Below are 261,401 nucleotides of genomic sequence, written 5' to 3'. Positions count from 1 at the left end.
TTCCCAACAACGCCATTACACCCAGGCTGGCTGCTGCAGTGATCAGCACTACATTTCTTTGTACCTTGCCCTAGCCCTTCCGCCTGTTTGCTTACCTCCCTGCTCTCTTGGGGCCTTTACACATTCAGCCCCGCAGTCGGCGTGTAAGCTGCATTCCCTGCAGCTTCTGCCATCTGAAACAGCCTGCCCACAGCTCTTTCCCCTACTGACTAATTAGTTGGTGTTCATACGGAGCCTCAAAGATGTCAGCGCGTAACATGCATGTTAATTCCACTTGCGTGTGCGAGAAAGAGAAAGCACGTGTTGTTGCCTCGGCACTAGGATAGGGAAAAATTGGAGAAAACCGAACAAGAAGTTACGCAGTTGCCTGACACAAAATGGCTCCTTCTGCTTGCGGTGCTAAATCCAAAGGGTTAGCCTGGAAAAAAAAAAGTCTGTAAGAAAGGGCAGCCCTTCACCAGCTCCAGCAAGCAGGAGTGAGACAGAGCAAGGCATGTGCCAAACAAAGGACTGCAAAAATGTCCTGCCAAGTTCCACCTGGCTTCTGCTCACTCCTAGCTGCATCTGTTTGGCTTTTGTCTATATTTTAACTCTTTAAAAATTGTTTTAGACAAGCATTTTGAATTCCCATCAATGTGAAACCTCAGGCGTTGCTATACTGTATCTTTAGAAATGCTGGTTGAACCATGTATGTGAAGCTCAGCATTTCAACCTGGGTAAATTCAGTGGCCAAATTCATCTGTGGCGTGGCCAAAGAGCAACGTGCACTCACTCCAACAGGCAGTCGGGTTCAATGCTACAAGATAAAGTCATGATATAGATGGGGGAAATATTCATATCAGTATAGATGGCTCAAAGGTGCCATGATGAGCAGTCAAAATGCCATTGCTGCTATCTTAAGCCATTCCTGTTCCTATTTCAGTTCTGTGCACCCACCTCTCTAATATTTCATGCCATAGGTCTTGGAGAGGCTCCCATTCCCCTTTCGGGTACAGGCAGCATGAACAGAGCTCTCCCAGAAATTTGTTTCCATCAGCACTGAAGAAAGTCTGCATTTATAGTGATGGAGGTTGCCCACTGGCTTCCCTCACAAATTTAAGGATTTCATACTCATTCAGGGAAACTCAGTTTCTGTGTACAAATTTAAAAATGTTTTGCTAATTATTTTGATGATTTGGAAGCTTTTACCTGTCATTGGGAACGTATGGAGTCTTTCAACAAGATGTTCTCTGCTATTCAAGGATTTAAGCCTCTTGTGCGTGTGTATATGTGATTGAAAATAATGTAGATTAAGTTTTTTTTCACAATTAATAATGCCCTTTGATAGCACCAGGACGAGCAGTCTCTGACCCTGAAATCAAACAGGAGAATGACTCAAAGAAAATGTGTTTGGTCTCGAAAGGGTTACAAGCACTTTTCAAATCCAAATGAGGGGGGAATTCAGGGAGGGCTGTCACTAAAGTGACAGGGCTCAACAAGGAGAATTTGCAAATAAATTCCACATCTTTTCCTTTTTAGTTTTTAATCTGAAAAGATCAGTCAGACATGACTGGTTACTGGAGGGGAGGGTGGAGGAATTAAAATGGAAAGATCTGTACCCAACTCATGTTTTGACTGCTGAATTACTGCAGATATAAAAACTACCGTGGAAGTAAAAATAAGCCTTAAGCACACAGAGAGCTAAAGATTACACATTTAACTGACCAATTTTAAGGATGTAAAATAATCACATATGACACTTGGTAATTGCTAACATAAACAACAGCAATTAACCACGAAAGATCTTCATGACTGCATGTGCCCTTGTTTATTCCAGAGACTAATCCACCCGTTGCAGATGTAAAAGGTTGTTCTGGCAGGTTTCTCCTCTCCTCCTTGCACACGTGTGCCCACGAGCTTGCCTCTGTCTTTGTCTTCTGGCTCCCTTCTTCCCTCCCCATTCCCTAAGGGGGAGAATATGTGGTTGTAGTGATGCACACAAAGTGTAAGGTCAGTACCTTCTGGTAGTGATACTTGTACCTCTTTTCCAGTGCCACTGGCACCTGCTCGGTTGATGGCTCTTGCACTGGTGACAGAATACAGCCGCAAGAGCTGTGCTTGTTACCCGGGGTCAGCTCCACGGTCTCTAGGTAGAGCTGTACCTGCTGAGACCCTTCCTCTGATCTGTCACCCCGCCAAGCGCCAGGCTGTGCTTTGCCGAGGATCTCTCCCTCAGCTTCTTAAAGAGGTCGCCAAGAGCCACAGCACGATGGGACAGCCCCCGAGCAATGGCTTGCACCGAGTGGTAAATGCCTCCTCCACAAACAGCCTCAGTTTTTTAGATCCAGGAAATGGTTTGGAAGCAATGAGTTGTGCTACACAGCTCTTCCCAGCCTTCCTCACAAGAGCCCGGGCACCCAGTGCCCGCAGAGACCACGACAGGGCCTGCTTGTGGCAGGTTCCAGCCCTCCCTCGGCCTGGGTCAGCTGCACTTGCATAAAACACCCTTTTCTTCTCCCCACACCCCGGTAGGGCAGGCATTTTAACTCACCGCTCTCTCGATGTAGAGGTCTTGGCTTCTGCAACCCCTTCTGTAAGCACGTCATCAGCTGAGAAGTTTTTCATGCAAGGTCCCTGGCTGACCTCCACCTTCAACTCCCTCTTGATCAAAATCCATCGCAGTTAACCTGTCATAAGCAGGCCGACAGAAGAACTCCCAATGTTCATTTATAAACCCCAAATATACAGATATTCATAAGTGCTATTAAATCAAGGAGTGCTGCTAATAGTGAAGGATATGGTGTCGGCATTCTTATGAAGATGTAAATAAGAAACACAAAAGGATGGAAGATAAATGCCTCTAACATGGGAGTAAGATTAAACAACCACTTTGTCCCTGCTTAAAACTACACCAATAAGCAAAGGCATAAATCATGTTGCACCTCTATTAAAAATTATGTCAGTTGTTAGAGTCAATCAGGAGGAGATTTCCAGGTGATTTGCCCATGAGTATGATTCCAGTTACCTCTGGAATGGTTATTAGACTGCCACTGCTATTAAAGAGAGATGTTGGGGGAAAAAAGCAAGAGCAGAGACAAGCTTTTCTGAACTGTCATCCGCGATTTGCCCTGCCTCCTCCAGACTCACCTTCTGTTGTTACACCAGCCCAGCAATCTTCTGGTGTTCCACGCCACAGTCCTTTATATTCATCAGGAGGTTGATGGATGGGAAATAAGAATGGATAGCTGGGAGTGGAGAACTCAAAATTAAACTCCCAAGAGTGGCAAGTTGCCCAAGAGATTTATTTTTTCCTCTGTCATCCTCTCGACTGATTTTCTTTTTGTGCCCAATTATTGATTTCTGGAGTAGTTAATGGCATAATTTACTTTGCAAATTGCAATTATTTCTGACCACTCATTTTTCTTCCCATGTGTTTCATTTGTTAAAGCAGGAGGCTCTTTGATCCCAAACAGTCTTTACAACAACATGGCACGCAGTGGAATTTTTCAAGATCCCACTGGTTCCTTCACCCTCGATTATTACGGTAGACAACAGTGCTCAGGACTTTGTGACATCTGCCCTTGTGTTGTTAACAAAATACAAGTTGCTGTATACGTCTGTGGGCCTGAGCCATCACAAATCAGGAGCAGCTTCACTGAAAAAGTCAGAGCTGAAAAGTTAACACATTCACCTGGCATCAGAGTTGGGTCCTCGGTTTTCATCACATATAGAGAGTCACAAGGCCCAGTGAAATACCACGAATACTCTCTTCCTCCCAAAAGGGACTGATTTATCCCTGCACACTGAGGAAGGGACCAGGGTGTTTCCTTGCAGCATTGCAGAGACACCAGCCGTGCAGGGGAAGCAATGTGTCTGCTTCTCAGCTTGGTGTACAGCTGCTGTCATCATTAACAGGCTAACCCATGCTGCATGTAACTCTGGTTTTGGCACTTGTGAATTTAACTTACATTTATGCACTTTGCAATAACAACTAAAAAAAGAATGCAGACTGGAGAGAAAAATCAAAGCCTTTATCACTTTCTTAGATATGTACTTGTTCTTGTGCTGTGCACACATTTTTGGCTAGGCTCTTGGTACTCTTTCTGTGTAGCAATACAAATCTAGTACGCACAATTACTGCACAAACCCAAAAAGCATCAGGTGAGAAGAGGAATGTGACTGGCTAAAGAGCTTGTCTGCCGTGTGGGGACCGAGATTTTCTACTCTCCAGAAGGACACAATCTCAGCCAGACTTTTCCTGTCATATAGTGAGAAATTATATGTTTATAATACATCCCCTACACACACACATGCACACGTATGTATGTGCATAAAACTGCATGTTCTTGCTGGGACCAGAGCAGAACACTACAACCCGTGGTTACTGCAATTCAGCCAGCATTTTGCTGTTGAAATACAACCAAAAAGGAGGACGACGTACTCAATATTCTGTGAAAATATTCTCAATCACTAGTGTACACATGGAGTTACTCTACTGAGCTAATTGATGTGCCAAATTGCGTTTGCACTTAACACATGAGTGACTCCACTGGCCTAAAAGCAGTGCTCGCTCCCGTATTACTATGCAGTGAAGCTCATTGAACGTGTATTAGAGTTTCCCTGGTATTTGGAAGAGCAGAATTTAGCCTGGGCTCTTCTGTTTAATTAACTTCACATCACTAATGTCAGTCTTTAAATAAGTAAAAGAGAAAAGAATCTTTTATCAAACCTAATACCTGGGAGAAAGAGTAAAATGGGACAAATTTGCATGGAGTGTCCTGACAAATGCCACTTCTCTTTGAAACATTGGGAGGAATCAGAAAAAAAAGATATGCAAAGGGAGGGCAGCACAAGCCAGGGAGACTGTTGTGGGTGAGGATTGCAAAGGGAAAGTCACTTCCAGAGAGTAGCTTTTTAACTACAGCATTGAGATTGCAATGCCTTGAACATATTTAGGCATTTTTTTATTTTTATTTTTTTTTGAAAATTAGATTTGCAGAAGGAAGAGCACAACACAGAAGGGCTGTGTGCCTGAGGAATCCTTGCACTTCAGCACATGGTGCAGTGCTATGGTGCAGGTGAGCAGCAGGCAACCTCAGGACAGCTTCAACCAAATTCTCCCTCCAGACAACTCGTCTGGGAACTGCTCCTCCAACATTTGTCTCCCACCAGGTAGGAATTCTGACTGCTTTAAGCACAAACCAATTTGCTGCCAGATTTGTCACTCAGATTCCTCTGTTTGGGAAGGATGGCAAGCGGAAAGCAACACGCTGTCACACTGCCAAGCGTGGACGCCATGGGATCCAGCCATCAGCCTACAGACCTCGAGTCAGAGTTCCCTCTCTATGCATTTAATCAGCTCCTACTCTGCATTTAACATGTATCTGGTAGTAGCTTTCCATTCTTCATTACATCGTTACCATACCTTCTCACTCCATTTATTACAACTTTCTGCATTCTGAACTGCTAATACGTAGCCGATTTGAAGCCAACAGGTCGGTATCTCAGTGGCACCATCATATCTGCACTTCCTTTCCTCTTGCTACGCTCCGTGGACAGTTAAAAATGCAGACTTTTTTCTTCTTTCTTTTTTCTTTTTTCTTTTTTCTTTTTTCTTTTTTCTTTTTTCTTTTTTCTTTTTTCTTTTTTCTTTTTTCTTTTTTCTTTCTTCTTTCTTCTTTCTTCTTTTCCAATGAGCAGAGATTCTTACTGGCTCACCGCTACGCCCCAGCGTGTCAGTTTGGAGTAGCCGAGCTTCAGACGACTAGCACAGAGGACAGATTCAGCTGCCCTTTCTGTTTGCTTTGCAGGGTTCCCTCTGTGTTGGCTCAGGGGAGAGACTTCAGTGCAGTGGGTGATGCTGGTGGAGGACTGTGAGGGGATGGTAAATGCAAAACCATCACTGACACCCTGGACACTCAGTGGATTCATTTGCCTGGCTGACCACTCCTGCTGTGCTCCCATGTACTCAGGTACTCGTGCCAGGTTTCCTGAGTCTCCTTTTGGGAACACCCTGAACACCCACGGGCCCACAGAAAATGCTCTAGTCTCAGCTCTTTGTTCCTGACAAGCTTCAACAACACTTATTCTCTTCATTCTGGTTTATCTTCAGTTACATAAGAAGTTAAACGAGCTAACTTCCAGTTGCTTCAGGTCAGACCAACTCTACAAAAGTTAAAAATTAAGACAAAAGTTGATTTTCTGTCAGTACTTAACACATTTAGGCTCATTTTGAAGCCCTGACCACATATTTTGTGAACATCTGGGGATAAGATGATCTATTGCTTGGCTCTGCTGATGATTTACAAAGAGTGCAAGGGTCTGAGGACTAGGAAAGGTTACAGAAGGCCAGGACTAGATGTTCCAGGTCTGGGCTGAGGAAAACAGCATGACCAGTGCTTTTGTACAACTAACTCCCAAATCCCAAAATAAGAAGGAAGAAATGGATAAAGCCAGGAGCTAGCAGACGGGTCCGAGCCATGCCACAGGATCCAAACATTGTGCCTACACTGGAATACTGAGCAGTGCCAGGGCACGTCTCTGGGCAGAGAACCACCACCGTTTATCCTGTTACATGGCCAGGCACATGGCAATTTGTACACCCCAAATGCAGAGGTTGGCTGGTAGCACGGGACAGAAACCCTCCCAGCTAGGCAGAGTGCATGAGGCCACCCCGATTCTGCAGGTCAGTTGGCAAGAGTCCCTGTCCCATCTAATTCAGTCCTATAAGAGCAACTTCTGTGGTGCAGGGACTTGAAACCCTCTGCAGTTTTACCTGTAGCCACTAGGACAAGCTCCTTGGGGTCACCTCCTCACCTGGCCTCAAGGTCTGATGGAGGATGTCTCCCTCACCTGCAAGGTCTGGAGGAGAACATCACCCACACTCATCTGCAAGATGTGATGGAGGGTGTCAGCAGACAGCAAAGGGGAAAGATGAAACAAATATTTATCATGCAGAGGACACTTGCCACCAGACGACAGCAATTTTCAGGTGAGTTGGACGCTGCAGTTAGGGTATTTGGTTCTGCAAGCAGCCGTGTGCTTGCCTAGCTCCACATGAGGGCTGTGGGAAGTGGAACAGAGAGCAAAAGTCTGTGGCTGAGCTTGCTGAATGGGACAGATGGCAACCCGTGCCAAAAATAGCTTTGCTAGAAGTAGAACACATGGTAAATTGCATTAATTTTAATAATTGCTTTTTATGCTTTGATAAAAACTGGCAAAAACCTAAGGATCCTCTACCCAAGATAATTAGCACAGCTCTCCTTGACTGCTCCCCCTTAAAGAGGATGCTGCTCCTAAGCTCTGCTGAAGGGTGAGGCTGCCCACTTGTGCCAGGGAAACAGTGCTCGAGTGGACACGGCACCCACAGGGAAAGCAGGACCTTTGTGTAGGGGTAGAGATGTCATCGGGTAGCTTGAGGTCAACGCAGTGCTGGGCTTGGTCTGCAAGGGGAGTGCTGGCTGTGGCCTGGCAAGGTGTAACCTCCGTCTGGCCCGAGGCTCTCTGAGTCACACACTGAAGGTAGGCAGATTCGAAGCCCTAAGTATCAGAAAAGCTGCTTTATAAAAGGAAAGGCATGTTTTAGTAATAAAATAAATAAATAAATGCAGCAGACAGATATACAATTTCATGTTTGCTGTAGCGGCATGGGAACAGACAGGTAATTCCTTAACCCACTGCAAAAAAGATTTTTGCCCACCAAAGTGCCAGGTACCACTGTCATTCTGCAGTGTGAGAAGAGAGAAAAGAAAGATTGTGCCCGAGCTATAGCTGGTAAAACAGCCACTACAGCTTCTTACAGTGACCCCCAGTCAGGAATGGAGGATGAGTGGCTTTGAAAGAAATCCTCATGTCAAAGAGAAGTGCCCCCAGCAAAAGTGCCAGGTACAATGTTAGGCAGCACCAGCTCCTCATTTACAGCAGACACCATCGTGCCCAGCTGAATTGGCTTAGTCTTCTGCCCAGCTACAGCTAAATCAGCTGTCTGCTGGCAGACCGTCCACGCGAGGGGCCGTGCCAGCGACACAAAATTGGTTTCTAATTGCTGTAGTTAATTCAGGGCATCCGCTGTTCAACCAGTTCTAAAATTACGTTTAATTACCTGGGGGATTTCAGAGAGCTAGCGATGCTGGCTTTTCTCGTATGAACAATTATGCTGGAATACACAATACACTTCACACAGTGCTACTGAATTTATATATGAATGAAATGTATTCTCCTTTGCTGCTAAAAATCGTGTCTGTCAGCCCAGATCAGAGTCACTCTGGGATAGTCACAAACCACTCAGAGTCAGGTAGGCAACAGGCCAATGTCAAGGGGTGGTATTTGTCCTGGTTAGGGAAGGAAAGCTCACAAGAACTAAAGTTTTGTCTCCCAAAGAGCACAGGGTGACTGCAGCTGGACCAGGCTGTCCTTCCTCCTGCCATTGCCAGCCCCAGGCAAACAGGCAGGATTGGCACCACCCAACATCAGTGCAACCAGCTCTGAGCATGTAATGTAAGTGTATAAATACAGAGATATAGAAATAGAAATAACAGCTACGGGCAGCTAATCCCCCAAAGAACACCTGATCAAAACATCGTTGGTTGGTTTGCAAGCCTAATTTGTGTGCACCAAAGGCTGATTGTTCAAAGTACTTGGGAAGATTAAAAAAAAAAAAAAAAAGAAAGAAAGAAAGAAAGAAAAACCCTGCTAAGTCAGGTCTCCTCAACCCACAGGGATCAAACTGCTCCCTGTACATGATGCCTACCCCTCAAGCATGGCAGGGCTTGGTGCTGCCCTTCCCAAGATGGCACTGAGGCAGGGAGCAGGAGCTTGGCAGAGTCGGGGTCAGGATCCAGCCCCACTGCCCCAAAACACTTCTCTCTTCCCGCATCCTCCCTGGCACCCTGAGGACCTGGTCCTCGAGCACACGCATTTATGTGGATTACTCTACTGATGCTATTTGTATTCCTTCATCTTTTAAAGCTCAGTGATTTAGATTGACAAATGTATTCGGATTTACTAATATGTTTTCTTCCCGTCTTTGCTGTGTTTTTGCATAGGAATTATCCTGTTCACCAGCTCAGGAAAAAACAATCAACAGCTAGGATGTATATTCTGCTTCTGATTTTTGCACAGAATTACAATGCCTTTTCCCTTTTTTCCCCTTTTGAAAAATGCATTAGCCTTTGTGTTTTCCCCACCAGCGCCATCCTGTAGTTCCACATTTAACTTGGTATCCCCATACCCCTTGTAGGGTTTTTTGATGCGTTTCTGTGAGGTATAGCGGGTCTGCCATGCTGCCTTTACTTTTGATACCACTTCTTTTCCTCCAGCTGCACTGTGGTTTAAAAGCCTCTTCACAGAGTGCCTCAAAAGCTCTTGATGTTTGTATTGCTGCAAGTGCATAGTGAAGCCCTCTTCAAACACAGCCATTATCTGAGCAACAACACAAGAAGAGCAGAAAACTAGGGACAAGTGGACATACTTGAGCAAACATTGCCAAAGGGATGAGATACTCCAGAGCTGTTGGGTTGAAACATTTGACTGGATCACAGACAGCAGATGAGGACAAATTTTTGACTTTTCTGCAAACCCGTGGGTTTTCACTGTAGCTGAAGATGGATGTTTCAGCATGTCGGGAGATGAGAAATCTTAGAAATAAAATAGAAACAGAAATTGAAACAGAGTACCAGAAGCACTGCAAGAGAACTTTGGTGCTTCTGTTGCTTGTCTTACCTTATAATCAAAGAAGTTACTTTAGATAGCTTGCTGATGAAACAGGCTTTGTAATTTTTCTCCCAGAAATCAGCAGCATTATTTGAATTACTGTGTATATGCCAATGCTATGCAGGTGGTGGGGCAACTGCATTGTGTGGGTGATTTGGGGTGACCAAGCCCCCTGCTCAGGCATGTATCGATCAGAGCCAACAGTCCATGCTCATAAAATCCCATAAATGCCAAAACCCAGCTAAGGTAACTAGCACAAGATGCTGTTATATCTATATTAGTTCAGCAGAGAAGGTTTGTGTAATGGCAGAGAAGTCATTCTTCAGTGGGAAATGAAAAGCATTAGGTATTGGTGTGCAAAGAGTCTGTATGATGAGTGCTGACACTTCAGCACTCAAAAGCAACGTGAGAACAAAGATTCCCCACAGCTGATAAATTATAATGTATAATGTGTTTGTCCATTTTTATTTTTATTTTTTAAATTTTATAGAATGAAGGGTCAAGCAACACGATTGCTGCAAGGAATCAAAGAAATCCAGACCCAAGCCTTCCTGGTCCCCAGTGCTCTAATCTTGCTGCTCCGACCTCTGCTCCCCGGTTTCTGTGCTGACCTCTGTGCCAGACCCTCTCTACTGAATTATTCATCTTCTTCCTAAACTGCATCCAGCCACCACAGCCTGCCTCATTGATTGTGTGCACCCAAACAGTAACACTTAAACATGGGAGTGGGTCACATCTGAGCTTGGTTTTGGCACGTTTGCCTTTTGTATGCCCCACCTGTGTGTGCACAGGGGGAGGCCACCTCACTGGGTGCCTGAAAGGAGAGTTGTGACTGATGGAAGCAAGAGTGGAGGGTGCATGGCAGGGTACATAATGTCAGATCAAAGCCCATCACGCTATGCAGAAGCAGTTTCACGTAGTATTTTCAGAAGGGAGGTTCACTGGAAGTCCACCAGCTTGTTGGTGAACTTGTTTGAAATTTTGAGGGGCTTACTCTGAGAAGTCAGAGCAGGGGATGCCCACTGTGGTGCCATCAGCCATTGTAAGGTACCTCAGGAGGAGGCCTGGCTCTCAGCAATGTGGAAATCTTGCTTTTTGCCATAACCCTGGATATAGAGGAGATTTATTTCAAGGAGCCCTCAGCCTGTGGTAATTCCAGCGGGGTGGACGAGTGAGTGAGGTGGTGGCAGGCAGGACAAGGGCCAATGCATGCCACACGGTCACCTCCACTCCCACCATGCTCCCTTCTGAGGCCCTGAAGGTTTATTCCTTTTCTAAACTTCTTGTAATTCCCAATCAGGGATCTTCCCTCTCCCACCCTACGCCCTCGGTTTCTCTCCAGCTTGCAGAGTGCTGCTGGAGGCCCAGGCTGAGGAGCAGCCCTCGCTCCAGGGGCTCTCAGAAATGCCCCCACAAAAGCTGTCAACAAGGCCGTGAGGTTGCAGGTAAACATGTCCCCAAAGTCAGCTGAGCCTCCTCTGCTGGCTGTTCGTGCTGAAACAGAAAATAATAACCGAGTGAGACAGCACACGCTTCCCAGTCATGCTTGACTTTGTTGAGCAATGGCGCTACAGACCTACAGGCCTCCACCCACCCGGCACAGCTGCCATACAGGCTGGAGGCAGGAGGGAAGCAGACATGAAGCCCTGACAGATAAAAAGCTGAGGTGAGAGGCAGAGCAAATGTGCTTTGGGCTTCTCTGGCAGTTTTGCACGTGGAATGAATGGGTCTGAAGGCTGACACCTGGGCCATGGTATCACTTGGGAGCAGGCTGGTGTTTTAGGACAGATGATCCCTTCTGTAGGTTGGATTTCCAAGCTGAGACACAACTTCACCAGCACTTCTTGCCACCAGCCTTTTAGACAATCATGCCTTTAAGCTCCAAGATCTTACAGCATGTGAAGGTTTTTAAGAATTTTGACCAAATTTTGTTTGCCTTCCTAGAAGAAATATCCACAGCGGTGCTTGTAGCCAGGAGAGCTGGTCTGAGTAACAAAAAATGTTTGTTTTCTTCAGTTTAAAGGGTGAATAAAAGGGAAAAGGCATTAAATAAAATACAAGGTGGAAAAATGGCTGATTTGAGAAGCATAATAGATGTGTGATTTTCCTAATAATCCCACAGAAACTGATTATCTCAGTTTACAACTAGTTTAAGGAAAAAGGCAAAGAAATTACCAGGCTGCAGCCAAAAACATCCCTTTAGAGGGGATTATTTATATTGCATTATTGGGAGCAGTGAATTACTAAGAAGGCTTCTCCACGTCTGCGTGGCTGCAATTACCTCCCATTACCGTCACTCACTCCTGCCAGGGACCTCTGGCTGCCACGTCTCGGGTGGCTCCGTGGGGATGGGGCAGCCAGCCTCATGGGGCAGGAGACACAGGGAGGGACCCAGCATGGGGACACAGCTGTGGCCTGCTTGATGCCCCCACCCCCCTTTCACAAGGTGTTTGCTCTAAGCCTTGCTCTTTTGTGGTGTTTGCTCACAGCTGGGGTGGCACGCGTGTCCCTGTTGGGGCAGCGGCCCCTCTGCCTGTCAGTCTGCATCAGGGGACAGGCAGAGAGCACTGAGGTCTCCATTACGTGTGCTCACACTTAATTCTAGCCAGAAGTGAATTTTCTGCCCTAGGCAAGCCTCAGTGTTTGTAAAAAGCTATTGGTCCTGTACCAGCTCCCCTTGACCCAGGGTGGGCTCCCTCTGGTTCAATCTGTTAATCTTCTTGTCACTGTTTTTCTCCCCTGTTGCTGATTTGAGGAATTGTTATTAACCTGTCTGATTTCAAGACTGTCAAAATACTATCTTGAGACTCATCCAGTTATTCACCCCGTTATATCTCTTCCAGCAGCCAAAACCCATGGAGAAAGGTGGTAGGAGCAGCTTGAGGACAGCGACCATCTCTCTCCTGAGATCTTTACAGCTCTCCTCCCTGAAGGTCCCGGCTCACCGGGGCACGGAGCCCTTCATACCTCGCAATTCACTGCAAGGTGTGTCAGGACTGAAGACAGACTCCCACTTTCAGAAAAGAAACAAAACTCGTTCCTCTTCTCATTTTTAATCTTTTTATTTTGAAACCCCAGCCAGATCCTCATTTCTCTGTATTTCCTGGAGACTCTTGAATTCTGGGGAGATCCAGGTACTGATGGGGTGGAAGCAGTTTGTCTCATTCTTCCCTCTCAGATTCAGACTTTTAACAAGAGCTTGCTATTAATAATAAACCACCAAAATCCAAGCACTTGCCATTATTGGTTTCTTTTGCACCTACTAATGCTGCTGCCTTGCTAAGGACTGTTACTAAGAAATATGTGGCACCGATGTGATTTACCCAGATGTTCCTGCCACTGCTGATAGATTTGCTTTTCTATATTTAAATGCTAGAGCCTGTCTTTTGGAGTTTGTACAGGGATATAGGACAGGAGGAAGACTTCTGGTTTGGTGACAGCAAACACCGTCCATTCTGTGCTTCCACCAGGCCTGGCCACCATCTCCCCAGAGAGGATGTATTAGAAATGGTCATTAAGCAATGCATGGGTGAGGGGGACAAGTGTCAGGGAAGGTGGAGGCACGTTCTGACACAGAGCCACCAGCATGGCGCAGCAGTAAGACCCACTGCCCAGTCCTGAGGACCCAGGAGTGGCACCACACTGGTGGTTAAATTGATTTATTCCATGCATTTACTGAAGGCAGGAGATACTATCCCCTCCAGTGAAACTGTTAGATAGACCAGGCATTCTTGTGTTCACTCCATGAACATCAGCTTCAGAAGCCTAAAATCCCCTTTGGTCCCAGTTATTGCCTATCTCTCCGTGCCTGGATGCTCCTGGGGAATGAAATCCTTGGACAGGAGCTAGGTTTGATGCTATTCACCTCTTGTTTTACATGTTCTTGCAGCAGTACTCTTTTACCTCTCATTTTCCAAGAGAGCTTCATGAGCACCTGATGAGATTTGAGGTCCTTCTCCTCCCTCCAAACCCTACCCCAGAACAAACCCTTCTCCCTCTGCTCATCACCCCAACACATTCTTAGTGCCCTTTAAGATTTTCCTACCTCTGGCCCCCCTGCAACTTTCTTTTCCTGTGGTATGATCCCAGTCTGCCTTTCTGTGGGGCCTCCCGGTCATCCTTCTGCCTTGCAGGCTCCCAGGATATCAGGTGAAATGGTGGGCAAGCCGTGCTGGGATTTTGGGAGGCTCTGTACCCGAGACAAAGGGCTCACTTTGCAGCGACACCTCATAGGTATTCAGGCTGCCCTACTCTTTGCTGACGAGCCTCATCTACAGAGTTTTCCTGCATAAAAAACTGCACATGTCAGAGATGCGAGACAAATGACGATGGTAATAATGTAAGAGAACATCCTCTGAACATCTGAGAGGGCTGAATTCATGAACCACTTTTATCAAGGCGTACAAGAGGCACTTAAATATTATCTGCTGCTTATAAATAATACCGGTATGTTAAATATACACATATTTTCACAGTTTTATAAAGCAAGTGATCTCTGTTTGCTTTCAACTGGAAATCATAAAGTAAAAATCAATGAGCTTATATCAAGCTTATATTATAGTCCTTGAAGAGTCAACCGACTCTATAAAAATGACTGTTTTCTAACGAAGATATCATTAATTGGATTGAGTTGGCAAAGTTTAAGTGCCTTGTCATATTTTGATTGCTATGCAGTGCTAGAGCTTATTGATTTTATAGAACAGCCTGTAGATAAATGTAATGATTAATTTCATTTGGTTTACAAGAACAGAAAACTTCGATGCAGAACTGGATGCACTCTTTTATTTCTTACAGCAGCCTGTTCCTTGTCTGAGCATGGCTCTAGCTGTAAAGCCATGCTAGGTGGCTTGGTCTTCCTGAGTTTCTTAGGATTTACGAAAATAGAAATTCCACGTTCCCCCTAAACCTGTGGGGTTTTCCATTTCAAAGGCTTTGGAGGGATTATTTTTTGATCTTTATCTCTTGGGGAGGGTGTTTCTGTCGGGAGCCTTGCTGAGAAGAGCAACGAGCGGTGGCTGGGGGCTGAGGCTGGCCGCCAGGTGCCCCCCCAGCCGCCCCCTCCTCAGCAGGGCAGGGGGAGAAGATGGGATGCAACAGCTCAGGGGTTGAGATAAGGACAGGGAGATTGCTCACCAATTACTGTCACGGGGAAAACAGACTCGGCTCGGGAAAATTAATTTAATCTATTGCCCATTAATTACAGAACAGGACAGTGAGAACAGAAAGAACAAACTCAAAACTCCTTCCCCCCACCCCTTGGCTAAAAAAGCCAAGCTGCAGCCTAGCAGCAGGCTCTTTGAGTCGCCCATTTTCCCTACAACAGGGACCTCAGTGTCACGTCGAGGTCCCCAAAATGGGGCGAGCAGGGGCCACGGTGCCCCTGCCCGCACTGCCACAGGTATCTGCTCGCACAGAGCCCAGGAGCTGCTGGGTTTTGTGGTGTTTTCTTTTTTCTTCCTGAGGCTTCAGGGCTATTTTTAGCACTTGCGACGGCACTTGGTGCCGCATGGCTGCCTCCAAATTATTTGGTTTCTTAATTGGAGGAGTTGTAGAAGGAAAGCGAGGGGAAAGGAAACACCAGCGGCCTCCCTGGGGACACCCTGCCAAGCCTTGGGGTGACGGTCGGGCTCGGTGTGAGCTGTCTGAGCACGTTTCTGTACCAGAACAAAAGGAATTGGAAGAATTGCAGGGCTTATTTATATATAATTTTATATATATATTATTTTTTTTCCCAGGTCTGGTGTTTTCCTGCCTTGCTGTTCTAACTGTATTATTGCACCCACTGCTGGCACAGGCTGAGCACTGCATTTACAGCTGCTGCTGGTCATTCCCCCTGCCTGAACGAGGAGCTGAGAGCCTTTAACAACAATTAAGCTCCAAGCCTATGCGTTGTCTGCAAGGATCCTGAATTTAAATCCAAGCTCTGTTTTATCTGTTGTCCTCGGGATGGGTTAATACTGAATTCCTGATCTACAATGCGTTTAATGGATACCACCAGTGGAGCAGAAATCTTTGGGTAGGTTCAGTTGGCCAGGAATTAACCCAGGAAAGCCACTCTGCGATCTAGATGGTAAAATCATCTCCCCAGAAGTACCCGTGCACCTTGTTCCTCTGAATCAGAGCCCACTTCTGCTTCAACACAGCTGCTCATTTCTGTGTGCTCATGTATGCCAGGCATGTTTGAGGAGCTAGCTAAAATAAAATACCGAGATCGTGAGAACAAAAAAGAGGTAGCTGACAGCTCAGATCAGCTGCAAGGCAGGCCACTATCTGTGTGGTCTCCAAAAAGTCAGCACCTGGCCATCAGGTGGAACAAGTCCTCTGCGGGGGCCATTTCCCTTGCTCAGATGGAGCCACCACTGTGCAGCAGTGGGGAAGTGTTGATGGAGGGAGTGCCGAGCAATATTGCCACACATTTGCTTTTTCATTTAATTATCCCTAGGACTACCCATGCTTGCTGGCACACGAGGGTCACTGGGCAATTACCAGGCAGGAGATGTTCCTGCTCCTCAGGGCCTGATGCCGGCAGTGCCCTGGGAATGGCTCCCTGCTGTTCCACCAGGGCCACCAGCTGCCACCTCCGCACCCGTGAAGCAGTGACCAGCAAACCAGGACAAGCAGGAGCTTTCCTTCCAGGGGCCTGTAGGACTCTGTTAAAACCTCATTAAAGCCATTACTGAAACGTGTGGCTGGGCTGGGAAGGGGTCGTGCCTGGTGCTTTGTAGCCCGCACACCTTCAGTTTGCTAAAGCTGGCTCCAAGCACAGCGATTAAGCCGCAGGGGTGACACTGCGGCTCCTCAGACTAAAAATATGGGGAAAAAAAATTGCTCTTGAGATACAGTGTAAAAATATCATCTCTAAGGGCTTTTTCACAATAGGGAAACCACTCCTTGGAGTGCTAATTCAGCTCCTGATGCAGGGGGACGGGGAGGTGAGCTGGGAGGGGTGGCAGCAGCGGCTTCACGGGCGGCCTCAGCCAGCAACCAGCCCCAGGGACCTACAAATGGTTGTGCTTTGCATTGCTCCTTAGAGCAGGGGAAACAAAGTACCCAGCATGGGAAGAAAATCTGGCTTCAGGGAGGTTATAAGGGCTCCTTCCCAGCACATCTGCCAGCCCCAGTGTCAGCGAAAGGCAACAAACACATGGCACGGATCCCGGCGTGTAAGGGATGTGTCACTGAGAGAAGGAGTAGGAGGAAAACAGAGCTAGCTGACAGCTCACATCCTGTGCCATAATCCTCGAAATTGTTAATATTTACAAAATTAACAACTAATGTAGCCGATGACAATCTCACTCCTCCTGGTTGTCATGAGGATCTTAACAGTTCCCACCCGCTCCGAAGGGGGAGAATTACCCCTCGCCGTGGCTCCTGCTGCTCAGCACCAGCACGAAGGGCACGGATGTGTCCTCCCACCACACACTGGCATCGCAGGGGCTGGGAGAGCTCCTCACCTTGCCCAGGAGGCGTCTGGAAGAGCGAGGGAAGGGTCCTGCCTCTGCAGCTCCCCCAGGAGCCCAGCGCCTCCCTGCCTTGCCCACCCAAAGGTTGGACAGCCCAGCAGTCCCAGCTGGGGCTGTGTCTCCAGACAAGCTGCAATTTCATGTGAAGCTGCTCCCGGTGCCGGTGGGATCTACCAGCTGTGAGGCTGGCAGCTGACTGATGAGCAGATGCTACGGTGTCATTTCCTTAACAGGAAAAGACCTGGCTGAAAACAAAATAAAGTCGCTTGCGTTCCAGTGACTCCAAGGGAAACATACTTCCAGACGAACAGTCAGAAAAAGGGGAATCGTCAGGATCACGAAGTATCATTGCCTGTCTCCATTTTAAATAAGAAACACGAGCAATGGTGGTGTCTAAATTCTCAGAGCTGATATATGTGTATATATAGATAAATATATACATATATTTAACTCTTTCTGTCCATCAGGAGGGCTGCATGAGGTTAACAGACACTGCAGGTGCCAGAATGCTGTGGATGGTGGCTGCACATCAGGGTTTCTGGCTTCATTCTGCCCCATCATTAGCAAGGATTCACCCCCCCGGACCACTCTTTGCACTAACACAGCATGTCAGTCTCTCAGTAATACACTACAAAAATTTGTTTGTTAGGGTGCACTGTATGTAAAAAAAAAAAAAAATAAATAAAAATCACCAAACTCTTTCCAGTTCACCACATGCAAAATCTAAGCAGAGAATTACCAGCACTGCTGTTTTCAAAGAGCTCCCAAGTGCCACGAGAAGCAAACGTCCTTCTAATAGGCATTACTTTCTCTCCTTGAAGTGGCATGTTCTTGGCTCTAAGAGAGGTTGGCCCAAAGAGGCAACCTGAACGAGTGACTGGATGGCAAAAAAAGTTCTCTCCAAGGACCATAAGCCAGGTATTGTCAATATAATATTGACGTAACACTGACCAGAGGAGCAGAGCTCTGCCCTTATGGAGCTCCGTGCCCCAGGTGGCACAACCCAGCCTGTCCCCTCGGGTAGCACTCGCTGGAAGGAGCCTTGGTTTGATGGATCTGCTGGAGAAGTGACCGTGGTGACCACCACAGGGACCATCAGTGCTCGTTAACTGGTTCAGCACAGTAGGACACAGCACTGCCTTTCCTTAGAGCATAGCGGGGAACTGCGTGACCCAGTAAAATGAAACAAGTTGGTTTTAAATATTAAAAATGCAAGGACTCAGAGAACAGATACATAACACCATCAGGCTTGCATTAAAACTGTTGTGTAGCTTGCTCTGAGAAGCTGGCACCTTTTAAAACCACCGAAACATTGGCATGGCACATCCCAGATGAGTTTCTTTTCTTTCCCACTTCTTTTATTCTGCCCTGAACCTCTGAAGAGCAGCACTATTCCCCCCCCCCCCCATTTTGTTTTCTGTTTGTACAGCTTTATACATTTTAGTCTTACGTCGTCTGCTCAGATCATTATCTTATTTTTTCATCTTTCTTTTCAAGAAACTTCTCTTTCCCCCATCTGCCACCATCTTCACTATAATACTTCTCCCTTTAGGATTTCTTTTTATCCTTCTCATCTCTATGCCTTTCACTTACTCTTCCCCAGACCCCTCATTCTTGCTTTTGCTTGTCAAAACTGCATTTCTTCATCCTTCATGGGGGAAGAAGTGGGCAGGTTGGGTGTTTTGCTATTTTATTTTTTTTCTTGTGAAAACCCAGGAACGCTCCAATCGATACTTCAGAAATACCACAGAGGAGACTTTGCACGATCCTTTCCACATTTTCAAAATTTGCAACAGCAGCTAATGGACGTCTGACTAATCCTTCAAAATCAGCAGCTTATTTAAAGCCACGTTATAGCTTCCCACAAAGAACACTGCCAGGCCTTCCCAAGGCTTTCATTTTCATGTCAGAGTCCCGGCTCCATGCTTTGAGCCACTTAGCAGCTTTGTAACCACTTACCAGCTCCTCCCTTTAACCCCGAGGAGGTGCTGGAGGCACCCTGGGGTACCTCATGGCCATGGCTAATTCCAGCCCCATTCCCATTCCAACCAAAGGAGCCAGAAGGCAGCACCCAGGCAGACGCAGAGAGATGCCAGCACAGCACCAGCCCCGGGTGAGGTGCTCCTGCTGTCACTCGGGGCTCAGCTGCACCTGCACCAAGCCCTGCCCTTGGCCATGGTCCTCCGCCCAAGCATGGTGGCGTGCTCAGGGCCATGAAGTGAGCACACATACAACTTCTTCCAGCCTGAAAGCAGGGATCCAGCCACAGCTGCAGACAGCTGCCAGGCCAGCCTTGTGGCCACTGCCACCCCCAAGGGCACAGCGTAAAGAAAGGATGCTGGAGGAAGGGTCTAGAGCCACTCCATCCCTTCCCAATAGGCGTGCCTTTGCTATTTATTTTGTTCCAAAAGGAATTTGCAATAGGAGTTTTGGGATCTTCTGACATTTCACTGACATTTCTTCAAGGCTTTTTGTAGCGCGAGTGTGATTGTCATTAGAGACCCTCATGTTTTAATGCCAACGTCTAGATTGAATTGTGTGCGTTCTAGCAGCTGGCCGGTTCTGGTTGCGGATTGGTAATGTGCCCCCAACCCAGCACCTCAGCGGGCCTGTTTCATTTGGAGCTGTTCCCCCAGACAGATCACTTATGAGGTTTGGAAAATCCTCTGCAGAGCTTGCAATAGATAAAATTGACTGTTCCTGACAAGTCTATCATTTTCACCGCTTTCCATCTGCCTATCAAGACTGCCTCATTATTCTGAAGTACCAAAGACCACTCAAAATGTGTCTAAAGCTTGAAGCCAACTTCCTATCCCTGCTTGCCAATTCAAAAAATCTGTTGCAAAATATATATCAATACATTTATTCCCAAACTAAGTCAACCATTTATTACTTAGACGCTGGGGTAATCCTAAACACGATCAAGAGGCTGCTGGTGATGAGAGTCTTTAGATACAAGATGGCTTTTATAGAATGTGTCATTTCTATCACGAGATATTTAATACCTTTTCATCTTTTATTTAATACAACTGCAGTCTGGGCATATTTCCTGCCTTGCTGACTGGACAGCACCAGAAACTCAGCAATAGGTTGCGTTGCTCAGGTATGAAATCCATGAAAGTGGAAATCAGGAGCAGGAAGGTCCTGACTCGGCCTATCTTGTTATGAATACCTGTTCTTGCTCCTTGAGTTTCCTGGTTAGCTTTTGCTCTTGCAAGACTAAAACTGTTTGGAAATCACTGCCTGTATTATTGTTTTTTCCTCCCACTGATAAGACCTGAAGCTACTTCAGATGTTAAACAATTTGTTGTTTAATCACTTTACAACCTGTGGCTTCTGAGCTTGGTTGTGGTGCGGGCTTTGTACAGATAAATATAGCACCTGTGGCATTTTCAACAGCCATTTGGAACACCTCTTCAATACAAGCATTTTCATGGCAGAGATTAAATACATTATTTGGGTTTTCTGCTTAAAAAAAATCACTTTAAAAAATTGGCAGAAATACCACTTTCTTCAAATGAGAAAGCTCTCTTTCCCCAAATTGAGGCTGGCAACTGGCAGCTCTTTGCACAGATATATATTTTTTTTCTTTCCTCTCTCCCCTCCCCTACTCCCTGATTTCAAAATAACCTTCAAGGCAAAAAAGCAGGACACAGCAATGTAAAAGAGAAACAGAAACTGATTAAAAATTTTCACTCTTGAGCAGAATGCTTTACATTTTAACCAACTTGTATCAGACAAAATGCTATCACATTCCTACAAAAGAAATTAACACATTGCAGGAAACTGGACACTTATGTTCTTCAAGAATATCACTATTCAGAAGTTCTACCACAGAAATAAAAACACAAGACAAATAGTGGCTTTTATTAAAATCATATGTAATAATATATGAAATTTATTATTGTGTAAGTGCAAAAAACCTGATATTAATAGGGTGTGATACATGTGAACAGAGGACATTAATGTACATATAAATAGAAAAGCTAAAATGTGTTTGACAGTGATATATTAAATGGCTACATAAATGTGACCATAATTAGGAGAGTGTGTAATTTTGTATTCCTTAAGCAGAATCTTCTAAAGCAGCACACATAGTAAATGGCCTTTAACTCTAGTCTCTGCTTCCTTAAGATATAAGTTATAGGAAATGTGTTGGAATATCATAGGCACATGCAAAAGAGATATAAAAGATATAAAAACAAAGGCACAAGCTGGGGACTTATTTGTTCTTGGCTGCCAGAGGCTTACGACTGATCTTCTTCGACTTGTCATTGTTCTTCTTTGGAGGTTCAGGGTTTGCCTGCATGTGTCTGCCATAAAGACTGTAAGGAAATAAGACAAAGAATATTTGTGATACAACCATTAAATGCTTTTAATCTGCAGCATGTTAAACAACACAGCTGGTTACTAGATATATAAAAAAAAAAGGAAGGTCATTACATTTATTTTGTCTCAACACACTCATTTTTCTATTAAAAGTCATGTTGCAGTCCACGTTACTGATTTTTTGTGACTTGGAGTAACACCGTGAAGAGCAGGCCTTTGGAGCAGTGAAGGAGCAATCAGTTTTGCCTTCAGAAACTAGCAACCTTTACTCTGCAGTTAGGGAATCAAGGCTCAGAGGGCTGTGAGGATGCGTATTCGAGTCGACAATGACAAAAATTGGGTTGAGCTGGAGAGATAGAGTGCCCACTTAGAGCAAAGTGAGCATCATCCCTAACTAGAAAACCCAAGGGCTTGATAATGTGACAGAGAGCAATGGTGTCACAGCCTTCTTTGCTGCTCACAGATGATTGATAGTACTGGGACAGCTACCAACACATCACTGCCACATTAGTAAGTACCACTGATTAAATGTTGACAAAGTATCCTACAATTAAGACAGCTAGCATTCACAGCAACACTAAACAGACTACATGGCTGAGAGGATCTTGCTAAATATCACATAGTAATTAATAGATAATTTATGAGTAATCCTGATTAAACTAAATTAAAAATGTACCAAAAATAAACACAGCTCAAACTTAACTTCCCATATTGACACAGAGTGCTTTTTGAAGATGTACTTTGCAGGGGTGTCAGTGTATCTAAAGGGAACAGAGCTGAGCTTTGTTTCTGCTCATTCAGCTGTATAAACACCAGCGATGTTGACACAAATACTGAACCCCTCTGAAAGATGTCCCCCTGCTAATGCTTCAGCTTCATGCTGGTGGGCGTCCGCTCTGATCCCACAGTATTGCCAGTAGGTTGGACATGGATGTCTAAAACCTGACAGGAATTCTGCTACTGAAAAGGTAACAGCGCTGTGTCGCTGCCCCTCCCTGTGTCACTGCCCCTCCACCTTCTGGTGACATTTCTCAAGAAACACAACAGGCCTAAGGGCTTTGGGCCAAGCAACTCTTCCCAAAACTGCCTCTGGACGTGCAGGAGCGCAGTCAGTCAGCGCTGTCGCTACAGAAGCTGGGCCCTGCCTTTCTGGGTATCTGCGGCACCACGGAGGCCCCAGCTCCCCTCAGGAGGCGAGCTGCCCTGGTTCATTGCGCACTGTTGCTGAAGTCCATGTGTAGAGCTCGCACGTCTGTCCAGCCCTTGTGGCAAACAAGGACCGGCTACAGATCCTTTCACTGCTTTTGCTTAGTCACATCAGGACTGAGTTAGTTTCTCATGAATTGCTCCTGCTTGTCCAGAGAGCATGACCTGATACACAGCTCTGCCATGGCTACCGGCCCGAGTGGGCGTCTCGGAGATAAAGTGACTCTTTACATAAAGTCACCTCTTCAACACTGCAGGCTGAAACTCAGCAGCAGGGGATTGGCCTTGCTTCTCAGACATGACCTGGCAAAGGCCTTGGTCAACTGTACGCAAGAGACATTGAACAAGGATCCAAACAGAGGTACCTTGAGTCACCGTGCATACAGCAGCACGGCTCTGGAGGGGCTATTTATGGCAGGTACAGAGAGATTTCAGCTAAGGCATACTGAAGCTGGGAGGTTAAACCTACCACCTGCCCTCGGCTTTAGTATTTCACGGTACCTGGAGGATACTTCAGCCCTGGGTTTGCTGGATTGCAGAATGGGATTAGAGCTTCTCCTAGAGCACGGAGGAGAAGTAGCACTTGTTTTCACCTCAGCAGCTGCGGCTTTACATCATGCTGCTAAACAGGCTGCTGTCAAGGTGTACTCTACCCAGAACAGCCCCATGCAAAGAAAATGCAGCTGTAAACTAAGCCACGATTTCACCTTACCAAAATGTTATGTGTGCCATCACCTACTGTCAACGAGAAATTTCCTGACAGATGCAGAGAGAGCCCTGAATGCCTGTGATAACTGCGTGCTGACTGTTCGCTTCAATACACCTATTTTCATTTTCATAAGATATACAGCCCCAACAGCAGAGGCTGTATTTTATCCCAGCACAGCACATGTACTAATCAAATGTCCATCCTAAATACCTGTCCCATTTTGGAAGGCATTAAGTGAGATGAGAGAGGGAAGATATGGAAGGGGATGTTTTGGTATGAGGAAATACTATCATTGTTGGAAAGCACGGAAATATTTTCGCTGTCATTCAAGGAGGCTGTCTCATCAAAAAACGATCCAAGGTAGAAAGAGTCAGGGGACAAGAAGCATCTTTTTCTCAATGATAAGCAGCACAGCACTTGAGCCACTGTCAGCAATAATTTCCTAACTCTGAGAAGCCAGCAATAGAAAAATGGAAATAGATGCTTCTACTGTGTGAACACCAAGAGTTAGTTAAATAATAAATTAACATTCAAGTTGTTTTTTTTGGGCTCTGGAAAAATAATCACAGAATCATTAAGGTTCGAAAAGACCTCCAAGATCATCTGGTCCAAGCATCTCCCTACCACCAATGTTACCCACTAAACCTTATTACATTGGAGTGGAATGTGAGTTTTTACCTATAAATAAAAGTCCCCACTTGGGACTTTAAGCACTGAATTAACAGAGAATCCACTCATCCATTTTATTTGAGCGTGCACACACAAAAACATTCCGATGTCTTCAGCATACTGCTGCCCACAGCTTCCTGTTAGAGCCAACCCAGAGAGGACTAGAATGGCTTCCACGTGTTTTTCACTGTGTTATATGCCCCTTTTTTGGTTAAGGCTCCACTTTTTTTGCTTTGGAAACGTCATATGAATTTCCCACTCAGTCAACACTTTTGGCATTCACTCTGTCTCTCATTTTCTGCTTTCTCAGTGCAAATTTTAAAGCTTGTGGACTGGCAGAGCTCTGATTTAGTGAACTACTTCTGAAAAGGGAGGGTGTGGTGGGACTTCTACTGACTGCATGCATCTTTTGAAGTGGTAGAACTGAATACTGGCAATTTTGAATCAACTGTGGAGTGCTGGCAAGTCTACTTGGGCAATGTCTTTTGACTGGAGAATGAGGTCCAGCAGCCACTTCATGTGTTAAGTAGTAAAAATCCCAATATACCTGTAAGTAGTTCTGGTAGCAGTTTTTCTTTGATATTTGCTCCTTTACAATATTCAGTGCTGCTGGTGCTTTGGCACTTCCCTCCCTATCACCGTGCAAATACTACGTTTGTAGTAGTAGATCTGTGTGAGCTGCAGGAACCTGCAGCACTTTTACGTTCTTTTGCCTTATTCTCATGTCCAACCACTTTGTGGGCATGGGCACCAAAACTTCATCCAGAAGAGTAATTATTGGGTTTGAAATAAACCAATCAAACAAATCTACTTAGGTTTCTCTGGCAAAATTTCAAGTAAGTTTCAGCTGCACGTTGCTGTCTCGGCTGAAGATAAATGCATTACAATCTATCATAGTAGTCTGCTATGCAAAGAGCAAGGATCAGACGTATTTAGATTATATAAGCCTTCACAGACAGGGACTCTCTCTCTTGTGTTTGCACACATCAAATACAAGGAGACATATGGTGTCACAACAACATTTAAATACAATAATGACTGTGATAATGCCTCTGGGACAGAATTTGCCTTCTGTTACACGAGGGAAAAGAGAATTCCGGATTTTCAATGAACTTCTGGTACAATGACAGACACTACTTCTATAGCTCCCGAGGAAAACAAAAATACAACAGAAAAACAACAACAAAACCAACCAGCCCTAATTGAACTGATCCACATGGAGAAGCAACTACCCGAATTGCACAAGAACCTAAAACCCTTTGGCTATAACAGACGTGGAGCTCACACAAACAGTCCTTAATGACTTCGATACCTGCTGGAAGGATGCAGCCGTGGAAAGCACAGCTTGTAAGTCACCGTCTGTCAGCCAAGCTGTAGTGGCTGGGTGCATGCTCCTGCTCTGCCATCACCGTGAAGTCAAACACGTTGGGCTGAGGCACTCGCATGCTGTCCTCGGCACCACGGGTCAGTTTAAAACATGCCCGCAGACAGCCTCGCTGCTCAGCTGGTGGGTGGCAATTTACTGCGTGGTGGAACCTCGACATAGCTGCTTGCATGGCAAGACCCTCAGCAAGGGCAGATGGCCTCAATAAACAGGGACAGCATACTAAGATTAATTGTTCTTACTGTTTTAAGGCAGATTTGTGAGGTAAGTGCTGATAATACACGGCAGGCGCCTTCACGCCTGATATTTGGAACATGACTGGTTCGTGGTATAGCTCCAGGCAGAACACTACGCACACCTCTCAGCCCAAAGCCTGGGCTGAGGAGTAAAATCCAGACTGCAAATAAATACTTGAGATACTTGCAGTCTGCAGCAAGTCAGGAGCTAGTTATCATAATCACAGCTCACAAACCGTCGACCCTTTGTAGACTTAGCAGCTACAGCATTGCATGCAGCCTTCTCATTATGTGAAAGTGAAAGGCGAGATGAAATGCAAGACAGAAATTTCAGAAAACCCTCAAAGAGGTATTTCCAGTTGCTTTCTTTCCTTGCATACATTTTTCAAAGTGAACATGTCTCATGAACATAAATGTTTCTTTGTATGCAAATATAAACACAAATGAATTCTCCCTGCGTTTTCTATCTGCCCCACTGGAAGTAACAAATGAGAGCACTATGGCTGCTGCAGCAAAACTAACAATATCAAGTGAGAAAGATGCTCATTAAACTTCATCATTCTGTCGACTTTAATGATGCTTTTACTTAATAAAAATTCCCTGAGCAGTTGCAAGGATATTAGGCAAGGTCTTTGGTTATGTATCAGGGGTCTAAGCTGTCACTAGCAAGCATGCAGTTCAGGAGGGGCATTCCCAAGGGGAGAGAGTGAATACAGCTTTCTTGTAATAAATTCAGAGAGAATCAATAACCACAGACTGCCACATTACTTAAACACTTAGGAAAGTAGGTGATCCTTCTAAATTAAACTACAAATTGCTAAATGTTGCAATTTACAGTATAAGCCCAGGCACGAAGCCTTGCAGCTTGAAAGCATACAAAAAATCTTGCTACCGAAATCTCTGAATTTAAAATTCACTAAGTTGAAAAAGAGTCATTTTCAAAAATCCCCCTCAGCACAATTTTCTCCAATTTTTCTCTCTTGCACAACGTGACACTCACTAGCTGAAGGCTACGTTCTCCCACAGATGAAAAGAGTGAACTCATGTGAACTAGTGAACTGGTGTAATGCGCTGGATGCACACATTGGCTTTCTTGAGTTTAAGCATTTTGAAATAGGATTTCAAGAACTAGCCACAAAAATACATCGCTCTCTCTGTCTGTAATATACATAAGGGGTGAGTATGCAGAATAAAAAGGACAGGCATAGACAGATATGATCCTGGAGAGATATTGTTTTCAGATATCTGAGAAACATACATGAGAGATCCCAGTGCTGCTCAATTTTTCAAAATCAGGCATTTTTTCTGCCATGGACATTTCCAGTGAGCTCCACAGAACAGAACCCAGGCTCATGTGCTGAACCAAGAGAGGGGAAAGGATAAACCAGCAATGATACCATGAGAGACCAAAGTCTGAAAGAAGTATTGTCAGGCTGACACATGCTGCTTAGCCTGCATTAGTTTTAACTCTCAAGCACTTACTGCAAGATGCCTTTGCCCAGGCAGTTTTTGCACGGCTTATTGCTCCTCTGGTATGTCCGCTGTGTGACTGAGCCTGGCCTTTTCTCCTGTGGGAGCTGCTGACACGTTCCCTTCTCCAGCCACGTGTTCTCCCAGGATAGAGACAGATACAGGCGTTTAATTTGCCAGTGACGTGCCCATGAGAGAAAACAGGTTTGTGTCTGTGTGAAACTTACTTTGCAAGTATTGTATTATTTTGGTAGCTTACCAATAACTTATTTTTGTTCTGTGATGTAAGGCAAATGATTTATATTAAGAGAAACATTACATGGGTAAGTGATACAAATATCTGGTTTCCTTGCACACTCGGATGGCAAGCGGCAGCTTTAGGATTCTTAATAAGGAAGCACAGACACGAGTGACTCATTTTATTCAGCTAATTTTTTGCCCCTTGTTTGCGAGTGCTCTGAGAGCAGATGGCAATAGTGTCAGAGATGTTCATCATCTGAAGCTCTCTGCAAACTTCTTCATAAAAAATTGGATTTTGCCTGTCATCTGCTTGTGTACCAGCTTCTTCTTCTTCACACTCAGAAATTCAGGCAGTGCTGCTGAACAGGGCAGGTGCTGGTGCTTCCCCTTGCCTGCTGCTGGGTGAGTGCCTGGGCTATTCAGCCTGCCGTTCTTAAAACGCTGTAAAACTGGGCCAGTATTCCCAGATCTGGAATGCTTTGTCTTCCTACACTCCCCACTCTCACTCAGGTACCCCTAACATTTTAAACTTCCTCGAACCTTGACACCCCACAGCCCTATGACACTCCTCTGTGATACTGCCCTGTACCCTCCACCTGGCCCAATAATCGTTACAACCCAAAGTTCCTGCAGAGGTGGAGCTGGCACCACCTTCCCCTGTGCCCCTGCATGTTGCCTTTCAAGGAGACTTTGTGCATCAGCAGGCCAAGCACTGGGAATCCCAAGGCTCTCTCGGGTCCTCCTCTGCTACCTTCACACAGAGACACTCCGCAGGTACCTGGCCACCCCAGCACAGGTTATTCTGTCCTGTCCAGCACCCAAACTCTTCAGGCAGGGGAAGCTCTAGTTTGTAGCTAGTTTCATTTTTTGGAACATGATTCAGAAAAGGAGAGGATTTAGGATGAGTGGAGAGCCAGCTGCCCAAGCCCGTGTGGTACTCAGCGGAGACCTTGCTAATACAGCCAGCAGGGCTGAGAGCTCTCCAGCTGACCAAACACAAGGGTCTGCGGCGCGATGCTCAGCTGCTACATGCTGTTACAGATCTCCACTGTCTACGGTGGACAGTGGGCAGCCAGCTGACACGCAGACGCTCACATTTAGGTATTTTAAAATGCTAGATGAAGTCCGCCCAGAGAAACCACTCCCTCTCTTTTCCCACTTTGCACACACTCACAAGCTGTCTGCTGCGTTGCTTTAGAGACTCAGCTGAGTCACACAGTCCAACATTGACTTATTGCGAATTCCTGCCTAAAAACACTCCAAATCGCAATAAGCAAGAAAGTACTCAGCCAAAATTGTCCTGGGGCTCACTGTCTCTACACTGACCTGTGTAGAACGTGCCCATCCACCCCGTGTGTCTCTCACCGGCCAGCCCCGCCATCCTTCCACTTGACCATTCATCCCACAGGGCAACCTTCTGCCAGATCTCTCCACCCCAATATCTCCCCTTTCTGCTTGCTGTACCTGAAGAACAGAATGAGTCTCTACTTGGCACGTTTCTGATGCTCCTTCCCTGGGGGTTACTGTCAGAGACGGACCCTGATGGACTCCTGCCCTGAGCTGAGGAGCTCCCCGTGGTGCTCCTCACAACAGCACCTCCAGTCCCACCACAAGCACTCAACAGCCCGAACTGCAGCTGTGGAGGGAACATGCTCCAGTCAGTCATATAAGGAGACAAATCAGGTGAGAAATATGTGTGGGGAGACTTGAGCTGAAGTAATTATGATTTATAAACATCTGCTCTCCCATAGGGCTGGCAGTTGCAGATGATCTTAATTCTGCCAGACATCAGCTCTTAAAATGGTTAATTTAATCCCGACTTCCTCGAACTCCTGAATGTTAAGAAGAACTTTTTTTTTCCCCCAAAAAGGAATTCCAAGTATGTGCCAGGCATTTCTTTAATTAATATACAGTAATAAAAGAAAGCCATCTCCTTATATTCTCTGAGGCCAACAGCCTTCTGAAATGAGTACCTTAAATGAGAGGCTTGTTACAGGAGCACAGCTGGAAGCTCATAGAAATCTTGCAAAAAAAATCTGTTTTAAAAGAAAATGTACAGGCCAAGATTTGCAAAATTGGATAATGACTTTGCACATCCAGCTTGAAAGACCTTACAGGAACTGTGGCTTTTGGCACAGAGATTTTTTTTCAAAAGCACATGGATCATGGGCATCTGTCTTCTGAAAACTGGACCTACTGAACACCCAGTGAGCTGAGCAATGAGTATCTCAGCCTTCACACAAAACCACAGAGGCATACAAAAGGGTCCACCATGGACCCAGGCCACACATGCAAAGAGGATGTACCTATATTTGTACCTTTAAAAAACAAGATAAACACAAAGATTTCATTTACAGACTCTATTAAGTTGATAAAACAAAAGAAGTGAACAAAAAACCACCTAGCCCAGAAGAATTAAATGGCAGCCTGAAGAAACCAAGGAGGGACACGCTGGAGGGAAGGGATGCCATTCAGAGGGACCTGGACAGGCCTGAGAGGTGGGCCTGTGAGAGCCTCATGAGGTTCAACAAGGCCAACTGCAAGGTCCTGCATCTGGGCCAGGGCAATCCCAAGCACAAATACAGGCTGGGTGAAGAACAGGTTGAGAGCAGCCCTGAGGAGAAGGACCTGGAGGTGTTGGTGGATGAGAAGCTCACCATGATCTGGCAACATGCACTTGAAGCCCACAAAGCCAGCTGTATCCTGGGCTGCATCAGAAGCAGTGTGGCCAGCAGGGTGAGGGAGGGGATTCTGCCCCTCTGCTCTCGTGAGACCCCACCTGGAGCCCTGCGTTCAGCTCTGGGGCCACAGCACAAGGACGGCATGGAGCTGTTGGAGTGAGTCCAGAGGTGGACCACAAGGGTGACCAGGGGGCTGGAGCACCTCTCCTATGAGATCTTATAGTGGCCTTCGAGTACCTAAAGGGGAACTACAGGGAAGCTGGGGAGGGGCTCTTTGTCCAGGAGTGTAGTGATAGAAGGTGGTAGAATGGTTTTAAGCTAAAAAAAGGTTAGGTTTAGATCAGGCATTAGGAAGAAATTCTTCACTCAGAGGGTGGTGAGGCACTGGCACAAGCAGCCCAGAGAAGCTGTGGATACCCCATCCCTGGAGATGTTCAAGGCCAGGCTGGATGGGGCTTTGGGCAGCCTGGTCTTGTGAGAGGTGTCCCTGCCCATGGCAGGGGGTTGGAACTGGGCAGTCTTTCAGTTCCCTTCCCATACAAACCATTCTAAAGTTCTATGAAGGGAAAACTAATTTGTTTCTGCATGTGGATAAGGTCCTATCACACTCAGTTACACAGAATTTCTCACCAGGGATTCACACGCACCTGTGAGGGCTGATCTACCTTCTCACACTCCCTTTCAGATGGATCAGTGAGCAGACCACTCCCTGGATCCACCCCAGGCATGGAGAAACTGCACAGGTCAGAGCCCAACCCCATGGCTGAGAATTCCCACTGGCCTCAATGGAAACTTTTCCCCCATGTTTTCTTTTCACAGATCAAGTGGCCCTTTCCCACCTACCTACGACCAGAAAGAAACAATTTAGTGCGCCAGAAAAAGCCATCAGCTGCAAACCCTGAGGACCAAGGCACCCAGTAGAACAAAGGACACCCTCTATCTAATGAATTAAAAGGAACCAAGAGCTGCAGAATCTGTGTGAGCAGGATCAGTTTCTTTGGCAAAAGCCAAGACAGGTGGCTACAGAGAAAAACAAATCAGCAAGAAGGAAAAAGACAATTCATGTGAGAAATAAGCGTGTCTTGTTTACTGAAGTCACGTGTATCATCACTACCCTTGCGTTTACGTATCTGTAACACCTTGAGCATGTAGTAGATAAACCAAGTTGGCTCCTTTTCACCAAACTGTGTTTCTGGGTCTGTATTTGTGGCCACCTGCCTGCTTGCAAATTAACCCCAGAGAGGCAGAGAACGGGGGGGCAGAAAACACAGCGGCTTGCAGCACAGTCAGCTTCCTTGAGCCATCCTCAAGGCGGCCTTCTTCACTCCGTTATTTTAATGCTGTTGTCCACATGGCATCCTCTGGGCTTACGGAAAGCAGTGCTCATTTTCCTTTTTGACTGCTACGGCAAGGGACTTGCTGCTCAGTTATATCTCCTTATATAATCTTTATTATTGATTTACTACATGCATTTTGCTGTGCATCTAATTAACATTAAAAAAAAGGAAAACAGGGTAAAAATAGCGAAGTGCAAACCAAGGAACTTTCTCTAAGTTACTCTGTGTCTGGCAGGTACACAGTTTTTCCCCAGTAACCAGACAAATTGTACCAATAACACGGAGAGAACAGGGACTCTGGGGAAATACTGATACACAGTCTTTTTTTCATTCTTTTTTTAAGCAAATACTGAAGTGTCTGAGTTAACCTGAGCCTGCTCAGCTGCACGCTGAGGACGGCTGATTTCTCTGGCAGTAGCAGGGAGAAGACAGGACCACATTTCTCCATAGGCAGGGCTTGCATTGCTGCCCTGCTCTACTGGGCTGGCTCAGGCACCTCTCCCAGGGTGAGACAACTCAAAATAGACTCAAAAGACTCCACAGTGATGACCTTGGGCAATCTAGTCCCCCTGACCCACTACTCCCGAGACCCTGAAAGGTGAAGGACTAAGCCATGGTCCCGCTGCACAACCCACTCAGGTAGGTCCATGCAAGAAACTCTTTCCGGAGCGCCATGCAAGCTCTAGAAAGATTGTGCAAAGGTGGCATAGGAGGGAGTTTGGGGACTGAGCAGAGAGATTTAAGGATTATACAGGACTTGTGAGATGTTTAAGGGAAGGGCCAAGAGAGTGGGAGAGAGGAATCAAGATAGATGGCAGAGAGCAAGTGCAGGAAAATGCATCAGGGTCCGGGTGGCGAATAAAGTAGGCTAATGACACATAAGCAGGAGGCCGGTCAGCACGCTTCTTCAGCTAAGCCCAGCATCAAATCACTTCCACTTTGTCCTACCTAAACTGTTTCTAACTATTTTCTGTGCAAGCATTCTTTCTGAGAGTGCACATGTGAGGCCCATCAGCAAACTTCAGGCGTCTGGATGGTGGACTCACTGGGTCTGGGACCTGACACGTTAAAGACCAAGATGTAGGGAGCCTGATACCAGAACGATTCCTGAAAGAGGGTTTTCCCTGAGCATTAATCCGTATGTTAGGCTGTTGCTTGTCCACTCTAGGTTTGTGTGTGTTCATGGCAGGCCACATCTGTACACTATTTGTACATGTACATGTTCCAATTTTGTGCTTTGCCTTGCTACTGGCAGGAAAGAAGGATAAGGAGTAGCTTCTCACTGCCACTGGTGCATGAATCCCCTGGCTCCTTCAGGACCCTGGGTTCAGCTGCTCAAAAGCACCACTCGAAAAAAGGTGAAGAAATTAGGAAACACTTCCTTTTGAGACCATCACAAAGGAAATGAGTAAAGCACGGAAGTACAAAGGACCATTTTATTCCCATGTGTGAAGTGCTGCACATCACAGACAACCCAGTTTCATTCACACACCTGAGTTGGCTTTGTTCATCTCACGTTAGAAGCATCTTCCAGAAAGGCTGCTCCAGGGGAGCCTTCCTGGATTGAATTTTTGAACATGCATAACAGGCCAATGTAAACTGAATTTTGCCCTCTTCCTCACGAAATCTCTTCCCAGTTGCCAAATACCACCCTTTTCAACTCCCTCGGCCAATGCTGGCACAAGCACACCAACGACATTGATCTTCCAGACACTCTGACAAGTTGTGCTCAGACAGGTCCACAGACATGTGGAGGAGCAAGATGATTCAAAGCCAGTTTCAAAATCATTTTCACTATTCATGCAAAAATTAAGAACACACTGGTTTTCCAGTTGTACATCTATGGCAGAAGATCAAAGGTGGTCACACAGATACCATGTAATAAGAGGACAGAGAGCATTCACCCCATTTGCCAGCCAATTTTGAACATCCATTAGAACTTGGCAAACTATTTTTGGGTACCAAGCAAATCTTTGGTGTTTTTCCATGGTTATTACTGTGCAGACAAAGCTATTCCAGAATCTTTTCAGGTGGGACCGGTGCTATGTGGCAGCCAATAATCTTTATGGTAACACTGCAATGAAAATGTCGCTTAGTGTAATGAGCAGAGATCATAAGTGAAGCCCCCAGCTGCCTCTCTATTATTTTTCATTACAGTCTTTCTGGGTTTGTTATGCTTCAAGAGTACTCAGGGAATTACACCAAACTAGGCTCACTAGTCAGCTCTTCATTACTCAGACCATACTAAAACTGAGCCATCAGCAAACTGAACCAGCTCCTGAGGCAACACGACATGAACATTTGTTTGAATATTTACCATTTCTTTTTTAGCTTGTCCTCCTTCTTCAAGCTCTGTTCTGTGAAACAAACTTATCTGCAGTTGGAGGTGGTTCTGAAACAACAGGAGAATCGCAGAACATGTTTTCATGCCATTAACACCTTGAGGGAAGGGCTGGGCTTCCTTCTGACTACTAGAAACAAATTGCAATATACTCATTTTTTCCTGATGGCAATATTTTCCTTTGATTTGTATACCGCAGTGCTGGGTGAGACACGAAGTCTCACTGGCTGTGTGAATCCTCCCTGCTCCTGCAGATTTTCACGTTGGCTTCTGGCAAAGCCAGAAGGTGCCCACCGCTCTGGAATGCACCAGTCACACCTTTTAAAAAAATCCTTCTTTGAAAACGACAGCAATGGACATGAAAGAGTAAGTCCTGGCATCACAAAGCCTGCATGGCTTCCTGAGCTGCCTTCAGGCTATTTCAAGGCCCACAGCAGGAAGAACGCGGAGCCTTCTGAAGGTCTCCTTTCTTCCTTGATGTCCACTAAAATGAAACAGCAACATGCAGCTGGCCTGATTTTGATTTCAAGAAAAACAACACTTTCTGCTTCTGATTTCAGTGGGTGCAAGGTTTCGCCCTTAATGCCACGCATGCTGTAGACAAAAACTGAAAGTCTGCTAGTGCATGCTGCACAGCACAGGCTTTCCTGTGAGATATTCTCATCTGAAAATCACATTTTGTATTTTAGCCCTCCACTGAGCTTGGGAAGCGCACAGATCTTTAGGCTATTCATGGCTAGGAATCACAACAGAGGTTTTGGCATAATCTGCGTTGTAATTAGTGTTAGCAACTGAGGCGTATCTTTGAAACAGTGCAAAACCAAACACTGCTTTATGATGCCAGTCAAACCACATGTTCTTCATTATTTAAATCATCTACTCACAGCCATTATTATGAAGCCTTTCGATGCAAGCAAATAGGCAAATTGTGCTTGCAGTACAGCTCACAAGCCCCAGACTACACAGCAACATACAAAGAACATCTAGGCTGGTTATGAGCACTGGAGTGAAAATGATGTCTTCTCATCAACTGTTTGTAACAGCTAGTGCCAGTGAGTCACTCCGAGTTCCTTACTGCACACATTAACCAAAATAGCCTCTCTTACAAGGAAGGTAGGCTTATGCATGGGTTTTGCTGAACATCTTCTTGCTGTAGGTAGGCAGCAATCCTCCTAAATTGTAGGTGCTTACGTATGGCAGTGAGTTACAGGAACAAATATGGAACTTTTACTTAAAAGGCCAGGAACGACTTTGCTTGGTCATCAGACATTTGCAAAAGGCACCCACAGGAGCCTTAACAAGTGGTGCAAAATAAGCCAGAGGTTCCATCTGCTTCTGGGCTAGGGGAAAAGGAGCACAGCGCTGGAACTGTTTGCAGTGAATCAATGTACATGGCACGGCAAAAATGAAAGGCAGAAAGAGGGCAGCAATGGGGAGCAACAAACCTGCTCTGCATCTTCTTGGAAACATGCTGGAAAACACATTGCAGAGAGGGCAAACGTGATCCTTTGACTGACTGTTGTCCTTTCTTTTTGCTTCCCCGCCACTCAGGCTAATAACATGCTTGCAAAATCCCACTCTAAGCACACAGGGTAGCAAATGGGTCCCCCCTTGCGAAACCATCCTGGTTTCTCCTCAGCTTGTGGCATGGAGCAGATTTATGAGAAATGCCAGGGCAGAAATGGAGAAAGCAAAGCAGAAAAAGATTTGTCAACAGCTCTCTGTCGCTGCGAAAGCACTTCATTAGCCTGTCAATTGCACAGTGTCTGGGAGATACATTTATTGACAACTCCCTGCCAATCGATCCAACATCTATATAAAACTCTTCTTATGCAATGGGCATGCTGACTGACATCACCGTGAGATCTATGGAGAACTAATAGTGTTACTAAGCCCCAAATTGCTCGAATGCCTAAACAAAATGAAATCAGAAGTGCTAAGACCCCACCAACATCTCAGCAGCTGTGCCACAGTCACTGCTTACCGCACAAAGTTATAAAGTAAGATTTATTTTTGATTCACTTCATAGGTGGAGCATGAACTCACAGTGAATAAAGTCCTTACACAAAGCACTGTTTTTCACTTCTGTGGATGTTAAATGCTGTATCCCAAGCAGCAGCTCTGTACGGTCAGCTCTGCCAGTCTTTCATCGGGTTAGGATAACGCTGGGAGTGGCTAATTGATCCTGCAGTGGCTCTAACAACTGGCAGCCACTTTGCACAGCCAGCTGTCTTCCTTCAGTGCACACTCTCCTAACCTTTACTCGCTTTGTCTACCTGTTTTATCATTTCATGATAAGGCAGCATCAAAGACAGCAGGAGTAACCTATTCTGGCATCTCCATCTGGCACTATATATCAGGGTTGTGCTGCTCTGGTGGATTAGTTTCAGATCCCTGTTGGCAGATCAAAGGCAGCAATAATAACCACAAATCAATCCCCCTTTATGGCCTAAAACATCTTCTCCCTTACACAGGCTGCCTAATTTCTTCACCACCCCAGAGCCCTTATAAATACCAGCTTTGCCTAGACACAGCAGCTCTGTGCAGATAATACCCGGGCACTGGAGAATTTGGCACTGGTGCTTTTGGATGCTTTCACCTATTCACTGACAAACAAAATGAGCAGCATCTGTACCGAGAGGCTCATGCAGACCGAACACTTGAGTCTCTGAAAGTCAAAGAGCTGCTTGGTGCCAAAGTGAGGGCATACACAAAAGATGGCTTGCTTCCTTCAGTCCCATCTCTTGTAATTTATGGTCTAACAACCACTTTGGAGATACCGCTGTGTTTTCACTGAAGCACCCCAGCTGCCGTCAGCTCACTGCTCGGTGCTCTGAGCTGACCTGTGGGTGCTTTGAGAGCACATTCCTTGGCTGAACAACCAACCCATGCAGAAGTTGGTCTCTAATGGTGTTTCCAGGCAGTTACCCACTCGATTAGTCCATGCACTGGAAAACAGGACTGTCAAGAAAGGGGATTCATGAGGTTCAAGATTCACATGGCTGCTCCAACACAGGGTGGACATCTGGTCCCTTTCGTAACATCTGTGCCTGCATTCTTGAAATCACTTGAGTTCTTGATGCCCACACGTTAGGTCTTTGTTAAAGGCAGTGAGGGTTAAAATATAACTCAGTGGATAGGTATTAGCTCTCTGCCTGGCTATACTTTACTGTCAAAAAGATTTTTGTCACAAGAAAAGCAGCTTTGTTTGCTCCCTCTCTGGAACATGTTCAGAGTGACAAAGACAAAGCTGTATTTATCAGGATGCAGCCAGGCAGGTCCCAGGGACTGAACTCGAACAGAGATATCATGGCTAAAAATCTCCGTGCCTCGGATCTGACAGTAGAACAGCTATTATGCTGTAAATGATATACCTGCATGGGCAGCGAAGACAAACTCTTCCCCTTATCTTTAAGTCTTTCAGCCTTGTACCTTGCAGTTTGAACTGTGTCTCCGAAGAGATTGCAGCATCATCTAGAATAACAACAGTTCAACATTCCTACATTTTTCCTAAAATGAAACCCAGTGAAAACGACAGCTGCTTAAAGATCGTCTGAAATTCTTCAGAAAAATCTATCAATTAAAAGCAAGCATCCAGAAACCCTTTGGTGCTAACATTGCACACGAATATGGTCTGCAAAGGCCAGAAAGACCTAGCAGTTCAGGGTTCCCACATAAGGGCCCACAGAACATTTTGTCTTACAATTCTCTTAAATATACATATATATATGAATATATATAAAGGAATTTGATCCTATTTTTTTTCAGTATTCAGTTATTAAGCCACAGTTCTACTCGACTGACTGTTTATCACTATTTTTTTTTTTTTACTACACACATAAAACCAGAACATTGTCTCAACATATGGAAAACGTGGATAGTACATATTACTCATAGCGGCACATAATTTTAAGAAGAACTGTAACTGTACTATTTCTAGCTAATTTTAAAACTATGACAAAGATGCATGCTATTGAAGAAAAATGGCAAGGCTATAAAAAGCAACATGGGTTTGAGTCAATCAAGTATAAAGAGTATCATTTTTTCCTGATAGTATGATTCTCTTTACTTGCTAGTGTAACTGGGAAGTCAGAAAGACTAAGCAAAGATCAAGAAAAAAAAAGATCATCTTCCTCTCCCCTCCCACTCCTGAGCTTAGAAAAAGATCCTAAAAGGAAAAAAATGTAACACTAGCAGTTTCTACGACAGTTTAATAAACCTTGGGGAAGGCCTAAGTGTCAAATTTGCCTTCCTGGTAGTACCTAAAGCACCGCTACTAAAGCAATACAATAAAGTTTATGAACTTGTCTTTACTGCTACATAATTTATCTTTGAGAAATGGCTCCATGGCAAACAACTGCTGTCTATGAATCTCTTTGGGGTTTCAGTGGACTGCAGTTTTTATCACAGCAAGTAAACTGGATCAAGATTGAACACCAAACTGAAAAATATATCACAATAGGTTTTTTATTTAATGAAAGATACTTAATTCAGAAGTTAAACATTACTGTACTCAAGTGTTTTCTCCTATCTATGCCAACCTCCCAACTAAAGTCTATTTGAGATACTTTTCACTGAAAATCAAAAGAAACAAAACCCAGAACCACCCATATTTTTCTAGTTAAGAAAAGTTTCATTTTATTACTGTTATATTAGTTTTGTGCCTAACAAAAAGAAATACATCCCTTCATATAAAAAAGAAAAACAAACAAAAAACACCCCTCTTCTCCCACAATTTCAAAATAAACTTAACAAAAACCCAACAACCACCACCATGGGTACACTGACTTCGCTTAGGCTGGTGGTTACAGTACAGTTTGCTCAGACGACTTTCCAGTACATACAAAAAGAAAACCTTTATTTTTGGAGTACTTCCCCTTCAGATCAGCAAGTCAACATGGTGTGACTCCGAAGGTGTAGTCAGAGAAAGGACCAGGCACCTATGGTGTACAGTGAACTCCATCATCACCCAAGCCCTATGAGCACGTGCAAAGCTGACACAACAAACGGTGAGGAACCAGCACAATGGGAGAGACCTAAAAAATAACGTTCAGCCTGGATTTCTTGCCAAAGAGGTATTAGATCGATCTGTAGAACAGCTTTGTAAGAAAAGCTTCAGCATAGACTGGAAAAAAAAAAACCTATTGCACTGCGAGACCGATGGCCTAGGAGTACAGAAGGGTGGTTTTCATCCCTGGATGTTATGACTGTTGGCCGAGCGGCATTTCTAGCCGTGTTTGTCTCTAACAAGATAACTGCAGAAGGCTGGATTATTTGATGAATTCCCACATTTCAGGGAATGTTCGGGGCAATTAGCAATGTCGTATTGATTTTGGTGAAAACGAGAAAATGAAAGGGGAAAGGTACATATACACCGAGGCTGTGGGTTTGTGACCTCTTGCATTTAGTTAGCAGGTGCGGCTGTTTCAGCCATCCAGGCCTGTGGGTAACGGTCTATAGATCAAAACGGCAGCGGATGGATGCCATCCTCCTTACCAGCATTAACAATCCCCTCTCTTTCCTCCTGTCTCCTTGCAGCACTTGCCCCCAGCAGAGCTCAGAAATGCCAGCACCTGGAACAAGCTGCCTCAGGGATGGGCTAGGGAGAGCATGGGTGAGGGGAAGGAGGAGCTATGAGGACAAAAGGGGGTGAAGAGGCATGTGAAGCTTCACGTGTGGACAAGCTGCTGGCCTTGGCATTGGAAAAAGGGGGTTACACTGGTATTTTGTACAAACCACATGGACAACTCTTACCTTGGTGAAGAAAGGGAGCATGAAGTGAGTGAAAGAACAGACGAGAGTTCAGACCATGTGAATTCAGAACAAAAACAGAACATGAGGGGCCCTCGACTGACACGAAGAACAAATCCCCGGATGCCTGGCAAATTCTCCTTAAGTCTGTTTTCCAGTACCACGACTTCAAGACCAAGAAAGTGCAGCATAAGCACAGACTTCAGCAGACCCTTCCCTGTTTAAGCATAGATGGTGCTTGTCACTTCTTCGCATCCATCTTGTGGCCACATTAGCTCCATTAATGAAAAAATAAATGTTGCAAAAGGGAAGTATTAACATGGCTCATACCAAGGATATTAATTTTAAAGATGCTATTTACTTTGTATCAGAGCAGTCATATATCTTGGTCTTGAGCAGTTCTTATACTTGTCCAGATTCAGACTCCACGTTAGAGACAAGCTCTGTCCTGACTCTCCTTCCTGCCCGTGATTCATTCACCTGACATTTTAGTACTGCACCCGCTTGATGGGCTCCCAGTATTTAGTAAAAGGCAGTAATTCTTATTTAAGCAAAAATTAGCTTCTTAGTGCAAAGCGGATATTGATTCAGTTTGATGCCAGTGCTGCGTTTTCCCCGTATCGAGAGAAAATACAGGGAGCCCAAACTACCGCTGAGGCAGAGAGAAGAAGTCAGACGATGGTTACTCTTCACACTTCTCCCAATTTGCCAACAGAAGTAGGCAGCCAGTGTGGGAGGGCACCGGCAGCCTCGGGGACACGAGGTTGGTCCTTTCAAGGCAGAGGACCTGGAAATCCTCCCCACAGCAGCAGCTGTCAGAGCCAAACCCAGCGCTTCCAGAACGGGCGAGGAAACAGAAGCAATTACCCAGACAGGAAAGGTGCCAACAGATAACTTGGGAATAACCTGCATATGTGAGCACGAGGCGGGTCTATTTTCGGATGGAGGGCACCACGTCTCCATCTGCCTGAGCAGAGAGCTCAGCCCCTCGCTGGCAGGCACCAGGCGACCCCGGTGCCCTCAGGCACTCACATGGCATCGCTCCCGCCCAGCCAGCAAATGCTAACTTAGCATTACCAAAGCCTGAGCTGATATTCTCTGCAAAATTCCTCCGTTCCCCACTTTCTTGGTCACTATGGCAACGACCATCATCCTGTGAACAGCACCATCCGACTCGGGGCTTGTTCTGCACTTATTAATCTCAGCCATTTCAAGAATTGCCTCTTTTCCCTGGGCAATGCTCCTAGGAGCCGAATTCCACTCCCCACCAATGCCACCAACACTGACACGGTTCCTCGTGTCACAAATCCACAGCTGCCCCAGTGCAGTCCCACACAAGACTACATAAAAGAGCCAAAATCAGAAGCAGAGCATGTTTTTTAAATATTTCTAGATAGACTGGACACAGACCGAGGACCTTCTCTGGACAATCACGGTCCTTGTGAGCAGCTTTCCCTTGCAGAAGTCCCTGCCAAACAGAGATGTTGACAATCAGCTGTAGACAGTCATGTTAAAGACAGTGAGGCAAGGACAAACTAGCAAGGCTTTACATTGAGCTAAATATTTTCCAAGAAATGTCTCCCTTACTTGCTACTTTATTTAACTGGGCCATGACTGCGGCTTATTATTCCTCACATTACAGCCATCCAGTATTTACATTAATCCTGCCATGGGAAAGACGACACAATTTCATTTCACTTGACTCTCTTCTTACTTTTTTAAAAAATTCTATTCTAAAATTATTATTTCAGCTCAGGAAATGGCAACTTTAGACTATTCTCACAGCCTTGCTGATTGATTTTTGATTTGGAAGTTATTTTTGAAAAGTAGCGGACAAGGGCTGTGAGCACACAGTTTGTTCTGGCAGAACAACGTACCTGAGTCCACAGGCTCACAGCTTCAAGACAAAATAATCAGCACATGAAACAAAAACATGTAACGTAATATATAATAAACATATATGTTTGTAGGAAGAAACATCATTTTTTTAAAGGCGTCTACAGTAATTTTTGCAAGCATTAGCTTAGCAGCACTGCTGCTTACGTGTACGTGGATAAAGACTCCACATGCTACAATGGGAGATCTGTAGCATCTCTCAATACACTGGAGAAAACAACATTTTCTTTCAGAAGGAAAAAGTCATTTTGGTTGAGGCAGTATATAATTTTCCACACACAAATGTGTTCATCCAAACCCAACCTACATGTCTCTGTACCTTATGCTCACATTTTCTCTCACTGCATTCAATACATTAAGTGCTGCCTAACTCCCACCTCCTGAATTCAGAAAAAAAAAAAAAAAACATTTTTCCTTTAAAAAAACACCCTTTGGAAGAGAATGTATTCTTATTGTTACAGCCGATGAGTTAGAGGCTGAAAACAGCCATTAGTTAACAACCTACCCATTACCCTGTAAAGCGTTAACAACGTGAAATGCTGCTCTAAGGAAATTGTCCCAAGTAAAGGGCAGGCCATGCTCCCTGATCCACCGTCTTCTAGCGAGCAAAACTGTGTGAGGGGGCTACACCACTCAAAAACGGTTCCTATTCTGTCCTGTGCAATAGGTGAATGCAAAACCACATAGAGGAAACCCAGAGTCCTAAGGGGACCAAACAAGAAAATACAATTTGGTTGTGCCTTTGTCTTTTGTCCATCATCCTTCTCTCCCAAACACTGATTGGTGATAGAAGGAACAGGCACCCACTATCTTTTTATATCATAGTCTTTGATTATTTGGTGTCCTTGATACCCGCTTTTACTAAATTCTCTGCTTTTCTGCTATTGCTGCACTTCCTATCTCTTCTCTTTGCCTAATCAGCTGATTCTCCTCATTTATCTTCCCTGTCGAGAAGCTTGGCTCTTCTTATTTCTCTTGCTCGTCAGCCTTTGCTTTCTTTCTGGTCTTCCTTCTGTACCACTTTTATGCTTTCTTCCTTCCTTCCCTTGTTTCTCACTATTTTCTCACTTTTATATACATATATATATATAGACATACACACAGGATACTCATCTTTTCATCTGTGCTCTCTTTCTGCCTCACAGGTGGTTGGATCTGAATAGGAGTGACTCTGTTTTGAGACATTTAGTAGAAAAATGAACGACTCTTTCCTTAGTATCTTCCTCAACAGATGGACAAACACTACACAGAGGGGATCTGCTATAAGGTATGTTAAGATATTTCCTGGGATCTCATATCATCATTCAAAAAGCATTTTTTAAAAGGATTTTAAAGGATTTCACAGCAAGTATTTCATATACATCTTTATGGGAATTGCAATAAATCCCATTTTTCCCCTAAAAAGTAGGCATGAATTAACAGTTATTACTGACATCTGTCATATTTTAAATACCTTTGTAAAATTTGGTAGTGGCAACAACAGATGTAGCATAAAACCCTGTGAAACAATCTCCTTAATCGAGCTTCCTTTAAGGAAAGCAGCTTTATCACTGCCAGTCATTTAGTAACTGAGGAAGCAGCTTCCCAGAAGATACCTGCTGCTGTTATATCAGAGGTGATTAAACCATAGGGTGATTTATTTCTTTTCAGCCACCTACCTGAACTTTCTCAAGCCATTAATGACACTTTATGAAAGTATCAGCAGATACGGGACATAATTATCTGCAACAGAGCTGTGTTTACAATGCAGACACAGTCACAATTCTGCAAAATGCCATTTGTTGGCAAAACATTAATATCCTAAACCACAAAGGATGTGCACCCACCAGTGCAGGAATGGTAGAAACGCTGCCAAACACACTTCTCTCCCCCAGCCTTTCCCTGGCTCTCCCTTCCCCGTGACTGACAGTGACTTTCTGAGAGCAGGCAATATCTCCAGGCATGAAAATCTGTGTGCATAAGAAATTTTTTCCCGTTAGTCCTATTGCAGCACTACTGCTTACAGAAGGAAGCTGCAGACAACAATATACGTATATTATTCTTTTTTATTATTTAAATAATGTGTATTAAAAAGTGGAAAAATGCCTATGTATAGAAATCCAAAGGAATATCAATGTCTGACATATTTCCCCCGCCATATTAACTAATCCAGCAAAAAAAAAGAGCCTTGGTATGTCATTTGCTGATTGATGAGCACAGAGAGCTGAGACCCGAGCACGGAATTTTATTGCTGAAGACATTTTCATCTGCAGCCAAATCACCAGGGAAACACTTTGTCAAACAACTTCATTCTGCCGGGAGACTTTGTGACAATATTGGCAACTTAAGAATTTGTTCTGTTTTTTCCAATGGCATCTACCTGCCCGTGCTGAGAAATATTTACAGTAGCACCGCAACTCATGCAGATGTCCAGCTTCAGACCTGGGAGCAAGCAGTTCGCATTTCTTTGCGACAATATGTAAAAAACAGCTAACTCACAAGCTCTATTTCTTATTATATATATATAAATACGATCCAATATATTTCTGGCAGCGTTTAATACCAATCCCCTGTACTGTCATAATAGCAACTGATCTTACATTGAGCATCTGCAGAGCTACAAATTGTTACTTGTTTTCAAGAGCTCAATCCTGGTTTAGTTTTTCTTCTTTTTTTTTCTTTGTACTGCACCTGGTGGGACTCGATCAGACAAAATGCTGCTAACTTTTACACCATTAGGTTAGGCAAGACGACAGGCTTTACCAGGACACAATGAGTTAATGCATCCGAACTTATATCCTCTGGCTGCTCCTGAAATTGCTAAGGAATTTGAATCCTGCTGATTGTCTTGAAGCTTTAATTATTTTCTGTGTTGAATGAAATCCCCAGGTTTCACAATTTTATTTTTTTATATTTTTTTTTACTGTGGTGGCAGCAAAAGTGACCTCTGTGAAGTCTTCTTGGCTCAGTAACAGGCATTCAGTGCTCTCAGTGCCTCAGTTATACTGCACAATGGGCTAAATCTAAAAATCCAGAAATATCATGCCCAGACAGGGGGGTTATGTATAAAATTGAACACGAATGACTGGCCAAACAAGATAGTTAAGACTATCTGGCATGTGGCGGAGCAGGGGAAGTGAAAAGCGCTGCTATTCCTTTCCAGTTACAAGTGGAAGCACACGGATGAACTCCCAGCTTCAACTCAAGTCAAACATAAATCTCCAATCCCTCGCATTCAATGGGGTGAGATTTGCTCCTTGGGGTTTTGGGGTTAAAGTCCTCCAAGCCTCATTGATAACTCTGGAACTGAAAATGGGGGTTAAGGCGAATAATAACCATTTGTCCTAGAGAAGTTTCCCTAGGTAGCACGATGCCATTTTACCCGGGCAGTCTGCCAATGGCATCGTTCCACTGGCTAATTTAAGGGACAGGAGATCAAGTGCTTAATACTAGCTGCCAGTCAGCTTGCAAATAAAAAGGCTTTCATCTAGCACTGTGCATCCATTTCCACCACTCCTGTCCCTGCAGGATCCACTCAAACCCCTGCTGCTGCCCATCTTCCCGCTGCTGTCCTTGTGAAACACACAAAGAAGCATGCTTTAAAAAAACAACACATGCCACATGTACACCAAGCAAAAATAACATGCTGAAATATTCTCTGAAGACTTTACCACCAACTTTGTTACCTTTTTTCAGCTACGAACACACTTTAATGGTTAGCTCTTTTGAGACATTCCCGTAAGACACATTTCACCGTATCACCTTCCTATCATACGGGAAATCCTCAGGTCAAGTCTAACATCAGACAAGTCATCCCATTTCCTTCTAGATAGATTTTGGCAGGGATGAAGGTTGAAAGATTTGGTGTTAGGCTTTCCATTTCAACTCTTCATACCTGCTGTTTCATTTGCTCGTTTTACATAAAAGCTGAACTGAAAGAAAAAACAAAACCCCCGAACATTCTTTTCTACCCCATCAGCAGCTTAGCATAAAAAGAAGCAGCAGCTGGGTCTTTTACTGGCTAAATCACGTTGTGAATAGACCCATGAGCTTAATGCCCTCGTGTGAGATCACCCACAGGTCTGCCTGAAGGACAGCTGTGCGCTGCCCTGAAAGGGACAAGCCTCCAGCGCTCTGCTCTTTTTGCAGTGCTGGTGCTGGCTCCTGCAGGAGTGCCCACCCCTCTGTTCAGCTGTCCTGGATGTGAAGGAATAATTCGGTCTCCTTTTCAGCTGGGCACGAGCTTGCAGCAGGGAACCTGACCGATTATCCCTAAAGATGAAAATGCAGTTATTTTCCTAAGTGCAACTAAAACCAGCTGTTAAGAACTGCGCTTAGAACCGCACTCCAACAAGTGATGTGGTAACCACAGCTTAAAAGTTCAAATGGCGTGCAGGTAAATATAATGCAGCAATTCTTACACTCCAGAAGACAAAAAGCACAAGGACAGGTTCGCTGGACTCTGTGTCTCACAGCTAGAAGTGGAAGTATTCTTCCCTTCCTACCAGGATGCATGAGCCCAGCTTGCTGCAGACACTGCTGTGTTAATGTGACAAGTTAACAATGCCTCGGCTTGCTCAGCAGTAATGATCTTTCAACTTTCCTGTCAGATCAATGCACGACTTTCCTCAGGACCCACTTACTGGAACGCTGGTCAGGAGGGAGCGCAGCTCTGCAAACCGGCGTCCGAACCAGACAGCTCTGCCAGGAATTGCTGCAGTGAGAGACACGAGCCTGCCTGCCAAACCCTTTGATTCAGCGTGCTGAAAGGAGGCATCCCTGGTCCTTCTTGCATCACTCTGCAGCACAGCTTTCCTTTGTGTTACCTATAATCACGGAGGGGTTTCACTGAACCAGCCAGGTTTGTTGCTAGTCCTTTCCCAGCACTGGGCTCGCCCCACCTGGGTCTTTGCCACGGGCAAACAGGAGGCAGTGGGGGGTAGCTAAGGTATGGTCCTGAATATACTTTGATAAACTGCAAATGGAAAGCACACATCAAACACCTCGTTAACAACATAAAAACCTGCTGAGTTTTTTTACTCGGCCCTAAACGCAAATGTAGCTACATGCAGCTTGACCACAAAAACCTGATTAAAAAAAAAAAAAACAAAAAAAAAAAAACACAGAAACAAAACACCCAAGAAATGACAACTAAGCTATTAGTACTGGGTAACAAGTCATTTCTTGCAGAGCCCAGAGAGCAACTTCTTCATCTGAGACAAAACGCGGGTTGTATGAAGGAGGGAAGAGAAGGGTTTTGATCTCTCCTTTCTTTTTTCCTCAACACTTCACTGTTATAATCAAACCTGCTGAAACTAAATTTCAGTCACCACGTATGTGGCCTTTTTCTTTTGTATTTAAGCCATGAAGTCTCAATCCTCCTGCTCTAGCTGTGAATGACAATGCCATTAGTGCAAAGGGAGTTCAGAAGATAATTATTCCCAATCACCTTACTCACAGGCACAGGTCATACGAAATACAAAATCATTTCTATTTTGAAAGTATTATTCTTTAGACAGTGGAAAGCGTACCACAATTTGGAAGCCATTTTTCTCAAGGATCTTCATTTTCACAGCTCAGAATTGCTAATTTGAAAATACCTTCTCCCAAATGTCAAACAGAAGACACCGCCAGTGCATGTGTGAGTCCCAAACACAGCTGACGTGATGCTGACTCCTTCATATGTCTTCTCCTAGAGAAGAGACATCACACCTTGCAGAACAGCACTAACATTGCTCCACCTCAGGAAGCTGAACCCCAGCTTCTCCAAGAAATGTCAGGAGGCTGCTACTACGGAATTACTACCTAAAAATAAGGCTTAGGGCACAACTGCAAGTTTCACCTAAGACGCATGGGTTTAGTTTTAAAATAAGGCAGCTTCACAATAACTCAACAGGAACGCACACTGCCTTGCAGTGCACACAATCTCATAATGACGATTTATCTTTTTGATCTATTCTAAAAGAAAGCAAAAGCCAGAGTACTGCATGGCATCAGCAGCCAACATGAGAAGAACCACCTGAGGAGGAGAAGGACCTCCTTGTGGGGTTCCCATTAGCTGTGTAAATGCCCCCAGCAAAGTCATAACAGAGTAATTGCAAAGGCTGCATTTTCAGTCCGACTTCAGAGCTATTCAGAGCCTCAATATATTGCCGGCTCCATCTGAACACCAGAAATAGTGGGGAAATTAGAACTCAGTACTTATTCATGAGCTCAAATTTAAGCAATTCTTCTTTTCAGGATTACAGGCTTGATTCTCCTTCTCCTCAGCTCACCCACAGACAAGGAATAATTCTTCTGCGGTCAATGTCAGAGCAGGGCAGGGCAGAGTCATTCTCTACCCGCAGGTCTGCGCTGCAAGGCAAGATGCGATTCCCAGCCAAGGCAGCGCAGACAACAACAAGCAGTGAAGAAGCAGAGCTACGAGCTTCAGCCGCACAAGACTGCTGAACCTTATGTTGTTGTATCTTTACTGTTATTCTTACTCATTAAAGCTGGCTCGAAAACGTCCTGGCATGCTGAGGATCAGACTTTTCTCCAAAGCAGAGACACAACCGATGTTTGAAGTGTGCTCTACTTAGCTGCATACGCTCATCCTTGCTGGGTGTAAACTCAAAAAACATGGTGGAGTGTGACCTTTTCATCTCGTAGACTAGTGGACAACAACTTAAAGAGGTTAAAAGGCAGTGAATTTACAGCATATATGTTTTTGTATTTGTACTTTTGTTTTTTTAAAGCAACAACAACAAAAATGTTTCATGGTAAAAGATCTAGCTTTCAACATCGACTGTCAAGACTATCCTCAAGAATTTGATGGATGGAGTGGCTACGGTGATAAACAAGCAAGTCCACAGATGATTCAGAAATATTACCCGCAGAATCAAGTCACATTGGTGACACAAGTAGTACGCATAGATGCCAGCAGATTAGATTAAAAGCCACCAAAATGCCTGCAATGAGGTTTAAATTTAATTATCAGGATACAAGGTTCGGACGTACAGACATGAACAAAACCAGACAAAATGAAACAAAATCCCGAAGCTCCCTCCTTCCTACCACAAAAAAGACCCAGTAAAAAAAAAAAAAAAAGCCATGGATATTTTACAGCTATGAGTATTAATAATGTTTTCTATATTCTTTTTACTTCCCTCTGAGGGAACATTTTTTTCCTCTTCTGACAATGATAACTTCGTTGACAGGCAAGAACACTCTAACTCCACAAGGTACCAACTTAAACTGCCTCTTAGGACAGCTCAAACACCTATGAGTACCAAAGAGTTTGGGGAGAGCCAGATCTGAAAACCCCTGTCAAAATCTTGACAATGACCACCACAACCTCGCAGCCACTTGGAATTAAGACAGTTGAAAGAGCCACCACGTGCGCAAGAAATTTCACCCAGCACTACAAAGCCAGGATGATAACGCAGTGACACCTGTCAAGCCGGACAGATATTCTGTATTTCAGAAACAGAAGACCGACGTAACAGCCAAGACATACAAAACAGCACAGCAAACAGCAGCAGTCAAAAGGCCAGGATCACCGCTGGGGATCTGCAAGTGAAATAATATGTAGGTAACAACTCTGCCCCACGGCTGCTCTCGGCCTTCTCTTGGAATGACTAATTTTTTAACTTGATGGGATCTGAATAAATCCCAACAGAACAGAAGAAATCTGTTTTGCCAAGTTTAAAACCTATCACAGCTTTACAGAAAGGAAAGCGCGGGGAGGCCTGCCTGAGTAACAGCATAAAGAACGAACGGAGAACTTGGGTTTCCCAATTTCTATTCAGGAAGAATTAGTAACTGTGGCTCATGAGACACAACGATAAAATGAGCTCTGACCCCAGAGCACAGGGCTGACCCGGAGCATTGGATGTACCACTAACACACTGTGCTGCTACTAGCAATTATTTTTAGCAGCCAGGCATCCCCAGAACAGAGGAACTCCCTCACCATCTGCAAGCAGGACAAAAGTGGGCTACAGGAGGCCACGCTGGGCCAGGTGATTCCTCACTGGAGAGATCCCTTTGAGATCAGATCTGGGTGGTACAAAGCTATGTGCTGGAGCAGCAACATGCCTATTTGATTTCAGCAGCCTTTGAGCACTGAAGAACATGGAAAAGTCCCCCTCCATGCTACATCTGCCTATGGCCCAGCTTTATAATACCTCTCCTCTGCCTCCCTCCCTCCCCAAAATAAGCCAGGAGCTCAGCTGAGGCACGTCTCCCCCCCTCTGGGCTCCAACGATGCTCTTCTGGAATTGTCTCGGGGAATTTCTCTGCTGCTTTTCATCGCTTCTGAAGTTCTCACCTCTAATTTCACAAGTCTGCGGGATGACGTGAGGGGACTTCAGAAGTTAAAAAACGCACCTCCTAAATTATCCAGATCACGCCTCTGCCCCGTGGAAATAAGCATTTTGTCTTCCTTCAGAATTACTCTTCTCTTTTGCTTGGCTGCTGCCAGCATGTAATAACCATCAGCAGCACCTGTTGGGGAAACTAGCCGCTGCCCCTCAAAAATGTAGTGAAATTACCTCACTTTTCTGCAAAGAGGGGTTTCTAAAAGCCAGCTATTTTGGCCGCTTCCAGCCTGCACAAAAACTCGTCTCCAGCAGGAAATGCAAGAATTTCTCAGCATCAGGAGCTCATCTGTTTCGCTGCAATTCCCCAATCAGTACTTAAGAATGAGGTAATTTTTTAATCAAAAGCCTATTCTGCAAGCTGTCTGCCCTCAGGTCCGTCTCATTCATCTCTCAGGACACGGGTTTCAGTTTTCTCCTCCAAAGAGGTTACCAGATCGCTGTAATTGGATGGCCCCAAGTGCTTCAAGCACCATAACAGCAAGGGACAGAATCCAGCCTGTGCTCTGAGCAATGAAAGCTTTTCCCCCTTATTAAAGATTGCTAACAATGTGTTTTAAGTACTTCAGAGGAAAGTATGTTGTAAAGAGTTGATTCACTCACATCTGGCTATCAGGTCTTCCCTAGCACTCAGGCTAAACCTGTCCATATCCCACCTACAACTACTTGCAATAACCTAAAATATTGCTCTCGGGTTCATCTTTTAAACGTCTGTAGACTTTTATGATCTTGTAATTAGTTTTCCTCCCCTTATTGCGCTACCAGCTACTACTACTACCACAGAAGCACAGCTCTTCCCATTTCCTCCTGTTTTATTTGCAAGCCTATCTCCACAATTATTTTCTAAAATTACAATCCTCAAAGTTTGAGAAAAGATGTCTTTACTGACCCCTAGCCTCGTGAAACGTGTACTATATTTTTCATCACTAGAAGTGCACATCTGGTTCTCTGTTCTGGTTTTTTATTACTTTTTAAGAGGCTTGTAACAAACTAAGAGTATTGTATTGCAGTTACTATAACTGCAATCTGAAAACAACTTTCAGTTAATCATTCATTGTTGGTTAAATGGACATGCCCAAACCACATGCAAAGCTACGTGAAGCATGATCTTTTCAGTAGCTTATTTCTGTATATCAAAACCTCAATTGCCACACACCCCATCCCAATTTAGACTTCTTGAGTAGTTTCAATCCGAATATGCCTTATGCTTTTTAACTCTCAAAGGAGTTCCATATCCATAAATATTTTGTGAATATTTACTGAGAGTTAGCACTGAATAATCAAGCAAGGGTAAATAAATAAATCCAAGCCTTTATGATGGCTGCAGGAGAAAAAGAAATCACGTGAAAACCCCTAACTAGCAATTCGGATTAGACCTTTCACTGCTATAAACTAAACTGAAGCCTTCCTTATTTTAACAGAACTGAATATATAAACTGCACTGACAAAAACTCATTTGTTATCTGTTGATACCACTCACAGATAAGAACGGTCTCTTGTATGGCCCAGCACCACATGACTACATCCCAAGGTATGTGGAGTACGGGGAGTAAGTCCCACAATACCCAACGTTCTGCATCAAAGAAGATGCATGCGGACAATGTCAGCTCAACCCATAAATACAGTGACTCACTGAAAGGATAATAAGATATCATATCTTATTGAATCAGGATGTGCAGTGATGGATACCCTAAAGAATGATGGATACGCTTCAGTTAGAGTGAGAATTTCTGCTAGACATACAAATATCTGAGGTAGATCTAAAAAAAATATTTACAGCCTTCAGATGAAACACAAATGTTGTATCAAAAGCATTCACTGTATCACTTAACTCAGGCAAAAATATAAAAACACTTTAACGTGTCATCTTTTAAAAGCAGATCTTCCAGAAAAATCCAGTTATCCCAAATGTTTGTTCTATTTCCTGATGCTAGAATTCTGAAGCAATGCATTAATCAAGATTGTTGCTAAAAAGTGGGGGGGTTCTTTTTTCTTTTCTCCCTTTTTTTTTTTAAGGGTTGGGGCAGAGTAGTGAAGTGAAAAGGATAACTGATCCCATTCATTAAATTATACACACAATGTATTATTTTACATGTGCACTGTGAAGAGAGTAAAAAAGATCACCCTCAGCCAAGTGTGAATAAAAAATGTAATTATATTGAGAGTTCCTGTCTTAAAGGCACCAGAATTACCTGTCACAGAAGAACATTATTCAGCAGGTCTGAGGGACGACTTTGAAAGGCATTTGTCACTGAGCTGATTCACTGGAGTTACTGAACCAATTCATACAGGGAAATTTTAAATCGGCAGCAGCCGCAATACAATTGCACTGGAAGAAAGAAAGATTTGCTCAAAGTTTAAAGTGTGTGACACAGGGACAGAAGAGAGGGGAAAAAAGGTTTCTCAAAAGTATTAGAACAATCAGCTAGGGCTCTTTTATCGAGCACAAGTGATGCTTTCAGGGAGCACAAGCACACAAACATCAGCAAAGCATTTTTCCTACATTAAGCCCTGATCCGAGCGACATTTACGTGCACTGGTACTTAGATGATGAGAAACTCTCACAATGCACTGAACTAAGCGTGCTTCGTTTGGAGGAAAGCCTTAATGACAAATGACATTTCTGCAATAACATGTCCTCCTTAAAAACACTGTCTTTAAATCTAACTACAGGTCTAATATATTTACTAGAAACTCTGCCTGAAAACCTGTGATTTCCCAAAGCCTTGCTTTATGATTACTCCTCTGCTCAGACAATGTTTTTCAGCAGGTTCGAAAATAGCCTGGCAGTTTCAAACATAAAAACTAAACATATCTCCTATAGCATCAAAAAATATAACCAGTAGATAAAAGCACTTTATCTGACTTTTAAAAATACTGTGTTGGAGATACAAGTCTGGGAAACATAAATAGGAACTGGGGCCACTATGTGTTGTTAAAAGAAAACTATTTCATACCTTTATACGGTTGCTTTGAAGCTTCTATAACTCTGTCAAAGTGGAGGAGAGAGGTTTTATGGATACAGGAAAAATATTTCTGAAGTTCTAGGTGTTTCCAAACTTGCCTAAAAAGACCTAAGCATACTGAACATATGCAAAAATGAGACGGATGATGGTCCCCTACATTATCCAAGGTGCAGGAAGAATGGGATTCAGTGAACACCACCAGAGGTAAAGTAGGCTGTGAATGTACAAATCATAAGCTGCTCCCTTGTGAACTGCCTGCATGTGTTCACCAGCCAAGTAGGAAGTGGAAGATGGCTTTTGCTGGGGCTAAAAGCCCTCAGGACGTGAGGGTGTGTTTCTGCAGGTCTCACAGAGCAGCTGGCATGCTGGAGGCTCACGTGATGGCACATCTCACCCCTGCTCTGAACCTTACTACTCGAGTAAGGGCATGGAAGCAAACTGGAGTCAGCTGAGGTCTTAAAAATAGCTTCCAGCCCCCAAAGTTGAACTGGCCCTGAATTAATCCTACCTCTCAGGCAATGCAGTGGTTACAGAGCTCTGTATGTAGACCACGGGTCAGCAACCTTACACAAGTGGCATGTCAGACTGCATGTACACATCCCACAGCAGCAGGAACTTCAGGGGTACCAGAAGATGCCACATCTCAGAGAAAAACAGGGCTCTCTCTCTGTTTTTCTGTCTCTGCCTGCAGTATCTAAAGTGGATCCAGCTCCAGAGCCTGAACACTGTGCCTTTACCCACAACACGAGCACTCTGGCCACATGCAAGGCACCTGCAGGAAATGGAAGCACAACTCCTTCCCAAGGGAAAAACGATGCCTCGGAGGTAATGGTGTAGGCAGTGCCTGTGATTGCTGGAACTTTTCTTCCAGCAATCAGGTTTAGACAATTCCTGAACTCAGGTCACATTTAAGGTATTTCATTTAGCAGTCCAGTCCTTCATGGACCTATCTTCCACCAGTTTATCTCTTTCTGGAACAGCTTTACATGATCGGTTGCAACACAGCTGAATGATGTGTAAAAAATGAATGAACATACAAACATACTTCCTTCTTTTTTTTTCGGTTTTAAATCTGCCCCTAATTATTTCTCACAATCCAAGAATTATGAGAAATACTGAAATACTTCCTAAGACCACTCAAAACCTGTAAGCTCTGAATCTGCAACTGTTCTTGCTGTAAAACTGATCCAAAACTGATGGGTTTTGGGTCACCCAGTGTACTCATTTTTCACTGGCTGTTTTCCAGATGATTACAGTTGGAACAGATTTTGTTACAGCTTTAGAGACTCGTAATACACATATCACATTTAGATACATCCATATTGATTATCTTAACCTAATAAATAATTTGAAATTTACAGAATATTAGTGTTGTTTTTTTTTAAATGGGCTTCAATTGGCACAACAAATTCCATGGCAAAAAAAGTTATCGTGAACATGACTGCTGACCTAGAAAGATATTTCTACCCAATGAAATCCAATAGAATAAAGAAATAATTATAAATTCTTCCCTTTTTTTTCCTTATTTTTCTAAATAAAAAAAAATCCTCCTGTGTCACAGGCTCCCTGCTGGGTTGTTCTAGGTCACGCTGCCCCTTCACTCAGGGACAGACACAAACCTTTACTTTGAAATAAACAAACAAAAAGTATTTCCCAGAGGAATAATTTTATCACTCTCTACATAGTCTCCCCCCTCCCTTTACATACCTGTATTACTCTTGAAAGACACTGACAGCAGACTGAAGGCTCTGACACACAAGAATTACATCTGCAGAGGACAGGAATTAAATCTTGTAACACTTTTTTCTGACCGGATAAAATTTTTGTAAACCCTCTCCTAACATGGAAAGCGTTTTTCTCTTTCTAATCTGTTTCATCCTTTGGCAAAATGAGCCTCAAAGTTTCAAAGGAGGATTGTGTATGTGCTGATTTTATCTCTAAGGAGAACGATATCTACTCGCTTTCTGTCTGCCACAAAAAAAAAGGACCACAATTAAAACGTTTGCCATCCCTCTACTGAAAGGAAAGACTAGAAGAAATAGGTGTTTTCCTTGAATACACGAATAAAATCAGAACTTGTTAGAAATTTTACAAAGAAAATGAGAGAAAAGTGAGCTTGAAAGGGAAATTGTATCAGGTGGGAAACAGTGTTTTAGGCTGGTGCATATTTGATCTTAAGAGCATGTTGATTTTGGTCTATGTTGATTATCTGAACTTCAAATCCTAGAACTGAGCCAGTCCCACTGCAAGCAGAACACCTCAGTTACAGCTAAGCAGAATTCCTGCCAGTGATACTGAAAAATATTCCTGTTCTGTAACAAGAGACTCACCGCTAAATAAAACACCTTTCTGAGTTTGTACCATTACTTGGAACATGGTTCACTAACAAATAAAACCACAAAAGAAAAGTTGATAGCCTTTTCTTTTTTTTTTTTTCTAACTTTATGAAAGAAAAATGCCATTGAGCAATAAAACAAACATGAAATAAAAAAAAAACTCCAGACAAGTATAGAAAGAGCATCTCCCTCAGTGAGGCTGACAAAAAGAGCAACAAAGCATGTACATTACTCCCATAGATACCATAGATAGCATACCTAAACCCTTTAATTATTATTTTTTAACATTTAGCATTTCCAGGTTAAATAAAACAACACTTTAAAAAAACAAAAAAACTTGAAAGCAACCAGGCATGATAGCGAGTTGATAGCCAGTTTTACAAGATGCTAAAACATTCCCTGAGCAGAACCACTCTTCAAAGCATTTCTACTATTTCATCTCCACATCCAACAGCGCACTTCATGCTGAAGCCTGCCAAACAATCCCTATTTGCCCATCTTTTACCATTTCAGGTGTTTAGTAGTCCTTTGTTTAGATAACTACATTAGATAAAAGTAATTTATCATTTATTTTGGCAGGGACATACATGCAGTTTACTGTTAGCCACAGTAAATGCAAATTTACTTTTGTGCAAGGAAAACTACAAATGTTTATTCCAGAAGCCTGTATTTTACACCTTTTAGAGCATAAGCAGATAAATTTTCAGTGTCACTGTTGCTGAGATTTCCTGCTATTTTTATTTTCTCCTGACAGAATATTCAAAGCTGACAAATGTTGTAGAACAGACATAGTTATTAAAAGCTTCAATTTACAGCAAATAGTGACAGTTTGCTTTTGCTGCTCATAAACCAAAATCTAAGAGGTGTAAATAGAGGCAATGTGGCAACAAAACACTTAGATAGTTCCTTATATAATTCTACTAAGTAGTGTAACACACTTGTTTTCGCTTTGTGCATCCCAAATCATCAGGTTTATGGATCTTTACACAGACTCAGAGAATGGTTTGGGTTGGAAGGGACCTTAAAGACCATGCATTGTCTGACCTCTGTGCAGGCACGAGGGGTGAGGCAGCCCGAATGTGCCTGAGCTCACCTCACAGAGGACCTGCAGCAGATGTCTGGGTGGGCAGCATCCTCTGCCTGAAGGAGCTGTAGCTGTTGCACTCCCTGCTAACAGTGCTGGCTCAAGGAAAGGTGATTTACTGAGTGACAGCAGGGAAATATTGAAGAGAAGGTAAGAGTGCAGGAGGTTCCGTTACAATTAAAAAAAAAAAAAAAAACATTTTGGGAAATAAAATAACGGAACTACAGACGAACAGAAACTAAGGGCGAGTGACTGCCACCACATCGCTGAGGAGATGTTGTATGTGACATGGGAGAAGGAGCGCACCTACTGCACTCAGTTCTGTCAGCCCTGTTGCCAGGCAGTGTCCAGCTGCAAGGAAACTGTGAACCAGTCAGTGAAAGTCCAGAGGAGAACAGGCAAAACGAAAGGCTAGAAAAGTTCACTTCTGAGGAAAGATGGACAAAGTTGGCAGGGATTATCTTGGAGAAAAAATGTTGACCTGTTTTCAAGCTTATTGCAACTCTGTGAAGAAAAGGAAGAGAAAAAATCTGGTCTTTAATGAGAGTAACACCAAAAAATATTGGACTCACATTATTTTATTTATCAAAACCATCAATGGTGGATTTTCTTTTTTAATTGTAACTGAGCCTCCTGCACTCTTACCTTCTCTTCAACTCTCCCTCAATCACTACCATGCTGTCATGCCTACAAAAAGAAGTACTTGTCTACTCCTGTGACATACACAACTTCAACATTTGTCAGCGGAATACTTCCTGATCCAAACTATGACTAAACAGCCAGTTGACAAGTGGCACAATAAGTAGAATGTGGAGAAGAAAAAACAGCATCTGATATAATAGCTCGTCCCTGTTACTCACATCCCATAGTTGCTCATTCTCTTTTTCCTTTAGTCCCAGCTAGCTACTGCTCACATCGCAACCTCAGGACCGAGCAGCAGATGTGCTTTAACCTCTTGTGCAGTAGGGAGAACTTCTGCCAAACAAGCAGCAGAGGAGGAAAGAGGATCTGACCAGCAGCAGTGTGAGGTGGGGCTGAAGAAGATTTTCAGGAAAACTCTGAAAGCTTCGGAGGTCTCCTACCACAAGGTCTGATCTTGCTTACAGGAACACTAGCTGCTCTGGGGAAAATAAGCACTATTTTCCTTTACGTTTTCTTTACTCAGTTTCAGATCTAGGAATAGGCTGAAGACTTAAAAGGTTCTCAAGCATTCCTGCTCATCCTGAAGAGTCCTTTTCCAAATGCAGACACCCATTCTCTGATCCAGTAAAGTGCTAAAACAAATGTCCTATGGGTGAAGGCATCTATAAGGGAATATATAGCTATTAACTAAATCATATAACACCTCTGATGGGGTGCCAGTGTAATAAGCATGGTAATGACAGAGAGGGAGACAGAGCTCTAAGGGACTGAAAGCTTTAATGAAATAAACATAGGTTGGTTAACGTGAATAAAGTCTTGAGTAAATTAAGTTTTATGGCAAAGCCCTGAAAATAATAAATTCTTCGACAAGAAAACAGATTAATTTTGGAGCAAATGGGTTTTGAATCCTGATGTTGTTTACTCCACAACAATCTGAAGATCTACCCATTCCCCACTACCCAGCCAGCAAAAGGCATTATTTCGCTCTGAATACATCACTGGTCCATCCCAGAAGCTACCAAAAGCAGCAGCCTTTCTTCGCTGCATTGTGCTCAAGTTTGTGTTACTCTCTTCAGTTACCCAAGTCCAACCTGACACACAAGGAGCACCCTTCCTTTCCTGCCAATGCCATTTCATCTGCCTTATCAAAGATGTTAGCTTCATAGTCCTATTTACCCACTTCCACATAGTGAACTCCTGATGTTCTTCCACTGAGCCACGTATGGGAAAAAACCCTCCTGACACTCTACGGAAAGCAACTACCCCCTCATACTTCAACATTTTTGATGGGTTTATCCAAAAATAATCATGAAATTATAAAACACTTGGGCAATGTTTATTCCTTTTGACATTGTGTTGTCTTTCAGACTCGTCCGTTCTTCAGATCAGGAAGTGTCTTGTATTTGAGTGCCATCCAGGATGTTTTGGTAGCATCCAACCTCTAATAATCATAACAGCAATAAAAGCAATAAAACATTTCAGATGCTGTCCTTAGAAATTTCATGTTCCAAAGGGTTCAGCCAATTAATAGAAAAATCAGTGTTGCCAGTAATTGCTTTTAGAGTTGGTTGGTTCAACCCCTTTGCATGTGATGGTTGTATTACCACCCACCGGGTGAACAGCCATGATAGCGAGCTCATTTGCATGATTTCAGAACACACCGGCACAAACTGAAGTGATCTGCATGATTTGCAAAGACTACAACATGATGTTTTTTTCAGCACATGTGCCAACATTAAAAAAATACTAAAACCACAAACCTCTCTAGCAACTCACTATGAAAACATGGTATTAGTTTAAAAAAAAAAAAAAAGAAAAAAAAAAAACTAACAGAATCCTGTCTTTTTAGCTTTAACGTATTTTAAACTTCTTGCACCACCTAGTCAACAAAATTAGCAATCAGTAGAAATCCTAAGGCGAGATGGATGGTTTAGTTACTGCCAGTAACGTATTTCAGGGGTCTGCAACAAATAGCAGCATCAAATGAATAAATAATGCTCAAAGCCTAACTGCCAGCTTCCCTAACAGTGTGAAAATATGTAAATGTTACATCACTTACTCTTCAAACTGGCTCTCCTTTCATTCCTCAGAGACTTTTCTGTCAGAATAACAAGCTAAAAACAAAATATGAATGACAAGTGCACATACTTAGCTGATTGAGAACATGGAGTTGAACAGTAACCATATTAATCTCGTCTCTCAAAGAGGCTGTGTGAATTCCAGGCAGAAATATTGATTTTGATCTAGTCTACTGCAGTGTAGATTGATAATCGGTGTTCAAAATCTACGCAGGAGTGCTCTCCTCCAAAATGGCAACCTTCAGCACTTCTGGTTCAATTAGGACACCTAGAATTTTGCACTTAAAAGCCATTAACGCTGTCAGAATTCCTTGCTACCTCTGTGCATCCCAGCCAAACATCTGACTTGTGAGCTTCCCGAACGTACATAATCATAGCCTAGAGAGATTAGAAAACTGTCAGTGTTATCAATTACTTTACTCTTGATCTGGATTATTTTTTTTTGGTGAAGCAAGTGTTCATCACACTTGAGCAAGTCCTTGTAGTGCACTCCTGGTGTTCAGGTTTGCCTGACTGCAACACTGCAGACATCACCCCGTCCCCATACAGCCCCAGTGCAGCTCAACAAGGACACACCATCCTCACTGGCCCCTTCCCTACACTGCACAGCCGCCAGCACACCACAAGATCCTAAGCTTGCTCCTTACAATTCATCACTCCCTTTCCTGTACAAACCCTTTTCCCCTACACTCTCTGCCTACTTACAAACCACCTCCCCACACCCGTACCCCTCAAGTTGTGGCTTAGCACATCCAGGGGTAAGATGCAGTGAACAACCTGATATAAAATGGTTAACTTTCATAAGAAACTGTGGCTCTCAGCTCCCACCACTATTCATTTCTGCCTTATGGTGCCTCATCCGAAAAGATGAGTGGTGTTGGGTGCTGGGAGTCTGGCGTCTTCTCCCTGGACACTATTTCCTACCAGCTCTTGCAGGGAGGCTGCTGGGCTCAATGGGTCATGGGTTTAACACAGAAAGTCTCTTCTCGTGTCCTCGGGATATTTGTTGCAGAAACCAGGAGCTGAAGCAGTCAAAACCACAGGTAAGTCCAGCCACAAATGAATGATGCTGTAAAGGTTTTATTCAGGAAAAAAAAAGAGCCATACTTGTCCTAAAAGGTCAAGAATCGTTATTATATCTAGCTAGGAAAACCTTTCAGGCTACTAAAAGAAAACTGAAATGTTTTGTTTAAAAGTTTCACTGTGAGAGGTTAGGGAAGTGGTTGCCTAAACTCCAATTAGTGCTGTACCCCGTGATTTTCACACACTAATTCACATAGGCTCTTTTTAATTAAAGGAAAACCGCCAGGTCACTTTTGTTGGCATCATTAGGTGGCAGAAAAAAAACACAGACAAAAACCAAGCACCCAACAAACCAACAGCAACAAAAGCCCCAGCAGGCACAAGAAGCTGTTTACCACTCTGTAATGCCATAAATAACAATTACATTAAATTAGACTTCAGGAACAAGGCCTAAAGTTTGAGCTAGTGTTATTCTTTACTGACTCAAAGTTCCTGAGATCGTAATGGCAATAGCATTAAGCACTTCCCCTCGATGGAGCAGGTTAACAGGACAGCAAAGGTTATAATAAAATTGATTACAGGAGCTCATTGGCTGCCTTTTACAGAAGGACTGACCAAAGCTAGTTATTGGCCCAAATTGCTTATTATGGTAGCTTAAAAAATAAATAAAAAAGCACAGGCTGAGAGTGTTTTTCAGGCTCTCCTGGTAAAATTGATGGCATGTTGTTCTGGGAGGGAAAAGGGCTGTGCACTCTCCAAAGGAGAAAAGAAAGGTTAAACTTTCCAAATGATCCATCTCTCATCCCCCAAACAAGCGTACTGACAGTCAGCCTCGAGCCTGCACAACCCCACAGGAAGTGTCACTGCTAGAGACTTCACAAAGCAATGAATGCCACGGGCTGGGCTCGCTCCCAGCCAAACCCATATTAGCTTCTCAGTAGCTCCCACCAACCTACCTCTCCTTGTGCTGGATTCCCAAAGAAAACCTCCTTCCTATTGCAGAACTCCTGGAAAGTCCATAGAGCATCTTTTGTCTTGCACAGATGAGTGAGGGTCGCTGGACTGCACGAAGAGAAAACCCCTTTGCTATTTGTAGTGCAAATTCGACTTGACACAGGGTTTGAGGCACTGCTCTGCGTCCTGCTCAGTTACCTTGCTGGATGATCCACTCCCAAATCAGCACGCAGTTTGACATCAGCTGTTACCGGGCTCTAAGGTTTTGCAATCCAGTGACTTCAGGTAATTCTCCAGTCCATTTGCTCTTGCATAACTTCTAACAAACACCATTGGTGAATTTATTTCTACTATCACACCATTTCGGAGAATACACATGGACCTACAGACCATTACAATACAGTACTCCTAGGCTGGCAAGAAGCACATGGGTGATTTGTGAGAGTTTGTTTGTTTGTTTTTTTTTCTCCCTAGAAAACATGAAGTTCAGTAGCACATGCTTTCACCACTCTCCTACTGTCCTGAACCACAGCATCACACTTTCTGCAGAGAAATAAATACTTTTTAACACTCCCTTTATGTTGAAAATCCAAGGAAGACATTTCCCAAGAGCTGGCACAATGGCCCCGAACATTTAAGTGGAGGAATTAAATGGACAAATACCGCTATGGTAAGATATTTTACTCAGTTTATGGAAGGGTAAAGCTCAGAGAGAGGGGAGATAGACAGGATGACTAAAAATAATTCCTTAGTTTTCTCCTTAGGGATACTTACACTTGGCCAGCAGATCCAGCTAGAAACCTCCCCAGACAGTTAAGGCAAAACTCATACAGTTGCACGTCCGTACTTCTACCTTTTCTCATCCCTTGTTTTTACCGTTTTATTTGCAGCATTAGGCCTACGTAGAAGGTCTTAATCTTGCAATAGGATTTCCTGCACCACTTGGAGTCAAAACAGTTTTTATTCTTTGCAAAATCCTCCACAAAACAGATACTGCACATCTTTGGGAGCAGGATATGCACAGCTAGCACTGCCTTGTGCACAGCACTCGCTGCATCCGAGGATTTTATGGGCAAATCGTGACCACGGAGCAGCAGTCACAAGGAGCATTTCTACAGATTTGTCAGGGTTAGTTTTGTAACTAGCATGTGTTTTTCTCTTAAACTATTTTTTTGTTCCGTTATAAATGGGAATCTGCATGTACTCCAGTAAGATATGAAATAACGATGTATAAAAAGGGATTGTTCTTTTATTCCCCACCAAGATGTATTTAATCAAGTGGAAAGTGTCCATCCAACGGTTTGCACAGAATTTCATTAGCCTCTAATAGCTTTTGACAACTTCTGGACATAATGCTGCATTGCCATGCAAACGGCATCACTGCCCATTTCAATGATATTCACCATAAAGCAAAACATTCCTGCTCCAGTATCGGGCTCCTTCGATTTTACATGAGCCCCAACCAACATGTAACTGTTCTTTCCTAACGTGGAAATGTCCAAAGTTAAGTTTTTCCTTCAGAAAACAAATCTTTTTCTTCTGCTGCACCTCCAAATTACTTTAAAAAAAATGTATGTATAGTAAAAAAAAAGATATTCAAGATGTATTATGTTGTATTTGTTTTTGTTGTTTGTTTGTTTTTTCTCCTGGATATTGGTACAGGCAGACTTTTTTTTTTTGAATTCTACTGTAAATAAAGATGCATTACCTACGTACACAAACTAGCCAGGAGATTTACAGAATAGCCATCAGATAACCGACTATCTTATAATTACAACGACCACACATCGTGCTGATGGAAAGCCTTCCCCTTCTGCAACTTTTTTTCAGTAGAAGTCTTGTTACCCTGAAAAATCCAGGAGAAACAGCTGTGAGGTGCCACACCCCCACTATTTAAATCATTGATTTTATAACTTTACTAGGATATTTATGTGCACGCTTATGGAACTGCAGAAATAATATGTTTTGCCATCCTATGAAATCTTTAAAAGAAGCAATTTATAGTTGTAAGTTGTAAAAATGATAACCACAAAAACTTTAATTAAATGCATATTCTTTTTTAAGAAGTATATGTCTTTTTCCTCTAAACTCTTTATTTTTTTTTTTCTTTTTAAATGGAACAATTACACGTAGAAAATACGCATTGCTACTAAACCCTTTGAATGTATGCTTAAATGGAAACCATAAATACATGTTTTTAAGAGATGCTGATAGGGGTTTTGGAAAACTCCCCATGGATCATTCTAAAATTTAGACAAATTTCCATTACAATGCCATGATAAAATGGTTAGGATAATGTATCGAAGCAGGACATAAGAATGGAGCAGTTCATCTAGGCAGGAACCAGTTATGAATAATTTTAATAAATATGCAAAGACTACATTCTGCCACATAAAATAGCTAGTCAGTTGTAAACCTGCAATACATTTTTAGGCTATAATGTGTATATCTAGAATTAAATAATTAATTATGATCCCCATGAATATAATCATTTGGATTCTGCAATATCTGCATTTTTCATCAGTTCTTTCCATGATTCATTCTGATCATCTCACTATTTTAACTATGGATATTATTTTTTACAGATTTAACACCTTTTTTTTTCCATACCAACAGAATTCTACATGCCTACAATGCAATGCCTGTTGTTTTCTACATCTTTCTTCCTAGAAGAGGCTAAAATGGAACTGAGTTAATGGATGCATCTACTGAACAATACATATATTATTTCCTCACTAAACTAAATATATACAGGAATGTGGGAGAATATTTATGAATAGTTATGCGTGCACAGACACATTCAACACCAATATATAAACCCACAAGTTGTTAGAAGTCCAATTCTCTTTCTAAAAGAATCATAGGGGGTGTTATGGCTTATCTGACTCAAGACTCCTTACCTCTCTGATATATGTATAGGCACCAGTGTTCACCCCATCCAAACACACCTCCAATGCACTGACACTTGAGTGAAAATGGCCTTTCTGATTCCAAACTCCACAGTCTGTGAAATGTGTTTGTAAAACGGAAGATTTCTTGTGAAATATGTCCTAGTATTATCCAGTATCCCCAATTAATCCTTTACAGGGAACGAGAAATGACTAACCTCCACTGTTGTTATGAAGGTCTCATTTTCTTGCATATCAATCTGGGAATGTTTTCAGTGAAGAAATAATGAAAGCAACTCACACTACTTACTTTGTGAATATAGATAAACCTGGCTCTAGTAAACAGTTTCAGAGGATTAAAACTAAACATTAAACATAATTAAACAATGAAACAAACTTTATGAATAATTATCTAGATTAGTGGATACAAGAGTTGCCAAGAAGAGGAAATATTAAGCTTTAATTATCATTTATGATACCACACAATACAAGGCATTTATTTGTCCATAAGTAAAAAAATAATAATCTTATATTGCCATACTTACAAACTGACATTGCCAGAGTAAGGAGCAAGAATCAGTACTGCCATAATCCAACGAGAGCCCATACACTGGCATGTGAAAGGAAGATGTTTATCTTTGAAAACTCAAATGTCAGATATTTTTGAGTGCTCAGGTTATTATTCAACCAGTCTAATAAAATGCAACTGTGGGTTTCAGCTTGGTCCATAAGAACCCTTTAGCTGCAAACTCTCCTCTATAAACAAAATGCAATGCGCAGATTACTGCAAGGCACTTGTTTGCCACCTCCAAAGATAAGAATCACTTGGAACCGAGACACTTATCAGCCAGGTTTGGGTCATAGGTACTGCTGAATCTCTAGAACAACCTAGGCTGGAGTATGTCATCATATGAACAGGACTGTATTTAAGAGGAAAGCAGGATGAGCCAACTTTCCCAGAAGAAATCAAAATCTAACTTTGGCATGTGTCTACAGAATGGTCTCAAAACAGAATCAAAGAATAAACAAATTAATCAAAATCTGAACTGTGATGTGGCAGAAATGCCAGACTGAATTTCTAAGAATTTCACCTGACTTGAGAAATCAATTTGTACTTTTACTTTGGGAACTGAAACAAAATAATTTAAGCCTCACGACAAATAAAGATGTCTATATTGCTAATAAAATAAAATCCAAAATAGTTTGTTGGAGAAATTTGTAGACAATACTCTCTTACTATTTACATAAACTGCGAAGCAAGCAACCCACAGCAATCCTTTCCAGCCATAAGTCACTTGAATTGGAATCAGGATGTGAGATAAACTTTAAGAGTTACAAGACAAAAGTGTCTCTGCAAGCCATTCATTCCATAGGCAGCCCTATCTTTAGTCATACTTTGGACTACAAACACAGAAAAAGACAAATCTGAAGTTAAATCTTCTGTAAAAGCACACATTGGGTGGAAGAGGGAACAATGAGATTTCTTTTGTGCATTACTCATAGTTCTGAATTGCTCAGTAGCCCTACACAAATAGACAAGCCCAGACTTCCCATTAGTTTGCCAAACAGTGGTGAGCTTGTACTTCTAAGTTCTTAGGAGGTGATTCAGACTAAAACTGTTCTTGCCAAAAAAAAAAGTGATTAGTTTCCAGCCATTTTGGCTCCCCAAAGCCCCTCGCTAGATGGTTACATGAGGACCAGAGCTGGCCTGAGCACATCGGTGGGAGCTCACAGATAGGGATGCATACTCCAGGCTGGCATCACTCCTCTACTTCAGCAGCCTGTTCTCTGTGGAGTGGTGGCCAAGGGTCTTCTCTGGGCCTCCAGACCATGAATCAGTCATTTGATGAACTGTTTTGACCACCAAGGTGCTCCCTTGACTATAGGGACAACCTCTTGTGACCACTGAGTCCTTCTGAGATAAAGTCAGGCCCCCATTGAACAGTTCCATTTTCTGTTTTCACCATTCTCCAGAATATTTGTCCTCCTCTGAAAGCCAGACCACCAGCTTACAGGCAGATTTTTCCACCAACACGTTCACACCAGGGAGCCACAGAGGTGACATGGGGAAGGGGAGAGCAGCCACCTACACCCTGTGGTGTCATCAGCTGGTTCCACCACATCCTGGTGGCTCAGACCCCTCACTGTCCAGCAGTCCAACAAATCTAACTCCCTATACGACTGGATCCGAGAGCAAAACATATGCAGGACAAGCCGATACTGCTCTCAACCATCTTCCATCCCATCTTACTGCTGATGAGCAGACTATCAATTGCAACTACCTCTAGAAGCTCTAGATTTTAATTACAGTTCTATATTAGTTTATGACAAAGTCTCATACTTCATCAGAATGGAGCAAACATGAAATATACATATCTAGACATGAAAATTTAAAGGAAGAAAGGTCTAGTACAAAGGGAAGCAATTTTGTCACTGTGATGATTATTTTAATGAAAGTATAAATAATCCCTTTGACCTGAACAGTAAATGCAATACACAAATGTCAAAAACATGCAGTCTTGAATGATCTTTTACATAGCACTTTGTTCACCCTATTAAGATGCTAGTTGTTTCTTTGATTTATCTGGTCATAAATTTTTGATGACTAGTGAGTCTCATAAAAATTGCTCTGGTGCTGACTCCATTGATTAATAAGCCAAAAGAATCAAAACTGTCAGAAATTCATGTGCAAGAGTAAGTTACTGCCAAACATACATTAGGTATTCCATAAAATATAGAATAAAAAAGGTTGATTTGGTAATTTTATCTTGCATCAATTTGCTTGATATAATTTACATTCAGGATCATCCCTGTCAATCCTTGCATGCCTTGCCTTTTTTTAAAGTCAACATTGGAGTAAATCTCATGTTGGGACAGCCAGGAAATGAACAGCAGACAGAATATCAAGTGCAATAACCAACATTCAGAACTTAACTTGGAAATTATAACCAGTTGAAAGGTGACCAGAAACTGTCTATAATCAATTTCAGCTTCAGTAATTAAAATTCATTTGTATTTTGGGACCCAAAGCTGGCGTACACAGCCATGCCTAAATCACATTCTTCCAAACCTGCAGTAGCTCCCTGCAGTACTTCTTGAAGCCCCTGCACATAGCAGGTTCTCGCAATGCACCTGATGTCCTCGAAGAGTTCTGGGCTCTGCTGGCCCCACTTGCCTTCCCTGAAAAACTCCCAAGCACACGTTTAATGTAGTTGTTTGTTACAAGATATATGACAGTAGGATTGAAAAACCAATCAGATTATAAATTTGTAAGTGAACTATGTGGATGATAAAGAGGATTCAGGGAATCTCCATTCCTCATTCAGTGTAACAAACGCTGATCTTTACGCTGAGCGTTGGAATCAGCTTCGTAAAACATCTGGCAAAACCGTGAAGGCTAATATTCTTGCATTTATTATTACTGCTTTGATCAATCTGGAGCAATTGGAATGGTCAGTATCTTAAGCAATTCTATTTACTGTTTACGCTCCTGCATACTTCACACAACAATTTTTTTTTGCCAAATTCCCCAACCAAGCATAATACTGAGTTGGACTGAGAAATCCTGTGTCATATATGGTAGAATTGTCCAATTTTCAGGCTACACTTTTCAAGAAACTGTTCATTTTAATAACAAGAATTTCAAGTTAAATCTCATCATAGCCGCTTTCAAACCTGTGCCTCAGGTATAAAGGGCTGCAGAAGTGCACATAAACTGGATGGCAGTAATACCTGCTAAAATAAAAACACGGCTTTTAGGAAGTTTTATCAGAGGAGCACCACTAAGTTAAGTCAAAATCATTTTCACTTAAGCCTTCTGTTGGATAAACAGTTGATAAAGGCAATCATAAAACTAGGGACACTTCTCTATCTAACCAATAGCCTTCAACAGACGAGTAAAAAAAAAATTGCTAAAGATCACACAAAAAAATCAAATAATGTGAGGTTGAAATAAGAAACTGGAGCTCAATAAAAGCCAGCATGCAATAAACCAGATATGACTGCATAGAGAATAGAAATTGCAGACAGTTCTGCTTGATTATAAAAGCGCCACTTTTAAATTTATCTTTCAAATAAAACCAGCAACTGTGTGCAGTAACTCTTCTTGTTTGGTTGTAAAGAACCAAACTGAAGAAGAAAACAAGAAAGCGAGTCAACTGAGCTGTGAAGATTGCAAAGGGTTAAGCAGCTTACTGCCACTTACTGTTAGCTCCAGGTTACCAGAAATCCTTTATGCCACCAACGTGTTTTCCACATTAGTTCTCAATTAGCATCGTGTTTTCTGCTACTTCCTATTTGTTCTTCTCCCTGCTGAGGTCTTGAGGATTTTCTTTAAAACCTTACATCCTTTTCATTACCTACCTTAAAGGCCAAATTGTGTTCTCACCAACATCCTTGCAGAAAAGATCAGGTAAGGCACCTTCAGAAAACATCGGTCCAGTTTCTTAACTGCATGCATTTTGGACGTGCTGCCTTGGCTTGGCAACAAGACGACCCAGCCAGGCCACAGGGCAGGTTGAGAAAAGCCCTGGCAGCCCCTGGGGATAATGAGCTGGACTCCCCACACACACATCAGCTACTGCAGAGCACATTTGACGCTGGATATGAAGCCTTAAAATTATGGTAAAGTCTAAAATCGGGCAATTGATTGGCATCTCTATGTACTAGGCAAAACATCTCAAAAGCCATGGTGGTTCACGCAGTAACACGCACCAACACGCTGATTCAAAACACAAAAGGTGTATCTCAAAAGGCATCCTGCCACAATCGGAGGACAATGAGAGAAAAATAAACCCGCTACTTTCTGTGGCAGTTTGCCCTTATTAAGTGCTTATTAGCACGTTTTCACGATGCTGCACCTGGCTTTCCCTTCTCATTCTGACTTCTGCTCTCAAACCACTTGAGGTGTGTCTGCACCTCATTTTAACACCCCTTTAAAACTACTGACACCAGACCTGATCTCAGTCGAAGCGTAAAGAAGCGAGTTCCCATTCCTGTATTAATTCCACCAAGGCTTCTCCTAGGCCTTTTGGATGTGGCATTGAAGCTGACAGCGCACTTCAGTTATATTATGTCTCAGGCATTTTTCAGAGCCACTTGCTTTCTGGAAAGCAGCATTCGCTCCTTTTTATCTCCTCCCATAACCATAACCACAAAGCGAGGTACATCCCGCACGCCTTGCTGGCGGGTGTGCAGCCCTTCTCTGAGCTGCTTTAAAACATGCTGCGCACGGGCATGGTTTATTAAGCAATCCAGGCCAGCCGTATTTTCACTGCCTTCACACCAGCTTCTGGGGCGTCCACAATTTCAGTCAGTAATGGCTGTGTATTTGCTTCTAAATAACTGAGGAAAACATCAAAGGGTTTCAGGTCAGATCTCTGTGGAGCTCACCAGCAGCGCCCTTGTTAATAACTACCTCCCAAGACCTACCAGACGGTTGTTAATTCTTTTTAGTGTTTGCTTTATTGAAATGATACAGTGCTAATTTTCTAATGATAACATTCAAGCCTTACAAGCTCAATCCTCCACAAAACTCTCCTGCAGTTAAAGATTTGCCTCAGCTAACCAAATTTACAATCTCTCTTTAGGACAGTTTTTAAAATCACATTAATGCCTTAGTTGTATTAATTACACTCATATTACAGTCATATCCTTTTACATCTTGGAATCGCATGTCTTCTCTTCACTAACGCAGACCTGAAGTCAGACGAAACTAGTTCATAGCAAGTGCATTCGGTTTATTTGCCTTCCTTGTTGTTGGAATGATGCTAGCACTGCTGCCGCTTTTTGGCATTTTCCTGACATCACAATTTAATTAAAAATGAACTTTGGTGAGTCCAGGCTCTTCCAGGCAACTCTCCTTAACCTCTTGAGTGTACGTCCCCAGTCCTGGAGGTTCAAAACCGTTTCTCAACAAAACACTGGTCAGGCTTCTACCTAATGGACTGAAAAATATTTCCTAAAAGGCACACAAACACCATCCTGTTTGTACTGAACACAGAAACATAACAGAACGTGACTCTTTCCTTCACCATTATTAATAATTTGAATATCATAGTTCAGAAAAGGACACCTTTCATTTCAGAGAGCCATAACCAGTCTCTCCCACGACTAAGAGCCTAACGAGGTAGATCCCAGTCTGGGTCAGCTCTTTTTCCCACCACACATATTTCATTCAGTCCCACCTGTGCTTTTTTCCCTGCTCAGAATGCCATTTGCCTGCAGTAGCACATCTTAATCTTCGCTTGTTTGCTTAAACTGCAATCTGTCCTCTAGGCTAGGCCCTTAATTCTGTTTCTTACCACTTTCTTTGAGACATCCCTAGGTGTTCCTCAGTTTGGATTTTACTGTAATTACCAGAGATGTGTAACTCAGCGACTGATCTTGCCTTGCTGCATGATTATACACAACTTTGTCTTGTTTCCCTACTCGAGCCCTGTATCCTACTGTGATTCTTTCCCCACCTTTGGCTTCATCAAATCCTCAGCTTTTGTGCTTTCCTCAGTTCTTCATTCCAATTCTGCTTCTAACCCAGCACCAGTGACTTAAGCCCTGGGTTATCATCGCTGACATGGTAAATGGATTCCTGCATAATATTCTAAGCTTTATATGAAAGTTCACATCTAAGGGAATGGTAATATCAGTAGTTAGGCCAGTATTTATATGTGTAGTATCCGTATCTGTCAGATACATCAGCGATAGCTTCATTTTTATTACATATCCATCTTAGCAATATATAAACACAAATATATATGGATACTGTTCCTCTTGTTTATCTTTCAACATGGGTTCCAGTTTGCGTTGGGGAAGAGTTACAGATTTGCATGTAAATGTTGTCCAAAGATGTCAGGACTCTGAGTCATCTACTGTCTCTGTTGGAAATAATGTACTAATATATTTATCAATTTTTAAAATACAGCCAATAAATACAACATTTGGTGGAATACAAATCAGTATTTTCATATAAAATATACAGTACCATGCCTTAGATAAAACAAAACCAAATGTAAATTACATTTTTATACTTCTCCACATCAAGCTGATAAAAGATTTTTCCTGGTTAATTGCAAATTTTTACTGATACGTGACTGAAATGCCTAAACTAGGATTATAAACTCTTGTTTACTTCTTAGCTGTACCAAATCTTGCTTCTTGCCTTCCTTGGAATGAAGTTTCACGTTCCACGACCTCATCTGTGCAGGAGATGGGGCATCTCAGAGAATTGCACCTCTGGTAAATCGCCGAGGTCATCTTGTTACCGCCATCATTACCTAGTCATTGAAATAACCCTAAAGCACAGGAGATCACAGCCACCACTGGCACAGACGGCACATCCATGGCAGTGACCAAATGATAAAGATGCCAGGCTAAAAAGCCACTGAAATATAGAAATGAGCTCCAGCAGTGGACTACTAGATATATGAAACCGTCTTAATTTTTGCACAGGGCACAGGATAATGACAATGTAAAAGCGAGAAGGGGAAAGAAGAAGTACTTACTAAAGGTTCATGGTAGGAGCACGCACAAGAGCCATCTCTGTAGGAACAATGACAATGCGAAGTACTAGAAGAAAATTTCTCTTCCACAAACTACCAAAGAGTCCAAGAGTTATTTCTGAATACTATTTGTATTCTACTGAATTCCTTTGAGTATCTTACCCAGTCTCCTCTAGTTGTTAAAAATAAATGCAAAAATACTCCTCATTACTATAACCCAGAAAAAGAATCCCTTTTTTCCTGACCTGTGCCTGCTGCCTTGAAAGCAGTGGGGATTTGCCGCAGAGCGGTGGGTTTCCAGCAGGATAGTTCATCCTAAAGAAGGAAGATGGAGAGGAGATTGTCTCTAGGGACAGGACTGAATCAAGGGTGGATTCTCCCAGACTGTCACTGACAATAAAACGAGGTTTTCACTTGCAATGCTTAGCACAGGAAAACCTATGCTTCAGTGTTGCCAAGCGATACATGCTTGGCATAGCATTCATCAAACTATTTCCGCTGGTAAGAGTGTGTCAGTCTTGAAAATGGCTTGCTCTTCTACCACCTTTTCCGATGGAAATGTGAAAACCACAGCCTATTTCCTTTTGCAAAACATCTTGCTGAGATTCTCGGCTTCAGGCTGACTGCCTCCTGAGGAAAGCAGCTTTCTAGAAAGTTAACTAATGGTCACTGTCCTATCGTAACTCTGCCTCGCTGAAATAAGGAGGTCAAACAAGGAGAATCATTAAAGAAAGCGTTAAAAGGTGAGTGTCAGGTTCAACAGCAGCTTAGAAGTGCTGTAAGTCTGAATGTCATTCTAAGTAATCAGCATTTAGCAAATTGTTTTGTTGCAGCTGAGATTATGCCATCGGGTGATGATGACTGCTATGGAGCACTGTGACAAAAGCAGAATCAGTACCCTTTCTGTTACAAGAACAAACAGGCAAAGAGCAACTTTCACATGAAGATTGATCAAGAGCACACGACTGATTAATGCCAGAAACACACCCAAAGGGCAGCTTTCTGGATTAACTCTGAATCTGTGAACACCAGCAATCAAACCCACCCTCAGGTACCAACTGCACATCTGAGCTTCACCTCACCTTAATCAAATCACTAATTATCTGACACCAATCCTGATGAACATCACAGGATTTCAGTTCTTCGTAGAAGTTTAATTCATTGGTTTCTTTCGAACATTTATGTCTGTCTGCACTTGTCTAAGTGCGTTATAGCCACTAAATCATACAATCCATCATCTCTTTGTTGGTACCCTACACAGAGACGATCCTCTGAGAATATGCTTGTAACAAAAAGGTCACTTTGAAAGTTGAACACACACATGAATAAAAAATAAAACATTTAGTTAAGCTCTTTGAGGAGATGAGGTTGCCATTACCCTTTACTGTCTGAATAAGTATTTCAGCTGCTTTTCAATCCCACCCTGATGCCACATGGGGAGTTTAATGGCACCTCCTGAGTATGTAGAGAATCAAGGCCAAAATTCAGCTTACAACCTGAACTTTCCAAAAGCCAGTGTGGCAGTCAGAGAGTAAGAATCATTACATTCTTGGCAAACTGACCCGTTTCCAAACGATGCTGTCACAGGATGATATGTACAGTGGGCGTATTCTAGCCAACAAAAGGCAGCAAAGTGCCATACGCTGCTGAGTTCCCTGTTGAGAATTAAGAGCCCCGCCACACAGATTTTCTGACACAATATATGGCCCAGCTTCTTGTCAGCACAAGTCTTCCTTGAAAAATGGGGGCTGAAAAATCACCTGGCAACATTTCTCATGAAAGGTAAGGAAATTAAAGGAAAGGAAAGAGCCTACTAAGTAGGAGCAGCTGATCTGAGTGGCCTACTGACTGACACCCTTCTGAAGTCAAGTACTACTCCAATGTGGTACTTGGCACTGAACTACCATGTAAAACAGGAGTATGAAAACATAAAGGTAAGTGAGACAATGACAGCTTCTTTAAACATACTCATCCCTCGATGGTGTCATCTCTACTTACCAATTAATCACTAGGGCAGGAATATCCTAAAATGAGGCTAAAAATGGGGTGATATTTTTCACTGACCATGCTTGAAATGGCCAGGGTATTTCACCAGAGAAAGAAGAGTGTTTTGATCTATTTGATAGCTACTTCACAAATGCAGCCTCAGAATCTGAATGGAAAACTCTGATGGTGATTGCAGCACTGTTATGGCTTGTGCCAGCTATCAGAAGAAACCTCAAGGTTTAGTAACGTGACTGCAAACGAGCAAATTGCCAATACTCGGTGAGTTACTACTTTCTGGCTGAGATAACAGCAACTGAGTAAATATGATGATCTAGCCATTGAAAACACAAAATAAAATATATTAACATAACCCACTTAGTGAAATGAAACTCGCTAAGGCCCTGAAACTTGGCATTCACGATTGTGTGAGCGTACCCTCTCTGTCTTAGCCAGTATAGACAATGTTATACTTGTAAACAAAGTAAAATCAATATTTCCAATCAGCTAGCAAAAGCAATGGGCATAGGGAGAGAATTACCATCTCTGGAGCTCAAAATCCATCTACAATATAGATGCATGGTCCCTAGTTTATGAAAGTCCACATCTGCCTGTACCTCAAAGTAAACTTCCTGATCTGAGATGACAATACTGATTGTAAGCTACTAATATGTATGAACCGTTCTCTTTTCTCAGTATTGCAAAAGTGAGGTTACCCAACCTCAGAAGTTTATCCAATCACCCAGTTAACTACACTGCTTTGTCTCAGATTAAAAGTTAAGCTGCCTGCGTCTATCAAATATAAGTTAATTTTAATGTTAAATTTCTTTTGGGGGGAGCTGAAGGATCCAAAGAAATCTAATCGTTCAAATGTGCATAAAAGTAGATATCTACAGATAAAATTACTACATTCACATTTCAGTTTAGTGATTGGCTTAATGAGAAAAAAAGAAGATACAATACCTGGACAATCTCTGGAAGAAAAAATAAAGCTGAATATGTATAGTTGTTAAAGGGAGAAGATCAAATTTTCAGCACAAAAAAGAGTTTTAATTTCTTGTATGTTCACAACTTATTTGCTTTGTGCACAATAACACTACAAGACCTGTTAACCAGATTATGCCATTCCTTGCAAGTTTTAAGTTCTAAAATTGGCTTTCCACAAATTGAAAAATGTCTGTAGCAGGTGGCATGCAAGTAATTCTCGGATCGCATATTTAAAGGAAACTGGAGATAAAAAGGAGTCTTTTTCACTGGAAAATCTACAAACTCTTTACAGAATACATGAAACAAGCACAATGAAGAACCAAAACAAGTTGCTACTGGCCTTCTAACAAAATTACATTGATATGTTTAATTTATGATTTAAATGTATGCTGGAAACGATAATAAAACATCTTCTCTATCACCTGCACACATTTTTTTCATCACTGATATTTTACAATATGACATTTTAACTGAATAAGCTGCTAAGATCAAAGCTGAATTCTGAAGGACCCATGCAATGACTCTTTTGATTCCATTTTCCCCGTTAATGGCTGAAGTCTGAGTTTGCTTGCACTGTCAACTAGAAAGGCTTCAAATATTTACTGTGGTCAAAATCAAAATCAACCCATTAGGCAACAAGACACCATTACACCTTGGCAAAGAACAAGGCAGCAAACATTATGTGGTTTGTTTAAAACAAAGAGCAACAGCTGAGGCAAGTGATGAATTACAGAATCTTTTATCTTAATTTTGGGTGCAAAAGGAAAGTTGACGGAGCGGTTTATTAATCGCTGCTACAAAACCATTATTTATTACTGTTTTTTATTATAGACAGATAGAAAGAGCTCCCCCAGAAAATCTTAACATGGGTCAAATTCTTAAAATTTCAGTCCTTTAAACTTTCCTGTCCTCATGATCCCTGTGCTGTCCGTGTAAGACCTGCATGAGGCACCCTAATCTACACTGCTTAAGCAGGAACATAAAACTGGCCATAAGAAATTACAAAACATGTTATCAAGAAACCTAGATGCAGCTGCACAGTGGACTGTGGAGACAGGTCTAGGGAAACAGCTGCTTCCCTCCACCATGTCTGCAGAAGAGAAGACTGCTGGAAGAGAGGTATTACAGCCTACTTATATCTTTGAATAAATGCACCTTGAGAAATGTGTATTACTGCACAAAGATCAGGATACTTCTGAGGCACACAGTTTTTGTTACCACACTCTGATCTATGACCCTTTTCACTTGAATTCTGTAAATGAAAAACAGCATACAACAGTCACTGCTAGATCATTTAACAGTTTCACGCAGAAATTCATATCTCAGTTACTTAATTGGAATCCCAAAACCTTTATCTACAAATGCTCTCTTTTGAATTGACAGATATTGTACAAAAAATGGTCAGAAATGCTTCTAAATTACTAAAATATAAATTTAAGTAAAGAGGAAACGCAAAAACTAAGTTTCTGATCTAGGGGTACCATCTGTTGTACTACCTAATGATTCAGGAAGGCAGCATCAAGGTAGTTTTCAGACACAAAAATAACTTGCCATGTGAAGTTTTACTAGGACTGGTAACATGGATAGTTTAAGTGTGAGGAAATATTTCAATTCAGTGAATGATTAAAGACATTATTTCCCAAACAAATACTTAGCATTTGTACTCCGAATTTTGATTTAAAATGAACAAGTCCAGCACTTGAAGAAAGCAGTAGTACCTCTATTTGAATTGCTAGAGTTATGGACTTACGTAAACCAGCCCAGACCAAAACAGGTTTGAATTCTAGACAGTTCTTTCAACACATAAGAAACTTACAGTCAAAACCATCAACAAATACTTACTTCAGTGCATAAAACCTTACTGCACATACTTCAAATTAGTACTTTTCAAAGGCTTTCAATTCTTGCTCTTCTACGTCGCTCTTAGAAATGAACCACAAAAGCAGGACAATACTGAACAATCTTTATGCCTTTCTAACATACCCGAATCACATTAATTTACCTTCTTGTTAGTAAAACTACTAAATAAAAATTTACAGGTTTTCCTGTTTGCCCCGAATCCCAAGATAGTGCATGGATTATGAAAGAAGGGTGATAACACTTTGCTAAACACACCACAGGGAAAAAAAAAAACAAACAGCAACACACACCTACAGCACATAACTGTGTCATGTAATACTTACTATTTGTATGTTTCTGAACGAATGTATTCAAACACATGAGACACTCCCAGCTGGAACTGGTCGGCTATTGGTGTCACCCAAGGATTGTTCTCTGCTTTGAAGACTTGCTTTTGACCAGTCAAATCCAAATTACCTGAAAGGGATTTAAAAAATGGCAGATGAAAAAAATATGAAATTAAAAAAAAAAAAATAAAGAAATACCTGGCTGTGAATAAAAAAAAAAAACACCTTTCATTCATTTCGTAGAGTACAAAGCAAATATTTCAGGTTTAAGAGAGAGGAAAAAGAAGAAATGATAGTTCCAACCATGATGGATGCTGCTGCACCCTATTCATTTCAGTGGTACCGCATATTGCACAGCAGACTTGAACTCAGGCCACTCTTTATAATTTTTATTCACTGAATTAGTTTTAAGCAGGACTTACTAGCAGATGGGGTTTGGGATGTCCTGTATGGGAGTAAGTTCAGTCAGCACTGCCAGAACAACTGAATAAGAGCATGGGGCTTCCCGATGCCTCCCTCTGAACTTCCCAGCTCTCCTGCAACCTTAAAGGTTTCACGTAGCTATGCCATTACACATAACTTTCAGCTCTACAGGGCAACTCAGCAAGTTATCCTTGTCTACCACGGCCAAGAGTCATGCACGGAGACTGACAGGACGGGAGGATTTAGCTGCACTGAAGCTTAACGTTGCACAGCATTTCTCAGCCCCTGCTCCAAGCACAATGCCAACAAGTGATGCCCACCAGGCTCCTTCCCTTCCCAGTGCCCAGCGAGCTGCTTGTGCCAGGATCCTGCTGCAGGTCCCTGATGACACTTCTCTATACTGACAAACACAAACAAAGCCAGGCTTGCAACATGCCAGTTGTGCCTATTTCATTGACAGGAAGACTTAATAGACTTTTAAGGAGTTGGTTTTTTTTGACTGTTTTCTAAAAAACTGCCACCCAAAAACCACAACAGTACTATACTGTAACTCTTCATGACTATGGATACAAGAGGCTAACTTCCAGAAAGGCCTAGGCATTGAAATAATTTTAGACATTGAAATCATTTGTGCTCCTTAAATTAAAACAGGAAATCTCTACCGCCATTTCAAATTTTTTATGTGAATTTTGTGATTAAGGGAGCCTCAGCAATCCCCCCAGAAATCCAAAGCCACAAATATAAAATACCTTTGTATAGATAACCATGGGAAACAAAACATAGAAATACCACGTTTAGAAGCCTGACCAAGCCAAGCTGTCAGGGAATTCTAAAATCAACCTGATGTGCTCATTTTTCAAAATGAAAGGCACCTATGTAAGTAGCACGAGCACACATTTCCTACAGACACTTCTGAAAACCGTTTGCGTTTCCCCGTGTTCTCCATTCCAGCTGATCCTTAACGTTATTCTCTCCGTAAGAAGGGTTAATGCAATTAGAGTAAAGACAGACCATTATACTGTGTGAAAAGATGTCATGCATCTCATATCGGCCCATCAACAAGCTACCATTACCTTACCGGGCTCATCTGTCAGCTGTCTGAGGGCTGTTCTCGTTAAATAACGACATGCAGGAGGCATCTCACCCCTCTGTCAGTCAGGCAGCCATCGCCCTGTCTGCCTTACGCTCCAGTGCCTCCAGTTAGGAGCCTCGCGCCCGGCTCCTTTATTATGGGACAGCCAGCCCTGGTGTTCTAACAAGGATCAGGAAGGAGGATTAAGTACTGTGACAACGAGGACCTAATAAGCTAGAAAGCAGGGTGTCTAAATCTGTGCTGGCTGGCTCAGGATACAGCTCACACCATTCAGTGCTCAGTGTAAGGCACAGGCCACCAGGGAAGCCGGCCCGCGCTGCGATTAGCAGTAACCCCCTGACTGATGCTGCTATGAAGATCATGTATCACTCAGAGGCTTACTTTGCAACAGCAAATTGGATTTTCCATTTTATTACCTGCAAAAAAAAAAAAAAAAAAAAAAAAAAAAAAACAAAAACACACACACATGCATTTCTCTCCAGAACTACCAACACTGTAAGTGCTCGCATATAATTACAGCCCGCTAAGTACGGCGTCAAGGCGAAGCGATGCATCTGTACACAGCTCATAAAAATAGTCACACCTGGGGAGACAAACTTGGCCCCATCATGGGTCAGGTTCAATGTTGTCTGCAAGAATAAGCTTCACATTCCCACAATCTCCACAAGCTTCTTAGCTGAATTCCCAACTTGGTTCAGAAATGTGCAGCCCAAGGAATGCTGCCGTATGTTTCCCATCCCCACAGTGGAGTGCGCCCACTTCCAATCCTAAATACCACATGCCCATTTAAACGCAATTAATCGAAATAAATACTATTCTACTAGAGCCAGAGAAATCTTACAGCAAAAAGAGGACTGCTCAAGCAAAATGAACTGCAGAGCTCCAGCCACTTCACTTTATTCTGCCTTCTCTTTGTCCCAAATATTGTTGGAGCAGGTAGAGATGTCATACTTTTTAATCTACTTATGGCAAAAAAACGGGGCACCCACAAGTCTGGAATCCACAGCTAGATCCAGCTCCTCCTGGCTCAGGAAGCACCTTGGCAAAGCAGCAGCTGCTCTGGGAGAGCTTCTCCAAGGCAGCGCAGGTGGCATCAGGGGTCACAACTGCTACCTCATCCCCAGGGTGGTTAATCAAAGAATTTAATAATGCTTTGTGACATGCAAAGAAAGAACCCTTCTGTCTTCATGGCAAGCAATAGCCAGAGAAGAGGTGCTCTTTGGCAGCAGGAGTCAAGGAGGGCTGTCCCAAAGAAAGGAGGAAGGACGGGGCACCAAGCACTTTAAACTCACCCCCATTCAATGCCTACATTTCCACCTGGGCAACAAGCTGTAGGCAACGAAGGGCACAAAACTAAGCACAGTACAGAGAGCCTGTCCCACCTTACCAGCACGAAGGGAAGAACATAACCTGTCACTCCTGCCACACGGCAAGCAAACGGAGAACAAAGCAGCCTTAAAACTAAATCATGAAATGGGCTGAGAACGTGTGGCTCATCCCAATACCTTGCCCAGGGTCATGTCCTGGTGCCCCTCTGTGTTTCCAGCCAACCCACCTGTGAAGGGTGGAGTCGTGCTCTGTAGCCGGGCACCTCACAGCTGTGTCCCCTCCAAACAGTCTTCTTGCCTAGAAATATTTTTAACAGCAGCACTCTGCTAAGAAATGCCCTCATCCTATCCCTGCAGCACCAGATCCGAGGGCCAGGGAAAGAGATGTGGCAGATGTGTCCTCACACTGAGTGTCTAGCAGCAGCAGCACACTGTCCCCAGGCCTTCAAGAACTTTGCATCCTGTTCTGCTACACAGATCACATCAAACCCCTCTGATATTTTTAATAAGCAAAAGACAAAATTGCCTGTAGTAAAAAGCCAGTACTGAAGGTTCAGTCACGGTGTATTTTAGGGTTGGAGACTGCATTGGTCTATACTGGTTTGTTTTAACATGCACATTAACCTCTAAAAAAAAAAAACACAAAAACAAACAAACAAAAAACTGTTCATCATTAATAAAATTTGGCATAACACGCAGGCTACAGTTGTATTTCTTTATAATGGACTTATGGTTCTTGGTATTTGGCCAACATGAATGAGATCAACTCCCATGAAATCCATTACAGTCACGTATCTCTGGTAAGAGAGAAGGCCGTCCTCAAGACCAGTCAAGCACAGCCCCTTCCTTCCCTACATCCCAGAAATGTTTTTCATATTATTTTTGAGAGCTTCTAATGTTCTTCTTAAAATAAGTTAAAATAAGCATGCCCCATCCTGAGTGACATCCCAGGGCAGAGGCAGCTACAGTTTCCCTGCACCCCTTGATAAACCTATCCTGCACTTGATCTCAAGCGCGCTAGATAACATTTCTTGTCATTTTCCTTCAGTGCTGTTGAAATAAAAGCCGTTTGTGTAAACACTCATATTTTGCTCAACTGCCTGCAAAAGTCAGAAAAGAGCTCATAAAAGCAGATAAAATGCTGCCTCCTGCAGTCTTGTTTGTGGAAAAGTGTCAGACCCTGCCATAATGCTACCTCTGACCCAGCCCAGGGGTGTCTCCAGGCTTCCCCAGCTCTTCCTGCCATTAGATCCAGCCTGCAGGCACCTCTCATATCCAGCTATAAATCCCTCAGTCTCCTGTGCTGTATCACATCAGGTAAATATTATATAGCAGGTATGTATGCGTAAGGTACAATAAAGTCTGATTAGTATACGTAGGCATTATTTCAATACAAACACAATGAAACAGTACGAACACAAAGCTGACTTTGTCCTTTCCGCTCCAACGCCCCTCAGCAACACTTTAAATACTTTCAAAAATTAAAAGGTGAAATAAAGTAATTAAACAAGTCTGACATTTGAGAAGAGAACGCTGGCATTCAGCGTAAGAAACATGATCCGAGCTGTAAAATGCCAGATCTACGCCTCTTTGTAATGGCTTAAATTCATCCCTGGTGGAGCTTCATTAAAATCAGTGGAATTCCAGCTGAAACAATCTGGGGCCTGTATCCTGCTACACTTCACTTCTGCTTCCCGGTGATGTTCTGCCTCACCTTCCAGCCTCCAGCACCGACCTCCAGGAGAGTCCTCAGGCAGTCCTCAGTCCTCAGGCCTTCATTGTAGTGATTCCTCTTAATACTGTGATTTAAATGTTCTTTCCCTTTACAACATAGAGGTCTTACTCGTTCAGTGTCATACATAAGGACGGGAGGAATGAAACTAATTTTATTTCTTTGCTTAGATATAAATACCTCTGAATCCTGTTTTATTAAAGGCTAAGCAAGGGATCAATCCACTACACTAAATTTAAACTTAGGTTGTATGTAAAAATATGTCTATGCTATCTTGTTTTAGATTCGCTTTACACTACAGGGCTTATAATTTTTATTACTTTTGTGGCGTGTGCTTTGCCTCCATAGAGAGAGAGATTGGTTTAAGCATGGGGGTGGAAGAAATGTCATGACTATTTTATCATAAAAGTGATACAAAAGCAATTAATTGTGAATACTGTCTTAAATTCTACATAAAAACATGCAAATATATACTGATTTCTATGGCATAGTTTATCAAAAGCAAATGATTTTTACACAAGTCTGAAGTGCATGTTAGTTGTGGATTGGTAACTTAGATCACTCCTGTAAAAAGGAAGATCATCTCTGCCTTGAAGACCTCTATCGCTTTTGAGGGATTAGAAGAAGAGAGATTTAAATGGTGGTTATAAAGGAGCAGTAGGGTAACGCAGAACAGAGGAAAGACTCGTACACAAGCAAAGTGTGACTCAATCTTCTTTGGCATCAGCTAAAGCAATCATAGAAATAGTCAGTACGACAAACAGATCCACGGCTCCATAACATATGTTGGAAACATACATTTGCTTATTAATGAGCTTCTAGGTACCAAAAGAAAACAAAACAAGTAAATCTAAACCTAGACTGAAGCGCCCTCAAAAGATCAACCCCAGCAACACTTTTGCCCTGTCACCAATACGCTCTTTTATGGGAGAAGCTCTAAGCGCATGGTGTAGGGCGATCAGCACTTCAGACAACTCTGAAACTGCGTTTGCGTTGGTTGTGCTTGCACCAAAGTTGTTGACGTTTTACTTAACAGGGAAGCAGGTTCGAGTCCCAGATAACAAGAAGTCAGATCAGGTAGATGCTAACAAGCCTTACAGATACTCCCCAGCATCCTTCCGACAGGAGCAGGCTGGAAGCCTTCCTCTGGCTGCTTGTCTGACCGCTCAGATGGCAGTGCTGAAGCCTCGCCTGTGCGTGTGAGACGGGAAGCCCCAGGGAAGAGAAGTCTGAATGAGCAATCTGAAAGGCAGACACTGAAGCCTAAGCCCATCATCAGTTCTACAATTACTTTCAGAGACAGAAAGCAGGAGCCCAGATACATAGTAACCACGCACGTTATTCTACCGATTTCTGAGACTTAAGTGAAAATTTCCAATAATGAGTTCAGAGATTAGACCCTGACTTGAGTGTTCTCTTGAATACATCTAACAGCAGAGCTTTGCCCAGTTATCCCTGTGTCAGTTCAGTAATTGAAGTGTTTAACAAAGACAGTTGGAACAGAAAAACATGTGGTCTGAAAAACATCAGGAGATGGAGATTCTGCCACTGGTGTTTTGTTCAGACGGTTCATCACTTTGTTAAAAGGCATTCTTCATTTCTGCTCTCAACTGGGCTGCCACAGTTCTTCAGCAGTGCTGCTTGTTCTGCCCTCCTACAAGACAGGAAATTCACCCGTGCTTTCATCTCATGGAGATAGCCAAGGTCTGCACCTAAGTCTCTTCTCACTCCTCCCTTTGACAGGTTAAATAAAGACTCAGATTATTCTGTGTGATCCCAGAGCAGCTATTCCATTTGCTTGAAGTCTCAGCAAAAAGACCACGGCAGAAATAAATAAAGTGAAAGCAAACCAACTAGATCTTGAATTCTTTACCCTTGAAGTCAAGGTGAGGTGAAGCAAGGCTTAGTGGTACTGCTTCAGCCACTGCTATTACAATTCTAGGGGAAGAAGATGGTACTCTCCAGTCCTGTCCTGCCTCAACCTTTCCTAGCACTGAATTCACTTTGTTTTAAACCCTCTTCTGAGATATTTACATGAAATTCCAACAAAACAGCAAAGGTCAGCCAGAATCATTACAGCAAAGCGCAGTGGAGAGGCTGACACAAGAAGACTTTCACTCAAGAATGTGTCAGGCCTGAAGATAAAGCTTGAGAAAAACATCAGGATGCACGAAATACCCAACTCTTCCCTTCAACAACATCCCAGGTATTAAGCAAAGGAGGAATACAGACCTGGCATATTCACAGATTCCTATCCAACTCACAGGAAGATTGGCTGACTCTCTTGGACCAAGACCGAGCAATTTCTACCATCACTGCACACAACAAAATCTGACATTAGCAGGATGACGAGTAGCACAAGTAAACAACATCAGCATTCACAGAGGAGAACGAGAACCCAACAAGAACTTGCTCAGTAGGGTGCACAAGGCACTCCCAGTCACACACCCCGGGCTCATGACTTGTACTTTCACATGACAAATCGAGCCGTCTCAACAGCCAAACTCCACCACACGCTGCCTTCAGGCAGGTACCAAGGCAACCAGGCTGATGCCACTGTGTGGGTAGCTAAGGGGAGCTGGAGAAGAAACAGCACTCTGACAGAAACCCGGGAAATTATTTCCGAACGCTTTCTATATTCTGTCTAAAACCGTTCCGAGTGACTTCAGACTAGATGAGATTCATTTCTCCAACACCCCTAATGTAACTGAAAGAGACCACTTACTAGGCAACCACTGTTCTCTATCTCTGCAAGGTGCTGGAAATGCCCTTTCCTTGTTGCTCGGTGCTTACTGGGACCTCCAGGAGCAAGCCAGCAGTCCCCGCTACAAAACACGCTGCTGTGCGACACAGGCTTTGGGAACAAAGAGAATTAACGTGGTGTCAAAGACATTTAACATCAAAGGCATGTTAATGGGACAGGAAGTGTTACAGGCTTAGGGGATCAGCATCCCAATTTATTCTGAAATGCATCGCACATTTTACCAACCTCAGAAATTCCCAGGGGATTCTCAATTACACAAGAACTCGAAGCATTCTCTCTTTGAAGGGTTCCTATCAGACCAAAATCTAGTTAATTTAAAAATATGAGCTCAAAAATATTTCACTGGATTGCTTGTGCCTTTTACCTTTGAAATTTCCATTCAAAAAAGGCCTGCAGAGTATTCAGAAGAGTGAAACCAATTTTAAGTAGTATGAAATGCGTAAAAATGAACAACGTTTAACAACAAAAAAATTGTTCTAATAGGCTCTAATTACAGCCCTGACAGAGCAGACATAATTATTTGCTTATAGAAACATCGTTATTATGCTGATGGTACTTAAAATCACAGTACAAGCTCCAGAGGCTACACGCTGTAGCCTAGATGCAGTCATCTGAAAAGTGATAGTAGGATCTGAGTATTTTAAAAACTAATACAAAGTCAAATTTGAATTTTGGAAAGTTCATCAAGAATTACAGCAGGGTAAAGAAGTGAATGCCAGTGCTGTAAATCTAAACAACGGGTCACAGAAAACATAGTTCTGGGTATAATGGAACTTTACAGGGTTCTCACCTCTTCCTGTGCACCTTCAGTCTCACACAGCTCGCCATGGAGCCAGTCAAGTTTCTAACTAAATGAAAAGTTTGTTTGTTTTTAACCTTAAACTAAGCTTGAAATGAGAAACAACTACAACATTCACAAACTTTGTGAAATAATTCTCTTACATAAATAATCTGTGTCCTATTTCACCAAGTACGTTTTTCTGTTATTCCTTCACTAGTAACTGTCCTATCAACAGTCCTGGACAACAAGTCCTTTTATTTAGCTACCGCTAGGTTTAAAAAAGCTCCTTATTTTCTTCCAACACCTTAGCCTTAGTCCCAAAAGTAGAAGCAGGTACTTATTTTTTAACTTGGAAAGGTATCAATTAGCTGTTCCAGCGCTCAGAGCTGGTGTCCAGAAAGCCTCACAAGACATTCTGGCTTCCAACAAGCATCGCAGCACCTGCATTTGCAGATGTGAAGAGCACCGTGCTGTGACACAGACAGAGTGCAGCGGTAGTTCATACTGAAAGGAGAAAAGTTTGGCATTTATCTGAAGAATATTTAGAAAAGAACTATCTTTTGTGAAATATGTGATTCTTATGTTTGCACATGCCTGTTATAATTACCTAAGTCAACTGCTATTTCAATTAATATTAACGTCAGCAAATAACTGCAGCAACTACTTCGAATAATGTAATGTCCATTCACAAATTCGAGAGTCATTTCAAAAGCCTAATCTCTAAAATGTCCTTCTGCAATGAAAATATCGAGACTTTTTGCCAGGATTCCTTGAACTTTCTATTTAAAGCCAATCTTTTATTCACAGAATATAATTAGCTGTTCATAATTAAGAAATGATGAAAGAATTACTTAATCTTCCTGACACCCAGATTTAACTTCCAGAAGTGTTTTACCCTCCCTAAAAGGGAACATGGCTACTTACCCCAACAAGTTTGTTTGTTTTAAAGAGCTTGAGTTTTCTACTTTTCAAGCACGCATCTAACTTCACTGTTTTTTATCACTGCCTCTCTTCACCTGAAGAAATAATTTGATAAACTAGAACCATGTTGAATAGTATACTTAAAAGCCACTGCTTCCAACATTCAGTTTTGGAAAAATAGGATAATTAAACATGTATCCTTAGAAATCACTCCGCTTCTTCCTTGTCAAAAGAAGAGAGAACCCTGTATGTATGTGCACACACGTGGTGATGGCAGGGTAATGAACACGGCCAACGTTAGAATCTGGGTTTTAGAAATCATGCCATTTGCTTCCACATCAAAAGCACAAACCTATAGATGTGTTAGTGGCATGCTCCGGGCAGCAAGTTGCATTTGGCTACAACTTTGTGAATAATTGTGCAGCGCGTACCACTCTCACACTGCTGACTCTGCTAGGAAAACCTTTCCCGCAGCACATATAGGTCCACCCAGATGACCATACAATGAACTTAAAACACCATCATTGATCTTACTAATTGCATCTGCCACTTTACGCGGTTCTTGCTTCTACTCAGCTTTCTTCCCAAACACGATTCCAATTGTTAAATGGTCAGAATACACAAAGTGACAGATTTAGTGCTTCCTTGGCAATTTATATAACTGACTGCAACTCTGTTGTTGCAGTGAATCATGATTTATTTGTCTCACAATGCAGCACATAACCTTTTAAATGCTAGGGAAAAAAATGCCAGTGCCTCTTTAAAGTTTATATATGACTGCCCACCACCATTCCTCATGAACGGGGTTTTGAGAGACAAATGATAAAAACAAGCTGTGAATTCTACCCACCTACTCCCGGCCATTTCCTGCATTCATCATCCACACATACTGTATTTACAGACAAGCATCCTCACCACGAGAACCAATACACTGTTCCAGTCTCCTCACTTCCTCCTGGGCAAGAAATTTTTGCCTAAATTAATGGCAGGTACTCTGCTAAATGCAGACGAGGATAAGGCTGATCTGCACCAGCCTCTGACTGATTCACGCCAACTCTGTCATGTCAGGTGAAATTAACACAGGCTGCATGGGGCTCTCTCTCTCTCAGTTCCAAAATTGTGATCCCAATTGTGATCCTCTTCTCATACCCTACTCTTCATGCTTTTTTTTTTTTTTTTTTTTTGCACTTATTTCCCCTACCTTTTACGTTCGGTTTACTGCACTCCCACCCTTCTCACTCAAATATCCTGTTTTATTCGAGTGTTGACGCTGTGCCCATCTCCCTGGTAAATGACCATCTAATGACTCACTGTTGCCCACCACTGCCCAAGCTACTACCACTCATAAGCCAGTCACAAGCCTTCAGCACCTTTAATTAAGAAAGCAATAATGAGAGAGGAAAGATTGTTTACTTTAAATGGACCAGCAGTGCCTCCAATTAATGCAAATCGGACCTGCTCATTGAAAAGCTATTTATTCAACATGCACAGCACAAAGTATTTGGATAATTCTTACATTATAATTCAATTTTAAAAATTTAGGAGGGAGAACTCAAGCAGTAGCTAAAATACTTTTTTCCACAAATGGCACCCATGGAATTAGCAGTCCACTCATTAGGTGTAACACCACCTCTCATGGGCAGATTTTAAAACTGTCTGCAAAGGCGTGAGTCCCTAAATTGTCCTCATTTGCAAAAGGGAAAACAGGGCTGCAGAGATGAAGTGACTTTGTCTAATCATGCAGTAGATTCATGCCTGCATGTGGCCTGCTCCCACTTGGTCTCAAAGAAGCCCTCTAAAGCCCAGTCTGGTGCCCCATTTACTGAACTCCCTTCCCTGAATGTTTCCCTAGATGTCTAACAAGCAGGCAGAATGTTTCTTCGCACAGAAAATATGCTTCCAAGCTACAGAAGTCACAAATCTAGACTTCAGTATAACAGTCTTTGGAAATACACCCCCAAATTTGAGCTATTTTAAATATTTGACATAGACTGCAACAAAATCAGATCAACTGATCAGGAGTGCGGATTCTGGTAAGACCATGAGATGCATTTGGGAAATTAAGACGTGAGCAGAGAAGTATAGTTCATAGAACAGAAGTTGAATAATAAAGAACAGAGCTGACAAGCACTGTAGCTGTGTCGATGCATCTTGTCTGCATTTTGATCAGGCAGTTCAAAATTGCAAGCCCTTTTCCTACCAGATTACACTAGTGTGCTATAGCGCAAACAAACGTTAACTAAAAGGGAAAAACTCTTCCCTTGTCTATCTGGAATTTTGCAGGTCAGTGCAAAGCAGACATCACAAATTTCGTTTCAAGAGTTTCCATTTGGTTTGGACAATGATAGCAAAAACCATTTAAAGTGGATTTGCTGTTATATTTGTAAGGCAGCAGCATGTTTAGAACATTTAATTAGCCACAGAAGGTGGTTAGACTCAGTCCAGCATTTTACTTCCACTTTTTGGTTTAAAAAAAAACAAACAAGCCTGTAATTTAGGAATCTACAGAAAAGTACATTTACAGATACCACACACTTCTCAAATACGACTGCAGTTTAAAGAGACTTTATAAATGTGACTGAAAAAGCTCAAGGACATATACCTCAGTGTCATGGAATAAGCATCTGAAATTAAAGAAATCAGCAACTTTTATCTACTGGTGGTAAAAATAAAATAATAATTAAAAAAAATCATATTGTCTGCTGCATTGATACAGGCAAAAAAATCACATTAAGTAAACAAATAGAGTCAAAATAAACACACCTCTTGCCACACCTCAGAGGAAAAGCAGTCATTTTTCCTTTGTTATATGAAACAAAAAGCATATATTGCAGACTGCCACCTTTATGCACACAGTTGCCACTTTAATGGGTTGAAACAAGTTCCTGTGACAACAAATAATTTTACTTTATCACGCTAAATTCAGTCAATATATTTTTTAGTTTTAGGAATAGTATTTGGAAGATATATATAGAAACAAGGAAGCATCCCTATATAACAGCCCAAAATAACAAGAAACAAGGAATAATTCTTATGCAACGGGTGTTTCAGCAACAGGTAATTAACACTAACACATTATGTCAAACAAAAATATTCTTAAAGATTGTCATAAAAGATCGTAAACCAAATTTTAGCTTGGGCAAATGGACACAGCATTTATGGAAGTTAATGTCTCTCACATAAAATGGAATATCTCAGTGCAAATTCATCAAAATCGATACTTAAGTTTCAAAGAAAAACTCTACCTTCTAAGTTGAAAAAACCTACTATATATAAAAGAAGCATTTACAGGACTTTGTGGTAATGGCCATTTACTGTACACCAGTTCCACTGCTTTAAAAAGCTCAAAAAAAATCACTAAAAAAGATAGGCTACTGAAAGAGAAAAAAAAAAAAAAAAGAAAAGAAAAAGAAAAATTCTTCTAATTCTTTACTTCTAATATTTTACTTGAGTTGACCAAACCTGCCTTTTTACAAGAACAGTCACAAAGAAGCCACTTACACTGCTGTTACTTCTGCTTAACATTTTTGCTGATCCAAATAGTGTTCCAAAATCCAGTCAGAGACAAGAACAGGTTAAGAGACCCTGTATTTATTATATATTATATAAAGCAGGATGCTATACATAGATTGGCAGCCAGGTGTACTAATACACAAGGAATACATTAACATGTAAAAATCTAAAAAACGGAACACACAACATATTCTGGCCCCTCCTGCACAACCATTAGGAGTAAGATAGTGAGTGTTTCTTGGGGGAAAGCAAGTACTTAGCAGCAATGATAACATGCATAATCATTTCTTAGAAGTGGTTTCATTTCAGAGGAAAGACAATGCATGGTTATTATTTAAATAAATGTTATTTAAATAAATAAATGATCATCTTACCTAGTTCTGGTGGCAGCACAGTAAGACGATTTCCCTGGATATGAAGTTCTTTAAGCTGAGTGAGCTCCCCAATTTCTTTAGGCAGTGATATCAGGTCATTGTCTCTAAGACTCAGCTAAGAACGAACATAAAGTAGTCAGAACAATTTTTGGTTACCCTAAAGAAGCCTAGAACAGAACTCTACTCTCTCACCCCCACCCTTCTTCTAAACACTCAATTCTTCCAATTTATTTACAAGTGTCTGCTGATAAACAAGAAACAGTTCCAGGTGTAGTGGTCTATTCCTGCAAACATACCCCACTACTTCTCAAATTGACTAGATTCTATTCCTACAAGCATTGCAAAAGTGAATTGATTTTCCAAGAATTTAGATAAATTACTTACTATCTGCAACTTTGTGAGCTTCCCAATATCTGGCGGCAGGATTTCAAAATCGTTGTCACTTAGATAGAGTGCACGCAGGGTGGCTGCAAATTAAATAGCAATATATAAACAGGGTGGCACATAACCCAACCATTTGAGGTCTAATCAATAAAAGGGAGTCAGGTTTGATTAATAACCCTGACTTGGTGAAAAGCCTTTGACATACCCAGGGCTCACAATAATAACAAGCAGGTCAAACTTAGATTTACTGGCTTATTGTATTGTTGGTGAGTTCAGGAAAACATCTATATTCAAAAGGACTGACACAATTAACAATTTCTACAATGGTAGACTCTGGCAGGTTTTGGCATACAGTCTCAATACTCAGCTGTCAGAACAGAGTCATTACTCTTTACTAGCCCCCTTGATTCTCATTTATTACAACAATTTGCATCCTAAACAAACATAAAAAAATCACCTGAGTTTTTTGGACAAATACACGTCTATATTAAGCTCTACAGAAAGCGCAGCATAAGGCTGGGAAAGAGACCTTAAAAGAGAGTAATACAACAGGCTCGAATTGTAGAGTTTGTAATTTCCATACTTAAGTCTATGAAATTCACAAGGTTAAAAAAATGACCTAGCACAACTATGTAAGCTGGCTATTACTGAATAAACATGGCATGACAGGGGAAAAAAATAAAATTGAAAATGGAGATCCACAAAGAACTGTTGGGTGCAGCAGGAAGAAAGGTTGTCAGGTCAGCAAAACCTCTCCTCCCCGACAGAGAGGAGACCCTATTTCTCTTCTGCAGTTTACTCCTCCTCTTTTTATTTCATTATATGTGACCATTTTTCATAAAACTTACTGAATATTTCCCTCTGTCAGGTTACAATCACAAAATCTTTCTCAGACTGCAGCATTCCTTCCTCTCCCCTTGCCTATGATTTTCGCTGGTTATGCACTGAGCCTGAAGTCACTTCAGCACAGCACATGGAAAAGACCAGTAAGGTGGCATAATTGCTGGAAGCCAGAAAGTGCCAGAATTCAAGTTGCTTAGGCAACCATAATGCAGCCCTTTTGCACATATGCATTACAATATCTTAATTTTAACCACGTGGCCATGTTTCCTAACACCTTCAAAGGTCAGCTGAGCTCTACCATTCTGTTCCAATTTTAACCTTAGTGGTTTTTTGTTTGTTCTTAACATACTGGTCACTATAGCATCCACAAGCTGTTAAAACTGTTTCACTAATTAACCATCATGAACACAATTGTTTTCAGAGTTAAAACACAACAACTGCTTTGCAAAATAGTTTATTATTCCCTGAAGCTTGTAAACATCCACAAAATTTTAACTCAGCATGGGGCCCAAGGAAATATTACTCAGAAGAAAACTGACATACCCTTGCTAACCAAGTCTTCTCATGTCCAATGGTGTCAGCTGACTGGATGTCAGTGATAAATATTGCTGAGCTAAGTAGAAATATTCAAGACACATTCAAAGAAGAAAACCATAAATATCAGGAAATTGCTGTTGGAGTTTGATCTCCATCAAATACATTTAAACTGCAGAAAGCAAAGCACTATATCATGAACATTTGTAGAGTTTTTGAAAAAGTTTCTTACTCAGATAGAAGAAGTTTCCAGGTAGAGAATTTTCATTTAAGTTGTTGTAAGTCAAGTCAAGAACCTCCAGAGCTGGTAAAGAGCCAAAGCCCCTTGGCAGGGTATTTAATCTGTTCATGCTATAGGTGAAAAGGAAAGCAAACAAAACAAACAAACAAAAACAGAACATGACATCAGTATGCATGTCATCTGGTAGGAATAACACAGGCAACAAGAGTTTCATTTCTAAAAATGTAATCTACACCAAGCTTCACTTTTTTTTTTTCTTTTAGAAGTGCTTGATGCTATGAAATACTAAGGAAGCCTTTTCCAGTGCAGACCTTTCTACGAATTATCAAATCACAGAATATCGCAAGTTGGAAGGGACCCACAAGGATCATAGAATCCAAGCCCTTGCTCTACACAGGACCACCCAAAACCAGACCCTGTGTCTGAGAGCATTACCCAAATGCTTCTTGAACTCCGGCAGGCTCAGTGCTGTGACCACATCCCTGGGGAGCCTGTCCCAGTGTCCAACCACCCTCTGGGTGCAGAACCTTGCCCTAAACCCATCCTGACCCTCCCCTGTCCCAGCTCCATGCCATTCCCTCAGGTCCTGTCGCTGTCCCCAGAGAGCAGAGCTCAGCGCCTGCCCCTCCGCTCCCCTTGTGAGGGAGCTGCAGGCCGCCATGAAGCCTCCCCTCAGCCTGCTCTGCTCTGGGCTGAGCAAACCAAGGAACCTCAGCCACTCCTCATACATCTTCCCCTCCAGACCCTTCACCATCTACATAGACCTCCTTTGGACACTAATAGTTTTATGTCCTCCATATGTTGTGTCCAAAATTGCACATTCATGGAGGACTTACACCAGCACAGAGCAGAGCAGGACAATCCCCCCCTACACTGACCAGACATGCTGTGCCTGAGGCACCCCAGGGTACAGCTGGCCCTCGTGGCTGCCAGGGCACACCGCTGGTCATGTTCAGCTTGCCTCAACCACAGCCCCCAGATCCCTTTCTGCAGGGCTGCTCTCCATCCTCTTGTCCCCCACTCTGTACTTACAGCCAGGGTTGCACTTTCCCAGGTGCAGAATCTGTCACTTGCTCTTGTTAACTTCTTATTGTTTGTAACCGCCCAGCCCTTTAATTTGTCAAGAGCCCTCTGCAAGGCCTCTCCACCCTCAAGGGAGTCAACAGCTCCACTCACTAAATTGTGTCATCTACAAACTTACTTAGTATACCTTCAAGTCCTGCATCCAAGCCGTTCATGAAAACATTAAAGAGAACTGGCCCTAAAATGGATGCCTGGAGAATCCCACTAGTGACTGGCTGCCAGCCTGATACAACACTTTGAACCCAACCTGCCAGCCAATTTTCACCCCTTGTATTAGGCAACTGTGTAGCTGTATGCTAGACATTTTGTCTTCCCTACAAATATGCCTGATACTTATGCACTCACAAGACTTGCAGCCTGTTATCCTGACCAGTGACACCTGAAACACAAAGCAAAAGGGAAAGAGGTGTCACTGTGCCAGGCTCAACTTAAACACTCAGTGTGCCACTGTGCAAGCTGGACCTTGGTATTTTTAGCTAGGACCCATGTCCTAGCTAAAATACAAGTCATCCTTTTATACTTCAGAGCATCCTGACCACCTCTGCTAGTTCCCCAATATCACAAGTTTCTTCACTGCAGTACCAAACAGGAGGAATACCTCAGGTGTACAGTACTTATGCTCACCAGAAACTTCCTACCCCACCTCTCAACCTTTCTGCACCAAAATCTTCCCAGATGTACTCTCTTATTCAAACTTCCCCTCTCTTCTAGAGAGATGTTTTGATGCATTGCATGTACATGTGAGATGAGAAGGGGTTACATCACACACCCATCATAATATTTTACCCTTAAATTGCCTATAGGCACTTCTGAAGCAGAACCCATTTTGCAGAGCTCTACCTGGGGATGTAAATTATGCCTGGAAGATTGTGGGTCAGGAGGGGATTAAGAAGGAATAGCATTTAATCTACAAGATCCCTGTGGATCCCTTCCAACTCAGGAGATCCCATGACTGCAGATGCCATGGTTCCAGACCTAAGCCAGTTGATAAGTAGCACAGTGTTCCAAGGCGCCTCCTGGTCTTAACCCCAAGTGGACTCGCACACTACATAAATGGGGAAAAAAGTGAAGACCACTATTTGAATTTGAGCACGCTAGAGATCTAAAGTGACCAAATAAAGACCATAGAAGACAGATCAACTTGAACATGTTTATTTACATTCCAACAGTTCAGGATTCAATTCAATTATCAGCACTTTATAAAAGCATCTAAAGCAGGATACTTACTGCCTAGTCAAAGTCATTTGGTATTTCCAATAGTAAAAAAACAAAATCTTGAGATAATGTATTATAAATGTGTTGAATTTATAATATAAACATTCTTTCCCTGAGAAGACTATAAAATTAAAGTTTCCCCCATCAATGCTTTCTTAAGTAGCTATATTTTGTGTCCAATTAGTTCAGGAAAGTTCTGTGGTTCAGGTTTATTTTCTTAATAATTCAAGGAAGCCGTCTGTTACTATAATTGTAACTAAAGTATCACCAATTCTACTTGAACGTGGTATCTGAACACTTGACAGGAATGCCTCAGACTGAAGTTCAGTAAGTACTACCTCTGAATTTAATACATATCGTATTTAATACAGATTTGGTGCTTCTTTAGAGATTTAATTAAAAAAAAATGAAGCTTCTTTAATTAAAAAGTTGCGACTTTGGAACTAAAGTCCCAAACTAACATATAAAAAATTTTTAAAAATGCTGAATTTTATTATTTTTTTTTAAACAGAGCATAGAACTCTTACACAGCATCCACAAAATTAAGTAACAGCTGTTAGGAAAGTAAAATTCAATACTTGTTAAGATTGGCTTCTGTATTACATGAATGTGAGTTGCTGTTGCCCTTAGAGGGTTATCAGTATATCAGAATAACTACTTGATCACTCTTAAGTATCTGATCATCCAGGACACTCGCTAAACACTCTTGAGCTGTAACTGCTGAGTTATCATCACAAACACTTTGAAAAAAAACTTTAATACAAAAAAATAAGAAATTCTAAGTTCAGTTGTGACAGTTTTTGACAGCACCTCCATTACAGCAAATTTTAGCATTAAGATACGCACCCAAGATTCAGGTGTTTGAGCTTCTGAAGGCTGCTAATCTGTGTAGGCAGTTCCTCAATCTGGTTGTTGAAAAAGTTGAGCACTTCTATATTTCTCAGGTCTGCGATGTTTGCTGGCACAGCTGTGAAAAAAGTTTTCACAGTAAGATATTGCAGTTAGAGCAAGCTACATAGACTACAAATGCTCTGCTAGCACCTGTCTTTTGTTCTGTTTGTATAGCTGCTGACAGTAGAAACAGCATCTAACAGCTATTGCAACGAAAGCAAAATCCGTATTAAAGAAGCCTCCTATCTGGAATCAGTTCTCACTGCTGACAGCAATCACTTTGTACTCTTCAGAAAATTACTACTAGTTTTGATAGTCAAAATATCTTACGATAAGGCCAGAGATGAGAGAAACAAATGCAACAAATGTCCTCACAGACTAGCGAAAATAAACTAGCCTTCCTTGGCATCTGTATAGCACGCACAGGTCTCAGAAGAGTAGAGCCCCAGAGATTTGGAACATTCCTTTATCTGAGTCAAAAAATAGATGGTCCAAGCAGTTTGGTCTTTAAACAAAGCCTCATTCTGAGCGATGCCTCATTCTGCTTACTGCTTAAATAATCTAGCATCCAAGTTCCCATCTGTTAATATTCAACAATGATTGCAGAAATTTAACTTCATCCTTCAAAGATGAACTGTTCAACCAAGCCCATTTTTGATTACTTCTCATGAGTGAATAACTGTTCAATACACATACATGGTTACATTAGATTGGCCACAAATCAATACCTGCTTATCTAGAAATACACAAAATTAGGCAGAAGCACAATATGGATGTGCCTGTGCAGGTGAGGTTAAAAAGCTGTTCATATTTGCACCCTCTCCCCCTTAAATTTAGTAAAAACCTAAACACGCAGCTGAAATTTACACAAAAGGAGGCTGGGAAATAGCCTGCACTGAAGTGTGCACCTGTGTTCAATATTCACCTTGGTTCAGTCTTAACCTCAACCACACCAGGAACCCGCAAAGTGCACATCTAAATAATTAGAAGTTTTTTTTATGAAGCCATGATTTTCTTTTATTTGTTGGCATGAGGCGATCTCAGTCTTAAAACGCAGTCAATAATGTTTACAAAGCAGAACATTACAGTGTGTCACATTTACTAGATTATAAGCATAATTACATTGTTCACAATAATGGGATCCCTAACAAACACTCTAATTACACTATATAAATATTACTGTTGAGGGCCATATTCATTGCAGGAGATTTTTAATATACTTTTTTTTTTTTTTTTTTTTTTTTAAGAAAGTCATTAAGGCAAATCTTAGTATTTAAAAGCCCTCCCCTTGTGGTATATTCCAACCGGTCCATGTGTGTTGGTAACTCAATGATGGCAAGAATTATGTGCTTTCAGAAAGGCAAGGGTAATGTACCACTACCATTGTAGTACATTATTCCCCAACAGAAGTTAACTGAGGATTTTAATTGACATAATTCAGCTGTTTCCAGCCTCAATATTTCACCAGAACAGTAATTACCACTATTAAAATGTTTTCCTTTCAGAAATTAGACTTTGTAATTTGACTTTGATGAGATGCAATGGACTGGCAAGCCATGTTTCTGCTCTTTTCAAAGAGATGCTGTGTTTATGCAAGACTAGGAAACAGAAGTATTAGCAAATACACTTTTTAGTTCAGTCACAAAGCGTAAACAATTCAGAGACCAAACACAATTCTCCTTTAGTTGTACTGCTGATATAATTAATAAAAAAATGGTCTGAAATTTTTGACCTTTTTGATAGTATGAGAGATTTCAGTCTTCTAGAAAAATCAGTTCAACATAACACAATCTGTGCTAGGCGTAACACAGAGCAAGGTTGTTGGAACACAACAGCCCCATCACATCCAGGAGCCCAGACTTACCAAACCTAAATTCAGATCAGCAGCCTATGTATCACTTCTGTATTTCAACTGTCCAGGCTGAAAAGCATCACAAAATGACCAAGGAATTAAAAAGCCATTTTCCAAGATGCTGAAAGTTCTCCAAGCCAACTAAGAGAAAATACATCTTACGTTAAGAACATTATTACAAAGACAGGAACCCCATAAAACTTTTCTGATCTTGGTGTGAGACCAGACTACAAAAACTGTCAGACTATGGAGACAATTTCTTAGCGCTGCTCTCACGTGAAGCCAGCCAACTATACCTGAGATGTGTTTCAGTTGAATCAGTGCTGGTTAATAGACTCCTTCCATTTAGTCAGTCCTGTTCACAATGGATTTAGCTACCCAAGGACCTTCTGTACCACAGAGCAGCAGCAGAACCACGCTGCATCCCTGAACAGACTGCAACAGGACAGAACCAAGTGCCCTCCACGTGGCCTGACAGAGTTATGGAGCTGCCTTGAACTAAAGACAACGCTCTAGTGGATCTGCCCCTTCAAAAACCTGTCCAAAATAACTTGTTTTCCCATTAAGAATAAACTACACTTGTGTATCACTTCTGACTTAAGCTAGGAGATTGTGCAGGGGAGGAATCAGTTCAAGGAAGAAAGTGAACAGTCTTTAAAAGTCTTGATTTAAAGAAAAACAAAAGAAGACATAAAACTACCTGGGAATATATGGCATCTAAACATTAAAGTAGGAAGAAAATGGTTTCCAGAGACTTGTTGACTAAGGCTGTGCTTGCGTTGAAGGTTACAGCATCAGACAGAACCAGTTTAAATGGGTTATTACACAGCTGCAGTCTCGAATCCTATCCACTCATCCCACTTGCAAGCACAGGGGAAAACTTAACTTCCAGTGGCTAGTTCATCAGAGATTTTTAATTTAGTTTTCTTTAGTCAGGGTATGGGTGTGAGTAAGTGTCCCTAGCGAACGACAGAAGCTGTACCCTTGCACGCTGCCTGCTAGGTTTCTGATCTATCTGTGTAATTCCCACACACCGAATTTCATGTTGTGAATCACTCTTAGGATGCTACTCCGTTATACTTGCCATTATTATTTTTCTACAAGCCATACTAAAAGCTGCACGGGTAAGCAGATTATGGGAAAGACTGAATATTTAGCGAAGTATTTAGATGAAATGCTTTGTGTCAACCTGTTAAATCAAAACAAAGCCCCCATCCACAACTGGTTTTGTTTGTTTGTTTGGGTGAAGGGGCTTGAGGTATCTCATGAGAAGGAAATGAGAGAAAGTAGCACAAGACAAGGCCGGAGGAAAGGGAGAGAAGACTTCTCCCTACAGTGGCTTATTTTCTGATTCAACGGTTCAGACTGCTTTGTAACATGGGGAATGCTTTATGGACTCTAAGAGCAGAAGCCTGAAATTAATTCCTGTACTGCTCTTGTAGCTAAACTGCACAGGTGCAGCAGCCCAGCAATGCTCAGGAAAGGTTGACGAGGCATACAGCGTTCTTTGGTCTGAACTTTACATGACTAAATGCATCCCCACCATCTTCCCACAGTTGAGTTGCAAAAATCTTCCCAGATATAGAGCAGACTGCCAAATACCAAGAAATTCATGTTCTGGCAATACCCAATTCCACTCGAGTCACCTTCTCATGATGAGCTGTGAGAATGAACTGTCAGCATCCCGGTTCCCTTCACCCACATATTTACAGTAAGATCCACAGTGTCTTAACAACTCTTCCAAGAGCATCTGCTGCCCAGTGTCATTAACAACTAAACTCCTCCTCAGCAAATGCTAGTAAAACTTGGCAGCCCCATGCCTTTGCATTCTCCTGTGAGGCTTCAGTCACATCATGAAGCCCCATTCATATGAAGACTCACTTCACAAGGCCAGAAGCAGCTTCCTTCCCCTCGCTCGATACTAGGAATTGCATACAGTGATTCACTGTGACAGCTATAGACTTCACCTTGATTTCAAGAGCTTGGTTGAGAGGGAAAGTCTACAGGCTGCGCACAAAGCAATAAGACGACTTTCTTCATGCTCCTGCAAATAAGAATTGGCAACTTGTTATACTTCAAAGAGTTTAAGAACAAACAGGCTCTGTTTCACCCTGAAGTCAGTGGCAATTCTTTAGGAATGAAAAAGAGACTCTCTTCAGAGCAGATTTTCACTCAAGGCAAGTTGTCAAATATTATTCCTACATAAGAAGCAGCCGTTTTACAGCTCTGATATGATTTCTGAAACACATGTATGAAGGGTTAAACCCTACTATTCAGCACTTACATAGCTCCACATCGAGCATCCTGGATCTGGACCTCAGTTCCCTCCCCACACAGTGAGCCAGGAGCCCTCACCAGACATCTAGCATTCCTCCTCTCTGCTAGAAGTCTGATGTTGCCCTCTGTTGGAGAACAGACACTGGTTTAGATGGACCTTTTAGCTATGCTCCTCAAAGCTATGCTAGGAGCATTTAAATCAGTTAAAGCAGTTTGGAGATGCACACGTCTTGGATGTAACCCTTTCCAGTAAAGCAGGGAATCAAATGCATTTTGTGCCATTACTTAGCACTGACATTTTGATCCGGCTCTTCTTGTATTCCCAACCCCTGCCAAAGGAGAAAGAACAGAATAAAAAAGGAAAAGGAGAAAAGCAGGTGCAATTTTCCCCCCATTTCCTCTGTCACTCTTCTGTCATTGATCTAGGTTTTGATAAGTTTCTGTGGTGGCAGTGCCCTTCACAGCTGAAAGTGAGCAGGCTTTCTGATAAGTCTATTTCTGCAAGTGAGCTCCAGGATTATTTCACTTCAAGCTTATATGAAGCACTGGAAAACAGTAAAAATCCTCACAGCTTTAAAAGTAAACCAACTCAGGTGTTTGCGAGTTTAAGCCCCCCTTTGCTTTTCATCTATGAGGTGCAGTGTAGCCTGGTTTTTGTATTTAGTAGGTACTGACATTACATCATACATTTCTGAAGGGTTTCTTAATAGAAGATCCAGATGAAGATCTCTATTTTAGTTTTAACTTGTAAATGAGAACATTCTTCCTTTTCCATTTAGACAAAGAAGCTGAGATAAAAAAGTAACAAAACCCAATCCAGCACCCAACTGGACGAAGGAAAACACAGGCCTCCGTGAGAGGGATCTGGTGCAAATACAGGCCTCCATCAGGGGAGCACATGGTATGTACACGGAGACAAACATTTCAACTCATTTCTATGTTAACACTGAATGTTCAGAACAAACATTTTCTCACTGCTGCTTGGAAAACAGTATCTGTAACACCTGGCTATTCATAAAAGTGTGTGCCAGTAATCTCAATAAAGATGATTCAAAGTTAACAGGAAATCGCTCATTGAATTCAATGGGTTTTGAATCAGACATGAAGTGAAATAAGGATTTTAATTACTTCAGATTATTTTATTTGGCACTTTCATCTTCAGAAACTTCAAGCTGCAGAATCCCTGTTGTTTTTTTTTCTTTTCCCAGAATGTTTCTCTAGTTAACGAGCTAATTAAGCAGTACCCAGGAACATGACGTTCACTGGTATTCCGAACCTCTAAAGGTTCTAAGGGAATATTTATCCAGAAGAGCTATTAAAATAGTACTTACTACTTGTCAGAAAACAGATTCAGAAGACTACACCAGTCTCTCATTAAACTGTCCCATCTATAAACAGGTCAAGAGTAATGCAAAGTAAAGAGAATTCGATATGGAATTTGAGTATGCCATCAGGCCAGAGCAGATCCCAGGCAGGGTTTTCTTGCCAAACACAAGAATTTACTTTTTACACCTAGAGCGAAACACTGTGGGTTACAGCATCATAAGCCCAGGGCTGCAGACTGTTGCTTCTCCAGTCAGCGTCAACAGGAACTCTTCATGAGCATGGATCCCTTGGAGTAAAGGTCACAGAGACATGAAATGTTACTCACATTTCACGGGGGAGGAAGAATTTAGAATACTAAATATATAATGCATTCTGTGCATCGAATATAACTGTACTCCTCGAGCGGGAGTCATGTTTAGATTAATTTGACAAGGGTTCTGTTATACTGAGGGAGAAGCAATCAGAGTCACCAAAATGAAAGAGGAATTAGCAGAGGGAGAACACAACAGTTTTCCTTTTAAATATTCATAGGCATGCTGATATCATACTTGGCAGCTAACTGGAGAATCCTTATCCCAAGCGAAGCATTCAGTACTTAATTTACACATTATGTAGTTCAAGTTTTCCCCTTTTGCCCTTCCTCCACATTCTTCTAAAGATGGATACTAACCTTCCGCACACTAAAAACACTGAACAAATCTGTCTCCTTAAGCTTTAGCTCTTTCCAGAAAGCAGATTTCTTTTTTGCAGTTAACCAAGGAAGCACTGCAGTTATGGAAATGCTCTTATTAACATGTTTAAATTATACCATAGCTTACTGATGTGATACTGTGCTAACAAAGCAATTTATCAATAAACAGATTTAATTTAGAAGCCAGAGACTAAGGAGAAGTGCTGTGAGCACAACAAAGGCAGAGAAGAGATTGCAAATGAAGTGACATCTGGTACAAACAAAGGACAAACTCTGTTCTTTGAGATGAATGCTTGGGATGCACTTAAGAGTTTGGAGAGAAATCCTACAGGGACTGAGGTTAGGAAGGGATTACTAAATTGAAAATTAACCACGTAAGAGTAAAGAACTGAAACCACATCAAAATAGTTCACAAAAATCTGATTTTTGATAGCTGATTTTAAAGTATTAAGTACAGGCTGAGTGTGCATGGGTATAAAACTGGATATAAGCATGCCCCCTCACTTTTCCACATCCTGAAGTAAAGCGTTAGCCAAGCTTTCTGAATTAGCTTGACATGCAAGTACTGTAGTGGACCACAGCCTTTTCAGCCTTAAGTAATTGTTTTATGAGGAGTGCACAATTCAGCCAAAAAGCTCTCCTATCTTACTTTGACATCAGGAGAAAAAAAAAAAAAAAAAAAACATGCAAAAAATTGAAGAGTACAGCCCATCAAGTTGAGCACTTTTGAACTTGCCCTCCCTCACCATTCTCTTTACATCCATCTTCTATTTAAGATGTTTTCCACAGTTGAGAGACTTACCAGAGATGCTCTGAATATCAGGTCTTGAATAGACACTAAAAGGTTGTAACTTCGAGGTCAAGGTCTCTTCAGCTTCTCACTCAGGAATATCCATACACCTCCATGCTTAGCAGTGCTTGTTTATAAAGCTCTGCTCTCACTGCAAGAGCGCCTAGCAAGTAGCCCATCATTTTCACTTTTCTTTATTGGACAGTTAGTATTTTTTACACCATTTTTATCACCAAAATGCTTTTAAGAGCTTTTTCAGGTCTGTTTTTCACTGCTCCTTGAATCACCTGAGTTTTTCTCCATTCAGCATCACGTAGACTGCCTTGCTGACACTTTTATCAGAGACCAGCCCGTCCTCTAAACACACACAAAGGGAGAGGCAGCAGTAAACACGCTCAGTGTTTAAAAGCAAGGTCAGCATATGTATTTACACATGATTTTCTTATTGCAGCCCTTAGAGCTGGAAATGAATTAAACTCCTTCCTGGTGTGGGCTCCCTACACACACAAAACAGTACTAAAAGCCACTCCTTTCTCTAGGTCTCTACATTAGCTGATCCCTTTTTTCATTTTCAGCTACAGCAGATATTCCTAACAGACAGAATAAACCATGTTACCACAAATTACTCTTCCTCAGATAAAGAACAAGAAACTATTTTACTGTAAGAATTATTTTACTCTGCAGCATTTTTTGCCAAAGGACACCACTGGAACAGAGTAAGAGAAGAGGCCAAACAGCAGTGTGAGGAGAAATGCTGTATCATTATACACTTCAAAACAACACCCCTGATTACTGGCAGAAGCAGAACACACAGAACACAGATCAAGAACAAGTATACAGAACTATTTCCATTTTCCCCTCGATCTATACTACCTCTTCTTACCTCCTTCCTTTAGTATCAGCAACAACAAAAAAAATCCAGTTTGTTTGACAGCAAGCTCTTTAAGATGGTACAAAATTAAGCTCTTTGATGAAGTCAGTTCATGTGAGCAAAACACCCTACCTTTTAGGATGCCAGTTTCAAAACAGTCTATTTTGACAAGGGGATTTCTAACAATTTTAGATTACAACCTGTACAAACATGTGAAGAATCAGTTTACGTGGGCTTCCACAAAAAACATTACAGATATTTTAAACCATTGGGGGAGAAGTTAAGGCACACGAAATTTGTACTGAAACATCAGAAAGTGTTGAGACTTAGAAGAAATAAAATTGCAACAGTTATGTTTCAATAAGAAAAGAGCACTACAACTTCTGAAGAACTGTCAGAGACGACTTATTTGTGTCTGGTGCTGTATACAGTTTGCACGTTGACTTGTGATGCAAAGCTGACTGTCTCTATGCATCACAACATATAACTATTTGCTTTGAATCGGGGAAATTTCGTGATGCGTTCTTTATACCATTACAGAGCAATAATCCTTCACAAATTCTTCTGCTTCATTCTCCCAAAGCTTCTTAAAAAACAAAGCTTATGTTATTTAAAGCTGAATTGCTCTACCATCTGTACTTTCTCAGAACCAAGGCTTCTTTCAATCTTCCCCCCCTTCAGGGAGAAAAGCAAAAAGCTAACAAGGTATTTCATCTAAACATTTGAGCAGAACTCAGATGTCATGAATTTAGTCAGGCATACGCAAAGGGATCTCCTTTTCCCTCCTTCTCATCTCCCCCTGTGCATGCTTTCATAGATCTCCCTTCAGAGATCTCTGCATCAGGTACAGGAATGATATACAAACTGAAATGAAAGGCTTGCAGTTAATTTAAAGCACCGTCTGAAACACGGCTGAGAGGCCGTTATCTCAAGCAGAAGTCTTATGTTTTGGACCCAGTCATAGTTTCACTCCACCAGCAGCTCGCTTGCACCCTTTTGAGGTGTATCACGCCACTACAACAGCATGAATAATGTGCCAGAAGGAAGCAGAGGCAGAACCAAAGCAGAGGAGAACAAATGAAGCAACAAATAAGGAGTACACGGACATCCACTTCCCTCCTGAGGTCTGGGAGGGATAGAAGTCACTTAATATCAGGCAAAACATAAAGCACCAGGCAACGCCAGTGGGAGACACCTGCAAAGAAGCAGTAAGCGGAGTGAGCAGCATAAAGAAAAGGAGAGAAGTTTTGAACCACAGGATGATTGGTCTGCTGGAAGACAAAACGCACAAGAATGTTAAAGGGCAACTATCAGGCTAAGGAACAGGATTGATGAGAAAATCTGTTCCAGCCGGATCTGAAAGTTGATTCAAGAATAAAATTCAGGTATGGAAACAGGAACCAGCAGCAAAAAGCTAATGGACCACCTCACAAAAAGGAAGGGACTAAGAACGAGTTAAGAATTGCACTTGAGTATCAAGGAAGAAGCAGAGGTGAGGAAAGAGCAAAGGACGGTAACAGGCAGCAGCTCAGAGAAAAGGGATAGGGGGACAGAGAATGTGACCTCAGGTAGTACGTGGGAGATTTCTCAAGCAAAACAGTTGCTCCTAATCTCTCATCATTTAGTCATGTAATAATACTGGGCATAGGATCAGAGAATGAGAGCAGAAGGATAGAAAAAATATTCAGGAGCAAGCTATGAGTAACAGACACCTCCTGAGGTCATTTCAATATGGCAGAAGAATATGGTAAAGCTGGGAAGCACGGGATCATCTGAGGTTAAGGAGAACGAGGAGAAGAGCAAACCTAAGCTACTGTTCACGACTACCTACAAGTCAGACTGAATTGCTAGCAGGAAGAATTCTTTCCATGAAAGAAAGAGCTAAAGATACTCAAACAGTGACCTCTAATGGTCAAACCACAGAGTCACAAGCTCCAAGCGTAACAATACAGAAGCCAGAACCTCTGAATAAACTACCCAACTGATTACAGAGCCAATTAATCCATCAGGTAGCTATGTCAGGTAATTGTTACAGCAGTTACAAGTCATCAAAAACTTGCAGTGTATCCCTAAAATAAGTGAAAATAAGACATGTCAAGATGGCAGCACAATACTTGTGCACACAGTGATGACCAGCACTTGGATCTGTTGTCAGTGAAGAAGTAACCTTTAACACCCTACATGCTTTCCCAGCATGGGTCTCCCTCTGTGCTCTCCTGGATCAGACTGTGGTTAAGCCGAGTGTCTGAAAGCTCCCCAAGCACACTTCCTATTCATGATGCAGTACAAGGGTTTTAATTGTTTACTTTCATCACCATACCAGTAGGGATATAAATGTGATTATACTAGGATGTGAAATTGTGTATACGCTGTAAGTAGTTGAAGAGTACATGGAGTTAGTCTAGCTATCTGAGTCCAGAAGTTTCATTACCATTTCATACTTAATGACAAAACAGATCACAAATGCTGCTCTGCAAGAAAAACAGTCAGATGAGACTGAAGCCATAGCATACATGCCATCTTAGGTGTTTCCTTTGAATAAGGAAGTTCCTTTATTGCTAATTTTACCCCAATTATCGTTCGCTCACCAACATACTGGCACAAAGGGACCAAAACGCAAAGTCCTGGTCTGTCCTGCTGCCTTTCACTCTCGCCTGCAGAGGCACCATTTCCTGGAGGTGGCCGTTCTGTGTTCTAGTACAAACAATCTTTAAAAAATTTAAGCCCAAATCACAAAGTGATACACACACTTTATTCCCAGCTGCATAAAAATAATGTCATGCTCACTCACGTGTTATATTCTTCCCTCGCATAGCTCCAAAACATTCTGCATGAAATGACACAGGTGGAGTCACAGAAGAGAAAAGATGCCCAGCCTTGGCAGCATGCGTCCTCTCCCCAGCCAGGGCTCCCCTGGACACCTCCTTATTCTTTAATTCCTAACAACGGCCTCCGAGAACTGCTGCGAAATCACAAGCTTTCGCTTTGAGCGATGTAGCACAAAGTTTGTTTTGTCTGGGTACCATAACAAGTTAGAACACAGATGTGAGAACAGTGTTTGTGCCTGGCCAGCCTGCTCAGGCATGGTTCCACAAAAGCCTATCCTGTGGCTCCAGCCCCCTTCTTCCCCCTCTAACACGCCTGTCTCAATCCCTGCCACCACCTGTGCTCTGTTAGCTATCCCCCTGCACACGGATAGTGACACCTCTATGTCCCCAGCTCCCAACAAACGTTAGGGAACAAAGACAACTTGGGCGCACCCACCCAAATTAATGTGTCACACTGAAGGACTCCATCATTCACCCACTGGTTGACACAGATTTGGGGAATACTTGTCAGGACTTTTATGCCATTTTACTTTGGTGTCAGCCAACGGGTTCAAGAGATACCAGGGTCAGACCAGAAAACCCATACAGGCAGACAGCACAAGCATGACTCCTCAATTCTGCTTCTCAGCTGTACAGCAGATAGATGGTTTGGCTTTAAATGATGGAACAAAAAACTCCCAATGTAACATATGGGCACACTGGCCCATATGTCTAAGTTAAGGAAAAAAAAAAGAGAAGTACTTGCTTTCTCCCTCTGCTTTCAACTGGTTTGTCACAAGAGACCCCAAAATGGAATCATTCCAGGTTTGTCACTCACACAGCAACTGGTTCAACAGAGCTGCAGGAACAGCTATTCAGCTTCCCCTAGAGTTTTGCTTCCCATTTTGAGGCTGTTCTGCAAGAAAAAGGTTCTCATCAAGCAGCAAAAGCATGATTGCAACTCTTTCGTAAGTTACCTGGAGCAGAGGCAGCCAGTTCAAGACTCCTGCATTAGCACAGCACCGGGCAGCTGGAAAACATCCAGTCTAATATCCTCCAGAAAAATCAGTGTGGATTTGAGTACTTCTAACAGAGAACGATTTACAGAGAGGTAAATGCACAAGCACCAGCAGCATGAATGAAGTACTAAAAATATTACTGAAAAAGCATGCCACAAAAAATTTCTAAGCAGTATGATGGATCTACTGGTGTTATCTTCAAACTTGTTAACAAAACTTCACTTACTTCTAATGGTTTGCTGGCAAAAATATGAAATATGGTTACATTAAAATATGCATGTCCAGTTTTTACATATATTCTTTCTTCCAGATAGACATATTTACTCTAAACAGCAGAAAAAACAGCAAGCAGAACACTCATTTAAATGGCAGAAAACTAGTAGAAGATGCTAATATGACCTTAGTGCAGCATGTCAAGTGTCACTGCCACCAGCTTCCTAGCCATTTTAAGAGCAATCTGCTAAGACAATTAATTACATAGCTTAAAAGATTAGGTCAACAGTGTCAAAAACGAGACTATAAACTTGAAACTTAGCCTTTTTAAAATGTGTGCTGTCTATTTAAGTGTTTACATCAGTTTGAAAGAATAGGAAGCTTCAGACTTGACGAGTTACTTCTCAGGAGAAGCAGTGGTTTTACCTTCCCATAAAAGAAACCCAAACAGAGATAGGTTGACAGAATCCCTTGCCTGACAGACCAGGTATCCTTGCAGCCTGCTGATCTAAGGGCTACTTTAGAAGAAAGGAGCAATTTAAAACTCAAGCAATTTAAAGTTCAATTTAAAATTCAATAGAATACAGATTTAGAGTAGTGCAACCCTTAAATCGATATTTTGAAAACCAAAACTATTTCTAAAAAGAAAAAAGTGGCCTAGTCTGGAGTTTTCTTGAATAAAGAAAACCTGAAAGTATCCTTCTTTGACTTACTCCTCTTATCTTCTTCCTCCCCTAGTCAGGTCTTCAGCTAAGACTTCTAACCAGGATATAGATTGGTTACTTACCTTATAATTTTGGCACTTATGCTGAAGTATGTCAACCCTCTCCTGGCTTAATTCTCAGACAGGCACGTTTACCCTCATCTGAGTCTCTCTGCGGGAGATCCAGCCTGCCTCTCTTCCTCAGAGCACAACAGCTATCTGTGACATACCCAGCCGGTCCAGCTACACTTCAGATTTGTAAGGTGCCACAGGGAAGAAACAATCAAGTCTCTTGAAAGTTTATTAGCTTCAAAAGTTGTACAATTAAAAAAAAAAAAGTCTTATGTTGGTTAAGCTTGCCGACAGTAATGTTTACAACCCATTTCACCCCTGTGCCATACCCACAGTCATTCAGAAGATACCAGAGCAGACAATGAGCAGCAGAGAATTTCTGCCTGGCAGCTCTAGGTACAATTCACTTAGCCCAACGTTGAATGACTTGTCTGACCTAGTCACGGAGGCTTTAGACAGAGATGAGCAGAATGAACTGCTGTCTCAAGATGCTCACAACCCTCCAAAAGCTGCAGAGAAGGTTTCAGTGGCAGGATACAATTACCTGCTTAATTTTTAGGCAGCTCAAGTTCAGAGACAGGCATCTCCTTGCAGTGACCCTGCAAGAACACAAAAGCCACCAAACTGGGCAGCCAGTATCCCAGCTCCATCAGTGGCTGATACCAGACAGCACACAGCAATAACCTGGAGTTTATCATAACATTTTCCTGAAACAGCTGCTCACTTCCAGCTATTTGTAACCTTTTGACCTTCTAAACTACAGGTCGATCTGTGTGTTTAGTAACGATTCTTACAGTTTTCCTCCCCGTACTTCGCCAATGAACTCACTCATCAATTATTTATAAATTTGACCAGTGCAAATCAAAAGTTCTTCAAAAATGTAAGAGGGTTTTATTTATTTTTTTTTATTTTTAAATAGGGACAAAAACTGGCGAGATACCAGTCTAGAGGACACTATACAGTCAGGAATAGGGCCTGGAGTAACTACTTCGTATTTCTCACAGCCACTCATACACTGCCCATAATTTTACCTATTTCGTACTACTACTTCAAACCCTTTAAGCTATGCATTAACAACCAACTCGCTGCAGCCAAAGAATTAGTGTTCATGTGGTAGAATCTAAGAATATTTTTACTTCATGCTTAATCCTCTGAAAATGTTCAAAACCTTAAGCTAGATTTTCATATTAACACATGTTTTAAGTAACACACACGATCTTACAGTTCATGCAGCAAATGGATTAGAATTTGATGGGTTTGTTTTGCTTTTTTACACCCCGCTCTCAACCTGTAAAACTTATGCAGAGCATAGTCCGGTGCATGCTACAGAACTGCCCGGTCCTCTCCCCAACACACGCTCTTTGGCAGTTCCACTCTCTTCCCCACTTCATGCACTCATAAATAAATCAGTTCCAAAAAGCAGAGGAGTGTTTGAGGTTGACATCCACTGATGTATGCAGAGAACAGACACGGACAAACAGAACATCAAAAAAAGAGAACTTTTCTTCTCTTTACAAGATACACAGTAGCAGGACCTATATGAACCTCACTCTTGTATTTAACAGCCAAAAAGTAGAAATGTTTGCACAACACACAAACGAGTAAGCCTGAAGCTTGCTCCTACAAAGAAATAATTTAATTTTGCCTCACAAGAGGCTGGCTGATATCCCGCTCCATTAAGTTCAGTCTCACATCACCTCTCTCTCATGATATGATATTCACCAACACCTCAGCTGAGACGTCTTTACTATGGAAAGTGATAACTGAAGTATCCAGAAGGTAGTAACTGAAGGTGTGTGCAGTACAGCCAAGAGACTCAAAAGATGTTGTTTTTTTTTTGTTGCCAACAGCAGACCACTTGACTTTCATGCCTGAAGCTCTCACTCAGTTGGCCTTCCTCACATGCATTTGGTTATAGACACAATGCAGTTGAGCTGTAGTTTGCTTTCACTTGCTTCAGTCAACTTAATTATCCTTCTACTCAAATACGAACTGCAGTTCAAAAAAGTTGGTAAAACTTGAAAATTGTGGCAGCGACTGGATTTTTTGACTTAGCTGGTAACATGACTGAAAAATCACCGATCTTCTGGTACACGGCTGATCTGTATTGACGTTAGAAAGGCACGTTGAATGTATCTGCTAATTCACATCCTCAATCTTTTTTTATTTAGGTAAAACACTTCAAGAACCTCACCCTCTTAGCAGTGCTGCTGTGCTCTATAGAAACAAACCAGTAGTGGCAGCTTCTAAACGCTGCCTAACAGCCTGCAGCGAAGTCAGAAAAGCAGAGTATACTTACTGGTAAGCTTGTTGTGACTGAGAACCAGCTGTGTGATATGAGACAAGGTAACTGTAAACGAAGAGAGAAAAAAGTTAGTTTATGAACAGCGATGGCCCATTCCAGCTAAAAAACACGTTATTCTCCTACTCTAGTAACCCCAGATCATAGGCACTATTACGAATATCAAGACAAGCTCCAGACATTTACTGAAATGGCCTGAACGATCTGACTGATCCCAGCCCCTCGTACTCCTACTTACTGAGCAGTGAGTATGGGGCTGGGGCAGCTACAGTCTGGTATTCCCCACTACGCACCCTCACCTGTGTTTGTTCTTGCCTACTGTCATTCTCACACCCCTGCTGCTTTTTCCCCTAGAGGCTCTACAGCCCACAATCAACATCACCTGGCCAGAACAACATGCTGAACAGCCAGAGGAGAAACTCACACCTTGAAGACGTTGTTAAACATCTTCCCTCTCCCTCCAAAAAGTCTGATGTGCTTTGAATGAGAAAAACTCATTTTTGTCCTCCCCTACACCTTATTCCTTTCTTCCAACACAGTCTCTCCAAAAAGTGCTACTAACTACAGGGCTGCCCCTCCTGAGCAGCCTTGAAGTTCTCCCTAAGGACAGCTGTAGTGCTGCATCTCTCAGCAATTCCCAGAAGCACTAAGCATCACTAACACAGGCAAATGTAAGCCCATAGCAGAACTAATGCAGTCACTCAAAGGCAAAAACAGAACTGAAAGTTCATTGGAAAAAAAAAAAAAAACAAAAAACGCATTGCCACAGTTCCCTGTGTAATTGCAGGTTGTGGAGGAAGGAAAGGCAGGGAGCAGAAAGGAAAACAGTGCATCCACCCTCAGTATCTCTTTAAATACAAGCACTCTCTAAGTAGTGCCTCAAAGAGGTCACGCAGTAGGACAGAAAGCAGCCCATAGGAAGTCTGTAAGAACATTGTATAAGAACCAGCACTATAGGGCAGCCAAGTACAGTAGCCTCAAAGAACACTCAGCTTTAAAACATGAAGCTTCAGCATCAGCATCTAAGCAGCTCCTTAAACTACTGACTGTAGACCTACAGCTGACCAGGTCAATTTACAAAAAAATAATTGAAATGCTGGAGGCGGTTACGAGCTTGTCAGCAAATGTTTAAGTACTGCTTCTGCAGCATTTATTTCTTTTGGTTTGGGAATTGTAATAGCTGTGACAACTACTGAAAGCCAACATTTCACGGGCCCTCAACATCCAGGCCTGACCAGTAAGGACACGGTCCTTCCTGGGTAAGCCCTCTGTCAGCCTCCTGAGGTGCTTCAGCTGAACACCTCCAGCTCCACAACGACCTGACCTAGATCAGAGCCAGATGCGGGGTAACAGTGTGCCCAAGCTCATCTGTATCCTCAGACTTAACTTCATCAACTCACCAACACTGCACCTACCTGCCTGAACAGTACAGACACCATAAACACTGCTTTGAAGGCTGAAGTGTGAGCACTGAAAGAACAGGGCTCACACTGCTGGCCCCAGCACCACCAGCTGGCATTCCAGCTTGGCTCTGAAGATTTGGGATGCTGAAATGTTTGCTCCTTCGCCCTCCTCATGACAAAAGCTTTGGAAAGCGAAGATTTGGTGTAATCTGCTTTTTCAAAAGGAATCCTTTTATTTATTTCTTTTTTGATACTGTGCAAAGTTGCTCCCACTTTAAGATTTATTATTTATTTTTTTTTTAAAGCTGAGAAGAGTTAAACTGCAGTGGCTGAATAAGGCAATTACCACCTCAGCTCCACACTAGAAAGCCAGCACCTCATCATGAGCACGAAGGACAGCAACTCCGAGCAGGTGGGAGCTCTGCTCCTCTGCTGCTTGGCAAAGGTCCGCAACAGGCAGACTGAATGGCACTTACAGGCTGGAAAGTCAAAACAAGCTGCCAGAACAGGTAATTCCAAGAGAACCTTTGCACTTTTTCTGTAGCTTCTGTACGACACCGCTGGAAACGCTAAGAACCAGGTCTTTGAAGGAGGCACCCCTCAGAGGCCGTGCTGACATAACAGCACTTCGCATACAGGGGATGAATTAATTTGATTTCAAGAACACACCACACATCCCCACAGAAGTTTGAGGGTGAGGATATTAACATTTGCCAAGGCAATTTACACACATGGTAGTTACAAATTCCCATCATGGTCCCAATCCCGCCATTGCTTCAAAATAATGGAATGGGTGGGAAAAGAACACTTGAGCTCTACTCTTCTTGTCCTAGTACCGAGCTTTTTCATATGCTGCTTCCATGCACCGCAAGCTGCCTTTCCATGAAATATTTAGATGACAAGACTCTTTTTTTTTTTTTTTTTTTTTTTTTTTTTTTAAAAAAAGGAAGAAAAAAAACACAACAGGAAGACTCCAGAGACCTTGCTGGATGAAGATAAGACACTGCCTCTTGCACTGGAGGAAGTTAACACAGAAGGAGCACTACAGCTTTGTACTGAACAACCTGCAAGCAGCCTGCCACTCCACCTCCTGGGCCTTGGTTATTTTAGGAGTGAACAATTCTATCAACACGAACTTTTTGGTAAAAAAAATTCCAGCCATATTAATTCCATCACGTACGTGCATACTTTATGTGAAATATGAATAGCTTACAGATGGAATAATGAGAACAAATTAACACTTACAGAGGAAATAGGATTTCATCCAATATTCCTTCCCTAGCAGCCAGGCTACAGAGCAGCAGATGTCCCGAGTTATTTGAGCAAAATAATTCATAGCTTCCCCACATCCACCACTTAAAAATAAATAAATCAGAGATTAGAGACTGCTCCTTGCAACAAGAACAATTCCTTAATTCAAGATGACTGCTTGAAGTTCCAACAATAAGTGCCCTAGCCAGGCAAAAGATGCATCATATCCTGCCTGCTTAATCAGATTATTCACCTTACAGGACATCTGCTAACGCCCCTATGCCTCTACCTGTCAATATCTGGCTGCTTCATAAACAAATACAATCTACTCACTCCGTAACAAAGAATTAAAAAAAGAAAACGAACATTTTCACAAGGCAAGATGTGTTAAAACTATTCGTGGATGCACAAACATAGTATAAATGCGTTAACGGCCACAACACTTGTTTTATTGCATACCAGAATAATAAAAAGCCTTTAAAGTTTAAAACTGTTTCACCTGGTCTTTGCATTAGGATGATGAATGAAAATTCCAGAACACCTAGATCAAGGGACACTTTACATCTCAGGTGAACTCTCTTTCCTACAGAACTGCTCTGCTGCATCTTTGAAAAGAGATTTCTCGCTTACATTTCGGAAAGTCTGGAAAATCCAGATGCTCGCTCTGAAGGCCTGTAGCACGATTCCAACTTGTACTTCATTTACAACTAGGAGAAAACACTGAAATGCCTGGATTTGAAGAATACTCCAAAAACAGATGTCATGACCTGTAATGGCATTAATGAACTCCCCAGTGAGCAGCTGTTCAGGGACCACTGAACGTAACTTTGTGAATCTGAATGATAACACATAAATGAGCTGACAACTCAGCATTCCCTTTACTAAAGATGAAAACAGGAAAAGATGCAGAGGTCTAAGCTAATTTAAGACATTGAGTGTCAATCTCTATCCACACAGGAGAAGTATTTCCTCTTGAATTGGGGGGAAAAAAAAAAAAAAAAAAAAAACAACACACCGACATTTGACAGAGGCAAATGCTTGATTTTGTCTGTCTTGCAACTTTTTTCTTCCCAAAGGGTGGGAGTTAAGGCAAAAAAAAAAAAAAAAAAAAAAAAAAAAAAAAAGAAGTGGCTGCTCTGTATTGAAGCAAGTCAGTCACTAGCCTAGGAAGAAGAGCCAGAAAAGCCAGAGGAGTCCTACCCAAGCCATTGCATATAGTCCTCTTCCCTTCTTCTTCTCCCTCCCCAGCATGACATCAGTTTTCTATACTCCCTGAAGATTTTTGGTTTTTATACACACATGACAAGAATAGATCCGTACCTGAAGGAATAGGATTTGCACACAGAGCAGTGCTACTTCCCAGTCGCTGTGTGACTGCATCTACTTTATGTGAATTAAGGAAGTTTAAACACGAGTTCACTGAGCACTCTGCTGTGAGCACTCAAATGTGCAGTGGGACAAGGCTTGGCACTTTCCTTGAAAAGCAACCAAGACTACAGAGAGCAGCTTACTTGAAGAAAATCAGTGTCCACTTGGGGTGGTGGGGCAGGACTGACTACACTGAAGTAATTTCATGACACAAAATCCCTATCAGCAGCTACTGAACATAACTCAAAAATATCCTCCAGTCTAGTAAGTCCTTAAACCTCAAATTGCTAAAAAGAGAGGAAACACCACTGAAATGCTCTCTCTGATGCTAACCTAATGTTAGACTCATCCCTAAACGTCTACGAGGGGCTCTCATTAAAGACAAGATGCTAGGAAAGGCCATTCACTGGGCATGAATCACTATTCTTATTTGTATGTCATGGAAAAATCAGTTCCTGAAGCAGCGAGCTGTAACTCTGTGCTAGAAAGAGATTCAGCACCCGTAATAGGAGAGGTGCTGGACCAGACCCATTGAACTTCCCTGCCAGTTCAGAGCACCAGAGGAGCCCAGACACTGCTCTACCAGAGAAGTTCACCCCTTAGGAGCCAGGTGGCAGGGCCAGGAAACAAGCCACTTCCACACCTTCTCCAACCATCGCCTACAAGCCGTAAGTTGCAATACCTACTCACTACTTCTTTAAAGGCACACTCGGAGGAAGTTATTCCTTCTCCAGGCAAACACCTCAGCAGAAATAAGAAAAGCACACCAAAAATAAAACCTTACAGTTCAGCCAGAGTGCAGAGCCACTGAAAAAGCAAGGTCTGGACTACCTGGACAGAAAGCAGCCATCATTTCCCCTCCCCTCAGTTTCATCTCAGGGTGAAGAAATCCCCAAGCCCCCACGCTAAAATAAATCAAGCCAGGTGCACGCATCATTTGACAGATTTAAGTTAGGGCACCCCAAGCCCACACTTCATGCAATAAACTCGCTGCCAAACAAGGCTCAGATGCCACATTAGCAACTGAGAGCAGCAGGGACCATCCTGCTGGCCTGGCCGTGCCTGCCCAACAGGCTCGGAAGCGCCTTTGGCATTAACTAAGCGGGTGCCGGGGCCCGGCCGCGCGGTACAAATAAGGCAGCGCCGCCGCTGTACGTACAGAGCCCGGGCACGTCCAGCATGTTGGAGACGCCGCGGTCGCACATGTCCACCTCGGGCTGGTTCTTCTCCCGGCTCTCCTCCACCATCTTCTTCAGTGACTTGGACATGGCCTGGGCGGGACGCGAACACCGTCAGGCTTCGGCTGGGTGCCCCCCACACACAGCCCGGCCGCCCCCCGACCCTCCCTGCCCAGCCCCCGCGGCCACTCACGGCGCTGCCCGGCTCCCCCCGCTCCTGGTCCCCGTCCTGGTCCCAGTCCCTGTCCCAGCCCTGCTGCCGAGCCCGGCCCCGCCCGGCCGGAAGGGGAGGGGGGTGAGGAGGAGGAAGAAGAAGAGGAGGAAGAGGAGGAGGGTGTGAGGAAGGCTTGCGAGGGGCCCTTGCTCAGCCTCAGCACCTGGGTAGCACCTCAGGGATGTTAACGGGGGCCCCCCGACCGCCGCCATTTCGCGGAGGGGAAGGAGCCGCGGGGCGCGCCTCAGGGCGGAGCCATCTTGGCGCCGGCAGCCCCTGGCTGGGGGCGTCCTGCACAGGGCAGCGGGGTTATTACAAATAACATCCACTGGAAGAGTTACTAAAAGTGATGTTCACTGAAACCAGGGTGTAAAAGGGCAGGTGCCGTAACCAGCAAACGCTGGCCTGGCATTGCTGTGGGGGTAGCGTCAGTGTTTCCTTTTTTAGAAATGATTTAATTTGCAGTAGCCTCTAAGTGGCTCTCGCTGCCTCCAGCCCTTCCGTGAAGTTTCAGGCTGCTCTCAGGTCTGCCCGACAAAGCACAGCTGGAGGAACTTCCCTTTATCTAGATCACTCGGCAGCACGTCAGTCACGGTGATGTACAAGCCAGCAATGTTCCTCTTCATCTGCAGGACACTTCCACATGTAACCAAGCACCCCGATAGCCACCAGTCAGTTACCTCAGAGAGTTAGCTGCCAGCATATTTACTGTTCTTCCTTCATAAAGGACAGTCAGGCTTGATTTAGTAACAAAGGCTTATCCAGATTTGTCTATAAAAGAACATCCTAGTTTGCTTACCCCAACGAACAGATCAAGCCTCTGTGACAAGCTGCTTGCAGGCTGTGTCTTTACGGCTCACCAGCTCATCTGGCTTCTGCTGCCCCATGTATGCAGTGATAAAACAGCTGCATGTTACATTCCACATGACCTGAATGTCCACGTTTGATCCCTATTGTAGGAGTATTTAATTACTCCCTCTTTAATAAACGTATTTCCCTTACTGGCTTTTGTCAGGACTGCTTTCTTTTTCTTCATCCCAGTAATTTCATTACCGTTTTCTTTGCAAACAGTTCATGTTTCAGTCACATCTTTGGGTCTGCTTTGGTGACTGCTTCAGCAAACCTCCCAAATGAGCAAACACGCTAATGCATGCATACCCTAGTGAGGGCCGCACTGGATTTGACAAAGAGGTGATGCTTTCCAGCCTTCATTTTAAAGATTTTCAGCTGCTCGTGAAGCACTACATACCAATTGGATGAGAAGAAGTGGAAAGTAAGTATGCATGACATGCTGGCCAAGTGGCTGGCCATTCCCTGATCTTGACAGCTTAATCTTCAGGTTCTCCCATTAGGAGTAGTAATGATGAAGGCTAATTTCCTGAAGAAGGCCTGTGCCTCTGCCATAACCCTCCATCTCCTCTCTTTTCCCCAGCACCTCAGCATATCCAATTCTTTAACCCCCTCGACCCCAAGTATCCCCAGCTCCCTCTGTACCCCTAGCTACAGGCTGGCCAGCTGGAGACCTTCCCAAATGTTGGGCTCACAGTGCAGGCTTCTCCAGTGTGACCTTATTTGTGTCTCACTGTGCTATCCAGTAAAACATAAATAAATAGATAAATAAATATATTTTTTTTTTTTTCCCTCCAAATAAAAACCACCTTTTGTAGCAGTCAGTTTTAATGCAAGGGTAGCGTGTAGTCAAAACAACATCAATGTGCATCGGCAAAAACAGTTGTATATTGCTAGGCACTGCTGGTAGAAAATTATCCACCAAAATTAGAATAATTAGGTGTGATAACTAGCACACTATTTATTTGCTGAATTTTGCCTTATAAAATCAGACTTCTAGAATTTGGCCTCTATTTTTATTACCGGATATTTTAATTTTAAGCATTTATTTGTTAGCAATCCTGTATTGTTGCTATTGTTATTTTGTACAGTAGTCAATGCTATTAATTCTTACTACGTTTCCTTTTAATCAGAACTGCCAAATAATTCTGTGGTTTTAGTTTGGCAGCTGACAGAAAAATAATTACAAGAAATATCTCAATTCTGGTGCCCAGGATGCTTATCTTGAGTTACTGCGGGAAACTGAGACACCTCCTCCTTTACTTTATGAGCCAACTAAAAACTGTTTTTTAGCCAAAATACTTTGTAAATGTAACTACAATTGGCGAATGTTTTAAATTGACCGGCACCGTATTTTCTAGCATTGTAGCTGTACATCTTCTCTCTCCTTTAATTCAAGTAACTGTAGCCCTAACAATCTCATTCTGTTATTACTTCTCATTTATCGTATATAAAGAATAGCCCTACTGCAAGGGCAATTCAAAAACACTGTCATGGACATTTTAGTGCTTATTCTTCAAATCGTAGTCTTTTTGCCATTCATATATTACTGCCTCCTAAGGAATGTCTTTATGGAAGAATAAATAGATATGGTAACATCCAGAATATTTATACGTCAGTTAAAAAAATGCAGGCTCTGGAAATTGAAAACGCTCATTCATTATCTGTGCTGTGTCATTTACAGCGGAGAGGTTTGTAACCATGCAGGTATTAAAAGGCAGACATGTGGTATTCACAGCCATGGCTTTATCTATAAAATAGACAGCAACGTGCAAAGACATAAAAGCAAAGACATTCCTGGCAGTATTGTGAAACAAAGCCATAAATCTTATTAAACAAAACACAGATTTTGTCTTCTGAACTATACACTACAAATAACAGATTTAGGGGAGAAGATAAAAAAAAAAAAAAAAAAAAAAAAAAAAAGTTCAGTTGTTTGCTTTTGCCATGCATTCGTTTTAAAGCATTTTAAATGACTTCTTACCTTGCAAGACAGAAACATGGCTTAGCAAGAGCTCTCTCCTTTAAGGACCTTCACTTTAATAGTTCTGCAGTGGTATTTCTCTCGTGGTTCCTCATATAAGATGTTAGAGGACAGTAGTGGGTTACTTTGTTCCTGTTTTTTTTTTTTGAAAGAATGGGTTTGATAATTTACTCTAATTTTAGACTTTGACTATTTTTGGCAAGAGTCAGTTGGGCCAGATCAATTGAACTTTGTACCAGAAGCTTCATTCAACAGTCTTTGTGGACGTGAATTCTCTGCTGGACTTTCATTTTCTCTACAGAACTTCGTGCATTTTACTCACATGTAAATAAAATTATGCAGAGATATAGAGTAGTTGTAATGTTTAAAGATGCACCAAGCACTAATTATTATCAGATTTAAAAAAAAAAATCTTACAATTTTCTTGTCCTCTCATTCATTGTGTTCTTCATTCTTTTTTTTTTCTGCAGAAGTTCAATGATTCCATAAAATCTGTTTGGTGTTATGACTGAAAGTCACACCAAGGCCAAGTGTTTATCAAGAAACTGTCAGAAAGCATTTCACCCACTTTAAAACGAAACGTGATTTTTCACAAAACCAAACTTTTTGAACAACAGGTTTCAACACACTTGTCAGTTTAACTGCAGTGCCCCTGAGGAGCTTCAGGCCAAAGGTTGCATTGCCAGAGCTGGCCTCACGCAGATCAAACCTCAATATTGTGCAGAGTCAACAGGTAGGCCAGCCTTGGCAGGCCGACCTGTGGGATAGCGATCTCCTCGGGGAAGCAAGTTTTGTGTCAAATAAACTGTAGGATGTGTGACTGCTATCAGTTTCAATAGGCCACTAATGAACTTCATTCATCACAACCATGTACAGGTTTCTATCGTGTTGTTCAGTTTACGCTCCACCGTGCTCTTGGCAAGACCAAGGTTTCACCTAAGAACTGATTGTCCGTAAGGGAAGGGAATGCACTGCAAAGCACTGCCTGGCAGCAGCAGGAGCTGTTGGGGTGAGAGATGCCCTCCCAGTTCAGCTATGGCTTCCAGGTGAGCTGGGCAGCAGGCTGCTGAAATAATTAAATAATATATTTAAAAAAATAAATAGTGTTCTTGCCAGGCCTATTTGTGCCTAAAATCTGATGCTTCTGTGACCATCCACCTAGCAGCAAGAGACAAAAACCAGACTCTGAGGGGACTCAGCCCTGCACGAACTGCATGAACCCCATGGTGATTCATAGGAAGGTCAAAACCACGATGGACGCAGATGGAGTCTCATGATGCTGCCATCCACTAGGAGAAGTAAACTCCTTCCTGATCTCGGCAGGCAAACAGCTGAAGCAGTGCTTGACTGTATCTGCATTGTCTTACGAGTTCCTGTATTCAGAGCTTGTTTTGTAGCTTCATCTCCAGGCAGTTTAGATGACAGTATTTTCTTTACTGCCTGCAATCCCTTTTATGCTTTTTTTTTTTTTTAATTTGTTTGTTTTTGTTTTGTTTTGTTTTTAATAAATTTAGGGTCAAATTTTGGATTGTCCCTTGATTACTAACATGAAATCAGTTTGGCTTGGAGTCTTGAGCAAAAGTTCTCTGGGCTGCTAATGTGAAAATGTTTAATTCCACTACATGTCCTTTTATATCTTCCCATATTAATTTCCTGTTCTGCCTGCAGGTCAGGAGGACATATATGTCTCCTAGTTTGATAGAAATACAGATATTTCTCCTTTTTCCAAGTTGTACTTTAGCATGTTAGCAGGCATATTATATTGTCTGTACCTAAGCCAGATTTTTCTTAATACTTGGAAGATTCTAAAATGCTGTCATACATCTAGTCTGCTTGGCCAGGTCTCTCTCTCTATAACATAATCAGATCGTTCCTGAATTTTAAATATCTTGAATTTTATATTGTGTCATCTACCCTTTTGCCCTTGTCTGTTTTGTGTTTTCTGGATTGTATTTTAACCAGAATAGCTTCTCTCCGATTATGAAATCTTGTTTGTTTGTGGAATTACGCTTTTTTTTTTTTTTTGGCATTCACTGGGAAATCTTCAAAGAAATCTGAGATTTTGTTAGAACTGCTATTAACACTTACAATGTCACTTATCATCATTTATTGCAACAATCATTTTAAGAGATTCATTTCACTGTGTGAACCAGTGTCCTCCGTATGCCCCAACAACAATATTTGTTACATATGATGTGTGTTAGCCTGGGGCAGTGGCACAATAATGTTAGTAAAAAGTCAATCGGTATTTTTTTTATTTGCCCTATTCTGAAGTCATATGTTTTATAAATGTCTAGGAAGTGGCACACAAGTTGTCTAAGAAGGCAACATGGTTGCTCAAAGTCTCACAAGTTTTTATAAATTCAGTTGTAAAAGAGATTTGGAAGCTTAAAGATCTAACTCTGTAAATATAATCACAGAGATATGTGCATATTGAACAGGCTCTGACATCACTTCTTGATGCGGTTATGGTTTAGTAACACAACGCATCTTTGCTGTGCTAAGCTTTAGTGAATGCCTGAGTACTTTATTCGGCCAGGTTCTTCCACCCAGTGAGTAGTATAAGAGAAGATTCTTCAATGAAATTATCTGTGTAAATGGCTGTAGGACAGGGGCTGTATTTTATTCTAGTTCAAATAAAACTAGCTGACATTTAGCTAGCACAGTTGGACTTGATGATCTTGAAGGTCTTTTCCAACCTAAATGATTATACGATTCTATGATTTATAAAGATGCTTGGGACAAACACATAATTCTGCAGAACTAAAGACAACTTTGTATCTTAACTCCTCTTAACAATTTCACGTTGACTATTTTGTGTTTAAGTTTTATCCTGGCTAATTAACTTTTTATAGCCTTAACTGTAAAACTTTTTTGCACATTTACAAAAGCGTTTGAAATGGTATAGAAGAATATACAAATATGATAAAAACTGGCAAAAACTCATTTTCAAAGTTAGGTAGATAATTTATTCACAGTACAACGAAAGATTATATTTTTGGGACAGAACTTTAAAATTCATAACAGCTGTACTTACATTAATCTTTAAAAGGCCTTACTTCAGTTGCAATTATCATAACTGGATTTCAAACATATTTTATGATCTAAAGTGTCCTCAGTATAGCAAGGAACAGTAAAATATTTCTCATGTGATGTCCTAGCTCCTCCAGCTCAACTGGAATCCTGATGGTAAAGTCACATATTCGGCATGAAATTTTATATAGACTTGATGAGATGCAGCTGTGAATGGAGCAATGTTTGTATCCTAAAATTAAAGAAAAAAAAGGAAAAAAAGAGCTTTATCTGACAGCACGATTCTGAGAAAAAGCCAATTACAATGTTAAAGCTGAGGTACAAATCCGCTCAGAGAGTGGAAGGGACCTCAGGTCTGTGCTAGATACTGCTGTTGCATTTCTTCCATAGGGTGTTAAAAATATTTAAATCACAAACGCAGCAACTAAATTCAGAGAAAAAAAGCGCTTGATGATACCACCCACTAGATGTCACTGTAAGGTCTGTATTGAAAAGCTAAGATGCCACAGAAGCCTTACACTTTCACTTCCACTAGTCTGTATGGAACTCATGCCAAAATCAGGGAAACAATCTTAATTATGACACAGTAAAGATTCATTTTAACCAGTTACAGGGTCACAGACAGTAGGGAATACATACCATCCCACAGTACGGCCCAGCGGGGGGATAGCTGGCATCTGGCCCATTGTAAAGGATCAGATAGTTGTTACTGCAATCCCCTGGGTCATCGATGCTGATGAAATCAAAGTTCACTGTGACAATTCGTCCCTTGGGCGCAGTAATGGCCCACTCACAGTCAGTGTTGTTCTGGTAAGTCGCAGGGTAGCTAGGACTAGCAAACGTGCCAGAGCTGCCGTATAATGTTCCTCCACATCCTGGAAATGGACACAGTTAATTAGCTTAGAAGACTTAGTTTTACAAGATACTACACAATGTAGTACAGTCTTAGCAGCAGCACTGAAATACAGAGAGTCACTGTGGACTGGAACAATGCATTTGGATAAGAGCATTATTGCAACGAGATGAAACTGAGGCTCTAGCTTCAGCAGCCTGAGAAGAATGGGCATCAGACATACTGTAGGGTTACTCTGCAGTGCTGTGATGCTTAAGCTCACTCCTGTAAGTTAGTGTCAAGGACAAACTATGTCATCCAGCTATTCATTCCCATATCATATGCTATTTATGACTAGGTCTATCACCCAGTCACTACACAGCATTATAGATACGTTATTTTCCTGAGGCAAGCATCAGTCCTCTTCAGGCTTAGCAGTGCCTAGATCCTACAGCCTATCACAAATGAACTACTAATAAAGTTGACTGAGTCACTGCTACCACCACTACTCTGTGGTGCCAAGATAGAGGTTCCTTGTATTTTCTGACCTCTTGGTGAAAGATGTAGACCTCCAGCTTAAGTAGAACACATCCTCTGAGGTTGCTAATTAGAGAATAGGGTTGGCTATGGGTACTTGAAAAAGTCTTAGATGTTGATAAGTCAAGGCCCCACCTGAGCTGGCTGGATTCCATCTTTCTGTGTTTTTCTTCTGTGTACAACTGCTTAATGGAATTACTTTATTATTACAGCCTTACCACTTGATGATGAGGTCCAAGTGATTTCATATCCATCACGTGCCACTGAAATATCACTCTTGAAACGAAGGTAGACAACGTGATTTTTGGGGAAGATGGGACTGGGCACAAGGTTTCCACAGAACCTGCCAAGCAGTGGTGATTGGACATTGCTGCCATTTCTGACCTTCAAGGGACAAAAAAAAACATTGTCAACATTAAATTCCTGTACCAATTATACACAACTACAATTATACAGTGATGCAGGCACAGCACAAAGTATGTATAGACTTGCATAACTGTCATTTAAATACTTTTATTTTTCCTACTCTACATCCTTACATAGAAGGGAAAAGAGACTATTAGCCAGCCTGCCTGAGCTTTGTAAGCAATGGCACAGAACAAGTATCATCAGCAACTGGTAGCTAAATTTTATGGTGTGGTATATCTCCTGAATAATAAAAATTACTTGGCTAGTAGCTAAGATGTGCTTTTGAAATTCAAGTCCATGTTTTAATTTTCATCTGAAATGTTAATATTTCAGATGAAAAGATTAATACTTTACCCTGCAGACTATTCTTTTCCCTGGTCACACAACGACACAGTTCATATTATGTAGCTTAGTATTAAGCTGATGCTTTTTTTGAACTCCAACTATGGTGGAGTTCAGATCCATTTCTTGAAACAGTAAAGAGGGTATTGAAGAAGAACTAAACGGGGATTCTGCCACAGACATCAGATTTTTGTAATCCGACTAGTGAATAGTGAAACCTTCAACAAGCATGAAAGGACAGAGTAAGTATTGTGCAGGATAATATGCTTTTTATTGACACAAGGTACTTTTGCAAGTAGCATACATTTGTATTACACCTCTCTCCTTTTTTTTTTTTTTTTTTTTTTTTTTTTTAAGAAAAATAACAAGGAGATGGAATCTGCTGCTGGAATGAAAGCACTCAGACTTAAGGCTTTCCATTCATGCACAGGTGTTAATATTAGATGAAAACTATCCCAGTTTGCTCTGTAACTGGGTAACATCAACATGAGCTAGGTAAAGATGAGTTGGATAACAGCAAAAGTTTTTATTGGTTTTAGACTTAGTATAGTGTGTGTTGTTTAACCTCTTACTATAGTACCTCAGTATTTTTCACCATAAAACTGTAGCAATATAGTAGTTCCTAATGTCAGTTCAGATGATACTTGATCCAAGACTGTTAATGTCCTTTGACTTCAGCAGAATTCGATTTAGGCCCACAAAATAGATATACTGGCTTAATACCTCTAGGAAGTCATGTGAACACTGGATGCTGTCCTCCAAACTGAAAGCATGGAAAAAGAGAGAAATGGTGTGGTTCTGGGGAGCTCTCAGAACAATAGAACAATCCATATTATTGGGGTGACGACCAGGCCATCCAGGGCTCTTCAGGTAACCAAATGGCTGGTTATACTCTCTGCTGCAACCTGGAGAAAGAAAGACAAATACATGTAAGGCTTGCAGATCTTTGTATTGCTTTTCACTGTATGGAATCAACAAAGAGAACGGTAGGTAAATTTTTTCAACAATTCTTCAAGCTTACCTGTAGCTTGATAGGTAAATCTGACTCCATTATTAATCCTATATTCATCTGACTTGAAAGTCACAATGGCAGTGCGATCATGAGAATAAAATTCAGGGACTGGGAAGGTGTCAGTGCCGCAGAATCTATGGGCTGATCCTTGGCTGTGCTGGAATTCAATACACGTCACAAATTACTTCTATATAGGGGTACAACTTGGTTTTCTACTTACAAAACTTTAGGTGAACACATCTTTTAGCACTTTCTATACCAGATATGCAGTCACATTTTAAAACTACCATGGAAATCACTTATTAATGTCTCAACATTTTGTTTGATTATGGTGTGATACAAATCAAATGTAATAGGTATTTTCATGACAAAGTAAGAAACAATGAAAGAAGGTTTAGAATAATGAAATACAAAGAACATAAGCAGTTGTGGTTTTTGTGTGCGTGTTATTTTTTTTTCCTAGTGCTTTCTACAAACACTCTTGGCATGAATAGTCATTTTATTATGGTTCTTGGATGGGAAAAAGTTTAATTAGTTTATGAAAGCTTGTTGTTGGGCAATACTTTCTGGGTGTTAAGTTTGGCAGCTCTACTACTAGGTGCAACTGTGAAAAATTGCATAATACTTACTCAATGTTTATACTCATGCTCAGTACTTATACAATGCTCAATACTTATACTCAATGTGTAAGTCACTTCATGACTTCCATGAAGTCACTGTACCAGCTGACACACATCAAGTGGGGCATAGTGCTTAATGCTTTGCTCATACTCTTCACACAGAATTATCAACTAACCTATTACTAATCTAAGGAAGGGAGTTCTTCCCCTGTTTCCAAAGAGTGAGGGGAGCTGAATGTGAATGGGGCATGGTATCAACAGTAAATTTCATACCGTTGGTGAGTCCTGGAGCTCTAGGTAGTTCTGAGAGCAGTCCTGGCTGGAATGGAGGTGGAAGACCTCTACCACCACTCTGACTTGCTGCTGTGGAGGGGCATCAATGACCCACGTACAGAGGGTAAATGCTGGATATTCACCAGGGAAGTGAGGGGACGTTACAGACAGGGAGGTAGAAGTCGCATTATATGTTCCTCCACATGGTCCTGTTTAAAATAGTAATAAATGTGTCATAGACTGAAAACCTTTCCAACTGGGGAAGAATGTTTATTTATTAAACAAAACTACACTGGACAATATCCTTTTGTATATATACAATGTATGTATATAATTTGTATGTATTGTATATACCTATGACTCTCTAGAAGAAAAAAAAGTAAGTAGAACACATTCTGTGTCAATGTATGTCATAAAATTAAAATAAATGCTTTTTCATTGTAATATCAGTGTATTTATTAACAGTCCATGATAGAGCATTCCTGTTTTGCTCTCAACAGTGGCAGGCACCCCACAACCAGCCAAGACCAAAGAGAATTGCACAGGTGTCCAGCAGTGCTGCTTTCAGCTTGCTTATAGGTGCTCTGTAGCACTATACTATTGGACTGTCTTTGCCCTTCCCTGAGTCCTGTATCTGGAGCAAATGTTAATGATTTATTATTTAAATACATGTTTCCGCAAAAGAGTCGCAACAATATATGTATGTATAAATATATGTGTATACTTACGATCCACTGTGATGTAGGTAGCATTGAAACCCTCCCTTTCCACAGAACTGTCTGTGACAAATTTCACAGTCAAGGAATTACTGGTAGAAAGAAAAGGAGCTGGCACTGTAGATCCACAGAATGTGCCAGCTAAATTGGCATTTTCGTTAACTCCATCATAAAGCTGAAATAAGAAAAGCATATAACATACTAATAGTTCAGGCACAAAACCCACAAATAAATAGAAATAAAAATTTCTGACCTCTCTTGACATTGCAGTTTCTCTTACTTGAAAGCACATTAGGTACTCCTGTGCTTTAACAGGATGTTCTTGATGACTACAATTATTCACTGCCATATTAACTCATTCTGTTGGACAGTGCAAATCTCATTATGGAACATTCTGGTCCTGTCTTAGCAAATCCATCAACATTTTATTCTATTTTAATTTGAGGTTCTGTGTTCTTTCTTAGATGGAATCTCAAAGCACTTTTCAATGAGAAAGGCTGTTTTTATTCACCAAAATGTAGAATTCATTCCTCATGTTATTGAACATTTCTAATGCTCAACAGGACCTGTAACATGCTTTGGAGGATCTTGTTTAGCAGCATTCTACCATCTATATCCAGTGTTTTATATACTCATCTCCAGGAAAGTAGCTTTCACAGGTGGGCGTTCAGCATCAAGACTTATTTAAAATTTTAGAAATTAAAGGTTTTCAAGCAATTTGGTATCATAATAAATATTCATGATTACTTTCAAAGCCCTTAATTTTGTTCTGTTTCTATTCTGTGAAATAAATACTCATTTGTATAGGTAGTCTAAGAACAGAAGTTTGTACCCATAATAATATTAAAATTCTCATTGGTTTCCAAAAAAAGCAGGATGTCATCTGGCATTGTAATCTAACCTACCAAAAACCTGTAATTACATTAAGCAATTGAATTTCTTCATAGGGCAATTTTCTATTAAGTTTTAGCCTCATGGAGAAGATAGTGAATCGTATCTCACTGTCATTTTCTTGTTAAAACACACAGCTATCTTACTTTGACATAATCATATCGGCAAGTCTGAGCGGACTGTGCTTCGAGCACAAATGAGGTGAAGGTGAGGTTGATCAGCTTGTTTGCAGGTGCAGTTATGATCCACACACAGTCCAAATTCTTCTCGTATCTTCTGCTCACATTGGAGACTGGAGAGCCAAAGCTGTAAGCTGAGTATGTCAAGTAGCCACCACAGCCATTCTGAGGTCCTGTTGAAGAAGCAGAAGCTTTTTAAAAGCAATTCCTGGCACTTTAATTAATCTTCAGAAATTGAGTGTTACCATAGCGGCTTTGTCTGTGCTACAGAATTTTATAGTCCTGTCTCACAGCGGCTATTTTAATTATAAAAGGCTTTCAACATAAACAGCATTAGGTAGATATGAATCCCAATTAGATAGGTTAGAGTGAGCTAAGAAGGGCTCATCTCTTCCTGAATATAAAAGCAGTATCCACTTTGAAAATGTAGCTACAGATTTTTTGTAAAGGGACTGTAAGAAGACAGAGGACAGAAATTAAGTAGAAGAATAGTGGTTAGAAGACGTTTTAATGTAATTCCTACCTATTAGTAAGAGCACTTGGACAGTAGGGGGCACTGACTTGACTGGGAAAATGTCTAAAAATTTAGTTCCTTGTTTTTGCGATCCATCCTCGTTCTGTCGGGATTGAATTTGGCGGCCTAACACTGGGGCCCTGCCTCATAGTCAGGAATCTAGCTAAAAGTGACTCATTTCTGGAAGTGTTTTACTTTGCAGGGACTTACAACCCCTCTGAAAATGTGGATAGCACATACAGAGCTCAGTCCTAGCCAGAGCACCTCGCTGTGAAAATTTGAGCCTTATAATGTTTTTAGTCACACTGAAAGAAATGACTTCCAGATAAAACCAGTTACTAAAAGATCAGAACCCTCTTATTGCATCTAACTAGAAATAAACAAAAAATACGGACTATTTGCAGGGATTTTAACAGCTTTTTCATTTGTATTTTCCGGAGGGAGAACTGGGTTAGCAACCCTGAGCAGTTTGTTTAGTTTATGCTTCCTTCCCGAGTCTCTATGGCCACTTTCCTGGCCACTTACTTATCTCAGGAATCCCAATAAAGTACGGCTCATGCTCTTCCTTGTGAGCCTGGGAAAGAGCATTTGTAAGCTGCATGGGGTGAAGTGGTGACTGCAAGCAGCCCGGTCTCTCCCGTGGTGAATCCTTTTGGAAGAATCAGATTATCAGAAGAAGATACAGCAACACGATCACAGCTGGGGAATTTCAGCCGTGTGTGTAAAAATGCCTGTCTGGCTGACGTGTAACTTAACCTTGACCCACTGATATATATCCAGTCATATAAAACTACACACTACTTAAGCTACAATATTACAAAAGATTCCCCTGGCCTAAAATCAGCACCCAAGTGTCAAGATTGCATCAGTAACCACGGGTTGGAGACAGCCCTATCTTGCAAAATTGCAATGGTTAAAACAGAGTGACTAAGGATAAATGTCATCTCGTTCTACTAACCAAATCCGGAAAGACTCCACCCTAAAAAGGAGTTTGCTTAAAACCAAAATCTTAATAGCATGAGATTTAAGCTTTTGCTATAGCTAAAAATGAACAGAAGAAACTTACTACAAAGTGAAAAAGTCAGGAATAATAATAATAGACTGCAGTCCAGTTTTGTGGGCTGTTCTAGCAGTGAAGCTGCAGAAATGGAAAAGTGTTAGTATTAACTCTGATGCTGCTGCAGGAGCTGAGAGCAACAGTGGGGGAAATGTGACCAATAAATCATGTTCTTACAAATATCCTTAGGAAGGAGCAAAATGTCAGACAGGAGGGTGCCTGGGCCCTAAGAATGCAATTTCATTATGTTTTTCTCTGGGTTCACCCTTCTGGATGATTTATTCAGGCTTCCTGAAGCAGTCTTGTTGGAGCCACTTCCTGCTCAGTGTTTTGGACACCATCCACTAAGCATGCCATTAAGCATATAATCATTAGACATAGATCATAGTCTGTCCCTCCAGCATCGCAATATTGAATCTTCAGTGATATATGGGTCAGACCGTCTTACAAAGCTGCCCTTCACCCTTTTCATGGTTAGAGTTGCAAACATGCCAGCCAGAACGTTGCAAAAGCAATCAGAGAATTGCCACAGCGCAATGCAACAGGAAAACTGTCACAGCTGCTGGATTGTCCTTTTTTTGGGGTATCAGAGTCTGGACCTTTGCAATGGTGCACTTCACAGCTATCTGTGCAGCTACAAAGACAGCTCAAATGACAAACAAATACAGATGTGGGTAAACCATGTGTTTAAAACACATAAACAGGACCTGACAGAGAGAGAAACACACCGAAGCCTCATTATAAGAAAATTAATTCTAGCGAGTATAGCCAGTAAAAGCATCAAAGTGGAGATAAATAACTAAAAGTATGATTTACAGTTAATAAAAATGAGGTTTCATCATTAGCTTTCACAATGCTTAGCCTGCTCAGCCAGGACTGAGTCAAATGGTTAGAGGACAGTACATTATGAATAACGGCTGGACTGGAAGCTGACCAGGTATCACGTAGCCCCGCATCAAGCCAAAAAAAAAAAAAAAAGAGCAGCCCCTGTTGAAGAATCTGTTATCGTGTTTTTCATTACTGATCAACTTTACATCTGATTGCAGCCACTACAAGTCACAGAACAGTGAATGTGCGCAGATCAGGGGAACGCCCACGAGTAAAAGAAAAGCCAGTTACTTAGCAGGAGAAAACTCACTGTAAAAAAAGAAACCCTACTACACTACTTTTTAGTGTTGGTTTTTTTTTAAAAAAAAAAAAAAAGAAGCACCTCATCTTTTTAAAAATCGTCACAGCTTTTGAGTAAGAAGGCCAACTAATAGCTCTCCAGCTTGTTGTGATCGTCGATGGAATGATATCATTGTTGGCTAACGCAGACAGAAAAACCACAACTAAAATTTAGGCAAAATCTGAGACTGAGAAGTCTGTTAATTGGTAGAATAGCCTCTTAGATATTAAAAGTTAAACAAGATAAAAATGAGAAATGTACCTTATAGAACAACTGAGGGGAAAGGGTGCAGATGGATGACTGTGTTGTTTCAGTCACTGGTTTCTTTTTTAAAATAAAAATCGTAAGGTCATCATAAATCAGATTGCAATCCTGTCCTCCTCATACACAGTTTGCCAGAGAACACAAATTATCAGAACTAGGGCACACACTGTCATCATTAATTGCTTTTGGTGGGAAGCATTAATGAAACTAAAAGGCTGAGGGACCATTCAGAAAAGAAAGGACTGAAGGTTCCCTATGGCAAATAAAAATAATTACAGCAGAGAGCAAGCACATGTTTCTCTAAGAGCTACATCCTCTAGACACAGAACCAAGATGAAGATAGATCTTTGAAGCTGCCTGCCTTTGAAGTACAGTCAGGGGTAAGGTTCATTTGTACAGGTACAGATGCAATGAAACAGAACCTGCCGAGCAGTTTTAAGTCTATTGGAAACAGCTAAACCAATGGCATTTCAAAACAAATCAAACTAATTTTGCTGTCCTTCTCCTTGTACTAAAAGAGCCCCACAGTTGTGCACCATCAGAAGACAGCAAAGTTTGAAGTACCCTCTTCATCTGCTTCAATCCCTCTCCTAGATTTCTGAATCACATCTGATCTCACCTAGAAGGATTCCTGGGAATTCTAGGCTTCTGGCTGATCTGAATTAAAAATCAGAAATAAGCAAGGATTAACTCTGCCAAGACTAATGCTTCATTCCTGACAGGTTTTACTTCCAGTTCAAGGCAGGGGCTGGACCGTGGCTGCAGTAATTAACTCACGGCTTGCTTGTATTCGGCCTTCAAACAGTAGAAACTATGTTGGGATGGAGGGAGGAATCGTCTGTCATTCCTCGTCTCATAGCTGGTAAACCTTAGGGTTGGTAAACCTTCATGAGCTGAGATTTCGAGGTCAGTTGGTGTGTTTGGCAGCCCCTACACAGGCACCATGACTTCATGTAGGCAGCGGGCCTGCAGCGCTGTAGGGCCTAATGGCCCTGACAGCGGGGCCAGCCCTGACCACAGCGCCTGCAGCAGCCGGGAGGAGACCTGAACACAGGGGACTGTTCTCAGCCCTCAGCCTGGCCTCTAAACAGAAGGGTTTTTACATTGATGTGATGGCATGGCAGTGGTACCAGCTGTGACATTAGGACTGGAAAGCCCACAGCTCCTGCTTCAGCAGGATTTTACAAATGCAGTCAGACAAAGTTAATATTCTTAAGTTTTTAGACTTTTTAGCTGATCCCAAACATAAGTCCAGATGTGCTCTGGCCAAACTCACTCTAGTTCTGCAAAACTGTAATATATGCACTATCCCATCCATCTCCTCAATGCTTATAGAGGAGACTAGAGGCAGACAGGCAGTCTGGCCTCCGTCTGATACATTCTAATACCGCATTAACATACTTGTTGGCATCACAGTTGCCCAGGCATTTTGCAGATCTCTCCTGCAATGCAAATCAGAAATGTCTCCTCACCCTTTGTTTATATGCACCGGAGCACAGACTTTCAGCTGAAGAAGTCATTGAGTATGTGAACCACTTCTGTTTGCTTTGGGAGAAGAAATGTCGCAGACATTAAATACCTGACATTTCTGAGAGGCGTATGTAGACAGTCCTTAGCTCAACAGATGTATTTTTTTTTCAGAGATACTGAAGAGACAGCAAATACTTTCTAAATTTAGTCTGATATCAAGCTGATGCATACTGATGCATATTTTTAACATAGATTTGAGCCACAAAATACATTTAGAAACAGTCCAGGAATTGTGACTGTCTTATAAACAGCTATTCTGAGCTTGTTAAGGATGTTGATATTTTTATAGACTATAATAAGATCAAGAGAAGATATTATTAACCACAACTGAGTCATTATTTTAATATACCAAGCTAATCATAGTTAAGCCATGACAATGTAATGAATCTGAACTGTGAAATATCTGTGTCGTATATTTGGTAAAATATTGTGTGAATCAAAAGCCCAAAGAAAGCTTTGTGAGAATATTTGTGAATTGCAAGCGGTTTGCTTCTCAGCTAGCCCTGCCACAGCACCAGGCTTGGAGGCCAGATTGGATATCTTGAGATACACCTCTGGAAACCAGTCCTAATGGGCTGTGAAAGCTCTGCCAGGCACTGCTGCTTTTCCAAAGGCATGAGAAAATACGCTGAATTCAGCAACAGCATTCGCATGCCACAGTCAAGGACACATTCTTCTAAGATTTTTTTTTTTTTTTTGTAGGAGGGAGAAGAATTTCTAATAAACCTGAGAGTTGGCCATGTAGTGCTTTCCCACCTGACAGGCAATAACTGCTGTTGTTGCTGCAGGTCACTGGTGCCACCAACAGCAGGTGCCAACATTATTTACCTAGAGCAGAGCCATGAATTACTGCTAGTGCTGTCAGTTTAGAGATGACTCACAAAAGAACACCTAACCCCCACCTATGCAGCAAATGACCAAACCAATATTTTACACCTTTCATTACCCATTCACAACTGTTTTTCACTGATTCTGAACAACACAAATAAAATGACTGAACATCGCTGGAAATCTGCATCTAGAAACTGAACAAAGAGTAAGCCAAAATTTCAGTTTGCAAGGCAGAATTGGACTTAGTCCTATATTAAGATTTTGTTGTTCTTGTTGATAGAATAAAATAGCATAAAAATGCTGTGAAAAATCTCCTGGATCCTTTTTTTAAAGTACACTTTAATTTCACTAGGGGTAAGCATAGCAGTGAACCCATTAGTGACAGACACTTAGTGTATTGTATTCCGAACAGGAAACAAGTAATTTAATACACAGCTAATAGAATAAAGGAAGACAGAAATCTCCGGGTAATTTATCAGGTAAGTTGCAGAGCACTTTGTCAGGAAGAAAAGCATATAGATTATCACCTTAATTCCATAATATGCATTCTAGGTAATTCATATAAGTTTCCTATTAATGCATTTTTCTAGTATATGAAATGAGAATTTATTTTTCCAACCATTTTTCATCTACACTCTACAGGCTTGTGATATTTGTTTTTTTTTCTGTGTAAAATGATTAATATTTAGAAATACTCATTTGAATAAGAAGGACTGAGGGACCCTTGAGGGAAAAAATAGGCAAACTGAGGACAATGAGACTAAGAGCAGGCTCCCAGTCTCCCTTTCAGAGGATGGGGTATTTAAGGACTCTTTTGCTTTTTAACAGCCTAATGGTTGCCAAGGGTTTTGGAGGCATTTCTTTTGCCCTAGAGCCTACAACACTAGTTTTCTCATTGTTGTCACCCTATTCTTCTTGCCTGTCTATATCCATCTGTTTTAACTTGTCTTGTGTTTAAATCATAAACTCTTTCTGACAGCAAATTGTTGCTTTATTCTGCCCATGCAATGCCTAGTGCAGCAGAATCATGGCCCACAAGCTCATAAGCCCCAAGGTAATGCAAACAAGTGGTGACATTGGTATTGATGCAGTACACCGTACTGCTTTTTCACAAAATTTAAACATGAAGTTTTCCTGCATGCTCCCAAGGGAGAGCATAAAAAAGGGAGGGGGAGGAGCTGGCTCGAGCTTGAAGTCAAGCAGGATTTAGGGCTGCAGAGAAAAGCAGGCAATACTCCTGACCTCCATCATACCTTCCCCACCAGTCCCAGCTCCATTTTCCTTTTGCCTGTGTGAAGAAAGCTCAGGAAGAGCTTTCTGACCCAGCCCATTTATCTAACCATGTCTAACACTTTGCTTCTTGAAAGTTCCTGGGGCTTCCTCAGACAGCCTCAGTGAGCAGAGCTGCCTTTCAGAAACCCCTTAGACCATTCTCTTATGGCTCAGAATGTGACATATTTTTCATTACTGAGACAATGGGGCTACGTACACAAGCATGGAGAGCTGCCAAGCTGAAATGATGTGCTGTTAATAAGGTCACAGATACATCTCCCGAAAGGGGGTTGCTGACTCTTTAAAAATGAGAAAAAAAAAAATCCATATATGTCTTCTCAGCCTTGGTATCATAAGCCTTGGAGGGATCGCCAGTTGGGGTGAGAGGGTCACCCTCCTGCTAGATGGGACTTGGCTGAAGCTCTATTTATCACCAAAGCACAAAGTCCCCACTGCCATGGCACATGTGGCAGAGGTATGTGCAGGCTCTGACCCTGCCAGCCAAGGTTAGCTGAAAAGATCAGGTCTCCCCTTAGAGCTGGAGAAATAATCAGAATAATCAGGAGATCTTTGGCCAAGTCACAAGCTCTGTACATGCAGACCTTGTCCTTCGGGGAGAGATCTTAGCTCTTCTTCCTTCACAGAGACATCTCATGTAACCAAATGCCTTGAGCTGGTATTGATTTATCTCTTCTTATCCTTTTATTGATTGCCTGGAGGAGCACACGCTCACGGTAGAAAGGAGGTATAATTCTCCTTTTACAGACTGTAAACAAAGGCAGAGAAAAGGTCAGTGGTAAGAGAAGGAGCCTTTCCTTCCACAAATCTAACACTGGCAGCAGGCTGGGATCCTCCAGTCAGCGCAGTTCACCAGTTAAGCTGGAGAGCATGAAGTGGGGCTGGTAAGCATCTGAACTTAGCAGCAGGGAAGGTGAAAACTACGATTCTATGACTACAGACCCCTAAAATTGCACCGAGGGCCATATAGCCCCCAGCGTCAAATGCCCCATGTCACAGAGTCACTTACGGCAAAGAATGCTGGTTGTGCAATGTGCATTCAGCAATACATTGCACAGCATATGGAGTGGCATGGTGAAAGTATATTGGTATGAGAAGACATTTGAGAGAAAAGGCGATATATTGCCACATAGCCAAATTAACACGATTTCATACTTTCTGTTAGTTTCCCTTTTCTGACTTGTGGGGGGCCTTCAATATTCTAGTGGGTGAAGGAGCAGTGGTGCAAACATACTGCTTTAATTAAAGCTGGGATTTTTTTTTCTACACAAATGTCAGGGTTTAACTCTTTGAATGCCTGGTTACTGTAGGTCTTGCTAGGATTCTTTGAGTTTCCTGTTTCATCTTCTGTCTTTCCTCCCGCTGCAGTGGCTATCAGATTGACTCCCCAGTAGTAAAATTTCCAAGAGATAAACACTGCTTAGCCCTGGATTTTGGCAGTACCCTTGAGAGAAGCCTGATCACAAAAGAAACTGGAAGAGCTTGCGAAGAAAGGAAATAGTTCGGTTTGCTACAAATGGGTTTACTGTTTCTGCTTGCATCTTTCCAATACATAATCAGGGTCACTCACAACATTAAGCAGAGTGCAATAATTACGTTATCCTGTTGTGCTTCTCTAGGGTAACTGCAGAATAATGTGCTCATTGTCATCCAAGAGAGAATGAGGCTTGTTTTGTCTCTGCAGATACCATCTTCCTTATCCAAGAGATTTATCATTATTAATTGTCATCTGATTGCATTTGTACTCTGACAAAACCACATGGGTTTTATCTTTTGACAGAGATGAGGGAGCTTCTGTAAAGCAGCATTTAGAACAACAGGCTCTTCGATCTTCATGGTTTTATTTGCTTTCATTTGAAGCAGAATCTCAGACCTCATAGTACAAAGATGTGTCACAAATTTTCCTGGCTCTATTTCTCAGACAAATCAAACTGCACATTTTTATAGGAATGTGACTCATTTTTTCCTATTATAATATACTTTTCTTCTTTTTGGCCACCCCATATTAGCATGGGACTGCCAGGATCTTTCCTACAGGCTGTGTGGTTTAGTCCCTGTGGCTTGCTTCCCACAGAGGAGAAGAGACCTAACATTAAGTACCTCATCACCAAGGACTATTCGTCACACAACCCACATCTCCACATGGCTATTTTTTTCCAGTTTGCAGCTCCATTGCTCCTGAGTAAGTCCTGCAACATCACAACCTCCCTTTCCTTGAGAGCCTGCAAAAATTAGACTGGTAGGTGTCAGAGGTTAATAATAAAAGTCTTTTCCTCACTCTGGGAAATAATCATGAATGGTATTGATTCGGACAGCTTGGCTTGTGTTCTGTTTTGTGCTTAAGCAGAATCTCTGGCAAGTAATGCAAATAAATCAGCAGTCAGTGGCTAAAAAAAATTGACAATGTGCCAACAGGAAGAGCAGGAGCTTGGGGAGTTCCTTATGATGTCACCCTGGAAGCACAAAGCCAGGCTGTGGAGACAACCGATACCTAACGGTTTATAGACAGCAACACTATGAGGCAACACTATGTTACTTGAAATAAGAGTCCACAAGAGTGGTCTGAAAGATTATTTTAGCAACTTCTTTGAGTCAAGCAAAAGAAGAGTTAATAATAGTAATGACCATTCTGTGGGAATATTTTTTTTGGCAAAGACTGTAGAACCAGTTATTTTCCTTATCTGTAAATACTTTCTCAGACTGTATCAAATGAGAAAGTCGCTGGCTAGGGGTTGGGAGGGGATTCAATGACTCAGCAGAAGACTATGTTTGTCCTGCTACAAAGGCCTTTCATTCTGAACTGTCTGAGTGCCAGCTTTTTAAACCAGACAATTACCTCTTTCTAAAAGATATTTTTTCACAAAAACATTGAGTTAATTACACAAGAAACTAGAAGTGATGACATGAAATCAATTTACATGTAATAATAATTTGTTGCTTATCATCCTTAAACAATTCAGCTGTTATAAGAAGGTAAAAAAATCCTTTTAAAATTTGATCTTAAGAATAGACCAGTAGGCTTAAACCTTTTATAGAGAAATAATCAAACTTTGCCTCTCACTCTTGTGTCCATTCAAAACATTTAACATCCATGCCTTCTCACTATGATCCCATTTACTTGGGGGCCAGCTAACCTGACCAATCTCCCAAATCAGCAGCGATTAGCACAGTGGTGCCTGGGGGGAACCCCAATCTTAACTAATCTTAACTGTTTAATTATTAAACAGTTGTGAGATGAACTTCAAGGAAATGGAAATGAAAGATAGATGAAAAGGAGGCATTTATAGCACACAACCAACCTTTCAACATTGAAAAATGAGAGTTCTCAAGTATTGCCAGATTTTCACCAAAAGAGATAACTTTGGGTGCCTTCAGTCACCCCAGAAATGTTTGTGCCTCCAAAAAGGCAGGAAAAAGCTAACAAAAAGTAAAATGAATCAGTTCAGAACCAAGTCTGGAATGCAGGGGATCCCACAGTGTTTGCCTTTTACTCAGAAACATTTTTCTGCTTCCAGCACTTTTAGTGAGTGAGACCATAGCAGCTGAAAGCTGCTGAAAGCAACCAAAGGAAATTACTTACCAGCAGACTGTTGGGGTTATGAGTCTGATAATATTCTTACCTAAGGTCTCCCTGAACGATGCTTTCCATCCCCTGCCTGATCCAGAGAAGTCCGTGTTAAACACCAGGAACAATTTGTTACTGGAGCTCTTAATATTTGGAGGCAGTTCTGACCCACAGAATTTCCCAAGAAGAGGAGCATGGGTGTCTGAGCCATCATATACAGCCACATAATCTTTGTAGCAGGAGGGAGATATTTCAAGCTGGAAGCTGTTGAATCTGTAAAGTACGTTGGAGCATTAGATATCACACTTTCATTTCTACTCCTGTGCTATGTGTTTTTAGGGCTTAAGGAAAGCACAAGTAATAGCAATAATCAAAGCCATGCATAAACAGGTACCACAAGACATTTCTCTTTGGAAAACAAGCAAGCAGAACTATTAACGGCATGGCAAAATGCTGCAGCCAACCAGCCTCAAAGAAATAATCACCCTCACCCACTGGGCCTCTTCAAGGCAAGCTGTCAGCGCACCTCGGCGTTTTGTGAAGAAGCAGATCTCCCCCGTGCAAATATACCCTCTGTCACTTCTGCAAATTGCTTACCCTGCAATTTCCTTGAGCATGTGAGAGGCATGTAAAATGAAGGCTCAGGGTGCAGGCCAGCTGGGTCTACTGCTTAATTGTCTCTGAATTCACAGTCAGCATATATCTGACAGCAGAATGCACCTGTCATAATTTCTCAGTAGCAACATTTTGTGGCAGCCCATCTCTATTTTAGGCAGGACAGCACTCAAAAGTATACTTTTTCTGGCTGGGTATTATTACTGGGGCTGTGAGTATCAGCCTTCTAATAGAATTAGTTTTTTTCATATATAAACTCACCACAAGCTTGTAACTGCTAAAGGCTGGCAGAATATAACTAAGTACATGTGCTGTATTTCTACACTTTCTTAATCCTCTTGCTAACCAAAGCAAGAAGCTACAGTTATAATGATGCTTTTGCACATAACAAATTACAGAGAAAGATGTAAGGGATCCTGATAAAGGTGGTGGCTTCAGTGGCCATTTCTCATTTTAGTTCAGCTTTCTCCTTGGAAAATGAAAGACAGAGAGAAAATTGTCAATAATTACTGGTTTTAATTGAAATCAGAGACCACCTTGTCCCCTCGATGCCAAGCTAAACTTTGGTTACATACTTGAGGGCCACTGCTTTGCCGTTTCCAACTGTGATGTAGTATGAGCAGTTCATGTTGTTGTGATAGTCTAGAACTGAATGGGCCGGGCTGCTGAGAATGCCAACAGAGCCATTGAAAGTGCCACCGCAAGCTGTAGGGGAAACAGGAAAAAGCGATCAATGTCTGAATATCAGCTTGGTCCTAATTTTCACAGTTCTTAAAGGAGCTTCTGTTAGTCCTCTTTTAGCCATAAGCAAGGAAAAGCCTTTGACAAATTAGGGGCGGTCTTTGCTGTCACGCCTAGAAATGTGAAATGCAGAGATATGTATCAAGTCAGGCTCTCTAGCAGAAGACTAGAGTCAGTATCAAGGTAACTGTTAGTCCATACTAAATAGCAATGACTATGTTTGAGCAGCTGAAGACTGAGCCCAATTCCAAGCATGCTGCAATAGGACCAGGGAGCAGCGGGTTGGGGAGGTGCCCCATGCAGCAGGGTAAGCCAGGTATGTGTGGAGGAGCTCTGCACCCATTGTAGCTTCTGAAGAGAAATGTAGCTGATACAGAGGCAATGAAATTCCCTCATTCAAATCCTGGCCCCACAGAAGCCTCTGAAGCGTTGACAGTGACAAAGAAGCAGCCACAATTGCACACGATGCTTTACCCCTGCCTTTTCTGGAATAACTGTAGGCAGTCTCATTATCCTTCCACCTCCCTGAAGGGCTGGGGTGTCACCGTACCATCTGTTCTGTGCAGAAAGGCAGAGAGGAGTCTCTGGGTGTCACTAAACCTGGGGACTGTTCCCCATCTCGCCTTGTGCTGGGGCTTGCCAGCTGCATGCCTGCTATCTGCCTGAGGAGCAAGTCGAACTCTGCAGATGCGGACTGGGGGCACCGCTTGGCTTCTCAGGGTTTCACACCATGGATGCTGATGAGGCCAGGATGTGGGATAATGTTTGTTCCCAGCCTCAGTGCTTGAGGGAACAAAAACCAATATAAAACCAACTCTAATCTCCATTGTTAGCTTCAGCCTTTATTTTATAATCTTAACTTGGAAAAAAAAAATAATAATAATAAAAAAAGGCTTCCCTGCATCCTGTTGATAAATAGCTCAAAGCCACACACACACACAGCTTTTCATGTTTTAAAGGACATGCCATTGCCCAGGCCACCATCTTAACAAAGGCGGTCCCATACAGGGTGCTGCTGGATGCAGAGTCCCTGGTTCCTTGGCCGCACTCCGGCTGGCAGCCTGCAGCATTGGCAGATAAAGGACAGGAGCCGGGAGGATAAAGAATCAGCATTATTCTACACTAGGAGGGGGAAGCCTTTTCCATTTTTTTTCCCAACAAACAATACAACCAGAGGGAAGAGGAATGTTAATTGCCAGAATCTGCTTTGTATACAGCAACAAGCTAATAAGGCGGCAGTCATATTTCTCAAATGTCAGAAGTCACAAGTCAGATAGCAGCAACTGACTTTAGTGTGCTGTGAAGGTCTTTTTCCATGAATAACAGCACATTGTCATCTTTCACTGCCATTCTCTCTCTCTTAGCTGTATCAGGCCCTTCATTTTGTATAAAGTATTTAACCTTATGGTTTTTGTTGTGGCTTTAAACATGAGGAACATATTAAGGGAAATACCACAGTTAAGAGCTCATCCTTTTCTCTGCAGTTAGAAAATGAAATGACTTTCAAAAATCAAAGTAGTGTCTCTTCAAATTAAACTTAGAAAATATTACTAATTGTTTTCAAAATAAATTTAATCTTTTGTGATATTTATATTTGTGCAGATGTAAATACTAAACTCAGATGGATTTTTTTTCCTAATACACATTTGTTAAAAAAAAAAAAACAGAGATCTCATGTGAAAGACAAAAAGGTTTGGTGAAAAAAGTTCTTCAAAAAGATAAATATATCTAGATTGCAATTATTGTTTACATTAATAACTGGCACTGTAACAGGATCATCAAGTTGGGGCATATAGATGGCTCAATTTAGAGATCCTTTTCTGGTTGATACATTGTATAATGTAGTATTAGTAGAACTGAGAATCAAGCCAGCCTCCTGTATGCTATAGAATATTTTAAATGAACTTCACATTAACTCCACTTAAATGTTACTAACAAAAAAAAAAAATAAAAGAGAGAGAGAGAGAGACAGACAGAGACAAAACTGCCAAAATGGTTCATATTCCTTTTCATAAGGCATAGTGTTTTCTACACTGAACCATCATCCAGCTTGAATAGCTCCACCAACCAAACACAGGGCACTGGCTACTTACCAATTGTTCTGTATCTTGCCTGGAATCCAAAGCCTGTAATGTGTGAGTCAGTGTAGAAGTTGAGCAGCATAGGTCCAAAGACACTGACTGTGTCAGGTAGCTCGTTACCACAGAGCGTGACGACAGGGTGTGCGGTAACCCTGGTCCCTCTGAAGATGCTTACTCCATCATAAAGACAGATTCTGCTCAAGAGTGCTGGGACTGCATGGATACATAATACAGAAGTGTTAGCAACATATTTTTCTTGCGACTTATTGAGCTGCAAGTACACAGGCCTCACACAGGATAAGAATTAAATTTTATATTACTTTAAATTCCAGGATCTCAAGATCTCATTTGCTTTCTGAGAAAGCAAATGTCTTTTTTTAAGATGTGGAAAAACTGAGGGAGAAAAAGGCAAAGAGACCTTGTCTATAAAGCATTGGATTGGTCTCATTCAACGCACCCTGGGAGTTTTCTTACTTTTTGCTTCATCATTTGCAAGCATAATGGAAGCTGGGTTGTCATGTGTTTATTGAAGTAAAGTTGTCATGTTTAGTGATCTATTAGCAGCAATGGGGCGGTTATTTTAACTGCAAAGGATTAATCAGGAATTATCTAAGTTTATCAGGAAACACTGTGCCTACTGCTGCAGAGGAGTGATTCCTGCAGATTGTCCAAGCACTGTAAAAAACAGGATGACTTCTATTGAACAAGAAGACAGGAATGATCATTTTGTTTCACAGTAATGACAGAGTGATGCAAGCAGGAAGATGTATTGTACATGGTCTCTGGAATTTTAATTCAAAAATCCTTTCTGCTCTCAATGAAGACCGTGTATTCTAATGTGCTTTAGAATTATACCAAAAGTGTTACATGGCACTAGTCTGTCTCTGATAAGAGTTACTAAGATAAAAATAACCAGCTGTATCAGAAAGTTGATTACATCATCAATTACAAAGTAAGTAAAAATGTTCTCCACATCTTGTCCTACTATGAGAACACTTGATAATGAGATATAATTAAAAACATAATCAATTTTAAAATATGAACAAATGTAAAAAAAATGAAATAGAGACAAGCAGAATTTAAGAATGGGAAAGATTTGAGAAAGGAACTCAGATCTCTTTCTGAAAACATTTTGGAGAAAGGCATGATGAGAAATGGATTTCTCAGCAAAGCAAAGCACCACTGGAAAGAATAAAATGGTTGACACAGGATTGCAGGCAAAAGACTAAATTTCTGGCTTTGAATTATCCTTATTTGGGCCAATATCAGTTATGACCTCTGAATCCTGGTGGGCCTGGTGATTGTTTGATCTTTATCCTGTTCTCTATACTCTTGCTCACACTTTTTCTTAATTTCTTATCATACTAAAATGCATTATTCTGTAAATTTCCCACCCTCAGATTCCTTTATCCTATCTCCTCATCTCATACTCTCAGCCTCTGAACATACTCAGCACATCATTAGCAATACTTCTCTGTGGTTCATTTCCTCTAATTCTATCTTAGATAATTTCTAGTCCAATTTCTGCCCCTTGCATTACAATGGAACTGTTTTCATGAGTCTCCAGAGATCTTTTCTTAGCCAGATGTCAGACCCACATCCTCTCTGAGCTGACAGGCATTTTCCGCATAGCCAGCTCTGTTCTTCTTCATAAAACCTTGCCTACTAAGAGTTTTTGTTCATCCTTCTGGTATTACTGTATTCTCTTTTGTAATACATCCATGAGAATTCAATAAGGCATCTTCTCTCCTGTTGTCCTCTCTTTATCTCCACATTAGTTCTGTATAATCTCATTTACAAGGGCAGATAAAACTACTGGTTCTATGTTTATAACCACAAAGGTCTTCTTCCCTCCTCCAGGCCTCTTTCTGTTCATACTATTTTTTTGTTTGTTTGTTTGTGTGTTTTTGGTTTTGTCTCTGAACAGAACCATCAATAGCAGAGCTTTTTTTCTCTCCTAGACTTCTCTGGCATCTTCTTTCTGGACAGCCTTATCACTTTGCCTGGCCTGATTAGATCGACATGTATGATTTGGATCTCTCTTGGTCTTCACATCCAGGTTAGATGTAAATATTGTCAAGTTATTCATCCAGTTATTATCATAAAGATACACTCTTTCCTACCCTCCTGCATGCCTGTGACTCTCACCCAAGAAACAGTGATTTTCCAGCATGGCTACTGTACCATTTGCTCACTAGCCTTGACAATATTTCTTCCAAATACTACTGCAGAGACCAATTACTTGGCCTGATGTTGCGAATATGTCCCTCTCTCTTTAAATTTCTGCACTTATTTGCATCAAGGCCTTTTTATTGTCTATCTCCTCTCTATTTATCATCTCTTGGTACCTCTCAGCACTGATACATTGACTCTTGCAATCAAAGGTCACATGGTAACAGCTTCAATTGTCCTTACATTTTGAAATATGACATTGCGTTCTCTCCTTTCCATTTAGCAGGAATTTATTAGTAAAACGTTCAGACCAACCTCATTATTCTGCAAAAAATAATTTCTTTGATATGATACCAGCAATAAGACCTTGACCGCATTTAGGCGCCTAATTTTCTGATTACTAATAACAATGCCTACTTCCCATTTTTCTGTCTATAGTCATAGATTGTGTTTCATTTTGTGTTGGGGCAGAACCCTTCTTTCTATTTAATGTTCACAAAACTTAAAATAATGAGGGTTTGGTTGACAACTGTAGCATCTGGGATTTATGGTAATACAAATATTAATTACTGATGTAGGAGAATCATTAACATAGATGTATACTCCTATAATATATTAATCACCTACATAGCACAAGATGCTATTTTGAAAGCACAGAATTATGTGTCTTTTATCTATGTCTTTCATATATATATATTTTATATATGTATTTTTCAAAATAATCTATTGCAAAATGTTTTTCAGAATTGCCTAGTAACAACTGAGAGAGCAGATACAGATGACTCTACAGTGAAGCTGTGACCCTATCTAGATTGCAAAACTACATTTGCATTTAAAAAAAAATAAAGTTATTAAAACATTTTTTCAGGTTGACATGGTATCAACACAGTGCTGTTGCTTTGTATGGACAGAGTGTAAATACTACAGAATTCTAAAAGCAGATATTGGAGGAGGCCCATATCCATTTCTCCTAATTTTCCAACATTTGGAACTCAGACTTGGTTGAATCTTGTACCAGAAGAATATCACAGCCATTTAATAATACACTACCTATGTTGGAGCTACATTTATAGGGAATTTCATCCAAACAATGACTACAAACAACAGAAGGATGTGATTAATTATTTCCTAGATATGACTAAATATAGATAAAGTTTTATGACTAATTCTAATATGTTAGATTTGCATAAACCTTTGATCCAAGGAGTAAGGACAGATGTACGACAATGTTGATCACTGTCACAGAAACGAGACTGAAAAAACAAATTCACTTCCATCTGTTTGGTTCTTTGTAAAATAACACAACAGCGTAGGAGATTCAGAAGCAAAGAGCAACCTGTGCAGCTTCGCAAAGTAGGAAATTAAGAGAGATATTCTGTAACCATGTTTTTTGGTGCAGGAAAGGACATTTTTCAGGCTGCTAGGAAATCACAGAGACTAAGTCAAACTCATTTCACACGGTTAATCTTGCCTATGTTTTGCTGACTAAATCTTGACTGTCATGTGTGAGCTACTGTTTATGGCTTCCTGTAATAGTCAGCGGGTAAAGAGGGGCCTTCGGAAGGCAATTCAATCCACCTGTACAACACATTTGTCCTTGAGTTTAAAGCACTATCTTTTGCACTTCAGTAAGTGAGAAGATAAATCTAGGTGATAAATCTAAAATAGATGTCTATTTTCAGGGCATCAATGTCAGACAAAAATAAATTTCCTACCTACCAGGAAGCAGACAATTTGGATTAAATTTTGATCACAAAATCAACAAATACGGTTTCCTCCAGTTTGCTCTTGCTCTGAGTCATTACTTGCTATATATATCTAGTGAATAATACATATGAGGTACATGCATGTCATGTTAATTTGGTCCCAGATACTTACATAGTATCACTGCTGTGGGTTAGCAGCCTCATTTGGAGTTGTTCTTTATAATCAGAACAGGCATCTCACCATAACTGAAAACATAACAACTCTACAGCAGAAATCTGTGACTAACCGCAAAGTCATTCAATCGTGTAGCAATGTGTCACTGCACTATAGCCAATTACTTTCTGCCTTCTAACTTTCTGGAAATGATATCTCAACCAGTTAAGTCAATGAGATATGTATGCCTTATAGGCATTATTTTAGATACTTCATTTCATTACTAAACAACCATGAAAAAAACAATTGGATTTCTTTTCAGAGGTCAAATAGGTAGTAAATTATGTTAATTGGAAATGTAGCTAAACTTTAAAAACCCAATCCAGAACATCTGTACTAGTATGGTGAAGATTTTAAAGGCCACACTCAGCCACAATGTAAGCAGGTGCAATGCTTCCTTGCATATAGAATAACTGGAAATGGTTTTAACAGATGCTGTCAAATATTGCCCTGCCTTTGCAAAAGAACTAAGGGAGTTCATGCTGAAAACCCTGAGGCACATGTGCTAAACAGATTCAGTGAGACTGATGAATAGAATACATTTTCACTTCTGCATGGTAGTTTGCAAGATGGTGGTTTCAATATTTTTTCCCATTTAAACCCATGTAATTTCTCTTTGTTATGGGGCAATCTTTAAAGACTTTCTGAAAAAGATTAATAACTACTGGAAAGTGTTATGCTTCCTCTTTTATAACCAGCTATCCTTTAGCTGATAACCAAAGTTTGGTCTTTCATGGCACTAAAAACTTCTGTTTTGTGTAGTCTACGGAAGCCAATAACAATAAAGAGGCAAACTGCACTACAAGAAATAGAATACCTTTATTATTTTTTAGGTCTATGCTTATTATCATGTCTGTATCACTTGCCTCTTTGGTTTAACCATTTTACTAATGAAAGCTTAAGTCCATTTATAAATTAACTGCATGTACAGACAGAATACAGATTAGTAATTTAATGATACAGATGTCAAAATAAGCATCATCTGATTCAACCTAATGTTTTAGTGTGTCTGCTGAATAATATTGCCTTCTATATGAACAAATTATGTAATTTTTGTGGTTTGCATTTCAAGTTGTGCTTCAGATAATATCGTAATATAATGAAATATTTTTCTAAAACCTAAATTAAGTTTGGGCTACAATACCTTTGAAATCAAAACAGTTCAAAAACTTAAAATGAAAATAAAGCAAACCTATTTCTTTGTGATTTGATCTGAAGAAAAAATCAAATTATGCATCCCTGCTCAGTAACAAATTACTCTAAAATCTCTTTGTCAAGGTGACTTCAAAGGAACCAAATTAAGAGATCCTCAAAACATATGATGTCACCCAAATAGTTTGAACATAATAATTCCTTTTTTTTCTTTTTTAATGACATCTCCATTCATGAAAATTTGACCCTGTCAAAGTCTGGAAAGTTTAACTGTCTGCACCAATAAGGCCACATATTATATCTATTATTTATTGGCTAAATGGTAACAACACTGAAAATCTCCAGAGAGAATTTTGTTCATGGTAAAGTACAGGGTAACAACTTTCACAGTTTTTCAGATACTGTAGTCTTTCACCTAATTTCACTTTCAGATGTTTTTGCATTCTTATATAACACCCAAGTGTATTTATATCCATTTTATCAGTTATGGAAACAGATGCAATGAAAAGCAAAACTGGCCTAAGATCAAAAAGATTATAAGAATCAATAGTTTAAAAAAAAAAAAAAAAAAAAGGCAGGAACAAACACACAAATTGGCCACAGTCCCTCCTATACTCTAACCATCTGGCAAATTCCCAGCTTCATTACTGCAAGATGCTCCTCAACACGTGAGATACTCTCCCTTCATTGTTCTGGAGGCCTTCACTGACACAAAACTGACCCCATGCACACTCTCTCTGTAGATGTTTGCCAGTAAATAGTTTTTAGAATGGACCAGCAAAGTAAACCATCAACCATTTTCGATGACAGAAGACTTAAATGTTTTCAAGAAAGAAGTTACATTCATGGCACATACTGAAATTATAAAGAACTGGTTACCTTCCAAGTGGAAAGTCTGAAACTCTAGGATCACGAGTGACTGTTGTCCCTGATCTATGATGTAACTGCAGTTCAAGTTGTTGTCGTACTGACCAGGGTAGTTAGGAGAGACAATAAGACCTTCAGGGCTGGTGAAATTTCTTCCACATCCTGCAAACAGAAATAAATAAGACATTGTTAAAATCCAGGTGATCAGCTCATTTCCATTTGCAGTGGCAAACCCAACAATGTATGCAAGGTCCTCATCTCTCACTCAGAGGCTGGTCAAAAAGCCAGGGAGAGCAATACAGATCATGATGGCAGAAGCAGGTCTTACACAAGCATATAGTAGTGGTTTTGGGAAACACACAGCCTTCCTGCTTACAGCACTTTCAGCTTCACATAGTGTCTTTGCGGGTCATGAATAAGACCAGACCGTAGTCCCTCAGCCAACTCACACCAGAAGGACACGGCACTGCTGTTCTTATGGGTTTGGAAGCTGCACATTTCACAGGCCCTGGGTACACACAAATGTAGCTTAACTGGCTGTGGGTGAGCGGGCACATCAGCAATGTTGCCTCATTTGAAACTGCCTGTGTTAGCCCAAGTGGCAGCATTCTTGCTTCAGGGCTGATGGCCAGAAGGATCCAGCCTGTAGCAGGGCCATCTCTGGGCTGGTTTGCTGTACACAGAGACAGGCCAGGTTTGCCACCTAGAACTACTCAAGCACACCATGTTGTTTGTTCATTTTCATGGAGCTCACTCTGATCCAATCAACTTCTACAACATGTCATCAGGGGTTTCTCTTTACGTTAAGCCTATGGTTTTATTTTACTAAGAATTATTATTATTATTTTAAATATTATATTAAACCTGTAGCTACAGGCTTAAGATAAAAGAGCACAGTATGCAGCAAAATATTGGTGCAAGTATAGAAACAGGCCTATTAAGCCTGTGATTGATTGACTGCACTAGGAGGTTGCACTTCACTGTTAGTTGTTACTGACAATGTTAGTGCAGACATTATAAAAACAAAAGCCATTTCAGTTTAGGACTCTGTATATTTCCATAGCGTCTTCTATTAAGAATTTAATTTCTCATTGTTTTACTCTGAATCAGGCAAAAAGAAAATAAGAAAATGTTTCCCTCTGGCAGCATCCTAAAAAAAAAAAAAAAAAAAAAAAAAAAAAAGAGAATGAGAGAGAGAAACAAACACAAACTAAACAGCCAGTGGCAATTGGCAATTGGGTATTACCTCCTACACTTCCAGTAGGTATGACCCTCACAAAGCACAAGCCATGGGGAAAGTGATGAGAGGCCCACCGGCCCACCCAAGAAATGCCACTTGAACTATGTGAAATGCAAATACAACAAAGCAAAGCAAAAGCCTGAACAGATGTTGAAAAGTCATTTCTCCTCCTGAGAGCAGTTTATGTGAAGAGCATGGGCTACACCATACACTGGAGAAATTGCCATAGTGTGCTTTGAAAAGACTAGAGATACATTTCTAAATGAAGACCAGATCCTTTTTCCTTTTTAAAGAAGATTATGGCTTTTGCTTCCAAGTACACCCATTAAAGAGAAAAAAAAAATCTTACCACTTAAAGCCTATTTATTTCTTTTCAGCACACTGAAAAGGCAAAGATGGCTAAGAATAACTACAAAGTTAGAGCAGCATGGAGGATTTTCAGTGAGTCCCAAAACTGGGGCACACAGTGCTGCTGTTGTGTTCAGTAAGGGAATTCTTGTGTTTGAAACCTGGGCAGAGGCTTCAACACCTTGTTGGACTGAGGTCTGACTTGCTCATACAGACCAAACTAATCCAAAATGGAAGATTTTATACCACTTACTGCTTATGAAAGATGCAGAGAAACCATGCCCGGGAGCATCCTGAGACTGAAAAACTGTAGTTATCACATTGCTTGGAGCAACAACAGGGGCAGGAGCTGAACTTCCACATCCTGTGGTTAACAAAGCTTCTTCTTCTTCATCGTTTCCTCTCCACACCTGACAAGGCCAGATTGGAAATGGTTTAGTGCTTTCAAAGCCCATGTAGCCTGTGGGAACCCATTACCACAAATTCCATATACAGTTAGTTGTTCTTCCAATAGACTTAAGGTCTTTCATCTCTCACTGAAACTTAGTTGTCTACATTAGAGCTATTCACTCTTTGATCACTTTACAGTCAGTGGAGACAAAAAGTCTTCTCCAAGGAGTGAATCATAGAATAATTTGGGCTGCCAGTGATCTCTGAAGGGTATCTGGATGCCATTTGCTCCAACCCTTGCTGACGGCAGGACCAACTTACATCAAGTCCCAGGAACTAGAGAAAAATATTTTATGCACATCCTACCTCCATTTTGTCTCTGCTAACTTATTTCCACACTCTCTATGAGTATGAATATCAGTATAAACAATGAATTATGCAATCCTTGTGTTATTCATAAGTCAATAAAAAACAAAGGTAATTTAGAAACACCAGAAGATCTGGATCCTTATCCTTAATATCTAGTGTTGCTAGTCAAAAATGATTCCAGGTTTTGTTATGTTGGATTCAATGTTCAATGACAAGTATCAAATGATGGAAAGGGTTAGAAATTCAGTATTCAAAAAAATTTATAAAAAATATTATTTTAAAAAAATATTATTTCAACTGTATCAGTAGCCAGTTTCAATTCAATCAAACTGTGCATTCAAGAAGCACATGCATGTTTTAGTTGTTCAAGTGAAACCCACTTCACGTAATTATTTAAACATGTACTTGAGGTTCACAGTTTAAGCACTGAATTTTGTCACGCACATAAAATGAAGCACAGGCATAAATGTTTGATGTTTGAGTGCTTAAATCATTTCCTGAATCAGGATGTTTATTACCAAGGATTTGAAACTTATGCTTTAAGAAAAAAAAAAGCAAAAGGGATTTACTGTAATAATATATTTTTTTCATCAATGTGTTCTAATGCTTTTTGATTGTCTTGTATACCAAAAATATATGAAAAATAAATAACATTTCATTTTTAGGTTAGTGTGTTTGAAATAAGTCTGACTGGAACTAAACCATATGAAATTCTGATTGCTCTAAGAGATGATCCTATAGAAAGGGTTAGCCAAGGGTTAGTCTGTAAGTGTAAGCATATGAATACCCTCATTCATCTGGCCAGGTGTGAGAGGCAACGGATGCTCACAGGATTAATACGAGCAGTCCATGGCCTGTTCAAGATTTTGCAAAGTCACTATTGATTTGGGATTTCTCTTTTTTAGCTGCTCTGCTTGGAGCGATTGTGAGAAACTTACCCCTGTTCAGCACTTTTGCATATCCAGACACCTTCGTACACCTCAAATGGGACATTCAGAAATGGAGGTGAGCATTACCAAAAATTGCAGGTTTGTCTCTAAGGACAAAATCTCCGATTGATATAGTTTTGCCCAAGCTATTTAGGACAGTTCAGAAATTTGAATTTAAAGCACCTTTATTGGGTAATATTAAGACTTTTATACTACCAAAACTTTATTGTAATATATTACAGCAGTTAATCAGTGGAGCGGGCTATGAAAAGTGAAATCTGTTCTTTTTTCTTTTTTTTTTTTCTACAACCTTCAAAAATGAGTGCAAGTGAAGTTTGTAAGTTACTAGCTGTAGATCAGATGTAAAGCTGCTCAAGTCTTCCTACATGTTGTCAAATTATGTTTGCCCTTTATTGCAAGTGGGAGTTGTACTGCTGTGGAGAAAATGTGCACAAAAACACTGTGAACACATGCCAAATGCCTGAGAAAAAAGTAACAGTGTGAAAAATTCAAAGCATGTCCACTCCATCCTATTGCTTTGAAAACAAGTGGCTCTTAACAACCTATGAAAGATAAAATGCAATCTTTGTTGTTTGAAATAATAATAATAATAATAAATAAGGATTATAACAATTTGGACAGCTTAGAAGTTTTTTAGAAGTATAGTGTCACATTCCTGTATTATTACTCATCAGAATAATTGAAAAGGTCTTTTCACTGCAGTAAGTTTTCTCATTATTTCCTGTTTCTGAATCAGATGTACATTTCTCATATTTGTCTTTTTGGGGGCAGTGTGTAAGGAGAAGGGTCCCTGCTGGAGGTGGAACCCCAAGTGCTGCTAAAAATTAAAAACATATACAAGCCTGTTCTCAAAGCATACAGGAAATTGACTGTATTGGTACAAGGACTCCACTGTAAATTAACTGATTTTTTTTTTTTTTTTTTGTCTTGACATCTTAACCATGACACGATTGTAAAACAAAATTCTGGAATGATGATGTCTTACAGCACTGCGCTGCTGATCTCATGCCAACAATCATTTTACCTTCACATAACTGCTCTGGCAGCTTCCATCACTATCTGGGATCTGGAAGTTATTGTGGAAGTTCATCTCCAAGTGTTTGCTTTCATGCGTAATGATGGTCCACATGCATCTGCTGTTCACAGGAAAGTTTTGAGGCCAATGAGGAGACTTGATCATACCGCTATCTGAATGAAGGATTCCGCCACATCCTGGAAAAATGAGCAATGGATGGGAGAAATGCTCAAATATTTCATGTTGGTGCTCTCAGAGAACTTAGCTTTGAATAGCCACTTACTTCTGAGGCTCTGAGACTGAGAGAGCAGAAGCCCCAGCACCCATTCATACCCATCTTTTGATTAATTTCCCTTCTCCCTACCCTGCAGCAGGGAGAGTACTACACCCCAGAAAAGGTCTCTCCTTGCACTTTCTCTCACTTTCTTTTCTTCACAAGTTCTTTCTCCTTGCCATTTTATACCCTTTTGCTCTGGCCCATCAATATGCCCCTGACGTGGCATATAATACCCTGAGATGTGGGTATTGTTCACATAAAGGGTAAGCATTAATGAGGAGCTTCTCCTGAGACTATGAGGGTTCCCTCCTGCACAACACAGCATGAACACCATGACTGACAGCCATTCATAAAAGTACCCTGGGGGAAAAAAAAATATACTGCTGAATTCTTCATTTTCTCACTCCACAAAATGTGAATATTGCAGTTCCACATGTGAATCTACTCAAGCTACATCCGTTCACCCAGAGCAAAATAGTGACTTCTCCCCAGCCCAGGCAGCCCTGTGGATCTCAGTAGGATTATGGAGAGGGCTAAAAAACATGCCTTTAAAAATTGTTAACAGATTCATTTATAAAGGGGAATGGCTGGTCATGTCTCTGTGGCAGCTCATGTTCTTATACGTAATAAGCTGAGTTAATTTGAAACATGCTTGCAAATACGCTGCCAAGAATAATTTACTAGAGCTATGTGTACAGTACAAGCAACCCATTATTATTTCAGAGATTATATAGTAAAAGCATGAATAAAGACAAAAAAAAAAAAAAAAAAAAAAAAGCTTTATAATCTACTTTTTCCCCATTAATTAAAAAATATGTATTAGCTTTAAAATATTTTATTTTTCATTCTTTTGTATTAGATAGTGGCAATTGTGTTTAGCAGGATATGTTTTGCTCACACATGTAAAATGTAAGCCCCCAGATTCCTAGTGGACAAATGAGAAGAAAGCTAAGGGAAGGAAACAAAGTATGTTTAAAAAAATTAAAATTTAAAAAAAAAAAAAAAAAAAAGAGAGAGAGAGAGAGAGAAAGAAATCTTGGAAATTTGGAAATCTCGGAGAGAATACCAACTATGCACATAGTATGTGTATGCCAGTGCCTATTACATCATTGAAGAGTGGCCCTCCTTTTAAATGAAATCCCAGTGGAAAAGTGTCAAAACTTGCTTAGGTGACAGTCTATATTCATGCAAGCACGAACAATCAATACATTTAAGACACTCTCTCACACCAGGAAGTTACAAATATTCAGTTCAGGCATTTTAATTGGCTGTGTCTGCTGCTAGATAATTAACTGATGGAAAGCTGCTCACCACCAGCCAGAAGGATTACAGCTGGAGGTGACGCTGGTGGATGCACTGCCTGCTCTGTGCTGAAGTAGGGTGATGCCATGAATTCTGCCCCACCACCAGCCCACAAATTTAGACTTGCAGTTAGCCACCTCCTCAAGGACAGTGTATAGATGGTGAACTACCTTAATTATTATTTTTTTTATCCAAAGAGATGATAATTTCAACAGAGAAGGCAGCACCTTGAAATGTAGTTCAATGTAATTCAGTCCTGTATGCATACCACCTTCAAAAGGGTACCAACATCTTCACTAAAGTAGAAAAGTCTTAAGGTTGCTGAGTCACAGGTGCTCTTTGAGAAACTCTGTCTGGCCCTCCGTTTTGCAGCTCACTTCTTCCTAGTTTTAGGTGTTTAAATCAAATCAAACTGAGAAACAAATATTTGAGAAATTAAATCTCTCATAGTTACTGACAATAGATACCACTGCTGGGAAGATAATGAGCATGGTATCAATTTACAGACATCAAGAACTGTGTGTAGAAGGCTTAAAAAGTACAAAATCTTTCCAAATTTTATTTCATTGTGTGAGATCAGACAACACTGGTTTAATATTGACTCTTATAGTACTGGCTTCTCTCAGGAATGCTGAAGATATTGACAGGTATTCCTTTTGTTCTGGAATATAAACTTTGTTCTGGAATATAAAGAGGAAGAATCCTGTTTCATTTTCTAGTTGGAAAGTGCTGGGTAGATATGATGTACTGCTGTGTTAGACCAGACAAAACAGAATAGTTTTTCTCTTACCTAGAGATTCTGCTGTCCACGTGGCATAAAAGCCACCTCCTTGAATTGAATGGTCAGAGTTAAAGATAACAACTAACTTGTTGGAACCAGACTGAATGGTCCCAGGGGACGTGTTTCCACAATATTTTCCTACGGCAGGAGAGCCAGGAGAGCCGCCATTCAGGATAGTAACAGAGTCCCACTTACAAAGTGAATGATTTTCAACATGGAAGGCCGTAAAAGTAAGCTGAAACACACAAAAGCAACATTTAGGGCCTAGCACCAGCCACATGGGTGGAGGGGTTAGAACAATTCCAGTCAAATCCCATAGCCATCCTAGCACAGTGATTTTTGGGTATGATCAGAGGTCTGACCCTGACTTCACTTTCCTTTCCTGCAAGTGTTGCATGGAGTCTTGCTGCTGTAAGTAACAACAGCTACTTAGCACCAAGGCAGAAATGAAAGAGAAACACTTGGGTTCAAAATTGGCAATACTGGGATTTAACCATATGGTTGAAGTTGAGTGTGGTTCAGAACTGTCTTGAATATGCACAAGTGTTGAACTGAACTCCTGCTCTCTCACGGCTTCTTGTTATGGAAGCACAAGTAGCTATGAAAGCAGGAAGATAAGGATTTTTTTTTTCTCGTATTATTTTGCATCAGAATACTTAACAGTTGCTAAAAATAATGTTAGTTGCTATTAAATCTGAGAGAAACATTTGCATGGTTGGTTCCTGTGGGCCTGAATGCATCACACAAATAGACTGGGCTGGAGAGGCAGCTACTGCCCCTATCTCCTTCCCACACTGATAGTATTTGTCCTTGGGGTGATATGACTACAGGTGGGATTTCCAGTTCACAGATTTAGATTGCCAATCCAGTAGACTCCTGGATTTGTTGATGTTGCAATACTGATGTACATTCATGACTGCCCGGCCCTCTTCCAATTAGTGTGGTTTTTTTTGTTTGTTTGTTTTTTTGTTTTTTCCCAGTTCCAGGATTGGGATCTTTGTGGAAAAGTTTAGCAAATACATAATATGTCTTCCAGTAACTTTTATGGCTATTCTTTTCCAAAAAAAGCTCTACCTGAGGCAAAGACCAAATACAAATTTAGCTTAAATGGTTTAAGTTTGGAACTTTACCAGCAACTGAAACTGATAGCTTATAACAGAAAAGGTTAGTCTGCCTTCACGGAGGGGGCTGCTACTCTGTCTTTTGAAAACAGAAATTTAAGATTAGTTCTGCTTTAAAGAAATTTGTGGATTAAATAGAACTTTTGTGTTCTACTAAGATCTTCCTGTATTCCCTATAAATAAGCAAATACCTATTCAGTTATCAAAATATCATGCAACAGAACAATTAGGACTATGGATTTGCACTTCAAAGAAATTCCTTTGTAGTTGTAAATAAAGAAAACATGACAGGGAAAATAGTGAAAATCTGCAATGCATTTTTACAAAATTGCCTTCCAGATTTATTTATTTTTTTTTGCCTAGACCTCAAATATCACTATCTAGAGTTGTTTTCCAAAGGATCCGTCAAATAATTCAGTAAATGAAGTTTAGCACTGCTTTAAAGGTGCTCTGATTGTTCTCTCAGCAGTGTGGCTCAAGGAAGTGGCACCTCAGGCAGCTCATTTTTAGTTATTAGGTTATAAGGGTGCTGCCTCATTGATGTAAGTTGTACAAGCAATCATATTATCTTCTAGACTTGCCATTAAGACCCAGAAGTAACTTTCCAGTGTCTTGTAACTATTTCGCAGAAATGCAAAAACATCATGCCTCAGGTTATTCTCATGATAGCGAGAATATCCATGTGCATCTAATAACATGAGTTATTTTAATTTTCTTATACAGAGAAAGTCATCCTTTTAAAGTAGAAATCATTGTTATGGCCTGAGGTTAAATTAGATAGGGATCTTTCTATTTTCCAAAAAGCGCAATCTAGGTTGGTTGCTTTATCTCTTTGTTTCTCCCTCTGCCTTAGATAAGGCTGATGGGGAGATTTTTAATTCTTTCAGATTTCTTATTTTCCAGATTGTTTCAAACATCTTCCTCAAGATTCAGAGGGTGCTTCTCTCATTTCCAGCTGCACACACAATCATGGCATTTTTTACTCACAGTGATGGTTGCACCTTCAGGGGCTTCCAACAACCAGGAGCAGTGATTCAGGTTGCTGTATGGCTCTGGGTAGTTAGGACTTGAGATAACTCCCCTTTCACCTGACTGTATACCACCACAAGCTGAAGAAAAAAAACGATAATTCAATACACTTTAGGAACTAAACACCATAAGCATATGGCTGGAGTATTATTCAGCTTGAAACAGTACTAAAATGTATTTAAGTTGGACTGATATAGGCAAGAATGAAAAAATTATCAGGGAAAGTTCAAATCTTAAAATCGTTGACATTGAATTACAGAATAAACAGATGGAATGACCTTGAGAGTTTTTTTGTTTTTTGTTTTTTTTGTTTTTTTTTTTTTTTTTTTTCTGGCTCTTAATGAAGCTCTGCAAAACCTTTGCCAATTAACATGTACAGCTGCTTCTTCTGCCATATCTTCCATTCATTTATCTCAGACTCCTAAGCAAACTGGTGCCATTCTTGGACCAACACAATTAAGTGAAAAAGTTGCTGATGTGTCTAGATAAGTACCAAGGCTAAATTCAGCTGTGACAGGAAGAATAGTTGTGCTGGCCTGTAAATGGCAAAGTGGTGTAATTTGCACTGATATGGCTCTAAGTGGATTTCAAAATGAGTGCAAAGGTTCGAGCAGCAGACTGCATCTCAGCCATGCTGGCAGTCTGGAGCCGGTTTGAAGTAAGTCAAACTTGGCTGGTGTTACCTGCTACATCCCTATTCCCAAGAGCAACCAGCTGTTCTGAGTGTTGCAGTGCATTGCAAAAACTCAAATGTGGTTCAGGGAATAGGAACAGAGAGACAGAAAATAAATCTGAAAGTTAATTGCTAGCATATGTTTGCTTTAGATGGATATAAATAGTGGCAGGAACTGTGTAACTTCTGGGGACCTTTTTGAGAGCTGATCCCACTGTATGAATTTGTAGTGTCACCAAATGAATGCCAGCATTCCCCAGCAGTGCCTCAGTCATCAAGGCCAATAGTCTTTCGAGCCGTTTACCTTCAAACGTGTAGTGGGCCCAGAATCCTTTATCTTCTGCGTTTTCATCGCTTATAAAGTGTACCCAAATCCGGGGGGCAGCTATTACTAGCGGCACTGATGGTGCAGCCTGACCACAGAGTTTGGCTATTAGCTCTCCATCAGCATCCCCTGAGCAAAGAAAGAAAACAAATAGACTTTTTGAATCCTAAAACAGCTACAATAACGTAAAAGAATACATAGGGGAAACATGCATTTCATTTCAACTAGAAAACAAAGAAAAGTATATATCACACAATACTATCTGATTGTTACATGTATGGGTAAAGTGCTGCCATTCATTGGTGGCATCTAGATCTCTTCATTGAGGGTGTTCTCTCCAATGCTGTATTAAATATCCTTCTAATACCATGGGCTGCTTCTCTCCTCTCCCTGCCATCCTGCACATCTTTGTTTAATATGACCCATCAGACCTGAAAACACAGCAACTGATCTACAGCAGTTTTGGGGCAGAATGATGGGAAGAAATGGCTCAAAGACCTAATTGCATGGAAGCCTATTGAGCCTGTGTTCATGGCATCCTCATTAAGGTCAACACAGATTTTGAGCTTTCTACTATGTAGAGATGTGCTTCATCCATGAACAAGCTGTTACTGCTGTATTAATCATGGGGGACTCTTCCCCAGAGAGCTGTACACACTGTTCGGTGTATGGCAAAAAAGAAAAAAAAACAAAACATGTCAACATTTCAAATCATTGAAACCTAAAAAGAAAGCATAGCACACAGAGTTGTACTTCCATGATGCTATATGTTTTTTCATGTTGCTGTAAGCTCTTATTCCATCATGTTGGCAGAAGTATCAGTTTCTGTTTATTACTGACACATGCTCAGGAGAAGGAAAGTAAGTGTAATAGCATTCTTCAAGACATGCAGGCAATGCCATTCCTAAATCTGCTTGTCTAGTATCTGCAGTGTGCTAGTCTTAAAAGTGTATCTCTGTTCAAAAGCAACTCCTAGCTCTGTGCCAAGTATCAGGCTGTTGTTGCAAAGAAGGCAGGAGGCTAGGAAGAAGAAATTTTGGGCACTCTTCTAAGCTTGAACACGATTCTTCCAAGTAACATGGCTGAATAGCTTCATCCTTCAGTCATATACAGTGACACAGCCCACCATTTGAAATGCCTTGAGCCCCAGAGATAAAGGATGACATATAAGGGAATTCTATTAAAGAAAATTACACAGAGAAGTGGTGAAACCTATCTTGTTAACTTGCACTAAAAATGATACTGAGCTGTACAAGCAGAAGACATTCACGGTAAAATATGGTTTGGGGAAAAAAACTACTTTGAGCATTAAGAGATGAAGCGTACTTTTTCTCTTTTGCACTTCAATCACTTTTGGGAAGTGACTGACTACATGACTTGTGTGACCAAGGTTATTCAGTTTGTACAGTATGAAAGTGTCGCCACCAACTACTGCTTTCACAAATAGCTAGTTGGCCACAGATGTAGACTATTGATAAAGAGAAAGTGTAAATAGAAGACCCAGTGTGCCACGGGATTTGTTTCAAACTAAAAAGAAATGGTCTGAAAGACAAAATCGAAAGTCTTCTGCAAACAACAAAGAACTCTCTCTTGAACCCAACAGTTAGGTGCATATTCAGCTGTGGCAATATGTTCAACTGCAGTACCATGTACAAACTACATATGAATGATAACCTAACATCACATAAAGCTTTACCCTAAGAAATTTTAAATATTTGTTTTCTCTTTTTGGTTTAAATATTTCTCAGTGAATACATAAAGTCAATTCTGTCCTTCCCTCCCACGCCCATACACTACAATTAAGTGTGTTGTAGAGGTAATTCAGTAATTCAGAAGAATTTTACACATCTCAGCTTCATATAGGTTTCCCAGGTAACTCCCTGCTGAATTGGAGCTTTCCCCAAATTCACATCTGCTGTGTTGGGAGTCTCAAACAGCACCTATCTGAGTTTACTGATATTCTGCAGCATCCGTATCTCATTGCTTACTGCAGGTTACTTGTCGTCATACAGAGCAGTATTAGGGCATTCTGCCTATGACATGAGGCTGCTTTTAGGAAACTGCAGTCCCATTAGTATGGCCAAAATGTACATTACTATTTAGAAGACAAAACCGCAGAGCAAAATAAGATTGCCTTTTTCCTTCTTTCTTTTGATTGTATTGCCTGAAGGCCTATGGTTCACAATAAAGTGAGGGTAGTGGGAACAGGTGAGTAAATAATCAGATATATTTTATCAAAAGTTCTTCTGAGTTTTCTTTTGATTATTTCACAGTTCCAGTGCATATTTGGGAGGGAACTGTTAGGCTATGCAGCAATGCATGCTATGGCTCTGCAAATGACAAACCAACGCAATGCAACCAAGTGCTCACATTCTAATGAATGTATATGAGTATGTAACAGAGTCTTGTTCTCAAACCCCCACCTTTCAGAAGCAATTTCCTGGTAAATTAGAATCTGTTCTCACTGGGACTTTCCGATTCATCCTTTTAGTGAAGAAGACAGCTGGAGCTTTCATACTACACTTGGCATTAGCTGAGCAATTTTCATATGACATTTCCAGTTGCTTGTTATTGCAGATAGCTAAAGATTCTCGAACATGCAGAAATATTACTGGTACATCAGTCCTGTGATTGCTCTTACTTTGAAATGCTTCATTCTGTATTTAGTGATCCAGTATCACAGGAAATAGGAACTTGTTTTTGGAAACACACCTTATAGAGTACAAAAGTGGGGAATGCAGAACGTATGAATAATTAAAGCATTCTTTAACTCACTCCTGCTATCCCTGGAGATAGCTTAGGATAGCACAGAATAATTAATTCCCCAAAGATTTGCATGCCACTTTTGCATTTTCTCCCCTGAAAGAGTGACTAGATCTGTGCACTGATTGCAATGTCAGTAAAATCCAACCCCTGGACAAGGAGGCAACATGGAAGGCATGCATAAGGACATGGACACCCTTTCAAATGGACAGATCCTACAACAATCAGCCTCTGCAAATATATATGAATATAAATATTTATAATTAAATAATATTTACAAATATAAATATATTTATAAATAAATATATATGAACAAACACAGTTGCACAACCAGAATCTTGATAAACTTAATCCGTTATGCTGTTGAGCATACAAACCTATTCGTAACTCTACATAGTCATACTGGCAGTCCTGGTGATGTTCCAAGTGGAAATCCTCAAAAGAGATATATATGGATGAATTGTGATGGGAGGGGTTTTCAATGGTCCATTCACAGTTCAGTTTGCTTGTGTAATTCTTGACACCATCATAACCAGGAGTAGAGAAATTCCCACCTGTATGTCCCATCAGAGTTCCACCACACACTGCAGAAACAATATAATTTATTTTAAAATAGTAACAATTCTTGTACAAATGGAACCTCTGTCCTTGTTCATTTTGATGTGCTCATATCAGCAAGGACATGTACTGATTAGATCAGAAATTGTTCTACCTTCTTCCTTTTTATAATTTACTGCTGTATACAAGAGAATTCTTGCCTAGCATCCTGGAAATTATTGGCAAGGCTTTAAAGACACATATAAAATGAAGAAATAAAGATTGTTCATAGTACCAAAATATTTCAACAGCACCATCAATGCAACAAATATTATTTAACTTTCTGAAAAAATCCCATCACAGCTCCAATTAGATACCCATTACCTAATTCTAAACTCGAAACAAGATTTTTCTGGAAAATACCCTCAAGTGTAGTACACTCATGCTACAGTAGGATGCATGTGGAGGGAACAAACCAAGTTTGAAAGACTCAAGACTGTAGTAGTAGGGCTCTGCCAACTATATCCTCCCTGGTGGATGAGCTTGCAAAAGTAGGTTAGCAGCAATCTTTCACAAGCTACAGTAAATTATTTATCCCCCTGAGTAATAAGGAAACACTTGAATTATTCAAGTTGTCTATGGCACTATGCCTGTTGGATCTCCTGATGGAATAAACCCACTTCTGTCCATCTCTTACTAAAGATTAAGTACAAAACAATAAATCAGTAGTAAAAGTAAGGACTGTGATCCATAACAGCGGTTGTTCTTTTCATTTGAAGTCCCTAACTCCAAGAGATTTCCCATTTTTTCAAGTCTTTTCACTTAATTAAAGATGTGACATACATGTGACATCCAGCAACATAACAGAGAGAAAAAGATATCAGAGATCTGTTAGCTGCCTAGGTCATTTTTTTGATATGCACCAATACTTTAGCTCTGAAATGAGTCATCAAAGATTAATCATTTAATTAATTTAATTCAAACATATATACTACCTGCATCTTCACTAGATGTGTATGAGACACTGAATCCTCTGGTTGCATGAGACATATCTGTCACCAAAATGACTTTCATAGTGTTTCCAGAGGATTTTACCTCAGTGCCTGGATTTACCTCACCACACAGCTTCACCAGCCGGGGAGAGTTCTGTCTGAGGCCATTGTAAACCTGTTGGGTTAAAATAACTCTTCTGAGAACAAAATACATTTTATGAACATCTACTGTATCATGTTAACACTGCTTCACCCTTTTAATACAAGGTTCATTAACATCTCTCACAGCAGGTTAGTTCCCAGATCTACTCAGATAAATTACCTTTCAGCTATACTATGTCCATTAATACTCCATAAAGTGATTATGAAGAGCATTTTCTGCCTTCAGACACAATACTCACAGCCATATAATCTGATGAGCACCTCCAGTGTTCTTCAGTCTTCATATCATTAATGGTTAGGGTGACACGTCGTCCTTCTTCCACTGTGATCCTCCATTCACACACTCGATTATGTGGGTATAGGTTGGGATAGTTGGGGGAAGTAAATGTTCCAACAGGGGCAGAAAAATCCCCACCACATGCTGAAATACCCAAATGTTAGGACACTTCTCAGAGTAAGGCATTGCTTATAGAGTTCAAAGGAAAAAAAAAAAAAGAAAAAAAAAAAGCAAACACCACCACCATCACCACCACCAACAACAACAAAAAAATTAATAATGAAAGAAAAAGAGATACTGAGAGCTTGATTTGATATGCCTGTCCTGTCCATATGTTTTTCTAATCAGCTGAGCTCCTGTCAGTCTTTACCATTCAGCCATAAAAGTTGAATGATAATAGACCATAGCAGATCCAATTATTAACACGCCTTTCTCTGAAGGGTTTATGCCAGACTTCAGAAGCCTGAGTGACCCACAGGCTTTGATGTCAAGCAATACAAGCCTCTCACTGTGGCAGGATTGAGACATTTCTGCCTTCAAGATGACTGGGCAGGGCCTTAAAGTGAGTAATAATGGAAGGATGGATTTTTCCACTGCTGGTTAACAGAGGTAGAGAAAAAGACATCAAGGACTTAAAGAAACACTTTTTCAGTACAGTTATTTTGTATTTTTTCCATCTTTGTTATAAGTATCAAATTTCACTCTGATGAAAGAAAGTTGAAGATCTTGGGTATATAGTGCATTTTCCTTCTGATATTAATGGTGTAAGCTTACCAATTTATTCTTTGTTTCTTCTTAAAATACAGAGATAGTTTAATGGAGTGCAGTGGGAGTCTGTTATTTTATTGCAGAAACAAAGATGAAGGATAAGAAAACTTTCAGCTGAGCTTTTAAATGAGCTGGAAAGAGTTAAAAAGGGACTGCAGAAGATTTTTCAAGATCACTACTGCAAATAATTTTTTTTAAAGTAGCTAGATTTTGCCAGGCCAAGCATTGCAAGGACACCCAAGAATATATATAAGAGAAGTGAGAAACAGGAATAGAACTTTATCCTTAGTCCTGGTGAAGTTGTTGTGTTTAGGACAAGAGGCAATGGACACCGTGAGGGTTGGAGAACACTAGAATAGGTTGTCCAAAAAGGTTTTGGAATGTCCATCCCTGAAGACACTCAAAACTCAACTATCCACAGTCCTAGGCAACGTGCTCTATCTGGCCCTGCGTGAGCAGGATGGTTGCACTCTCCAGGGGTCCCTTCCAACTTTAATGTCTCTGCAGTTTTTTTTGATTCTTTTTATCTTATCGTCATCACTGATGTTAAGCCTGGAAAGACCTTTTTCTTAGAAAGGCAAACTCTCTGGGTAAAACAATCTGGTATGCTAAACTGCATTATCCGAGTGTGCTTCTGCAAGTCTAGAGATGATTTGTGGTGACATATTTGTTATGGAAGAGAACTCTCCGTCAGAAATGGAGTTTTTACATGATCAGCTCCTTTTCCTCCCTCCTTTTCCAAACTCATTTGTTTTGAGAATAAAGAAATTATTCCTGTTAAAATGAGAAAACAACCCAAAGCATTAAGTCCAAACTATTTGTTTCAGGGAAATCTTAGAATACCACTAGCCTTAGAGGAACGAAATAACATAAAGGATCCCTGGAGTTACTGCTGTGGAGAAAAAGTGCAGAAGAGTGTGCTTTGCTGTTTGAAACTTACCATTCAAGGCAACATCCATTACAGAGATAGCTTGTCTCGCAAAGTTTTTGCTAAGCAGTGATCAGAGAGCTCTGTTCATACCTTACCTAGAGTTAAATTTGAAGAGCAAATATACATTGCTCCAACAATAAGTGATCTACAATGTATGCTGTACTAGTTCAGTTATGGTGTGTGGTGTGTTTCCTTCCCAAAATTAAACTGTAACATTACAAATCCAACCTTCAGCACTGGAATCAAAGCGCAGTCTGAATCCTCGGGCATTTACTGATCCATCAGTAACAAACTTGACATAAGCTAAACTGTCAGAGGTATCCATAGCGTCAGGGCGAGTATTACCGCAGTACCTGCCCAGCAAATTCCCTGCAAAAATCAAATAGAGAAAGACAAATTGATATCAAAGATATTATTTCTGTTTCCATTTACATTGAAGGATCAATACTGGTGTCTAAGGAACAGTTGGACATGGTGCTTAGTGACACGGTTTAGTGGGTGTTATTGGTAGTAAGAGGATGGTTGGAACATATGATCTTGGAGCTCTTTTCCAACCTTAATGATTCTATGATTCTGATCACTTTCCAGTTAACCGGACAGGCTTGAGTAAACTAGCAAAATCAAACTATTGCTGGAAAATAAAAGGGTTTTGTTTGCCTTTTTTTCCACAAGCAAGGCAAAGGGGAGCAAACTCTGTACATTTGAAAGGGACACTTTGCACAATGGGGAATGCTTTCAGGAACCTTTGCTGAGGTTTCTTAGCATTATTAGGAAAGGGATGACAAACACAGGAACAATTCTCAGACCAGAAGCACTATATTCTCGGATCTCCACAAAGTCATTTGCGCACTCAGAGGAGTTTTGAATATCTAGGTCTTCCAGTGTGATGGTAAGATAGTGGCCCCTGGGCCCCTGCAGAAACCATTCACACAGCAGGTTGTCTTGATAATGAAGGTCAGGATACCCCACACTTTGAATGATGCCAGTTTGTCCCATCACTGTACCGCCACAGGGAGCTGCAAAAGCAAGAACATTGCTTGGTTGCTTGAATGACTTCAGAAAGACAATCTTGTTTGTAGAAGAACACTCGAGACTTAAAGCTAAGGCACAAGCAACTCATTCTATAACTGCAGTTATATATTGGGAATTGCTTTCTGACCAAAAATATTCCACATTTTCCTTTTAATTCATCCAGTCCTCAATTTATTTATTTATTTACTTATTTATTTTGTCATATACACCCTTCCATAGCAAGCATCCCTTCCTCTCTGTCCTGTCTCTCATTAATTTGAATAAACTCACAGATTTCAAGGCTTATATTTTATCTCTACTCATGTGAATATTTATCAGAAAAAAACACCCTTCAGAAAAAGACTAAAAGAATATCTAATGGTCAGTGTATACCACTCCTTGTGAGGCCTTCTCATAAGGAACCATTGCACAATTCAGGAAACAACTATTTAATATTTAATTTTCTCTCGGATGACTCATTTATCTGTGGTATCTGCAGATACAAACTCACAATACTACAGCTCCCAGCAAATATTCCCTGGTGGAATATATTGGATTTTACAGTATATTCTGTGTGTCTGGTAGATACAATCTTTTCATGACAATAACAATAGTGTATGTACTGTCTGCTTTGAGTGATTAGTGATTTTGTCATGCAGATGAAATGATAGTTTAAATCTTTTTATGGATACATAAATACATTATAAACTGCAGCTTAGTATACTAACAACATTTTCTTGCAAGTCACTTCAGTTTTCAGGTTCAGAAATATCATAGGACATTATATTGGCCTTAGGGCTTGAAATTAACCAAATCAGCAAACTCCTGCATAAAACGCAGTCTACTTTTTTGCCTTTGAGAAATTAACTGTCCTAGACTTTTCTATGCAAGTGACATTAACATAACCTTCAAAGACCAGCAGAGATTATTATTACCAAAAACTAAAATGTACCCTCTTTCTGAATCTGTTAAAATACTATTTTTTTATTTGATTTTAGATCTGTACTGGTGTTTTCTAGTTTTGTTTTTGCAGCTTGAGACCAAATAATTTAAAAATATTTCTTCTTCCAGCTTACACATAACAATTTTTACTACTCGTTCCTTTTCCACTTCATTTTTGTGCTGCCCCTGTTTGTCTAGCACCATTGTTATTATACATTGATTTAAATTTGTATACAGATGTTCCTGAGTTGTTCTTCTGCTAACTCTCTGCTAATTTTTGCATTCACCTTCAGGTTCCTGCTCATGAAAGTGATGCTAATTTTGCATATTAGAAGTTAAATCATGTTACATGACTTCACTTGCCTTGCCCTTTTTACTATTGCCCCTTTGATAACTGTCTTTGACAAGAGATTACCCAGTCTTTGTTTCCATTTCTACAGATATGATCAGTTTCCTATTCCCATAATTTCCATCTCTGCTAGATATAGAACATGTTGCTTTTAACCTATATGATGATTCTGATACATTAGCACTAATGCTAATTGAAAGAGGCAAGTGGTGGTCAGTCCACCTCTTATACATGTTTGAAGCCTCATTTCAAAAAAATGGTATTTGAGACCAAAGTCTTTTCTAAAATGAGAAATGGATAAATGCAAGCATTACCGATTGAGTATTTAGCATTGAATCCCACATGTGTGACACTGTCATCAGATCTGAACCTCAGGTACATGACAGCTCCTGAGGATCTCTGTGAACCTGGGGTCAATCTTCCACAAAGCTTGGCAAGAACAGGAGCATTGGAATCAGCACCATCACGTAGCTCTAGGTAACTTGAAGTACAACTAGAAGAGGAGAGAATTTTCTGTTCAATGTATAGCAGTAGTTGTTTTAAATTAATTCCATAAGGGTACAAAGCCGTGAAGCTGTAGTGAATTAGATCAGTCAGTTTCCATGCAGTGACACGAGGACAGAATCAACGAGTTCATGATCAATGATAGCCTTCTAATATTTCAGTGAATAAAAGTGTTAGAAACATTGACAAAGATTCATCCAAAGCCCAGTCTATGATCAGATCAGATCTGACAGAAACTTGTCCTTTGGAGGAGTATGAACAGCCCTAGCAAAGTAGTTGTGGCTATCGTTAACATGAGTTTTTTGGTAGAATTCAGATTCAGCAGCTATTCCCTATTAAGTCTGTTGATAACTGATGAATTGAGGAACAGATATAAGAAAGGAATAAAAATTCAAATACAAGGGCCTACTTAGGTGGACATAGAAAGGCTCAAAACATCTTAACCAACAGCTTTGCCTTCAGAATGTTGTACCAGCCTGCAGAGGACATTGATGGAAGTCAGAGAGGAAGGACACCCTTAGGATTCTCTCTCCAGTTCCATTTTTTTCTGAACATGGCTTCAATGAAATTACATCAGCTGAAAACTAGGTCTTGTTTTATGCTTTGTGGAGGGGAGTTGGGGTCAATGTGCAAAACATGCAGATCCATTGCAACTCAGCAGACAGGCAATGGAGGAGGGAGGCAAATATTTATCGTGGTAATCCATTGGACTTAAAACTAGTCGGTAGTCACAATGAAAATATGAATATGAAAGGACTAGAGTGCACAGATGTTTACAGAAAACACCTTTCAACAATGGATGCTTCCTCTCTGTCTGTTACATTTATCTCTACCATGTGCTGCAAAGTTCTGGGAATGTATACCAGTGACTTGATAGCTTCAGTGATCTATTCTAAAAATTTCATAATCCCTTTTGGCTGTAAATCTGGAAGTGTGCTCTGAGAGGAATTAGAGAAAGCAACAGGGAAAGAAAAATCAGAATGAAGTCTCTGGAGAAACACAGGCAAAATAATGTGGATATATACTTTTGTGAAGGTTCAATGTAAAACTGATCTTCAAATTGCAGCTCTACTGCATGTCCATTAGGGGCAGTTATGGTCCAGACACAGTCAACATGAGGGGGATAACTGTCCGGATAGTTGGGGGAGGTTGTATATCCACTGGGGTTGAAATCATTGATATAAATATTCCCTCCACAATCTGGGAAAGAAAAGATCGCCAATAAAAAACATGTTAAGGAAGTGGGTGAGGCATCAAAAATATGAGTCATCACAATATTCCAACACAGTTTCCTTCCAGTGTCATATAGCTACATCAAAACATATTTTTTTGTTTATTATTACTTACTGTGGGAAATCATTTACCTAGCCTTCCTCATTTCCACATGTTCTGGTCCCTGAATTAAACTGCTATCAGGTCTTCCTTGGATTGCTTCAAAGCCAAGCAGGAAATATGTTTTCTGCCTTATTCCTATCCCAATTCTTAAAGCTAGAAAGCCAACAGATCAGACTCATCAATGCTTCTGTGATTCTTTCCCTACTTCTGCTTTCCAGAAGTTGAAATGTTTGAAATGCCTGTTTGAGACAATAATGAATGCATGAGAGATGCCAGTCAGAGCAAACATGAAGATTAGTTCAGGTCCTTTATTCTATTTTGACAGCTTTCTGTCAGACAAAAAATAATAATAATAATAATAAAAATATATATATATATATAAATAAATTTATTCAATATATATATATAGTTTATTCAAAAAAAAAAATATATATATATATATATAAATGTTCTAGCAATGCTGGTAAACACAGGATTTTAGTCAAGCTTTCTAAACTGAAGTGGTAGAAACAGCATTATACAGCTTCACCTATTTCCTTTATGAATACCGGACAGAAATACTAACAATGATTCTTTGTGGCAGCAGGGGAAAGTAGGCAGAAAACAGGAAAACAGGCGCTTTAAAATGTAAGTAGATTGACAGGTTACCTTAGTTTTGTTTAGTTACACTGTTTAGCAGGAGGCCTGCTTTTGAATCCCAAGTGGTATGTGGCATGAATACAGTGAAATAACTGTAAACATCAAATCTCCAATTTACCCATGGCACCTAAGTCTTTTTGTTTTCATTTTTTGAAAAATGTTAGCTCAGGCAGGGAATGTTATTTTCTCAGCTGAGAGAAAAACTTGTGAGAAATGTTATCACCTTTCTAGACATACTAGCCTAAATCATTGCTGCCATTACTTAGTACTTGCACTGGGTAGTGTATGTCCAAAATAATGTTCTTGTTTCCAGGCTTCTTTTCCTTTCCTGCATGAATTATGAACAGCTCTCCTTTATTTCAGATGCTACTTTCCCACCAAAGCTTTCCCTGCCATAAGGTTTCCCTGTCTGTTGGGATTTATAACAAGAACCTCCTTTAAGAGGACAAATTGCAAGTCATTTCTATTGAGTTGCAGAACTCATGTTTATTTTCTAGACTTACCTAGGCTCTTAGCTTCATATTTCAGTTTGAATCCTTGACCTTCATTCCTGCTGTCAGAAATGAAGTGCACAAATAGCTGATTGTCTGTGGTGTACATGGTAGAAAGGGGGCTGCTTCCACAAAAGCGACCATTCCCTCTTCCAGACACCAAAGGTGGGGCAGCAGCATCTAACCCATTCTTCAGCTAGAAAAAGAAAAAATGCTAAGGTCATGCAAGCTTTGAGTAGACTCCATTTCAACGCTCCCAGCCATAGGGGAAAACAATAACCTAGCGATTAATTAATTAATGCACAGCAATATAAGACACAGAGATAAGTAATATCATTTGTGTTATTTCAGTTTGGTATTTCCACCTCCCAAGAGCCTGGGCTCCCTCACAGACACTAAAATCACTAAGATTCAGAAGCTTTAACACCTTTGAGGATTTAGGGCTACTAAGATGATTGGAGGACTGGAGCATCTGTCATACAAGGAGACGCTGAATGAGCTGGGCCTATTTAGCTTGGAGATGGGAAGACTGAGAGGGAATCTTATCAGCGTGCATAAAAATCTGAAGGGAGGGGGTCAAAACAATGGGGCGAAGCTTTTTTCAGTAGTGCCCAGTGACAAGACAAGAGGCAACTGGCACAAACTGAAGCACAGGAAGTTTCAGCTCAATATGAGAAAGTACCTCTTTACTGCAAGGAGTGACAGAGCACTGGGAACAGGTTGTCCAGAGAGGCTGTGCAGTCTCCTTCTCTGGAGATATTCAAAATCCACCTGGATGTAGTCCTGTGCAATATTCTCTAGGTGATCCTGCTTGGCAGGGGGGTTAGACTACATTCCTTCCAGCCTCAACCATTCTGTGATTTGGAGACCTAGCCAATAATCTCACCTCTACATAATCTCCATAGTTACAGGAAGCATCCTCACTCTTAACCTGGAAAGGGTGTTCAAAATGGACAGCAATGACAAATCCAGAGGTTACCAGTACATGCCAGGAACAATTCAGATTAGGAGAATAGTCTTGAGGGTAGTGGGGTGATGTGATCACACCCCTGTCTGCATGCAAATAGCCTCCACAACCTGGGAGAAAGGAGTTGAAGCAAAGAGGAAAATATTGGCATCAACTATTCATTCAGAAAAAAAAAAACAAAAAAAACCCACCTCCCTCCTAATGGGAGGATGTAACAGAGAAAAGCACATGAAAAACTGAAGGCCATAGAGCAATGCACACAATGAATGATCTCCCAAATACAAGCTAGTAGATTGCAAGATGACACACACCAAACATCTTGATGCTTAAACTCAGTTCTCAGACGTAACAGAAAAGTAAGCATGGCCTCTGTGCCAAAGACCTCCCATGGCATGAGCAAATGCTTATGATGTTTGAGTTCATTGCTTCATGGACTAAACCACTGTCACCTACTGTCAAGATAGATTCCAGTAATAAAAAGTTCTCCTGGCTGCCCATTGTTATTGTAACACCTTCCTTGGTGCCTCAGCTCATTCAGGAATCTGCTACCAGCCCTAAGTGCATGTGGAAGGCATGCCTTTGCAAATTGCTGTTATTTCTGCAGGAATTTACACAGCTCTCAACATCTGTCTCTCTCCGTTCTGTGTCTATGCTTTGAGTCACTTACTTCCCTCTCCTAGCTGGGAATTATTTCTCTTTCACTCTACAGCTGAGCTGTTCTAACCTTTTGCAAGCCCTTTTTCTAACTTCTGAAAGGTAACTAATCTGTTTGAATCACACTTTACTGCATAACTTTGCTGGACAAATAGCAAATTTCACATTTGCAAAATCAGAGATTTTTAATGCGTATCGGTGAGACCTGGATAATGAATCTACATGGTTAATGGCATAGATTGTAGACAGATGTTAAAAATGTCATTACACGTCTTTTTCTTTCCTTATCCAGTTTTTAGCAGTAAGGCAGACATTTATCTAGGGGAGAAGAGAAACAAATCTTACTTTTGTAATACGAGGCATTAAACCCAGCTCCAGTGATACTGCCATCTGACACGAAGTGGATGAACATTGTCTCTCCAGTTGATCTTACTGGCCCAGGAGGTTCTTGTCCACACAGAGTAGCAAGCACTGGAGAAAGACTAGTGTCTCCTGAGATCAAAAGAAGACATGTTAATATGAAAATCAAACCACTTCACTTTGCATTTTGTTCGCTGTGGTTCTCACACTTTCAGGCAGGTAATTTTCAAGATTTTTAAACCCTCACAGACTGAGAAATATTTTTATAGATGAACAAGTATTTTGCTAGACTTTACTAGCTTTGCTTTAACTAGCAGAATGTCTCAACACAGAGGAAGAATACTGGTGTAGATGCTGTTCGTATTGCTGTCTGGATTACTTAAGCTCTATGGACAAGAGACTTCACAATGCAGGGACCCCCTGTGTCATGCTACAGGGATAGGGCAAGATTGGTTTCTCACCATCTCGGATAATAAGTTTGTCATAGTCACATGAGCTGTGAGATTCTATGTCCAGAGACAGGACAATAAACTCCACAGTGGATCCAGGAGCTCTGATAAGCCACACACAGTCAGCAAAATTTCTGTAATTCATGGGCCAGCCCGGCGAGAAGAGGAATGAAGGTGTTTCTTCAGTTGTTACAATCCCTCCACATGCACCTAGAAGATGTACAAGAAGATAAGAATGAAAGCATCCTCTTATAAAATTGAACATTTCCCCTGTATAATTTGACAGTCCTGTCATTAAGTCCTGTCATTAAGCAGAATGGGGGCACTATGTCTATGTAGTCACAGGAAGGCATTTCTTCAAGCATTGCTTTGATTTGGACTGGGACTAAACAGCCTGAAAATACAGACCTATAAGGACTGTATATATTCCTGTGCTACATGGTGTAGTAGTGATGTGGCCTATTTTACCATGAGGAATATCTACAAAATGTCCTAAGGTTCCTACCACAGTTTAACGCTGGTTGTAATTCAGAAAAGAAGGGTACATACACAACCAGTAATACATAAACAATTTAGACCCTCTACAAACTGAAATGCTTTTGTTTCAGCAGTAAATTTAAGGCAAGATGGACTCCTTGCTGGGATACATAGTAGTTCAGTGCTCTGCTAGAGCATAAGACCATTACATACTGCTGCTATGCTGCAGAGCCCCAGGGGTCAGTCCCTCTGTCCCTATGAATTTTCTTTTAGATTTAGAAAGAAGGCATTGCACTATGTCCCAGATAGTATTAACTTTCTCTTGTTGAACTTGCTCAAAGAAAACTGATGGTATAATAAACACATTCCCTCTCCTTCCAGGAACTATTTCTCAAAGAGATACATGATCATAACGAGCATATTCTATATATGAATACATGACGCAGTCTAGTGTAAGGTTTTAAAATCATAATGACCAGTGATTTAAGAATAGTCTTTCAAGAGGAATACTTTTTCATGTAAGCATATAAAATGTTTACCTAGGGCTAAACAGTTACGAGCTAGGGCTTCCTCTTGTGACGAGGATTTTGTTTTGTATTGTTTTTAAAGTAAAGCTTAGGATAGCACTGGCTATGTCACTTTTAACCACATAACCCACTGAAAACTCACCTCTAGCAATGGTGTGTGTAGCAGCAGAAGCATCTGCATACCACTCCAGAAGAAAGCCTTTTCCAGTCACAGATGAATCTGACTGGAACTGGATTGTCATTGAGCTGCCAGAGGATGCAAAAGAAGCAAGATCTGCACCACAGTACGTTGCAATAGGCCGAGAATAGATGGTGGGCCCATCGTAAACCTGCAATGAGAAAACAACAGTGAAAGCGTTATTCTTCACAGAGGCATATTTTCATTCTCCTCATAGTTAGCAAGTTTCCAAGGAGAAAATTACCCTCTTTAAATGAGCAAGAAGGATTTGGACGATCTTTCAGCAAATCCCAATTAGAGGGAAACCCCTCTTATAAAAAGAGAACAAAATCTCCCCTTCCATTATACAGTGTTATTTATGAAGCTTTCATGGAAGAAGGAACTGGACAGAACCCATCAATCTCAGCTCATTCCCAACAGGGTTGTTCTTTGGGTCCAATGACTGGCATCCCATTTCAAAAAAAGTCCACTGGCACAATCTTGTTCCTTGCTGAGGGAAAAGTGATATGATCTACAGATAAAAAGGTATTGTTTTCTTTCTTTTTTTTTTTTCCTCATGAGGAATACTTATATTTTAAATTCTTTTAAAAGTATGTAATAATGTATTTCTATTTTATGTATTAATAAGCCAAGTTCTTGGTAGTTAAAAGATGTTTCTCTTTTGCTACCTTTCAGATCTATTTTTGTCCTAGGCCAAGTAGAGTAAGCTGGGAAATATAAATAAATATTATCATAACATTGAAAATCTGATCCTCGAGTCATCCACTGGATGTCTAGCTGATGTAAGAAACTACTTTTGCTTTTGGATGGACAGACAGAAAGCCAGGCTGAATTAAAAGAATGAAGATACCATTAAAATCTGACACGAGATGAAGGAAAAAGCTACATTTCCTTTATGAACTAATATTAAATTTTGATATCAATGGATTAACAATGAAATGAGTGTTAAATATGTTAAACTAGTATTAACTAGTTTAACTAGTAAAACTAGTATTAACTTTCTTGTTCCAAAGGATAATTATTGTCAACTGGTTTAAAAAACAAGCAAACAACAACAAAAACACAAAACAACAAACCTTCTTTAAGTAGCTGTGCTTAAGTTTAGAAAGAAGTTTTTACCTCTACTGCTCCATTATGCCTAGCATCATGCTTACAGTGTTTTTCAGCCTCAAAAAGCTTGTCTATATTATAGAAAAACAATAAACAAGAAGATAGAGGTAACTACCTACTGCCAACAGCAAATTATTGATCCAGTGATCAAAAGAGGTGCAAGAAAAGGATCATTCCTTGCAGGCTTTTAAAATAACCTTATTTTATAGGTATTGAGATGTCCATTATGGAATTATTTTTAATAAATTTCAAACTTACAGCTTGGAAATAACTGTTAGGGAGCCACAGAGTATGTATCCCTTCCTATACCTAATAATTATTGAAAAGAGGGCATGGCAAAAAAAAAAAAAAAAGAGTCCCAACCAGATCCTTGGAAATCCATCTTGTAGGTGTCTTTGTTCGTTGCTTTTATCAAAGCTAAATGGAATTAAAGAATTTCTTACAATAAAATCACCTTTAGCTTGTCGTAACGACATCTGTGATGATTTTCAATATCCATCTCCAGGATACGGCCATGGATAACTTGTGAAGCATTGGCACTTATCCGCCACTGGTAATCAGAATTGTGAGGGTAGCTTCTTGGCCACTGTGGTGAAGCTATTTGTCCTCTGTTTCCCACAATGTCATTTCCGTACACTGAAAAACAAGCAAGAGATAACTAATCTCTTCTTCACATAGATTAAAAGAAGCACTGGGGCCTATTCTGGAAGAAAGCTTTCATTTCAGCCCTTCTTATTTAATTTACTTAGGGCTAGACAGTGCTGTGAGGCATAGATTTCTGTCTCAGTCCTAGAGCACACACCTAATTATTTTCTTGCTGTGAGGGATGCAGTGTGCCCTTATCTGAAGGAAATTGTCCATTTGAGCCATACGGCTCTACATCTAGGAAAGATGGGAACATGGCATAGCTAAATTCCCTCCTCACCCTGCCTACCTCATGTTCGTTTCTTCCCAAGAAGCATTAAATAAGAAAATGCTGGGATTTTTTTAATGCCTTTGATTTCTGGTGAAAAACAGGTTTGATTCTACTGAGCTCTGACATAATGATAATTCCTTTTGAAAATGAGTAGTAAAAGTCATAAAGGAAGATGGTTAGAAGTGTAGCTGGCTTAGTCAGGATTGCTGTGGATGTCTGGCTTCAGCAGCCTGTTCATGCAGTAAGTTGTACTGATGTTTGCAATGGTTCCTTGTAGCTTTGAATCTATGAACTGGCATAATTTCCTTTTCTTCCAATTCTGCTCTTTGTTTAATGTTATCTAGATACAAACCAGAAGATGGACACTGTTGTACTCAAAAAGCAAAATTAAAGGCTGGAAAAGAAATACTTGTTTCTTAATTTGTTAATTGCTTAATAAAAGGCAACATAAACATTGACTATGATTGCTTTCTTTCATGTAGCACAGGTATATGGTCAGATATTTTAAACTCCAACATGCTACTTGTTAACTCAGGCTGATGTTAATTTTGTAGCATATAGCTCTTATTCCTATCTTCACAGTACTTCACAGTACTGCTGAAGGGAGAATCTGAAAACCAGGTGATAAACTATTAGAAAACAGTCACTGAAATAGAGAATATTTTATTTTCTCGATCCATGTATTTTTTTGTTGTTGTTTCTGAAAAGGTTTTATGATCAATTCAAAGAAATATTGCTATAATAATTTTAAGAGATAGAATTTCATGTCTAATTCATCTGATTATGTAATGCTTGACACATTTGCATACACACAAGTTTAGTAGGTATTTTATAACATATTTTTAAGCAAATTCACAGCCTTGCTGACATCAATGAACATTTTCTAATAGTCTTTCCTGGGCCAAACATTCACTATTTTGAATCATTTGGAAGTGTTACAAAAGAACAATAGTTTTCAATTAAATAGAATTTACTTACAGTGAGAGAATGTGGCCCTGAAGCCAACATTAGTGCCTGAACTGTCTGAGACAAATTTAACCCACAGGATATGTCCAACAGTAGACGTATAATTCAAAGGTAAGGAGTTTCCACAGAATCGTCCTGCCAGCCTGCCTGTAGCATTCTGTTCGCGAATTTCCAGGTAATCTTTGGTGCAGCCATCACTAGATTCCACCTGAAATGTTCTGTTTCAATAGCAGTGGAAGAGCATTAGCAGACATATAACTGAAACATATTTCAGAGTTTCCCCTGCCAGGCTACAAATCTTCCTGCAGCTAATATCCTGACATAACAGCTAAGAGAACAGCAACCCTCCAGAAACCAGAAGTTCCTGCTCTTTACCTTGTGTTGCTGATACAGGGCTTGCTCCTTTCTGGCCCCTTATTTTATGACAGAGCTTCAGTTTGTAAAGTTAACATTTGTAAAGAATTCCCAAACTTTTTAAACTCAAAATTAAGAGTTCTCAAGTTTTTAATATTTGCTGGTTCTCCAACACAGGGGCTTTCTGAAACATGGAAAGCCCCTGAAATATTAAACTGATTTTTAATATAAGCCCAGGTCAGACGTTAACACCTATTGGATGCAAAAAATACTTTTAGCCTTAAAATCAGTTTGCAGCCACTACATCTGAATATTATTTGAGTACACCCTCTGGTGAGAAAAAAAATTTCCAGAGTCCTAGATTCATTTGTAGTTAACACCTCAAAAACCCAAAGTCCCTTATCATTGTCTCCAGTATTATGAAATATTATTGCTTCTATGCCATCTCTGCATTTCACATGGCTGGTTCTGAAAATAAATAAATACTCTTAACTCTTCTAAAACAATTTTTACCTTAGAACAGGAATGGGACTTAGACATCAAATTCTAAATTGTTGATTACTGTACTGAGCAGAATGCTAAATACATTCTAAAAGTCATTATCTATTATTCCAAGTGAAGTGCTTTGATTCAATCCGATATACTTTCCAGAAGCTGGCTGTGAATATCCAGCAAAGATTCCAGAGAGGCCTCTTATAACAAATGCTCCAAAATATTTCTGCTTTCTGATTTTCTGGTAACAACTCCTCCCCTCCAGTCCTGAACACAGCCATATGTGTTCAGGGTACAGATGCTGTGAAATGGTTCCAACCACTCATCTGGATATACTTCAGACTAATTTAAAGCTAAACCTCAAATTGCAAGACAGGCATTTCTGTTCAGGCTGAGCTGAAGAAAATGAATACCTTACGCCAAAGAAACTTTATAAAAACCTAATATTAAATTAAATTAAATAAATACTGCTTTTTCACACAATGACTCCATGCTTTCCAGTATTTTCAGCTTGCTTTTCAGCTATGTGTAACTTTAAAAAAAAAAAAAAAAAAGCGTCTACATCTACTAAGTATCACTTTATCTATCTAAATATATGCTCTGCTGATAGTTTCTGCTTCACACTAGATTTCTGTTTTGGTTCTGAAAAGCTGTTATTCATTATTTTGTAGCTTATATTTTAGAAAATGTTTCCAGGCTGTAGTGCTTTTTCTCTGCTTCACTGAGTAAAGGAGGAATATAATGTCCTTTTCATTGCATTAATGAATCTGCATGTGTCTAACAAATTGTACCTTATGCGGTCAACATGTTATTGGGTAAGTTTTCCTTTTGTCCTGATTAACTGTAAATGCAAATTTCAGACTTTTCTATTTCTGCTGATCCCTGATAAGGTTTACTAAGGGTCAGTGCTCTGTTTCTTGGCATCAGTCACCCTTTGATTCTGGGAAACAGAGAAGCTCAGAAACCCATATAATGGGCAAAGGACAATCTAACTACTCTGGTAAAGGACTTCATATTGTTCTGTGGATCACGTATAACTTTCCTGTCTGAGGTCTTCAAAGGAAAGTTACTTTGCTGAAGGTAAATGTTCCTTAGGATACTATCCTGGTCCCTGTTGTACCTCCTTTGCTATAATTGTCCTTATGGTTGGAAAAACTTTGAAAACTTTAATATCAATTCTAACCCTACAATCTGTGGAGTACTTGGGCTCTTTATATGACTCAGCTATATAATAAATAGTATGATGAATCTTGTAGTAAGGAAATAGTAGGAGTTTCCTTTGTAAAGAAAAGGTACAATAACACTAAATTTCCTCTTCTTGTTTATATGTGAGTGAAAACTAGCTTCTCCAGCATCCCATGTTGTTCAAACAATAAATCACCTATTTATATCACACCGTATATGCCTTAATATAATAAACAATGACTAAGACGGGAGAACACCAGCTGACACCAACCACTCCTGTGTTCTCTTTCCAAGCGACTGTAAAAGCATGTTTTAGCTTTATCATCTGGTAATTACATTTCCTAATAAACACAGAGCATCCTTCCTTCAGCTCTGTTGAAGTGTTGAATAATAACCCCTGGCAATGCATTTACATGAAGGACAGCTGTAGCCGGTTGCCAGGAGAGCTGAGAATTGTCCAGACACACTCGGTGTTGAGCGGATATGACTCGGGATAGCCAGGGCTGTTGAAAGCTCCTCTGTCCATGTGGAAAGTACCTCCACAGGCTGCAACAAGAAGGAGAGAGCAGAGGCTTGAGAAAGAGGACATCAAAAAAATACCTTGATAGAGCATTTTCTAATCAAGAAAGCATTTCGCCTTGTCTCGTTGTTCTTTAGCTTGTTGACACCCATACTGAGACCTTACCCAAAAAAAGGGAAGGCAACAGAAGATTTTAAAAGAGGTAATGTCAGAGAGCCAAAAAGATACAAGACCTGGTCTTTTTCTTAAAAATAAGAGGCATAAGGCAGCAACACCTGCCATATGGACTTACATGATGATGACGCAACATAGGTGGCATGGAAGCCCTTGGCAGTGACGTTGTTGTTGGAGATGAAGTTGACTACCAAGGCATTACCAAAAGAAGTGATAGGATGTGGCATGGTTGTGCCACAGTAACGGCCTAAAAGAGAACAAACCAGAGAGGAAAAAAAGCAGTGTTTGCATGTAATTACTGTTGATAATGTAACATTTGGGGTTAATGCCTGACAGCAGCCAAAAGTAAAATTTTTTGCTTACAATTGTAGTTGTCAGTTAAATCTACATAAAAATTAAATACCTGTTTTATTAGCAGAGAACTCATCTCTGGTAGACTGTTTGTTTTTTTTAAACTGAGGAAGAATTTAAACCTGGACCTCCTGCACCCCAGGCACCCTAGCTAAGTCACTGGCTATCCTGCCATTGAGTTCTTTTGCATTCACTCCATCCAGAAATTACAGCCTAATTAAATTTATAAAAATATCCCAACAAATATGTCTGCCAGTAGTTCCCATTTCATTCAGTTTGTTTCTGATGGAAACAACAATTGAGAAATAACACACCAGTTCTCCTTCAATGGACTGTAACATGGAGATAAAGAATATGAGACATGATTTAGCAGAAAGACATCTGAAAGGAAAAAGAAAGGTAGCAGATAGTGTTCTGGTCCTTCTTGCCAGGTGAAGGCTAAAGGTAGGTGACAAAAAAAAATAAAAAAATGAATTCTGCTCACTGTTACAAGCCATTTATTTCTTATTCCAATGCAGAACAACCCTTTCATTAAAGAAATTTCTCCAAATATTCAACATAAACTTCTCCTGGTGCAATTTGAGGCCATTTCCTCTTGTTCTATCGCTTGTTGCTCTGGTGAAGAGACCAGGCCCCATCGTGCTACAACCTCCTTTGAGGCAGTTGCAGAGTGGCAATCCTCCCTAACATACTGGGCTACCCCCTGCCTCTCCTTCCTAGCCTATCCCTTCTGAAGAGTTTGTAGAGCCCTTGAGTTGGGCTAGCCATCCGTTATGTTCTTGTACTGTTAACCTGGAATTCAATTTAAACTGAGTTGCTTGGTTCCCCGTATTGTTCTGCTGAAGAGGAAGGAAAAGGCAGCAGGAGTCAATGCTACACTGCAAGTGAGCAGAGGGGTACAGTCAGAGCCTGAGAGTACCATGCTGTTCTCAACAAAGACTTATCCCTTCACCCATAGTCTCCTCTGACTACATTGGCCACTGGAAAAAAAAAAATATATCTTTGAGGCAGGAAGACACTCACAAAAACCTGCTTATTTTGGGTGCAATCCTATATATGAAATAAACAAGACAATGTTACAGTACCTCGAAGAGGAGCCTCATAGTTATTCCCATCCAAAATCTCCACAAAATCCTTTGTACAGTTTTGTGTATCACTTTCAATAGCAAAATCAGTGAAGGAGAGCGTGACGTGGTTGACTGGCAACAGAAAGAGAAAAACTTTAAAAGGCGTTTGGCATTTCATGGAGAAATAACTACGTGTAAACAAATGTACTGTTTTTTCTGAAGTCAGTCAGTCCCCATAAAGCATAACATTTTAACTAGTTTCATACTTGACATGTGGAGTGAATTTCATGGAAGTGCATTAATCCTTACTGCAAAGGTTCTAGAAAATCACTTCAAATTTCAGTACTTTCTAATACAATTAATATTAGAAGCATGTGATTATACATATAGACATGAACATAAATTTGCAAACATCTGAACAGCTTCATTATAAATTGAAAATGTCTGCAAATACAGCATGGAAATTTTTCACACATTCAGAAACAAAACTTATTCCTACACGTCTGTGACCTTCTGTCCCTTTGTGATCTATACAATAGATTTGCACAAAATGTGAACTGACGCTGCCCTGCTCCAGGCTTAGAAAGAGATGGACTTTCATCGTTTTGTAACATTCCACATACATCAATTGGACTGGTTAAAGGATCATTAACTACCCTCAGCTACATTTGTCTGGAATTGGATTTTCCACACCCTCAGACTGCAGGCTACATCCTGAAAAAGAGGATTTCTGACCCAGGGTATTTTTGACTCTCACATTGCTTTTGATTGTCCAACAGGAATGAAGGTGAAGTCACAACAGGAAGAATAGGGGCTTTTCTCAATGCCAGTTTGTGACAATAATTAGTCCTGGCCTCAGAGCACCTGTGCAGTGCAAGCAGGTCAGAAAGAGGGGCTCATGGTTTAGGTGATACCTAAGCTTTCTCCCACATTGAACAAGTCTGAATTTGACACAAATATTTTGCTTCTCACTGGGCTACAATTAATTAGCTAGAATAAGCTGAGATGACAGACATGGACCCAGGCGCTGCATTCAGCAGGGTGCCACGGACTGGCATTCAACCGCATAATCTGCGTGTTGGGCACTCTTTGTGTCCTGGTCCAGTCAATCAATTACAGCTATCAATGCAGGTCCTCGGGACACAAAATAAAAAGTAAAAACACAGTGGGGGCAAGAGCAGGAGATTTGGCATTTTCAGTAAAAGCAGAGCAAGAGCTCTCTGCCCTCGTTTGCCATTGGCTAAATCTATTTTGTGTCTGCCCTGTAACACTGCGACTGGCATAACAATGCCACGTGTACCTGGAACGTGTGGGATGTACTGGTCCCACTGACCCATGGGTGAGGTCACTACATAGATAGGCTACTTTTTATGAAGGATTTTCTGATCTTTCGTGCTGATATAAATCAGGAGTCAACAATTATGTATGAGTTTTCAACTTGTATCCAGGAAAAGATTGCCTTTAAAAATAAATGTTATATAGGCGGGGAACAGTTTTGCTGATGTTCTTTTCGTGTATTAGTATAAGAAACTATGCTTTAAAAAAGTATTGCTTATCCCCTGATTTTTGGTTCAGTGTTTTCTTTGGCAGACTGACCTTCATTTTACAACTAAATAAAATAAACTTATTAAAATCATAGAAAGTTCCAATCAGATTTATAACAATGGCTAGATACCATATGAACAACTCAAGTTCAGTAGTTGCTATTAAAATAAACATTCACTTTTAAATCACATTACCAGGATACTATGACCCAACTGTACATATTTTTAAGGAAACTTATACAATGTAAAGGAAATAGTAAGCATTAAAGGTAATACTAGTATCTGATGGAAAATGCTTGGTGCTTTACTATCAGTCATAAATTTGACAGGCACAACTGAAGGTATATGTATACGCATGAAACCAGTTTATTTGTATTCTTTTTGATTTGCATTTTAAATTGAAATTCCTCCGTACCTTTGTTCATTATTTATTTTATTTTTTTTTAATTTGTTTGTTAACAGCATAGATTTGATGTAACACAACACTAGTATGAAAAATCCAGACCAAAATAATCTCAGCTAAACACAAGTGCTTTAATTATATATAAGCCCTAGATTTTCTCATGGATGAATCCAACTTCACTTAATGTTCAACACCATTTATAATTTCAACACTTGAGTCACAGTAAATCACCTATGATGATAAAGTTGTCAACTGTTTACCTCACAATACCCTAAACCTTTTACAGTAAAATCTGATTTAGGACAGATTATGAGAGCTACTCTCTCTCCAACTATCAGGATGCAGAACTTCCTAGAGAAATAAAGGAGGAATTTTCTATTGTTACTATAGAAAAGAAGATGAGGATATTAGTCATCCAAGCTAACTATAAAAGATGTTTTTACTTACATGGTTCCTGAGCCTGAATAATCCAGCTGCAGTTCTGATTGTTTGGGTATTTGGCAGGATACAGAGGAGAGGAAATTGCTGCCCCAACTGCATCTGACTCTATGAAACTTCCACATGCTTTAGAATGAACACATAGATAATTATTTGTATATATAAAACACATATCTTAGATTGCATGCCAAAGATACGTAAAATATAACATCCTATAGCAATTTGAAATGAGGATAAAATTCAAGACAGCAAGTTGTAGAAAAAAACAAATAGCCAAGAAATACCTCATAGACAAGAAGAGCAACCTTGGGGCCAAAATAACTTTTTTTCAGGGTAGCCCAATCATATACCTGTTTATCTGATTATTTCCCTGTGTTGGAAACTAGACAGGAAAAAAATAGTAAGAACTCTCCAGAGATTTCCAGTGTCCAAGGAAAGCATCCCATTCTGTTGGCATTATCCTTTTGTGAGGTGCATCAACAAACCAGCATTTGTGTGAAATGTTGCACATATATAAGAGCTTGATTGACTGTGTAACTTTGGCTAAGTGCTGAATGCTGCCATGTCTGATTTCTAAGCATACTGACTCATCATAAAAACCCCAGTTCCGAGTTTAACACACAGCTGCTTTATACAGCAGAGTGGAGAATTAGGTGCTAAAGTAGTAACATGTAGTGAAACAAAATCATAAGAAACAATCAGAGAAATGGATTTTCTCTGCAAAAACTAAATGATTATATCTGGAGAAAAATACACTTTCAAAGTTATTATGAAAAAAATATAATCAATCATCAAATAGTATGTAATGTTATGAAAGATTCTGTCACATTAGAGTCTTTTTTGTATTAAAAAAGAAACCATGGAAAATATCATTTAGTCCTCCACAAATTGGATACATGATGTTTGGCAGGTTTTGCAGGCCTGAATCCATGGACTTCATCAATAGCACCACACAAAATTGCTTTATACCTTTTCAGATTCACATGCATGGATAGACATATAAAATCTGACTTTGCCAGTAGGACTGGGGAAACTGCCAGTTGCATGTTTTTCTCAGGAAAAACATTATGGGTAGATGGCCCTCAAGGGAAGAGGAATAAGAAGCAGCTGACATATCCTGGATGGCTTTCTATTAAAAGCAAATTTTTTCCCAATCAAAGAATCTAAGATGATCCTTAGATTTTAAATTCTTTAGTTTATAATTTTAAAAAATCAGTGCTGTTAAAGATACACGCTGGTATGATGTATGTACAGAAGCAACTCTTCTGGTGTCAGCTATGCTGAAAGACTGTCTCTAATGCAAACTAATTGGTGATTGGTTAAATACGTGCTTATGTAAATTAAGAAATTACCTTCAGTAAAACGAGCACTGAAGCCCCTGTGCTGGATGGTTGAATCAGAGCGCAGCCGGACGTACATCAGATTGTTGGAGGACGTGATAGGAGTAGGATGCTGTGTCCCACAGAGTTTTCTAAGAAGGGGTGCTTCATTGCTAGGACCATCAAACACCTATCACAAAAAGGTTAAATAAAATACTGAGTTTCAATAGGCATTTTGAGAATACGTTTATTTTATACTCTATCTTATATTTCATATGCTTTGATTCTGATATAGCCCTGGTATGAGCAGTGCAATCAACCTGTGCATAGCACCTTAATTCTGTGGGTATTTCCAGAAAATCCAGGTATTTCAGGCTGAAGCTACTGTAACCTTTATAAAGCAAATGCATCAAGCAACAATTTTCCTCTGCATGCACATGGTATGCAGGCAGCCCTACTTTAACAGTCCAGATAATCCCATACATTTATTTTCATCTGTTAATGGCTAAAATGAATTCCTGTGTAGTTTTTATTCAGTTAAATCCTAAATCTTACCACCATAGAGACCTCCAAAATGGCTCTGACATGCAGCTAGTGCAATAGTAGGAGCTATGACTGCGTGTAAAAAGAGCAGACACTGGTGTTATGGTTTCTAGATACTCGTACCCAGCATGAAGTATAAGAGTCCATATATCTATGCTTTATAATGGCTTTAGTGTGCTGAATTACACAAATGTACGTGAAGTGCTACTTAGGTAGAGGGTAAAGAACAGTTAAAAAAAGTAAGGAAGGCAGCAAAGGTGGTTTTATAAAACTTCACTTTTAATTTTACCACAAATGCCTTCCTTCTCTTTTTTCCCTTACAGCTGATATTTTTGTTTCCTTCCTCTTTGTTTCAAAATCAGGAAGAGAAGAATAGTGAAGTTAAAAGCAATGAGTTTTATCTGAAGTGACATCAAAATTACAAAAACAAAGACAAAACACACACACACAAAATAACCACCAACCAACCACCATCAACAAGAGGGAAAAATGGCTCAGAGTGTCCCACTAATCTTCTGCAGCACTCCAGCAGATATGATTCATTGTGTTTGGAGCCATGGGCCACCCTCAGTGATGAGCACTGGAGGCATCAGCACAGTTGCACGCCCCACAGAGGAAAAGCTTTTGGCCACTGGGCAGCAGCAAGAGTTGACTTAAATTCCTGTTTCAGCATTAATGTCCTACATGATTGCAAGCACGCCATTTAGTATAACCCATGACTCAGCTTCCTATAGCAAAATAGAAAAAAAGAATGAGATAGTGAGACTACTGAAAGATAGTTGCTAGGATGTTAAAAGCTATATGAAACCCCACTTAGAGCAAAATAATGGCATTGGGTTAGAAGAAAATCTACTTTTTATCAATATTTTCTTCCTTTGCTTTCAAATGCCTCATATCCCAGCAAACCTCTGCAACGTAGCATGGATGAATTAAAAAAAAATAAAAATCAGCTAGACTGTATAACACAATGCAATGTTTCTGCTTCCAGTATTCAAAAGACCCTGAGCACATTAGATAAAAAAAAAAAAAGTACAAAAACATTAGCTGGGAAAAAGGTGGCCTGTCCCAAATAAACCTCAGAGCTGAGCAACAAAGGACAAAACTCCTGTTTAATCCACTGGCATATCCTACTTAGCCAATGCAGTATTCATGAATTAAACATTTGCCCTCAGGCATATAACACTAGCAAGCTGTGTGGGACCTTGTGACGGAGTATTAAGTGTACTGCAATGCCTATACAAATGATTACCTTGTAAAGAGAACCATGATATCCATTCATTCAACCTTTTCTTCTCACTTTGCATCTCATCACAGTAAGCTCTTTAATACGCACTGTGCAATGTTTATTCTTCCACTGTACATATATTTTGTATATAAATCAGATTGCCTGGAGTTAAAAACCACAAGCCATGGAATGTGGTTTAAAAAAAAAAAAAAAAAGCAATGACTACGGAAATAACCCTTACGAATTACGGTACTGTCCTTCCCTGGACATTAGTGAGACGATTTTATCTGAATGCTAGAGTTGATAATAAGCATTGCTCTCTGACAGAGAACAGAGAGAGGGCCTCATTATAGTTCATGCAAACTGTTGGTTTTGATGATCTGTGCTGCTCTGCACAGCTGAGGATCTGAACATTGACACATGGACTGTTATGAGATTCTAATAGTTAAGCTTTCTCACTAGGGAGGATATTAAGAGTGAGTAATGTCAGAGACAAAGCAGACATTTCATTCCAAGAGCTTTCTGGAAGAAAGAAGTCTTTCTTTGGTAATACTAGAAGAAGAGCATGAAGTCAGAGGAATATTTTCTAAATCAAGTGTATTTGCTGTTTCTGGGCAGCTTGCTTGAAGAATAGTAGTGTCTCCTCCTTTGAAAAAAAAGAAAGAATTCCTAGCCTTTATACTTGCTAAAAATCTGATCCAAGCAAGATGTATCTGCCAAGCTGCCACAACTTCTAAGAGTTGCTGCTGCAAGTTAAGTAGGAGAATTTGCACACGCATATTTTATCCATGCTGCATCATTTTTGCTCACTTCCTATTTATTAGCTTAAACTATTTTGCAGGGAGTATTTTAATCCTGAGTCCAGATCAGAAATGACAACATTCACACATTAGTTCAGGAAAGTTGTGTCTCTCTGCAACTTCTTAAAGTTATTTTGAAAACATCTGAGAAACGCATTTCTGTGGTTGTGTGAGTAAAGGAAAATGATGCATCCGCTGACTTAAAAGCCAAGTTTTCCTTTATATCGTGTGTAGCTGCAATTTGCTTTTCTCTTCCCTTTACACAATGAACATAACTGCATGATTCATTGCCACCTTGCTGAAATGTGTCCTGCATTTTTCAAAAGCACATGACAAAAAAAATTTTTTTTTTGTCTTCTCAGCCATAAAAACCTCCCTGTACAGGGGGGTTCTAGCTGCCCTCTCTTAGAATATCGTCTCTGCCAGCATTTGGAATAAAGCAAGTCATAACCTTCTCTCTAGCTCCCAGAAGTGTACTTTTCTACAGTCCCCTGTATTAGTTGTTGTTTCCTTTCCTGTTGCAACAGGAAAGGAAAATAACATTTACTTAATCAAGGCACTGAACACAACTATTTCTCCCACCCCTTTTCAGTGCCTTGTGCTGTAAGTGACGTCTTTTGAGCCGTATCTTCACAGAGTCTCCAAATAACTGAAACACTTGCTGACCTGCTCTTCTAGCATACCATCAGCTAGAATACTGCTCAACTATCAGGCCAAAAAATACAGGAATTTCTATAAGTTCATAATTTCTTTTCTTCTATTTTCCTTCAAAGAAACAATTTTATTTTATTTTATTTTATTTTTTTGGAGGTAAGACACACTCTCCAGATAGAAAGACTGGTACAGAGAGAGAAATCAAATATTTCTTCCTTATGCATGGTGACACCAAAACATCTCAAAGACCTTAGGCTTTCTACAGAATATAATCAAGGCACGTAGGAGACCAGAGGAAGACAAAGCTACAACCCCACATTTAACAGATGAAGATCTGTTCATCTGTTCTGAGAACTGATAAAGTACAGAAACAGGAACCACCTACATTCAGGGAGTGGACGGTGAACGTGCTTTTTGGTGGCCTGGACTACTCTCTGTGCACTCCGTCCATTTACTCTAGAGGGAGCTCAGAGCAGTTACACCACGGGTTACAGTTATGGGCTTAAAATTACTTTGGCTGAACCTAGACCTGTTCTGCTCATATTCATGTGTGAAATCATAGGGCAGAATTGAAAAATGCACTGGGCTTTTTGGAATTGCAACAAAGCCAAGAAGCAGCAGACATGAATATCTGCCCCTTCCATTTTGTTCACATAGTAACTTGCAATGGAAAACATTACAGGAAAAAAAAAAATACATTTTCACGTGTTTCCCATATAAAATAATTTACAGTAGAAATATTTAAGAAGAAATAATAAATAAGGGCAGAAACCAGAGGAAGAAGCTCAAAGAACAGGCAAACACCACTGCAGCTATGCATGACATCTTGAGTCATAACACGAGGCACAATGAGTGGGTCTAGGAGGGGAAGGATGAAGGAAAAGGACATTGGTATGCTCGAGGGTGGAGAGGAGACCCAAGAGAACTCACAAAGCAAATAAAATCCATGTCAATAAGTAAAAAATTCAGAAACATAAAAGGGTGGAACCACTGTGTTACTCATACGCAGTAATTGTTCCTATGTTAGAGAGAGAAAAACAATCCACCAACTTCCTTAGCTGCCCATATTTTCCATTTATGCTTCTTCTGGAATGCAATTCCTAAACCGTTCACAGTCATACATCCACTTAACTACTTTCAGACAATCTCTGTACCCTAAGTCTGTTTTCCTATAATCATGCAAAGCATATACCAAGCCTTGTAATGTGATGAACACAAATCACATCCAGGCATTGAAAACAAGCAATTTTCAGCTCACTGGCATACCGAGAAAGAAATCCCACCCACTCTCTTCTTGCCCTGCTGACCCACCTATACTGGGGCTGAAGAGCTGTTCCCTGCCTCATGCCCCAGAGCCCTTTGTTATCTCTTAGTTTCAAATCAACGTTCTCCACGTCCATTTTCAAACTACCCTCTGCTTGGTGAGCCGTGATCGATGCCTGCACTAAACTTGCATCTCCCTCCCCTTTCACATTGCTGCCTCAGTTGTGTTTGCACAGCTGGGGCTGATCAGCAATCTCCTCTTCCATCATTCACCCAGCAAAACAAAAAGCAGAAGCAAGTATCAGGTACTTGTAAGACAGTAGAGGAAAGGACATGTTGCTGTACTTCAAGCTCTGCCTTGTGCAAAGCCATTTCCTCTGCCAGCTGCAGGACTTGTACCTTTCAATGACTAGAAATCCAGCGCCCACATCCAGCCTATAAGGTTAAGGAGCTGTGTCTATAACTGCAAAGAGTTCACAAAGCTGAGTATTTAGATAGATAGATACATTCTTTGGTATCAGGTATAAAACAAAATTGCATATCAGGTCTTTTCAGAACTTAGCCCTTAATTTCATTTTATTTTATTTTTTTTGTGGTAGTGTGTTTGTTTGTTTTGTGTGTATGTTTTTGTGTTTATCTTGTTTATTCTTGCTTTTTATTTTTATTATTTATATTTAAAAATATTCATATTTTTGTCAGGCAATATTATTTTCTACTTTGGTGTGATATGATAGAAGACTGAAATATTTTTCCAATAGATTTTCCCTTTCAATAATTACCCTGATGTATTTAAATTATTAAATAAAATGGCATAACCATACTTCCCTATGCTTCAGAACCAGGAGAAAAAAAAAAAAAAAAAGAAACTTTTACTGTACAACGATGCTTTGTGGTTAAATGAAATCTCCAGTTCTGCTCAGCAAAAGGGGGACACATTTCCCTTTTTTCTGTTTTAGTACAAATAAGCTTTACAAGGCAATGCTGTTAAAACTGGTGCCATTTTCAAAAGGGTCTCAGTTCCTGCCAAATTGAGTTCCGTCTGAATGATATTTTATCAAGAAGAGGAAAGCTGGTTGGATTTTGGGCTACAGCCACTGTGCTTTATCTGACTGCTACCGATCACGCATGCCTTTGTACTGAGAGAAGTGCAATCTGACATCTAAGGTCAGGATTTCATGTCCCTGCTCCCAAAAGGCCAACTGGAGAGTTCTTAGTTGTTGTGCACTGGTTTTGCAGCAACTTGAATTTCCGTGACATCAACAAAAGCGCACAAACTAGTAACAATGTGCAGCTTTTAAGAGAGCAGTGTCTCTAATGAAGCAATTTTAGAGAGCTAAGGAGCACCTGTACACACACAGGGTAAACATAAAGAAAACCAGCCATATAAAGCACAGATAAAACCACACAATTTACATATGGATGTAGACCTCCCTCTCTCTGTCCTGAGAACAGTCAATCTGCTCCATATACGTGGGTAGCCTGTCCTGTGGTTTAGAACAAGCTGTGGTAAAGTGCACTATAATTAAAATGGGAAAGGGTGTCATAACAGCCATCTATATATAGGGTTATTCTTTCAGTAATACCTAGAACACACTCCCTAAAAGAAAAATGTGGTGCTAGGATGTGGCATGCACTGCTTTCAAGAAAAGATTCTTCCAGCTGTATGTGGGAACCTGGAAGAATGCAGCTCTGCTTTTGTGAAGTCTGCCTCGCTGGTGAAACAAAGGGAAGCCGTAACTACAAAACTTTAAATTTGAGCCTTAACTTGTCAGTGAATAAACACAGAACATGACTATGCAACTAACAGCTTGAAACTAACTGCAGACTAAATTGCACAGTAAGCTTCCTCTTTTGCAAGCATTTCACCACACTCATTAAGGAAATGTATGAAATTTCTATTGTTACTTACTGCTACGTTGTCATAGTTACATGAATGGTGATCTTCAATGTCAAAATCTGTGAAGTTCAATAGGACTCTGTGGCTGTGGTCAACTTGTATAATCCAAGAACAGTCTGTGTTGTTATTATAAGGCTCAGGATAGTTTGGAGAATGGATTTCCCCACTGGTAGCTTGGAAAATACCACCACAGCCTGAAAAAGACATAAACAGTTTTTATCACAACAGCTCTTATCCTTAGTGAGATTCACTTCTATTTTTTAAACTAAGGGAAGAACACTTTCATCTTCATATTTTCTGCATTAAACTTGTGCAAAATGAGTGCTCCAACTATTGCAAGGCCCTGTTTGCAGTGAAAATCAATGGCAAATGATTACCAGGAAAGAATAACCTTATCACTATTGGTGAATATGCAACAACAAAGCTTTAGAGTAATGTTCCTTTCTAGCCCCAGGGTGGATAGTAGATGTCCCAAAGTTTGAAACACGGGTGCTGGTATTCCTCTGTCTGAGATATTAAAAAAGCTATTTAAAATAGCACTCATATGAATGCCCTAGACCTTTTCCACATAGGTGACAATGGCTAACCTAGCATACTGAGAGAGTAAGGACAAGGCCTAGCTGAGCACAGGGGTTAAAAAAAAAAAAAAAAAAAAAAAAAAAAAAAAAAAAAAAGAATAAAAAGGTCTGAAAATATCAAGACAGTTAGGAGTTCCACTTTCCCGGAGAGCAGTAAAATAATTGCAAGCTTCAAGTTTCTGCTTCTTGATCCATGCAGCCAAGGGCTTCCTGAGGACTCTAGTTCAGGCCCAGATATAACCAGAACATGCTCCAGTGCTCGTGAATATCTGAACAGCCAGGAACGATGGCTCCTATGTTGGAAGTGCCAGGGCTTTCAATAGGACTAACACAAACAAATAGACTTTTCTATGTTGTAAAGGGATGGAGGAGGGTAAAATACATAGGGATGGCTGGAGACAGAGACAGCCTGCTAGAATAAGGATAAAAACTACAGTGTTACTGTGTTCTGGTGAGAGGGTATTTAGAGGCTAGAGGGGGGTTGGAGTACAACAGGCAAGATGTAAAGAGATGAGAAAGCTTCAGGGGGCCTAACTAGAAAAAATAAGCCGCCAGATCTCAGAAGGGGATTAATTCAAAGGACTATTGTAAACTGTCCCTTTATTAAAAAAAATCTTGTGCCTTTCTCACAAATTGAGAATGGAAAAGTATAAACCTTGACAAGTGAATGAATCAGTATGCTTAATCAAGCAAAATGCAAGAATTAAAATCTGCCTCTCCTCACTTTTCACTGCAATTAGTTACTGATAATTAGCCTTTTCATAAGAACTCCCATGTAGAGACATGTGGTTGGATCTTTTAAGCATGTCTCGTCTTTCACTGATTACCAGTAAGGCTTTGAACAAATAATCACACAGGGGATGGATGAACCTCATAGAGTTCAAGCATTTACTAATCACTCCAAATATTTGTGGAGTCCACTGAGTACTCCAAGCAAATCCATATTTTCAGATATTTTTCACTTCATAATTTGAAACCAAAGCTAATTCAGCTAATCATTCAGCTAATACGTGACTCTTTGTGAGGGGAGGGGGAATTGCTGCCATGCAAACGTTCTTTTCTGATAACAGGAATGTCTTGATTAATTTTGTAGAGAAGAAATCCCCAACAAGGTATGCTGTAACAAAAAATTTATGTAGGCCTAGATTTGAGCTAGTTAGATGATTTCTTTCTCATTTATTTTCTCTGGGTGTTTTCCAATATCTCTTAGTGTGACCAAATCCAGTAACACTTCACACCTTTAGCTTTTAATCTCATGCTCGTGTGGCTGACCCTCAATTCTCAAACTTCCTGAATTTCTCATGGTACACTCACCTCCCAGATTTTCTTGCCAGGAGGCATTGAAACCTCTCCCAGTCACTGCTGCATCTGTCTTGAAACGGACTACAGCCGAATTGCCAGTACTGGAGACTCTCAGGGGGTTCTGTGCTGATCTTGAAATACACAGCTGGGCTAGTCTAGGAGAGAGGAAATCAGGGCCACCATAGACCTAAAAATGGAAGAAACAATGTCAACATTTTCAGAGAGGCTGTCTGACATGCAGAATATGAGATGAATGTTTAGGTAGGATAAAAAAACCTCTTGTAAGTATTGAAAGTGATTCCACATTCATAAATGTAAAGTGGCTATGAAAGTTATTTTCTCTGCAAGTTTACCTGACGTCTGGACCATCAAAACAAGTACAAAATACTGGATGATTTCAAAACAGCCTTGCATTAAATAAGAATTTTCTGCTTTGAGGCTTTGCTACATTCTTTTTCCTCCATCACTCCACAGTTAGCTCCTTGTTTCTGTGGGGATAATATAAATATATATATATTTTTTGGTGCTTGTGCAGGCAAACTGTATTTATTTTTCAGGAACTTGTGCTGATGTTTTGCACCCCTTATGTTTAAAGGCACAGTTAAGACCTTTTTTTGTTTGTTTGTTTTTATTATTAATTTTTAAATTGAGGCTAAACTTCATTGCTTTCTACTGAAACAAAAAGCTTTGAAATTTTATTGACTTCAATGGCGAAATCAAAATCTAAGCCACAGAATTTTGGTCAAGTAAACTACAATCTAATAATACTCTACGGAAACTAGGATAAGTATCATATATTTGCCACAGAAAAAAAATATGTTTTGACTTTCAAGAGTTGGCATTTCTTATTCAGAAAAGTGTACCTCAGGCAGTTATAAACCAGAAAATCACAACTCTCTTGAACATCACTGGCAGTGTTGTGTACTTTATATTAAATTTTATACCAATTCAAGTGAATCAGATGGCAGCGCTGGAGCCATGTTACTCCTTTTTTTGTTTTCCAGAAGGGATGTAGGATTTTAGTTTGAGCCCGTTTCTAACTGGTGGAACTGGCTCTTCTTCCTCAATCTTCCCTCACACCGCTGAAGAAAACACACATGCTCAGCACAGTTTTCAAAACCAGACTGGATTTTGGTGCCTAGTGGCTTGTTGCATGCTAATGAAATTCACCTGAGACTGTGGTCTGCCTTACATTGGGATGTCCCTCATGAGACAACAGCTGCAAAAGACAGCTTGACAGTAACCTCAAATATGAAAATTGTTAAACAGAGACAAATAAGAGTGTGCTATTGTCCTTCAGCAACTGAACTATCAATAAGTAGAGCAATAACAGATACTTTGCTTGTATCAGCATATATTATGTAATAAATCCTAAAGATAAACTAGAGAATGGCAAGTTCTAACAACAAAACTAGGGAATAAGAAGACAGGTCAACAGATCCCATCAAGATTTTCCCACTAGTAGCATCCTAAATCTGCACCAATATTTTCTTAGTCTCTCAAACATGAAAAAGGTCAAAAAAGCAATCCATTAATCTCTCTCAGAAAGCAACAGTGCTGTAAGAACCAGCCTTCTATAAGTCCCTTTCACCTCTGATCCCTTCTGGATGAGAGGAAACTCAGTATTTTAATAAGCTCTGGCCAGAAACTTTTAAACTTTGGAAGAAGTTTGTGTTCTGTCCAATCTAAATATCTGAGCAAGACTTACAAATAGCTGAACTAGTCCCACCATCTCCAGGGATAAGTGTAGTGCATTGCTATGTAATTTCATTGATTGTGTGCACACTAGCTGCTCACAGTGCCTGCCATTAGAAGTACAAAGAAATTTTAACTGGAAAAAAATATTGAGTGACTCCAGGGTTATGTGGCACTTAGAAGCTCAAGCTTCCACCCCCAGAAGAAGGAATTAATTTCTCCATGGTCTCTTAGATGTTCAGAAACTGTATTTTATTTTAGTGGCTGATTACACAGGCTTAATAGCCTAAATATTTTAATTTTGACTGAAACCAGCAATTTTTTGCTTTCTGCAGGGAGTCTGCATGACTTGAATGGATAATGGCTCTTCTGTCCAATTGATCCTCTCAAGGCATTCAGAAGTCAGAACGGCTGAAACCACAGCTCAGATTAAGACTGTAAGGAAGGAGTCACAGTCCTGGAAAGAAGCATGCTTGTCTGCTGGAAGCTCAGTGTCTTCAGTAAAATGTCACTGCTGGGTTGCTTGTGAGGCCCAATGACAACTGCATTTGTCTGAAGTCTGTACAAAATGTGAATTTTAAAATGCTTTTGTGGTATATCTCTTTGTGTCAGAGTAACAGCATGGGACCTAGCAGAAACACATGTTCTTAATCAGCTAAACCTGCCCAGAGAAGCTATGTGGTAGAGGAAACAGCAGGACTTTCTAATATGCATCTAATATGCATCATGGGCCAGCTTCTCCCATCACCCCTGGTGCTCCCTGCAGCCATCTGCACACCACAGGCAAGGAGACCAAACCCAGCTCTGACATAAACCCTGCTGATTTCTGGTATTACCTCAGAAACAAGTGTGGGCCAAGCTGAACACTTATAAAACTGGGCTGTTAGAAGAGAATTTAGGATGGGGAGGAAATACGGATGGGAATCTGAGTTCTGTGGGTTTCCTTTACATTGTTAGCTGTTCCGCAACAGCCTTCTGCACAATTTCAAAATAAAGAGCGCTAGTCAAAGGCATGTTCCTTACACTTCGGAGCGTATTTCTTTACTCCCTTATGCTGGTTCGATTAATCAGATGGTTTCACAAGGGCTGGAGCAAAAACAATTTTGAGTGTTTCCATGACAAAAAACAATAAAATGTTACTTTTGGCTACAAAGAGGAAAACCAACAGTTACCACATGACAAAAAAAAGGAAAAAAAAAAAAAAAAAAAAAAAGAGGGAAAAGAGGATTGATGGAAAGAATGAATTCCAGGGTGTGGTTCACAAAGAGTCACAGGATATCTGAGCTGCAAACAGATAAAAATGAAAATATAAATAAAAACATTTAGTTTGATCACAGCAACTGATCCAGAGATAAAATAAAGTTGGATGGCATAGCAGGAATGCAGGACATTGTCATAAAGCCCATGGTTTTAATCTGTTCTTATCATTTGCTTCTGCCCCGTTAGCTCCATTTACTGTTAACAGTCAGCATTCCAGTGTTATGAGCAACAGAAGGCTGTTTTTATGTGGTTGGTCACCCTCATGACACAGATTTTCTGGGAGTAAAACTGATCCTTGTTCAGATATAACTGCCAGCAAAGAGAAAGCCCAGCTTTGACAGAAAATCAACTTATGTTAATACTTGGTTCTTTATGAGGAGAAATGAGAAGACCAAAGCATCTGGTAAAGATCTGGAAGGTTCTTAGGTGTACAGGGTTCATAGAATCAGAGAATGGCTTGGGTTGGACAGGACCTAAAGGATCATCTAACTCCAACCCCCTGCCATGGGCAGGGATGCCACCCACTAGACCAGGTTGCCCAAAGCCCCATCCAGCCTGGCCTTGAACACATCCAGGGATGGGGCATCCAAAACCTCTCTGGGCAACCTGTTCCAGTGCCTCGCTACCGTTACAGTGAAGAATTTCTTCCTAATGTCTAGTCTAAATCTATCCTCTTTTAGTTTGAGACCATCCTCCCTGGTCCTAGTGGGTTCTTTCTTTTTCAGCTCACTGCTACATCTTGGTGTGTCAGCATATATTTATAGTTTACAAAAACCTGGTAAATATTAAGAAAAAGATATCATAATTTAACAACATGGTCATATGTGGTAATTTAACAACATATGGTCATTTTTCTCTGTATGTGTTTTCAATAGAAGCTCTTAAAAATATTTTTAACTCTTTCATTGCATCCAAAATGATGGCTTCTATTTCTATAAAACATATCTAGAAAACAGTTAAAAACAACTTTAAAATTGCTTCTAAATGTTTGTGAAAGGAGTGGAATCTGGCAGGGAAGACAGAAAGACAGACTGCTACTGTTTCATGAAAGAGGCAAGAAGGACGCTTAGGGGAACCTTTCAAGCTCTTGAGTATGCAGAATTGAGGATTTCCTACACTTTTTTTTTTTTTTTTTAGTAACTTGTCTTAGTGAAACATATGGTAGGAAAGGGATAGTGACATGAAAGGGACAGCTTGTTTAGGAAGCAATGTCAAAGGGAAGGAAAGGGAGACTGGCTACGTTTTACAAGAATTAATATACATCAGAAAAATGTGCAAGAGAGAAATAGTCACAAAACTATGGTATAAGAATAAAGCCAGCAGGAAAGGTACTGCGATGGGAAAGATCTCTTGGAATTTTCCTACAATTCTCTGCCAGGTGGAAGGGAAGAGGGTGTTTCTAAGCAAAAGCTAAGAGCGTCTAGGTCACCAAACCTTGCAATTACTGGAACATTTTTTATTGCAAGATAATGTTTTGGAAGAACAACAGAAAAGAATACAATCTTTTGCAATGTTCTAAAAGCTGTTTTCTTCTTTCAGAGAGTAGAGAGTATTAACTGGACAGGGAGGGACAGGAGGGTGCAGCGCTACTTTAGCTCTGATTTTGACTTCCTATTAAAACTGGAAAGTTATTTGGCTTGAAAGAAAACAGGAAGCAGTAGAACTCACTATTCAGAGATAAGGAAGAAGTGAAATCAGGATACTAACTATGAAAAATGTAGACTTTAAAACCCAAAGAACTGATAGACAGGATACTCTTGGGAAGATAGTGTGAGGGTGAAAAAATATGGAACCCTAGTGGTCATTGAAACATGGTGTGTGTCAAAGGCATACCAGGAACCTTGTTCTTCCTAGCACTCTCCAAACTGTCATGTGTGTGCTTTTCAGACTGGATGTATGTAGACAACTACAGAAAAGAAGACTACGTGATAGAACAGCTTTTGAAAACACATTGTTAATCACATTCTTTTTTTTTTTTTTTTTTTCCACTAAAATGAGTCATCGTTTGTTCTGTGAAAACTATATCAATCATGCTGCGAATGTGCAATTTTATAACAAAAGCAAGAAAATATATATGTGGCAAGTTACATAAACCTCTACCAAATGCCTGCAGTTTGGAAGAATAAACTATTCACTGCCAGACAGAACCTTTGATCTTGCACTAAAACATGAACCAATCTTCCTCAGTAATTTGATTTATGTTAGTTTATCAGTCAGCAGAACTGAGACAGGTGTTGGGAACTGGATGAGCCAAGGCTAGGAGACAAATAACCCAGAGGCATGCCAGTTCCGAGTGCAGAAGTGCAGGAAAATTCAATCAGCAAGGTGGGCATCTGTGCTGATGAATGAGGGGGCTGGAAAAAAGTAATGCATAGCAACTAAATCTGAAAGAAAACCCCAAACCTAAGGTCAGAGACATGAAGCAGAAAGCTGTAGGATGCTCTTAAACACCTTGTTTGAGCAATTGTGTCAGGTGACCCATTTGTTAGACTTTAGGCCAGCACCTCTCCCAGTCAAAAAGTTAAGCATATGGTTGCCAGCCATCTGTAATCTCAACAGATTCTGACTGTTCCTGGGTGACCACCTGTAGGAGTACAAAGACATTGTCCTTGTACTATTCAAGAAATGGTCAAACATAGTAGCCTCAGATTTTCTGACTATTTAATGGATTTCTCTGGGCAAGAGAGCAATGCAACAGACTTCATCAATACAAAAAACAGCCAAAACAGGACACCTACCTGTAGGGATTGGTGTCAACAATGGGGCACACAGTTATACTTGACAGTGCTACTGAAGAAAAATTCATGGGACAACTTCCTTACACCCAGATCCCACAGAAGCCCCAAAGTTACTAGGATAGTCAAAATACAGTGTCCATTTGATCAAGACTTCAACTTCATTGCTAAGCTGGGGAAGCCCATTTTAGGGCCAGAAAGCTGGTGTTACAATTCTTCTACTCATTACAAATGTTTGTAATCATCAATCTGGCCATCGGGTACTTAAGACCTGCCCTGGGATGTGGGTTAAGTCTTCCAGGAATGCTGCTGATGAGTGTGCACTAAGGACCATAGGCTGAAGAAATCTGTGTTACAAAGGTAAGAATAGGCAGCAGTGAGTACAGACAGGTGCTGTCTAGCTGTATGCCAGTTTCACATCACATTACCAGAAGAGTTGAAGAGGCAAAGTAATACAAGATCTCTTGATCAATCTTGTGGGCCCATTAGAAAGATTCAAACTTCACCCAGGTATTAACAGCAAAAGACCCAACAGTTCCATTAGTGATATCCAATGTCTCTAGTGAGAGCCATCTAGAAAATCCATCATCTAAACAATTTTTTCCTGAAAATAATTTCCCTTCTTTCTACAATGGAAGTCTATTCAAGTCTATCAGCTAGGAATTGGTCACCTAGCTACTTCCCAACAGAAACACAAAGATGTCACATATAAAAAGACCATCCAGTTGTCTGGGTCTCTTAAAGATCAGTAAGCCCTTAGAAAGGGAGGTCTCTTTTCCCCTCGTACTACCATTCTAAGATGACTAGAACACTGTCTATTCTTTAATTATTTTATTTAATTAATTATTTATTTTTACCCAGTTCTTTTTAAAAGGTGGACATTTTAAGAGTGAGTTTTTCAAAACAGTTTTGTCTCATGTTATGAAATATATAGATGCTACCATCATTATTAAGGTATACCAACACCAAAGGCATAAAAGTAAAAAGAAGTAAGAGCACTGTGGCTTTTGTGACATTTGTGAAACATAGCCCTAACCACAGCAGAAATGAGCAATTGCAGTAGACTATTTCTTCTGCTCCTGCAGAAGACAGAAAAGCATATAATTTGTGTATTTTTGGAGACTAAATCTAATTCTCTTACCTCCAAAACATCATAGTCGCAGTTTGGGTGATATTCAATGTCAAATTCCTGAATGGTCAGTTGAATGCTGCTACCAGGCGTTGTGTGAATGTACCAGATGCATTCCCTATTGCTTGGATATGTGTTGGGGTAGCCAGGGCTGTGAAATGATCCGGAAGTGCCAGAGAGTTCTCCTCCACAACCTGATAAAAGAGCAAAGCAGCTTGTCAGTGAGGGGCTCTGGAAACCCTCACTGACAACTCTGTAATGAGGATAGGCATAAGCATTAATTTCATGCACAAGTGTGTATACTGGGCTTGATGGTCTTCTCTGTCAGAGGAACTGAAGTCCAGCAGGGAGGAGAAATTCAGGAGCCTGCTGGCCCTGCCTGTGCAGTAAGCACTTCACCCTCTGTTTTGCCATGCTTCTTGCTTCTCGACTAAGCATCTGCTTCTACAGCTGAAGAAACTGAGGCACAAAGCAAAAAAATATTTGACACTTTTTGTTTTGGCCTCTAACTTTGTTTCGTTGGCTCTAAAAAGCTGAATCAGATCCATCCCTAGCTGTTACTGACCTCAATGAATACACAGACTAAGTTATCATGGGAAGGGCTTGCTATTGTTGTAAAAATGCCATTTCCCACTGATTTAGAAATCATAAAATTAAAGACAATGTAATTTCCCTCAGCCCACTGAACATGATTACCAGCTGCCAAGTCACAGTGGATGAACTGCCTTTCTGACATTTGGTGGGTTTAACATTCTTTTTCATTGAATTGTAACTGTGCAATTGTCAGACATGTCATTCTTGAAAAGTTATGTATTTTCAGATAAGAAATTATTGCCCCAACCCCACTCACCAGACCCTTAGGTGATAAAATTCTTGCATATTATAAACTAGATCATATGGACCAAACAACGGACCAAATACAGGCCCCAATTTGACAGCACAAAGTAGATGGAACACACGAAGCTGCAGTTTTATACAGCATTTATGCGTATATAAATGCTGTACTTGCCTCCTTTGATTTGGTTTCCTGGGAAGATGCTATCACTGACCCAGTCCCTCGGTGCAGGTGTCAGCAGGGTGAGAAGACACAAGAGTCCTTTCCAGTGTCAGGACAAACTAAGGTCAGCTACATTCACCACGAAACACCACCTTTGCGGAAGCCAGTGGAGTGGCTGTGTATTCATCACATGCAGAAAGCAAAGTAGCTTTGCATTTGTTCTGACTTGATGTGTGTGTTGCTCTGTCTTGCAGCAGCATTTTGTTTCTCTCCACATCATAGGGCCTCAAGGGCTTCATTTAGGCACTAGCTAATCTTTTGCTAACACAGCTTTTATGGGGTCACTCGAGCTTTGTAAGTAAAGCCCGCACTCCATCAATCTCTCTTGCTTCATCTCCAGAGGGAAGGTTCTGTCACACAGCAAAAAAGCCCCAAAATACTTAATAGAACCAGCTAACAAACCATGAGCTGTATATTCCCTGAGGCAAGAATTGTGGTATGCCAGCAGTGATGGATAGTATCAGAGCTCTTATTTAGAAGAAACATTTTATAACATAAACCCAATAAACTACCCCCCGATCTGCTCACTAATCCACACAGAAATGCAAGACTCCCTTAATCTCTATTAAATCTATGAATAATTTATTACTTGAACAAGGTATCTCGACTCTCCTAGTTGCTCTCCTTAACACCCTTTTTTCTTCAGGAAGCTATAAATCAAGATCTTCAATTAAACACAAATACTTTTCTTAGCACCTTCTGTGGTAAAATTACAGCTGTGAAAGAGTGGCTGCTAATCCCTGGCAGCATTTGCCATAATCTCCACCATGCTCCTCACTAAAAACTTGAGTTTGACTCTGCCACAGTTGGCTCTGATGCCTTCTAGGACTTCAAAATGCAAATCTCTGAGAGGAAAGAGCAGTGTTTCTAAAAAGGAAGAAAGCAATATGAGGCCGGTTTAATCTAGACCATCTAACTGCAAACACAAGGAATATGTCTCCAGGCATGCCAGCTGTGTGACACAGATCTCCGTCACACTGTGTTATCCAGTGCTCACAGGAAAACTGCCTTTTAAACCCAAGAATACCCACAATTGAACAACAGTTGTCTATAGCCCAGAAAGGCCTTTTCATGGCTTAGGGTGACCCTACAGGTGAACTGACACAAGCTTAGCTCTTTTCTGTCTTCTTCCCCACCTTGCTGCATGTGATGCTCTGCCACGCTGCAGCCTGCCCTGCAGCCATGAGGCTGTTGTCAAGCTACTGAAGTCTCAGTCAAGGAGTAAAAGAATCCTCTAAATGTAGTTGAAACCAATCTCTATCCCTCTGGAGAGACAAAAACAATAGAAAAAGGTAGTACGATTGCTTCCCTGAAGCCTGCTGGCACCATCAAGTACCTGCTATGCCCCTGGGAGTTTGCTATCCAGGAACCTTCAGCAGAGAGAAAGAGAGGAAAGCAGCTTCAGTGTAAATCACAATCCCTTTTTTTTCACCCAGTGCCTTCAGAAAATGGCTTAATATTCCTCAAGGGAAACTAGGTTGTTGTTTTTTTTTAAAAAATAGGGAGAAAAAAAAATGTGTGTGGGGAGAGTCCTGCAAGTGAGTTTGCAGGGTGAGTTACTCTCTTTCCCTCGGCAGCAGGAATGACACAGCTGCTGAGGACAGAGCAGAAGGGAAGGCCGCCTTGCCAGCCTGGGAAACAGAAAGATTTCCCAACGAGCAGACTTGCACGGCTGGGCTCCTGAGGGGGTGCGGATGGGGAGGCAGGGAAGTTTCAGCAGGCGAGAACAAAGCCAGTTGCTATTTATCTCAGCCTGAAGAAAGCTGGGAACATTTTAAAACCAAACAAGCAGCTATGAGTCAGCTTCTCCTACTAAGAGTTTCCTGATAGCCACAAAAGCTTTTTTTTTTTTTTTTTTTTTTTTTTTTGCTTTTTTTTTTGCTTTTTTTTTAAATTTCAACTCAAAATGGCTCAGAGAGCTTGTGTGCTGCAGTTTATGGCCCAGAGCTTTCCGTAGCCCCTGCAGGTAGCGTTCAGATTAGTCATGCTCTCTCCACGAGTGGTTTATATTTTCTCTGAGCCCAATCAATATTCTCTGGATGAGGCATGTGAAGCCCATGAATAAGAACATAAAACTGTTGTTAATGTGCCGTTTCTTTTCTTCCAACTACAAATGTTCCCAGGAAAGGTTTTCTTTAAAGAAAAGGAAAAGCAGAGGTAAAGCTCAGATCTCTGATTCGTTTCTTACAATGAATGTGCAGAACTTATCTTGCCAATCTCTTATTGGTTGTTTGCAAACTGAAATTGCTTGAGTTTATGCCCAGGTATTCACTGAATAACACCTGAAAAAAGGACCCACTGTTCTTTGCAAATATGTGAACTATTTTGACTGACCTGCACATGAGAGCAGAAACCTCTGTATCAGAGCAGAAATGCAATACCTGAACTCTCTGGCCAGCTGGAAGAAAGCCTCTATATTATGTTTCTGCTCTTGTATGGATGAGATAAGAATCATTTCTGTTATGCCATATTTTTTTTTTAAATATAGATGACACGTGATTTTAACACGATACTTACAAAAATAGTTCAGAGATTGAATTTTTTAGAAGTGAATTTAGAATTCGATCCCTAATTTATTCAATACCTTCCCTGTTTTGGTTAGCCACAAAGTTCTCATAGCATTATCCCTTTCTTTGACTTCACCACAGATGCAAGCAATGAAGGAAAACTAATCTATAAGTATTTTTCATATTATTTGTACATTACCGATGAAGACAAATTTTCTCCACAGAGATGCTTGTCTTAAGCTTTGAAATCTGCCTTGGCTGATAGCTCAAATTATCAGAAAAGATATCAAAGAAATTACATTCATTTAAATGGTGTTCAGGCTGAATATATACACATATATGTATATGCATATATTTTTACACACATAAATATAAGTGTTTATATGCATAGACTTTGCATTTAAGAGGAAAAAGCAGGAGAAATGTTGGTCCAGTGTTTTGCAGCACACAGTTTTATGTACCCTATCCTTTTCCTATTTTTTGAACAAGCAATGAAATAAGTTTTTATTTGACCTAGAATGTAACTCATAGACAAACAGCCTGCCTATTTACTCAGATGCTGAAATAGGAAAAGTTTAAATTATAATGTAATCATCTCAGCTAATCACCATTAAATGAACACAAACCTTCTCCCAGTGTTTACATTGTCTGTAAACATCACATTATATTTTGCTTCTATTCACATAAATGGAGTTTTTGCTGTATATGACAACAAAGGAAAAAAAATATTGGTGTTTAGGGATAAACAGAAATGAGGAGGCAGAACTTCTAAATTGCTGCATAATTTCAGGTCTCAGTGAAACAACAGTGAATTTGAAACTATTCTGATCCAAGTGGAATATCTTGAAAAAAAATTTCACAGCACAGAAATGCGTGGTCTTGCTGTATATGGACAGCTATATGGACAGCTGCACTGTGGAAAAGTGCAGCTGAACTGCATTATGGCATATGCTTAGTTTCTGCAGACTTTTTTGCAGTCATTTTTGGAAGCTTCTGCCTTGCAGTTAAACTGAGAAAAAAAAAAAAAAAAAAGGAGGGAAAATATTGTTTTAGAAGTGTAAAGGTCTTGGAATTCCCTTGAAAAATGTTTAAAACAACTACCTAACCTGGTGTTAGTTGCTAGGACATCAGTCAACAAATAGAAAGCTCAGGAAACATGTATTTGGTGTTTTTGCTTTTCTCTGGCTAAAGTATTAGTAGTCATTGAAGATTGTGCAAGGGATGATTTATAGATGTCTGACCATATTAGTGCCTGTCTGCTTAGCAGATGGTGTTCATTAACCGAAGAAGAATCCCTATTCTCATAAATAATTATAGATGAATACAGAAGTAGTAATCTGTGGAAACCTCTATTATTTGCAAGGTTTTCAGATTTATTCATGGCTGTGTTTTAGCCACACATTAGAAAAGTCCCTTCCATAAAGCTTAAAGTGAGTTGACACTGTTCCTGTAAAGTCAGAGTTAGGGAAATGAAAGGTTTTGGGGTTGTTCCATTTGTTGTGCTCATACTGAAATATTTCAGTAAACATTAACTGATTGTAGCTTCATTAACTGATTGAGCACTTAGAATGAGCCTGCACAGAGTGAGTCTCTGTACAGAGAATGGAGTACAGAATGAGTCTGCACTATACTAACAGTTGCAAGCATGACTTGGATTTGATTCTGAAATCAATCTACTCTTTGGAGTAGATTTATTTCATAGAATATTATCCATAGGAGCAAGTGCAAATTTTTATTATGAAGGTTTATGCAAGAGATTAAAAATTCAACTGAGAAAACGTGTGTTTTTTTTTTTTGTTTGTTTGTTTTGTTTTCTCCTTTCTGATTTGTTAATTACTTCTGTAGCTTTCATTATTATTGTTTTATCAGTCTCCTGAGTTCTTGTATTTTCTTCTATATGTTCTATTCTGATATCAGTGAGATGGATATTAGATAAAGGTAGACTACAGGGACCCAGGGACTTAAAGGTGCTTTTAGGCATGTAAACAGGAGCTGAATCCTCCAAGATACTGAATGTCCACAATTCCTGTAACAGCTGCCAGTGTTCATAAAGGCCATTTTCTAGCTCTCAGGCATTGATAGCATCTCAGGCAGTTTAACAACAAGCATTGTACTAAAAATTTGGTCTTTATTCTTATACATGTATATTAGTCAGGAACTTATATATTAGTTGAAGGAACAAAATTTAATTCACCATCGTGTCTCACAGAGAACATGTTTTTTAATAGCCAGACTGGCTATTTTGTCTGGCTATTTTAATATTTTAATAGCCAGACAAAAAGCCGACTCAACCCGGCACACCCCCAATTCAAAGCAACCGCTCAGGACTTGAAAAGATCAGACCCTGTGCATCTCAGACTTAACGTGACAAAAAGACACTGAAAAGGAATAGTCATTTTTGAAAACTGAACTAATGGTGATTTGACCAAGGCTACACAAGAAATCAGCCACAGAGTTAGGAGACAGGCTTAGGAAATCTGGGCCTTAGCTCGCTGATTGACCTGCAGTGCAATATTCTCTCCAGCAATCCTAATGGATGTCTGGCAAATATCTGCAGTGAATAGCTTCTGCATCTTAATCTAGCATGTTTTTGCTACGCTTCCCTGAAGAACTAACAAACTATTTCACATTCTACCTGCAAATATACTGAAAAACAGTCTTTAGTTATTGTATGTGTTCTAACAGCTTTCATCTTCTGAAAATATGGACTTGGTATAATGAAAACTGCTCTTCTCATGCACTAAGTGGGATTTCTCCACTCCCTGTCCATCAGCTATGCTTCCCTAGGGAAATCTAACAGAAAGAAGATGATGGCAAAGGAAAAAAGCAATACTTTAGGGCTACATTATTCATTTCTCACCAGTGTGCTCTGCTTCTTTTTTTTAAAGGGGGAGTTAATGTGCCACAGAAAATAGAACAGCAGACACAAATTTTGACTATGCTGAGAAGAGCCAATTAAATTTATAAGCTCTACTAACAATGAAGCAGCCTGATGAGCAAGCTTCCAACGAAACACTGATCTATATATATATAAAGCAGCCAGTGCCTACACACACATTGCTTAATAAGGTAAGTGACAGGTCTAGGAAATATGTCTTCTCAGATAGTGACAGTTGTCACTGGTGTAATTTTGCACTGAGAGACCTTTCACCTTTTGGCCTCCTGATTTTTTTTTTATTTTTTTTAGGACAGCATTCAACTAGCAAGCCATCTTTGCAACATCCAGCCTGTTAGCAAGAGTTTGTTCATTCTCAAAGGGCTAATATGTGTCCCCAAATATATTTGCCTGTATTAAGCTTCCTAATAAACAACAGGACTGGAATGAGCACCTTGCAGATCCAAGCTTTCCTCTGGTGAATCAGATTCCTGAGGCCCTGCCTGCAGAAGAAAACACTATCGATTCTGGCTAAATCAATTCTATATCCTGCTTAATCAGTGGAAACCCTTTAGATGAACAGTGTTATTTCAGAATCAAAGCTACTTTTAAAATTAATTGTTTGCACTTCAGCTTTCTTTACAAGTTAAAGTTATATAAGACACTTCTAAATATAAATAGCAGCATTTCCACAAGATCAGTTACTCATTATGCCTTTGGGAAAGCCTAAAGACTGGGTTTCCATCAGCAACTGAAAAGCAGCAGCTTAGTAAGTGGGAAGAACAGATGCAAATGTTTCAATTCTAAACACTTCATATTCATGTCGTGTCTGTCTGCAGGGGCTCCTCATGTCAGTTATCAATGAGGTAAGCTTTTGTCTTGTTGTGATCATCTCATAACTGCTAGCAAAGCTACCAGAAAGAGTGTCTGAAGTGAACTGTATCAGGCACATGGTGGCAAACAGAAGTGCTGCTCTCTTTGATTACCAAAGCATGTGAATGTTGTTGATATACATCTCATAGAGGTTTCGCAACTGCCAGCTGAGGAGCACATGAGCAGCCTGAGAAATAGTTCACAGGAGCTTGAACTCCAGAGCACACATTTGTCACTTGAGATGAAGCAAAATCTCTTTCTGAAAATATATATAGCCCTGTTATCTTCTTGTCAGGTGAGATGTTACTAGACCCAGGTTCAGTTTCTCATAGGGATTTGCCCTCAGGGAAGAGGGGAGCTGAATACTTCAGTCTGAAACTCCCAATTCAAAGGCAGCATCTGCTGCATTCCCCAATAGTAGGGGACTTTCTTCACCAATAATTTTGTTTGTTTGTTTGTTTGTTTTCTTGTGCATTAAAAGATTTTCAGAAGGCAGAAGTGAACACAGCACTTGGACCACAGCAACATATCTAATTTTATCCAGTCTAGGGCAGCAGTATACACTCAGACAATGTAGCCACGAAGGGCAAGAGGACTACCCATATCTGTGTGTCACCAATCCAGAAAAAAAGGAAATGCCTGCAACATACAGAAAGAAGACGACTGCAGTCAGCTCTGGAGGAACTTGCACTCATATTACAGGCTGTCAGGAGTCACAGCTGTGATGTGCAGAGCCTGCAATGACTTCCCTAGAAGCCAGCCCTATCTGAACCCACACATCCTGCTCTGCTGCTCGGACATGGTCCCACATTAGCAGTCTGGGCTTTGTTTCATGCCCAGAAACAAACAGAGGGGCAGTGCTGGCTGACAGAGAAGTGAATGTGTCAGTGCAGAAAAGGAGTGCAGGGGGGGTAGGAGAGGGCTGGAGAGTCCGGGAAATGATTGCGGTGGGGGGAGCTGGAGGGAAAGCACAGAGTGCTCACCATGCAGGCAGATCTTGGAAAGTTTTGAGAGCTTTAGAAAAGCAAGTTCACCCAGAACCATGGCTACTGTATGGAGCTGATGTCATCTGGCTCTGTGCATAAAAGCCTCCACTTTTTCTTCTTTTGTGTGGTCCCAGAATGACATCACCTCGGAGCACAAGAACATACCTTTGTGCTGCGGCACTTCCCCTGCTGGCTCTGCCACACATCTCACTCCTCCCGCTTACGTCCCTCCTTTGCCCAGAAATGCTCCTTGACCTCCACTGAATGCAAAACAGCACTGTCTAGTCGGAGAGAGCCTTTTGGGAGCCCGTGAACGCCAGCAGTCCATGGTAGCACAGAGGAGCTCCTATTCACACAATGTATAGCATGCCATACACCTCAGCAACCCGCAGTAGGGCCTCTGCAGCCGATTTCAGCTGCTTTACAATGCTGTCAAAGCTGAATGGTGTGAACTGATTAGACAGACAGGGCAACTGTGGCTATTTAATTATTTTCAAGGTTGAATCCTCTTTGATGGGGTGTACAATAGCATATGATTTAATCTTGTTGCAGTCCAATATTGCTGTTAAATAAGTAGAGTGAAGAAGTTGCGTTTGTAGCCTGTCTTAAGCAGTGTACAATCATTGTACAATCACTAACAGATTGGTTTATAATTGGCATGCATGCTTGCCTATTTAACGAGGCCTGTGACGCTCTTTGTGACAAGCAACACAAGAGAAAAAAAAACACCCAAAGCACATCCTGGCCAATGTTATTTCATGCAGAGAAAGGAGGGGGGCAGAGGCTGGAAGGTTGGAAGTGAATGCACTGCCCAAGAAAACAATCCACTAAAGAAAACTAGAGAGAAACCTGTAGAGAAGGGGAAAAAAATAATTTAAAAAAAAATAAAAAAAAAAAAAAATAAAAGAGCCTATAGGAATCAGACAAACTGAGAGCTTGTTTCCTATTAGAAAGTCCAAGTCCCCCTTGAATGGTGTATATCTCCTTTTCAGCACATAAATTCTGAAGGTGCACCTCATCCTGTGCCTACTCCTGTAGATGAAAGGGTATTTTGCTTACAGGCTGTGATCAGATAATCTTCAAAGGTGTGTGTGTGCAGAAACATTCACTGAGACAGTATTGGAGCAATTATGAGTAAATGCAATATTTTCAGTGCTCTAACAGGTTATTTCTACTTAGCTATGTAGAAATATGTTCTACTATGTTGACAACCTAAGCTGGGACTCTACTATGTATACAGAAAAGAAGAAAACATACTTTCCCTGAAAAACCTGGTCAACTTACCATTGACATGCCACAGCATCTGGAACCCACTTCTAGCGTTCAGTCCATCAGAATAAAATGCCACATGGAGGCTGGTCCCTGTGGTGCTCCCTGCCAGCGGAAGAGACTGTCCACAGAAAGTACCTATCAGGTTGGATCGTTCATCAGGTCCATCATAGAGCTGAAATGAAACAAAGAATATCCCAGTAGGTAAAAAGCAGCTCCCCAGTTCTTAATGTTTTGCATAGGATGTTGAAGAAAGCACTGAAGCTCCAACACACAGCCACCCTGACGCAGCAATATCAGCCGTGTGGAATGTGGGAAGATTTGGATGAAACAATGACCATATGCAACAGCAATATGTCTTAAAACCTGGCTGCACATCATGTGGAGCAGGAATGTCTTGCTGTTTCTGTTTTGGTGTGTATTGGGGGTTGCTGGGGAAGAATATAAGGGGCAAACACAACAATGAACTGAAATAGAAAGAAAAAGGGGATGTCATAGGTCCGATTTTACTATGCATCTAACATACTCAGTGCCTCCAAACCCTTTGGTGGTGACCCAGATTATTTGCTTATTTCTGTAAGACTGCACTCAGGTGATTTCAGGACAGACTGAACTTATGATGGACTAAACTAAGGAGTCAGCATCACCAGAGCCTCACGGTGTAGTGACGGCAAACTGAAAACAAAAAGCAAAACAAATCCTCAAAAACCACAAGGCAAAATTCACGTTTGTTTATTTTGTCGTGTTCTTATGCTAGTGTCCTACTTTGGAGGAGAAGTGGAGTCATGATTTCTGAACTTTTGCACCTAGAAATACTTTACATTTTATCTCCAAGTCATATTCTACGTGATGGTATTTTGACAGTCAGAGTGTTGGCAGATGTAGCCAGCCTGAAAATCTTTCTGTTCCCCAAACACAAAAGAGAATTCTTCCATCCTACTCTTGAAACACTAATGCTCTAAAAAAATGGAACAAACAACATGATAAGGAAATATTCCTGCATTTAAATCTTAAAATCTGAAGCTAGTCAGATGCTCACATTTAAATAAAAACACTTAAGACATGTTTTCATGGAGTCATAGTGGGTGCCCTGAGCTTTTGCACCTCTTTACATCAGTTGTCTCCAAACAGGTTTAAAGACTTTTTCTCATCCTAGCCAGTGGATATGGCACTTTTTTCACATCCAGTAAATCACACTGAATATGCATCTATGTTCTTCACCAAGTATTGCAGTGCTCACTGTCATTATTCAGGGAGAAAGGTGTATAATCTTTGTAAACCTGGTAAAAATAAACATAAATAAATTGCATTTGAATATGATACCAGACTACCAGTTGTTGTCAAATGATGAGTTGCTTTACTATTTCTTCTTTAGTTACTGTGATTCTGAACATTCAGAATAACAGGAACCCTCATGCTTTTTTACCACTTTGCTGCAGTTTGTCCAACCTTCTGTCTCAGAGAATAGCACATCTTCCTAACACAACCCAGCAAACTACTGGCACAGAAACCATGTCTGAGCATTCTCATTGTGAGTTTTTGGCATGTTTCCTTTCAGAATTTCAACAAAAACTTTTCTCTGTTCCGAAGCCATCACCATAAAATTCTCCCCATGCAAAGAACCAAATCTATGATCTCTAGATAGACAGCCAAGGTTTATTTATCTTTGCTCTCCACTCAAATCTCTTTTCTAAATACCTCTGATTCCACTAACAATGCGCCTACGTTGAATGTCGATAGTATGGAAGTGTGATATTACAGTAAATATTGACTAACCGTGCTAGCTACTTCTTTTTCACATTTTCCAGCACTCATGTATGATAATCAATAATTAAGCCCTCAGCTTTTCTGTTCAAGATGCTGGTCTTGCAAAACTTTCAGAAACCGTGTTGTTGATTTAAGACATAGTTGGGGGCCAGAAATCTACTCAAGTGGTTTCAAATCCTCAAGCTGACAGTCAGGTTTGAATGTGTTTTTTCAACAAAAAAATAAATTGATTGTAGTTCAGCCAGAAGTTAGGGGCAAATTGCAGGAATAATTCTATGGTGATATTCCATGGCCTGTTTTATGGCTTGTGACCTTGAATCTTTCTGTTTTTCAATCCTCTAATGCCATGAAATGCCCAGAGCATGAGGAATGTATTGGAACTTGAGAACTATCACGCCATGGTGAAATCAGAAAAGCCTGAAAGTTTCTATTTGCCGGCTGATTACTGGTAGTTCTTGCAAAACCTCGACCAGATGTGTTTGGTAACAGATATAAAATTATCATAAAGATTAGATGTTAACAAGTTGCATTCATCTGCATTCTTTCCAAATATAAAGCTTGAAGCACCCCCTGACATACAGATGAGCTGTCCCATGCCCAGCATTACAGTTAGGACCTTCTCTCAAGCCAGGCTGAGACCTTTACGCATTCTTCTGTGGCTTAAGCTCAGCAAAGTGAAATAAGTCAGATCCAATTAGATTTTTAGAAGTGCTACTTCCTTCGATGGCTTTGTGGTATATACGACTCATTTGTGTGGCTTCAAGCCATGGAAATCTTACACCAGAAAAATGTGAATGGGGAAGAATGAATCAATGTGGGGACCACGAATCTGAGCTCTGAATGAGAGGCAAAGAGACACATATTCAACGATCAGCCGTTAGCTTTGGTGATTACAAATTAAAAACTTTCTAAAGAGCTATGGACTAAATCATCCCCAGAAACTTTCAAATCAAAACAAAAAAAAACAAGCTTCATGAGTCTTCCGTAACTTTGAATCATCAGGGAGTGTTATTTTTATCTAAGACGGCGAGCGTCACATTTCTGTGTAATTTGCCCTGAAAACAGCCAGTGGGTTTTTCACGACACAAATAATGGTCACCATGGCAATCTCTTCATGCAGCGCTGCCCCGTGGTGCTCGGTTCAGGCTGGAGTTTCACAGGAAATTCGAGTGCCTGGCCAGCTGTAACTCATTGAGAGAGGCAGAGCCACTGCTGCTAGAATTACAGAGGGTTTTTTTTCAAGCTGTCTTTCACTTATAAATGAAGGGAACAGCTGTGTGTTCTCACAAAGCATTCTGAACGTCGAAAACCACATCTTGCCCTCACACAAATACGGGCAAGTGAAACTGAAGCTGAGCACCCATCTCATGGGCCACAATTTCTCTTCTGATCTCCGAGGTAGTGTTTCTCATTTAAGGGCCTGCTTTGTCAGCTGTGCCATCCGAAACTGCTGCAAATTGAGGGAAAGCCCTTCCCCAGGCAACACGAGGTATGGCACTGCCTTGGTCTGTGCAAGGTTAGCCACTCCAGCAGCATACTGACTGTAGGAACTGGGCACGGGGCTCCCTCCCAGCTAACCACTGGGAAGAGTGCATTTACTCCCTTTCCATGCAGGGAACCCTTCTGTTATTTATTTATTTCTTCAGACCTTTTAGCCTCCATTAGAAAATCCAAGGGCTTTGTAATGATGTTGACAGATACTGCAGCACAGTTTAAGATCCTTAGCATGGCAAAAAAAGAAAAGCCTCCCTTCTCCGTTAACGAAACCATCTGCCCAGCAGCACTCAGAGTGCTCAATTTCATTAACCCACACCCAGGCACCAGGTCCAGGCCATGATGCAGTACCTTCAGATGAATTATTAGGCTTAGGTTCAATAACTGCTATGGGAAATCCCTTATCAGGTTGCCCAGGAGCAGGCGCGTAGGCTGACGCAGCAGTGCGAAGGGGAGGTACTAGCCCTCTAGGGGATGAATCGGGCTGAGGGACTGCCCTGCAGCAAGGTGGCAGCTGAAAACCATCTGCTGAAGGTTGGAGCAGGGCAGTGACAGCAGGCTAGCTGAGGCTGCAGGAAGGGCTCGGCTCAGATGGCTCTCCCAGAGGAGATACAGTGGTCACCAGTGGCCAGTGGATGTTGGCTTTCTGGACTCGTCAGCCTGGAAGTGTGTCACTAACACCAGTAATGATGATCTGCAGGCCACAGCTGTTCACCGCTCTTCGGAGGAGCAAAGCAAAGCACATGACCTGTGGCAGAGGAGCCCATTGCCAGAAGTGGAGTAAAGGCTCGGTGACTAAGCTTACTGGAAAACAGAGTTTCTGCTATGTGGAATGAAGTGAAATGGAGGAAAGAAACATTGAATGTGCTCCATTTGTGCATACTTGCAGCGGGGACATTTTGCTAGCCGAACGCCTTGTCAAGCCTATTTCTTCTTGCAAAGTGAGCCTGGCAGGAGCCTTCCAGACAGGTAGCGCGGCTCCATCTGTTCTGTTCTCCTAGCAGGAAGCTGATTTTTCTTAGTGCAAAATTTTAAATTTCTCTTGGATAGTTTTATTTCTGTGAAAAGGGATATTTTTTTCATCAGAAAAATTATGATAAAGGAAAACTTCTAGCCTAATCTGCTCTGGAAAAAAAAAAAAAAAAAAAAAAAAAAAAACTGCTTACAAACATTTGTTAGGCAGAAGCTGTAGTTTTGATTCAGAGATGAAGGACTCATCAAAGGCAAACTTTCAGTTTCCTATGAGGGGATAAGCCATCCTATGAATACTGATCCCCCTCATTTTTAGAAGGGATCATTCAAAGTTCTCATTTTCATTGCCAATAATTCTATTATGGGCAGATAATTCTATTATCTGTCATCAATAATTCTATTATCACATGACATTCATTCATTGTATAATAATGAATAATTACATCAATTATTCTCTCAATTTGAGTCATTGTAGTCTGAAGACAACACTACAACAGGTGTGGGCTGTCTGCAGAATTCAGGAAAGGAGATTGCACCTTGGATCAGATCACCATGACAAGTGTCCCACCCACCAGTGGAGCCTCTAGAGACATCCTTGAGGAGCTATTCTGACACAGACAAGCATCTCCTTCCCTTTAAGTGTGAAACCTAATATGGCATTTTTTTGACTGATCTAAACACTAGAGGCAGTGATTACAGGTAGCAGCTCTTCCTGAAGGGGTAAGTTTTTGAGAAGGAACTTGTGATGACATCACAACAAATCTGTTACCAGAAAATGAAATGATGCAAAAAACAGGTAATATAATCATCATCCAACTACCAGAATGCACTACAAAAAAGAGATCACCACTAATTGTTAAAGCAAGAATTAAAACAGGTGAAAATAATCCATTTCATAGCAGTACATTTCCTTTGAGAAGAAATAGAGTGCAAGCTTAAGAACCTGCAGGTCTGTCAGCCAGAGAAAAGAAACAAAGTGAAGCTGCAGAATGTGGTACATTGCTCTAGCTTAACACCACAGCAACATAGCTTTCACAGAAACAAAGGCAGCTTAAGATTTCCAGTGATTTACTGTGAAGCCTTGTTATTTTTTTATCTCTGCATGAACAGGAGAATGACATAAGGTTATGTTTGTGTTTGCAAGATGAAAAGTGTTTGAAGGTACCAGCTGATAAAGGCCCTCCTTCTATAAACTCTCTATAAATAATGTTTTATAAGTAATAAGTAATGTTTTAGCATCATAGAATGGCTTGTTTTGGAACGGACCTTAAAGATCATCTAACTCCAGCCCCATTAATATTTGCATAAGTTTATGCCCTAGATGACCCTTGATAAAACTCCTTGCTCTGACCACTGTAGGCAATTTCCTTCACTAATTACCCATTTTCTTCCATAGTGCAATAGAGTTTATCATGGGTCACTGGACATATAGATACACCAGTTAATCTCTTTGTGATATATCTAACATATGGAAATGTATAAATGTTTTATAATAGTAAGAGTCGTATCAGAATCTGTGTTTTGTCCTATAACCCAAGCCTGAAATATTCATAGAATATCCTGAGTTAGAAGGGACACACAAAGATCAAGTCCAACTTTGGTCCCCAAAGGACCACCCAAAAATCAGACCATGTGTCTGAGAGCATCGTCCAAATGCAGGCTCAGAGCCGTGACCACTTCCCTGTGAAAACCCTTTGAAAATTTCAAGCAAAGTTAAATTCCACATCGAACTGCAGTGACATTTTTTAAAGAAGTTTTCATCTCTTACAATCCTGTTTACTACCTCCTCAAAGAAAACAACCAGAACTTCTGACTGCAGACAAATCTGCTTATTCCAAACTTTCTAAGAAAGCGTTATTTCTGCAAATGATATAAGAATAACAGCAGAAAGCTGCTACAGTGGGAGAAGCACCTTACAAAGAGACAGGGCTGTGCCTGGGAACACAGCAACTGGGGGAAATGGAGAAGGAGAGCCCACACTGAGAAGCCCAGGCGGGTGTGAGCAGTTTGCAGGGCTGCTGACTTGTGTGTATGGCTCTGTGCTGCTCCTCAAGTGCTTCGCCAGTCTGGGTGAATCAAACTGCCAGCACAAGCAACATCATCATGCTGACAGTGTCAGAGGCCAACGGGTACAGGATCCTCTCTGGGAATCTCCCCATTTGAGAAAATTTGCATCACGTGTAACTGCAGCAATGGAGGAGAGATGCAGCTTGGTCTTGGCAAAATACAGAAAAAAAAAAAAAAAAAAAAGGATGGGGGGCGGGGATTGGGAATGTTCCTGTCCATTATGCTTTCAGGAAAACAAAACTGCCAGCTCACAGAAACAGCAGGAAGAGGAGGGACAAGCCCTTCCTCAAAGTTTGGTATGGTTTTCTCTGGCTCTTCTGTGGGCTTCCCTCTGATGAGGGGAAGCTTTGACTAGGTCAGGAGGGCTTTCTCCTGACGCTGTATAGCTTCATATTGTGATGCCTGCACTGACTGGGATGAGCTACTTCATTGCACAGATGGTCCTACACACTGGCCAAGCTTTCCAGAAAAATTTGGAGAATGGAATGAACAAAGGAGAGAAGAATCCAGCACTATTAAATGAATTACAAATGCTATTTCTCCAGCAAGGGGCATGCACACTGCTATCAGCTACATGTGCTAGTATTTCACAGTCACTTCATTGTACAGTGTTTTTTTTCTGAAGGTACAGGCAAAGTCACATTGCTCTGAGCTGGCAGGGCGTAGACAAAAAAATATCCATGAAGCTCTGACTCATTTTGTAAGTCCAAGAGCAGAGTTTCTGCTGCCTTCCTGCACCACTCGTGCTTCTTGTCATCTGAGGTTTCTGCAAGCATCATGCAACCATTTCACCACTGACAAATTTAGCAGTTGTGATGTGTGTTTTTTTTTTTTTTTTCTTTTTTTCTTTGTGCATTTCTAAAGCCTGCTTCTAAGTAACCTTTTGAAAAGTAAAGCCAAAGTGTACTTCAATTGTGGCAATGTAGGCAAATGGGAAAACAGAAAAATCTTTCTGAGTCCTGAGCCAGTCTTGTATAGGGTGAACAGAGTTTGGGCCTGACATGCTCCTTTTCCTGATTACCCAGATCTCTCACTGAAAATCAGTGCAAGAGCTCAGATCTTCCTGTATACAAATGGTGAGGTCTGCAACAGAGACCTGAGGACAGTTGTCACTTTTCATCCCTTCAGTCTTACACCAAAGAACTTCTCGTGAAGGCCCATAAATCCCTGAAGGAATTCAGGGATGGGCTGGCGTGCTGCCAGCTTGCATTAACGGATACCACTGCTGCCTGGCCAGCAGGCTGTAATTTGATGTCTGTGTGCAGAACCTGGACGGGTATATTTAATATATCGTCTGGTTCCCCGAGGTGATGTACTACCAGTGACATTTTGTAAATCAATGCATGGCCATAAGCAAAGCCATTCTCTGTACGTGGAGAATTCCTGCAGCACTTTAAAAAGGCACAGTAATAAATAAAATGTCATAATGTTAATCTCCTAATACAGTTTAAGTATATTTACTAATTACAAGTACAGAGGAGAGCAAAACTAGAAACGGAGTAAGCTTCCTTTCCCCTATGAGAAGCTAACAAAAAAAGAGAGGATGACCAGCTGAGTGCAAGAAACAATTATCTAATGCATCATTATTCACAGATGGAGAAAAAGGATGTTATGGCACATCTCTGGAATGCTGCTGTGGTTTTAAAAAAAAAAAAAAAAAAAGGACATATCCTGTTACTACCAGAAGGAAATGAAACAGTTCTCGGGAGCAGATGTCATATTAATTACTGTACTCATTTGATAACATCTATATATAAAGGACGCAGTGGTATTTTAACCACCTAAGTCTAATCATTGAAAGACGAAAGACACTGGCAGTAAGCAAGGAAGGAAGTGCTTTATTCCAAAGAGGAATAAAGTCCTGCCTTGCAGCCACTGCGGTGAAAGGCCACTGTGGTTATCAGCCAGACAGCTGTCCAGATAAGGTGTGCTTTTACATTAACCCAGTGGTAATACCATTGGTGATACCTTTGGGTTAATGGTAATTCCATCCTTGCCACTAGACTAACATGCTGCACAGGTCAAAGGGCATGAGGTTTAGAGAGCTCCGAATCTTGTCCTGCCACATGACATTTTACTATCTGCTTATCAGGCTGGTGGCATCTTGCAAAAGGCTGGGCAAGGTCTTCCCTGTGTTTATAAAAGCAAATGCTAAACAGACTGGACTTCCATGGAAGGTTATACTTTGTGAACAGAAGAATATAGAGGAAGTTTTTAACTGCAGGACAGGAAGATTAGTGGTTTTCAAATAATATTTTTCTTAGATAAGAGAGGAGTAAACTTCAATCTTACTGCAGGACTCTGATCTTCAGGCAGTAACATTACATTCTCCATACTTATAAAATAGCTTTGCTTCTGTGGAGATTATGTTCTGTCATACTAAATAAGAAGGTAATTCATCACTGTAGATGGGGGTTAAATATATGCTTGTTCAGCTAATAACCTGGTGAGTGTAGAGGAAGGAATGACATTTCCATGTCATTGTCTGCAATACCTCACTGTCTTCAGGCTGATGACTCCTCTAGAAATACTAATGTTAGGTTATTAGGCCAAGCCACAGCATGCAATATAATTTAAAGAGCTTCCAATCTAATTACGGTTAGTCCAGCATCACAAAGAACCAGTCTGCTCTTTGGGTATGCCTTGTATCTTATCATTGCCACTTCTGTAAAAGTATTTATCACAAGCAATTCATCTTTTATTCTTGAAATATCACTGTAAAACTCCCTGCGAAATGCCAGGCATCCTGTGAGCATTACCAGCAATGAGCCAACATCGTCTGACAGGCCGATATGCAGCACACTGAGCATTTGCTGAAGTGCTCACATCAGATTCATGCTGGAGGCTGCCACTAGAAAAATCTGCAGGTTTGCCTCACTCCAACACTGTCCCTTCTTGATTTCTGGCACCTAAGCACAAGGGCAGAAAATCACCACCAAATCAGAAGAGCAAAGCTTCTTCCCTCCTGCCTGGCACAGGTATAAATCCTTTTAATCTCCCGCAGCAGTGGAGATGCAGGCCCTGGCCAGGCCAGGCCGAGTCAGAGTCACTCAAGGCTCCCTGCCGAGAGCGACTGCTGCTCACCATGAGTAATGCGAGCCAGCAGCTGTTCTGGCTCACGACAAGCATCCCATGATCAAAGGAGAAAAGGAAATAGGTAATGCAACACATGGCTGATTTCTCATTGCACAGCTGTGACTGCATTTCAGTCTGAGATAGCCGTGCACTGCACTTGCACTTGCCTGTACCCTTTGGACATCTGACTATCTCATTCCTCAACTTTGATTTGAAACCGTTATTTGCCCTAAGTGATGATAACATCTTTTGTAACCGCCAGCCACTAGGAATACCTGTGTGAGGGACCTTTTGGTTTTGTCATTATTCATATTTAATTTCTGACTCATATGGGGATTAAGCCAGGGAGCAAACAGCAAATGAATGTCTTCTGTGTGTATCAGATCGAATTAGTCAGGAAGCAGAATGCTCTTCGTATATACTGCATGTGGGTTTGGGTCAGAAGAGTAGGCTATAATTAAACACAAAGCTGAAGAACAGGCCCTTTTCCATTATAAAGAGTGGGACCCAAACCGCAGTGTCTGGGCCAGGGGCAGCAGTACCAGGAATGCAGCCTTCCCACTCTAGCTCTCCCCACCCTACCAACCACCATAATTTTCTCCTACAGTAATCAGAAAGATTTTCCAAAAAATCAGAGTTCTAGTTCAAGACACAAATGATGTCATAAAAATATCCATTAAATCTATTTCTCCTGCTGTCTTAAAAGCAGCTTTGCTCACCATTTTCTTTTGCAACTACCATTTCTTGATTGTACTCTGTTCAGCTCTCTGCCACAACACCTCTGCAGCATTTCGTCTCATCATTCTGTATCACTCATCTCTTTCCCTGCCATCACAACTGTGATCATCACCTAATCCAACCTAACAGCTAGCCCTCATCCTTCCCAACCCCAGCCTCCCATCAAGTATTAGCAAATATTGCCACCAAACCAGCCCTCTGCTAACTACCATGGATCACCAGGCTGCTCCTGTTGGGACAGTCACAGAGCTAAGAAACAGGCATGGTGTTGCTGCCTGCTGCAAGGGGCTCAGGTGGAAGAGCTGCTGTCACCAAGCCCCAAAGAGGTGGGAAAAGGGGTACCTGAAAGCACCTGGGGGAAGAGAGCACCTGATCAGCACCAGTGGCCACTCAGTCCTGTGAGTCCAATGTGGAAACAGCGTGAGCAGCAGCTGCCAATTTTCTCTAAGAAAATGGTGAAGAGCTCTGGCACATGGTCCGTGCACCACCTGCTTGGACTGCAGTGAACAGGATTATATCTCTGTTTTCCCAGTCTTACAGTCAGCCAGGGCATCAGAGCTTTCCCCTTTTAGGCCTCTTTGCAATAAACAAATCTCAAAACTAGCATGTGGCAGAAAAGTAATTTTATGTCAGCTGCACAGCTATGAGTCTTCGAGTCTTTTTTTTTACATTAACCCTTTTTCCAATTTGCAGTGGAGTCAGATTCCACACGGATTTCATACCAAGAAGTCCCAAATATCTGCAGACTGCTTAGAAAGTGAACCACAGACTTGTTCCAGATGATTCCCCCTTTCCCCTACACCACAGAGCACTTCACAGCCTTGCCAATGTGCTCCCTTTCGCAAGACACAGGGTGAGAGCAAATGCTAGTCAGTTCCCTGGCTGGTTCAACCTTGTTCTCTTTTTTTACACTATGGCACATATTTGTGCAGCATGCAACAACTGAATAAGAACATCTTTTCCAAGTGGTATTTCTTAATGGCATTTGGAGAAAGACTTCTTCAAGTAATGTGACATGAATTGCAAATTAAAGCCTCCTTAACACACTTCATGACTCTCTTTTTCCCTTGCATTTTACTCTTTATACCTCTGCATTTTACTCTTTATACCTCTTTCAGTCTGTGTTTTCTTTGCTTGGAAGCAATGAAACATTGTTAGAACAAAGAGTACAAGTACTTTTCTGCTACCCATCTGCTCCCTCCCTCTGATGTGTTTTATTTCTGTTCTTTAAGTGCTTTGGATCAGGTCCTTGCCTCTGGCACTATTTCTCCAGCCTTGAGCTACGCCTAGAAGAGTCTTTTCTGGCAAGTTTGTTGCTCCTCACTGGCTGGCTACTGTGTGCAGGGCTCCTGCCTTTCACGGATCAAGGGCTTAGGGATCTGGAGACTAGCACTGGCCTCTCCATTTGGCTCCAGTATTTCTTTTTCAGACTCCTCACAAAAAATGAACGAGGTTTTAAGCAACTTCTGCTAGCTCTCAATACAGTGCTCCCTTGTTTATTTTCTTTGCATGTCTATTATTTCTTCCCACTCCTGGCCAATAACAGAATAAATTTGGAAAAAAACTCCAATTTTTGCCAGTTTATTACCAATTTTTGAGCTCTGAAAGATGGCATAATAAGGAGTTAGGGGGAGTGAGGGAGAACGTCTAGAGGGAGTTCATTAGCCCAACGCCAGGCCTGTTGCTTGACTTTCTGCAAGAGCCCGCTGTAAGTAAGCATCCCAATAAATGTGGGCATGGTTCCTTAGCTCTCTTGTTGGCTGTAAGTAGCCTTCTCTAATACGTCTCTAAATTTCAATTCCTCTTGTGCAAAACCTAAGTAGAGCACAGGGGCTGTGTGCTGGCATCCTGTACAAGGGTGAGATGTGAAGGATGGATTGGTTCAGAAAAAGATTGAAATTGTAAGCAGAAGATTATAACCTTCAGTATAGCAGTGATCATGACTGCATTCTACTTCACACAGCATGAAGTACAAAACTGAGAGAAAATATATCTTCAGTCATCCTGGAAATAGATTTTTTGAGGAATCAAAATAAGAAAATATTTGTCTTTAGATTGACTGGATTGTTTCATTTAGCTAAAAAAATCTCTTCTGTGGATAATTTCAATTTCTTTCAGTCCTTTTAAATAATAAGGTTAATTATGACAAGTAGGTTAATGTAATCAAGAGACACAGCAACCTTCTATTAAAAATTGTAGAATTAAAATATTTTAAAGCTTTTGAACATTCCCCATTACTTTTCAGATGAAACTGAGAAGAAAATAATTGGGTCCAGTGTGTTTTAGTAATCGTTACTAATCTCAGAATTTCTTCCACTTCTTTACATGACACTGCAATGTCATCTCGCTGCAGCCATAAAAACCAGTGCATCTAATCTAAGTTGGTATCTAGGCTCTCTATAGCAAATCTAGGCACCTGCGTCCTCCCTGCTGCAGACATCTGTCTTAAGGCAGGATGAATTGGTCTCTGGCAGTGCTTCACTCCCTGCTGACCACAGTGGAAATAGGGAAAATACATTTGGACATACAGCTTTTAATGGCTACATTTAGATAAGATAAATTTACCCCCGGTCTTCTGCATCCTCATTGTTTTTCATTATAGGAGAAGATCTGGTAGTTCTTGTTTCTAAAACCTGGGTACGTACCTTCAAGTAGTCAAAGTCACAGTCAGATCCATCTTCTAAATCAAAGGCTGTGAAGCTATAGTTGAGCGTGTTCCCCATTGTTGCTTGAATGGTCCAGTTGCAGTGCTCACTTAAGGGGTAATTATTTGGATAATTTAAACTTTCCAATATGCCATGGCTACGGTTAACAGTCAGAACTTTGTGGCAATCTGAAAAAGAGGTGATAGATCATATCTGTGCAGTGTTTTTTTAACTCAGTATCTCAAAAATACTAATTGAAATTATGGGTACCATTATGAGGTGAAAAATATTTTTATCCACAGATTAAAGAAAAGAAAACAGGCAGAAAGAGAATTGTGACCTATTGCATATTTTGGGAAAAAATAAATAAATAAAAGAATGGTCTTTATATTGTGTTATAGTTTGTTTGTTTTTTTTTGGGGGGGGGAAGAGAGGGACTATTTTCTTCAGTTTTAAACACATGGTTATTCCTGAAACATATTTTCTTCTATTTATTTTTTATTAACTAATAATAGTTAATAATTTGCTCCATCATTTTTAAACAATTCTGGGGGAGGGTGCTCAACAAAGATTGCCTAGTAGATTAAAGTGGTTTATTTCAGCAAACTAGAAGAAAATAATCCTTGGCTAAAACAACAAATGGAAACTGTAGTGCTTCCAGCTCCAGGAACTGGAAGTGAGCACTATATTCTTTAAAAAGGAGCCAGATTTTAATGTTGATTCATATAATAACAGCCTAGCAGAAGTACTGGACACTCACCTGGAATAACGAGAGCTTTCCTTGAAAGACAAAGAAATTTAAAAATAATCTAAACCAGACAAAGAGTGAAATGACAACTATGGCATTATGTCAGTGAGTCTCATTTTCCTGAATCTGTCTTTCACTAAAGACGGAAGATGTCAATACGGGTGATTCCTTCTCTGGAGACAGTGTACAGTGTGTGTCAGGAGCAGAGCAGTGTGATGCACAGACAGGACGTGGGCAGGAGGAATGGAGCAGGACGAGATGCTTGCTTTGCACAGCAAATCTGCAGTGTCTGAACAACAGAAATAGCTGAGATTCACTTGCAAAAATCTTCTATTGTCTGTCAAAAGGAATAATACACCTACCTCCTGCACATTTTTTGGATTCTTTCCAAATGATTTACAGAGCAGCAAGGTCTGTGTTTTCAGGAGTTCAAAATGCCCAGAATACAGCTGAGGGTCAGGGTCAGGGTCTAGTGGAGTGGAGCTTTTGTGCAAAGCTACACTGAAGCATATAACTGTTTGAAAGGACAGGATGAAGAGCATGAAATGGATTCTGAAGAATGCAAAATGGGCAAAAGCTGCTACCCCCTGCCATCAGGATTTTATTAGAAACTTATCAGGCACAAAAGTGCCTTTGAATGTTAATTTGATACGATGTTTTCCTTTGCAATGTTTTCATCATTGCCTTTCTTTCACGCTCACGTAAATGCATCTGGCGTCTAAACATCCTTATTTTACACCACTAGTTCCTACATAATTTTAGCTTTTGGACAAGCTACTGAAAGCTTTCTTTGGTGCATGTGCAACTTCAGGAATTAAATATGAATGTAAAGCATAGCTCATACATTATCTGGTACCTCTACATCTGAAGGTTTTCTGAGTGCTTTCCATTTAATTAATGGAAGGGGGAGAAAGAACCCTATTCCAATATAATGTCTTGATTTTGCAGTCTGAAAATTTCAAGGTAGATTAATCTTTTATATCTTTAAGGAATTAGGGAGCCACCACTCCTTCACCCTTCTAATTATAGTGTGTGCCATGTGACGAATAGCTTTGTTGGGTTTTGGTTTTTGTTCCGAATTCATTTACTAGTGCAAAATGTAAGGCAACTTAATGTCTAAAAACCTAAAGCTATCTCTATCAGTTGGGCCTGTCATATTTAGAGTACCCAAAGATACCTATAGCTCACGTGTGTGGTGAAATTCCGTATCTTCCAAAGCATATCTAACTATATACACTAGAATGTATAAGGAGAAAAGAAAACACTGGGACAATATCCAAGGTTATGACTGGGAACAGAAAACTTTAATTCTTCATGTATATTCTTGTATTTTGTTTGCTTGTTTTGCCAAATGTTAATATTCCAATATTTCTGGGGTAGAACAACTGTACATAAAAATGTGTGCAAGAAAATTGTGACCCTTACTACAAAATATAAAAAATGAAACTCTTTGAAGTGTTCCAGATAGGCTAAATGATCCCAAGCATCTGAAATAATCCACGAGGGCTGAAAGTAACACCTTTACCCTTTGCAGTCCTGCCTCACAGCAGCTATAAGGGCATAGAAGCCTATATTCTATCTGCCTTCTCTATTAAAAGGTCAGGAGGCTGTGTAAACAGATGAGAAAGAATAGTCCAATTCTGTTAGGGACTTCCAACACTTGGTATTCTGAGTAACTCTGGAGTGGAAAGTACCACTGATACAAGTAATAGCAGCAGGGCCACCTCACCAGCTTTCTTCTAGGGAAGAGATTATCTCTGTGGCGGGTAGACGGGTAGTTAATTTTTAGTTCTCTGTGTCTTGTGACTGGAGCAGACTAAAGAATCTAGGTCAGTGATATGCTCCATGCTTTGTTCTGTGTTCAGGAATAAATAAGATCATGGACTGCGAGACAGTTTCAGGACCAAACTGAACTATAGAAACATGTTCTTATCTTGTTTTGCTTACTTACCTTGTTTGTATTTAGCTAAAAAACCTCCACCTTGCAGACTGCTATCTGTCCTTAGTTTTATGTACACACTGTCTCCACTTGAACGGATGAGTTGTGGTATCTGAGTCCCACAAAATTTACCTAGCGGTTTAGCATTGCTGCTGTTGCCATCATATATCTTAATGGAAACAAAAAAGAGAGAGAGAGAGAGAAGGGTAGGGAATTTAGAAGCAGGCAGAAAAGCGTGTTGGTTCCTCCATAAAATATAATTTCGGTGATTCTGCTGGTTGCTACAGAATTTGAGGAACTAGAACTGTTTCAACTTTGATAGCACAATGCTGACTATTGAATTTACTAAAGCTGGTAGCATTACAAATCTAAGTAATTTCCCCTGCCAAATGTCTGTTTAGGGGATTGTTTCTGGGTACACAAGAGGTTAAATACTATTTTTTGCTCAAATGAAGCCTCACAGGCATTTCAGAAACAAGCAGATCAGTGGAAAAACAGGAAGCCAGTAATCAAATACTGGTGGGTTTGGAGGGGCTTACTCACTGATAGGGGAAAACTGTGCTCCACTTCAGTTCTAATGAATATATTCATATAATTTACCAACTATTTGAATATGGAATTTGGGATTAATAGTAGGGTTATTGACACTATTGTGCCATTTTTCTTGTAATTTGCTAGGAGACCATACTTAGTCTTTGGCCCAAAACACAGTGAATTTAATAGATGTAGACCTATTTTTGTTTAAGTGTCCCATCTAGACATAAATGCTTTTCTTACCTTTGTGCAATACACAGACACCACTGCCTGTCTTCTTGCTGCTCCAAACCACAGAATCATAGAATCATTAAGGTTGGAAAAGACCTTCAAGATCAGCTGGTCCAACCATCTCCCTACTACCAACATCACACACTAAACCATGTCCCTGAGCACCAGGAATGAAGGTAGCATGGAGCTTTCCTGTTCTGGGTCTGTTCACATATCAGCATTTAAAGACCAAAGCCATGTGTTTTTCTTTGCCTCTGTATTCATCGTACTTAGCTGCCTGCTGTGGAGCAAAGGGTCATGGGGTACATACCGCAAGGTAATCAAAGTTGCACTTTGAGTGATTCTCTAGATGGAACTGTTCAAACTGGATTTCAAACGGGGTTCCTCGGTTTCCTCTGAGCAACCAGTAGCACTCTGAATTGTGATAATATGGCATAGGGTAGTTGGGAGACATGAAGATGCCAGAAGCTGTCGTCAAAGTCCCACCACAACCTGATAATGACAAAGAAACCAAACCAACATTTAACATCAAAAACAGTGGAGAATTAGAGGTTATGTGTGAGATACACAATATTGAATTCTTTCATATGCCTCAAATATCTTGAGTGATAAAAAATCTGCATTAAGACAACAGTAAGTGGAAGGGAGCCAGTAGCACCTGGAAATATTAACCTTCTAATTTATAGACTGCTCCTGTTTGATAGTTACTTTCCAAATAAAAACATCTTCATTAAATTCTTGCTCACCACTACTTTCCTAAACACCAGTGAAAACTGATGCTACATTAAATCTAGGGAATAGTATATCCTTCTCATGGAGAAAAACAAAGTCCATAGATCAAGAAAGTTAAGTTCTTGATCTAAAAAAACTCAATATATATATGCCACTATATAATTAGCAGAGAGATTTTATGACATGGGAAGCAGAAAAGATGTGGGGAAAATATTAGAAATAAAATACAAATGAAAGATCAATGAGATGTGCAAAACAGTTTTATACTTGGCATAATCATTTTACCTGCTGATGTGCCATCCCACTCTGCTGAAAATCCCTGTCTTGTGCCAAATATGTCACTTACAAACTTTATCCACAGCTTGTTACCGTGAGAGATTATAACAGGAGGCAGGTCTGTACCACAGTATTTTCCAAGAAGAGGAGAAGTTTCATAGCCTCCATCTCTAGAATGACAGAGAATAAAAACCTTGGGCCAAAGAAGGAAAGTGTGAGAAACATTAAGACGGCAAAAAATCTTGGAATTCTTTCAGGCCTGGGAAAGACTAAACCTGGTTTTTAATCTTCCACAGAAAGACAGCTACTAAATACTGGAGATGTCTTGCTGCTTGTGGTCCTACCACAAGCACCTGCTTGCTGGGTATGTCCAGTGTCTAAACTCAGCTGTCAATACACTGACAGACTCAAGAAGTATCTCGAGTGTATTCAATGCTGCAGAAGCAGGACCTTCTCTGTATTCTACAAGGTGGCAGTCAATGGTATAACCGAAAATAAATGTCTAATTTGAAGAAAAAACAACATTCTCACTTCTCACTGTCTCGCCTGGCACAAACACAGATGAGTTAATTTATTTTTTAAAACATGTTTATTTGCCACCACACAAACAGGAATCCATTTCTCAGAACTCATATGATGCATATTTTGCAAGATGCATTCACAATTGTTTCTACAGCCAATTATTTCCATCCACAGTCTTTCAATTATGTAATATTTTCAGTAACATTTTATAATACTTTAATCAGGATGCACATCCAATGTTCTGTTGTGCTGCACATATCTCATGGGAATCAATAAAAGATGGTAACAACGTTCTTATCAATTGCATTATAATCTTAGCATAAAGATTATATAATTTCATATCAGGCAATCATACTGAAAATATCCTTACATGTCAATAGAACAACAATAAGTACATTTATACTTAGATATGTGTCATCTTGATATGATGTTTCTTAAGTAAAGAGCAGTACTTTCAATTGTATTTTCACAGATTTATCCTTGCTTTTGAGAGAAATTTCTGCTTAGATCTTGTAACTCTCAAAGGTCTATTTTCTTGTCACCCTCCCAAATTAAAGTGCTTGCTGCTATCTCAGGTTACTAGCAGCTGAAGAACTGTGCCAGAACCTCTTCTCGCTTGCATCTCAGCCCCTGCAGCTGTGGTCAGCTGAACATTTTCTTAGTTGACTGAAGGTAGTTTATGCTAGGATACCTCAGGACAAGAACCCAGAGTGGCACCTCAACTAAAACTAATCTAGCTACCCCATTTAAGGGTATCAGGTTTGAGGAGTCATCTCATGGAAATCCAGTTACAACAGCAGCAATGTGCTGAGTTACACTTGGTGATGTTCTGGCACTATATGAAAACCTAGTTAATACTGCTGGGATCTTTACAGTCACATCAGAGTTAGATCTATGCAATGAATGAATCTTTTCAATTTTTGAGGTGAAAAACTGAAAAAGAAAACTGATGTAATTCAGGTCAATCCCAAATTAAGGCTGCAACTGTTAAAATAAAGTTAGATTAAACTTAATCTCTGATTGTTGTTTCAAAATGAAACAATTCACTTAGAAAATATTGAAAAAGTCTTTCAGTTTTTCATAACTTTCTCCAGTTTGTATGTACAGCTGAAAACAACCAGCAGGAATTTAGAATCTCATTCCAACCAATATCTAGTATAATGTTCAGATTTAGTTCTATCATGGTGCTCCTTGAGGTCATGAAAACTCATGGCACACTCAGAGTCAAAAAACACACTGCAGTTCTGCAGATACAGTTCATCCAGAGAGCTAGCTCAGGAGGAGAAAAATAGGAGCGCTGACAATTCAAAGTGCAAATCCCATACAGCAACACATCGTACTACTTGGTGCAAGCTGTGTTGTAAGCATGCAGCTATCTTTCCTACAAGTATTACCTTCTCCCCCTTGTACTTTTCTCTGTCCTCTAAAATTTACTAGAAATCACCATGTCAATATCCTAAGATTAACAGTGATACCAGTATAGCTAAATATCACAGATTATGCATGTGCCTAGTGCTGCATCACAGAAAATTGCACTTTAAAGACTATAATCATAAAACAATATTTCATGAAACAAGCAATAAAACTCTTCGTTTCCACTCTGAGGAACAACCAAAATACAGTGCAGGGCAACAGAGTCCCAGAGTCCACACACACTACTTTAGGAAGGTAGCAATTAAAGTTTTCTGATAATGGATAATTCCTTTTCTCACCCTTACAGCACAGATATACAGTTAAAACTATAGCTTCCAAACATGGGTGAGTGGATTTGGATAAATTTGGTGGTTATCAGTAATAAGGAAAACAGAAGTAATTAGGCTTGCCTGATTTCTACATAATCCTCTGTACAGCGTTTATTCCCTTCCAAGGTGAAGTTGGTGAAGCGAAGCACAATCTGTCTGTTTATTCCCACTGTGATGGTGTATATGCACTCTGTCCGGACAGGGTAGTTATTTGGATAGTTTGGAGATGTTAGCACACCAGTTTCAGTACTGTAGTTGTGTGAGCACACTTTAAAAAGAACAGAAAGTCTGAATTTTAATATCTGTGTTAAATTAACAGGAAATTTCTATTTCCAACAGACAGAGGAGCAAACATCCTGTGCTCCTGTGCATTATAACACATCCTGGACACATCTTACTGTTGAACGTCATCACTATAAACTGAAAACAGAATCGAGATTTTCCATGGAAATTCTTATATTTGAGGGTTTTGTTTTTTTTTTTTCTGCTTTTACCAGAACGCCATGCCTGTTACAAATAGGCAACATGAGAGTAGTTCCAGCTGTCAAGTTGGCTTTGAGCTAAAATCCAGGTAAGCAGAAAAGACGAAGCTGTGAAGGATGCCTTGATCAAAACCAGAGGTAGGATTCCTGAGCTTCTGAAGGGCAGTGGTGGTGGAAACTGAATGCGGTCTCTAGCTACAAGGAGACACTGTGTTCTTAGGCATTCCCCACAATTAGACCTGGGAGATGGGGATTTTGTATCTTAAGTTCTTTTCCCATTTTTAGGGCCATAAGGGGCAACCACCAGAAAATAGCATAATCCTTAGATTGTGAGGACAAAGCTGTTCTACTTAAAGCCTTATACTAAAATTAGTTATATCAATTCTCCTGTGACTGCTGGAGAAGCATCATGGTATTATGAGCAGGAAAGAAGAAAATAGAGTGTACTAATACTGAGCCAGGACCTGAGTGATAATTTAAAAATAAATAAATAAATAGATTTAAAAGTTCCTTGAAAACACAGACGTAAAGGCTAGAAATAGAAGTATCTTCTATAAAATGGTACAGGAGACTTATTCTGGAAAGAACAATTGTCATGTACTAATTGATCACAATCTCAGTAAGCCTTTGTGATCTGGCTTCAAAAAGGGCAAGAAGAAATGTGATCCATGTGAGATGTTTCCAGCCACTTGTTTCAATGCCACTACACAAGGCAGTGTTGACATGTCACATGGATAAATGTGGATAACCCTGCTCATCAGTGTTCTGGAAATCAAATAAGAACAGGTAAGAGGGAAATTATGGAGATGGTGTAGAATTAGATTAGAAGGCAAGCAAGATTAGAAGATTTTACATAGTTTAGCTTAGGAAGTGAAGGATAGGAGAAAAAGACAGAAAAAAATGTCGAGAAGCATGAAGAACAAGAAAAACGTAACACTCTCTTAATGACAGTACAAGCTCCAAAGTTAGAAACTGTCCATGAATACAGATACACAGAAATCAGGAGATAGTTTCTACCAGGAAGTCAATTTCTAAAGCAACCATTCAACCAACATAAGAGAAGCAAAAAGAGGAAAAAAGTCATCTTCTTTTTCTTTCTTTCTTTTTTTTTTTTTAATGATAGTTTGATTAATTTTAAGATGGGATTGCACGATGTAACTCTTGGCAGAAAAAGGGCAGGGGCTAAAATTATAGGCTTAATTTGATAACCTCGGAGTCTTGTTCTGGTCCTCTATTCCCCTCTTTCAGATCCTACAGGTTGCAAATATAAGAAATGAAGTTTTCTTAGACATGGTGTTTCATCATATGAAGCATCAAACCCCTTATCCTTAAGTCATACAGTTTGAGGACCCTGCCTGCAGGGTTAGAAATCTGACTTTAAAATGTGACCCAGACTTTTCTTAAAGACTCGTTAGACAGAACATAATCCAAAAATACATTGAAAAGGTGTGTTATTTATTAGGTTACTTATTTCTAAATAATTATTACCTTCTAATTTTGGAAGTGTAGGTGCCTGACTTACGAGCACTTAGTGCATAGAGGGGTTGCAATACTGTTACTCCTTATTCACTCAGAGGTTGAGATCATGAATACTGTCTTTCAGCCTGCACAATATTAAAACTGATGTACTAGATAAGGGCCCTTAGGGTAAAATTATCAACAAGGAAGCCAAATTATTTTTATCAGCCCTTTTAAGAATAGTTTCCACAGAATTGTCAAGGTTCCCTCCCTTACCAAAGTTTGCTTTCCTGGGCGTAATCCATACAAAAATTCATATCCAAAGTGTGCTCAGTTTAAACTGGATGCTGTGTTCTGCTCCACACTTTACATAACAATCTTCACTATGATCTAAGAAGGATAAATATAGATGGCCTCAAGTTGCACCAAGGGAGGTTTAGGTTGGAAATTAGAGTTTCTTCTCAAAAAGAGCAGTCAGGCATCAGAACGGGTTGTGCAGGGAGGTGGTGGCATCACCATCCCTGGGGGTGCTTAAGGAAAGGTTGGATGTGGTGCTTAGGGACATGGTTTAGTGATAGTGGTGGTAGGGGGTGGTTGATCTTGGAGGTCTTTTCCAACCTTTATGATTCAATGACTGTATGATGGAACAGTGACTGCCTTAGAAAGGTCAGACCTCTGGCTACAGTAAAGCAAATCCGAGTGTAAACTGCACATACACTGCTATGAAGATTAGGAAAAGCATAAACAAACCCACATTTTGTGTCAGCCAACACTCTTCTGTTAAATGGATTAATTTGTTGCATTCTTCTTGTCAGCAAGAGAGCTGGCACTCCTGTTTTGCAACCACCTCACTAACACAGCAGTTGGGGCTGTGCTTGTGCAGTCCTAGTTCCCCCAGTGAAAACTGTTAGCAAAGTTAGCAGGTAAAAAGAACTTTGAATCCTCTGCCAAAGTTCAGAAAACAGTCTAACTCCATAATGTGCTTACAATATGCCTGGAAAAAACACAAATTCAGTTTAGTTTGAAGACAGTTATTGCAGCAAATGCAAATCAGAAGAAAGCAATTGTCATGGACAATTGCACGTCTTGCTTTGCCAGAATGTGAAGTTTCAAAAGCTATTCAATCTGCTTTCTGATTTTGGTACTGAATGTTTGCTCTTCTGGAAAGAAAAAAAAAAAAAAAAGCCTTAAATGCCAGCTTTTGTACCACTCACTCATGCAGTCATGCACAGTGCAGAAAATTATAACCATGTCTTTCCTATAAAGAGATATTCATCAGTTGCCACAATTCTAATTAATCGAAAAAAAAAAATATAGTGTCATAAGTAAAATGGCACTTTTCTTTCCATCTCACTCTGCTAAAGGAAAACTCAGATTCATAACAATTAGACCCTTATGTAACGTAATGCATCTTTAGGGAAAAAAAAAAAAAGGAAGAAACTATCACATGAAATATATCCCTCTCCACAGGCAATGAAAAAGCACCTCAGGGCCTTCTGTAACTGCTCTGGCAGATCTAACAGGCTTAATTTTTACCAAGAAGATACACAAAGGTCCTTTGTAGTGTTTCAGCCCCAAACTTCTCAAAAACACTAGGTACAGTTGTTCAAAAAGAACCTCCAGCTCTCTCCTGCTTATCTACACATAAACACACATACTGTACAGTCATACACACACATATAGGCCTATATAGGCATACTAATAACCTGACCAAACATAACCAGTTGCCTAACAAGCTGCCAGTTGCCAACTGATTGAGTCTTCTTCCTCAGTGTGAGCTAAGCAGATGCCTAAGAGGTGTGCAGGAGTCCAGCTAGTTTTTCTGTCTTAGCTCAGCCTCATTCGACCATGCCCTATCTATGTGCACACACGTATTTGTCAGACTTTGCTTTCCATTTGTGCCCTTGCTCATTCAACTGAAGAGAAAAGCCAAGCGACCTCCTGATAATTACTGGGTTTGGTCAGCATAATGTGAACTGAGATCTCAAACTGTACTCAGCTATCAATAAAGACACACAAATCTATCACCTTTGGGTACACTTTTAAGTCAATGGGTTCAAATACTTTTCTTTCTTCTCAAACTCTAGCTCCTGCAGTAACTCATTGTCAGCTATCATATGTCACACAATTAAGCTATTTAAAGCCAAGTTATTTCTCTTGATTAATTGTATCATTTACAATTCAGACTGATAAGAAGGAAAACTCTTATCTTTCACCAAAGCCAGAGAAATAATAATAAAAATGATAAAAAGAATAGTAAATAGGAATAAAAATTGTATCAGGAGGGCAACCTGCTTACAGACCTGTTAAGGCTGTCTTTTCTCAGAAAAATGTTTTAAATAAAGTCTCTTTAATGGAAAACAAAACAAACAAAACACCACAAAGCAAACCAAGTAAGTACCCATTGATCAGTGAAGAAGTCAAGGACAATGAAATACATACACTGAATCTAGTCTCATTTCCATTGAAAAATTGTGGTCTCATTATTTCAAGACCTGAGTAACACTTCCACTAAAGACTGAGTCCTTTCAAAGATTTTTCAATAGTTACACATTTTTCAATAATTTTTACTCTGTGGCTTGGTCAGCCAAGGCATGCAAAAGAAAACCCCAAATCTATCATAATACATATACAGCTATTGTAACACTTATCTATATGGTATTTGAGTCCTGGACTCTAGGAGATAGATCTTAATTTACCTTGGTTTCCATGTGACTTCCCCCTCAAAAGACAGACTGAGGTATAGACAGTTAAGTGGGAAATATACATTTTAAACAACAGAGTATCATGCAAGCATATTTGACTGGAAGATGTCCATTTGTATTCCTGCCATATGAGCTATTCACAGCTACTAGCTGGCAGACTGCTAAAACTGTTGTCTGTACTTTATGGACCATAGCCATGGATGTATGTCAATTTTGTTGACAAGGAAATACAGCTTTACAATTATTCTCAGGCTACTCTTCAACTAATTAATATACCACAGATACAGCATACTAAGATATATGGAGAAGAAACTTAGTTTTGTTTTACAAAAAAGCCATTTTTTTCACTCATATATATCCTCTTTTTTTGCTCTTTTTCTCTCTCTCTCTTTTTTTTTTTTGGATGCATGTGATAATGCTGTCCATCTTCTCAATAGCTCATTCTCTGTAAAATAACTCCAGGCAAAGGCCTATTGAAACATCTAATATGAAACAGAACAGCTTTGACCAGTTCTGATATTGGTTACACTGTAGTTGGCTAAGAAAACATAGCTCAAAAAATATGAAGGATTCTTACCGCACAAGGAACGTTATTAGAACCATATTTTTCTTAGGAGAAAATAGACAGCAGATGTAAAGAAAAGAAATAAAAAAGAAAAAAAGAATCCATAGCTTTGGTAAATCTCTCAGATATGATTATGTTCAACAATTCACCACTTCAGTGTAACTGAATATATGTAAGATGAATAGCAGGCCTAAAAATCTTACAGTGGGAAAACTGAACTTGATACAATTTCAGGGCAGTGGGGAGTTACTGCTCACAGTAAAGCCTACATGCATGTATTTGCCTTCAAAATTTGCAGCTTCAAAACCCTTTATTCTTAATCAAAAAAGAATGTTAGCAGTCCAGTATTTATGACTTTACAGTACTACTATTCTTGTGCTGAGACAAAAAGAGAAATCTCTGTAAAGAAAAGCAGTTGTAGTTTCAACTTCTCTATAGGGTTATTAGTCTCAGTTTCAGTATTTATCCAAAAAAAAAAATAATAATATTCTAGAGAACATAGTTCTGGGTCTGAGTGAGAATAAAATGAGAATTAGCCCTTTTGCAATACTTCTCATCAAAGGCTCTGTTTAGCTGAAAAGTAGTCGAGATATTTATTTAAATAAGGGGAAAGAAAGAATTTATTATGATGCAAGAAAATTATGCAGAAAGATTCACACAAAAATCGTATCTGTTGCTAAAATACTGAATTAAGACATTTTATAGTTCTTATATAAAGTTTTAATACAGTTTCTAGTTGTTAATAGTATTGAAGAGAAAACAGCTTTTCATTTTTAAGGCATAGTTTAAAACCTTTCTATGGACAATACCGGTACAGTTTGAACCTCACATGATGCATATAGCAGTGCTTTGGATGAAAACTAGAAATTCCAGGTGTCATCATGGTGGTAAAGGAGGGTACATGGAAGAAAAGAAGCAGAGTAGAGAAGGTGAAAAGAGAAACTTGGGGTTTATCAGCACCAAGATAACTAACAAAACCAGAGAAACAGGATATTAACAGAGACAGAAATATAGATGTATGCTGAGTAGAAAACATTTTGATCTTGATAAACTGTGAGACAACTTACTATGGAACTATTAGGAAGGAATTGAAACTACCTGTGAAATATTAACTTGAAGTAAGGTAAAGGAAAAAAAGGAAAAAAATATTACAGTAACAAGCAACAGAATCACATTTACAGAAGCCATGGTTAGCAGCTGCAAAAACAGGACAACAAAAATACCTTCTTTACTAGGTAGATAATTTCACAATTTTTCATTAGTAAGGAGTCAGAGTTTTCAAACTAGAGTCTCTTTTAGAAAGATTTTTCAAAGCTCAACTTGGTTTTGGCCTACTATTTTCCAATAAACAAAAGGTTCCTCCTTGAAATATTTCTTATTTTATCTCTATTGTTTTTACTGATCTTCTGGTTTCCATGCCAAATAACTCAAGAATAAATGAAGGCAGCTGAAAAAATGGATTATTTGGATTTATAAGTAATCTGTAATGAATGAAAACACAGTGGCAAAATCTGTACTGGTCTCGCCTACATGCATGCTTGAGAGATGAAATAATAGCCAAATTGCCCAAGCTGTCACCAAGAAAGCAGTTATTTTTTACAAGGCAGAAACTGGAAAATTTTGTTTTTAAACAGGTTGGAGAAACTCGGGAAGGAGGTAAAATAAAATAATTAAAGTAACTAAGAGCAAAAAATGATCTGTCTTTGGTAGTTTATTACCATAAAGATGAGTACTATGAATTTGTGTTATTCATGTAATAAATCCCTTATAGCCTGCACACATGCACGAACCAGACAGAACCTGGTTAGTGATGGGCCCATGAGTAATCCAGCTATAAATATATTCTCATTCTTACTTTTGTGCATTGTCCCACTCTACCTCTTCTGAGGTACGTTTCTGCTAGGCAGAATCTTTCTCTTTACCTGCACACATCCCCTTCTGCTCCAGATCATAGTGAGGAGATCAATAGCAGACACATGTTTACGAAACTGTTTTTTACTTAACAGTTTTCACCAATAGGCTGCTTGTTCAAGTGCAGCTCAGTCACTACTAAAAAAGCTCTCAGTGCTGGAGAGACATGCAAACACTGGAACAGGTTTGGTGGTTTCAGCACAGTTTGAAAACACAGATGTGCCCACCCTGTAAAACCTTCAAATCAGTCACACTTCTGAGTAATTTCTCAGTTTTTCTCTGCTTTAGAGAACTAAGAGAATGTACAGCCATTCTCTCTGATAGTCTTTTCCCCTCATGTGTACATCTTTGCCCCATAAAAGCAGATACTTAAAGAATAGATTTAAGGCTTAACAGGAGCCTGTTGGAGACTGAGAAGTTGTACTTTGTCTTATTGGGAAAAAAGAAAAAAAAAAAAAAGTTATTTTTTACTCAGGTTATTTTGCTGCTGTACCCAATTTCATACTATGTGACTTTTCCCTTCCCAACATCAACACTGTACCTAAATAGGGACTAAACTAATTTTTATGGCACCTGAGATGTTCAGGTAGTCTCCCATTCAAGTGATTTGTCCATGATTGCTAAGCTTCCTATATCACATATATTCAGCTCAGAACGGAGAAAGCAAATTCAAGAAATACTTTTCCTAAATAATTCATGCAATTCTGCCATGTCATCATTTACTGTCTTTTTAAGGAAAACTGCAGTGTTGCTTATAGAAATTCCTTTCTGCTTTGGCCATATTTCCCAGAGAGGAAAAGCTTGTAAGTCAAGTAGCTATAAATAAGAAAGGGTAGAAGAGGCACCAGGCAGTCTTCTGTTAAAACAGAAAATAATGTTTATGTTTCTTACAGGGGTTATTTACAGTGATAACTGAAAACATTTAATTTGCATAATGAACATACTGACATATTACCTTTTGATGCATCCAGGGAGATATAATGAGCTGAGAAGCCTTCAGATGAAATACTGTGATCAGTCACAAAGAACAACGTCATCATGTTGCCACCACTGGTGAGTGATGGTGGAATTGATCTTCCACAGTACCTGCAGCAAAAAGAAGAACCAAATTGAGAGGCAGTGTTTTATGAAGCACCTGTATTACTGGAAGAGGATTCATCTTTCACAGAAAGTTTGAAGAGTTACATGTACACAAATGCCTCCATTGAATGATAGAGATCCCAGCTATATACCCCGTATCATGGGGCTAAATAGTACGATACACAGACAATGACAGAAAGCTAAGTTATGTGACAAAGTAAGAGGAAAAACCACTTGTCAAGTTGTCAAATCTTACTGAAATTAGTCCATGCTGTGCCTACAACATATTCTACTCTTTTCTAGGAGTCAGAGCAGATATCAAAAGAGTAAGGCTGCAAAATACTCTCCATTCTATTATGACAGTCATTTGCTCCTTATTTTTCAAAATACTGCCATGTCAGCCATCTACTTTACAGTCCATAGGTGCTGCTCAGTACCTTGCTCATGTTCAGATGTTCTTGAGTTCTAGATTGGCAAGAAAATCCTGTATATATTCCACCTGTTGAAGGGGGCAGGGGAGGGGGACGGGAAGGATTTGCCAGCCTTTTCTTCCATAATATAACATTAATATGTTATAACAATTAATAACAATATAACAGAAGAAAATGAAAACAAAATCCTATAAAACAATGACTTCCATTTAGTGGTATAGTTTTTGCTGACATCCAAATGTACAATCTTTTAAGTTATCTTTATTTCATTTCTGCAAGTGTCTTTTTGTGGACACAGATATATTAAAGCTTTTGAACTCATTTCCAATGAATCAAAAATGTTAATGGAGCTGGACAAAGGGATCAATTGAATCCTCTCCTTAAAAAAGCTGACCTCTTGACCTAAGTCAGTTTCTCTCAGTATAGCATTTATTAAATGTAGTTCTCATTCCCCGGTCAAAGAAAGGAAGCTGCCTTTACTACATGAGGGAGGGGGATTGCTGTTAATGTTTCAGCAAAGCGGAGCAGTTAATGTATACTCAAAATTTAAGGCAGCAAATTGGATAGAGAGATCTACAGAGCAGTGTACATTCTACAGTAATAAAATTCTGTATGCTAATGGACATATTCACCTTCCCAATTTTTGCATAGTGCTGTTGTCATATATTTCAAGATAATCATTTCTGCAATTATAATCAAATGCCAAATTAAATGAAGTGAACGTCAGACGGATAAGGTAGCCAGGTTGAATGTTGATAGTCCAGGTACAGTTAATACCATGTGGGTAGACATCTGGATGACCAGGACTTGTAATGGTTCCTTCTTGTCCAGTGAGAGACTCTCCACATACTGTAAAGATTTAGAGCATCAAGTTAAATGACACATTAATTCAACATTGAGGCACCTATAAAATTGGTTACTTTTCTTTCTGAAATGTCATGGTCTTTTTTGCCTCATGAATGCTACACAGTGAAACATTCAGAATTTATCTCCCATTATAACTTTGCAAAGCTTGATGGGCCCTTGTTTTCAGCCTTACAGGAAAATCTGGACTATACCAACACTCTATACACAAAACAAAACAAAAAACTTACCTATATCTAATGGCCAGTACTCAGCTCTGAAGCCAAGGTTGGCAAGAGAGGAAGCTCTGAATTTAATATAGAGATTGTTCCGTGTGGATTGCACTCTGGATGGTACAGCTGTTCCACAGTATGTCTCCAAAAGAGGAGAGTCTGTGTTGTTGCCATCTCTGACCTGAAGAACAGTATATTCAATATATCCCATACAAAGTTCTATGGTATTAAAGTTGTAAGCATAAATGAATTCATAAGAATACTATAAAGGACATCCTTAGTAAATCACATAGTTCTGCTTTGGTGGAGAGGAGTATGAGAAGGAACACACAGATAAGAATTTCTTAAGGTTATTCATAGTACGTGTATATTATCCTTTACCTCAACGTAGTCTGAGTCACAAGTGCTTGTATTTCGAATGTCAAAGTCGATAAAGTTAAGAATCACCACTTTGCCAGCTGGCTGGGAGATAATCCACTCACAGGTCTTTGGGTGAGATGATACCCTGGGATAATACGGTGAATGGATAGTGCCTGCTCCAGACAGGAAACCTCCACAGGCTGCCAACAGACACCAGGAATCAGAAGTTGTGATGAATGGTTTCAAGGAATGTATAATCATGTCTATCAAATATCACTATGGCATTACAAGAAAACCACCCCTTAAAGCCTGTGTTCTCACAGAGTCTACTGTGGGTCATCCAGGTAGGATTAAGAATGTGTTTAAAAGAAAGTATGGCTGTAACTATAGCATAAATGTGTATATGCAAGAGACCAATTTAACTCTGTCCATGAAAACTTATGGATTTGACTTATTTCTTTCACACACTTAGACAGATGTATTTGTGATTAAGAACTAAAAGACATCACAAAAAAATATAAAGATTTAGGCAGAATTGTAGCTATCTCATCTTTGGAATGTTAGTGCTAAGTGACTTATTGTTAATAGAAAAAATGGGGAATACATTTCCAAATATGGTAAAGTGCCTACCACGGACCTAGGACAGACATCATCTGTGCATTTCTAAAAGTAGTGATAAATAAATAAATTGACTTTTTCCCCTTTCTTTTGAAGTTTGTCTTGTACCCATTATATGGATAATATAGCACAGGAATGACTGAAAGTGACCAAATTACAGATCAGTTCACTGTGCAAGTCACCAGTTCTTCTTACCAACTTGATAAATGGCCCTGAAGCTAGCTCGTTGCACAGAAGCATCAGATTTGAACTTGATCCAGAGACTGTTGCTGGTAGAAGTGATTGGAGACGTAAGTGTACTATGACAGAATTTGGTAATTAAAGAAGACATCTCACTGTCACCATCTCGAACCTAATCATCAACAAGAAAAAAAAAGAATTATGTCAGATCATAAAAGTCTTGGGATTTGATATCTGGCTAACATCATGATCTCACAAGAACTGCTAAATAACAAAAGGAGAAACTATTGTACTGATTTATAAGAGGGGTAAAGGGCCACCAAAGTAATTGGCACAAGTGACTTATGGGAACTCAAATGAAGGATTGGATGATTGGCACAGAAGGCACACAGACACTACTGTCACAGGACACTAGGATGAAACAAATTTTCTCTGTGAATCACAGTTTTAGCACAATTTGGGCATGTGCTTCCAAAAGTGACATCTTTAGTATTAAAGGGGCAGGTCAGGTGCTCACCAGTGACAACTATGAAAATTTTGCCAGCACTAAAACCCTGCTGTGGAAAAAGAAGAGGATTTGTGATTTCCTTGCTCTGGCCATGAAGTTTGTAATGACTTTTCAACAGCACTTCTCTAGAAAAATCACATCACATCACACCTGTACATCAACACAGTCAGGCAGCTCAAGAACAAAAGATGCAACTCTGAGTCCCACATGCAGTAAAAAGGTATACTGATGTCTTTCCATTTTTTGTCCGAAGGGTCCAATGCATGAAAATGACAGTGAAACTGTATCAGGGAATCATTTCTAGGTTCTACCGTTTACACTGCTACTGCACTAACCTTAATCAATTTTCCAATCAAAGGAAAAATGTACCTGGTATACTATCTCAGAAGCTGATTACAAATCATGATAATTAAGGGGACGTGCAGGAAAAGAGATATTTGTATTTCCAAATTTCAGGACCTGAATCCATAGACTGTGCATAAGAAAGAATAGTTGCATCCAGAGCTTGCTCAGCTTTGGCCATCTCCCCTGGTTAGACAGCTTTGTGACTCTAACAGATATTTTAAATTTCCCTGGGACCTAAGTTCCAGGTGACAGTCGTTTTGGATTTACAGGGGAGTAACAAAGATCAGAATTTGTGTTGGAATGTTTACAGGATCTTTATACAGAAGTGAAAGTTTCCAGAACTACAGTTTGCATGAGTTCACATTTTTTCTTGACCTGTTTCTGCTTATATTTTTGATTTATAAAGTCCAGTGAGTAGTGATAAAAGTAACAGGTTCTCTAACTATGTGAATAATGTCTCATATTGCCAGCTAGAAGGATGGCAAGGAGAAGAAGCTGGCTTGCCTAACACCTTACCTCTGCAGCATTATGTCACAGCCTTTCTTAAATAAGAAGTTTTATTGTGTCTAGTTTCTTATTGCAGACCCCTAGTTCCAGGCTGCTCCTTCCTTAGTAGAAGAATAAACATCCTTCCCTGAGCAAGTGTTTGTGAGCTCTGTCTGGCTCAGTGGAAACTGCAGATTTCCTGATATCACCAGGGATAGGAATAATCTGCAATTTTTCAAGGTGACAAAACAATCGTCAGAAAGTGATTTTTAAAGTAATTTAAACATCCAAAATCTATCTCCCTACTTGATCTTCATCATAAAGCCCAATGAGACAATATTTTAGAAAAGTATATGTGGAAAATCAGGCCTTGAGAAAGGAGCACGGTACTTTACTCGTAACCACATTTCCTGCGTCAGAAAATGCTGGCTGTGTTTCTCTGCTCTGGGCTGAGCAGACTAAGGGAGAGGGAAGGGGAAGAGGTGTTGAGATAGACAGAAATACAGGAAAACTGAACTGCTTGTGACAGATCAGCAAACAAGAAGGTAAATGCCTTGCTGAATTAATACAAACTGATTGCATTTAACAGAAATGGTTTTGTTTCTCTGACTGCTGTGAATTTAGCCGCTGTTCTGCCAGCAATTAAGCAAGAGGAGTACCAGGCCAAACAAACAAAAGCTGTCTGTTTTCATTAAACACACTTCCCCTCTCATTTCAGAAATTAATTACACTTCATTCCAACCAAAGTCTCTGGGTTAGAGGAGGAGGGACGGGAACGATGTTAGCACAATAACAAATCTTTTAAAAACAGATTAACTAAAGGGAGCTCACAGGGGCCTATGCTGCTCTTGGTCAGAAAGAGCTTAAGCACAAAGCCACGTAACCGTGCAGCCCCACAGTGCCATGCTGCTCCTGTTGTAGCCGTCTGTAAGCTCAGCCTTAGCTCTGCTGGGCCTGGGGCCAGGGTGGCTCCCTCCAGAGCCTCCCCACCAGCCACCAGCTTCCCTGCGCCTGGTTTAGCCATGAGGGTTGGTGTTGCATTGGTTTTATGTTTGTTAATCTCCCTGAGGTACAACTGCAGTTTTGTACAGATGGCACTAAGGAGCAGCCATTCCATGTAGGATGAGGTATTTATGATGTCTTGCCGTATGGCAAGCTGGGATGTGACACAGAGGAACACGGGGATGGGGTGGCAGGACACTGGGCACAAACTGGTAATTAAAATCCCACCAGAGCTCGTTAGGCCCCAAAGGCACCACCAGGACCTGACCAGACTTTCCTGGGGACTCCTCCACTCTGCCTAGGGCCCAGAGCCCCATTTCAGCTCCCAGTGCTGTCAGCCCCTGCCCCATCACGGCTGCAGCAGAACCAGGCTCCAGCTCCCAGCCATGGGCATCCCCAAGCCAGACCCAACCATGAGTGCACATCCTAGCCCAACCTTGGCTTGCTCCTTTCTCCCAGTGTGATGCCCATCACTCAGGGCTGCCCCACATTGCCCTACTCCTGGCTGGGGTGGTGGGATGGGCTCTGTTGATATGTAAATCACATGCTTTGTTTCTGCACTGAAACCAAATTTTCAGCATAACACCATGAGGCACTGGAAAATGCCTCATAGAAGCTGTGCCATTATTTCTATTTCTCTTGTATTTGGCATGTATTTACCTATGGTCCAAACTCCATATTAATCATGTCCAGCTGATTAAGAATTAGCATTAGTATTATGCAGGAAGATTTTCTTGTTCTCTTATCTTCATTCTTTTAGCCCCTGTGACTTTTGGACCCTAATAAATCGGTATACTTAATCCTTTGATTAACACCGGTCTCTGTAGTGGCACCTGAGACAGAAATTATGCTGCCTTTCTTTGTACACACATGTAATTAACATTTCATATTAACTGCTTAAGAAAAGTCACCTCAATATAATTCAATGAGCAATCGCTGTGACTCTCCAGCTCCATATGGGTGAAGTTGAGGTATATTTTTTCATCTTCTGGTTGTCTGATAATGTAGATACATTGTTGGTTGTTGATAAAAGGGTTAGGCCAGAAAGGGGACGTGATAATCCCTTCACTATCAGTGTAGTTTCCTCCACAACTTGGATCTGCTATATTAAGAACACAAAATGTTAGTTGAAATATTCACAACCATAAGAACTCTTCCAGTTTAGTGTGGCTCTAAGCAATGACTACAAATCTAAGAGACTTTCTGTATTATTAAATAGTAAATGTTAATTATGTCCATGTCCTGTTGGCTATATCCTGGGAATGTCACAGGCTAAACTTCAGTGCTGAAATTTACTTACCAGGCGATGTTGTATAGACAATGTGGAAACCTTTATCAGTAACTGAGTCGTCAGAGTGAAAATGAATCCAGGCATATGGACCAGTGGTTTGGAGTGGGGGTGGAGATCCAGTGCTACAGTATTTACCAACAACAGGGTCTTGTGGAAGAAGACCATCTCGAATCTAGACAGAACGATAGATCACTGTTTAGGATTATCAGATGTGTGCCAGCTCTGGACAGTACAAACACTCTTAAAGTTACATAAAGGGGCCCAGGAGATAGCGTGGATGGTGGAAGCTCATATGAAGTTTCCTCCAGACACACAGAAAGTAAGATATAGACCTACCAGCATAGCTGTGAGGGTTCTTCTAGGAGTCATCAAGGGGTTGTGAAAGGGAAAGAAAGGATCAGGAGATCTAATGCTGAAGTGTTTCCCTGAAATCATCCCCTGCATGGACCAGTTATGGAATATATGCTACTCCAAACTATCATCTTATTCTTGTGAGTGGGCATTGGTGAATTCTGTAACCACTGCTTTTCACTTGAGAGAAAGTCCTATGCTCACCCATCAAGTCATAGACTGCACTATAATAGGAATCTATTAATCTTAGATACCTTCCCGTAATAGTTTTACTTAGGCTGAACCTCTGTGGCTTGACATTCTGCTAGCAGTCTGGAGACCAAGCTTTGCAAGAAAGTGAAAGCTTCCCACCAGATGCTTGGTCTTACATCCCATCCTCTCTAGTTGTAGGACTTCCACTGACTTCAGTGGAGTGGGATTTCATCCTCTTTTTGAATCTGAGTGCATCAATGGCTGGAGTTAAGTACAAATGAACATTTCTACCCAGGATTTATATTCAAACAGTCTACTTCTGTACATACAAAAAGTTTTGAAATATCTTGTTTTGCAACAACATTGCCATAAAGTGATGTCATAATCCACAATTAAACTTTACCTCTAAATGGTCATAACTGCAGTTTTCATGGTGTTCTAGGCTTAGTGTGCCAAAGGCAAAAGTGATGAGGAGGCCAGGACTGGTTGAAATGGTCCAGAAACAGTCTCTGTTTATAGGATAGTTACCAGGGTATCCTGGAGAGGTTATTGAGCCATAAGTACCTGTCAGCTCGCCACCACATTCTAACAGGAAAGAAACATGGAACAACACAGTCATTAACACTGCACATCAGGTCAAAAGCTGAATTGTCAAAAATTTCAAGATCAGGTAGCACTTTGGAATTCAGAATACATTCAGAAACAAACAAAAAACAACAACAAACAAATAAACCAACAGGTTACTTTTTTCTTTACATTTTATAATTAATTTTACAATTCAATTATAAAAAAATATATATATATATATATTTCCTCATCTGCTTTGTAAAAGAAAGATTCTCTCACAGTTTTAATGGAAGTATCTTTAGGAGAGTGGTCAAAAGCTTTTGTTTTAAAAATAAAATACACTATGCTATCTATGATATCTAACAATGTCAATTAAAAGAAAAAAAAATAAAAGAACATTTTAATTATTGTTTCTTAAAATAAAGAAATAGTTTCCACCAGAATTTTCTATATTTTTTTTTTCTCTGATATTTTCAGGACACAACCCAGTGCACAGTTTTGTTCCTAGATGGTTCTGTACAGAACAGTGAAGTGAGCTTGATGCTGCACAAGATATATTTAGGCTTTATCTCTAGAAATGCACTTCCAGGACTCGTTTCACAGAATCACACAAGTGGTGTTACCAAGAATTCAAGCAGTAACAGCCTGCAAATCATACCTAAAACATCACAGATAATTTGAAATTAAATTGCAAACAGTTTGATCCTATAATGTTTGGAAAACATTATTCAACCTCTTTATCCTCCTGTAAATTGTCAGTGGAAATAAAAGGGTAACATGCCTGCTCAATGTACTAGAAACTTCTGTGAGAAAAGAGAATTAATCAGAAGAATGTCATCTCCAGGATTATCTGTTCTATAGGGGATTCCTCACAGGGGGCAAAAAGCAGCCTTAAAAACTAGCAGTACATTATTCATGCAGAGGCCTAAAGTTGGAGTTTAAATAGCTTAAAATGACACGTGTCTAAATTTCAGCCTCATTCCCTAGTAAAATGTCCTATTGCTCTTAACATTTCCTGATTAAAGTAAGTAAATCATTCGTTTTGCTCCAAAGCTGTGAACACATTAAATTACCTGACATTTCATCAAACTTACCAGGATCTCGAGATTCCCACTGAACAGTAAAACCTCCATCTGTAATGGCGTGATTTGCGTACAACCAGAAATAAAGGGAGTTGTGGGAACTGAAAAGCTCTGTGGGAGGTGTGGAACCACAGTATTTTCCCAGCATGTGCATTGATGCTGAAGCCCCATCATGGATTTGAAGGAAGTCAGAGTTACAGTCATTACTTGCCTTCAGTTGGAAGACCGGGAAAGTAATACGCAGAATCTAACAAGAAGTAGCAAAACAAAAAAATCTCTTTTTTTGCATTTGCTAAAATAGTTTATGCTGTAACTCTGCATAGGAAAGATTTATTTGTTCATGCAGCTGTGAGAATCTATTCGCTTTGGAGTCATTATGTGATTTCCTGAAAAATTCCGGGATAGAAGAAAATATTATGGAATCTTAAGGATCAAAAGAAAGGAGAGAAAATCAGAAAGAATTTGGACAGGGAAGTTATCTGGAAACAGCATTATTCCTATAAACTAATAATTGATATCATTTGCCTGTGTCTGCTACATGATATAGTTAGAAAGGCTTGAACTTTAGCATATAATACTTTATTCCAAGTTTCCCATGGAAGCTTTCTCATCAGATAGTTAACATTTCTCATCCTTTCTATGATTGAAAATATTGTCATGGGAGTTAAAAAAAAAATGATCGTTCTTTTTTAAAAGTGATCTTTCTTTTGCACATATAAAATCAGTGTATTATGAACCTACTCTAGATAAATAGTGACATGCACAGCTTTATGTAAGTTCAGATTCCCTGCCAATGTGCTTTAATGCAGTTCTACTGAAGACAGCAGTAGTGGCTCTAAGGCTTAAAGCTGAGGATATGTCACATACATATAATGCTTTATAAAGCACTTCCAGCCATTAGTTTATAAAACAACTTATTTCATTCTCATGCAAAGTCAAAAATATATTCAAAATATAGATCCCTTAATGTAGGTTAGACGATATTGGAATGTGTGACATGAAAATGGCCACATTTGCTCTGATGAACTGAGGGGTCCTGCAGAATGAAGGTTTCTTTATTCTGAACTCTTTTTTTTACCTTGTTGGGATCAGTGTGAATAACCCAAGCGCAGCTGACCCCAGTATCGTACCGCTGGCTGCTTGGGTTGTTTGGGTAACTGAAAGTCCCCCTGGAGCCTGAAAGATATCCTCCACAAGCTGCAGAAACAGAAAAGTAAATGGATTAATTTGTGCTGTCACGGTAAAAACTTAAACAAAACCAAACTTTTAGCTTTGGTTTCCTGAACATTTAAAACAAGAATGAAAGATGCTTCTATGAAAGACTTCAGAATTTCCTCTGAAGTGGAATATCATAAAAAAATGAGAAAAATTATTCCCTGAGAGAAAAGTAGTTCCTGGAAAAAGAATAAAGATCTTTCAGCAGGAAAATGTGAAGTCTGCCAAAAGTTGTTGATTCTGTCTCAGAAAACTATCAGTAAACCAGTTGGTTTCCAGAAGACTAACTCGGGATTAAAATCTTCAGAATTTCCACTGACACTGAAATGACATTTTGAAGCTCACATGATATAAAATTGTCTTTCCCAGTAGTCGTGCATCAGAGAATGTATCCTTCAGATGTTTTATATATCCTTTGGGGTCAGATTTCTGGTTCTGATATCACCTCTTATAATATACCGTGGTCTATTGACCATGTGAACTGGGAATCCCAAACAGCTACAGAGAAATATGTCCATAAAGAACCCAAAATACAATGCACATACAGCTGTGGTATACAAGAAGCAGCTGTAGATTAACATTCAACTGACAGCAAAGAAATACTCAATTATCAGCGAACTGAAATGAAGTATTTTGTATGAAGGAATGGTAAAAAGAATATAATTTTCTTTGAAGTGTCCGTCTAAAACATCTCACAATTTCTCAACAAGATTCATAATTATCATATCATAGAATGTATTATTTTTACTTTGAATAAGAACTAAGAAAGACTGATACATTATAATTTGTCACTGGATATAAAATGGTTCTCTATTCTTCACATTTTGAATGGTTAAATATTTTTTCCACATATATATTCCTAATAACAAAAAATTACTGGTTATACATATAAAGAAAGCAGAAAGAGCTTGAAGTAGCTCTAATATAGATCAGATTTCATGGTGGCTCAGTGAAATTTAACATTCTGTATTCTATAAAAAGTTAATCTGCTTTTTTCACATCAGTCTGCAATACATAGGAGCCATCTGATAGATGGATGCCACAGAGACACTCACTGGAATGCTATCCTGACTTTGTTTAATCAAAATTAATGGCATAATAATCCCCCTCCCCCAAAAGAAAAAGAAGAATGCATATTCAGAAGAAATCCTACAAGTAGGAACACTGTAAAACTCCACGTTCCTAGTTTCATGGATAACATTTCTTTCATTACATTTCTGTTTTGAAAACCTTTTCTGGCTTTTCATGTTAACTAAAAATATCTGGACCTCTCAGTTTTGCAACAAATGAAATTGTATGCACAGAAGAAAAACATTACTACATTCTCTTGTAAATCTGTTTCCCTTATACCAAACCCTCTTTCTTACCCAGCTTACCAGACCACTTATCAGGAACAGCAATCTGATTTTAGGATAACTGGAGGCTAGTCACAGCCAGTAGGCCCGCAACTCCAGTGTTCCTCTCCTATTGCTAAACAAAGCAGCTATAAAGAAAAAAATGTGGAAAACTCTAACTCCAAGGGACCAGAACCTGTAGTCCACCAACATTAGCCTTTTTCTCCAGAGGAGGATGTCCTGGACATACCTTGCTGGGCAGTCTGGCACTGTGGTCCTGTCCAAGCACTGGTGCACTCACAGGTGTAGCTGTTGATCCCATCAGTGCAGTTTCCCCCGTTCTGGCACGGGTTGCTAGAGCATTCATCAATGTTTTCTGTACAATTAGGGCCTGTCCAGCCTGCATTGCACACGCAGAAATATCCAAAGATCGTTGCCTACAGGTATAAACAAATGCAATAAACTTAATGATCATGAATCACATAGAAGAATCAATGCAGTTGGTAGAAACACTGACATTTACACTTACTTTATGTGGAGATATAAGAACAAAGAAATAAATCATTTGGAGTTTAATGGCCTTGATGGTAAGTGGTGAATACCAACATAAACCAAAAGCCTAATCAGATTATCTAGCTGTTTGCTGTTTCTATCAAGTTGTTTCTTTGCAGAGTTCTTTCAAGGTACTTTTTAGAAACCCAAAATCTGTATTCATTTAATCATTCAGGAAACTGTTTGCTTGGTTTTGAAATGATCATCCTAGACACAAGTTAATGATATTATCTAAAACTTAAAAATAGCAAGCCAAGATAACAATGGTTTATAAATCATTCCTCTCAAGCCTGTTCTCTTAGAAGTCTGCACTGTAGTTATGTGGATGTTACTTTATTTTTCACCCTGAGGGATGTTAAGTAGGAACTGTTTCCCTTACTTCTTCGTATTGTTCCTGTCTTTTTTCCCATTTCTTTTGTCTTGACCTTTACTACTCCTTGTAATCAAGTCTTTCCGTATCTGTAATTGTTTTAGTTTCTTATGCCCTCTTTTCTTGTATTTGTTGTTTTCTAGATATACTTCTTACAGTTAAAGCAGATTTTGATATTCCATGGCACATGCTAACTGCCAGCTTTGATGTCCCATAATCAATGTGCTATATTCTTTATTTCCTTGTACATTCTCTGATCACATCCTCTGTGTCCTGAACAGAGATTTTCACTATTATGGAAGAGGATTTTTCTGTGTATTAAAGGCTACAATAATATTTTAGAAAATAAAAAGGTGCTTTCTGATCTGCATTGCCTGGTATTTAATTAACATTAAATTTTATCTGTCATTACACTGGCCAAATATAGCTCTGATGTACCCTATCTTATTAGACGCATCAAAATCCCATTACTGAACTATCTGACTGTGTCATTATCTTTAAGTAATAGTTTGCAACCATGATTGCTTATAGTTATATGTTAGGATAAATTTGAGGGAGTACATAATTTCTTTTAATAGACTGACTAAAATAGTTTCTAAATAGTTAGAAAAAGTAGATGAGATCTGGGCACAAAAGGTCCTTTAAATAGCTGAGCGAAAAGACAACAGGTACCCACAGAAATGAGTGAGGAATGCACAGAAGAGGGTAAGAGGTGGAGTGGGGAAGAGGGGATCATCTCCTTTAGAACAGAAAATCATGAAAGGGAAGGGCGAAAACATCATATGGCCCATTTCCCCCTGACTCCCAGAATCATCAAAAGAAGGATATCTGTAGAACAACATGGACAAACAAGATCAGACTCTATTTGAACAACAAATTTACCATTTGTGAACATTTCTCCAAAATCATCATAATAAGTATCTTCCAGAACAGAAATACCAAAAATCCTCAGATCCACAATACTAACTTCCCTGAGCACAGCAGGGAGACTGTGAGGAGTCAAGCACTTACCACGCACTGACCATTTGCACAAGGGTTTTGCAGCTGACAGGTATCATTGAGGGGAGAGCATCCGTTTGGCCCATATCCACTTCCAGTGTACCCAGATGTGCAGGAACAAAATGGCATTAGTCCTTGGGAAATCAGGCAAAAACAAAGAGACTAGTTCAGTCCTTGTTAAAATGACAGTACCAAACATTACAAGACAGTTCCTTGATATTTTGAAGCTGAGCCTTTATATATGCCAACTTATTTGATCTTTTGGTACTTTCCCCGGTCTTTGCCTGGTCTGATCATGAAAAGATCCCTGTTTTTTGTACCTGAGAGTCTAAGGTAAGCTTCCTGGGAAGTGGTGGAAGTGGTGAAAGAATACTTATAGGAAGGAGAAAAATAGTCAAAGCAGATGAAACTGGAAACCACACTGAAAGGAAATGGCGAAGATCTCCACATTTTTATGATGAAATCTGCTCTTTTGTGTGGAGCCTCAATCTGTTTCTGTCAATGTCTGTGGAAAGGCCTGTTGACTTTAGCCAACCTGCCTGTGAACTCCTCTGGGCAAGGCAAAACTGACTATGGAGAAGGGGTAGCAATATAAATATTTTGCTACAAAGTGGGTTCAAATAGACTATTTTCTTGAGATTCACACTGTCCTTACAGTCCTTACAAAAGCATCATACCTGAAACAGAGGTACAAGTTGCCATTGGATGGCAACCTCCATTATTTATTGAGCAGATATCAACCTGGGTACATGTTCGTCCGTCTCCTTCATAACCTGTACAGAGATAACTCTTAGTTAGTCTGCAACAAACTATGTTCCCTTACCATCAGCAGAAAAACAATCATCTGGTGAAAACAAAACAAAACAAAACAAAACAAAACAAAACAAAAAAACACTAATTTATGGTGTAAAATCACAGCCTTTGCAGCTAAAGAGAGAAATTAGCTTTCTGGAGTAAAACCTGGCTTATTTATTATGATCCTATGTTGCAAGGATGGATTCTGATCTTAACTAAATCCTCATGTGATTTTAGAAAAGAATTATATTAGTGTTACCCAAACATAGGTGAGGTCAGAGTGAGTCCATAGGAGCTCAGGTCTCTCAGTCACCATGTGCTGCCCTGCCTACAGTTCTGCACACAGCCAGCCCCAACCACCTCAGGGCTTCCCACTGCATATCAGAGCTACCCTTGGGTTCCGAATGCAACATCTGCCTTCTCTTGGGAGGCTCTGTAGGACCAAAATGCTGAGGAACAAATACACAGCCAGAACTGAGGTCCACTATACCACACCAAAATTCACCCGAGGCCACGTTTCTATCATGCTGATAGTCCTTCAGCCCCCAGTAATGGAGAGCCTTCGGTAACTGCAGCCTACTACCATTCAGATGGCAGTCGGAAGGTCAGTTAGAAACCCTTTTTCATGCTAGTATTTCCCATATTGATTGCATGCATCCTGTAAAGCAATTGAAACCATAGAACACAAATTATATGGACAGAAGTCACCGCTTCCACTGTTTGACCTGTATTGCAATAGAAACACTGCCATTATAGAAAGCAGTTGGAGTGTGACAAACAATTATCTAGCCTTTTTTTAAAGACAGACAATACATCTGATTTATGGCACACAGGATACTCTTTTAATTAAAACAGACAATGAGATTACTATCATAATTATGCAATCCCTGTCTCCCATTCATTTTTTTTTTAAAGGAAGTACCTTATAAAATCAAAGCTTTAACACCAAAAGGGGCTACCTAGTACAAGAGAAACACATTTCAGATAATGCACCAACAGACACCTACTCTACAAAATGTTCATTAATAGCTGAAGCAGTTTAAATATTTGTGAACTCTACATCCTATATTACAGTATAGCACTGTACAAAATACAAAAATATATTTGTGCATGTGATAATCTTTATATAAAACCAGTCTACAGCTTCTTAAGTATATCATAAAGCAGGCTCAAATGTGTTAAATCTTCATCTTTTAAGTCTTTCTATAGTTCTATCAACAAAAACTTCCATTATTTTACCTGGTGGACAGAGTCCACAGTGGAAGGATCCCATTGTGTTGATACATGGAACCATTGGTGCTGTTGAGCAGCCTCCATTATTACTTTCACATTCATTAATGTCTTGGCAGCTGTGGCCATTTCCTTGCCAGCCTAAAAAGAAGCACAGGACAGACATTAAAATAGAAAACACTTGACTTTTTCATCTTCTGCTTTGACCAGAGCTTCTCCTAAAGCAGAAAAATCTGCCTTTTGAATTTCCTCTCAATAACACAAGAGAAGACCTGTCCTCCTGATAACTGATGATAATTAATACTGGTCTGCAAAATGTGTTACAAACACAACAAAGTGAAGGTATTTGTATAAGAATGCTTTATTTTAACTGTATTGTGGATATGTCACAATCAAACACAGTTTAATCCAAAGAGGAGACAATTCTGATCTAGTGAACGTGCAAAATTTGCAGCAAGGTTTTATTATAACTCTGGTTAAATCTTCAAATGCTCCTCATGTACACATCCTATACATAAAACATACCCTACTCAGAAAGATGGCTCATAGGTTTTATGGCTTGAAGGGACAATTAGATTTTTATATTACCTTGGGACAATGGGCATACTGACATGAAGCTAACCCTACACACACTGGGAAGGATTTGTCTTACCCATCCCAATCTAGTTGTTCTGGGCTCCCAGTAAAATCATTGGAAAGAAATAGGTACTTCAAGAATGCTATTCATCTGACCTGTTTAGATCTGACCTGTTTAGGATGGGATAAATCATGCGTTAGACTCCGCTGTGTAAAATTATCTATGTGTTATGTAGATAAGCCATAACCTGTAGGCATTTATTCTGTAGGATACAGACTGGAGCATTTCATGGAGTCATTCCCATATGGGAATGACACACTGCCAGTACTACCTGCTGCCACCCCCTCCCAACATAAAAGCAAGCAATGACACGGTACCTGTGGGGCAGGGGCCACATGAGTAGGAGCCGAGTGTGTTGTGGCACTGCACAGGCGGGTTCTGTGAACATGGGGGATTGGGAAGGCTGCATTCATCTATATCAGCGCTGCAGGCAGGGCTGCCAGGAGGGGACATCCAGCCAATGTCACAGATACAGTGGTACTTGGGCTGCCACAGCAAACACCACATTACACATTTAAGACAGGTAGAAGAACAGCCAAGAAAAGGGCAAGAGTTCATCTTATAAAATGTCTTCTAAACTATACAAGAGAGATCAGTGTAAGCAACCAGAAGTCAGCTTGGCTGCATGCAAACTCTTCAGTAACCTATATAATATGAAGAGATGACATTAAGTTGCAAATATACATTCTCATTAACAACAATTTTCTCTCTTCTAAACTTTACTAATGGCCAGACTCAATATTTATCTAGCTTTGGTACAATTAAAGCTAATGGGAACAGTATTGTTGACTGACACAGGAGCAGATGCTGTTAAGCCAACACTGAATCCTCTTGAAAAAGATTTCTCCACAAAAATAGGTAGAAAACAAGTGATGAGTTGTGGAAATTTCTACAAGTTGAGAAAAAAATCATTTTAGCACAAAGAATATGTGGTGTGGCTGGAATGGTGCATGGGTGTATAGGAACACTAAGGAACAGAAGCCTGCCAGGGTAGTTTTGGAGGGTTGCTCTGAGCGGAAAGAGCCAAAGCTGGCATCTTCCATCCATGCCTTTGGAGTGAACACCCTGTACCCGGATTTTGTCCCAAAAACAATTATCTGGCTTGTTGCAGAAGGCCATTCGAGTACATGCTAGCATCCACCCAGTACAGGCACTTGGACAGCTGAGGCCTGGAGTCAGTGATGGAGTCAAATGGATGGTACAGAGCACCAAGCACAGGCAGCAGCCACCAGGCCAGCAGTCAGTGTTCCATAGGTATTGCTTTTCCCAGGGAAAACAAAAACCACGTTTGTCCTTCTGAATCGTTTAAGTAATAAAATATTCCAGCAACTGAGTCCTGAACTCCCCAAGTAATGAATGGTAAGAATATGATATTTCAAATGAGACTTTGACTGTTGAAAGACTATTCCCAATCTCCCAATGGATGTAATTGTAGATCTAATACTTTCGCAAGTTTCTTTAACAAGACACAAAGCATTTCCAGTTCTTGCTGCTGTCCTTGAGACATCAGAGAGGTTATGTGGCATTTCTTTGTGCAGTGGCATTTCTCGATGTCTTTTCAGTGCTACACAGTTTTGTGGTACTCAGCATAATCTATTGCATGTTCATGCTGCCTTGCATAACGAGACTTATACATTGTTCCTTACTTTGTTGGGCTGATCCCTTTCTGCATCTACGCAGATGCCATGCTCACAGAGCATCTCAGATCCTCCTTGGCAGTCATCAAACTTCGAGGCACAGTGAGACCCATAGGTTTCTGGAGTACAGGAGCAGCTAATGGTGAAAGCAGACAGAAAAATCAATATGTTATTTCTATATAGCACTTAAAGATCATGTGTTACCATAGTAAGATAATATTCTGCAGTGTTTATTTATATGGTGTTCCTCATGAAGCCCCTGTGTATTTAGCAGTACTGACAATCCCATTAATAATCCTGCAGCCAGAGGCAAGGCTCCTGTCTAGCAGAGACTGAAGAGCCATGTGGGACTTGCTCATATCCGTGACTGTCCAGGCCCACGGGAGTATCCACAGATTTTTGTTACAATCACAAATCCAAGAAAAAGGAAACATTTAAAGTGAGACTTCAGCAGAATATGTGCCTGGAAATCCCCGTTTCAGCCAGAGAGCACCTTAGCTTTGCTTTTCACCTTCATATGTTGCTGGGTACCTAAAGCTCTACCTCTAGCAATACACAAAACTGCTTTGCCATCAAGAGGCTTGGTGCTTATCTCCTATCTATGTCTGTACACAAGGAGCATCCCCACTCACCTCCCCAGAGCAGTCCAGACATCATTCCTTGCACTCCATCCCAAAGCAGAGATGTATAAGCTACAGCTGTCACTGCAGTTTCTTTTTGTTGTTGCTGTTATTGTTTTTGTTTGTTTGTTTGTTTTTTAAACCTCCACCACTGCAGGAGATGGTGGTGTTAGCTCTTAACCCTGCAGCAGTTTCCCTGCTGCTGAGCACTCACCTGGGAGGTGGCCCAGCCAGGGCCATTCCCTCCTATCCTGCACCCAGCCCATCGCAGGGAGCAGGGCAGCCTCACACTCTGTGGGGTGACAGTGGCAGCACAAGGGTTTGCTGAGGTAGGAGGAACAAAGCTGCAGGCTGAAGGGATGCATCCCGCAGGGCACACCTTAGTCACAGCATTGCACAAACACAGTGGACCTGAAATCAGGAGCTTCTGGGCTATCAGGTGATGGTTCTCTTTTCTCTGGTCCTTTATTTCCACATGGACAAAAACTGAGTCTGAAATACAACTAACTGAATGGGATTAAAACTGCAGAAAGACTCCCATGAATTAGATAACTTTTAATAAAATGAAGGTGAGACACTTATTTCGATGCAAGTAATGTGCTGAGATGTCTGATCCCCACAGAGACATATAGCACTCACTTGGCCCTGTTCACTTGCTTTTAAGCTGGCTAATAAAAATAAATAAATAAATAAATAAATACCAAATAAAAACACCTCTGTACAAGCATTTACCTACACAGTTTGAATCAGATATTCCAGTGCAGCTGATCTGGACCTTGGAGCAATTTACTAGTATGCCATGCTATCCTTGCCATGGCGACGTGATCAGCTGAAAAAGTGTTTGATAAGCCAATTGCAGATAACTAAACTCTGCACCCAGGACAAGCGACCCAGGTGAACTCAGGCTTCAAAACTGCAGTCGCAGTACTGTAAAACTGCATGTTTATTAATGCAAGAGACAGCAAATACACCGACATCATCTTGCAAGTGCAGTCGCTCAAGCTGGGCAAGCAGAGAGTCGGCAGGACAGGGAAGCAGAACACCCCCAAACGTTCAAAGTACATGCAGAGCCTCACATTCAGCTCCAAAGGACACAGCAAGGCAATCGGAGAGGCTCCAAAGGAGAAAGAAAATGACACTGTCTCCTGCCTAGTCTGGCAAAGGTTAATCCATTACCCAGTTGAAATTGCTCAGCTTTGAGAAGTCGGCCACGCTGCAAGGAGCTTTGGCCAAACTGCAAAGCAGTGCGGCGTGGCACTGCCCTGGTCCTCTCCCATTGCTACCTTCGTGTCCTGGTGAGGCCCCCATTATGCTGATTGCGATGCAAATGTCTGATAGACATGGGGATTCCCATGACCTTTTGTCCAAATGATGCCATGTCCTTTTGAGGTGCTGAGTCAGGAAAGCATTTCTAGAATACCTGCTTTTTCCTCATACCTCTGTGCTTTCCTGAATTAGAGCTTGAAGCTTGCACGTAAAGACTCTGAACAGGGAGTGAAGACTGCATTACCCTCCATTTGACAGTACCTGATTGAGCACTGTCCTTCACCTGGTGTTATCCCTGAGGTCTATGAGAAGTTACATATCACCATTTTCTTTATCAACAGTCCCTACTGGTGTATGTAACTGCACCAGAGCAGGACTGGGGTGACAAGGGGTGCTGGGCCCCAGAAAAACCAGCAGCAATGTTCTTACAGCTGCTGAAAAGAGCAATGTCACCCTGTTTAGGGATGGATTTAGCATCCGAGGAGTGCACAGAAATAAGTAGGACATTATGTGAAAGGAGTCTGTGAAGACAAGTATAATGGAGTTGGGGAAAGGACTGAACTATAATCCTGAGGGCATAATGCAAAAGCAGTAATATCACAATGTTTGTGACTTACAAAGAGGTTCTAGTTTCTTTGAAGTAATTGTGTAATTTGTAAAAATTACACTGGGGAACAAACTTCAGGAATCATGACCATAGAAACACAATGAAAGCAGCTGAGAAAAAGGCAGACGGTTTGTTCCCTCAAACCTTAATTTAGTCACACACCTGTATGCCACATAGCAGAGCACAGTAAGAAACAATAAGTAAAGGCAGGCTGCTTTGTGTGGTGTTTCCTTGATAAATGTCTTGCATTGAGGACAGCTGCAAGCAAGCTATAAAGATCTTTAAAATCAAAGAAAAGCTGTCAGGCAGCCTTACACACGCAGTAACATCTCAACAGGCTCTGTGTTCCTGCTGAAGTGTGAGGAGCACTGCATGAGAATTTCCCTTTTGTGAAGTTCCTCCAAGAACTGACAAAGCACTGTAAGGCAGTGTTACACCAAGCAAATATTTGTGGGGGCTAAGGCTTTCATGCTGAAGCAGGAGACAAGTTGCTTTGAAGAAAGCTGTGGCATGTTATCCAGCCTGCTTGTTCCCACTGCACAGGGAGAGCTTTGTATTATATCTGAAAGTTATTTATTTACCAGATTATTTGCCACTATGGAAAATAAGACTCAGGATGTTCAGGCTGGCTTGCCTTGTAAACGGAAACATGTTTCTTAACGAGCTGAACAAGGACTGCCCTCTGACTGGGCACAGCTGGAGGAGGGTGAGCCCCAGGAACCTCGTGTCTGTGGTGCCCAAGCACCCTTCTGGCCAGCCTGCTGCAGGCAGCATTTCTCCTCCCTTTCTATCTGACAGCACTGTGTGTTGCTTGTGCTGCTCCAGTCTCAGTGCTGCTGGTATTTCTGGAGTAGGTGAAGGCATTTCCAAGAGTTATGCAGCGTGCTGGGGATGCCACTGAACACTGATGTCCACGTGCTTAGGAAGTTTCCAGCATCTCAAAGAGTTTGCTGGAGAAAAGCTCTGCTCCTGTGCTGAAGCAAGCGATGGCTTTGGAGGGCATCTGTGCCTGTGGAGGGCTCATCTATACAGTGTACTAATGATTTTGTGGCCTCTCAGACTGAAAGGAGGTGATATATAGTGCATAGATACTACATAGACTTGTTACTAGAACTTGTGCTGCAGATGGCACAGACATAGCAGTGTTTTATACAGCATTTTTATGTATAGTTTTGAAAAGTTACCTGTAGCTGCCGGGTGTGTTCACACAAGTGGCTCCATTCTGGCAGCCCAGTGCCGTTCCAGCATAAATCTGGCATTCATTAACATCCACTGAACAGAGGAGGCCCTAAGATGAAATGGAAAACCAGTTTATTTTCCAAATAACAGAGAAATGAAGCAAACCATGGAGCCAATGTTTAATATAGTTTCCAAACATACACAAACCATGGGCTGCTATCAACACAGCTTCTCTTATGAAACATTATAACAACACTCTATTGTTCAGCTGTGTTTCTGTGACCCTGATTATCAGTCAGATGAGGGATAAAATATTTCAGATGTCTGCAGAAAGCATATGGACAGCTTAGTACTGTCGGTCCCACTACTTTCCAACTCCCTAGCAAAAGGCTCCGAAAATTTTCTTTCAAACTGTTCTTATCAGGAGATGCTGTTTTGTTAGGACTGAAACTACATCAGTTTTGACACAAGTCTCAGTGGGACAATTTTCAGGCTGAGAGTTTTTGAGAAAAAGGTGGAATTTTCCATCTTCAAATGTATGTAACAACACCATTAAAGCCTTTGCCAAGAAGGTCTTTGGATTTCAAAAACCCAGAATGGGATTGGTTACTTACACCCCCATTTGTTTTACTTTGGATTTCAATAAACACCATTCCCTTCCTTCATTCTCTCTATACCCTTGTATAAGCTCAACAGCAAGGTATGCAGTTCAGTTCACACTGCTCAACAAAAACCAAAGACTAATTCTCTGCTGTGGAAACTGCCAAGCATCACTGACTCCATGGGGCATCACCCACATATAGCAGTGCAGGGTCTGACCCACTGGTTGGGGCTTCAATTTTCTTGGTGTACATCAGTGTTGTTGAGAACCAAATGTGTTGCACTTAAACTAAGTGATGACTCTGTTGTGGTTGTTTTGCTGTTCAGTATATCTCACTCCATCCTGAACAATTTTAAAGTGGTGTGCTTTGTCACAATTCTGCTAAGCCAGGTACATCCTTGCAGTTACAACACACATCACACATTCAGGGAGTCTACAGACTCACCTGCCAGTTGCTGGGACAGAGGCAAAAGAAACCATCCAATGAGTTCACACAGGTCCCTGAGTTCTCACAGGGGTTGCTGCTGCAGGCTTTCCTCTGGAGAGACTGAAACCCAGCAAGAGAGCAGGCAATTAGCTTCCTTCTTATTTAGTTTTTCATCAGCATTTACTTTCAAGACAAAGTTGTAGTTTTTGTGTTTGTTTTTTTTTTTTTTTTCATTCTTTCCCTCTCACCTTTTTCAGTGAGGTTAATTTGCAAAACTTTTGAGCTCTTTCATTCACATCTGTACAAAAATATGACTTAGTATGATTGATCTTACACAGGATGACTGGCTGCAAGCACTAGGATGAGCGAAGCTCTGTAAGACGTAAATATTAATAGAAACTGTTCTTCAATGGCAGGCTGTTAGTGAGTCTAGATGGAGAGTTGGTTATCTTATCTTCCTAATTTGATGGGTGACTCATCGGACAACTGCTTTTACTGGCAGGAGTAGCTGTGGCTTGTCACACGCTCATGGAGAAGCAGCTGATGGTTGAAAATAAGCTATTTCCAGCACAACACAAACTCCAGTTTAAATTCTTCAGTCTTTGGCTTGACAGATAAGTGAAGGAAGAGTTTATTTTTCCTTGGTATCTAGTTGTTATTCTTCAGTCTACAATTGTTTTTCCTTTAAGGAATGCAGGCTCCTACACAGTTTATGTTTTGTAAGAGGGTATTTCACCTCCTTTACAAACCTTGGCTTTTTTTAAACCTCCTGTTACCAGAAAAGGTTTTCCTGAGCAGTGTGTGAGAGGAAAGAAATCATTTAGCTATTTAATCATTGTAACCTTATCTTACTTACTTGGGGTCAGATGTTTCTTTTTTGATCTTCATTTTCTTTCCCATTTACTCACCTGCTCTAAGCTTTGAAGTTTGTTGTCAAGATCTGTGATCTGCAAGAGAAATGCAAATTAAGTTGTCCTTGGCATGAGAGCCACTGCAGAGGTACGTGTTGGTCTCAGGGCTGGCATGCTGGATGCCAGTAGACTAACAAAGTGCTTTCTTTGGAGTATAGCTTGTGTGTGAAACCAGGTGACAGTCAGGTTCAAATCAGATCCCATTCACTGGGATTTAAGTCCTTTAGGCAGTTCAGAAAATCACTGCTTATGAAAAGAATATGTCCAATTTTGCCTACAAAAAGAAAAACGGTCTTGTGAAGATGCACTAGGGTGTTTAAGAACATGAATATTCCAACAGAACTGCTCAGGTGCTCATGAGCCATCTGAAGGACTGAGGACTGAAGTGGGTACACCGAAAGCCCAGGAAAGGTTCAACATATCTCAGTTGGTTAGATCCACAAATAGCAAGCAGAACGTGAATCAGGGAATACCATAGACACATGTTAGGACAATTTCCCTTGGAGGTCTCAGGCTATAAAATATTTTCCTATAATGAAATGATGTCTGCACTCTAACAAAAGACACCTAAATTAAGTCACTTAAAGGATTTCCATCTTCTGTTGGAGAAAAGTCTTTAGTAGCTGGGAAAAGTTCCTTGCAGGTATTTTCTTTCCCCTGTAAATCTCTACATCCCATTTCACCCATGCAGTGGAATATCTAGGTAACATGTATAAGAACATATTTGGTCCATAGCCTCAACTTAGTGAGATTTCACTTCCATAAATGTTAGAGGACATAGTCCATGGAGACAGTGAACAGAAAAAGAATCCTGGTCATTGGAAATTATGGGAATTACAGGACTATTTCCATTGTCTCCAGAGATACCGGTTCAGTATCTCTGATGTTAAACAGACTCTGAGCTGATGTTAAATATGGACTCTGCCCCAGCTCCCTGAATCGAAGCCGAGAAATACTGAAATGCATCAGGCAACTCTGTTAATCTGGGGAATGGAAAATACAGAATGCTGGTGGAATACACGAGGGTGCAGCTCACCTTGGAAGCCAGCAGAGAAACCTGGTGCGACACGTTCTGAGAGACACCACTGGCTTTCTTAAGTTCTTGAATCTCTGCGTTACTTTCTCTCACCTAAATTGTTTTTTAAAAAGGGTAAATGTAAAACAAGCTTTGATTTTTTAAAAGCTTAGGAAAGTTTTATTCTTGCTTAATATTACTATTATAAAGTCTCTTTAAATACAGAGAGCTCTGTTCCATGCACAATTTAATCTTTTAATTACTTTATGTAACAAATTGATTACTTTACAGGTCCACAATAGGTCGCGTTCATATTAGAGTGCTAAGAGAAAAAATGTAAAATAACAATCATACAAAACACATCAAACATTTGCTAAGAAAAATTCTGAAGAAAATTAAACTACTAATGTACAAAACTGGAAACGAAGACACATTAAGGAGAAGTAACTATATCACCTGACTAAAAAGTTCTGCAAGATCTTCTTCATTAAGCTTTATTTTCCCCAGTGGTCCAGTTCTAAATTCAATATTTTTGCTGGAGCCAGTGTGGAACACTAGATTACCCTGTTCTGAGGACAAACGAGGCCTGTAGTATTACGAGAAAAAAACAAAAGATCATTTAGTTACACATATCTGCCAGAAAGTAGGTAGAAAATGTATGCAGTAAAGTCATTCTGTTCCCATTACTGGCACTTAAACCCCACCGTATGAATAAATCCATTTGCAATTGATAATAGCAATGGTACTTACTGTTCATCATAAATGTTTCTTTTCTGCCTCTTTTTTTCATAGTGGTTTGATTCACAGCTCAATCCAGCAAGTAATAACAATGCAACTAATAGCCCAGAAACAGAAGCAGCCCAAAGCATTGCTCTCCGCCAGCTGTCCTGAGATTGAAGTGAAACCTCTAGTGCTGAATTGTACTTTTGAGAGCCCAGGTGCCCTTTGCTCTCACACAGCTCTTTATTCACAAGGTGCCCATGCTGCTGTCTTGTCCAGTAAGGGTAATCTTTATCTCAGGTATCTTAATTAAAGATTGACAGTGTGCAAATAATCTAGACACTCAGTGCGTTTTTCTCCTTTGGCTGCAGGAGCTTTGAAAGGTATTTAATTAAAATCTGCATGCATTGGATCATCATGTCTCTGACCTTTGAGCAGCTGAGCCCCCCTGTGTCTCAGAGCACACTTGTAACGCATAGCTGGCTGCTATGGGAATGCTTTGCTGTCCCTGCATGCTGCACCACATGGCAGAAGGAAAGATTATTTGGCAGCACTAAAAAACCTAGATTATTACCCAAAAATAATAACATATAAAAACCACAGTAGCTGGCAAGGAATATTTGTATTGAAGGAGAAGCTTCCAGACAGTAATTCATTGGGCAGATGACATAAACAAGTTAGCAGTACCAAACAGCATCCCATGAATTGCAACAGAAAAACACAATTTTATCCAAATATGGTTGCTCTGACTTAAAAATGACTCAGTCCCCAGATGCTGAGAAGACAATCACACACCAAGAGGACTGCATTTTGTTTGGCATATGGAGGCTGTCTTCACTGCACATGCTGGGGCTCCCAAATTCAGGGCCAGCCACAGACAATGGAGAAGACCAAGGAAGGATTTGGATAATGCTCAAAAATAATCAAAGAATGCAAATTCATATGTTCTGAGAGCCAAAATTTGAATCTTGACCCCATTTTCCTCTACCCTTCAGCTGCACCCTTCTCAAAAGAAGTGTTGTACCCAATTTAGTGCCATGGCCACCGCTGCCCCTGCCCCTGCCCCTGCAGAGCCCGGCCTGGACACACGCCTCGCAACGTGACTTCTGTGTGTGACAAGGTGACGGGGCTCCGAGCTGTGGCCTCTCCAGAAGCACTGACATCAGTGGCTGCTCCTCCAGGAGTGGGGAGGCTGCTTCTGGAAGGTTCCATGTCCCACCCATTTTTGACGTATCTACTCAGGTCTTGGCCTTTTGTTTCTTCCTCCCAGGTGATGGTTCCCAATGCCACCGCAGCAACTTAGACTCCATGTACTCAGTCCTTGTGCCTCCTACTACACGTCAGGGTTTCTGCAGCCCCATCTTCCACCCCAAAAGTGCACTTTTTATGTGACAATCCCTGCTACTCCATCCTTTGCTTTTGCCAGAGTCCCCTATTCCCCTCACACAAATCTTGCTGTGCTTTCGTGTCCCTGCTTAGAGCAGCTTTGCATACACTGTGCTAGGAGTTACTTGAACCTCCAGTCCCATCACAATTCATGCATTTTTCACAGAATCACAGAACTGTAGTATTTGGAAGAGACCTCAAGAGATCATCAGGTCCAACCCCCCTGCCAAAGCAGGTTCCCTAGAGCAGGTTGCCACGGTAGGCATCCAGACGGGCCTTGAATATGTCCAGAGGAGACTCCACAACCTCTCTGGGCAGCCTGTTCCAGTCTCCGTCACCCTCACCGTGAAGTTCTCTCACATGTTGGTGAGGAACTTCCCGTGATCCATTCTGTGGCCACTGCCCCTTGTCCTGTCCCCAGTAACCCTTTTGTTTAATACCTAACTCATACAGGTTGCTCACATTTAAGAACCTGAGCAGTACAGCAACATTTGTAGCTGCTATCGCTGAAGATAACTGTGGCCACCGTTCGTCGGCCCTTCAAGTCCCAGACCTTCACAGAGACCACAGAGCTCCTACACCTCCTAACCATGGGCAGCCTCCATTTCTGCTCCGCTTTGCACTTCTCACCCAACAGAGAGGTTCTGCCCACAGGTCAGTTGGACACTAACACTGGGGGACTGAATGAGCTCTGCAGCTTTCAGACAGAAAGGTTTCAGACAGAAGGCTCAGTGCCTTCCTGTATCCTGGGATTAGATTGGATGTGGTGACCAAAAATATTAATGTCACCTCTAGAATACACAGAAGTACACTGTGAAAGTGAGCGTGAAGCCACAACTTGTAAG

At 40.6% G+C, this 261,401-nt stretch overlaps 2 protein-coding genes across 3 annotated transcripts; both read right to left on the bottom strand.

Moving 5' to 3' along the window:
• Window positions 1-21,017: 21,017 nt before the first annotated feature.
• Window positions 21,018-115,026, bottom strand: RSU1 (Ras suppressor protein 1). 2 transcript variants are annotated; one of them, XM_032182881.1, is made up of 9 exons: window positions 114,984-115,026; window positions 114,588-114,699; window positions 109,404-109,454; window positions 94,439-94,559; window positions 91,286-91,404; window positions 89,677-89,759; window positions 89,293-89,407; window positions 76,361-76,493; window positions 21,018-21,478 (listed from the first exon to the last, which is right to left on the bottom strand). In XM_032182881.1, exons 2-9 carry the CDS (start codon window positions 114,694-114,696, stop codon window positions 21,376-21,378), a joined length of 834 nt encoding a protein of 277 aa, XP_032038772.1. In that variant the 5' UTR covers window positions 114,697-114,699; window positions 114,984-115,026; the 3' UTR covers window positions 21,018-21,375. The 2 variants fall into 2 exon arrangements, with proteins under 2 accessions (XP_032038772.1, XP_032038771.1); XM_032182880.1 differs by lacking the exon at window positions 114,984-115,026 and adding an exon at window positions 114,800-114,871.
• A 5,784-nt stretch (window positions 115,027-120,810) lies between these two features.
• On the bottom strand, window positions 120,811-259,319 carry CUBN (cubilin). The gene is made up of 67 exons (XM_032182345.1): window positions 259,201-259,319; window positions 258,907-259,036; window positions 258,472-258,564; window positions 257,433-257,471; window positions 256,543-256,644; window positions 255,502-255,605; window positions 251,834-251,960; window positions 250,505-250,673; window positions 249,560-249,691; window positions 248,203-248,298; window positions 247,538-247,659; window positions 245,855-246,041; window positions 244,134-244,252; window positions 243,068-243,302; window positions 241,810-241,991; window positions 240,873-241,035; window positions 240,484-240,674; window positions 237,247-237,403; window positions 236,455-236,633; window positions 236,092-236,254; window positions 235,630-235,846; window positions 234,442-234,572; window positions 226,447-226,633; window positions 224,111-224,271; window positions 223,404-223,585; window positions 222,341-222,497; window positions 219,642-219,829; window positions 206,899-207,058; window positions 197,329-197,510; window positions 190,510-190,684; window positions 188,630-188,811; window positions 182,269-182,425; window positions 180,926-181,042; window positions 178,550-178,663; window positions 177,232-177,360; window positions 176,833-176,965; window positions 174,401-174,606; window positions 172,961-173,142; window positions 171,361-171,547; window positions 170,227-170,424; window positions 169,751-169,897; window positions 168,671-168,861; window positions 167,797-167,980; window positions 166,345-166,519; window positions 165,130-165,308; window positions 163,320-163,529; window positions 162,742-162,882; window positions 160,773-160,958; window positions 160,379-160,567; window positions 159,224-159,430; window positions 156,063-156,212; window positions 155,044-155,165; window positions 152,945-153,170; window positions 150,585-150,772; window positions 148,105-148,261; window positions 146,276-146,425; window positions 140,165-140,365; window positions 137,906-138,035; window positions 136,771-136,988; window positions 126,464-126,669; window positions 125,439-125,601; window positions 124,711-124,919; window positions 123,827-123,974; window positions 123,529-123,710; window positions 122,274-122,439; window positions 121,326-121,561; window positions 120,811-120,918 (listed from the first exon to the last, which is right to left on the bottom strand). The coding sequence occupies exons 1-67, from the start codon at window positions 259,317-259,319 to the stop codon at window positions 120,811-120,813; spliced, it is 10,923 nt and encodes a 3,640-aa protein (XP_032038236.1).
• Window positions 259,320-261,401: the final 2,082 nt, after the last annotated feature.

Source organism: Aythya fuligula, chromosome 2 (genome assembly GCF_009819795.1).
Source record: "Aythya fuligula isolate bAytFul2 chromosome 2, bAytFul2.pri, whole genome shotgun sequence".
Classification (NCBI taxonomy): Eukaryota; Metazoa; Chordata; class Aves; order Anseriformes; family Anatidae; genus Aythya; species Aythya fuligula.
This window is presented reverse-complemented; position numbering and strand designations above follow the sequence as displayed.

Coding starts and splice junctions, on each gene's coding strand:
- RSU1 (XM_032182881.1), bottom strand. CDS start 114,696: ATGTCCAAGTCACTGAAGAAGATGGTGGAGGAGAGCCGGGAGAAGAAC. Junction 109,455..114,587: donor GCTGGACGTGCCCGGGCTCT/GTACGTACAGCG, acceptor CTTCGTTTACAG/TTACCTTGTCTCATATCACA. Junction 76,494..89,292: donor TGTGCTGCCACCAGAACTAG/GTAAGATGATCA, acceptor AATCCCTTTCAG/GTAATTTGGATTTGACTGGT.
- CUBN (XM_032182345.1), bottom strand. CDS start 259,319: ATGCTTTGGGCTGCTTCTGTTTCTGGGCTATTAGTTGCATTGTTATTA. Junction 166,520..167,796: donor ATATGAAGCTAAGAGCCTAG/GTAAGTCTAGAA, acceptor TTTCTTTCCCAG/ATTGTGGAGGGAATATTTAT. Junction 153,171..155,043: donor CTGAAGGTGCAACCATCACT/GTGAGTAAAAAA, acceptor TGTGTGTTTCAG/CTTACTTTTACGGCCTTCCA.